The sequence below is a fragment of the Lucilia sericata genome, unplaced genomic scaffold (assembly GCF_015586225.1).
Source record: "Lucilia sericata isolate MDLA Ls3-8-SP2 unplaced genomic scaffold, ASM1558622v1 Contig000285F_arrow, whole genome shotgun sequence".
Classification (NCBI taxonomy): Eukaryota; Metazoa; Arthropoda; class Insecta; order Diptera; family Calliphoridae; genus Lucilia; species Lucilia sericata.
The window spans coordinates 201409-456177 of record NW_023994310.1 but is presented as its reverse complement, the minus strand read 5'-3'; the positions used below and the strand labels follow the sequence as shown (position 1 = coordinate 456177).

Here is a 254769-nt window from a genome sequence, read left to right as displayed (position 1 = left end):
TTTAGATAGCAACATGTTGCCAGCAATAATTAAAATTGAAATCTCAAAGGTATATTTATAAGCAACATCTTGCTGTGGCTAAAATCAATTCCATTTTAGTTCTAGTCCAGTTCCCAGTTCAGTTCTAGTTCAGTTTTAGTTCAGTTCTAGTTCTAGTTCAGTTCTAGTTCAGTTCTAGTTCAGTTCCAGTTCAGTTCTAGTTCAGTTCTAGTTCAGTTCTAGTTCAGTTCTAGTCAGTTCTAGTTCAGTTCTAGTTCAGTTCTAGTTCAGTTCTAGTTCAGTTCAAAGTTCAGTTCAAGTTTAGTTCTAGTTCAGATCTAGTTTAGTTCTAGTTCAGTTCTTGTTCAGTTCTAGTTCAGTTCTAGTTCAGTTCTTGTTCAGTTCTAGTTCAGTTCTAGTTCAGTTCTAGTTCAGTTCTAGTTCAGTTCTAGTTCATGTTGCTAAGCCAAAATCGAATTACCATAATTATACAATAAATATTAATAAATAAATGCATTAAACAATTCTAGTTCAGTTCTGAGTTATCAGTTCTAGTTCAGTTCTAGTTCAGTTCTAGTTCAGTTCTAGTTTCAGTTCTAGTCAGTTTAGTTCAGTTCTAGTCAGTTCTAGTCAGTTTCCTTCTAGTTCAGTTTCTTAGTTCAGTTCTAGTTCAGTTCTAGTTCAGTTCTAGTTCAGTTCTAGTTCAGTTCTTAGTTCAGTTCTAGTTCAGTTCTAGTTCATTTCTAGTTCAGTTCTAGTTCAGTTCTAGTCAGTTCTAAGTTCAGTTCTAGTTCAGTTCTAGTTCAGTTCTAGTTCAGTTCTAGTTCAGTCAGTTCATTCTAGTTCAGTTCTAGTTCAGTTCTAGTTCAGTTCTAGTTTCAGTTTCTAGTTCAGTTCTAGTTCAGTTCTAGTTTCAGTTCTAGTTCAGTTCTAGTTCAGTTCTAAGTTCCGTTCTAAGTTCAGTTCTAGTTCAGTTTCTAGTTACAGTTCTAGATTCAGTTCTAGTTCAGTTCTAGTTCAGTTCTTGTATCAGTCTAGTTCAGTTCTAAGTTCAGTTCTAGTTCAGTTCTAGTTCAGTTCTAGTTCAGTTCTAGTTCAGTTCTAGTTCAGTTCTAGTTTCAGTTGCAGTTAGTTCAGTTCTAGTTTCAGTTCTAATTCAGTTCTAGTTCAGTTCTAGTTCAGTTCTAGTTCAGTTCTAGTTCAGTTCTAGTTCAGTTCTAGTTCAGTTCTAGTTCAGTTCTAGTTCAGTTCTAGTTCAGTTCTAGTTCAGTTCTAGTTCAGTTCTAGTTCAGTTCTAGTTCAGTTCTAGTTCATTTCTAGTTCAGTTCTAGTTTCAGTTCTAGTTCAGTCTAGCTTCAGTTCTAGTTCAGTTCTAGTTCAGTTCTAGTTCAGTTCTAGTTTCAGTTCTAGTTCAGTTCTAGTTCAGTTCTAGTTCAGTTCTAGTTCAGTTCTAGTTCAGTTCTAGTTCAGTTCTAGTTCAGTTCTAGTTCAGTTCTAGTTCAGTTCTAGTTCAGTTCTAGTTCAGTTCTAGTTCAGTTCTAGTTCAGTTCTAGTTCAGTTCTAGTTCAGTTCTAGTTCAGTTCTAGTTCAGTTCTAGTTCAGTTCTAGTTCAGTTCTAGTTCAGTTCTAGTTCAGTTCTAGTTCAGTTCTAGTTCAGTTCTAGTTCAGTTCTAGTTCAGTTCTAGTTCAGTTCTAGTTCAGTTCTAGTTCAGTTCTAGTTCAGTTCTAGTTCAGTTCTAGTTCAGTTTCTAGTTCAGTTCTAGTTCAGTTCTAGTTCAGTTCTAGTTCAGTTCTAGTTCAGTTCTAGTTCAGTTCTAGTTCTTTCTAGTTCATTCTAGTTCAGTTCTAGTTCAGTTCTAGTTCAGAGTTCAGTTCTAGTTCAGTTCTAGTTCAGTTCTAGTTCAGTTCTGTTCAGTTCTAGTTCAGTTCTAGTTCAGTTCTAGTTCAGTTCTAGTTCAGTTCTAGTTCAGTTCTAGTTCAGTTCTAGTTCAGTTTCTATTTCAGTTCTAGTTCAGTTCTGGTTCAGTTCTAGTTCAGTTCTAGTTCAGTTCTAGTTCAGTTCTAGTTCAGTTCTAGTTCAGTTCTAGTTCAGTTCTAGTTCAGTTCTAGTTCAGTTCTAGTTCAGTTCTAGTTCAGTTCTAGTTCAGTTCTAGTTCAGTTCTAGTTCAGTTCTAGTTCTAGTTCTAGTTCAGTTCTAGTTTCGTTCTAGTTCAGTTCTAGTTTAGTTTACATAATGAAACCATATTTCAGGCCGTTGCTCCCTATCGAAAGCAATTTACATTTTTTTGAAAAGAATGCAAAGACTCATTAAATGTAATGTTGTAAGCTAGCAACATGTTGCCAATGAGCCAATTTGTATTTAATTAGAATATGCTGGCTGCAACAATGTTATAATGCTTCATTAACGTTAAAAAAAGGTTAACATAATATTCTTTGAGAACCAGAGCTCATATTGCTGGCAACATGTTGCATTTGCAGTTAATTAAAGTTTCTGAAGAAATTAAATGTTTTTCTTTATTAAAATCGGAATTAAAATAAAAATTACCATGGTCTCTGAATATAATTACTAACTAAGTAATTAAACAATTTGTTCATATTGTTACCCAACCATATTGCTTAAATCTAATGCTAAAGACTTGGCCTCACCCTGCCAAATTGGTTGTAATTATAGTTTAAATTTCTAACAAATAAGGAAGTTTGAAACCATAAATTGCCTCATGGACAAATTAATTGTTATTTGTTAATAAAATTAATATCAAACACATAAATATATATCTTTTGTTTTTAAACTATTTTAAAACAATTATTCATAATTGTTTTTTGCATTTAATAATAACAATTCAATAAATCACAAATTAAATCCCACAAAAACAAATAGACCAAATAAAATGTCAGCAAAATGTTGTTAGCAGAAATGGCTTAATGTTAATAAAAATTATTTATTTTATTTAAAATATTATTTTGATTGTTATTGTTGCTCAAAAAAAAATAATATGATTAAAAGCAAAAGTATGCGTCATTTACTACATTATGGTTGGTTGGTTGGTTAAATAAATTTTTTCCATTTTTGCGCTTTTTTTGTTTTTACTCTTTAGTTTGAATTACGGTTTTCGAACAATTTCTTAACATGTTTTCTTCATTATGTTTTAATTTGTTAACGATCAATATTTGTGTTTTTTTTTTCTTTATTATTTTATATTATTACATTTTTTATTTCGTATTTTATTTTGCTACCAATGGTATTGAACTAAATTAATGTATGGGGATATCAGGCTAGTTAGTCGTCCGACCGTCCGTCACTCACAAAGTTAGTGTGTTGGGCATAAAAAAAAAACAAAACAAAAATAATTATGTTATGTTACCAAAGTCCAAAAGTGCTGTTCAAAAAAATACATACATATGTACGACAAAAACTAAATAGTATTTAATGTATTGATCGAGTCATGTAACTATGAGTGACTGACGATTTATGGATTTTTATTATTATTTTTTTTGGTTTTTTGCATTTGTCGTCATTGAACATTTTGAATCATACAGCAAAATTTAACAAAATGTATATGTATAAACAACAATATGTTTATAACTATGCACAGTTGTAACCAAGTTAAAATTCACATTGTAGATACATAAATACATAAAACTATGTGATTTATACATAAAAATAAACTTGTAGATATTTTTCAATACATACATATTTATTTAGCAGAGCTTTGAATTAGAGTTACTATTGATTTTATTTCTTTCTTACAATCCATTCCTGCATTCCATTCAGATTAGATCAGCTGACACTTAGCACTGTGATGTGATTTGAATCTTTTGGGCATATCATTGGTTCCTTATAACATGTTGAGTTCCCGATTTAAACTCGCATACATATTCGTAGATGATTTATAAATTTCACTATAGAATCCTCAAGAACTGTAGAATCCTAGAACTGAAATAGAACTGAACTAGAAATGAACTAGAATTGAACTAGAACTGAACTAGAACTGAACTAGAACTGAACTAGAATTGAACTAGAACTGAACTAGAACTGAACTAGAACTGAACTAGAACTGAACTAGAACTGAACTAGAACTGAACTAGAACTAAACTAGAACTGAACTAGAACTGAACTAGAACTGAACTAGAACTAAACTAGAACTGAACTAGAACTGAACTAGAACTGAACTAGAACTGAACTAGAACTGAACTAGAACTGAACTAGAACTGAACTAGAACTGAACTAGAACTGAACTAGAACTGAACTAGAACTGACTAGAACTGAACTAGAACTGAACTAGAACTGAACTAGAAACTGAACTAGAACTGAACTAGAACTGAACTAGAACTGAACTAGAACTGAACTAGAACTGAACTAGAACTGAACAGACTGAACTAGAACTAGAACTAGAACTGAACTAGAACTGAACTAGAAACTGAACTAGAACTGAACTAGAACTGAACTAGAACTGAACTAGAACTGAACTAGAACTGAACTAGAACTGAACTAGAACTATAACTAAACTAGAACTGAACTAGAACTGAACTAAACTGAACTAGAACTGAACTAGAACTGAACTAGAACTGACTAGAACTGAACTAGAACTGAACTAGAACTGAACTAGAACTGAACTAGAACTGAACTAGAACTGAACTAGAACTGAACTAGAACTGAACTAGAACGTGAACTAGAACTGAACTAGAACGGAACTAGAACTGAACTAGAACTGAACTAGAACTGAACTAGAACTGAACTAGAACTGAACTAGAACTGAACTAGAACTGAACTAGAACTAGAACTAGAACTGAACTAGAACTATAACTGAACTAGAACTGAACTAGAACTGAACTAGAACTGAACTAGAACTGAACTAGAACTGAACTAGAACTGAACTAGAACTGAACTAGAACTGAACTAGAACTGAACTAGAACTGAACTAGAACTGAACTAGAACTGAACTAGAACTGAACTAGAACTGAACTAGAACTGAACTAGAACTGAACTAGAACTGAACTAGAACTGAACTAGAACTGAACTAAGAACTGAACTAGAACTGAACTAGAACTGAACTAGAACTGAACTAGAACTGAACTAGAACTGAACTAGAACTAGAACTGAACTAGAACTGAACTAGAACTGAACTAGAACTGAACTAGAACTGAACTAGAACTGAACTAGAACTGAACTAGAACTGAACTAGAACTGAACTAGAACTGAACTAGAACTGAACTAGAACTGAACTAGAACTGAACTAGAACTGAACTAGAACTGAACTAGAACTGAACTAGAACTGAACTAGAACTGAACTAGAACTGAACTAGAACTGAACTAGAACTGAACTAGAACTGAACTAGAACTGAACTAGAACTGAACTAGAACTGAACTAGAACTGAACTAGAACTGAACTAGAACTGAACTAGAACTGAACTAGAACTGAACTAGAACTGAACTAGAACTGAACTAGAACTGAACTAGAACTGAACTAGAACTGAACTAGAACTGAACTAGAACTGAACTAGAACTGAACTAGAACTGAACTAGAACTGAACTAGAACTGAACTAGAACTGACTAGAACTGAACTAGAAAGAAGAGAAATATAGAACTAGAATAAACTAGAAGAACAGAACTGAACTAGAACTGAACTAGAACTGAACTAGAACTGAACTAGAACTGAACTAGAACTGAATGGAACTGGTACTGAAATTTGACGTAGGCCTATTAGTGCGTTGGTTAGTTAGTATTGTCTAGTCTATAGGCTAATCTTTGGAGTAGTATATTGACTGATCTTAAAACTAGTCTATGAACAATTCTATTAGATAATAGACTAGTTTATAGGTCAATCTATTGACTAACCCAAAGATTTTCTTACAAACGTTTATTTTTCAATGTCAAAAACGATTTAAACGACATAATGTTTTCACTCTTAGTAGTTATAATGATCTCATTCTTTTAATCTCTGTCTCTGAGATATTGGTTGTTTGGTTTGGTTTGTCGGTCCGTCCGTTTGTTTTCCATATTAATGTGGGCATATTGGGCGTGCTTTTTGATTACTTGGCTGTTGTATAGTTGTGGTTTGTTTGTTTGTTTTTGTTGCTGTTGTATGTTATATTATCACTTTTTTAAATCTATGGAATGCAGAAAGGTGGTAATTAATGCAGAGTTGTTTGCAGTTCCAGCCAAGTTACAAAAACATATAACAAAACTATATTGTGGTTTAATTTTTTCAATTTTGTTGATTTGTGGTATTTTGATTTTTATTTTCACTGTTGTTGTTGTTTGTGTTCCATACAAAGTCTGGTTTTTATTAAATATTTTACAACAACACATTTTCAAATCAATTTATTAGAGTGCGTAATGTTAACAAACTGTCAAGAGTTGTGGATATTTTATTTTATATTTATTTATTTATATTTTATTCACTTTGAAAATTATTTCATGCACATTCTTCAACACCTTGTTGTAATGGCAACAGTCCGTCGTTTGGGGCCAACTGGCAACAACTGGGTACTTGGGCAAGTGTGCGTAGTACCAGTATTTTGAGTTGGTTGTTGTTTTTTTATTATTTAGCCAGTTATTTTATTTACTTTTTGTTGTTGTTGTTCATTTTGCTTAATGAAATAAATTACGTTATTTACATAACATTGACCCTTTACAGTGAACGCACATATGGAAGTAATTAATGTTGATAAAAAATATTTTATGTTAAAAGAAAAAAAAAACAACTAAGATCACGACTACTCAACTTAAAACAAGAAAATGTAACAGGTTTTATTTGGAAAATGAATTATTTATTTATGAACACAATTTCAATTTAGAGAGAAAAAAATGTTAGCAACAACTAAGTAATGTGTTTTTAGTTTTAACAACCAACTTACGAAAAGTATAAAGTTTTATTCTTTTCTGGTTTTTAAGTTTTAGTTATAAAAATTCTAATTTACACAGACAACTCACAATACAGATCACATTTCCCCAACGACGACTAATAACTCATTTGCTGTGAGCATTTTGCGTTGTTGGCGAAAGAATAAATATGTTTCTGTGAATCATTTAAACTAATTTAAATAGATACTAGTATTTGTATGTATGTACACACACAACTACATACATATGTATGTATGCACTTCTAAGTTGCCTAATTGAATTTAAAGTTAAATTATTTTGCATTTCAAATGCATCGGGATGAGTAAACCAGCAGGTTAATAAAAAAAACAAATAATGGAAATTTAATGTTTTTTTTATAGAAGAAATGTTAAAGTTAATTAAAATTTCATAAAAAAAATTAGCAAAAATAGTAAAATATTGTAGTTTATTGTTAACAGAAACGATCGTACCTTGAAAAAAATCGGGATCTTGCTCGAAATATCGATCACTCAAATCGATCTTTAAACCCAAAATGGATCTTTTAAGTTAAAAACTGATCTTGAAATAAAATAACAATCTTTAAGTTCAAAATAGTTAAAAGAGTTTTAGTAAAAAATCTATCTTTTTGCTCAAAAACGATCATTCAAATCTATCATTAACCCAAATCGATCTTTTTACATTTTTCTACAATATCACGATCTTTTAGTTAAAAACCGATCTTTCAACAAAATAAAGATCTTACAACAAAATTCAATTAAAAAAACGATCATGCAGCAAAAAATTAATTTTTCTGCAAAAATAGTTAAAAGAATTTTAATCAAAAATCGATCTTTTTGCTCAAAATCGTTCATTCAAATCGATCTTCCTACAACATCACGATCTTTTAGTTAAAAAATGATCGTTTTACAACATCACGATCTTTCAGTTAAAAACCGATCTTTCAACAAAATTCAATTTAAAAAAAAGATCCTCCAGTAAAAAATAGTTAAAAGAATTTTAGTCAAAAATCGATCTTTTTACTCTAAATCCATCATACAAATCTATCAATAACCCAAAAATCGATTCTTCTACCACATCACGATCTTTTAGTTAAAAACTGATCATTCTACAACATTGCGATCTTTTAGTTAAAAATCGATCTTCCTAAAAAATTCAATTAAAAACAAAACGATCATGCAGCAAAAAATACATTTTTCTGCAAAAATAGTTAAAATAACTTTAATCAAAAATCGATCTTTTTACTCAAAATCGTTCATTCAAATCGATCTTTAAACAAAAAAAATCGATCTTTCCACAACATCGCGATCTTTTAGTTAAAAAACGATCTTTCTACAACATCACGATCTTTTAGTTCAAAATAGTTAAAAGAATTTTAGTCAAAAATCGATCTTTTTGCTCTAAAGCGATCATTCAAATCAAAAATCATTCAAATAGATCTTTAACCCAAAAATAGAACTTTGTATAACATCGCGATCTCTTGGTTAAAAACCGATCTTTCTACAACATCACGATCTTTTTGTTAAAAATCAATCTTCCAGCAAAAATAAATTTTTCTGCAAAATAGTTAAAAGAATTTAAAATCGATCAATAACCCAAAAAACGAACTTTCTATAACATCATGATCTTTTAGTTAAAAAGCGAAATCAATACAAATTAAACCGAAATTTTGTTAAAAATATTTAAGTAAAAAATCGATCATCAACCAAACGAACTAAGAAGAAAAAAAACATGTTTTAATTAACAATTGATCTTCTACCAAAAAATCGATCTTTTAACTAAATCGTTAAAAACGTTTTTCCGCCAAAAATCGATCTTTCAACAAAATAAGGGTCTTTCAGTTAAAAATCGATCTACAACCAAAGAATCCATCTTAGAACAGAATAACGATCTTTCAGTTATAAAACGATCTTCCACCAAAAAATCGATCTTTAAACAAAATAACGATCTTTTAGTCAAAAATCGATCTTCTTTCAAAGAATCAATTTTTCACGATCTTTCAGTTATAAAATGAAGCGTGATCGTTTAGCAACTCAATCTGCTAAAAATCCATCTTTCTCCAAATTAATTAATCTTTTGAAAGATCGATAACATATATCATTTTAATCAAATAAATTTATCTATCCTGAAATCGGCATAAAAATTATCGATAAGCTAAAAAACAACACGATCGTTTAACAACATCAAGTTAAAATCCGATGTTTCATCTAAATGAAGATCTTTTACGAAATAAATTGATCTTTTAAAAGATCTTTAACAAATTTTATAAACAATCAAATAAATTGATCTCTTGGAAGATCTTTCGTCCAAAATCGATCTTAGATTTTTTTAAAATTTCCATTACATTTAATAAATCCTTATCGTTGTATAATTAATGTTAAACTTGTGTAATAAATATGTATATAAATAAGCTACACCTACTACCATCAATAACTTAACATAAATATGTCTCATAAATATTGTCATAATGACATGATATGACAGACAATAAAATAAATTCTAAACATAAAATTGCATTTTAAATCATGGTCATAGAAAAAATAAAATAATAATAGACCAAATTTTTTACAAATTATATGAAAAAAAAAAAAATTGGGAACCACTGGCTAACTTTTCTACTTTAATACATATTTATTTTCAAACTAATGTGCCATTAATTTTTTATATTTTATTTAATTTTTTTTTGTTTTAAACGACGACGACCTTGTCATTTTATTATTTAAACAGTTGTTGTGATATTTTGTATTTTGCTTTAATTTTTTTTTCTAACTTGTATCTAGTATCTTTTATTTTTCTACGTGTAGTGTTTCATCTTAAATAAATTGTTAGAAAAATTCCTTAATAAAGTTTTGAAAAGCAAAAAAAAAAAAAACAATAAATACTCTTACATACATATTAAACCTGAACAAAAATAATCTTTTCTTTTTTTTAATACTAGTAGTAAAAATTTTGTTGTATTCGTATCTTATCAAAACTCCCTGATTTTGTTTTTTATACTCTAAAACAAATATATTTATCGTTTTAGCAAAATAACAACAATATTAAGCATTTTTACAGAGATATATATTTTAAATACGTTTCATTTCTTTCATAAGCCTACAAAATATACAAAAGATCGTGTGTACTTGACAGTTTGTCTTTTATGACAAATAACATTTAAAGAATTTTTCAGAAATTTTAAATTAACATTTTTAAAATATCTGTTTTAAAATAACTTTTTAAAAAATGGAATTTAAACAATAAAAGAAAAGTTATTAAAAAAAAATTTTCATTAAACATCGAAAAATCGATCTTTGTCTTAAACTCGATTAAAATCGATCTTCCCAAATAATTCATTGATCTTGAATCATTGTTCGAACAAAAATTAAATTAAAAGTTCAGTTCTAGTTCAGTTCTAGTTCTGTTCTAGTTCTGTTCTAGTTCTGTTCTAGTTCTGTTCTAGTTCTGTTCTAGTTCTGTTCTAGTTCTGTTCTAGTTCTGTTCTAGTTCTGTTCTAGTTCTGTTCTAGTTCTGTTCTAGTTCTGTTCTAGTTCTGTTCTAGTTCAATTCTAGTTCAGTTCTAGTTCTATTCTAGTTCTGTTCTAGTTCTGTTCTAGTTCTGTTCTAGTTCTGTTCTAGTTCTGTTCTAGTTCTGTTCTAGTTCTGTTGTAGTTCTGTTGTAGTTCTGTTGTAGTTCTGTTGTAGTTCTGTTGTAGTTCTGTTGTAGTTCTGTTGTAGTTCTGTTCTAGTTCTGTTCTAGTTCTGTTCTAGTTCTGTTCTAGTTCTGTTCTAGTTCTGTTCTAGTTCTGTTCAAGTTCTGTTCTAGTTCTGTTCTAGTTCTGTTCTAGTTCTGTTCAAGTTCTGTTCTAGTTCTGTTCTAGTTCTGTTCTAGTTCTGTTCTAGTTCTGTTCTAGTTCTGTTCTGTTCTAGTCTGTTCTAGTTCTGTTGTAGTTCTGTTGTAGTTCTGTTGTAGTTCTGTTGTAGTTCTGTTGTAGTTCTGTTGTAGTTCTGTTCTAGTTCTGTTCTAGTTCTGTTCTAGTTCTGTTCTAGTTCTGTTCTAGTTCTGTTCTAGTTCTGTTCAAGTTCTGTTCTAGTTCTGTTCTAGTTCTGTTCTAGTTCTGTTCTAGTTCTGTTCTAGTTCTGTTCTAGTTCTGTTCTAGTTCTGTTCTAGTTCTGTTCTAGTTCTGTTCTAGTTCTGTTCTAGTTCTGTAATAGTTCTGTTCTAGTTCTGTTCTAGTTCTGTTCTAGTTCTGTTCTAGTTCTGTTCTAGTTCTGTTCTAGTTCTGTTCTAGTTCTGTTCTAGTTCTGTTCTAGTTCTGTTCTAGTTCTGTTCTAGTTCTGTTCTAGTCTGTTCTAGTTCTGTTCTAGTTCTGTTCTAGTTCTGTTCTAGTTCTGTTCTAGTTCTGTTCTAGTTCTGTCTAGTTCTGTTCTAGTTCTGTTCTAGTTATGTTCTAGTTATGTTCTAGTTCTTGTTCTAGTTCTGTTCTAGTTCAGTTCTAGTTAGTTCTAGTTAAGTTCTAGTTCAGTTCTCGTTCAGTTTTCTAGTTCAGTTCTAGTTCAGTTCTAGTTCAGGTTCTAGTTCAGTTCTAGTTCAGTTCTAGTTCAGTTCTAGTTCAAGTTCTAGTTTCAAGTTCTAGTTCAGTTCTAGTTCAGTTCTAGTTCAGTTCTAGTTCAGTTCTAGTTCAGTTCTAGTTCAGTTCCTTAGTTACAGTTCTAGTCAGTTCTAGTTCAGTTCTAGTTCAGTTTTAGTTCAGTTTCTAGTTCAGTTCTAGTTCAGTTTCTAGGTCAGTTCTAGTTTCAGTTCTTGTTCAGTTCTAGTTCAGTTCTAGTTCAGTTCTAGTTCAGTTCTAGTTCAGTTCTAATTTCAGTTCTAGTTCAGTTAGTCTAGTTCAGTTCTAGTTCAGTTCTAGTTCAGTTCTAGTTCAGTTCTAGTTCAGTTCTAGTTCAGTTCTAGTTCAGTTCTAGTTCAGTTCTAGTTCAGTTCTAGTTCAGTTCTAGTTCAGTTCTAGTTCAGTTCTAGTTCAGTTCTAGTTCAGTTCTAGTTCAGTTCTAGTTCAGTTCTAGTTCAGTTCTAGTTCAGTTCTAGTTCAGTTCTAGTTCAGTTCTAGTTCAGTTCTAGTTCAGTTCTAGTTCAGTTCTAGTTCAGTTCTAGTTCAGTTCTAGTTCAGTTCTAGTTCAGTTCTAGTTCAGTTCTAGTTCAGTTCTAGTTCAGTTCTAGTTCAGTTCTAGTTCAGTTCTAGTTCAGTTCTAGTTCAGTTCTAGTTCAGTTCTAGTTCAGTTCTAGTTCAGTTCTAGTTCAGTTCTAGTTCAGTTCTAGTTCAGTTCTAGTTCAGTTCTAGTTCAGTTTCTAGTTCAGTTCTGTAGTAGTTCAGTTCAGTTCAGTTCTAGTTCAGTTCTAGTTCAGTTCTAGTTCAGTTCTAGTTCAGTTCTAGTTCAGTTCTAGTTCAGTTCTAGTCAGTTAGTTAGTTCTAGTTCAGTTCTAGTTCAGTTCTAGTTCAGTTCTAGTTCAGTTCTAGTTCAGTTCGTAGTTCAATTCTAGTTCAGTTCTAGTTCAGTTCTAGTTCAGTTCTAGTTCAGTTCTAGTTCAGTTCTAGTTTAGTTCAGTTCTAGTTCAGTTCTAGTTCAGTTCTAGTTCTGTTCTAGTTCAGTTCTAGTTCAGTTCTAGTTCAGTTCTAGTTCAGTTCTAGTTCAGTTCTAGTTCAGTTCTAGTTCAGTTCTAGTTCAGTTCTAGTTCAGTTCTAGTTCAGTTCTAGTTCAGTTCTAGTTCAGTTCTAGTTCAGTTCTAGTTCAGTTCTAGTTCAGTTCTAGTTCAGTTCTAGTTCAGTTCTAGTTCAGTTTCTAGTTCAGTTCTAGTTCAGTTCTAGTTCAGTTCTAGTTCAGTTCTAGTTCAGTTCTAGTTCGTTCAGTTCAGTTCAGTTCTAGTTCAGTTCTAGTTCAGTTCTAGTTCAGTTCTAGTTCAGTTCTAGTTCTGTTCTAGTTCAGTTCTAGTTCAGTTTCTGTTCAGTTCTAGTTCAGTTCTAGTTCAGTTCTACTTCAGTTCTACTTCAGTTCTAGTTCAGTTCTAGTTTCAGTTTAGTTCAGTTCTAGTTCAGTTCTAGTTCAGTTCTAGTTCAGTTCTAGTTCAGTTCTAGTGCAGTTCTAGTTCAGTTCTAGTTCAGTTTGAAGTTCAGTTCTAGTTCAGTTTTAGTTCAGGTTCTAGTTCAGTTCTAGTTCAGTTCTAGTTCAGTTCTAGTTCAGTTCTAGGTTCAGTTCTAGTTCAGTTCTATTCTGTTCTAGTTCAGTTCTAGTTCAGTTCTAGTTCAGTTCTAGTTCAGTTCTAGTTCAGTTCTAGTTCAGTTCTACTTCAGTTCTACTCTCAGTTCTAGTTCAGTTCTAGTTCAGTTCTAGTTCAGTTCTAGTTCAGTTCTAGTTCAGTTCTAGTTCAGTTCTAGTTCAGTTCTAGTGCAGTTTTAGTTCAGTTCTAGTTCAGTTGAAGTTCAGTTCTAGTTCAGTTTTAGTTCAGTTCTAGTTCAGTTATAGTTCAGTTCTAGTTCGGTTGTAGTTCAATTCTATTTCGTTGCTAATTCAGTTCTAGAATTGATCTTCAATTAAATAGGTGCATAGACTAATGTTTTTGACTCAAGTTGTATCAAAAACTAGATCATTCATGTTCGAAAGATCTTTTGGAAGATCGATCTGTTAGCATAAATCGATCATTCAATGAAAATTCAAACTTCTAACAAAAAATCCGTTTATCACAAATCTTTAAGCAAAACGTTGTTTTATAACAGATTGATTTTAGTTTAAGTTCGATCTTCTAGACAAAAATTTCAAATTTTTTAGCTAAAACTTGATCTTTCAACAATTAAAACAATCGATCTTTAAGAATAATTCGAACTTTAACTTGTTTTTCTTTCTACTTTATCATTGTAATTGATTCGCATAATTTTAAACTTTAGATTTTATAAAAACCTGTTAATTATTTGCTGTTTTAAATTTTATTACAACATTTTTTAAAATTGACACTTTTTTACTTAATTAAATAACAAACCTTAATAATTTTTTAATTATTTCTAGAAAACAAATAATAAACATGGTTTATGGCTTAAAAGAATTTTTGAAATAAAAGTAAAAATAATAAGAACTAAAAACCAAGACAGGTAGTCAAGACTGGGAGACAAGTGTAGGGTCTTTAAAATGTAATGGAAAATTTGGCTTTTGTTACAAAATAAAAAAAAAACAAAACCTAAACACTCAATGACAGATTTATAAGACACTTAATAATTTTTAAAAAAGAAAAACAATGACCACAAATTTTAACATTGAAACGGAAAAAGAAGAACAAACTTAAAAAGAGAGAGAAGACAAACGGAAATTTAGTTGATATTTTAAACGTTTCATTACTCTGGAGGTTTAAAAAACCCAAGCAAGTTCAAGTACGTTACTTTTGGTTAAATAATAATAATAAATGTTTGTTTGTTAAAACATTAGCTATTGTTAGAAATTCATAATAAATTGTAAGCAAAGCGAGGAAATAATGAAAAAAAAATGATAACATTTCCTTAGAACTAATTGTTTATAACGATTTTAACAAAATAATGAAGAAAAAGATATAACTTTTTCTAGCAAATGCGGATACAAACAAGTGTTTTTTAAACCATTTTTTTTGTTGAAATTTTCATAGTTTATTGTCAAATGATTTCGCATAATTCTCACGTGACAGACGAGTGAAGCACAAACAAAAAAAACTAAAAAATAATGAATCTTCTTATATTCATACTTTACACTTATAAGCTCGTAACTCTTTTTTTTACAATGTGGGCTGCGGAAATTTGAAAAAATAATGTTACAAAAAATCAAAAAAAAAAACATAGTTAAATTAAATATCAAATAACAACAATGTTGTTGAGTTTTACAACGACCTACCTACCTAACAACAACAAAGTCTATGAAATGATCAACATGGTAACATGTTGCTTATATAGCGCAACATGTTGATAAATGTGTGCATATTCACACCAAAAACAAATCACATCAAAATGAGTTGTATCTACAACTAAACAACAAAAAAATTAAATTATGTACTTGTTACTGCAAAATGACAAAAACAATAATTCATTTAGTTGTATGAACAAAAAAATTGTAACAGACGAGAAAAAAAACTGGCCAATTAATTTATTTACTTAGTTTAAAGTAATTTAGTTTTAATAATGAGAAAAACCTGTACTTGAGTTGTATTTACATATCCTACACTTTAACGGTGTAAACAAGTTCTTTGAGAACCTTATTATCCATCGTTAAGAACCGATTATGTGATCATTGAAATTTTGTGGAATAATTTGTTCTAATCATCTTTCTCAAAACTCAAACTAAAGTTTAAACTTATTATTTGTATACAGTTCTAGTTAGTTCAAGTTCAGTTTCAGTTCAGTTCTAGTTCAGTTCTAGTTCAGTTCTAGTTCAGTTCTAGTTCAGTTCTAGTTCAGTTCTAGTTCAGTTCTAGTTCAGTTCTAGTTCAGTTCTAGTTCAGTTCTACTTCAGTTCTAGTTCAGTACTAGTTCAGTTCTAGTTCAGTTCTAGTTCAGTTCTAGTTCAGTTCTAGTTCAGTTCTAGTTCAGTTCTAGTTCAGTTCTAGTTCAGTTCTAGTTCAGTTCTAGTTCAGTTCTAGTTCAGTTCTAGTTCAGTTCTAGTTCAGTTCTAGTTCAGTTCTAGTTCAGTTCTAGTTCAGTTCTAGTTCAGTTCTAGTTCAGTTCTAGTTCAGTTCTAGTTCAGTTCTAGTTCAGTTCTAGTTCAGTTCTAGTTCAGTTCTAGTTCAGTTCTAGTTCAGTTCTAGTTCAGTTCTAGTTCAGTTCTAGTTCAGTTCTAGTTAGTTCAGTTCTAGTTCAGTTCTAGTTCAGTTCTAGTTCAGTTCTAGTTCAGTTCTAGTTCAGTTCTAGTTCAGTTCAGTTTCTAGTTCCGTTCTAGTTCAGCCGTTCTACGTTCAGTTTAGCTCAGTTCTAGTTCTAGTTCAGTTCTAGTTTCAAGTTTCTAGTTCAGTTCTAGTTCCGTTCTAGTTCAGTTCTAGTTCAGTTCTAGTTCAGTTCATAGTTCAGTTCTAGTTCTAGTTCAGTTCTAGTTCAGTTCAGTTCGTTCTAGTTCAGTTCTAGTTCAGTTCAGTTCTAGGTTCAGTTCTAGTTCAGTTCTAGTTCAGTTCTAGTTCAGTTCTAGTTCAGTTCTAGTTCAGTTCGTAGTTCAGTTCTAGTTCAGTTCTAGTTCAGTTCTAGTTCAGTTCTAGTTCAGTTCTAGTTCAGTTCTAGTTCAGTTCTAGTTCAGTTCTAGTTCAGTTCTAGTTCAGTTCTAGTTCAGTTCTAGTTCAGTTCTAGTTCAGTTCTAGTCAGTTCTAGTTTAGTTCTAGTTCAGTTCTAGTTCAGTTCTAGTTCAGTTCTAGTTTCAGTTCTAGTCAGTTCAGTTAGTTCTAGTTCAGTTCTAGTTCAAGTTCAGTTTTCAGTTCAGTAGTTCAGTTCTAGTTCAGTTCTAGTCAGTTCTAGTTCAGTTCTAGTTCAGTCTAGTTCATTCTAGTTCAGTTCTAGTTAAGTTCTAGTCAGTTCTAGTTCAGTTCAGTTCAGTTCTAGTTCAGTTCTAGTTCAGTTCTAGTTCAGTTCTAGTTCAGTTCTAGTTCAGTTCTAGTTCAGTTCTAGTTCAGTTCTAGTTCAGTTAGTTCAGTTCTAGTTCAGTTCTAGTTCAGTTCTAGTTCAGTTCTAGTTCAGTTCTAGTTCAGTTCTAGTTCAGTCTCTAGTTTTCAGTTCTAGTTCAGTTCTACTTCAGTTCTAGTTCAGTTCTAGCTTCAGTTCTAGTTCAGTTCTAGTTCAGTTTAGTTCTAGTTCTAGTTTCAGTTCTAGTTCAGTTCTAGTTCAGTTTCTAGTTTCTAGTTCAGTCTATTCAGTTCTAGTTCAGTTCTAGTTCAGTTCTAGTTCAGTTCTAGTTCAGTTCTAGTTCAGTTCTAGTTCAGTTCTAGTTCAGTTCTAGTTCAGTTCTAGTTCAGTTCTAGTTCAGTTCTAGTTCAGTTCTAGTTCAGTTCTAGTCAGTTCTAGTTTCAGTTCTAGTTCAGTTCTAGTTCAGTTCAGTTCAGTTCTAGTTCAGTTCTAGTTCAGTTCTAGTCAGTTCTAGTTCAGTTCTAGTTCAGTTCTAGTTCAGTTCTAGTTCAGTTCTAGTTCAGTTCTAGTTCAGTTCTAGTTCAGTTCGAGTTCAGTTCTAGTTCAGTTCTAGTTCAGTTCTAGTTCAGTTCTAGTTCAGTTCTAGTTCAGTTCTAGTTCAGTTCTAGTTCAGTTCTAGTTCAGTTCTAGTCAGTAGTTCTAGTCAGTTCTAGTTCAGTTCTAGTTCAGTTCTAGTTCAGTTCTAGTTCAGTTCTAGTTCAGTTCTAGTTCAGTTCTAGTTCAGTTCTAGTTCATTAGTTCAGTTCTAGTTCAGTTCTAGTTCAGTTCTAGTTTCAGTTCTAGTTCAGTTCTAGTTCAGTTCTAGTTCAGTTCTAGTTCAGTTCTAGTCAGTCTAGTTCAGTTCTAGTTCAGTTCTAGTTCAGTTCTAGTTCAGTTCTAGTTCAGTTCTAGTTCAGTTTCTAGTTCAGTTCTAGTTCAGTTCGAGTTCAAGTTCTAGTTCAGTTCTAGTTCAGTTCTAGTTCAGTTCTAGTTCAGTTCTAGTTCAGTTTTAGTTCAGTTTTAGTTCAGTTCTAGTTCAGTTCTAGTTCAGTTCTAGTTCAGTTCTAGTTCAGTTCTAGTTCAGTTCTAGTTCAGTTCTAGTTCAGTTCTAGTTCAGTTCTAGTTCAGTTCTAGTTCAGTTCTAGTTCAGTTCTAGTTCAGTTCTAGTTCAGTTCTAGTTCAGTTCTAGTTCAGTTCTAGTTCAGTTCTAGTTCAGTTCTAGTTCAGTTCTAGTTCAGTTCTAGTTCTAGTTCAGTTCTAGTTCAGTTCTAGTTCTAGTTCAGTTCAGTTCTAGTTCAGTTCAGTTCTAGTTCAGTTCTAGTTCAGTTCTAGTTCAGTTCTAGTTCAGTTCAGTTCAGTTCCAGTACAGTTCTAGTTCAGTTCTAGTTCAGTTCTAGTTCAGTTCTAGTTCAGTTCTAGTTCAGTTCTAGTTCAGTTCTAGTTCAGTTCTAGTTCAGTTCAGTTCTAGTTCAGTTCTAGTTCAGATCTAGTTCAGTTCTAGTTCAGTTCTAGTTCAGTTCTAGTTCAGTTCTAGTTCAGTTCTAGTTCAGTTCTAGTTCAGTTCTAGTTCAGTTCTAGTTCAGTTCTAGTTCAGTTCTAGTTCAGTTCTAGTTCAGTTCTAGTTCAGTTCTAGTTCAGTTCTAGTTCAGTTCTACTTCAGTTCTAGTTCAGTTCTAGTTCAGTTCTAGTTCAGTTCTAGTTCAGTTCTAGTTCAGTTCTAGTTCAGTTCTAGTTCAGTTTTAGTTCAGTTCTAATTTAGTTCTAGTTCAGTTCTAGTTCAGTTCTAGTTCAGTTCTAGTTCAGTTCTAGTTCAGTTCTTGTTCAGTTCTAGTTCAGTTCTAGTTCAGTTCTAGTTCAGTTCTAGTTCAGTTCTAGTTCAGTTCTAGTTCAGTTCTAGTTCAGTTCTAGTTAAGTTCTAATTCAGTTCTAAAAGATGAGCAGTTCTATTGGCGCGGAATCCATATGTTGCCAGAATGCTAATAACGCCTTAATTGTAGTTTAAAACATCAGGGCCACCCTAATGTTCACATTTTCTATATCTAAAATATGTATTTGTAGGCGTTTTTAGACAAAGAAGGTGTAAGTACGACTAAAAACAATAGAAAAAAATTTATGTTTCTTTTTGTTTCAAGTTTTTATTATTTTTCCTTATTTTTATAAAACATTTCTTTTGTTTACTTTAGATATATTTTTAACAAAAAAAAATATTGTACTTTTTTTTTGTTCTTAAGATAATGAGTAAATATTTTGTTGTGAAATATTACGAAAAAAGAACAGAACTGAAATTAAATAATTCATACAAGTGACAAGTACTCGTGGACGTTAAGTTATGTGGTTATGATTGTGTTTCTGTTTAGACAGCAAATAAAAACTCAAGCAGAGGTTCTTAAATATGAATTTTTAAAGATTTTTATGAATATATTAAAAATGTATGGAAAGTTTTCATTAATATATATTCCAGGTATTCTAAGAAACATGTTTTTGACAAAAATTTATTATGTCATTTATATAAACCATAGGTCAGGTTACAGGCCTAAAAGTATACAATTACAGCCAGAATGTAAAAGTAGTTTCAATTAAGTATGAATACCTTTAAACTTGCATACATTTCCTCTTCCACCTTAAGTTTTCTTCAGTTTGTTCTGACACACTATTCCCAATTCCCAGCCAATTCAAATTTCGTTATTCATGAAAAAAAAAAATTAACAGCCATTAAGTACAGGAAATAGCCTCCAAAAACTCTAAGAAACCTGTCACAATTTTTGTTTAATAATTTCATGTGTGAGTGCAGCCTAACAAGCAACAAGTTGTTGCAACAAGTTCCACATAATTTTCATTTTGCTGTTTGTAACCAAAATTAACTATGAGGGTTTTTCAACGACTTCTGTTTAATGAAAAAAGTACTTGATTTTTTTTTTGGAATACGCCTAAATACTGTTTTTGTGCTCAATATGAAGTCTTAATTTTTTTTTACCTTCTATAGTTTTATTCAACTCTCAAGAAGACGAATTGCCAATGAAATGCATGTCAGACAGACCGAAAATAAAAAAAATATATAAATTAAAACTAAATTGTATTCGTACACACCTTTTGGGAACCAACAAAAAAATATCGCATAAATTTGCTAATAAATCGTTATGAGAAAAAAAAATAAGAAGTAAACTTGCATGTGAATTTAATAAAGTATTAAAATAATAACAGATTTAAATTAAAAGCCATGCGAATAATTGTTAATATATTCGGCTGAAAAAATTCGGTTTTTAAAAACCCCTTCGAATTCATGTAAAATGTTAATATTTCATTATGAAAATATACATTTTTATTTCCTTTTATTAGAGGAAACATTTTTAAAATAATATAAAAGAAAATTGTGGAAATGGTACCAAAAGATCAAAAAATGTGCTCTACTCCAGTCTAAAGACTAGTCTATAGTCTAGTCTGTAGTCTAGTCTATAGTATAGTCTATAGTCTAGTCTATAGTCTAGTCTATAGTCTAGTTTATAATCTAGTCTACAGACTAGTCTGTAATCTATTCTATAGTCTACAGTTTATAGTTTAGTCTATAGTCTAGACTTTAATCTAGTTTACAGTCTAGTCTATAAACTAGTGTATAGTCTAGTCTGTAGTCTATTCTATGGTCTAGTTTTGCTTATATAATAGACTTTAGTCTAGACGTTAATCTAGTCCATAGACTAATCTATCGACTAGACTATACACCAGACTATAGATTAGACTATAGACTAAACTATAAACTATAGACTAAACTATAAACTATAGACTAGACTATTACTAGACTATAGACTAGACTATAGACTATTGACTAGACTATAGACTAGACTATAGACTAGACTATAGACTAGACTAGACTAGACTAGACTAGACTAGACCTAGACTATAGACTAGACTATAGACTAGACTATAGACTAGACTATAGACTAGACTATAGACTAGACTATAGACTAGACTATAGACTAGACTATAGACTAGACTATAGACTAGACTATAGACTAGACTATAGACTAGACTATAGACTAGACTATAGACTAGACTATAGACTAGACAAGAGACTAGACTATAGACTAGACTATAGACTAGACTATAGACTAGACTATAGACTAGACTATAGACTAGACTATAGACTAGACTATAGACTAGACTATAGACTAGACTATAGACTAGACTATAGACTAGACTATAGACTAGACTATAGACTAGACTATAGACTAGACTATAGACTAGACTATAGACTAGACTATAGACTAGACTATAGACTAGACTATAGACTAGACTATAGACTAGACTATAGACTAGACTATAGACTAGACTATAGACTAGACTATAGACTAGACTATAGACTAGACTATAGACTAGACTATAGACTAGACTATAGACTAGACTATAGACTAGACTATAGACTAGACTATAGACTAGACTATAGACTAGACTATAGACTAGACTATAGACTAGACTATAGACTAGACTATAGACTAGACTATAGACTAGACTATAGACTAGACTATAGCTAGACTATAGACTAGACTATAGACTAGACTATAGACTAGACTATAGACTCGACTATAGACTAGACTATAGACTATAGACTATAGACTAGACTATGACTAGACTATAGACTAGACTATAGACTAGACTATAGACTAGACTATAGACTAGACTATAGACTAGACTATAGACTAGACTATAGACTAGACTATAGACGAGACTATAGACTAGACTATAGACTAGACTATAGACTAGACTATAGACTAGACTATAGTCTATAGACTAGACTATAGACTAGACTATAGACTAGACTATAGACTAGACTAGACTATAGACTAGACTATAGACTAGACTATAGACTAGACTATAGACTAGACTATAGACTAGACTATAGACTAGACTATAGACTAGACTATAGACTAGACTATAGACTAGACTATAGACTAGACTATAGACTAGACTATAGACTAGACTATAGACTAGACTGTAGACTAGACTATTGACTAGACTATAGACTAGACTATAGACTAGACTATAGACTAGACTATAGACTAGACTATAGACTAGACTATAGACTAGACTATAGACTAGACTATAGACTAGACTATAGACTAGACTATAGACTAGACTATAGACTAGACCATAGACTAGACTATAGACTAGACTATAGACTAGACTATAGACTAGACTATAGACTAGACCATAGACTAGACTATAGACTAGACTATAGACTAGACTATAGACTAGACTATAGACAAGACTATAGACTAGACTATAGACTAGATTATAGACTAGACTATAGACTAGACTATAGACTAGACTATAGACTAGACTATAGACTAGACTATAGACTAGACTATAGACTAGACTATAGACTAGACTATAGACTAGACTATAGACTAGACTATAGACTGGACTATAGACTAGACTATAGACTAGACTATAGACTAGACTATAGACTAGACTATAGACTAGACTATAGACTAGACTACAGACTAGGACTATAGACTAGGACTATAGACTAGACTATAGACTAGACTATAGGACTAGACTATAGACTAGACTAATAGACTAGACTAGACTATAGACTAGGACTAGTAGACTAGACTATAGGACTAGACTATAGACTAGACTATAGACTAGACTATAGACTAGACTATAGACTAGACTATAGACTAGACTATAGACTAGACTATAGACTAGACTATAGACTAGACTATAGACTAGACTATAGACTAGACTATAGACTAGACTATAGACTAGACTATAGACTAGGACTATAGACTAGACTATAGATAGACTAGGACTAGACACTATACCTATCCTTTTTACAGATTAAAAAAACAGTTATTATTTAAAAATAAAAGTAAATCACAATACTAGGTCATGTTGCCATAATCTTCTTTGAAAATACTTCTTTACTTATAACCAAACTCTAGCCCCAGTTTGAATGATCTTTTGTAAATTTAAATAAAATATTCTTCATTCATTCATTATTTATCAAATGAATTAATTGTTATTTAGCACAAAACTGCTGAGAATTTAAACGTGTTTTTTTTCGCCATTAAACTAAAAAAAACAAATCAACTAAATAACAACAATTTGTTTACGCAATTAACCATCACATTTGATTAATTAACTCGGTTAACCTTAACGTTTTGCAAAAAAAAAAGCAAAATAATAAAATAAAACTAAAATTCTTGTAAACATTATTAATTCATTCATAAATTGAACTAATTTTCAAAATTCATGTTCTTTTATTGCAGATTTATAACTTCAACACAATTAATCATAAATCAGATGGCAAAAAATTATGTAGATCACGTACAAGTACTGGATAAAACGTAAAAGAAAAAACAGTTTAAATTGAATTAAAATAAAAATTTGCTAAAGTGAAAAAAATAAAAGAAATTTTTGAAAAATTCTACACGTTTCATGAAAGAAATTAAGAAGAAACCCACAGTGTTTAAACGAAACAAGGTAAATTTTCAAAATAAGATAAAAAAAACTTTTAAAATGTCACTTTATTTTATTAAACGAAGCATAAAAAAGTTTTTAACATAAAATTAACAAAATAAAATTTTCGAAAAAAACGTGAAAATTTTAAATAAACAACTTTTAAATGTTAAGGCAAATGGGGAAGAAAATAAATAAAATTATATAAAAAAAAATAAAACAACAAACATGCGAAATCATCATCAGCATAAAGAAACTAATATTAACAACAACAACAATAATAATAACAACACCAACAATAACTCCAACTCTACTAATCGTTATCAATTTTGCCTACATCCGGTCATGTCAACCACTGTCACAGGCCAACACAGTGGTACAACGCCAACAATTATGAACAATCATACCTCTACAACTGCTGCCAACAACAATAACAACAACAACACTGTCACAACAAATACTGTCTCTACCACAAATAGTGGCAATAACAACAACAACAATAACTCTACATTGTCGCCAACTCTTAACAGCAACATAAATGACACTTTAAATTCCCCACAAAAACAAATAACAACAACAAAAATATCCACAACTTTATTTAACGCCACAAAAACAGCAAATTTGTTGACTTCAACAGCAGCTGCAGTAGCATCATCGTCGTTGTCAGCAGCCACGACCACAACAATAGCAACATCATCATTGTCATCTTTGGCAACAACTAGTGCAACATCATCCTCCTTATCATCGGTTTCAGTATCATTGTCGCCAATATCACCATCATCAACATCCACAACCACCACATCGGTAGCCATGTCTCAAACTGTTGCACAACAATTAACAAAACTTAATAATAACAATGATGATCATGTTCATCAACATCATCATGATCAAATAATTAATAATAATAATAATAGCAGTAGTAATAGTTGTTTAACTGATTCTAGAAAATCTTTAAATTCTACAACAAAATCATTTAAGGAAATTCATCATCATCATAACAGCAACAACAACAACAATAACATTATTAATAATAACACCAGCAGCAATAGCAACAACAACAACAACAATTGTAACAATAATCATTTTACAGAATTAATGCAACGCAACAATAATAAACGTTTATCACCAACTCAAGAATCCAGCAACATGAGTTTTTCCTCTGCCTCGGTGGCAGGTTCAATACAGGTAAGTTTCAACAAGTTGAAGTTGTTGTAGTTAAATGTTTTTAGGAAACATGATATACATCCTTTATTGACTTTTATCCTACTAAAATCGAAAGATCAAAGTTATTATTAAAGTTAAAAATTGTCCATAGACTAGTCAATAGACTACTTCAAAAGGTAGACAATCAGCTAGTACATAGGTTAGTCCATAGACTAGTTTGCAGTCTATACTAATGGAAAGGCTAGTCTATAGACTAGTAAATGGACTAATATATGCACTAGTCTATAGACTAGTAAATATACTAATCGAAAGACTCCATAGTCCATAGACTAGTCCATAGACTAGTCCATAGAGTAGTCTATAGACTAGTCCATAGACTAGTCCATAGACTAGTCAACAGACTAGTCAATAGACTAGTACATAGACTAGTCAGTAGACTAGTCAATAGACTAGTCCACAGACTAGTCAATAGACTAGTCAATCGACTAGTCAATAGACTAGTTCAAAAGATAGACAATCAGCTAGTACAATCAATAGACTAGTCCATAGTCCGTAGATTAGTCCATAGTTTAGTCCATAGTCCGTAGACTTGTCAATAGACTAGTCAATAGACTAGTCAATATACTAATCGAAAGACTCCATAGTCCATAGACTAGTCAGAAGTCAATAGACTAGTCAGTAGACTAGTCAATAGACTAGTCAGTAGACTAGTCAATAGACTAGTCAATAGACTAGTCCATAGACTAGTCCATAGACTAGTCCATAGACTAGTCCATAGACTAGTCCATAGACTAGTCCATAGACTAGTCAATAGACTAGTCCATAGACTAGTCCATAGACTAGTTCAAAAGGTAGACAATCAGCTAGTACATAGGCTAGTCCATAGACTAGTTTGTAGTCTATACTAATGGAAAGGCTAGTCGACAGACTACTAAATGGACTAGTCTATAGACTAGTCAATAGACTAGTTTATAGTCTAGTAAATATACTAATCGAAAGGCTAGTCGATAGAATAGTCTATGGACTAGTCCATAGTACATAGACTAGTACATAAACTAGTCAATAGGCTAGTCCATAGACTAGTCAATAGACTAGTCAATAGATTAGTCAATAGACAAGTTTATAAGGTAGACAATAGCTAGCAAGTATACTAATAGACTGATCAATAGACTAGTTTATAGTCTAGTAAATAGTCGATTGAATAGTCAATTGACTAGTTCATAGTCCATAGACTAGTCAAGAGAGTAGTCAATAGACTGGTCAATACACTAGTTTATAGTTTAGTAAATATACTAATCGAAATAGACAATAGAATAGTCAATGGACTAGTCCATAGTCCATAGACTAGTCAACAGACTAGTCCATAGACTAGTTCAAAAGCTAGGCAATAAGCTAGTAAATAGACTAGTCCATAGTCTAGTTTATAGTCTAGTAAATATGCTAATTGAAAGACTAGTCTATAGACTAGTCAACAGACTAATCAAGAGAATAGTCCATAGGATTGTCCATATACTATTCAATAGACTAGTCAATAGAGTAGTCAATAAACTAGTCAAAAGACTAACAAATAGACTATTAAATAGACTTGTCCATAGGCTAATCCATTAACTACGCACTACACTAGCCTATATACTAGACTATAGGCTTGTTAATAGACTATGTCATAGACTAGTCTTATCAGGCTTATTAGTATATTTTAAACCATGATTTTACTTTAAACTATAATATGATTACTTTAGTAGAAGAATATCTGATCATACTACGATTACACTGAATCATAGTATGATTACTAAGAATCCTAATATGATTATTTTTAACTATATTATGGCGGCTTTAAACTATAATATGATTACTTTGAAACATAATTTGATTACTTCAGATATTCGATATTTAGAACAAGTGAATCTGGTTGTAGCTTCGATCTAGACTTCCCTCTCAAAAGCTAGAGAATATATACAATCAATCATTTCGTCCTATATCAGCCTAAAGGTCGATATTGATCAAAATTTTCGAAATTTCGAATTAAGTTGATTTCATCGATGTCATATCTTTAAATCTAGAAGGCATAGACTTACCCCAACTAGACAGAAATAACCACATTTATGTTGGCTGCAAGCATTTGAAGAAATTGCCATATGTTGAGATAAGTGGTTTTGTCAAACGCCCACAGCAATACTTATGAATAACTTCGATTTAAAACAGATTAGAAGAAGGTTCCATTGTTATGAAAACGTTGAGTGTTTCCGGTAGGTTAGTATGTGGTTAGTTTTCTAACCTGACAGATCGGAGATAGTGGAACTGATAACCACCAGAGGCGCTAGTAAAGGTCACAAAACTGGCGCGATAGGGGACTAGTATTTTTTCGGACCTTCTTTCAAACCAACTAACAATGGTTACCTTTCAGTATTTATTTACTCTTCCAAATTTGTTGCTCTTTAAATCTCTATAAGACTGCTCTGTGTCCCCATTTTCCCCCCGATCATTTCTTTATTTCTACATTTCCATACATGTTTGAATATGTTTTCGTTATTTTTTTTACCATAAATGAATGAATTTCTTCTTGCATTCTTAAAAACAACAACAGCAACAACAAAAGCATTAAGACCAAATACTTAATACAGGTTTTTAAAAACAACAAAAAAATCTTTAGTTTAAGTTTCATATGGCCTTTACCCTTTTTAACCAAAAAACAGAAATCAAAAGGAAATTAAAGATAAAGATTTAAAATTAAGAAAAATTGCTTATTAAAAAAAAACAATACTTTTGTCTCTTTTAATTCTTATAAACATAAGCTTTGAAGGGCAGTTACACTTTTACTTTTGTTTTCTTCACTTTTTTTCTTAAAAAAAAAATCAACCAAATGAAACTTTTCTTTATTTTTTAAATTTCTTTATGAGTTCTTTTTTTTTCTTAACAAAGAGAGAATTATGTTTGTCTTAACTTTTTGAGGTTTACGGTTCGTTAAAATAATTTTACTACTTCGTTTTTTTTTTCTTCTTGGTTAAAAAACCAATAGTTAAATTTCTTTATATTTTCATGCTTATTTTCTTTTTTTCTCTTGTCTTACTTTTGAGGTTAAATACAATTATAATGATTGTTAATGAATTTAACCAAAAATATCATTTGCCAAAATATTTTGAAATTTTTGGTAAAATTTTTTCAAGTGTAAAATATTTTTACTTCTTATAATTTCTCAAACATTTTTAATTTAAGATAGTATCAATAGACAAGTCAGTAGACGAGTAAATAAACTTGTTTATATACTAGCCAATACACTATTCCATAGACTAGTCTAGTCTTTTGACTAGTCTACATAGGCTAGTCCAAAGACTAGTACATAGGCCAGTCAATAAACTTGTCTATAGACTCGTCAATATATTAGTCCATTTCTAGTTCTAGTTCAGTTCTAGTTCAGTTCTAGTTCAGTTCTAGTTCAGTTCTAGTTCAGTTCTAGTTCAGTTCTAGTTCAGTTCTAGTTCAGTTCTAGTTCAGTTCTAGTTCAGTTCTAGTTCCGTTCTAGTTCAGTTCTAGTTCAGTTCTAGTTCAGTTCTAGTTCAGTTCTAGTTCAGTTCTAGTTCAGTTCTAGTTCAGTTCTAGTTCAGTTCTAGTTCAGTTTTAGTTCAGTTCTAGTTCAGTTCTAGTTCAGTTCTAGTTCAGTTCTAGTTCAGTTCTAGTTCAGTTCTAGTTCAGTTCTAGTTCAGTTCTAGTTCAGTACTAGTTCAGTTCTAGTTCAGTTCTAGTTCAGTTCTAGTTCTAGTTCAGTTCTAGTTCAGTTCTAGTTCAGTTCTAGTTCAGTTCTAGTTCTAGTTCAGTTCTAGTTCAGTTCTAGTTCAGTTCTAGTTCTGTTCTAGTTCAGTTCTAGTTCAGATCTAGTTCAGTTCTATTTCACTTCTAGTTCAGTTCTAGTTCAGTTCTAGTTCAGTTCTAGTTCAGTTCTAGTTCAGTACTAGTTCAGTTCTAGTTCAGTTCTATTTCAGTTCTAGTTCAGTTCTAGTTCAGTTCTAGTTCAGTTCTAGTTCAGTTCAGTTCTAGTTCTGTTCTAGTTCAGTTCTAGTTCAGTTCTAGTTCAGTTCTAGTTCAGTTCTAGTTCAGTTCTAGTTCAGTTCTAGTTCAGTTCTAGTTCAGTTCTAGTTCAGTTCTAGTTCACTTCTAGTTCACTTCTAGTTCAGTTCTAGTTCAGTTCTAGTTCAGTTCTAGTTCAGTTCTAGTTCAGTTCTAGTTCAGTTCTAGTTCAGTTCTAGTTCAGTTCTAGTTCAGTTCTAGTTCAGTTCTAGTTCAGTTCTAGTTCAGTTCCAGTTCAGTTCTAGTTCAGTTCTAGTTCAGTTCTAGTTCAGTTCTAGTTCAGTTCTAGTTCAGTTCTAGTTCAGTTCTAGTTCAGTTCTAGTTCAGTTCTAGTTCAGTTCTAGTTCAGTTCTAGTTCAGTTCTAGTTCAGTTCTAGTTCAGTTCTAGTTCAGTTCTAGTTCAGTTCTAGTTCAGTTCTAGTTCAGTTCTAGTTCAGTTCTAGACCAGTCGATAGACTAGTCTATAGGCTTATCAGTATACCAATAAATAGATCAATCAAAGCTAATACTTTTAAATTAAATACGCTTCCTATGCTTTGAGAGCTATTATTGACAGCTGAAAATAATACAAAATGTATTCAAAATTTTCCTAAAACTCTTCTATTTTTAATCTATGGTATCATTTTAATAGTTTGCCATAACAATTCATTTTGATAGCCTAAACATTATTACCATTATAAAGAACTTTTGTAAATCTATTTTAAATTCAACTTTCAAAAAATATATAAAAATAATTTATTTCTTTAAACTGTAACTGAATTAAAAATACAAATTTTATGTTGCGTGTTCAGTGACCATCATTGTAGTGTTTTTTTATTTAAGTCTTTTATGCAAAATATGTTTTATTTTTCATACAAAAGTATTATTATTATTGATCTCTTGCTGAGTTTAATTTTGGAAGTTCTTTTTGTGCAAATGTTTCGTTTTATTTCAAATTCATGTCAATTAACGGTATTTATTTTGGGACAATTTTTTTGTTTGCTTCCAAAAAACGGCTACAGACACAATGACACAGTCACCAAAATATTTATGTTTTCGTGATTTTTTTTCAAAAGATTTTTTCTTTTGGGATTTTTAAACTTTAAGGAATCCTATAGATTCACATTGTGATGAGCATAGGATGCTTACTCTTCGATGACTAATGTTTAATGTATCTGCTGAAATTATTTGAAGTTTTGTCTTTGGTTTTTATTTTTCTGCCAAAAAGTAAAAATCTTTACAAAATCATGACTAATATAATATGAAACTCTCAGGCAGTAGCAGTTTAAATATGCAGTTTAAAGGGCTTAATGCCTAAATGGGATATAGCATAATATCATATAAAAACAAATAATTTATATATACAATGTCTAGCAAAATTTTATAAATATATTTTTTATATTTATTCAGAATATTCGCATTTGATCATGAAACTGACAATCAAATTCATTGCGAACTATTCCCGAGGGAAACATGGCTGAGTTTAAATTGTTTGTTTTTAAAAAAATTCCAGTCTTACAACATTTATTTTAAAATTTGTTCACGAATTTTTTTTAGATTTCTTTTAATTTATCGTAAATTATTCGCGAATAATTCAAGGAAAAAATCTCTTCCAAAGATTCACTAATACTCGTTTTTATATTGACAATTTCTCACCTTTTTTTTCTCTAATTTATAAAAAAGATTTTTTTTATTAAATTATTTAAAATATTCGCGAATATTCTTAAATTTAAAAAAATTATAAATTTTATAACATAAATGCATATTTTTAAAATTTTTCTAAATTTTTTTTAAGTTTCTGGAATTTATTGCAAAAAAATTCGCGAACGTTTCTAGAAACAAATATCTATTAATTTTCCTTTGAGAATTTTTCTCTTTAACTTTTCGATGTCGGACAATAAGAAAAATAAATCAAAATTCGTTCACGATTCGTAAAAAAAAATTTTAAGATTCGTTATGATGAAAAGAAAACATGTGAACATTTAAAAAAATTTTGATAATTTGTTTTTCTTGAAATATTTGAGAATTTTTCGCGAGCATTATATATTTTGTAAAAGTTTTTTTATATAATTTTCTACCGTTTATGGTATATTTTAAAAATCATTTAAAATTCTTAATGTCGCGAGAGTTTTTAACAATTTTTTGAAAAAAAAAAACCTTAGAAAAACAATATTCGCGAGACGATCACTATTCTTAAAAATATTATTTCAGTTGTTATTTTAAAAACTTAATTTTTAAGACTCGTTATGTTGAAAAGTAAACATGTGTATATTTAAAATATCTTGATCTTTTTTTCTTCAAATATTCAAGAATTATTCGCGAGCAATATATATTTTATAAAAGTTTTTTTATATAATTTTCTACCGTTGATTGTATATTTTAAAAATCATTTAAAATTCTTAATGTCGCGAGAGTTTTTAAAAAATTTTTTTGAATAAAAACCCTAGAAAAATAATATTCGCGAGACAATCGCGAGTTATTTTCAAATCATATTTTGGCAAATTATTATTACTTTAAAGTTTTTGTATCTTTAATATCTGTGCTTGTGATTAATTTATTTTAAACCCATTTTCCTTTTAGAATTTTTCTCTTTAAATTTTCAATGTCGGACAATAAGAAAAACAACTCAAAATTCGATCACGATTCGTACAAAGATTATTTCTGTTGGTATTTTAAGAACCAAATTTTTAAGATTCATTATGATGAAAAGTAAACATGTGAGGATTTTAAAAATCTTGATTATTTTTTTTTTCTTAAAATATACGAGAATTATTCGCGAGCAATATATTATTTAAAAGTTTTCTATTGTTGATTGTATGATTTAAAATTCTGCAAATAACAAATGTCGCGAGAACATTTAAGTATGTTTCGAACAATTACCTTCAAAAAACAAAATTCGCGAGTTTTTTTGGAATCATATTTTGGGTAGTTGTTATTTTTTTAAGTATTTGTATAATTATTACCACAATTTTCCTGATTAGTTTTTCCTCCCTAGAACTGAACTAGAACCTTAAAAAACTATATTCGCGAGACGATCACGAGTTTTTTTTCGAATCATGTTTTGGGTAGTTGTTATTTCTTTAAAGTTTTTGTATCATAAAATTATTAACACAATATTCGTGATTAGTTTTTGCTCCCAGAAAATCCTTTGAGATTTATACTCGTATATAAACACATTTACTACAAACTAGCCCACTGTTATCACTTTACTCATTTAATATATTTTAGCACAAATATATTTCATTAATTTATCTGCATTTTCGTTTCAAAAAACAAAGATAAAGCGTTCAAGTTTCATGCTGCCATAACGCTAAATACGATTACGTCATTTTTGTATAAAAGATTTACAAAATGACTGTTTAATTTGAATTTGATGTTTTAGTTTTAGGCTAATTTATCAAATGAAACTTGTACAATTTTATAATAATTCATTTACAGATTTTGAAGGTTTTTTTTAACGTTCTAACTCCTTATAAAACTAAAAATTTTTTTGTAAATCGATCTTTAATATTTGGCTACAATCATTAATTGTAAATCATGAAAATGGTAGAAGATAAAAAAATATCTTTTGAAAAAAACGTGCTCGGTTGTTTCTTTTTTTAAAAGCCTTAAAGCTAAAAATAAAAAAAAAACTAAAATATATTGGTATCATTTTGAATATTAATACACTATTTTTTGTTCAAAATAAATTTTGCTTTTACGCTTTTTTTTTTGTTATTTACTTTGGGTTAATGAACTAAAGCAAACTGTTATCGACATCTGCTTTGTTTTCTTAAAAATTCGTGTGTTTTATTATTTAAAAAAATTAGTTTTTGATGTTTTTATTTTCAAAAGATTTTCTATACAAATATTATATGAATAATTTATTAGCAATATTTGTTAATGTGAGTAGCAGAAGTTTTGCAAATAAAATTATTTATGATTTATTTTAAACCTTTCTTTGGTTCATCAACAAAACTGGTAATTCTTTTCAAAATATTTCAAGTTCTATTTCAAAAGTTTCTCATTTAAAAATTTATATTCAAACAACGGTTATTCAAGATGCAAAAAAAAAAAAAAAAAAAAACTTTAAGAATTCTATGGCAAATTATATTTCGCCAAAAAATTTCTACTAAAATAAGTGTTAAATTTACACAAAATGTAGTCTGAAGTTAACAAATACTTTTAATGTTTTTTTTTTTTCGTTTGTTTTTAATTATTATATTTTATGAGGGTTAAGTTTTTTTTTCTTGAGTGTGAAAAACAAAATGAGAAAAAATAAATTAAAATTCTTTTTAAAACCTAGAATTAAGTGTGAAATAAGAATTAATGGGAGCAAAATAATATACTAAAAGACAACAAAAATATAAAATTTAAATAATTAAAATAATATGTTGGGGAAGTTAGTTAAAATTATATATAGATCAGGTGTTGAAAATAAATAGTTTGTATTTGATAAATATGAATGATGAATCTTAAAAATACGACTACAAAGCCCACTAAAAGCCCCAAACGATTACACTCTTTGACCTGAAGTAGAACTGAACTCGAACTGAACTATAAATAAACTAGAACTGTAGTAGAACTGAACTAAAACTGTACTAAAACTTAACTAGAACTGAACTAGAACTGAACAAGAACTGAACTAGAACTGAACAAGAACTGAACTAGAACTGAACTAGAACTGAACTAGAACTGAACTAGAACAGAACTAGAACTGAAATAGAACTGAACTAGAACTGAACTAGAACTGAACTAGAACTGAACTAGAACTGAACTAGAACTGAACTAGAACTGAACTAGAACTGAACTAGAACTGAACTAGAACTGAACTAGAACTGAACTAGAACTGAACTAGAACTGAACTAGAACTGAACTAGAACTGAACTAGAACTGAACTAGAACTGAACTAGAACTGAACTAGAACTGAACTAGAACTGAACTAGAACTGAACTAGAACTGAAGAACTGAACTAGAACTGAACTAGAACTGACCTTGAACTGACCTTGAACTGAACTAGAACTGAACTTGAACTTGAACTAGAACTGAACTAGAACTGAACTACACAGAGGGAAAAAGAAATATACACGCTTGGTACCAAATTGGCACCAAAGAGTTTGTAATTTTTCAATAACAACCGTTGTCAAAGTATATACATACGTACGACAACACTATGTCGCAACGTTGTCAACATTGCAACAATTCGTTGTCGAAATCTAAATTTTTTACACATACGTTGTCTAAATGTTAACAAACGTGGTAAGTTCACTATTGCAAACAATCCGTTGCCAATAGTGAGCTTACCACGTTTGTTAACATTTAGACAACGTATGTGTAAAAAATTTAGATTTCGACAACGAATTGTTGCAATGTTGACAACGTTGCGACATAGTGTTGTCGTACGTATGTATATACTTTGACAACGGTTGTTATTGAAAAATTACAAACTCTTTGGTGCCAATTTGGTACCAAGCGTGTATATTTCTTTTTCCCTCTGTGTAGAACTGAACTAGTACTGAACTAGAACTGAACTAGAACTGAACTAGAACTGAACTAGAACAGAACTAGAACAGAACTAGAACTGTAGTAGAACAGCACAAAAACTGTACTAAAACTGAACTAGAACTAAACTAAAATTGAACTAGAACTGAAATGAAATGGCTCTTTTAACTTCAAGCAAATTTCAATTAATTTTATGCCAAAAAATTCTTCTGCTCTTTTTGTTTCTCCATATTTATCACCACAAGTTGTCATTATTAATTACAATTGGCGTTAATATACACTGTTTAATTCGTCGTTAAAGAAATTGTTTATCAAATAATTCGACTTTTTTAATTATTTCCTGCTTTGTATAGATTTTTGTTAAACAAAATTGCATTTAACTAATTAGCGAAAATTACCTCCAGTATTTAAACGTATCATCAACGTATTTTAGTAAAACTGTGGTTTTTGTTAATTTGCTGTAAAATTTAAGACCAGTTTTTTTTTCTGAACTCAAAGAAATTTAAGCGTCATTAGAACTTTAATCAAAGAAAGAGAGAGAGAGATGCCACCTTGTTATGTTTGTCAGCAAAAGAAAAAAAAAAACACAAAATTTTATGTTTACTTTAGCTTTAAAGCTAAAGCGGCATTTAAAACTTTGATCGAAAGAAAAAGGCGCAGAAAAGAAAATGTTATTCTGATAAAAAAAACAAAGTTGAAAGAAAAAATGTTGAAAAGAATTCCCATTTAAAAATAAAATATTTGCCAGAGAATTTTCTGTGAGTTATTTTTTTTTTCTGTAATCATTCTGAAATTTTTTTTTTGTTTGTTCAGAAACGGATATAGAAATTCTAGTTACTGCAAGTATTGAGAAAGATTTAGTGTGATCTTTTGGCGAAGAAGAACAAACAAAAACATCATTATGAAATTAAATTATGTGAAATAGAAACTAGATTGCATTTAAAGCCGCTGCACTTTGGGCAGAGTAGTCTCAAATATTTGCTCATATCTTTGTTATTTATAGACCGATTTTGTTGATTTTAAATAGGTGGCTTCTCGAAAGCATATTTGATAGAATTTTTAAAGATATAGATCCCGAAGATATTACGGTCTTCAGAAAACTGATTTCAACAAACAAACAGACAGACAGAAAGAAAGACGGACAGACAGAAAGACAGACAGACAGACAGACAGACAGACAGACAGACGGACGGACGGACGGACAGTAAAGCAGACATTATAGGGTCGGATTGAAAAATTATAACTTTTTGAGAAAATCTTTAGTTTTTCAAATCAAAACAGTTTGCCATCAAAAATTTTTAAAAATTTTTTAAACCATTTTAACCACTGTGCGTGTGAGTATTTGTGGCGGCATGAGGTATGTTGTAGTTGTAGCTTTAAATTGTTGTAAAAGAAAAGTTCAAAGGAAATTTTTTTATTACAACTTGAAAAAGTCAGTAAGTTGCAAGATGAGAACATTCCCGCCATTTAGATAAAGTTTTTAACGCAAGAATTTCTCAATTGTCAGTCTATCTGTCCGTCCTTCCGTCCGTCCGTCCTTCCATTCATGCATTCGTCTGTCTGTCTGGAATACATGCCGAGAGTTATTTGAAAACTACATAGAGGTGCTGATAATAGTTGTTTGAGGTTAGTTTATGCCTCTTTATGTTTTCTTTCTTGTTTGGGATTCTTTAACAATTTCTTTGCAGAGTTTTCACGCTTTAATGTTTTACCAAGCGTAACGCTAACAGTTTTTAATTAATTACCAAGAATGAGTACGCAAGCGGCTTTACACAACTTACAATTCACTAGAGAAGAAGTCGGTGGTACTGCAGCAGGCTTATGAATGCAGTTTTGGTATGTCAAGTCAAGTTTAGAGTGACCACTATTACTTTGTAACTTCGACAATTACTCTTGATGTGCTAATAGTTGTTGGTGGAACAATTAACCCTTATTAACGGAGGAAAAAATACACATGTTCTGTCGTTCCTCTTGGTTGTGAGTTTAGTTTGTTTCCTAGTATTAATTATTATCTTTGCTAGAGTTTTTCTTTGTGTTACCATCTTTAGTCGTAGTCTATAATTATAATTTGAATAGTATTTTAATAAATTTAGCATATTAAGTCAGTTTTTTAAAGTCTTAACATGCCATTCTGTTTAGAAATGAAGACAGAAATGTTTTTCCCAGCAAACACTTGAATTTGAAGTATTTAAAACTAAATTCATTCTTAAATCATCAACTACGAAGAAATATACAAAGATCCCTATCGGCCTTAATGAAGGAATTATAATCCGATGTTCAGAAACTCAGTTTCCCAGACTTAGTTTCTTAAAATTTTACATTCAGTGTACGAAGTAGATCTACTTGATCATGGGAAAACACCTTCGATACCGATATAAAAAGGTCCTTCAGACTCCCAGATGAATGTAAGGTCATTTAAGCAGAGGTCCTAGCGATTTGGAAAGCGGTTAGTTAGTTAGTTTGAAAGGAGGATGTATGTTACATCAAATCCGAAGAAATGCGCCTGCTTACCAGTTCCTCAAGTGGTAATCGAATCCACGACCTCTGGTCTAACATACTAGACACTAACCTACCGGAATCCACATCTCATTATAGATCGTAGAAGTGTCCTTATTATGAGACTGTTTACCATTAGACTGTGCTGGGTGCCAGATGACTAAAATGTGCATGGTAATAAGGATGCGAACGAACTAGCATGATTAGGTTCGAACCTTGATATAGATGACAGGTAAAGGATGGTGAAACCCCATCCATTTGTCACTAATATATGTTTATATTTGAGAGAATCGGTGACATATTTAGGTTTTTCAGACTCCCTGACGATTGTAATGTCTTCCAAGCAGAGATTCTCTCACATTTCTTTCTTTAGGGAAAGGTTCCATAACGAACTGGGGGAAAATTGCGGGTCTCAACTCTCACAGTCTACTAGGTTTTATCAGGGGAATTAGCCATTTCTTCAACTGGGTTGTATAGACAGACTCAGATTCTCTCACATTTCTTTTTTTTAGGAAAGGTTCCATGACTAACTGGGGGAAAATTGCCAGACTTAACCTTCGCAATATACTAGGTTTTATCAGGGGATTTAGTCATTTCTTCGACTGAGGTTTACAGAGAAACTCAAATTCTTTCACATTTCTTTCTTCAGGACTCATATTCTCTCACATATCGATGTTTAGGGAAAGTTTTCATGACGAACTAGGGGGAAATTCCTGGACTTAACCTTCTCAATCTACTAGGTTTTATCAGGGGATTTAGCCATTTCTTCGACTGGGGTTTACAGAGAAACTCAGATTTTCTCACATTCCTTTCTTTAGGGAAAGGTACCATGACGAACTAGGGGAAATTGCGGGAGTTAAACTTCGGAATCTACTATGTTTTATCATGTTTCATCGACTGGATTCTCTCATATTTCTTTCTTTAGGAAAATGTTCCACGACAAAGTGAGGAGGAAATTGTGGGGTCTCAACTCTCGCAATCTACTAGATTTTATCAGGGGAATTAGTCATTTCTTCGACTGGGTTTCATACAAAGACCCAGATTCTTTCTCATATCTTTCTTTATGGAATCGATTTAGTAAACATTCTGTATTAACTCCTCGGAAATAGACCTGTTCCCTTCACCTCTCCTCTTTAATTCAGTTCTATCTTGTTTTCCTAGTGTTTTGTTTATCTATCTTTGGATCTAGAAGGGAATCACAATAGACCTTTGTGGTCTCCGAGAGGAGTTGCATTTTTTATGGTGCATATCCCTTCCTAACCTAAAGCAAAAAGTAAAGATGATGCTTATCTCAGACTTGTAAGATGATGCTTATCTCAGACTTGTTCATTCTGAGGAGTTTGCCTTATTGGGGTCACTCTGGAGGACTATAGTGGTCCAAAGCACCGTTTCATTCATCCAAGAGACCGTATGAGATGCACTCGCCCATGTTTTTAATTTTCTCTAGTTCCCTTGCCTTCAAAGCAGGAACTTTCGCTATTTCGTTACCGCTAACTCCCGAGTGTCCTGGTAGCAATATGATGCAGAGCTTATCACTGGAAATTTTTTTCGGTTAGGGCTCTCTTGTAGTCCAATATGAACTTATCACTTCATATCGCCCTAATTTCCTTTTGGCTGTCGGTAAATATGTATGTTTAACTCTATTGCATGGACTTCTAGCTGGAAGCTAATGTTTTGATTAGGTAGACGGTAGTGTACTTCTGTTCCTGGAACCCTAGGTCCGTTCTGCTTCAATTAAGAGCCATCCGTGCAGTAACGGATTCTTAATGTCTTCATTTCGCTAAGCCGATGTTCGAAATACGCCAAAGCTTAAGACCCTAGTATCGGATCCAAACCAAAGTTAAGAGAAATTTATCCTTAGCTCTTTCTGTAATCCTTATCAAACATTCAAATACATTTCTGTATTAGTCCCTCCCTAATTTACATTTTATATATCTGAACACAACTTTAACTGCGTGTCTTCATTTAAGCACATGGTTTCCCTGACATATGCATATTAGTTTTAACTTCTTTTAAATTCTCTCGTTTTATTTTATTCCAGCTAAAAATAGTTTAATAACTTTTGCGTGTTATGCCTTAGTTTTAATTTAATAGCCAACTTTGTTTAAGAATTCTTTTCATAAAAATTCCTGTATAACGTATAAAAAATTAAACTTTTATGTATTCAATTAAATGCAGTTTAAAACTACTTAAAGTCATGATAATTTATGCGCTAAAATAGAAGAAAAAAAAAGAATAAAATAATACATAAAACAGAAAATAGTTAAAAGTAATAGCAACAATTAAGCCTGAAAAGAAAAAAACTAAAGACACCTTTTGCAGTCTTATAAATAGTTAAAAGACAAGAAAATATACCCAGCTACTTACAGGTAATGTTAGGGTATAGCCTGAAAAGTATGTTATTAAATAATGAATGATTTGTATTTGTACTTGTGACATTTAGCCAGACAATGCGAACATGTGGGTGCAAATCGCTTGATAAACAATTCTTATTTTCAAATTCAATTAGACCAAAAAGAAAACACAATCAACCATAACAAGTCTTCTAAGAAAGAACCAAAATTGTAAAAAGAAATCAAAAACAAAATAGTTTTTAGCTAGATAATAATTTTGTCAAAATATTTGTGCAAAAACAGGAACTTTGAAACAATGACCCACTAATACTATTTAATTTTCCAAACAATTAGTATTTAGAAAACCGTGACCTCCTCCCTGAGATTAAGAAACTTCACTTTCTTTAACTGTCAGTACTTTAGACGGAAGTTTTTGTTTTTTAGTTTTTCCCAAAACAATATCATTTTTAATTATATTCATTAAATTTTTCTTAATTTGTTCTTTATTATTTCAAATGTTAATTTTATGGTCAACTAGAAGTAACATACAAAACAAACCTTTTAAAACTGGGTCAAATTTTTCCAAGTGCCGGTTTGAAAAAAAAAATTGGAAAAAATGTTTATATATTGTTAAAAGCGCTTACTTGTCTTCATACTTGTGTATGTGTGTGTGTTTTTGTTTAAAAAGTATTTAAACATTTTTTTTCAAAATGCATAAAGCATTTTAAATGCATTCATGTTTACAGCTTTACGTAGCGTACTGTGCTTCATCGATTAAATGTTTCAGGCAAATGAAACATACTTGACAGTTGCGTTTAGAAAAGTAGCACCATTTTTAGTGTAAATCGATTTTGAATGTTTCGCAAAAACAGTTAGTGGATTCGCTATGCTATGAATTAGCCGATTGATCATTCTATTGACTAGTTGATTGTCTTCTCTCTGGACTAATCGATTCAGTATTCTATGGACTAGTCCATTGACGACTCTATAATCTAGTCCATTAACTATTCTTTAGACTAGTTCATTGACTATTCAATGGACTAGTGTATTAACTTTTCTATGAACTAGTCGATTGACTATTCTATGGACTAGTCAATTGTCTGTTCTATGGACTAGTCAATTGACTATTCTATATACTAGGCTATTGCCTATTCTATATACTAGGCTATTGACTATTCTATGGATTAGTCGATTGACTATTCTATAGACTAGTCGATTGATTATTCTGCAGACTAGTCTCTTGACTATTCTATAGACTAGTTGATTGTCTATTCTATAGACTAGTCGATTCTATGTACTAGTCGATTGACTATTCAATATACTATTCCATTGACTATTCTATGGACTTGTCGATTATCTATTCTATAGACTAGTCGATTGTCTATTCTATAGACTAGTCGATTGACTATTCAATGGACTAGTCGATTGTCTATTCTATAAACTAGTCGATTGACTATTCTATGGACCAGGCGATTGACTATTTAATTGAATAGTCCATTGACTATTCTAAGACTAGACGATTGACTATTCTATGGACTAGTCGATTGTCTATTCTATAAACTAGTCGATCGACTATTCTATGGACTAGTCGATTGCCTATTTCATAGACTAGTCCATTGACTATTTTATAGACTAGTCGATTGTCTATTCTATAGACTAGTTGATTGACTATTCTATGGACTAGTCCATTGACTATTGGACTAGTCCATTGACTATTCTGTGGACTAGTCGATTGTCTATTCTACAGACTAGTCGATGGACTATTCTATAGACTAGTCGATTGCCTATTCTATAAACTTGTCGCTTGGCTATTCTATAGATTCTATGGATTAGACGATTGACTATTGTATAGACTAGTCCATTGGCTATTATATAGACTAATCGATTGTCTATTCTATAGACTAGTCGATTGTCTATTCTATAGACTAGTCGATTGTCTATTCTATAGACTAGTCGATTGTCTATTCTATAGACTAGTCAATTGACTATTCTATGGACTAGTCGATTGACTATTCTGTATACTAGTCTCTTCTACAGACTATAGACCAGACAAGTCGCTTGGCTAGTTTATGGACTAATCGATTGACTATTCTATGGATTAGACGGTTGACTATTGTATAGACTAGTCCATTGGCTATTATATAGACTAATCGATTGTCTATTCTATAGACTAGTCGATTGTCTATTCTATAGACTAGTCGATTGTCTATTCTATAGACTAGTCGATTGTCTATTCTATAGACTAGTCAATTGACTATTCTATGGACTAGTCGATTGACTATTCTGTATACTAGTCTCTTCTACAGACTATAGACTAGTTGATTGACTATTCTATGGACTAGTCGATTGACTATTTAATAGACTAGTCTATTGGCTATTCTATGGACTAGTCTATTGACTATTATATGGACTAGTTGATTGTCTATTCTATAAACTAGTCGATTGCCTAGTCGATTGTCTATTCTATAAACTAGTCGATTGCCTAGTCGATTGTCTATTCCATAGACAAGTCAATTGACTATTCTATAGACTAATCGATTGTCTATTCCATAGACAAGTCAATTGACTATTCAATGGACTAGTCGATTGACTATTCTGTAGACTAGTCTCTTCTATAGACTAGTTGATTGACTATTCTATGGACATGTCGATAGACTATTTTATAGACTAGTCTGCTTACTGTTCCCTAGACTAAGTCTTTGGACTAGTAGACTGACTATCAACTGCTATTTCTTTAAACCAGACTGCACTACTTCAATCATTACCATGTTTACCAAAGTGTAGGTATGTTACACCACAATAACAATAATAATAATGATCATTATTATCATGATGTTATAACTCTATTTGTAAGTCTGTCCATTCTTCCGTCCGTCCGTCCGTCCGTCTACCTCTCTGCCATTACACATATGAATTTTCTTTTAAAACTTCAAACTTCGAATTGATTGCAACGATTACGTTGTTTGAATCTTAAAATTAAACTTGCTGAGACTTCAAAAATTTAAATTTGAAATTTGTAGGGTTATTAACAAATGACAGATATAATCAAAATGATAACGGTTACAAGACACACAAAACTTATTAAAATACAAAGTGTATTTCGAAAAAAAACAATAATGTTTAACCTAAATTCTTTTTAATTACAAGAACAATAGTAGAAGTACTTTAAGAAAAAAAGTTCTTAACTGTGGAGAGTTTAATTATGGAACTGTGTTTGGAACGAAAAAATATAATTGATTTTCAATATGACATGATTTGGAAAAATATATGTAAAAAGCTGTGAATGTGTTGAAAAGGTGATACAAAAGCTGCTTCGTACAAGTTTAAGAAACCTTTGAGATTTACACACTTTTGAAATCAATTGAAAATTAAAATTATATTTTTTAGGTCTACGATAATAGTCTTTGTAAAACTCCACATTCATTTGACCCTGATTACTGATATTATTCTTTTATTTTAACTCAATTCTTTATTGTTTGATTCTTATATTAAAAAAAAAACATCATTAAGTTGCATGATTTTCAAAGATTGCATCACACTTCAGCTAAAATTTATAACAAAAGAAATATATAATATTTTTTTGTTTATTTACTTAAAAGGCAAAAAATCCCTCTATAATTTTGAAGTCTGCACCAAACTTTTAAGACCTTGATTGCAGTTTCAAAAAAAAGAAGGGTTTCTTCCATTAAAGCTTCTTAATGAAGTGTTGGATTTTTCCAAAATTTGGTGTTTCTGTTTTTTTTTTTGTAATGAAAGTGAAAAATATTTATTAATGTTTAATTTGGCATTCATTAACCATAAAATATCAATATTTATGGTTGGTTTTTTTGAAGTAAAAAATCTATAGAAGGTTGTAAACATTATGATTTTATGGTTACGCCATTATTTATTATAAGATTTAGTAGGAAATGTGTTAAAATGTTTTATAAGCTTAACATAATTGGTTTAAAAGTTACTAAATTAAATTATGTAAATGTCAGAAAAGGGAAGTTTTAATAAATCATTTTATCTTTTAAATTAAAGACTTGAGGTCTTTGCAACACAATATACAAAGTGAGGTAGCTTATGATTTGTACGATTTTTTGTTCAGTTCAGTTCTAGTTCAGTTGTAGTTCAGTTCTAGTTCAGTTCAGTTCTAGTTCTAGTTCAGTTCTAGTTCAGTTCTAGTTCAGTTCTAGTTCAGTTCTAGTTCAGTTCTAGTTCAGTTCTAGTTCAGTTCTAGTTCAGTTCTAGTTCAGTTCTAGTTCAGTTCTAGTTCAGTTCTAGTTCAGTTCTAGTCAGTTCTAGTTCAGTTCTAGTTCAGTTCTAGTTCAGTTCTAGTTCAGTTCTAGTTCAGTTCTAGTTCAGTTCTAGTTCAGTTCTACTTCAGTTCTAGTTCAGTTCTAGTTCAGTTCTAGTTCAGTTCTAGTTCAGTTCTAGTTCATTTCTAGTTCAGTTCTAGTTCAGTTCTAGTTCTAGTTCAGTTCTAGTTCAGTTCTAGTTCAGTTCTAGTTCAGTTCTAGTTCAGTTCTAGTTCAGTTCTAGTTCAGTTCTAGTTCAGTTCTAGTTCATTTCCAGTTCAGTTCTAGTTCAGTCTAGTTCGGTTCTAGTTCAGTTCTAGTTCGGTTCTAGTTCAGTTCTAGTTCAGTTCTAGTTCAGTTCTAGTTCAGTTCTAGTTCAGTTCTAGTTCAGTTCTAGTTCAGTTCTAGTTCAGTTCTAGTTCAGTTCTAGTTCAGTTCTAGTTCAGTTCTAGTTCAGTTCTAGTTCAGTTCTAGTTCAGTTCTAGTTCAGTTCTAGTTCAGTTCTAGTTCAGTTCTAGTTCAGTTCTAGTCAGTTCTAGTTCAGTTCTAGTTCAGTTCTAGTTCAGTTCTAGTTCAGTTCTAGTTCAGTTCTAGTTCAGTTCTAGTTCAGTTCTAGTTCAGTTCTAGTTCAGTTCTAGTTCAGTTCTAGTTCAGTTCTAGTTCAGTTCTAGTTCAGTTCTAGTTCAGTTCTAGTTCAGTTCTAGTTCAGTTCTAGTTCAGTTCTAGTTCAGTTCTAGTTCAGTTCTAGTTCAGTTCTAGTTCAGTTCTAGTTCAGTTCTAGTTCAGTTCTAGTTCAGTTCTAGTTCAGTTCTAGTTCAGTTCTAGTTCAGTTCTAGTTCAGTTCTAGTTCAGTTCTAGTTCAGTTCTAGTTCAGTTCTAGTTCAGTTCTAGTTCAGTTCTAGTTCAGTTCTAGTTCAGTTCTAGTTCAGTTCTAGTTCAGTTCTAGTTCAGTTCTAGTTCAGTTCTAGTTCAGTTCTAGTTCAGTTCTAGTTCAGTTCTAGTTCAGTTCTAGTTCAGTTTAGTTCAGTTTAGTTCAGTTCTAGTTCAGTTCTAGTTCAGTTCTAGTTCAGTTCTAGTTCAGTTCTAGTTCAGTTCTAGTTCAGTTCTAGTTCAGTTCTAGTTCAGTTCTAGTTCAGTTCTAGTTCAGTTCTAGTTCAGTTCTAGTTCAGTTCTAGTTCAGTTCTAGTTCAGTTCTAGTTCAGTTCAAGTTCAGTTCTAGTTCAGTTCTAGTTCAGTTCTAGTTCAGTTCTAGTTCAGTTCTAGTTCAGTTCTAGTTCAGTTCTAGTTTAGTTCTAGTTTAGTTCTAGTTCAGTTCTAGTTCAGTTCTAGTTCAGTTCTAGTTCAGTTCTAGTTCAGTTCTAGTTCAGTTCTAGTTCAGTTCTAGTTCAGTTCTAGTTCAGTTCTAGTTCAGTTTTGTTCAGTTCTAGTTCAGTTCTAGTTCAGTTCTAGTTCAGTTCTAGTCAGTTCTAGTTCAGTTCTAGTTCAGTTCTAGTTCAGTTCTAGTTCAGTTCTAGTTCAGTTCTAGTTCAGTTCTAGTTCTTCTAGTTCAGTTCTAGTTCAGTTCTAGTTCAGTTCTAGTTCAGTTCTAGTTCAGTCTAGTTCAGTTCTAGTTCAGTTCTAGTTCAGTTCTAGTTCAGTTCTAGTTCAGTTCTAGTTCAGTTCTAGTTCAGTTCTAGTTAGTTCTAGTTCAGTTCTAGTTCAGTTCTAGTTCAGTTCTAGTTCAGTTCTACTTCAGTTCTAGTTCAGTTTTGTTCAGTTCTAGTTCAGTTCTAGTTCAGTTCTAGTTCAGTTCTAGTCCAGTTCTAGTTCAGTTCTAGTTCAGTTCTAGTTCAGTTCTAGTTCAGTTCTAGTTCTTCTAGTTCAGTTCTAGTTCAGTTCTACTTCAGTTCTAGTTCAGTTCTAGTTCAGTTCTAGTTCAGTTCTAGTTCAGTTCTAGTTCAGTTCTAGTTCAGTTCTAGTTCAGTTCTAGTTCAGTTCTAGTTCAGTTCTAGTTCAGTTCTAGTTCAGTTCTAGTTCAGTTCTAGTTCAGTTCTAGTTCAGTTCTAGTTCAGTTCTAGTTCAGTTCTAGTTCAGTTCTAGTTCAGTTCTAGTTAAGTTCTAGTTAAGTTCTAGTTCAGTTCTAGTTCAGTTCTAGTTCAGTTCTAGTTCAGTTCTAGTTCAGTTCTAGTTCAGTGCTAGTTCAGTTCTAGTTCAGTTCTAGTTCAGTGCTAGTTCAGTTCTGGTTCAGTTCTAGTTCAGTTCTAGTTCAGTTCTAGTTCAGTTCTAGTTCAGTTCTAGTTCAGTTCTAGTTCAGTTCTAGTTCAGTTCTAGTTCAGTTCTAGTTCAGTTCTAGTTCAGTTCTAGTTCTAGTTCAGATCTAGTTTTTTGTTTTAGTTATTTTTGCAAAAATCAATCACAATTTTTCTTTCAACAAAAATTCTTACTCAAAAAAGCCAAAAATAAAAATGAAATAAGTGAATGGTCTCTGACAACTTAAAAACATAAAAAAGTAAAACAATTTAACAGCCGACCCGCAGCGATAATTGCCAAGACATAAATTTGTTTAAAAAGTCATGCCAGCGAACAAACCGATACGGGTTCTCCACAAGATACAAAAAAATTGAACCAAAATAGATGGAAACCAATCTAATATAACAAAACAAAATGTCAATTGGCAAAGTTAAAATAAAACTAATCATGATAATTATTTTGTTTAACCCTTTTTAAAAATAAGTTAATAATCCAAAAGCAAAGATTAAATGGAAAAAATATACTAAAGTTAGATGGATCTAGTTCGTTTATTAAAAAAAAATCTACAATGATTATCTCTGTAAATCAAACTGTGCTTTAAAATTAGAACAATTTCCACAACAAAAAGTAGAGGAAAAAAACTTAAAATAATTTATTGTTAAATTACTTAGTTGAGCTTTTGCCTTAAGATTTATTTAATTTTTTTTTTTTTTGGTTTTTTATATATTTTTCTTATTATAAACAATTTTTTGGCCAGAGACTGGGTCAATTGCTTGATAATGTTTGTTAGCCAGTCAATAGTTGGAAGGTGGTTGATTTGTGGTTGTTATTGTTGGCTTATTTGTCTGTTAACTTGGCTTAACGTAATTCGGTCATCAAAACAAAAAGAGCTGGAAAAAAATATTCTGATCGTGCTAAATTATCATTATTTATCGTTGCCTTAGGGATTCATCTTGAATGAAAAAAACACAAAAATAAAATAAATAAAAATCTCCAAAACTTCAACAATTTTTTGTTAAAGTTTTATTGTTTATGGGTTACATACTTTCAAACTTAAAGAAGTGTTTACACGATGTTATTTGGTTTTAAATTGGTGAGAGGGTTCAATATACTTGAACTGATTACTAACCCCAAAGAACCAGTCCAGGGACTATAGTTATGTGTTAGATCACTTGCCTCTCAAAATATATTATCTTTCGTGCACTATCTTTACTTTGTTAAATATTCATCAAGTTCCTATATGTTCAGTTAGTTGCCCAGACCACAATCTATGTATATGTGGCAATTATTGGTAGTTTAGATTCTATTTTAAATGACCATGTTTTAAATGTCAGTTCAACACAATTTTTTCCATGCAAGTACGAGTAAACTATTTCAAACTGTTACCAACTCTACATGTCCACCATTAGAAAAAATATTTTCAAATTTAAATATAAAATATCCTAAAGCTTTTAAATTTTATTTTTTTTTTAATATTTTTTCTACTTTAAATACAAGTTAAAAACCAGGTGATTTATGATCGTTAGAAAATACATCTAAAGTGAGGGTGTTAAAGTCATATTTTTTATTTATTTCCTGAAGCCATAACCAGACGAAATATTTAAATCTAAACCTTTCACTTGTAGCTGGTTATTTGTTTTTAAATCTTTATTTTCTCTTAATCAAAAACATATTTATCATTGCTCAATTGCAATTATTATTTGTTATTTGTCTTGGATTTTTTCTTTAAATAAATGACGACAATTATAGAGAAACAAATCAAGAAAATGTTACTTATTGCAAAGAAAACTCACAGATTAGTCCATAGTCTCTACAGACAGAACTAGAACTGAACTAGAACTGAACTAGAACTGAACTAGAACTGAACTAGACATGAACTAGAACTGAACTAGAACTGAACAAGAACTGAACTAGAACTGAACTAGAACTGAACTAGAACTGAACTAGAACTGAACTAGAACTGAACTAGAACTGAACTAGAACTGAACTAGAACTGAACTAGAACTGAACTAGAACTGAACTAGAACTGAACTAGAACTGAACTAGAACTGAACTAGAACTGAACTAGAACTGAACTAGAACTGAACTAGAACTGAACTAGAACTGAACTAGAACTGAACTAGAACTGAACTAAAACTGAACTAGAACTGAACTCGAACTGAACTAGAACTGAACTAGAACTGAACTAGAACTGAACTAGAACTGAACTAGAACTGAACTAGAACTGAACTTGAACTAAACTAGAACTGAACTAGAACTGAACTAGAACTGAACTAGAACTGAACTAGAACTGAACTAGAACTGAACTAGAACTGAACTAGAACTGAACTAGAACTGAACTAGAACTGAACCAGAACTGAACCAGAACTGAACTAGAACTGAACTAGAACTGAACTAGAACTGAACTAGAACTGAACTAGAACTGAACTAGAACTGAACTAGAACTGAACTAGAACTGAACTGGAACTGAACTGGAACTGGAACTGAACAACTGAACTAGAACTGAACTAGAACTGAACTAGAACTGAACTAGAACTGAACTAGAACTGACTGACTGAACTAGAACTGAACTAGAACTGAACTAGAACTGAACTAGAACTGAACTAGAACTGAACTAGAACTGAACTAGAACTGAACTAGAACTGAACTAGAACTGAACTAGAACTGAACTAGAACTGAACTAGAACTGAACTAGAACTGAACTAGAACTGAACTAGAACTGAACTAGAACTGAACTAGAACTGAACTAGAACTGAACTAGAACTGAAACTAGAAACTGAACTAGAACTGAACTAGAACTGAACTAGAACTGAACTAGAACTGAACTAGAACTGACTAGAACTGAACTAGAACTGAACTAGAACTGAACTAGAACTGATACTAGAACTGAACTAGAACTGAACTAGAACTGAACTAGAACTGAACTGAACTAGAACTGAACTGAACTAGAACTGAACTAGAACTGAACTAGAACTGAACTAGAACTGAACTAGAACTGAACTAGAACTGAACTAGAACTGAACTAGAACTGAACTAGAACTGAACTAGAACTGAACTAGAACTGAACTAGAACTAGAACTAGAACTGAACTAGAACTGAACTAGAACTGAACTAGAACTGAACTAGAACTGAACTAGAACTGAACTAGAACTAGAACTAGAACTGAAGTGAACTAGAACTGAACTGGAACTGAACTAGAACTGAACTAGAACTGAACTAGAACTGAACTAGAACTGAACTAGAACTGACTAGAACTGAACTAGAACTGAACTAGAACTGAACTAGAACTGAACTAAAGAACTGAACTAGAACTGAACTATAACTGACTAGAACTGAACTAGAACTGAACAAAAAAAATAACTGAACTAGAACTAGAACTAGAACTGAACTAGACTAAACTGAACTGAACTAGAACTAGAACTGAACTAGAACTGAACTAGAACTGAACTAGACTGAACTAGAACTGAACTAGAACTGAACTAGAACTGAACTAGACACTGAACTAGAACTGACTAGAACTGAACTAGAACTGAACTAGAACTGAACTAGAACTGAACTAGAACTGAACTAGAACTGAACTAGAACTGAACTAGAACTGAACTAGAACTGAACTAGAACTGACTAGAACTGAACTAGAACTGAACTAGAATCTGAACTAGAAACTGAAACTAGAATGAACTAGAACTGAACTAGAACTGAACTAGAACTGAACTAGAACTGAACTAGAACTGAACATAGAACTTGACTAGAACAGAACTAGAACAAAACCAGAACAGAACTAGAATGACTTATAGCCTTGAAAAAAATCAATTAATTTTAAAAGTCATTGAAAAATTAACGCTTTTTTTAAAGCCAATTTTAATTCTTTAAAATAATTTTTTCTTACACATATTTCAGTTTTAGAACTGAACTAGAACTGAACTAGAACTGAACTAGAAACTGACTAGAACTGAACTAGAACTGAACTAGAACTGAACTAGAACTGAACTAGAACTGAACTAGAACTGAACTAGAACTGAACTAGAACTGAACTAGAACTGAACTAGAACTGAACTAGATCTGAACTAGAACTGAACTAGAACTGAACTAGAACTGAACTAGAACTGAACTAGAACTAAACTAGAACTGAACTAGAACTGAACTAGAACTGAACTAGAACAGAACTAGAACAAAACCAGAACAGAACTAGAATGACTTATAGCCTTGAAAAAAATCAAATTAATTTTAAAAGTCATTGAAAAATTAACGCTTTTTTAAAGCCAATTTTAATTCTTTTAAAATAATTTTTTCTTACACATATTTCGAAGTTTTCGCTAAGCTTGTCAAAAAATTAAAGGATGTTTAGTAGAGTGACACTTTAGAAAAAAATCTAAACTTAACAAAGAAACCTTATATGCTCCTTAACAAACAAAAATGCATTCCTTTAAAAGCTTCTTAAGCTTTATGCCAGTATATATAACTTTTTTTCTTAATTCTTAAGAATCGATTTAGTTTGATTGAAGCATTACAAGCAACACACTATATCAATTTCATGCTAATTTAAAGTTACACGAAAACTATAAGAGAAATATGCTGGCTGTTTGGTTGGTTGGTTGGCATCTTTCAGAATAGTTGACATTCATATGTTTCTTCTACAATAAATAAATAAATAAAACAGAAACAGAAAAGCGAAAAAGTAAATATAATTCCTTGAAATACTATCATGTAATCTGTCACTTGTATTTCAATGAAAAACAAAAACAAATAAACTACACGTACATACTAGGGTGGTCGATTATTCGACATTTTCCAAAAACCGGTTTTCGAATAGTTCGAATAGTTGACATTTAAAAAAAACCGGTTGATATTTTTCAAATTCAGAAAAAACCGGTTAACCGGTTTTTCATTATAAATAAAAAAATATATTTTAATTTGAAAAAATTAATGTTTATGTTTAAATTTGATTAATAAAACATGGCCTGAAATGATTTTAACAGTTTAAAAGATTATAACTTTAGATCTAGTCGTCTGATTTATATTATTTCTTTAATATAAAAAAATTAGGAAAAAAGTCCTAGCTTATTATAAAAGCCCAGTTTAGAAAATTTGCATAGGCATTCCAACACTTCCATAAAATTTCAGCCGTAAATGAATTATTGTAATTGGAATATAATCTTAAAATTGATAAAATTTTATAAAACAGTTATCAATTTTACAAATAATTTTTTTTAATTAATTAGGAAAATCAAAAAAGTTTAACCAAAGGAGCTTAGAAAAATATACGATAGTTCCTCAACTCGAATATTTTAAAATTTAGACGGGCTCTATTATGATTTACTTAAAAATTTCATTTAAATAATCTTTGAATACAAAGCAAATAAAAGTATTCGAAACCGGTTTTTAAAAAGTGAAAAAACCGGGTTATTCGATATTCGAAAAATCAGCATTAAGAAAAAACCGACACTGGTAAAGCAGAAAAAACCGGTTTTAACACCGGTTGAAAAATCGAGTCGATCACCCTAGTACATACATACGTTTGCAATTCTATAGATTTGAACAATAACCTTAAACTCGACTTATAAAATTGGAAAAAATATATATATTTTTATGTACTTGCCACATACCTTTTAGTTGCAGGCTTAAGATAGATGATGTTGCATTTAAATCACCTTGACTAGTTATCAGCAAATAAAGTAAAGAACAAAAAAAATATTAAGAAAAACAAAAACAACAACTCTAGTAGGTAGTAAAGGTAAAATAAGTTACAGAACAGATCAAGTACGAATGTGACCATGCACATTATCCTTGACCTCGTAATAACGCACGTTGAGGCAAAATGCAAATAATGTGTAAAATAAAATTTTACTTCTTCATCATGTTCTTCTAGATTCTTTTTTCCACTTACAATTTAAACATAAAAGTAATTTGCGTAAACAAAGTGATTTGTCTCCTTTTTAACCACAACAAGGGTCCACGAAGTAAACGCAATTGCAAAGGGACCCTTCAGAAATGTTCCCCTAAAATTTAAAACACAAGCCACTTAATTAATACGAAATCTTTGGCGGGTATTAAAATAACAGCAAAACTACCCACAGCTTATGCCAAATGAGCAAAATGAGGGCCATATACGCAAAGGCGATAAAGTCCAAAAAAAAAAAAACAACGAACGTGATTTTAAATTCAGCTTTAAAATAAAAAAGCGAACTTTAAGATTAAATGTCAAAGATAGTGCAAATAGTATGAGCTTAACTAGAATAAAAAACTAAATAAAAAATTTACTAAAAACAATAAAGGAATGCAAAGACGTAAGTTCTAGTTCAGTTCTAGTTTAGTTCAGTTCTAGTTTAGTTCAGTTCTAGTTCAGTTCTAGTTCAGTTCTAGTTCAGTTCTAGTTCTTTCTAGTTCAGTTTCTAGTTCAGTTCTAGTTCAGTTCTAGTTCAGTTCTAGTTCATTTTGCTAGTTCGTTCTATTTCATTCTAGTTCAGTTCTAGTTCAGTTTCTAGTTCATTCTAGTTCAGTTCTACTTCAGTTCTAGTTCATTCTAGTTCATTCTAGTTCAGTCTGTTCGTTCTGTTCCGTTCTAGTTCAGATTCTAGTTCAGTTCTAGTTTCAGTTCTAGCTGCGTTCTAGTTCAGTTCTAGTTCAGGGTGGTGGTGGGTGGGGTTCTATTTCCTTTGGGGCTGTGTTGCGTCGTTTCTATTTCATTTCTAGTTCTAGTTCAGTTCTAGTTCAGTTCTAGTTCAGTTCTAGTTCAGTTCTAGTTCAGTTCTAGTTCAGTTCTAGTTCAGTTCTAGTTCAGTTCTAGTTCAGTTCTAGTTCAGTTCTAGTTCAGTTCTAGTTCAGTTCTAGTTCAGTTCTAGTTCAGTTCTAGTACAGTTCTAGTTCAGTTCTAGTTCAGTTCTAGTTCAGTTCTAGTTCAGTTCTAGTTCAGTTCTAGTTCAGTTCTAGTTCAGTTCTAGTTCTAGTTCAGTTCTAGTTCAGTTCTAGTTCAGTTCTAGTTCAGTTCTAGTTCAGTTCTAGTTCAGTTCTAGTTCAGTTCTAGTTCAGTTCTAGTTCAGTTCTAGTTCAGTTCTAGTTCAGTTCTAGTTCAGTTCTAGTTCAGTTCTAGTTCAGTTCTAGTTCAGTTCTAGTTTAGTTTTAGTTCAGTTCTAGTTCAGTTCTAGTTCAGTTCGAGTTCAGTTCTAGTTCAGTTCTAGTTCAGTTCTAGTTCAGTTCAGTTCTAGTTTCAGGTTCTAGTTCAGTTTTTCTAGTTCAGTTCTAGTTCAGTTCTAAGTTCAGTTCTAGTTCAGTTCTAGTTCAGTTCTAGTTCAAGTTCTAGTTCAGTTTCTAGTTCAGTTCTAGTTCAGTTCTAGTTCAGTTCGAGTTCAGTGTCTAGTTCAGAGTTCTAGTTCAGTTTCTAGTTCAGTTCTTAGTTCAGGTTTTAGTTCAGTTCTAGTTCAGTTCTAGTTCAGTTCTAGTTCAGTTTCTAGTTCAGATCTACTTCAGTTCTACTTCAGTTGTGGTATATTGTCAGTTTCTACATCAGTGTTAATTAATTTCTGGTTCAATTCCATTCATTCCTATTTCTTTTCTACTTCAAAAACTTTACTTAATCTTAAGTTTAGTTAAACTTAAAACGACATAAAATACATAATTAAACTAAACTAAAGACATACAACATGATGGATATATTGTTTAAAAGTCAACAACAAAAAGAAAATTTCAAAAAGTTACCAGCAACAGGCAGGCATGCAGCAGTAACCGCCACTATAATCTAAATGCCAATATAAACTGTAAAATACTTAAGAACCACATTGAAACCGCAACAAATGTTTTAGTTGGGGTTTCAATCTAAAGCTCTTTTTCATTCAATGGCGATAAACTCTATTAAAGGCCGGTATATGTGTACTACATAGTAGACAATAATAAACCACAAAATGCTGGTAACAGGCAGCTGAAACGAAAGAAAACCGACTGAAAAGAAGAATAATAACTAAAGCTAAAATTAAGAGAGAAAAAATATTTAAAAATAAAAGTATTTCAAGAATCACTAGAGGAATTGAAACAAAACAAAATTTGAAAATAAATATGATAAAAAAAAAAGGCAGATGATGATGCTATATACAAAAGATCGGAACAAAAGAGAAAGAAAATAAACATGAACGGCAAATAAAAGTAATAATATGAAGAAAAATATTTAAGCTTTAGAGAAAATATTTACTTTATCTTTTGTATGACCGGTCGGTTGTTTAGTCAGTTATTGTAGTCTGTCTCTCTGACTGTCGTTTCGTTCAATTATTTGTCTGATTTTACGTCAGTTTAGGTTTTTTTTGTGCGAGAGTGCAACCCCTTGGTGATTCTTTCTGTATGCTGCAACTAGTTTGTAATGTTTCTTTTGACCGCAAACTCTCGCACATTTTTATTGATATTTACGACAAGGACCCAGTAGTTTATAAGAAGCCAGCGTACATTTTAAGTAATTTTAGAGAAAAGTCGTATCAAATGTTTATATATTTCTAATTTATTGAAATGTAAATCTTTTGTTGGGTTTTTTTGGACTTCCTTCTAGTCCCAATTTTTAGAAAAATCAATAGTTCTTTATTGCAATTCCGAGTTACCGGGTATTTTAAATGGTATATTTTAAACTTTCCAAGGAAAATGAACGATGTAATATGTGCTACGTTTTTAGGCGATTGCTGTTCAGTTCATCTTAGTTAAGTTCTAGTTCAGTTATATTTGAAGTTCAGTTTCTAGTTAAGTTCTAGTTCAGTTCTAGTTCAGTTAGTTCAGTAGTTCAGTTCTAGTTCAGTTCTAGTTCAGTTCTAGTTCAGTTCTAGTTAAGTTCTAGTTCAGTTCTAGTTCAGTTCTAGTTCAGTTCTAGTTCAGTTCTGGTTCAGTTCTGTTTCTAGTTCTGTTCTAGTTCTGTCTAGTTCTGTTCTAGTTCTGTTCTAGTTCTGTTCTAGTTCTGTTTCTGTTCTAGTTCTGTTCTAGTTCTGTTCTAGTTCTGTTCTAGTTCTGTTCTACTTCTGTTCTAGTTCTGTTCTAGTTGTCTAGTTGTCTAGTTCTGTTCTAGTTCTGTTCTAGTTCTGTTCTAGTTCTGTTCTAGTTCTGTTCTAGTTCTGTTCTAGTTCTGTTCTAGTTCTGTTCTAGTTCTGTTCTAGTTCTGTCTAGTTCTGTTCTAGTTCTGTTCTAGTTCTGTTCTAGTTCTGTTCTAGTTCTGTTCTAGTTCTGTTCTAGTTCTGTTCTAGTTCTGTTCTAGTTCTAGTTCTAGTTCTGTTCTAGTTCTGTTCTGTTCTAGTTCTGTTCTGTTCTAGTTTCTGTTCTAGTTCTGTCGTTCTAGTTCTGTTCTAGTTCTGTTCTAGTTCTGTTCTAGTTCTGTTCTAGTTCTGTTCTAGTTCTGTTCTAGTTCTGTTCTAGTTCTGTTCTAGTTCTGTTCTAGTTCTGTCTAGTTTCTGTTCTAGTTCTGTTCTAGTTCTGTTCTAGTTCTGTTCTGTTCTAGTTCTGTTCTAGTTTCTGTTCTAGTTCTGTTCTAGTTCTGTTCTAGTTCTGTTCTAGTTCTGTTCTAGTTCTGTTCTAGTTCTGTTCTAGTTCTGTTCTAGTTCTGTTCTAGTTCTGTTCTAGTTCTGTTCTAGTTCTGTTCTAGTTCTGTTCTAGTTCTGTTCTAGTTCTAGTTCTGTTCTAGTTCTGTTCTAGTTCTGTTCTAGTTCTGTTCTAGTTCTGTTCTAGTTCTGTTCTAGTTCTGTTCTAGTTCTGTTCTAGTTCTGTTCTAGTTCTGTTCTAGTTCTGTTCTAGTTCTGTTCTAGTTCTGTTCTAGTTCTGTTCTAGTTCTGTTCTAGTTCTGTTCTAGTTCTGTTCTAGTTCTGTTCTAGTTCTGTTCTAGTTCTGTTCTAGTTCTGTTCTAGTTCTGTTCTAGTTCTGTTCTAGTTCTGTTCTAGTTCTGTTCTAGTTCTGTTCTAGTTCTGTTCTAGTTGTTCTGTTCTGTTCTAGTTCTGTTCTGTTCTAGTTCTGTTCTAGTTCTGTTCTAGTTCTGTTCTAGTTCTGTTCTAGTTCAGTTCTAGTTCTGTTCTAGTTCTGTTCTAGTTCTGTTCTGTTCTAGTTCTGTTCTGTTCTAGTTCTGTTCTAGTTCTAGTTCTGTTCTAGTTCTGTTCTAGTTCTGTTCTAGTTCTGTTCTAGTTCTGTTCTAGTTCTGTTCTAGTTCTGTTCTAGTTCTGTTCTAGTTCTGTTCTAGTTCTGTTCTAGTTCTGTTCTAGTTCTGTTCTAGTTCTGTTCTAGTTCTGTTCTAGTTCTGTTCTAGTTCTGTTCTAGTTCTGTTCTAGTTCTGTTCTAGTTCTGTTCTAGTTCTGTTCTAGTTCTGTTCTGTTCTGTTCTGTTCTGTTCTAGTTCTGTTCTAGTTCTGTTCTAGTTCTGTTCTAGTTCTGTTCTAGTTCTGTTCTAGTTCTGTTCTAGTTCTGTTCTAGTTCTGTTCTAGTTCTGTTCTAGTTCTGTTCTAGTTCTGTTCTGTTCTAGTTCTGTTCTAGTTCTGTTCTAGTTCTGTTCTAGTTCTGTTCTAGTTCTGTTCTAGTTCTGTTCTAGTTCTGTTCTAGTTCTGTTCTAGTTCTGTTCTAGTTCTGTTCTAGTTCTGTTCTAGTTCTGTTCTAGTTCTGTTCTAGTTCTGTTCTGTTCTAGTTCTGTTCTAGTTCTGTTCTAGTTCTGTTCTAGTTCTGTTCTAGTTCTGTTCTAGTTCTATTCCAGTTCTGTTCTAGTTCTGTTCCAGTTCTGTTCTAGTTCTATTCTAGTTCTGTTCCAGTTCTATTCTGGTTCTGTTCTAGTTCTGTTCCAGTTCTGTTCTAGTTCTATTCTAGTTCTGTTCCAGTTCTATTCTAGTTCTATTGTATTTCGATTTAGCACCGCTTAAGAATCACTGCACTGTAACGCATTAAATGCCAAACAGGTCCATTAAATACACATTTTCTGCAGCCGTTCATGGAACACTACAATATCCATTGAAACCACTTCTTTTGTATGTTGTAGGCTGCAACAAAAAAACTTTTATTGTTTCAGTTTCTTCTTAACAACAACAACAAGATTTTGTTTTGGTTCTGTTTCTGCTTATTTGCTGTGTTTCCAGATTAAACTCCTCTAATCAAGTTGGCTTTTTTGTGAAGGTCATTGCGAAGAAAATAACAGCAACAACAACAACAACGAAAAGAGACCATAAAATATCAACTACAATTATTGGAATTCTTGTGCAACATTGTTATTGTTTTTAAAGTTTTTTTTTATTAATTTTTTTCTTGATCTTCTTAGTATCTTCGTTTTAAAGACCAGGCTCCAAATGACTCAACTTTAAAACGGACTGTATGCTTTGCTATGTACCTACGTGTTGCTTGATAAAAATCTTGTTTGTTTTGGTTAGAATTCCTGTATATTTTGTTGCAAACGTTTTAAGAAAAAAGTCTTGTTTTATGATTGCATTTTTTTTTTAAATGAAATATTTGCAGAGAAATCACGAGGGTTTTTGGTTTGTTGATGTTTTCTAAATTTCAAACTTAAACAATTAACTAGAGTTTTTGAAGAGTGTTATTTCCGGTAGATCGGCTGTTCTTTACCAAGTTTTTTTTGGGTGGTTTTAATAACGGAAGAGATGTTTTTAAATTATCTTAAAACTCCATTTCTTTATTACAATTTTTACATACAACAATTTTTAATTTACAATAAACATGAACATGAACCAACAACAAAAGTAACAAACAACATGAAATTTATTGTAACATTATGATCGTGACATTCATTTGGCAACTCAGTTTTCCTATAAGTAACGGTCAAATACAGTTCAAAAAAAAATAGTAACAAGAAACGAACAAATAAACTCCATAAAATGGCATAAAGAAATTCATGATAATATTTGCAATTCACTGAAAATTTTTGCAATAAGAAAGAAAGAAAAAAATTTAATTCAAATGAAAACTCGAGCAAACGTGTCAGACAAAATTTAAAAAAATAAAATGAAACCATAACAAACATTTCAATGCCATTAGTTGCAACCGATTTTTTTATATACATATTTTTAAATTTAATGTTTTCCATTATTAAATGGTGGAGTCGTTTGCCAACAGTTGAAATGCAAAATCAAAAGCCAAACAGACCTGATGATCCTTTCATAGAAACCAAGAAAAATTACCACAAAAAAAAATGCATGACTCACGCCACATTTTGTTATGGGGAAATTTCAAATCAAATCAAACTGTATGTCAACATGTTTTTTAGCCAAAATCAAAAAATATCCAAACGTCATGGCAAATAGAAGCGATGCAATAGTCAACATTTGCGTGCCACATTATACATTTATTGTCAAATTAAGTCGTGTAAATGGAAATTTAAATTGACTTAAATCACACTCTAGTCAACATCTTTAAGTGAATAATTTTAAAAGCCGGCTTGATTTGGTCCGTTCGGTATACATTTAAGGTTGCATTAAGGAAGGAGCAATATTTTTGACTGCGCTTTAGTTTTTCAAGTGAAATTTCATCACAAAAAGTTTTTAAAAAACTAAAGTTAAAAAAACATGTCAGGTTTTTTGTTGGGCTTCTGACTGGCTGCTAAATCAAATTTGGTTGCATGAATATATTTCTTTAACATTTGTAAGGCCCTTTACAACTGGCATTAAAGTTCGTTACAAAATAATACTTGAAAAAAATACATACATTTTTACATCTCAGTTCTGCTTAGTTCAGTTCTAGTTGAGTTCTAGTTAAGTTTTAGTTCAATTCTAGTTCAGTTTTAGTTCAGTTCTAGTTTAGTTCTAGTTCAGTTCTAGTTCTGTACTAGTTCTAGTTCAGTTCTAGTTCAGTTCTAGTTCAGTTCTAGTTCTAGTTCAGTTCTAGTTCAGTTCTAGTTCAGTTCTAGTTCAGTTCTAGTTCTAGTTCAGTTCTAGTTCAGTTCTAGTTCAGTTCTAGTTCAGTTCTAGTTCAGTTCTAGTTCCGTTCTAGTTCAGTTCTAGTTCAGTTCTATTTCAGTTCTAGTTAAGTTCTGTTCAGTTCTAGTTCAGTTCTAGTTCAGTTCTAGTTCAGTTCTTGTTCAGTTCTAGTTCAGTTCTAGTTCAGTTCAGTTCTAGTTCAGTTCTAGTTCAGTTCTAGTTCAGTTCTAGTTCAGTTCTAGTTCAGTTCTAGTTCGTTAGTTCAGTTCTAGTTCAGTTCTAGTTCAGTTCTAGTTCAGTTCTAGTTCAGTTCTAGTTCAGTTCTAGTTCAGTTCTAGTTCAGTTTCAGTTCAGTTCAGTTCTAGTTCTAGTTCGTTCTAGTTCAGTTCTAGTTCAGTTCTAGTTCAGTTCTAGTTCAGTTCTAGTTCAGTTCTAGTTTCAGTTCTAGTTCAGTTCTAGTTCAGTTCTAGTTCAGTTCTAGTTCAGTTCTAGTTCAGTTCTAGTTCAGTTCTAGTTCAGTTCTAGTTCAGTTCTAGTTCATTTCTAGTTTCAGTTCTAGTTTCAGTTCTAGTTCAGTTCTAGTTCAGTTCTAGTTCAGTTCTAGTTCAGTTCTAGTTCAGTTCTAGTTCAGTTCTAGTTCAGTTCTAGTTCAGTTCTAGTTTAGTTCTAGTTCAGTTCTAGTTCAGTTCTAGTTCAGTTCTAGTTCAGTTCTAGTTCAGTTCTAGTTCAGTTCTAGTTCAGTTCTAGTTCAGTTCTAGTTCAGTTCTAGTTCAGTTCTAGTTCAGTTCTAGTTCAGTTCTAGTTCAGTTCTAGTTCAGTTCTAGTTCAGTTCTAGTTTAGTTCTAGTTCAGTTCTAGTTCTGTACTAGTTCTAGTTCAGTTCTTGTTCAGTTCTAGTTCAGTTCTAGTTCAGTTCTAGTTCAGTTCTAGTTCAGTTCTAGTTCAGTTCTAGTTCAGTTCTAGTTCAGTTCTAGTTCAGTTCTAGTTCAGTTCTAGTTCAGTTCTAGTTCAGTTCTAGTTCAGTTCTAGTTCAGTTCTAGTTCAGTTCTAGTTCAGTTCTAGTTCAGTTCTAGTTCAGTTCTAGTTCAGTTCTAGTTCAGTTCTAGTTCAGTTCTAGTTCAGTTCTAGTTCAGTTCTAGTTCAGTTCTAGTTCAGTTCTAGTTCAGTTCTAGTTCAGTTCTAGTTCAGTTCTAGTTCAGTTCTAGTTCAGTTCTAGTTCAGTTCTAGTTCAGTTCTAGTTCAGTTCTAGTTCAGTTCTAGTTCAGTTCTAGTTCAGTTCTAGTTCAGTTCTAGTTCAGTTCTAGTTCAGTTCTAGTTCAGTTCTAGTTCAGTTCTAGTTCAGTTCTAGTTCAGTGCTAGTTCAGTTCTAGTTCAGTTCTAGTTCAGTTCTAGTTCAGTTCTAGTCAGTTCTAGTTCAGTTCTAGTTCAGTTCTAGTTTCAGTTCTAGTTCAGTTCTAGTTCAGTTCTAGTTCAGTTCTAGTTCAGTTCTAGTTCAGTTCTAGTTCAGTCTAGTTCAGTTCTAGTTCAGTTCTAGTTCAGTTCTAGTTCAGTTCTAGTTCAGTTCTAGTTCAGTTCTAGTTCAGTTAGTCTAGTTCAGTTCTAGTTCAGTTCTAGTTCAGTTCTAGTTCAGTTCTAGTTCAGTTCTAGTTCAGTTCTAGTTCAGTTCTAGTTCTATTCTAGTTCTAGTTCTAGTTCTGTTCTAGTTCTGTTCTAGTTCTAGTTCTAGTTCTAGTTCTAGTTCTAGTTCTAGTTCTAGTTCTGTTCTAGTTCTGTTCTAGTCTGTTCTAGTTCTGTTCTAGTTCTGTTCTAGTTCTGTTCTGTTCTAGTTCTGTTCTAGTTCTGTTCTAGTTCTGTTCTAGTTCTGTTCTAGTTCTGTTCTAGTTCTGTTCTAGTTCTGTTCTAGTTCTGTTCTAGTTCTGTTCTAGTTCTGTTATAGTTCTGTTCTAGTTCTGTTCTAGTTCTGTTCTAGTTCTGTTCTAGTTCTGTTCTAGTTCTGTTCTAGTTCTGTTCTAGTTCTGTTCTAGTTCTGTTCTAGTTCTGTTCTAGTTCTGTTCTAGTTCTGTTCTAGTTCTGTTCTAGTTCTGTTCTAGAACTGTTCTAGTTCTGTTCTAGTTCTGTTCTAGTTCTGTTCTAGTTCTGTTCTAGTTCTGTTCTAGTTCTGTTCTAGAACTGTTCTAGTTCTGTTCTAGTTCTGTTCTAGTTCTGTTCTAGTTCTGTTCTAGTTCTGTTCTAGTTCTGTTCTAGTTCTGTTCTAGTTCTGTTTTAGTTCTGTTCTAGTTCTGTTTTAGTTCTGTTCTAATAAATGTACCATGTTTAGCATTCATCTGTCATCCAACATAAGTATGTAGCAGCACTCGTATTTCTTTTCATTTAAAGTAGAGTTTAAATTTGAGCTTTTGCCTGATGAAAATTGTCAGAGAACAATCATCGTCATCGGTACTTGGAACTAAACGTAAGCATTTCACAACAATATGCCATCATGTTTCGGGTTGCAAAACCACATCACGGCCGCCTGCAGCAGCAGATGTTGCAAACACTACATACTACTGGCTATTGTACGTATTTTTTAATTTTTTTTTTTCTTTGCTTCAACTTTAAATTTAGAACAATAACAAAGAAAATAAAAATAAGAAAAACTTTCTCCACTATTGAACTGTTTTGTTTGGCTCAAGATCGACATCTCTTAGAGACATGTCAGATGAATCCATCCAGCCGGAGTCAGTGAAAACTCTGTCAGTGGAGAAGAAGAAATAAAAACAACAAAAAAATACACTAAAGAGGACTTAAGAAATCTACCAACAACTGAAAATATCAACTTTTATTCTGGTCATGTATAGAGTTTGTTTGGCCAATGTTTTTCTTCTTCTTCTTTGTTCCTCTTATGTTTTGAGATATTTTTGCTGTTTGCCAAATTAAAATTTCTTTCTTTATTAAATGTTACAATTTGAAACAGTTCTGTAGTTTCCAGAGACAAAATAAAATTAACAATTTTAATATGTGCCTCAAAACCAGCTGATTAAATTTTAATTATGACCTGTTGGGCCTTTGGTTTAAAAAAAGAAAGCACCTGTTGCCTTTTTGAAATTAATAAAGGGAAACGATGACAGAAAGTTGTGAAATATTAATTAGTTGAGGAGTAAATTATATAGAAGACAACAATATATCCTTAAATCAAATAAGTAAAGTAAAAGTTACAAGTTTTTCTAGTTCGGTACAAGTTCTGTTCTAGTTCAGTTCCTGTTCATATCTAGTTCAGTTCTAGTTCAGTTCTAGTTCAGTTCTAGTTCAGTTCAGTTCTAGTTCAGTTCTAGTTCAGTTCTAGTTCAGTTCTAGTTCAGTTCTAGTTCAGTTCTAGTTCAGTTCTAGTTCAGTTCTAGTTCAGTTCTAGTTCAGTTCTAGTTCAGTTCTAGTTCAGTTCTAGTTCAGTTCTAGTTCAGTTCTAGTTCAGTTCTAGTTCAGTTCTAGTTCAGTTCTAGTTCAGTTCTAGTTCAGTTCTAGTTCAGTTCTAGTTCAGTTCTAGTTCAGTTCTAGTTCAGTTCTAGTTCAGTTCTAGTTCAGTTCTAGTTCAGTTCTAGTTCAGTTCTAGTTCAGTTCTAGTTCAGTTCTAGTTCAGTTCTAGTTCAGTTCTAGTTCAGTTCTAGTTCAGTTCTAGTTCAGTTCTAGTTCAGTTCTAGTTCAGTTCTAGTTCAGTTCTAGTTCAGTTCTAGTTCAGTTCTAGTTCAGTTCTAGTTCAGTTCTAGTTCAGTTCTAGTTCAGTTCTAGTTCAGTTCTAGTTCAGTTCTAGTTCAGTTCTAGTTCAGTTCTAGTTCAGTTCTAGTTCAGTTCTAGTTCAGTTCTAGTTCAGTTCTAGTTCAGTTCGTTCAGTTCTAGTTCAGTTCTAGTTCAGTTCTAGTTCAGTTCTAGTTCAGTTCTAGTTCAGTTCTAGTTCAGTTCTAGTTCAGTTCTAGTTCAGTTCTAGTTCAGTTCTAGTTCAGTTCTAGTTCAGTTCTAGTTCAGTTCTAGTTCAGTTCTAGTTCAGTTCTAGTTCAGTTCTAGTTCAGTTCTAGTTCAGTTCTAGTTCAGTTCTAGTTCAGTTCTAGTTCAGTTCTAGTTCAGTTCTAGTTCAATTCTAGTTCAGTTCTAGTTCAGTTCTAGTTCTAGTTCAGTTCTAGTTCAGTTCTAGTTCAATTCTAGTTCAGGTCTAGTTCAGTTCTAGTTCAGTTCTGTTCTAGTTCTGTTCTAGTTCTGTTCTAGTTCTGTTCTAGTTCTGTTCTAGTTCTGTTCTAGTTCTGTTCTAGTTCTGTTCTAGTTCTGTTCTAGTTCTGTTCTAGTTCTGTTCTAGTTCTGTTCTAGTTCTGTTCTAGTTCTGTTCTAGTTCTGTTCTAGTTCTGTTCTAGTTCTGTTCTAGTTCTGTTCTAGTTCTGTTCTATTTCTGTTCTAGTTCTGTTCTAGTTCAGTTCTAGTTCTGTTCTTTTTTAATTTTTGTTTAATTCTACTTTATAATTTTAACTAAATCTAAATTATTATTACTTTTATGCAAAATTGTTATTTATTGTTCCAACGTCCGTCTCTTTATATTTGCAAATTTACTTAAAAAAATTTAACAATGCATTGTAAAGCTTTCAAAAAACAGATTTATTATTCAAAAAAAAAGCTTAATAAGTTATTCAGTTTTGAGTTTCTTATGCTTATTTTATGGTGCCATAATCAGATTAATAATTAAAATGAAAAGAAAAAAAACAATTATTAAACTTCTTAACTTGTACAAAACGACAAAACATGACATCAGTGAGTCAGTCATTTCAGCCAGTCAAGCATACTTCCCGAAAGTGTTTTGTGGCGCCAAGCTTTTTTTTTTCAATCAAAAGCGTCAAAGTTGTGACAACATGTTCCTAAGGCAGTAGTAGGAAATGTAGGAAAAGAGGTACTGGACTATAAGAAGTAAAAACAAATGAAATAAATTCCAAACAACCAACGCATCTGGTGAAGTTGGTATATTTTAAATAAAACATTGCAAAATTAATGTGTTTTTTTGCATACTGTGTCTAGTGGTTGCCCCCCTTCGAAATGGATTAGACTTTATTTAAATACCAAAAGAAGCAACTGTGTTAACAACAGTGTTGCATACATATTGAATTGTACAATATGTAAAATGTTGTTTGAATAATTTATATAAAACATTAGACAAGTTAAGCGGACATTTCTGCTAGTTACCTTACTAAGCCTTAGGAGTTACTAGTGGGGTGTTTATTATTAAGGGGGGGTTTTGAAAAATAGCCGCCAACTTGTTTTTAAATAAAAATATTTCTTTTTTCATTTATAATGTTATAATAATCATATAAACTAAACAACAGTAACATTAAATCAACTTAAAAGTTGCTTTGTGTTTTTTTGTTTTTCTGCTGGTATGCCCAAAGGGGGCTTGGTTTTTTTTTTTTCTTACACATAAATCGCTTCGCCGTCCATAACTATGGTTTGAAAAATAATTTAAAGAAAAAAAAAACTACTTAAGATTTAGATTTGAAATCGTATTACAAATATATGAGAAGAAAAAAAACAATAACAATAGTTGTGGCAAAAAAAAATCAGATATTAAAATTATTGGCATTCGGATTGTATGTAAAAAATATTAATACGTAAAATAAAAAATGAAATAATCATAATTTTTTTACAATGACTACAAATATTATACAATCAATACCAGGAAAGCAGTGTTAATATTGACTGTCCCAATTTTTTCTTTAAATTTTGATTCGAATTTTGAGTGAAAATATGAATTTTTGGGTAAATTTTAGTTTTTTAATGAATTTGGATATTTAAAGACAAATTGGGATTTTAGCAATATTATGGTTATAAGTAAAATTTCGAATTCTTAGTGAAAATTTGGATTTTTGGTGAAAATTTTCATTTTTAGTGAAAATTTGGATTTTTAGTGAAATTTTGAAATTTTAGTGAAATTTTGAATTTTTAGTGAAAAGTTTAATTTTTAGTGAAAATTTGGATTTTTAGTGAAATTTTAAATTTTTGGTGAAAATTTGGATTTTTAGTGAAAATTTTCATTTTTAGTGAAAAATAGGATTTTAAGTGAAATTAAAAATGTTTAGTGAAATTTTGAATTTTTTGTGAAATTTTTAATTTTTATTGAAATTTTGAATTTTTTGTGAAAATTTAGGATATTAATGAATATTTTAATATTTTTGCTAAAAATTACAATTTTATATATTTTTTTTAAATTTTATGTTTTATTAAAAAAAAAACTATATTTTTTACCGAAATTTTAGATTTTTAATAAAATTTAAACTTTTGCCAAGAAATATTTTTGGGTAAAAACTTTCCATTGAACATGACTGTGCTCATACCACAGCGGTGATCGAATTAAAGTTTACACAACCGCTTCCAGAGAGACCCTTTATCATTGAATAAATTTAATTTTTAAAAATTAATGTCTGTCTAAATAAAATAAAAACCCTCAAATATTTATAATAATTCAATTGAAATATTTGAAATAAAAAAAATACATGTTATTAGGCAAAACCTTTTGCTTAAGAGATTCACTAAGATGCTGCTGGTTTTCAGTCGTTAGTACTTTGAAATGTAATTTTCAAGAGGTTGTAGATACTTTTCAACTTCAATGTAAAAACACAACAGTATCTAAGTATTAGACGTTAACAACATTATTATTGGAAGCTACCCAAAAAAAAAATTAATTTGTAATTTATAGTAAATTTTTATACAAAGAGTTTGTAAGCAGTCTACTGATTGACTTTCGCTGACAATTCCTTTAAACAAGAGCTATTTTTATAAAAAATTTGTATAAGCTATACAAATTTGGTGGATTGTGGTGATTGATGATACAATTTGTAACTAAAAGTTAAATTCTAATTCAGTTCTAGACGAGTTCTAGTTCAGTTCTAGACGAGTTCTAGTTCAGTTCTAGTTCTGTTCTACTTCTAGTTCAGTTCTAGTTCAGTTCTAGTTCAGTTCTAGTTCAGTTCTAGTTCAGTTCTAGTTCAGTTCTAGTTCAGTTCTAGTTCAGTTCTAGTTCAGTTCTAGTTCAGTTCTAGTTCAGTTCTAGTTCAGTTCTAGTTCAGTTCTAGTTCAGTTCTAGTTCTAGTTCAGTTCTAGTTCAGTTCTAGTTCAGTTCTAGTTCAGTTCTAGTTCAGTTCTAGTTCAGTTCTAGTTCAGTTCTAATTCAGTTCTAGTTCAGTTCTAGTTCAGTTCTAGTTCAGTTCTAGTTCAGTTCTAGTTCAGTTCTAGTTCAGTTCTAGTTCAGTTCTAGTTCAGTTCTAGTTCAGTTCTAGTTCAGTTCTAGTTCAGTTCTAGTTCAGTTCTAGTTCAGTTCTAGTTCAGTTCTAGTTCTAGTTCTAGTTCTGTTCTAGTTCTGTTCTAGTTCAGTTCTAGTTCTGTTCTAGTTCTGTTCTAGTTCTGTTCTAGTTCTGTTCTAGTTCTGTTCTAGTTCTGTTCTAGTTCTGTTCTAGTTCTGTTCTAGTTCAGTTCTAGTTCTGTTCTAGTTCTGTTCTAGTTCTGTTCTAGTTCTGTTCTAGTACTGTTCTAGTTCTGTTCTAGTTCTGTTCTAGTTCTGTTCTAGTTCTGTTCTAGTTCTGTTCTAGTTCTGTTCTAGTTCTGTTCTAGTTCTGTTCTAGTTCTGTTCTAGTTCTGTTCTAGTTCTGTTCTAGTTCTGTTCTAGTTCTGTTCTAGTTCTGTTCTAGTTCTGTTCTAGTTCTGTTCTAGTTCAGTTCTAGTTCTGTTCTAGTTCTGTTCTAGTTCTGTTCTAATTCTGTTCTAGTTCTGTTCTAGTTCTGCTCTAGTTCTTTTCTAGTTCTGTTCTAGTTCTGCTCTAGTTCTTTTCTAGTTCTGTTCTAGTTCAGTTCTACTTCTGTTCTAGTTCTGTTCTAGTTCTGTTTTAGTTCTGGTCTAGTTCTGTTCTAGTTCTGTTCTAGTTCAGTTCTAGTTCAGTTCTAGTTCAGTTCTAGTTCAGTTCTAGTTCAGTTCTAGTTCAGTTCTAGTTCAGTTCTAGTTCTGTTCTAGTTCTGTTCTAGTTCTGTTCTAGTGCTGTTCTAGTTCTGTTCTAGTTCTGTTCTAGTTCTGTTCTAGTTCTGTTCTAGTTCTGTTCTAGTTCTGTTCTAGTTCTGTTCTAGTTCTGTTCTAGTTCTGTTCTAGTTCTGTTCTAGTTCTGTTCTAGTACTGTTCTAGTTCTGCTCTAGTTCTTTTCTAGTTCTGTTCTAGTTCAGTTCTACTTCTGTTCTAGTTCTGTTCTAGTTCTGTTTTAGTTCTGGTCTAGTTCTGTTCTAGTTCTGTTCTAGTTCAGTTCTAGTTCAGTTCTAGTTCAGTTCTAGTTCAGTTCTAGTTCAGTTCTAGTTCAGTTCTAGTTCTGTTCTAGTTCAGTTCTAGTTCTGTTCTAATTCTGTTCTAGTTCTGTTCTAGTTCTGCTCTAGTTCTTTTCTAGTTCTGTTCTAGTTTAGTAATAGTTTAGTTCTAGTTATTTCTAGTTTAGTTCTAGTTTAGTTCTAGTTTAGTTCTAGTTTAATTCTAGTTTAGTTCTTGTTTAGTTTTAATTTAGTTCTAGTTTAGTTCTAGTTCGGTTTTAGTTCTGTTCTAGTTCTGTTCTAGTTCTGTTCTAGTTCTGTTCTAGTCCTGTTCTAGTTCTGTTCTAGCTCTGTTCTAGTTCTGTTCTAGTTCTGTTCTAGTTCTGTTCTAGTTCTGTTCTAGTTCTAGTTCTGTTCTAGTCCTGTTCTAGTTCTGTTCTAGCTCTGTTCTAGTTCTGTTCTAGTTCTAGTTCTGTTCTAGTTCTGTTCTAGTTCTGTTCTAGTTCTGTTCTAGTTCTGTTCTAGTTCTGTTCTAGTTCTGTTCTAGTTCTGTTCTAGTTCTGTTCTAGTTCTGTTCTAGTTCTGTTCTAGTTCTGTTCTAGTTCTCTTCTAGTTCTGTTCTAGTTCTGTTCTAGTTCTGTTCTAGTTCTGTTCTAGTTCAGTTCTGTTCTAGTTCTGTTCTAGTTCTGTTCTAGTTCTGTTCTAGTTCTGTTCTAGTTCTGTTCTAGTTCTGTTCTAGTTCTGTCCTAGTTCTGTTCTAGTTCTGTTCTAGTTCGGATCTAGTTCTGTTCTAGTTCTGTTCTAGTTCTGTTCTAGTTCTGTTCTAGTTCTATTCTAGTTCTGTTCTGGTTCTGTTCTAGTTCTGTTCTAGCTATTGTCTGGTTCCGTTCTAGTTCTGGTTCTGTTCTAGCTATGTTCTAGATCACCTCAGTTCCAGGGCCAATTTAGTTATAGTTTTGAGTCAGTTCCTGCATATGACAGACTATAACTAAACTATGATTTCATAAAAATTGCTATAGCTCACTTTTACTTCGAATTGCCTCAGCAAGATCACTTTTGATTTTCAAACTACAAAGTCTATAATTTCTTTGTTATGATTATGGATAATGGCTCTATTGTTGTTTTTATTGTCTTTTCAAAAGTCGTACATTTTGATTTTATTATGTTAAAGCTTTCTTCGCTAATTTTAAAGTTAATGACCATTTGTAAGCTGCTCATCAAGTACTTAATTTTTTTTTCTTTGGTTACCGGGCCCCAATAAATATATTGTATATTTTTTACTGTAAACAGGCAAATCTAATTCCTATGAAAGAAAAAGGTTGAAATAAATTGAATTGATTACATATAAATAAAATATGACGGGGATTTTTTCTTTCTTTTGTTATAGTTTTCAAGATGCTCTTGAATTTGTTACAAGATAAAAGAAATGATATTGTAAAAACTGATTTCTTTTGTTTAATCGAAAACCTATAGTTTGTAAAGTGGGGGGTTTCTTGAAGTCAACTGGTAATTAAAAATTTATGTAAGAGAAAATAATAGTGTTTTAAAAAGAGGAAGTTGTAAAAAATATGCACAAAATATATTATTTATGAACGGATTTTAGGATTTTTAATAGGAAAGCATTTGGTTTGAAATGGCAGTAAATATGTTGCAAAATTATGACTATTTGTCTAACCTCTGAAGTAATAATACCTCATCTCTTTCTCTCTCTTGCACCCTATTTCTTTAACTATAACGAAACCATTTTGTTCCCAAATTCCCCAAAAGATCATTTATTTTAATGAGAATCTTCCGTTAAGATATGTAATTAATTTAGTTTTTAGTTAAGAATCTTTAAAAGCATATTCTAGAGCTTAGTGTTTCGTTTTACGAATTATTTTGTCTCATTTATCATTAGATCTTTAATATGTGGCAGGTATTCGATATACAACAACAACAAACAAGACTGCCACAAAATAAAACAATATTTCAACAATGATATCATTGTCTCTTAATCTAAACACAAAAATTTCTCTATATAATTTTTTCTAAAAAAGACAGACAGACAGACTTTCCCATTTTAATCTGTGACTGTAGACTATAAAATTTATAGAAGATACTAAATAAAAAAACACAACAAAAACAACAACATGACTCTATTTTATCAAATGTTATCGAAACAATGAGATCGTTAGAAAAAGAAAAATATTATAAAGAAAAACAAAATAAAATGGAGAAAAAAAAGAAAAATGAAAATTTACGCATTTTGTGGCAAAAGAATCTGCAATAATTTATTTTCTAACGGCAGCCTATAGCCCCAGCATTATTGCTATGTACATATTTATTTTTCGCTTTTTATTTAATGTTGCAACATACTCGTACAACAAACAGTTAATTGTTTTGCTGCATGTTGCTTGTATGCTGGAAAATGCCACAAAAATTAGAACACGCAGTTTTTTGTTCACGTATAATCTTGTAAAAACCAATTTACCACAACTTGCAACACTTTGCTGCCACAAGAAGAAAATAAATATAAAGATAGAGCAAAAGTGCAACCAGCTAGCCAGCAGAGTTGTGTTAGTTGCACCTCAAATTTCAGTTTAGTTTGTCTTCGTATGCGTAACATTTTTTTCATTTAAAACTAAAGCTTATCTCCCGTTAGTTCTGAGGACAATTATAGAAATATTTATAATTCTCTTCTAAAATTAAAAATAACTTATTGCAATAATTGTTAAATTTTAAATTTTACTTCTTTCGTTACAGGATGATATTGGCGATCAATGTGGTTTAACTAAGGCTGGTTTAGAGGAATACACCATGAGATCAAATTCATTTTATGATAATCCCGTCTTATATCATCATCAAAAGCAATCATCGTATGCTCAATCGGAAGGCTATCATAGCTATGTCTCCAGTTCGGATTCAACATCGGCCACACCAATGTTAGATCGGTATGTAACAAAATATTGGAATTATATTTTCCTATAAATAAGATTACGATCAGTTCTAGTTCAACTCTAGATCAGTTCCAGTTAAGTTCCAGTTCAGTTCTAGATCAGTTCTAGTTCAGTTCTAGTTCAGTTTTAGTTCAGTTTTAGTTCAGTTTTAGTTCAGTTCTAGTTCAGTTCTAGTTCAGTTCTAGTTCAGTTCTAGTTCAGTTCTAGTTCAGTTCTAGTTCAGTTCTAGTTCAGTTCTAGTTCAGTTCTAGTTCAGTTCTAGTTCAGTTCTAGTTCAGTTCTAGTTCAGTTCTAGTTCAGTTCTAGTTCAGTTCTAGTTCAGTTCTAGTTCAGTTCTAGTTCAGTTCTAGTTCAGTTCTAGCTCAGTTCTAGTTCAGTTCTAGTTCAGTTCTAGTTCAGTTCTAGTTCAGTTCTAGTTCAGTTCTAGTTCAGTTCTAGTTCAGTTCTATTTCAGTTCTAGTTCAGTTCCAGTTCAGTTCTAGTTCAGTTCTAGTTCAGTTCTAGTTCAGTTCTAGTAGTCAGTTCTAGTTCAGTTCTAGTTCAGTTCTAGTTCAGTTCTAGTTCAGTTCTAGTTCAGTTCTAGTTCAGTTCTAGTTCAGTTCTAGTTCAGTTCTAGTTCAGTTCTAGTTCAGTTCTAGTTCAGTTCTAGTTCAGTTCTAGTTCAGTTCTAGTTCAGTTCTAGTTCAGTTCTAGTTCAGTTCTAGTTCAGTTCTAGTTCAGTTCTAGTTCAGTTCTAGTTCAGTTCTAGTTCAGTTCTAGTTCAGTTCTAGTTCAGTTCTAGTTCAGTTCTAGTTCAGTTCTAGTTCAGTTCTAGTTCAGTTCTAGTTCAGTTCTAGTTCAGTTCTAGTTCAGTTCTAGTTCAGTTCTAGTTCAGTTCTAGTTCAGTTCTAGTTCAGTTCTAGTTCAGTTCTAGTTCAGTTCTAGTTCAGTTCTAGTTCAGTTCTAGTTCAGTTCTAGTTCAGTTCTAGTTCAGTTCTAGTTCAGTTCTAGTTCAGTTCTAGTTCAGTTCTAGTTCAGTTCTAGTTCAGTTCTAGTTCAGTTCTAGTTCAGTTCTAGTTCAGTTCTAGTTCAGTTCTAGTTCAGTTCTAGTTCAGTTCTAGTTCAGTTCTAGTTCAGTTCTAGTTCAGTTCTAGTTCAGTCTAGTTCAGTTCTAGTTCAGTTCTAGTTCAGTTCTAGTTTCATCTAGTTCAGTTCTAGTTCAGTTCTAGTTCAGTTCTAGTTCAGTTCTAGTTCAGTTCTAGTTCAGTTCTAGTTCAGTTCTAGTTCATTCTAGTTCAAGTTTAGTTCAGTTCTAGTTCAGTTTCTAGTTCGTTCTAGTTCAGTTCTAGGTTCAGTTCTAGTTCAGTTGCTAGTTCAGTTCTAGTTCAGTTCTAGTTCAGTTCTAGTTCAGTTCTAGTTCAGTTCTAGTTCAGTTCTAGTTCAGTTCTAGTTCAGTTCTAGTTCAGTTCTAGTTCAGTTCTAGTTAGTTCTAGTTCAGTTGGTAGTTCAGTTGTATTAGTTGTAGTTCTGTTGTAGTTCTGTTCTAGTTCTGTTCTAGTTCTGTTCTAGTTCTGTTCTAGTTCCGTCTAGTTCTGTTCAGTTCTGTTCTAGTTCTGTTCTAGTTCAAATTCAGTTCTTTAAGAAAATTTTCTATTAATAAAACCGTTATTAAATTTTTTATCTATGAATAAAATTAGTCGAATATGTGCTTTGCCAGCACCTACTAATCTGAACCAGTTTTCTGAAAGTTACCTTCCTGCAGCCATTTTTAAAGTGTTCATCTCAAACAACAAATATTTTATTAAGGAATTTGTTCCTTATCTGGTAATTAGTTATTTAAAATTTTGTTACACTTCAGTTCAATTCAGCTTAAAGATTTGTAACATGACAAGAAAAAGTACATAAATTCCTAATAACACCACATCTTCCTTTCAAGCTGCAGGCAGAGAAGCTAACATTTTATAAAATTTATTCAAACAATTCCAGTGTTGTCACTTTAAAGTTAAAAACTTGTATTACGATCTATTTTAAGTTTCATCTTGCAAAAACAAATCACAAGAACTAAACCAAAAAAAAAAAAAAAAAACGAAGAATACTCAATCATTTAAGATATTTGTTGTTGTAGTCTACTAGCAACAACATATAGTAAGTATTATAAATATAGAATAGACTATAAATATTAACACTAAAAATACCAAAGCATTTGAATTGTATCGGTATTTGTAACTAGTTAAAGTACTAGTGCAATAGATATAGTATTATTGTGGTGTTGTTGTTGTTGTTGTTGTATAGCTTAAATGGTATAAATTAAAATGTAAAACACATGCTATTTATGACATCAAAAAGAGTAGAGAAGAGAAGAGAAAAAAACAATAATAATAAAATAAAAACAAACTTAAATAAAATGGTAAAAATATGCAACCATCAAGTACCAGTTGCTATATCTAGTTAGCAATTGCAGTTGTTAGTAACTAGTAACATAATGTTGTTTGCAGTTGCTGCTACTGCTGCTGCTGCTGTGGTAAGTAGTAGCTGGTGGTGCTGTTCTGTGGCTGTGTGACATGGAATTGTACGAGTTCATATATTTATGGCAAAACATGAAATCAGTTATGAATGTCACCGACATTGCCACTTTATATTATTTTTATCATGTTTACAATACGACATACCTTCCATAATACTACTGTTGCTCGCCGTGCACTAACTAGTTAAATGTTGCTAAAGAATGCGCAAAACTAGTTTCATTTTTATGTTGTCTTTCTTTCTTTTTGTATTCACTTCTATTAATTCCTAATACAATTGCTGCAAGATTGACTACAAAATACTTAAATGGTGAAAAACCTTCCTACTAAACAAGTAGTTTAGCAGGATTGTAATACAAAGTCTAACAGCAAATAACAAGAAATGACTGGTATGTATTTGATAACATATGATTACATGTGAAAATATCGAAAAGGAAATATCTTAAAGAAAATTGACCGAAGAGATAAATTGGCCCTAAAGGAAAATGTTTGAAATCCTAACAAAAACTAAATACATTTTACTACTCTTGAACTTAGAAATCTTAAATTATAGTTTAAAAAGCTCTATGAAAGCTTTTGTAAGGTTTTTTTCAAAAACATGTTCATTCCAAAAAAGCTTTTTTTAAAAAAAATTTTATTTTTTTATAAAAAATGAAAAATATGCTCCCAAAATGTCTAAAATATTTTAAGAATTAAAGAATATTTCATTCCAACAAAACGTTTTTCATAGAAAGAAAGCTTTAAAAAAGCTTGCAATACAAAATTTTTCAAATTGTAGCTTTTGGTACAAAATGTTTAAAAACAGTTATGTTAGTGTAAATATAATTAAAGTTTCTACACAAAAAGCTTTAATAAGCTGACGAAAACTTTTCACTTTTGAACGATTTTAAGCTTTTTATGCAAAAAAAATACTAAAAAAGCTTTTGATACCAAAAGCTTTAAATAGTTTTTTACACTTAATGTTTTATATAGTTTTTTTTGTGCAAAAAGTTTCACTTTGAAAAGTTTTACAGAAACTTTTTTTACAAAAAAGCTTGAAAGCTAAAACAAAAAAGTTTGAAAGCTAAAGCAAAAAGACTTTAAAACAATATTTGAAATTGAAGTTTCTTACGCCAAAATCTATTTAAAACTTTTACGCAAAAATCTTTAAATTCTTGAAAAAGCTTAATTTTAAAAGTTTTTAAAAAGCTTTTTCCACAAAAAAGCTGAAAAAAGCATTAAATAGTTCTTTGCATTAAATTATTAAAATGGTGAGAAAGCTTCCCTTTCAAAATTTTTAAGAAACTTTTCGTACAAAAAAAGCTTGTAGAAGCTTATGAAAAAAAACTTAAAAAATCTTTAAAGAGTTATGAAATAGTGTTTTATTCTACAATGGGTATTGATTTCTATACAAAAAGCTTTAAATAAGAGAAATATTAAACGTAAAAGCTTTCGAAAGACTTTTTACATAAAAGCTTTAGAAAAGCTTTTTACATAAAAGTTTAAGAAAAGCTTTTAACATAAAAGCTTTAGAAACGCTTTTAGCATAAAAGCTTTAGAAACGCTTTTTACATAGAAGATTTAGAAAAGCTTTTGACATAAAAGCTTTAGAAAAGCTTTTAACCTAAAGCTTTTCTTAAATTTTTTTTAACACAAATTTAATTTAATTTTAATACAAAAAAGTTAGGAAAAGCTTTTTACAAAAAAAGAAGCTTTGGTCTGAAATAGTTTTTATACAAAAATCTTTAAATACTTGAAACAGCTTAAGAAGGTTATTCACTTTTAAAAGTTTTCAAATGCATACAAAAAAGTTTGCAAAAGTTTTTAACTTCCAGAAGCTTTTAACACAAAAGTCTTTAAAAGTATGAAATAGTGTTTTATTCAACATAATTAAAATCGTTTTTATAAAAAAAAAACTTTAAATAAGAAAAGCTTTAACTGTAAAAGCTTTCGAAAAACTTTTTACACAAAAGCTTTTGAATAGCATTTTACATAAAAGCTTGTAACACTAAGGCTTTAGCAACGTTTTTTGCAAAAGAGCTTTAGCAAAGCTCTTAACATAAAAGCTTTTAACATTAAAGCTTTAGCAAAGCTTTTAACACTAAGGCTTTAGCAACGTTTTTGCAAAAAAGCTTTAGAAAAGCTTTTTAGATAAAAGCTTTTAACATAAAAGCTTTTAACATAAAAGCTTTAGAAAATCTTTTTACACAAATGCTTAAAAAAGCTTGTTAAATAAAAGCCTAAAAAAAGCTTTTTAATTTTGGCCTTTTAGCAAGGCCATCCACCTAAAGTTTTAATATTGAAAATCTAAAATTACAAATTAACTCTAGTTCGCTCAACAATATTGCAAAAAAAACAATTGTCTTTGACCCCACCCCCACATTCACAACTAATCAATCTCACTCAACTTACACCGCCCAGTTATAAATTAAATTACAAGATCACTTCTAACAATCACTCAAGCACAACGTCAATTGTTTTAGCCAATTCCTTTTTTATGCAACATAATCAAACCCTTATTTACTAGCGATATTAATAAGCGTAATATCCAACAATAATAAAACAAATCTCATTAAAAATTCTTAATCGAATTCTATATACGACTAGCGAGAGCACCTATTTAATGATACAAAATGCCCTCAAACTCCATCAAAAACGTAAATACTTGAACGAGCAAACGAAAAGCAACCACATTTTGATAGAGTTGACCTTCAACGAAAAAGAAAAAGCACTTAAATTATTGTTCATATTCCAAGCCAGAAAAAAACAACACTTTGGCATGTTGGAGCAGTTAGAAGTAGAAGTAAGTGGTGTTGACGCCGCTGGCTAAAATAAAAATAAACAATAAACAAAAACAAAACTTTAATTCAATTTGAGTAACAACAACTGAAGCAAAAAGCTTAGGAAGTAGATGTGTGGAGTTAGCGTTTAAGTGCAGTTTAAACTTAGGACTCTTTAACAATGGTTGTGTGAGACAGAAAGACCGACCAACCGACCGACAGTCATAGTAATAATAATATTAGAAGAGTAAAATAATAAAATTAAGAGTTCCGCTTTCATTTTTCAAAACATGTCATGTTAATCTGTTTTCGTTTTCTTCCTCTTCACTTTCATAGATTACGTCAGGAAAGTGAATTGCTATCACGTCAGACATCATCATCATCGTCATCGCATCACTGGTCACAGAATGATTTGTCTTCGTTGGCTTCAACATCAGTGGCAGCATCGCCTACTTCATTGCTTTCCAGCGGTCGTGATTTAAGTGAGTTGGGCGGTTGCACGCAATTACAGCAGCAACAAAAGCAACAGCAAATACAGCAACAACAACATAATAATAGCTCTGAGAGTACCTCTTCAACGGAGACTCTTAAATGGTTGGGTTCTATGAGTGATGTTTCCGAAGTTAGTCATGCTACCGGGTTTTCAGCTATATCCGAATCAGGTGAGTTAGAGAGTTATACTCAAACAAAATTTGTTAGTTAATTTAATGCTTCCTTGTCTTCCTAGATTCCACGGCCCAATTAATTGTACACAGTTCGCGAGTTATGACACCCAAACGTCATCAAAGTGAGAGTGTTTTGTATGCAGCGGAAGATCAGGCCTCGCAACAGCAGCTTACACGTTTAACAACTTCGCAACACTCTCCTCAACACAGTCCGTCCAGTCTTCAAACACATACATCTCCTTCTAGCCTTAGTAATACTTTGCAACCCAGCCATAGGCATAGTCCTAGTTATCCGCCCATACATCAAACTTCTCATACATTATATCGTCATCATCACAACCATCACAACACTTCGCCCGAGTTGACAAAATCTATGACAGAAAAAACTTCTTCGCAGACTACACTCTCCAACTGTGATGTTTTAGCTCAAAAATCCAATATTTTGGTAACAATTTCCAATAGTGAGGCAGTGGTGACCATTTCGCCACATCCACCACCGGTGCCAGCACCGAAACCCAATACAAATCTAAATGGCTGTAAAGATAATATTAAGGGCCCCAACCACCTCGCTGAGTCACAATCACAAACCAACATTTCAAACCGTTCTCATGGTTTACCCCGTCAAAGCAGTTCCTTAGGCATGGTGGGTCATAAATCGGTGTCGGCTTCAATGGATTCTTTGTCTGATATCAAACATCCATATCGTAACAATCATCGCCTATTTCCGGTAAGCACCTACACCGAACCGTTGCAAAGCAATACCTCGCATTTTGTTCATCATCCTAAGCCTCAGTATAGTACTGGTGTAAAAAAGCCTCAGAAATCTCCTCAACAAACAACGACAACATCATCCACTTCCTCGTCTACTTCCTCCTCCTCGGCCTCCAGTCCTTCCATAGCCGGAAGTCATGGTAATTTACATCAACCTAAATTGGGTTCACCCAATTATCCTCAACCTAGTTGGCAATCGGTGGCGGCCTTAATAAATGATTTCGAAAGATCTAACAATGATCAGCAGCAACCTCAAAAATATACCTATTTGGATCCCAATAAAACACATCGTGTGCCAAATCCTGCTTTAAAAGCCTTCCAAAAGAATGCCGTGCAATCCTATTTTGAGAGACAGCAACAACAGCAGCAGCAGCAACAACAGCATCAACATCAAAATCATGCTCATTCTTTGGATAATCTTTCGCCCAAATCGTATCAACAAACTCCACAGAGACCCAGTTCCTTGCAAAATCCCAGCAATGAGGGAGTACAAACGGTTTTACTGCGAAACTCCCTGCCCAGCAATTATAATACCACCAGTGGTCAAAGACCTTTATCGGAAGATAAAAATACCTATAGTGCACGCAATTTGACTAATAAGCCTCCTTCTCCAGCGCCACCACCACCGCCACCCAGATCACGTTCTATGATGCCCAATATATTAAGAAGATCCTCTTCGGCTTCTGATTATGCGGAGTTGAGGGATCAGTTTATATCTGCTCCTCCACCTCCTCAAGAGAAATTGCAAACACAATCCATTAAAAATATTTCCAACTCAGAGAAATTCTCTTTTAATGACTGTGGCATGCCTCCACCACCACCACCACCAAGAGGAAGATCTTCCATGCCACCACGCAGAACATCTTCGGCTGCCGAATATGCTGCTATCAGAGATAAGGTGTTATTGCAACAGGCCGCAGCTTTAACACATCAACAATTGCATCCTCATCAGCATCAAAATGTGCCACCAGCACCACCACATCAACACTTGGGTTTAATGAGCAACAGCTACCATCATCATCATCATCATGGACAGCATTCGCCTTATCAACAACAATCTCCACAATCCTATCAAACTGGTTTGCCCTTAATGCCGCCACCACCACCATTACAAGATAACTGGGTACCGGAAAGACCTCCCAAAAATCCCAACTTAAGAGTACCCTCACCAGAATTGCCACCACCGCCGCCAGGCCTAGAATCGGAAACCAACATACCCGATGAACCTTTACCGCCACCACCGCCTGAAATCCTACAACGTCAACCTATTATGGATAACAGCCTGGATTTAGCTCCCAAACCTCCTTCACCCAATAGACGCAATAGCTTTGCCGGCGCTTCTCTAAGAAAAAGCAATTACTTTAATCGTTCACCCTCAAATGATAGTGTAAATGTTTCCCCTAAAGGGCCACCACCATTGATACCTCGAAAACCAGCCAGTATTGAATTATTACAAGTTTCTAGACCTTCGGCCGCTTCACTCAATCAACTGAGCAGCACTAAACTACAACCGGAATTAACCAGAGCCACCATAATATCATCCTCCACACGCAAAAGGCCTCATAATTTGGCTAGCACAGCTGGTTCTTCCATACCAGCCATACAGGAAAATGTCAGTCTGATTAGCAATCACTCTATTAGACATTCACCCAATGGCCTTAGCTCTCCTTTGCATTCGCAAAATTCTCAATCTTCAACACCACCACCACCACTAATGCCAAGAATGCCAAATGTGCCGCCAACAATAATGACGCAACAGCAAACCATTTGCAGCACCAGCAGCAACGTCAACTCCAATACAACTAATCAGAAATCAAGGTAGGTGCTTAATTAAATTTTACATTTAATTAATTGTTTGGTAATTTAATTTATATTGTCTATGAATATTTTATGTATTTTTTTTATTATGTTGGATATCTCTTATACTTCGTAAAGAATAATAGAGTCATTAGTTTTTTTTTTTTTTTGTGAAATTTTCTATTCTGTAATCTAATACTTTGCTATTTCATCAGAGGCAAAGAGTTAGAAAACTTGTGTAAAGTTTTTTTGGTTTAGCAGTTGTGGTTTTAAAAGCCTGCTTGCCAACCTGGTTTGACTTTAAAGGCTTGCTGTCGTTTTGTCATATTGTCATTTGCTGTCAATGTTGATGTATAGCCACTAGTCCACTCCCACTTAATTGATCTTATTTATTTATTTTTTACTTTTTTTATTCCAGTAGTTGTATTTTGTTCCAATTGAATTGGCAATTAAAAGTAATGTTTCGATATTATAATCTAATTAATTTTGACATGTGAGTTGCTATTGAGGAGAGAGAATTTGATTGAAATCTTTTAGGGTTTTACTTTCACTTTTGAGATAATTTGATTGGGACTACAACATCTATTTTGGGACTCCAACCACTTTGAAATTGAAACTTAAATATCATTTGAAAGCAAAAGTTCGAACCAACATTCAAATCCATTCTGCGATTAATTTTCGGATTCGAAAAGGGGGCAATTTGTCCGATTTGTGCCGATCTATAACTAAGAAAACTTTTCATCACCGATGCCAACACAAAATGAACGGTCAAAAGGCCTTCTTTAGCTACCCAATGTAGTACGATAGGAACCACAGGTATAACATCATATAAACCACCACAACTCTTCGTCCAAGTTGTCGAAATCTGCGATCTATGACAAATGTGATGTTTTAGGTCAAAAATCGAAAATTTTCGATTCTATTTGAAATAGTAAAGCAGTGGAGACCAGTTCAACCTACTCACCATCGATTCTAATCCCATTTGTGTAAACGATCCTTAAGGAGTGATGTAATAAAACCGCAAGCCTTCTTTAGCAGCTCGATATAGTCTTTATCGTACCACAATTTCCGAAATCTATAGCAGAGAAATCTTCTCCTCAGACTGTACCTTTCCAGCGAACTGAGCAAGCGATCCTTATCGAGTGAAGGTCATTGGTCCGCGAGCCTTCTTCAGTAAACCGATGCAGCATGACAACGACTGTTTAAACCGAAATCCGTGAAAAATTCCAAAAGTTTAGATTGCTTAAGAATTCTAGGAATATTCACTAGACTTTTAGTTCCACAATTTCCCACAAGAAGCGTCTTGGAGGGGCGCGTTCCTTAAGGAGTGATGTAATAAAACCGCAAGCCTTCTTTAGCAACCCAATTTCCGAAATCTATAGCAACCAATTTTCCCCAGCAAATACCAATGCCAACACTGTTTGAGTAAAATATCTTTTATTAGTGATGGAATAGATCCATATCCTTTACAATACTTCCCACGAGTTGGCGAAATCTATGACTGAGAAAACTTATTTTTCCCAATTGGGGAGCGAACGATTCTTATTGAGTCACCGTCATTGGTGGGACAGCATTCTTTAGCGACCTGAGCAAACGTTTCTTATCGAGTGAACGTCATAGGTCGGAGAGTCTTCTTTAGCGAACTGAGAAAACGATCCTTATCGAGACAATGTCATTGCTCTGAGTGTATTCTTTAGCAACCCGTTGTGGTATCGCAGCGACAGTATCTGGCCTTGGTTTAAATCGAAATCCGTGAAAAGTCCCAAAAGTTTAGATTGTTTAAGAATTCTTGGAATGTTTACTGGACTATTAGTTCCGCAATTTCCCAAGAGAAGTATCTTGGAGGGGCTCTGTGCCATCGTTGTAGGACATATTGACATTTTCCAAACAGAAGCGTTTTGGAGAGGCTCTGTGCCATTGTTGTAGGATATTGATAGCTCTCTCGAACGTTTATAGTTCGCGAAGTGATTTTTCCCACCACGAACGAAACTCAAATATATTAAATAAATGCTTTAAATAAGTTTGAAGCTTCTTTAGTCCTCATTCATGATCGCATATTGGTGCTAAGAATTGTGAGCTAAAACTTTTCACCTGAACTTTAAACTGCCAGTAAGTGTGAGTCATTAACTCAAATATTCAAATATTTAGGGAGGTTTGCGGAGTTCGGATGTGATAACTGCAATGTCTTTTGCGTTACGGAAGTTTCGCAAAAGTTCAGCGAACTTGATTGAAAGTCGTAAACAAAGAGTTTGAGATTCTCTAGCGAGTGCTGTAGGAATAATGATTAGAACTCAACTTACGGTTAGTTCTTTCATAAATTCCGATAAAGGAATAGGAAGTCCTAGCTTATAGCTTGAGATTCTCTAGCTAGTGGTGTAGGAATAACAATTCGATTAGAGCTAAACTTAGGGTTAGAGCATTCGGGAATTCAAATAATGTACTTTTTTTCAGGTTCTTTTGTGGTGCAAAAGAATTGGATGATATAGAATGAAAGTGATCGAGATAAATCAAAATCTAACTCAAGTAGATCTTATTCATTAACAATTTCTTGAAGATTTCTGGCATCCCTTAAAAATTTCGAATCGCTTTGAATAACATCGATTCTGATAATCCAGGGAACAAACGATTTCAATCGTGTGACAAACCAAGGAACGAGTTCAGTTCAAAGCCTTCTAATGATATTCGTTATTGTATTACGAACTAAGATCGTTACTGACGAATATCTATCTAATGGATACTAGTCAGGGTCACGCTTTTCAAACATACGCTTAACAAAAGTGCGGAATCAACTTGAAAATCTCGGACTCCCAATTGACTTCCAGCTGGTATCCAGATTACCGAACTAAAGCTGTTAGATATCAACAGATATTGTTCTTTAATAAGTATATTATGAAATAAATCTGAAAATTTCCTAGTGCGGAATCAACTCGCTTAAGCAAGGTGCGGAATCAACTCGCAAATTTTGGACTCCCAATTGACTTCCAGCTGGTTTTCAGATTACCGAACTAAAGCTGTCGGATATCAACAGATATTGTTCTTTAATAAGTATATAATGAAATAAATCTGAAAATTTCCTAGGATAGGATCATATAGTCTAAATATACCAACTTTAGGAAACCATTCCCCTTCATAACTCCTCAATAACCACACTCTATCCCTCAAAAACATTTGACCTCATTTTACAATCAAACTTAATGAAAGGAATTCATTTAATTCTGTCTTCAGCTTGAATTTATTTCATTTTAATTTTTGTCAAATGCATATTTTTTGGAAAACTTTCAAAATTAGTAATGGCCATAAACACTTAACAAGAAAACGAACACAAATCTTAAAAAAAAAAGTAAAACCAACAGCCACGTTTTTCTAAAACTTTTTATTGTCGTCGTATCACACAAAAGAGAAGTGACTGTTTTTCCAAAAGATGAAGAAAAAAAATTAACAAACATGATTTTTTTTTTTGTTGTACACTATTTCTATAACTTTTTGCATGTAATATAAGAAAATTGCAAAAGTGACACCCGCAAACGACCTTTGTGGCACGATTTATGATGCAACTTCTACACTTAAACTCACTCACTCATAGTACTCATATACACTTCCAGCTTAAGAAAACCCCGAAAAAAAAAAATCGCTTCTTAAATCAACACACAGCCAATAGCAGCGTCACCAACTCTATTTTGCAAACAACTGACAACAAACTATAATTTTGTTTTATGGTTTTCTTCCTCTTTTTCGCTATTTGGGGGCAAAAATAAAGGAAAAATTGTTAGAAAATTAAATTAAACACAAGACTTGTCGCATTAAAGACTCTACTCGATTAAATGAATTGTGCCACCAAATGGTAAATCTGCCTGACTAAACTGCCAATAGACGACAGTTTCAATACGTAGAAACTAAACAATAATGCTATGCCTGTTTCCTTGCCAAATTTCAATTTATTATATCAAATGGGTGAATTGGGTGAAATATTTAGAGCTGTTTGTATATAACAGACAAGATATATTGGCCAAGATAGTTTGTTGAGCGTGTTTAGGCAGGCCAAGTCAAAGCTAAATCGTATATAAGCTTAAGCAGCAGACATCAACAGACAGCAGGCAACAGGCAACAGGCTTTCAACAAACAGCAGTTACTTATTTGCAACACATCAGGCGTGTGCCGTTTAAGTCTATATATTTTTTTGTTTGTATCGGTATTTCATCGTTTCGTATTTGACGTTAAGTCCGTCTGTCTGTCTCTGTTAGTCTCCCTGTCGGCCTATCTATCTTGGGGTTGCTTCTACTAGAGTTTGTATGTGTTGAGCAACTTTTAACCATTTATACCTGATCGCTAAGCTCATGCACGTGGGTCAAAGTGTTGCCACTTCTAATTGTTTACACTCGAATGGGTTTTTTTTTTATATATATGTATGTATTTTGAATGATTGTTTGGTTTTTTGTTATCCTAAGAGGTTTCTATAACAAAGTCAAACTTAACAAAATCTTAAAGGCAGAAAAATAAATACACATTGCCTAACAAAATGGCTATAAATTTTCTGCAAACTTTTGAGAGAAGTGCAAAATTATAGCACTATTCTTATACTATGAACTAGTCTATTGACTAAGTAGTACATATGTATATAGACTAGTCTATTGAATAGTCTTTGAACTTTTCTATTGACTAGTATTTTGTCTAGACTGTTGTCTAGACTATTGGCTATACTATTGACTAGTTTATGGACTTGTCTATGTACTAGTCTATGGACTAGTTATTGGACTAGTCTATGTACTAGTCTATGGACCTTTCTATTGACTAGTATATGGCATAATAAATGGCTATACTATTGACTAGACTATTGCATAGACTATTGACTAGTCTATGGTCTATTCTATGGACTAGTCTATTGTCTAGTCTATGGACTAGTCCATATACTAGTCAATAGACTAGTTCATATACTAGTCAATAAACTAGTCTATGGACTAGTCTATGGGCTAGTCTATTGACTAGTCAGTTGTCTAGACTATGGACTAGTCTATAGATTAGTCTATGGATTGACTATTGACTAGACTATTGACTAGTCTATGGGCTAGTGTATGGACTAGTCTATTGACCAATCTATTGACTAGTCTACTGATTTGTATATTGATTAGTCTATGGACTAGTCAATTGACTAGTCTATAGACTAATCTATGGACTAGTCTATTGAATAGACTATTGACTAGTCTATGGACTAGTCTATTGTCTAGTCTATGGACTAGTCTATGGTGTAGTCTATGGACTAGTCTATGGAAAAGTCTATGGACTAATCTATTAGCTGTTCTATGTACTAGTCTACTGACTAGTCTATGGACTAGTTTATGGACTAGTCTATTGACTAGTCTATGGACCAGTCTATGGACTAGTCTATTGTCTAGTCTATGGACCTGTCTATGGACTAGTATATTGTCTAGTCTATGGACTAGTCTATGGTCTTGTCTATGGACTAGTCTATAGACTAGTCTATGGACTAGTCTATTGTCTAGTCTATGGACTCGTCTATGGACTAATCTATTAGCTATTCTATGTACTAATCTACTGACTAGTCTATGGACTAGTTTATGGACTAGTCTATGGACCAGTCTATGGGCTAGTCTATTGTCTAGTCTATGGACTAGTATATTGTTTAGTCTATGGACTAGTCTATAGACTTGTCTATGGACTAGTCTATGGACTAATCTATTAGCTATTCTATGTACTAGTCTACTGACTAGTCTATTGTCTAGTCTATGGACTCGTCTATTGTCTAGTCTATGGACTAGTCTATTGTCTAGTCTATGGACCTGTCTATGGACTAGTATATTGTCTAGTCTATGGACTAGTCTATGGACTAGTCTATGGACTAATCTATTAGCTATTATATGTACTAGTCTACTGACTAGTCTATTGACTAGTCTATGGACAAGTCTATTGTCTAGTCTATGGACCTGTCTATGGACTAGTATATTGTTTAGTCTATGGACTAGTCTATGATCTTGTCTATGGACTAGTCTATGGACTAGTCTATGGACTAGTCTATGGACTAGCCTATGGTCTAGTCTATGGACTAGTCTATGGACTAGTCTATGGACTAATCTATTAGCTATTCTGTGTACTAGTCTACTGACTAGTCTATGGACTAGTTTATGAACAAGTCTGTTGTCTAGTCTATTGTCTAGTCTATGGACCTGTCTATGGACTAGTATATTGTCTAGTTTATGGACTAGTCTATGGTCTTGTCTACGGACTAGTCTATGGACTAGTCTATAGACTAGTCTATGGATAGACTATTGACTAGACTATGGACTAGTCTATTGACCAATCTATTGACTAGTCCACTGACTTGTCTATTGATTAGTCTATGGACTAGTCAATTGACTAGTCTATTGACTGGTATGTGGACTAGTCTATTGACTAGTATGTGGACTAGTCTATTGACTAGTAAATGTACCAGTCTAGTGACTAGTCTATTGTCTAGTCTATAGACTAGTATATGGGCTAATCTATTGACTATTCTATGTACTGGTCTACTGACTACTCTATGTACTAGTCTACTGACTAGTCTGTGGACTACTCTACTGACTAGTCTGTGGACTAGTCTATTGACTAGACTATTGACTAGTCTATGACTAGTCTATATACTGGGCTATTGACCAATCTACCGTCTAGTCTATAAACTAGTCTACTAACTAATCTATGGACTAGTCTTTGGACTACTCTAAGGACTAGTCTATTGAGTAGCCTGTGTACTAGCCTATTGAATAGTCTATGGACTAGTCTATTCACTAGTCTATGGACTAGTCTATCAACTGGTCATTGGTCTTGTCTATGGACTAATCAAGTATTGTCTATGCACTAGGCTATTGTTTAGTGGAATAGTCAAGTCTATAGTTAATTACAACTATATTTTTTCGCTCATCTGTAACAATAACTTAAAATTAATATTTATGTTCACAACATAGATTTTTCAATTTGAAATCCAATGAAAATGAAAAATATAAATTTATCAACGACATTTTAATACCTAATTAGGTTAAGTGGAGATTTTTTTTCCACAATTTTAAACCAAAAACTAACAATTATTTTACTAAAGAAAAAAGAGTTAAGAAAATTTTGTAAAGAAAATCTTTTGAAAAATTAAAAAAAAAAACCAAGCCTAAAATGAAAATGGTCCTTTTTTAAGTTTTTCCAAATTGAAATGACAAAAACACACCCACAAATAGTGTTTAACCTCTTTTTGGCTGTTAAACGAATAAATCATTTTTTTTTTACAAAAAGCAACAAAGAAACATAAATGCACTAAAAACGAAACTCAATTGACCATTGTTGTGTTTTTTTTTTTTAACAAAACTATTGTTTTGTTAAATTTTATAAAATAAATTTCAAAGTATTTCATTACATTATTTTAAGCCTGCTGCTGTTGTTGAGGTAATTCATTCCTGCATTTGGCATGTCTCGTAAATTAGTTTTTGTTTTTGAAAAGATCAACAATTTAAACTCGATATTTTAACAAAAGAGGCCAAAACTACAAAAAAAAAAATTAAGCTCTAAAATAACTTGAAAATAATACAAACGTCAAAGTAATGTTTAAAACTGTCAGTTACACAAATTATACAAATTATATCGGCGGTAATATTATATGCATAAGGGTCTGTCTGGTCGGTCTGCACTTTATTATTAAGATATAAGTACAACTACAACAGTTATTTTTAAACACTTTATACAAAAAAAAAAGCTAAAAACTCAATGTCATTTGTATATTCATTTAAAACTTATAAATTTGTAATTTTTTTTTTTTTTTTTTTTTTTTTGGCAAATTTTTTGCAAAATTCTTAATTTACCAAAAAAAACAAAGTTTTTTTAAAACAAAATGTTTAAGCAACACTTTAAGTTTAAGTCAGAGGTCATACGTTTGGTATATTTATCACAATGTTAGAAATCTAACTAGTAGTTAGTAGTTGTTAATAAATAGTTATTTAGTTGTGGCTTCAATAAACTATTATTTAAGCTCAAATAAACCTTTAGAAACTTATTTTTTTCGTTTTCTACACAATAACACTTAACACCATGCGTTTCTATTGCATTTCAAACAAAAAAAAAAAATACAAGATAAATAAAACTTTGTTGCAAATGCTGGTCTTATTATCAACCATTTAGCACCAAAAAGAGTTTGTTATTGTTGTTGTTGTTGAAAAAAAAGAGGTGTGAAATTTTTCTTAATATAAGATTACAGTATTTAAATAAAATCCGTATATATCTTTAACTGTTTTAATGATCTCAAGAATTTTCTCAAATTTTGTTATTAAGTGCAACATATGACCCGCTGGGAAATTAGAAAAACAACAACTTAAATGGGTTTAACAAATTGTTACTAAATAGTTAGGCTGAAACCAACAACAGCTTAACATTTATTTTATGAAAAAAAATCTTAATTTCAAAACAAATTTCAAACATTTATAAAACAAATTTTGAAAAATAGTAGTAAAAATACTACTTTTTTCAAAAAAGTGACATAAACTTAATTTTTAACATTAAAATATTAGTTTACTACACAAATTTACTGGAAATTGTGCAAGTTAAAAATAGTAGTATTTCTACTACTTTTTTAAATTAAGCAAAAATTTATATTTTAAAAGTTAATTTATGTTAAATTAACTAAATTTTATAAAATTTAACCGAAATTTTAATATTTACAAATAGTAGTAGAAATACTACTATTTTTATTTCTTGTAAAATCCTTTATTTTAGGCAAATTTTGTTTATTCAAGCAAATTTTTGTTACTTTAATAGAAATTTGGCAATTTTGAGATATTTGAAAATAGTAGTAGAAATACTACTTTTTAAATAATGCAAAAATTGATATTTTAAGAGTAACTCTATGACATATAAACAATATTTTATAAAATTTAACCGAAATTTTAATATTTACAAATAGTAGTAGAAATAGTACTGTTTTATTTCACATAAAATGTTTATTCAAGCAAATTTTTGACACTCTAATAGAAATTTTGACAATTTTGATATATTTTAAAATAGTAGTAAAAATACTACTTCTTTAAATTAAGCAAAACATGATATTTTAATAGAAAATCTATGACATGCAAACTAAATTTTATAAAATTTACAAGAAATTTTAATATTTGCAAATAGTAGTAGAAATACTACACTTTTTATTTCATGTAAAGTCAATCAATTTATGCAAATCATGTTTATTCAAGCAACTTTTTATAATTTAATAGAAATTTTGGCCATTTTAAGTTACATATTTGAAAATAGTAGTAGAAATGATACTTTTTTAAATTAGGTAAAAATCGATATTTTAAGAGAAAATCGTTGACATATAAACAATATTTTAAAAAATTTTAATATTTACAAAAAGTAGTAGAAATACTGCTCTTTTTATTTCCTGTAAAAACTTATGTTTTATGCAAATTTTTTTTTATTCATGAAAATGTTTGTTACTTTATAGAAATTTTGGCAATTTAGAGATATTTGAAAATAGTAGTAGAAATACTACTATTTTTATTTTATGCATATCTAATGTATTTAAGCAAATTTTTGATATTTTAATAGAAATTTTGTTAAATTTTAGATATTTTAAAATAGTAGTAGATTTACTACTTTTTTAAATTATGCAGAACTTGATATTTTAGGAGAAAAACTATAAGTTGTGTCCCTAACTTTATAATTTTTTTTTTTTTTCAATTTATATATCTTTGAGATACATATTTCCAAATAGTAGTAGATCTTTTAAGTGAAAATCTTTAAAATATTTTTGACACTTCTATAAAAATTTTGCCAATTTTGAGATATTAAAAAATTGTAGTAAATCTACTAATTTTTTGAAAATTGCCCAAAAATTAAAATGTGAACAGAAAAACAATAAGATTTTATACATTTTTATTATATTTACCCATTTTTGTGATATTTGTAAATACTAGTAGATCTACTATTTTTTAAAAATTTGTCCAAAAATCATCTTTTAAGTGAAAATCTTTGAAATTAAGTATATTTTTAACACATTAATAGAAATTTACTTATTTTAGTGATATTTGCAATAAGTAGTAGATCTAGAACTTTTTAAAAACTTTGCAAAAAAATATCATTTAAGTGAAAATCTTTAAAATTAAGTTTATTTTTGACACTTTAATAAAAATTTTGCCAAATTTTGAGATATTTAAAAATAGTAGTAGTTCTACTACTTTTTGAAAATTGCCTAGAAATTTAAATTTTGACAGAAAAACAATAAGATGTGCTCAAAATTTCATACATTTTATCGAATTTAGCCATTTTTGTGATATTTAAAAATAGTAGTATTTCTACTACTTTTTACAAAGTATGCAAAAATTTATATTTTAAGAGAAAATCTTTAGGAGGAAGTATATTTTTAACACTTAAAATAGAAATTTACTTATTTTAGTGATATGTGCAAATAGTAGTAGATCTCTACTTTTTTTAAAATGTTTCAAAACTGCTTATTTTAGGAAAAAAACCATAAAACATGCACAAATATGTATAAATTAGTTAATTTTATAAATTTTTGTGATATTTAAAAATAGTAGTATTTCTACTACTTTTTACAAAGTGTGCAAAAATTTATATATTAAGAGAAAATCTTTAAGAGGAAGCTGTTTTTTACGCTCTAATAGAAATTTACTTATTTTAGTGTTATTTGCAAATAGTAGTAGATCTACTACTTTTGGAAAATTATTCAAAACAGCTTATTTTAGGAAGAAAAAACATAAGATGTGCCCAAAAATGTATAAATTAGTTAATTTTATTCATTTTTGTGATATTTAAAAATAGTAGTATTTCTACAACTTTTTACAAAATGTGCAAAAATTTATATTTTAAGAGAAAATCTTTAACAGGAAGTGAATTTTTGATGCTTTAATAGAAATTTACTTATTTTAGTGATATTTGCATATAGTAGTAGATCTACTACTTTTTGAAAATGGTTCAAAACTGCTTATTTTAGGGAAAAAACCATAAGTTGTGCCCAAAAATGTATAAATTTGTTCATTTTAACCATTTTTGTGATATCTTAAAATAGTAGTATTTCTACTACTTTTTACAAAGTATGCAAAAATTAATATTTTAAGAGAAAATCCTTAACAGGGAGCAAATTTTTGACACGTTAATAGAAATTTACTTATTTTAGGGTTATTTTTAAATAGTAGTAGATCTACTACTTTTTGAAAATTGTAAAAAAAAAACTTTACATTTTCCCAGAAGAGCTTTAACATGAATTAAATTTTCTTTAAAAATTAAAAATTTTAATTAAATTTTAAAGCTAAATTTGTTCGCCCGAAAAAACCTAAACAAAATTATAAAACACTGTTGCCTATCATTAGGCTTAAACAAAATTATCTTTTAAATAGCTAAAAGATAAAGTTTATCTTCATTAATAAAGCAATAATGTTATGTTTGGCTTTGCCAACCTTTTTAGTTAAGACAATAACCTTTTAAAAACGAACACTAGCTAAGACAATTACCCCAATAACTAATAATGTATACTAGATGGGATAACTAACGGATACATTTACACTTTTATTAAAACAATCTTTGAAGTTGAAACAAAGTATCTATGTTTAAAAATATAAGAGAAAAAAGAGAGTTTTTTTTTTGGATTAGAGCACTCTCTCTCTCAATTTGTGGCTGCTTTAGGTTTATATTTACTTAATGTAAACAATAAAAATGTTTATAATATTTTGAAAAACACAAAAACTACCACTGCTCTTACTATATAGCAGCAATAGCAACAACAACAACAACCATATGCTAAAGTCCCATAGCCAACAAACGGGGCATATGGATTTCTTTGACGAACAACTGGTTTTCATACGAGTAATAACTAACGAACGGTTAAGACGCTTGATGCAAATAGAAGCGCCGTGTTTACAATTTAAAAACAAACAAAGAAAACAACAAAAAATTTCATTATACTTTGGCTTTGTGGATTATAATAATTTTTAAATTAAATTTACTTTTAATAATAAAAAACAAAACAGAAAGTAAAAAAGTAGTTTTTGGTAAAAAAAAGAAAATAATTTCCAAAAAAACAAAAACAAAGAAAAGAAAAAATTTCCAAAGAAAAAACAAAAAAAAAGAAAATTTAAAAAAAAAAAATATTAAACTTTCTTTACAATTTAACCAAAAAAAAGTGTTAATTTTGCTTTTAAAACAATTGTGAAATTTGTGTTGTTGCAATTTTAAAAGAAACCTTAGCAACAATATAATAACAAAAACCAAATTTAAATAAAACCTTTTAAAGTGGATTAAACAATTTTGCGTGTTAAGTTGAAATTAAGCGACAAAAAAAACCCCAGAGTTGTCAATTAAACAAAAACAAAATCACGAAAACAAACAAAATAATCATTACTAATAAAAATTTTTTATTAGCCATAAAATGTCTTTAATTATTTTAACAATATTTAATAGTTTAAACCATAATTAGGTCAAACCCGGTTTGTTTTTAATATAAAACAACAACAACAACTGCAATGAAAAAATAAATTTTTAAACAAAGAGAAAAAAAAACGCGGAAATTTTTTTGTAAAGAAAAAGTTAAGAAAATCATCATAAATAACAATAACAGCAGAAAACTAAGTTGACAACTTAAATTGCATTTTAAAACAAGAAGCAGCAGCATCTTTATAACAATAACAACAAAACCTTAATACAATAGCAACAACAACAAAAAGAGCAATGTTCGTTATGTTTTCTTTAAGATTAAAGTGAAATTGTTGTTGATTTCTTTAAACGTTTACAAAACTAGTTTTTCTTAATGTTTGTTGTTAGCAGTTAACTACTTAAGCAAAAAAAACACAACAACAACAACAATTGTTGTTATTACTAAGTGAAAAATCAAACTAAAACAACAAAAACTACCAACCAAAAAAAAAACACTGAGAGCAAAAGTAGCTGCAGTGTGTATTTGTACGCGTTTTTTTTCTGTCAAGTTGGATTACTCTATTGTGGATACCGTACATCAATTAAAAATGGTGTTCGGTGGGAAATTTCGTATCAGAAGGTAAATAGAAAACTACAACAACAACCACCTGATTAATCTATAATTTTCACATGTTATCATTTAATGACAACAAACTAAACCGCTCAAGTTACTAATGATAGCAAATAAAATAGACTTTTCGTAATGAGAAAAAGTCCATTTAGCGTTTAAAAAGGTACAAAATTGATTCACTAGAATTTGTAGTGCCACCACCACCAAATAGGGCTGCAACAAAAAATTCTTGGGAATTATAGTGCAAAAAAAAACTATGTCAAATTAAATTAGTTTTATTTATTAGAAAAAGTTTTGCTTAATGGCAAATATTTTAGTTAATAGCCATAATAGAATAGATGAAAGTCAAGAAACTACAGGCCTCTATAGTTTCAGGACTATAGCAGAGTGTATGGTCAAAACTATGGAATAGTCTATAATCGAGGCTAAAGAATAGTCTATAGTCTCGACTATAGAATAGTCTATAGTCTCGACTATAGAATAGTCTATAGTCTCGACTATAGAATAGTCTATAGTCTCGACTATAGAATAGTCTATAGTCTCGACTATAGAATAGTCTATAGTCTCGACTATAGAATAGTCTATAGTCTCGACTATAGAATAGTCTATAGTCTCGACTATAGAATAGTCTATAGTGTCGACTATAGAATAGTCTATAGTGTCGACTATAGAATAGTCTATAGTGTCGACTATAGAATTGTCTATAGTGTCGACTATAGAATTGTCTATAGTCTTGACTATAGACTATTCTTTAGTCTTGACTATAGAATCGAATATTCTATAGACAAGACTATCAAATAGTCTGTAGACAAGACTATCGAATAGTCTGTAGTCAAGACTATAGAATAGTCTATAGTAAAGACTATAGAACGAACATTCTATAATCAAGTCTATAGACAAGACTATAGAATAATATATAGTCTCGACTATAGAACAGTCTATAGTCTCGACTATAGGGCAGTCTATAGTGTCGACTATATATAGTCGAGACTATACTTCTATAGAACAGGCTATAGTATCGACTATAGAACAGTCTATAGTCTCGACTATAGAACAGTCAAGACTATAGAATAGTCTACAATCAAGACTATAGAATAGTCTATAGTCTCGACTATAGAACAGTCTATAGTCTCGACTATAGAATAGTCTATAGTCTTGACTATAGAACAGTCTACAGTCTCGACTATAGAACAGTCTATAATCTCAACTATAGAACAGTCTATAATCTCGACTATAGAAAAGTCTACAATATCGACTATAGAACAGTCAATAGTCTCAACTATAGAACAGTCTATAATCTCGACTATAGAATAGACTATAGTCTCTGCCATAGAATAGTCCATAGTCTCGACTATAGAACAGTCTATAGTCTCAACTATAGAGAACAGTCTATAATATCGACTGTAGAGAAGGCTATAGTCTCTGCCATAGAATAGTCTATAGTCTAGACTATAGAACAGTCTATAGTCTCGACTATAGAACAGTCTATAGAATAGTCTATAGCCTCGACTATAGGATAGTCTATAGTCGCGACTATTGAACAGTCTATAGTCTCGACTATTGAACATTCTATAGTCTAGACTATTGAACAGTCTATAGTCTAGACTATAGAACAGTCTATAGTCTCGACTACTGAACAGTCTATAGTCCTGACTACTGAACAGTCTATAGTCTCGACTATAGAACAGTGTATAGTTTCGACTATAGAACAGTCTATAGTCTCTGCCATAGAATAGTCCATAGTCTCGACTATAGAACAGTCTATAGTCTCGAATATAGAACAATCTATAGAATAGTCTATAGCCTCGACTATAGAACAGTCTATAGTTTCGACTATAGAACAGTCTATAGTCTCGACTATAGAACGGCCTATAGTCTCGACTATAGAACAGTCTATAATATCGACTAAAGTCTATAGTCTCTGCCATAGAATAGTCTATAGTCTCGACTATAGAGAAGTCTATAATCTCTGCCATAGAATAGTCCATAGTCTCGACTATAGAACAGTCTATAGTCTCTAATATAGAACAATCTATAGAATAGTATATAGCCTCGACTATAGGACAGTCTATAGACTCGACTATAGAACAGTCTATATTCTTGACTATAGAACAGTCTATAGTATCGACTATAGAACAGTCTATAGTCTCGAATATAGAACAGTCTATAGTCTCGACTATAGAACAGCCTATAGTCTCGACCATAAAGCAGTCAATAGTCCCGACCATAGAACAGTCTATAGTCTCGACTATAGAACAGTCTATACGCTCGACTATAGAAAAGTCTATAGTTTCGACTATAGAAAAGTCTATAGTCTATCCATTAGACTATTCCGTAGCCAAGACTATAGAAAATCTATAGTCTCGGCTATGGAATAATCAAATGGATCAAAGGTTTAAATTTCGCATCGTTCTAAAAATTCAACTAATTTTATAAAACCAACGTCAAACTAGACCTAATCTTTCTTCGAAAAACATAAATCCTCTCTCTAACACTTTCTAATTAGTTAAACTCCACTATATAGCTTTAACTAAAAGGAAATTACAGAAAAATCAGGTACTAGTCTTAACACTCAAAAATGTTTACACTCTTTTAAATGACCTACACCTTAAAACAAGCGCGCTTAACTACAATATTTGCTGATCATCAAAAACAGGGATATATTAATGTGTCAAAATAACAACATTCAAAGATAAAATTTAACATTTAGTTTATAACACAGGATGTTTTTTTTAATAGGGGTGGTAATAAGTATGTTCATAAGGGTAAATTGTTGTAAAATTAAACAGACATTTAAATAAATAAAGGTGCACGTACTAATAACAACAACTCACCTTTTTGAAGAACGAATATGTAGTTGTAAGTAAAAGTAAGACATGCTGAGAGGGAATTTTTTTTACCTGAAAAGAAAGTAAAAAGAAGGTTTTGTTTTTAATTTGTTTAGAGTAAGGAATAGTACTTAAAAATGCTAAGACATCCTGCTGGGTGTTGACAATTTGCGAAAAGATATGGTGATATATGTAAATGCAAGCAAATAAGATTGTTGCAGTAATCTGGGGATATTTTTTATGACAAAGTATTTTCTTTTTGGTTTTATCATTAGTGGTAAAAACCAGGTGTTCTTCTCTTTCTAGTATATTATGACAGAAGTCAAGGAAGATTATCATAGACTGTTGAGATCACTGCAGTGTACTGCCTGAGAAATTTCTTGAAAGAGAACTAAAATAGAGACTTTTGATCAGGGTACAGTCAAGAGAATATAAGACTGTCTATGTCGAAGAGTCTAGAGGTCAATATAATGTCAAAAAAGCATGTTGTAGTCGGGAGAGCATTGATCAGTCTAAAAACGAGAGACGACATACTAATCAATAGTTGAGAGTGTACAGAAACGTCTATGTCCGTCTTTAGATCAGTATAATATGGGAGCTTATAGAGCAGTTAATAGTCGAGAGATTATAGACTGAGCGTCTATAGTTAAGTATCTTTAGATCTGTTTTTTGTCTAAAGATCTGTCTATAATGGAGATTCTATAGATCAGCCTACATATGCTCGAGAGTCTATAGATCACTCTATTGTCAAGAGTCTATAGATCAATCTATAGTCGAGAGTCTATAGATCAGTCTGTAGTTGAAAGTCGATCGACGAGAGATTATAGATCAGTTTACAGTTGAGAGACTATAGATCAGTTTATAGTAGAGAGATTATAGATTAGTTTACAGTTGAGAGACTATGGATCAATCGAGATTCTATAGATTAAGCTATGTCCTACTTTAGATCAGTATAATTGGGAGACTATAGATCAATTAATTGTCGAGAGACTCTAGACTGATCGTATGTAGTCAAGTTTCTTTAGATCAGTCTATAGTCTAAAGATCGGTCTATAGTGGAGATTCAATAGATCAGTCTATGGTCGAGTCTCTATAGATCAGTTTATACTTGTGGGATAATAGATCAGTTTATAGTTGAGAGACTAAAGATCAGTTTACAGTCTTGAGATTATAGATCAGTCTACAGTTGAGAGACTATAGATCAATCGAGATTCTGGAGATTAGTCTATAGTCGAGAGACTATTGATCAGTTTAAAGTTGAAAGACTATAGATCAATCTACTGATGAAAGATCAGTCTATAGACAGTTTATACTTAGTCTTCTATAGAAAATCTATAGAATAAAACCGTTTGAACAAAAAACTCTCCAGTCCCTTTTTTAGATCATAAATCTTATTAATCTGTTTATTTATTCTTTTAAAGAATCAGGGCTTTTTTATTGAAATATGACTATGATAGTACTCGCAACAACAATTAATTGATAATTGTTTATTTTTCTTTGGAAATGGCTTTGTTTTATTACATTTTCAGTTTTTCTTTTTTTTTCGTTTTTTGCAACATTAAGGAAGTTAATAATTAATTAAATTGTATAATTTATAACACAATACCCTCAATATATGATTAAGGCAAAAAAATAAATAAAAAAAATTATATGATTAAAATATAAAACAAAAAAAGAAAAAAAGCTTACATTGATAAAGACAGACTGAATACAAACAATATCATACAAAAAAAGTGCATTGTGAAGGAAATTTAATGATATTTTTTTCTATAATTTTTTTTTTCAATATTACAATATATTATATAAAATAATCTATTCTTTATACAAATATACTATATAAGGCATAGAGTCAAGTAGACTGCTTGGATTTTGAAATATAACCTAGTGTTTATATACATAGAACTAATTAAATTTAAATAATATTATGGTTTAGTTTTTTTTTTTTCATTTAGATAATTTAATTAACTACTAGTTTACATTTAAGGCTTACTTAAATACAAGTGCTTTGAAATAAAAAAAGATTTAAGCATAATTGACAAGATTACAGAAATGTGTTTTGAATGATGAAATATCCTTCAAAATAAATGACAGTTATCATTATGAAGTTTTTAGAAAATAAAATAATAAAGATTTGGTAGCGATTAAAGAGTTCAGTTTTGTTCTTGTTCAGTTCTAGTTCAGTTCTAGTTCAGTTCTAGTTCAGTTCCAGTTCAGTTCTAGTTCAGTTCTAGTTCAGTTCTAGTTCAGTTCTAGTTCAGTTCTAGTTCAGTTCTAGTTCAGTTCTAGTTCAGTTCTAGTTCAGTTCTAGTTCAGTTCTAGTTCAGTTCTAGTTCAGTTCTAGTTCAGTTCTAGTTCAGTTCTAGTTCAGTTCTAGTTCAGTTCTAGTTCAGTTCTAGTTCAGTTCTAGTTCAGTTCTAGTTCTAGTTCAGTTCTAGTTCAGTTCTAGTTCAGTTCTAGTTCAGTTCTAGTTCAGTTCTAGTTCAGTTCTAGTTCAGTTCTAGTTCAGTTCTAGTTCAGTTCTAGTTCAGTTCTAGTTCAGTTCTAGTTCAGTTCTAGTTCAGTTCTAGTTCAGTTCTAGTTCAGTTCTAGTTCAGTTCTAGTTCAGTTCTAGTTCAGTTCTAGTTCAGTTCTAGTTCAGTTCTAGTTCAGTTCTAGTTCAGTTCTAGTTCAGTTCTAGTTCAGTTCTAGTTCAGTTCTAGTTCAGTTCTAGTTCAGTTCAGTTCTAGTTCAGTTCTAGTTCAGTTCTAGTTCAGTTCTAGTTCAGTTCTAGTTCAGTTCTAGTTCAGTTCTAGTTCAGTTCTAGTTCAGTTCTAGTTCAGTTCTAGTTCAGTTCTAGTTCAGTTCTAGTTCAGTTCTAGTTCAGTTCTAGTTCAGTTCTAGTTCAGTTCTAGTTCAGTTCTAGTTCAGTTCTAGTTCAGTTCTAGTTCAGTTCTAGTTCAGTTCTAGTTCAGTTCTAGTTCAGTTCTAGTTCATTTCTAGTTCATTTCTAGTTCAGTTCTAGTTCAGTTCTAGTTCAGTTCTAGTTCAGTTCTAGTTCAGTTCTAGTTCAGTTTTAGTTCAGTTCTAGTTCAGTTCTACTTCAGTTCTAGTTCAGTTCTAGTTCAGTTCTAGTTCAGTTCCAGTTCAGTTCCAGTTCAGTTCTAGTTCAGTTCTAGTTCAGTTCTAGTTCAGTTCTAGTTCAGTTCTAGTTCAGTTCTAGTTCAGTTCTAGTTCAGTTCCAGTTCAGTTCTAGTTCAGTTCTAGTTCTAGTTCAGTTCTAGTTCAGATCTAGTTCAGATCTAGTTCAGTTCTAGTTCAGTTCTAGTTCAGTTCTAGTTCAGTTCTAGTTCAGTCTAGTTCAGATCTAGTTCAGTTCTAGTTCAGTTCTAGTTCAGTTCTAGTTCAGTTCTAGTTCAGTTCTAGTTCAGTTCTAGTTCAGTTCCAGTTCAGTTCCAGTTCAGTTCTAGTTCAGTTCTAGTTCAGTTCTAGTACAGTTCTAGTTCAGTTCTAGTTCAGATCTAGTTCAGATCTAGTTCAGTTCTAGTTCAGTTCTAGTTCAGTTCTAGTTCAGTTCTAGTTCGGTTCTAGTTCAGTTCTAGTTCAGTTCTAGTTCAGTTCTAGTTCAGTTCTAGTTCAGTTCTAGTTCAGTTCTAGTTCAGTTCTAGTTCAGTTCTAGTTCAGTTCTAGTTCAGTTCTAGTTCGGTTCTAGTTCGGTTCTAGTTCAGTTCTAGTTCAGTTCTAGTTCAGTTTTTTTTTAGTTCTAGTTCAGTTCTATTTCGGCTATAGCTCACTATTAGTTTAGTTCAGCTCTAGTACAATTCTATTTCATTATAAATTTTTAAATTATTCAAAATGTCTCCGAGAATTAAGAAAAAATTCTTCATTAACATCATAACAAAACTGAACTTGAACTTTGTCTAAAAGAGGGGTTATCAAGCTAAAACTTACAGTACCAGTTCCCACCAAGTTCCATTTGAAGTGATAATGTAATAATCATTTAATTTATATGTTTATTTAATAATTTTTATGACTAATAATTACATTTTGTAAAAAAAATCAATTAAGAAAAATTCCATAATTTTAGATACACATGTTCATAATTATTAACACAAAATTAATATTTATTTATAAATTTTTATTTAAACCTAAAACTTTCATTAGTTTAATTTTATAGTTATTATGTTATTCATTAAAATTTTAGTATTTTTTGGAGCTCAACTAGATGGATTATGTTCTTTAACCATTAAATTTAAATGACCCACTTAAACACCTATTCTATACGAAAAAAACTTTTTCTTTTATCTTAATCTTGACACAAACATTAACTACAAGTTAAAGAAGTTGCTGGTTACTGCTACATTATTAAAACTCTAAAAATATAATCAAATTTTAAGCCAAACAAAAACTCTAGAGAGTTTAATAACCCCCCTTCATTTGAAGAAAAAAATGTAAAGAATACAAAATCTCTAAAATAAATTACTGTAAGACATGAATTACCGTTTGTACTGAAAATTACAGACTGACTTTTCTCTTTAACCTGAGTAAAGAACAAAGTACTTAATTTAAACAGTAACAAATTTGATAAGACATTATTTGTAATTGTTTAAAACGTTGAAACAAAAACATTGTTTTCAAAAACACATATTATGCAGGTTACGTTTAAACGTGGTTTAGATATTTTTGTTTAACTTTTTAAAATAATTTCATTTAAATTATATAGATTTTTTTTAAACTTTTTTTTAAATTATAATGCTAAACACGTAAAAACCCTCATTTTTTTCTGTCTATTGTTTAAACATTAAATTGTTTATTTTAGATTAGAACTTGTAACACGAAAAAAAGGGATTTTGAAATTATTTCTCCTCGATACACATATTGCACATTCTTTCATGTTTGTAATAATAAAAATGTTTATAAATAAAGTTATAACAATAATAAAAACTGAAATTGAACAAAATGTTTATAATTTAATTAAAATCAAGGTTAATAATTTTCAACTACAAATACTTTCTATAAACAGGCTAAATAAATGTTGTAGGAAAAATAAAGTAAAATGTTGCTTTATAGAGTGTTTTATTTGTAATAAATTTTAATTTAATTACTTTATTTAGAGTTTACAATTTGTTGTGATAAAAAAAATTATATAAATTCAGTTATTTTATACACAGAGAGAAAAAAACTAAACGCTTTTCATAAAATTGTTAAATTAGAAGTTCAGTTCTAGTTCTGTTCTAGTTCAGTTCTAGTTCAGTTCTAGTTCAGTTCTAGTTCAGTTCTAGTTAAGTTCTAGTTCTGCTCTAGTTCTGTTCTAGTTCTGTTCTAGTTCTGTTCTAGTTCTGTTCTAGTTCTGTTCTAGTTCTGTTCTAGTTCTGTTCTAGCTCTGTTCTAGTTCTGTTTCTAGTTCTGTTCTAGTTCTGTTCTAGTTCTGTTCTAGTTCTGTTCTAGTTCTGTTCTAGTTCTGTTCTAGTTCTGTTCTAGTTCTGTTCTAGTTCTGTTCTAGTTCAGTTCTGTTCTAGTTCTGTTCTAGTTCTGTTCTATTCTGTTCTATTTCTGTTCTAGTTCTGTTCTAGTTCTGTTCTAGTTCTGTTCTAGTTCTGTTCTAGTTCTGTTCTAGTTCTGTTCTAGTTCTGTTCTAGTTCTGTTCTAGTTCTGTTCTAGTTCTGTTCTAGTTCTGTTCTAGTTCTGTTCTAGTTCTGTTCTAGTTCTGTTCTAGTTCTGTTCTAGTTCTGTTCTAGTTCTGTTCTAGTTCTGTTCTAGTTCTGTTCTAGTTCTGTTCTAGTTCTGTTCTAGTTCTGTTCTAGTTCTGTTCTAGTTCTGTTCTAGTTCTGTTTAGTTCTGTTTTAGTTCTGTTTTAGTTCTGTTCTAGTCTGTTCTAGTTCTGTTCTAGTTCTGTTCTAGTTCTGTTCTAGTTCTGTTCTAGTTCTTTTCTATTTCTGTTCTAGTTCTGTTCTAGTTCTGTTCTAGTTCTGTTCTTGTTCTGTTCTAGTTCTGTTCTAGTTCTGTTCTAGTTCTGTTCTAGTTCTGTTCTAGTTCTGTCTAGTTCTGTTCTAGTTCTGTTCTAGTTCTGTTCTAGTTCTGTTCTAGTTATGTTCTAGTTCTGTTCTAGTTCTGTTCTAGTTCTGTTCTAGTTCTGTTCTAGTTCTGTTCTAGTTCTGTTCTAGTTCTGTTCTAGTTCTGTTCTAGTTCTGTTCTAGTTCTGTTCTAGTTCTAGTTGTTCTATTTCTGTTCTAGTTCTGTTCTAGTTCTGTTCTAGTTCTGTTCTAGTTCTGTTTTAGTTCTGTTTAGTTCTGTTTTAGTTCTGTTTAGTTCTGTTTTAGTTCTGTTAGTTCTGTTCTAGTTCTGTTCTAGTTCTGTTCTAGTTCTGTTCTAGTTCTGTTCTAGTTCTGTTCTAGTTCTGTTCTAGTTCTGTTCTAGTTCTGTTCTAGTTCTGTTCTAGTTCTGTTCTAGTTCTGTTCTAGTTCTGTTCTAGTTCTGTTCTAGTTCTGTTCTAGTTCTGTTCTAGTTCTGTTGTAGTTCTGTTCTAGTTCTGTTCTAGTTCTGTTGTAGTTCTGTTCTAGTTCTGTTCTAGTTCTGTTCTAGTTCTGTTCTAATTCTGTTCTTGTTCTGTTCTAGTCTAGTTTTAGTACAAATCTTGTTTTAATATAAAAATGTTGATTCAATTTCTTCCAGTGCATATTTTCATATAACAGCAAAATTCTTTTAAAAAAGCAAAAGAAATCCACCGAACTCTGGTAATAAAATTGCTCTAGAAAACCACTTAAAAGTGTTAATTGAAAGCAATATCATAATTTTCAATCAATAAACGTGATTTATAATTTATTTTTATAACAACAAACATATAGAACCCGCAGTAAAGATACTATTTGTTTATAGAAATGTTTAGTCAAAACAAGGAAGGTCTTCGAATTTTCAAACAAAATTAAGAAATTTAACATTTCAATGTTATAATACAATTTGTTTACAAACAATCATTGGGGGATACAATTTTCAAAAGAAAATTTTATTGTAAAGGTCATTTAGATAAAAAAAAAATACCATTTTTTAGTGGCAATTATTTTTTTTTTTTTCTATATAATCGATTTCAAATTATTTTGATTTCTTATCTTTGCTGTTGCCAAACAATTAACTTCATTGTTATTTTTCTATTAAGCAAATGTCAATGATTTTAAAGTGACAATTATTTTTTTATGGTTTTATTAATGTTTCTTTAGTGTGGAATGTTTTTTTTAATTTTGATAAATATAAATTGTCAGTTTTTTGTTAGGTTCTTTCGTTTTTTTCTTGTGGCTTAAAGCAATTAAGCTTTAAGACATTAATAAAACTTTTTTTTGCATTTTTGTTTAGAGTGTTATTAATATGTTTTTATTTTTAACATGAGAGCTAAGAATTGATTAGGCGGTAAAATTTTAAAAACAATTAACAGTAATATGTATTAATTATAAATTTAATAAAAAAAAATTTTGCTTATATTTTTACAATGTAGTTAAGACTGTAGATCAGTCCGTATTCAAAACTATAGATCAATTTATAGTTAAGACTATAGATCAGTCTGTAGTCAAGAATATAGATCAGATATTTGTCAGGACTATAGAGCAATTAATAATCAAGGCTATAGATCAGTCCATAATCAAGGCTATAGATCAGTTTATTGTCAAGACTTTAGATCAGTCTATAGTTAATATATTGATTAGTTTATAGCCAAAACTATAGATCAGTTTATAGTCAACATTATAGATCATTATATTGTCAAGTCTGTAGTCAAGACTATAGATCAGTCTTTAGTCAAGACTATAGATCAGTCTTTAGTCAAGACTATAGATCAGTCTTTAGTCAAGACTATGGATCAGTCTTTAGTCAAGACTATAGATCAGTCTTTAGTCAAGACTACGGATCAGTCTTTAGTCAAGGCTATAGATAGCCTGTTATATAGTCTATAGTGAAGACTATATAACAGACTAAAGTCAAGACAATAGACTGATCTATAGTCAAGGCTACAGATCAGTCTATAATCAATGCTATAGATCAATCTGTAGTCAAGGCTATAGACCAGTCTATAGTCAAGACTATAGATCAGTCTATGGTCACGACTATAGATCAGTCTATAGTCAAGACTATAGATCAGTCTATAGTCAAGACTATAGATCAGTCTATAATCAAGACTATAGATCAGTCTATATTCAAGACTATAGTCTTGACTATATACTGATCTATAGATTATTCTATAGTCAAGGCTATAGACCAGTCTATAGACATGACTATAGATCAGTCTATAGTCAAGACTATAGATCAGTCTATAGGCATGACTATAGATCAGTCTATAGTTATGACTATAGATCAGTCTATAGTCATGACTACAGATAAGTTTATAGTCGAGACTATAGATCAGTCTACATATAAGATTATTGCTCACTCTATGGTCCAGACTATTGAACAGTCTACAGTCAAGATCAGTCTCTAATCGAGATTATTGATTAGTCTTTTTGACAGTAGATCACTCTACAGTCAAGGCTCTAGATGAATAAATGGATCAAGACTATACATCAAGATCATTTCATAGAAATTTTTAATAATTTTTTTTTTTTTTATAACAAGAAAAATTTTATAAAAAATTCTCTAACCATTGAAAGCAAGGTTTAAAATTGAAAGTTGTAAAACTTTAAAACATTCTATATATCTATTATATGTAATCATACGACTGCATACTAAACCGGGTGGCTATTTTTAGTTTACTTAATAAATTAAATAAATAAACAATAAAGAAAAAACAACAACAAAAAAGTATTAGCAAAAAAAGTAAAATTACTCATAAATGTGGTCAACATTAACAGCAGAAATTGTTTGTTTAATTGAAAATTTACAAAAACAAAAGTACTGAAGCACGTTTAAAAAAACCAACAATAATAAAAGTACTAATTAAATAGAAGTAAAGAAAAAAAACAAACTTAAAATGACGGCATATAGTCATTAAATAAATAAAGAATATAAATATTTAACGGAACTCGATTGAAATTAATATTAAAACATTTTTGTCATAAAAGATTGAAAAAATAAATAAAATTACAAAATAGCAATTAAACACTTCCAGCTCTGTTATCACTACTAATAACAAAATTCCTTTTTAAGGCTTCCTCTTACAAACAACTTACTCACATACACCTCTTGATCTTGTTTACAACACTCTCTTAGAAAGGTTGTTGTTTCTTTATATCAAAACTTTAGGTTCTTCTTATTAATTTCATTTGAAAAAGTGTGTCATTTTTGTAGCATTAACCGTTATATATGCCGCCATTTATCGATAAACTACATTCTCCTATGTACTTAAAAAATAAATGAGTATATTCCATACTCACTCACTAACTGATCGTCATATACAATATTTCAGAGAAAAGAAACAGAATTGATTGAAATTTATTTCAAGATCGTTGCAAGAATATCAATTTCTTTTTAAATTTTTCAAAAAAAAACAGAACATAAAGAACATTTCTCCAATAACACCCAAAAAAATGTGAACGAACAAGTTAAAAAGAGGCATGTTTTTAGATTTTAAAATGCAGATCACAAATTATATTTATGATATATTGGTATGTTTGGCCATTTCTCCTTAAACATATATAATTTTTTGCAATTAATTTCATGTTTTGTTCTACCTACCAAAATAAAGGGGTTTAAGTCCACCATATGATTATATAAGTAAAAAACATACCGTTACATTTTTCTTATTAAATTCTTCAATACTTTAGTTTTAAAATTACATTTATTATGTGAACTTTTTTTTAAAACGAAATTATTCAAATTGGTTTTCAACAAAAAGAGGTCTTACTTATGACTAACATCACGTCAATTGTTTTATGTGTTTCTTTATTTAAATTTGATAAATATTTTTTGGGGTTTTAGTACCTAGATAGACAGACATTTTAATCTAAAGTTTTATAATGAGAACTTTTTTTCTGACGCTTTTTATTTAAATATTAGTAAAGCGTGGGAATTTATACAAAAAAAATTTAATTAGCATAAATGCAAATTTTCCTAAAACACCAAAAGAATATGAATCAACAAAAAAAATGTCCCACACCATATGTGACACTGATATCGATCAATAAAGAAGAATAAAGAATAAATAAATTGTTGAATTTTATTAATTTTATAAAGAATTTTAAAGTTTGAAACAAAATTTGTTTATCTAAAGAAACGGTGAGAATGAAAATAATTCGATAAGATTCGAGTCAAGACAAGAGATCAGTATATGGTAAGGGCTATAGATCAGTCTATGATCAAGACTATAGATTAGTCTATAGTCAAGACTATAGATCAGTCCATAGTAAAGACTATAGATCTGTCTATATTTAAGACCATAGATCAGTCTATAGTCAAGACTATTGATCGGTCTATAATCAAGACTATAGATTAGTTGGTTAAGATATATAGATCAGTCTATATTTAAGACCATAGATCAGTCTATAGTCAAGACTATTGATCAGTCTATGGTCAAGACTATAGATCAGTCTATAGCCAAGACTATAGATCAGTCTATAGACAAGACTATAGATCAGCCTATGTCAAGGCCATAGATCAGCCTGTAGTCAAGATCAGCATATAGACAAGGATGTATTTCAGTCTATAGACAAGACTATAGATCAGTTTATAAACAAGACTGTAGATCAGTTAATAGACAAGATCAGTCTATAGTCAAGACTATAGATCAGTCTAAAGTCGAGACTATAGATCAGACTATAGTCAAGACTATATATAGATCAGTCTAAAGTCAAGACTATATATAGATCAGTCTAAAGTCAAGACTATAGAGACTATAAATCAGTTTATAGTCAAGACTATTATAGTCAGTCTATAGTCAAGACTATAGATCAGTTTATAGTCAAGACTATAGATCAGTTTTTAGCCAAGACTATAGATCAGACTATAGTCAAGACTATAGATCAGTCTATAGTCAAGACTATAGATCAGTTTATAGTCAAGACTATAGATGAGTTTATAGTCAAGACTATAGATCAGTCTATTGTCAAGACTATAGATCAGTTTATAGTCAATACCATAGATCAGTTTATATTCAAGGCTATAGATCGGTCTATAGTCGAGACTATAGATCAGTCTATTGTCAAGAGTACAGATCAGTCTATAGTCAAGATTATAGATCAGTCTATAGTTAAGACTATTGTCAAGAGTATAGATCAGTCTATAGTCAAGATTATAGATCAGTCTATAGTTAAGACTATAGATCAGTCTACAGTTAAGACTATAGATCAGTCTACAGTTAAGACTATAGATCAGACTATAGTCAAGACTATAGATCAGTCTAGTCAAGACTAGATCAGTCTATAGTCAAGACTATAGATCAGTCTATAGTCAAGACTATAGATCAGTCTATAGTCAAGACTATGGATCAGTCTATAGTCAAGACTAAAGATCAGTCTATAGTCAAGACTATAGATCAGTCCATAGTCAAGACTATAGATCAGTCCAAAGGCAAAACTATAGATCAGTCCATAGTCATGTTTATAGTCAAGACTATAGATCAGTCTATAGTCAACACTATAGATCAGTCTATAATCAAGACTATAGATCAGTCTATTGTCAAGACTGTAGATTAGTCTTTTGTCAAGATTGGAGATTAGTCTATAGTCAAGATCGGTCTATATACAAGACTATTGACTAGTCGGTAGCCAAGACTGTAGATTACTCTGTAGTCAAGTCTACAGATTAGTCTGAAATATAACACTATAGACCAATCTATAGTCTATACTATAGATCAGTCCATTTCTATTGCATTTTAAATTATAAAAAAGTGAAATTTATTTCATTTTTAAATAAACTTTTAGTTTCTTTTATTATAAAAACAAGTTCAAGAAAAACAGACACAATTTTCTTTGAAAATTTGAAATTATTAAATTTTCCCTATATTACTTGTTATTGTTATTATTATTTTTAACATAAATTAAAGTAAATTATTTTATTTAAACTTAAAAAATCATTAAAAATAATATTAAAACAAAAGCAAAACAGGTTGCTGAACGAAAAAAATAAACTACAAATTGTAATTTTGTTGTTATTAGATTCACATTTGAAGAAAAAAAAAAAAAAAGAAAACAAAAGTTTTTTTTTAATTTTAAAACAATTTTGTTTAAAAGGTTTTTTTTAACACAAAAACTGACTGATTTTCTGGGTCACACAAAAGTCATTCATACGAAATAATTTGATTTTAAACACAGAAAATAAAAGATAATGATCGCGTGAGCAAATAATACGCTGTTTTTTTGTATAAAACTAATCCAAAAAAAGAAGTTAAAATGTTTAGAAAATAAAATAAAATTAAATATATAGTGCGTTCGTAAGTTCGTTCCCAACATCGTAAAACTACATGCATAATAAATTATTTTTTAAGTCTTTACTAATTGTCTAGATTTTAAAGAATATTTATGTCTGTATTTTGAAACCTTAGGACGTTTCTTGTATAATAAACAGCAACAAAAAACAAAATTAGATCTAGTAATTTTAAGGTGTTAATATTTGATATTGGGGTTGGGAACTTCCGTAGTTATTATTAATAGATTAAAACTAAACAAAATAAATATTTGTTATATTTTCGATGATGAAAACCTTTAACAAATATATATATATATATATATAACACATCCGCATATAATTAGGAAAATAATAATATGTATTTAAATGAACAAAAACAAAAAACTTCAAAGACAATGATGGTGTTTAAATTTCGTTGTTTTCTTTAAGTTTCGTTTTTTTTTATAGAGTCACAAAATTAAGCAGTTTTAATTTGAAAAATGATGTAGTTAGGTAAGTTTAAGGTTATGAGCATATTTTTTGTGTTTTTTTTTCAAATTTCCTGTTTTGTAATTTTTCAACACCTTTTGAAAACTTCAATTAAGTTTTAATGATTTAAATGAATAAGACTAAAGATCAGTATATAGTCTAATAACACTTTAGATCAGTCTTTAGTCCAAACTAAAGATCATTCTATAGTCAGGACTATAGATCAGTCTATGGATAAGACTGTAGATCAGTCTATGGTCAAGACTACAGATCAGTCTATAGTCAAGACTATAGATCAGTCTATAGTCAAGACTATAGATCAGTCTATGGGTAAGACTGTAGATCAGTCTATAGTCAAGACTATAGATCAATCTATAGTCAAGACTATAGATCAGTCTGTAATCAAGACTATTGATCAGTCTATAGTCAATGCTATTGATCAGTCTATGGGTAAGACTGTAGATCAGTCTATGGTCAAGACTACAGATCAGTCTATAGTCAAGACTATAGATCAGTCTATAGTCAAGACTATAGATGGGTCTATAGTCAAGACTATAGATCAGTCTGTAATCAAGACTATAGATCAGTCTGTAGTCAAGACTTTAGATCAGTCTATAGACAATGCTATTGATCAGTCTATAGTCAAGACTATATATCAGTCTATAGTCAAGACTATAGATCAGTCTATAGTCAAGACTATAGATCAGTCTATAGTCAAGACTATAGATCAGTCTATAGTCAAGACTATAGATCAGTCTATAGTCAAGACTATAGATCAGTCTATAGTCAAGACTATAGATCAGTCTATAGTCAAGACTATAGATCAGTCTATAGTCAAGACTATAGATCAGTCTATAGTAATGACTATAGATCAGTCCATAGTAATGACTACAGATCAGTCTAAGTCAATACTATAGATCAGTCTAAGTCAATACTATAGATCAGTCTAAGTCAATACTATAGATCAGTCTAAGTCAATACTATAGATCAGTATATAATCAAGACTATAGATCAGTATATATTCAAGACTATAGACCATTCTATAGTCTAGTATATAGATCAGTTTGTAGTAAAGACTATAGATCAGTCTATAGTCAAGACTATAGATCAGTATATAGTCAATACTATAGATCGTCTATAGTCAAGACTATAGATCAGTCTATAGTCAAGACTATAGATTAGTCTATAGTCAAGACTATAGATCAGTCTATAGTCAAGACTATAGATCAGTCTATAGTCCAGACTATAGATCAGTCTATAGTCCAGACTATAGATCAGTCTATAGTCCAGAAGTCTATAGTCCAGAATATAGATAAATCTATAATCCAGACTATAGATCAATCTATAGTCCAGACTATAGATCAATCTATAGTCCAGACTATAGATCAATCTATAGTCCAGACTATAGATCAATCTATAGTCCAGACTATAGATCAATCTATAGTCCAGACTATAGATCAATCTATAGTCCAGACTATAGATCAATCTATAGTCCAGACTATAGATCAGTCTATAGTCCAGACTATAGATCAGTCTATAGTCCAGACTATATATCAGTCTATAGTCAAGACTATAGATCAGTATATAGTCAAGACTATAGATCAGTATATAGTCAAGACTATAGATCAGTCGATAGTCAAAACTATAGATCAGTCTATAGTCAAGACTATAGATCAGTCTATAGTCAAGACTATAGATCAGTCGATAGTCAAAACTATAGATCAGTCTATAGTCAAGACTATAGATCAGTCTATAGTCAAGACTATAGATCAGTCTATAGTCAAGACTATAGATCAGTCTATAGTCAAGACTATAGATCAGTCTATAGTCAAGACTATAGATCAGTCTATAGTCAAGACTATAGATCAGTCTATAGTCAAGACTATAGATCAGTCTATAGTCAAGACTATAGATCAGTCTATAGTCAAGACTATAGATCAGTCTATAGTCAAGACTATAGATCAGTCTATAGTCAAGACTATAGATCAGTCTATAGAAAAGACTTTAGATCAGTCTATAGAAAAGACTGTAGTCTTTAGATCTTTAGTCGCGTTTCTTTCCCTCCAACAACCTGCTACGGGAATAGTTTTATTATTTCTTTATTCACTTCTTACTAATACTAAACAACTTGGCAACTCTTTTATAAAAAGTTCAACAACCTTTCTACTAATATTTGCAAAAGGTGCAGAATTTAAAGAAAAGAAAATAAAGAATAATAAAAAGAGATTAGAATTTAATTTCTACAATCAATTTTCCAACACAATAATGGCTGCAACAAATTATAGATCTTAAGCTCCCCAAATAAAAAAAAAACAAAAACAAAAATTACATTTAAGGAAAACAACAAAACTATGGAAAAAACAATAGTATTTTTCAAACACACAAAAACTATTGTTCAAATCTGGAAACAAAGACTGAACATTTTAAACGATTCCCGTAGGAAATGACGCATAAGGCCGTTTGTATGGCTGGTTGGTATGGTTGGGTTTGGCAACCAAAGAAAAGTGTAAAAGGAAAACATTGTTGTATGCAAGCGTCAGGCAGGCAGGCATAAAATGATTTTTGTTTTTTATTTACAACTCTTCTTAGTGCAAGTAAAATGGAATTGGGTGTGCGTGCATGTGAGTCTTCACTTAAACCACTAATGATGACTTCCAAGTTTCAATCTGTCTGTCCAACCAAGCAAGCAAGCAAACAACCATCCATTTATTAGTCTGTCCCTCCATCTGTAATGTACACATTGTTGTTATTTACCTAGCTGGCTGAAACCCTCCAAAGATGGTAATGACACCACCATGCATTAAACATATTGTATTGAAAACGTGCAGGCAAATTGCAACCAAAGACAATACAACGCCACAATGCAATAAAATTGCAAAAAGAAAAAAAATAATAATAAACCTCAAAAGAAAACCCATGACGATCATCATCATTATTATGATCTTTTCTTTAATGATAGTTACACATGATCTTTGTTTAGTTATAGGTTTTCATCTTCATCATCAACACCATCTAAATAAAATCTATATAATGCAATGTATTGTAATAATAATGATGTTTTTGTAGTTTATTGGTTTGTAAAAAGCTGCCGCATTTTTTTTTTTTTTGCTTTAGTTTCTCAACTTCATTTTGCCTACGTAGTCTATTGCAATGTGTATTTCCATTACATTTGTGTTTTATTTGATTGTCTTACCTTGGCCAACAGTGGCTATAAATTGCAATAAATAAAATTTTACATTCACAACACATACATGCACACACACACACATACATACATACACTTAGCATATCCCCAATTGTGGAACGATATTAAAATGACCTTGAATATATTGAAGAATGATTGAAAGCCAAGATACTCACGCAGGCAGAACTAAAACTACTAGAAGTAGCTGCTGTTCACTAGATAGAATTGTAAAGAACAAAGGAGAAATAGATCAGGGAGATACTAAATTTTGCTATTTGGAAAAAAGTACTTTTTCTAAAGGAATAAAGCTTTTCCTGATCTATAATCATTAGTATGTACTGAACTTGACTACAGACTGATCTGTATTCTTGGCTGTAAACTGATCTAAAGTCCTGACTATAGACAGATCTATAGTCTTGACTATAGACTGATCTACAGTCTTGACTATAGACTGATCTATAGTCTTGACTATAGACTGATCTATAACCTTGACTATAAACTGATCTGTAGTACTGACTATAGAATGACCTATGGTCTTGACTATATAGATTGATCTATAGTCATGGCTTAAAACTCATCTACAGTCTTGACTATAGAATGATCTACAGTCTTGACTATAGACTGATCTATAGTCTTGACTATAGACTGATCTATAGTCTTGACTATAGACTGATCTATAGTCTTGACTATAGACTGATCTATAGTCTTGACTATAGACTGATCTATAGTCTTGACTATAAACTGATCTATAGTCTTGACTATAGACTGATCTATAGTCTACACTATAGACGATCTATAGTCTTGACTATAGACTGATCTATAGTCTTGACTATAGACTGATCTATAGTCTTGACTATAGACTGATCTATAGTCTTGACTATAGACTGATCTATAGTCTTGACTATAAACTGATCTATAGTCTTGACTATAGACTGATCTATAGTCTTGACTATAGACGATCTATAGTCTTGACAATAGACTTAACTATAGTCTTGATTATAGAATGATCTATAGTATAGACTACAGACTGATCAATAGTCTTGACTATAGACTGATCTATAGTCTTGACTATAGACTGATCTATAGTCTTGACTATAGACTGATCTATAGTCTTGACTATAGACTGATCTATAGTCTAGACTATAGACTGATCTATAGTCTTGACAATAGACTTAACTATAGTCTTGACAATAGACTTAACTATAGTCTTGACAATAGACTTAACTATAGTCTTGATTATAGAATGATCTATAGTATAGACTACAGACTGATCAATAGTCTTGACTATAGACTGATCTATAGTCTTGACTATAGTATGATCTATAGTCTTGACTATAGAATGATCTATAGTCTTGACTATGGACTGATCTAAAGTCTTGACTATAGACTGATCTATAGTCTTGACTATAGACTGATCTATAGTCTTGACTATAGACTGATCTATAGTCTTGACTATAGACTGATCTATAGTCTAGACTATAGACTGATCTATAGTCTTGACTCTAGACTGATCTATAGTCTTGACAATAGACTTAACTATACTCTTGATTATAGAATGATCTATAGTATAGACTACAGACTGATCAATAGTCTTGACTATAGACTGATCAATAGTCTTGACTATAGACTGATCTATAGTCTTGACTATAGACTGATCTATAGTCTTGACTATAGACTGATCTATAGTCTAGACTATAGACTGATCTATAGTCTAGACTATAGACTGATCTATAGTCTAGACTATAGACTGATCTATAGTCTTGACAATAGACTTAACTATAGTCTTGATTATAGAATGATCTATAGTATAGACTACAGACTGATCAATAGTCTTGACTATAGACTGATCTATAGTCTTGACTATAGACTGATCTATAGTCTAGACTATAGACTGATCTATAGTCTTGACAATAGACTCAACTATAGTCTTGACTATAGATTAATCTATAGTCTTGACTATAGACTGATCTATAGTCTTGACTATAGACTGATCTATAGTCTTGACTATAGACTGATCTATAGTCTTGACTATAGACTGATCTATAGTCTTGACTATAGACTGATCTATAGTCTTTACTATAGACTGATCTATAGTCTTGATGATCTTTAACCTTGACTATAGACTGATCTATAGTCTTGACTATAGACTGATCTATAGTCTTGACTATAGACTGATCTATAGTCTTGACTATAGACTGATCTATAGTCTTGACTATAGACTGATCTATTGTCTTGACTATAGACTGATCTATAGTCTTCACTATAGACTGATCTGTAGTCATCACTATAGACTGATCTATAGTCTTGACTATAGACTGATCTATAGTCTTGACTAAAGACTGATCTATACTCTTAACTATAGACTGATCTATAGTCTTTACTGGTCTATAGTTTTGGCTATAGACTGATTTATAGTCTTTTTTATAGACTGATCTTTAGTCTTGACTATAGAATGATCTATGGGTTTAAATTTAATCTGATCTATCTGGTTACTATCTGATTTTTTTGAAAAAAAGTACTAAACTGTAAAAAAGTACTTTTTTAAATTGCAGCATTTAAAACATCACACTTCATATTTTTCCCCTTACAATAGAATCACGTTTCCTTTTATAAAGCAAAATACATATAAAATTTTCAAAATTCTACGTTTACATTAACAATACCTATTGTTGTTGCTAGCTAGTGCTGTTGGTATTGTTGCTGTCAGTTTGTCTGTTGTTGCAGCACTTTTTGCGTTGTAGTTTTTTTTTTACAAAAAAAAAAGTTCTTTCTTATTTAAGTTTTTTTTTTTTTTGTTATTTAATAAATTTGCATTTTATACGCTTTTGCATTAAATATTGCAAACAATTGTTTTTGTTTTATTATATATATAGATTTTTTGTTCATATTGCTGTGTAAGAATACATATTGATTGATGACCACAGAAAGACGACGAGTGCTGATTTGATAAACATAAAACTGACTGTGACTGTCACTGATCTCTCTCGGTCTCTAGTAACGCCTATTGAGTAATGGCAAATTTGAAAACTTTTGGTTTTGAAAATAAATTTATTTTGGTGTTAACCTTAGTTTGTCTAGACTATAAATAAAGCTGAAATTGTTGTTTTTTAACAAATTTGAAAAATGATTTCCTTCAAGATTTAATTTTTTTGTTATGAAAGTATAAATAGTATACTCCACCCAATATGATAATTTATTTTGAAAATATTTTTCAACAGCTATTTTGAACGTTCATTGACTTGTTTAAGAAGTTATTATAACATATAAAAAGGTGAAATTAAAGTCAAGGTACTTTTATTGTACAAAAAAGTACCAAGTCTAGTTGAAAAATTGTTAATATTTTTGTAAAGCTTTTTATGGTGTTATACGATTTTTTTTTCGTTAACATAAACAAGTATTTTAAGTAGAGCATAAATCAAAATGATCTTGATGATATTTGTCTAACTGAGACTAGGGGCCAATAACATGCTGTTGCCATGTGGCACAAGTGAGCGAGCGACGAGCAAGTGAAGTGTATTGACATTAAGAAAAATGATCTCTATTGCCTCAAAGTATGTAAGAGGCACATTCCATAGTGTTACGAAAAAAATCTAACAATATATGTTTGTGTAATAATATGAGCTGTTGTTAAAAGATATTTAATATTTGTTTAAAATAAAAAAAGTAGTTCGCCCAACGTGGGGCTCGAACCCACGACCCTGAGATTAAGAGTCTCATGCTCTACCGACTGAGCTAGCCGGGCACATGTTGATTTTTAATTTAAAAATAAATAATATTTATTTTACTAGAGAATTTAAAAAAATATTTTGAAAATATTTTATAAAAATAGTTTAAAAAAAACTTAGGATCAGAAATATTTTTGAGAATATCGAATGGTACCGCAAAACTTCCCATTTTAAAGTTAAATATAATAGAAAATGTTAAAAATTTTGATAAATATTTTAACAAGTTTTGTAAATTTTAAAATTTTGATTAAAATACAATTTAAATTATATTATCAAATACATATATAGCTACTGCTTCCCCTTTACTATCAATTACCAATTCAATTTTTGCTTTTCTTAAGCTGTCAACTCAATTATTAACTATTTTATTTATCAAAATAAATATAAAACAATTAAGATTGATGGGGTGTCATGTACTTAAAAAGAATATTTTGATAGCAACAAAATAGCTGAAACCAAAATGTTTTAAATTAAAAATTTTATAAATTTGTTAAGTTATTTTTTGAGAAAGTTTTTGGCGCCTTTTATTATGTATTTAATTTTTTTTTCCAGAATTTAAAAGTTTTAACATTTTCTTTAATTAAAATGTTTATTTTATGTGTCTTTTCAATGATTTTTTTTTTTTTTGTTCAAAAAGTGTAGTCATTCAAACAAAAAATTTTGCGTGTTTAAGTTGTATTATTTGGAATTTGTTGTTGCCAAAACAAAATATATATAAATTATTAATATTTTAATGGCTTTAAAGTGTTATAAATTATAAAAAAAAAGAAATTTAATAAAATAAATTAAAGAAATTTATTAAAAAGTTTATTAACTTTTGTGGGGATTTTGAAAAACAAAACACTTTAGTAAAGTTCAAATATAGTCAAGATCTGACTATATTTGAGACTGTAGATCAGTCTATAATTGAGGATATTGTTTGAACTATAGTTGAGTATGAAGTTTAAACTAAAGACTATATTATCAAATAGATATAAATCAGTCTATAGTCGAGACTTAAGAGCAAAGTATAGATCAGACAATAGTCGAGACTATAGATAAGATCAAAGACTGCAGATTAAACTATAGACGAGAATGATCAAGCTGTAGATCAGACTTTAGTGAAGACTATGGACTAAACTATAGTGGAGACTAATGGTCAAAGTGGTGACTGCAGATCATACTATAATTTAGTATGAAGATCAAACTGCAGATCAGACTATAGTGGAGACTGCAGATCATACTATAGTTGAGTATGAAGATCAGACTATAGTAGAGATCAAACTAATTATAGTCGACACTATAAATGAGGCTATAATGGAGACTATAGATCAAATTATAATCGAGACTAATGCTCAGAGTATAGTCGAGCTATAAATCTATCTATAGTCAAGACTTAAGATCAAACCATAGTCGAGACATACATCAAATAGGCGAGAATAATCAAACTGTAGGTCAGACTATAGAAAAAGCTTTAGACTAAACTATAGTTTAGACTAATGATCAAACTATAGTCAAGGCTATAGATCATACTATAGTTAAGTATGAAGATCAAACTAGACTAGATCAGACTATAGTAGCGATTAAACTACATATAGTCGACACTATATATAATCGAGACTAATGATCAGACTATAGTCGAGCTATAAATCTGTCTATAGTCAAGACTAAAGATCAAACCATAATCGAGACTATACATCAAATAGACGAGAATGATCAATATTTAGATCAGACTATAGTGAAGACTATTAACCAAACTATAATTGAGACTATAATCGCGCTATAAATCTGTCTATAGCCGAGACTAAAGATGAAACCTTAGTGGAGAATAGTCAAGTCAAGACTGTAGATCAAACTATAGACAATAATGATCAAACTGTAGATAAGACAAAAGTGAAGGCTAAAAACCAAACTATAGTCGAGACTAATGATTAAACTACAGTCCATGCTATTGATTAGACTATAGTGGAAACTATAGATCAAACTGAAGATCAAACTACATATAATCGACAATACAAATAAAACTACAACGGATACCGTAGATTAAGCTATACTAGAGACTACAGATCATACTGTGGTCGAGACTATAGATCATGGAGACTCTAGATCAAGAAACAGACGAGATTCAGTATGAAACTTTAGTCGAAAATATAGATCAGACTATAGTAGAGACTAAAGAGTCTTAAGCAAACCCAAACTATAGATCAGACAATAATCGCGGCTATAGATCAGACTATATTCGAAACTTTACATCATACGAAAATGATCCAAGTGTAGATCAGACTATTGTCGAGACTCTAGATTAAACTATAGTCGAGACTAAAGTTCAATCTATAGTCGAGGCTATAGATCGGACTATAGATTAATCTATAGTCGAGACTTTAGAACAGAAGGATTGTAGAACAATCTACATGCGAGACTTTGGTGAAGATTGTAGATCAATCTACAGTCGGGGCTATATATCTGAGTATCGATCAATCTATAGCGAGAATTTAGTGAATAATTGTAGATCAATCTATAGTCCAGGCTATAGATCAATATTCATATAGACAACACTATGATGGGTATTATAGATCAAACTTCATTTAAGAGAACATGGTTAAAAAAAGACTAAAGTCTAGAAAACAGATTAAACTATGCAAGATTAAAGATCAGACTGTAATCAAGATTATACATTAATCTAGTATCGAGAATTCTTAGAATGTTAACTGTAACCATATTTTTTCTCCGTGTGTACATTTTTTTATAATAATTCTTTAGAAAAACTTTAATATATCAAAAGGCGCCTTTATGTTTTGTTAAATATATTTTCAAAACAACAAAAATATTTCTTCAAAATTGTTATTTTCTTAGTATAGAATTTCAAACCAATATGCAAAATTAAAAAAAAAAGAGAAGAAAACATGTCTGCTTTTAACTAATAAATCTTTAAAAAAAAAAATAAAAATTGTCATAAATAAATGGCCCATTAAAATTAAAAGCAAAAGTATTCAATCTCTTTATTTTTCATTAAATAATACATAAAACTAAAATTTGTTTGCAAAAACAAAACACAACAAATATTAACATTGACCGAACGACCACCAACCAAAAAACAGCATCCAGAGAGACGTAAAAAAATGCCCCACGACCAAAACATATTCAATTTTCACGCAAATTATTTTAGTGTTTTTTTATTTAGATTTTTTTTTTTTCAAATTTATAATTTCAACAGTTGTTTTCAATTTCGTGTATTGGCGATGATGATGGGTTGGTGGCGGCGACGGCGTTGATCGCGTGCAAATTATCAAAATTCGTTGATCAGTTCAAGCGGTATTCGCCTTAATAATAAACAACTTTTGTTGTGTGTTAAAAAAAATATATTGAGAAAATTTGTATAGTAAACTTAAACACAACAATCATAATAATTGTTAATTGATAATAATTATAATAACAAAAAAATAGCAAAAAAATAAATAAATGAAAAAACACCAAATGGCTTAGAAATTTATCTAAGGAAAAATCTAAAGAAAAGCAATAAAATTATAACAATTAAAATTGTTTTGTTATAAAAATAATTTTGAAGTGTAATGTTTTGTGTCTAATGATCTAAAAATTAAGACACGCTAAAATTAAAAACCAGCTGTTTTGAAAAGAAATAATAAAAATATAAGCGAATTTTCTACGCAAAAATATACAAGAAACACATGTTAAAAAACGCGAAAGTTATAAGAATTGTTTGTTATAACTAGCAACATGCCTAAACTATTTGATTGTTTCAATCAATTAAGGTAATTTTCTTTGGTATTTAATAAAAATTTGAAATATATAAAAATTACAAGGGGCAGAACAAAATAAACGGCATTAGAAACTTAAGAAATGCGGTAATGTTTATTTAAAATTTATATTTTGTTTCAAATTATGAACAATTTTTAACAAAATTGCCCAAATCTGTTAAAATTCTTCTGAAGCGCATTCTTAATTTTTCATTAAAGACAAAAACCGTCTAAATTGTTTAAGTTTTAAACTCTTAAACAAAAAATTAGAAAAGTGAACTTTTAGAAAAGTACCAGCAACAAAGTACCATTTCCCTAAACTTTCATACAAATATTTCAATATTTCTCTATATTTTAATTAATTAGTTTAATTTTTAATTAAATTTTTGAATAAAAATATCCAAAAATTTGACCTTTGACCTCGTTAGTAAAAGAATTTACATTTTTTGCAAATTTATTTTAAAAATTTGTTTAAAAATCTAAATTTTTAAAAACCCTTTCGGGTTGAAAAAAAATAACAAATTTGTCTTGTAAGTTACCTAACTAAACCTTAAGTGCTGCTTTTTTTGCTATAGGGTACACACATTAACAAAAATAAATGCCATCATTTTTATAAATAGTCTGTATAGATTTTCCTCATTAGAATTTAAAATACTACAGGCAAAGACAAAAACAAAAAAATAAAAATATTATTTATTTGTGAAAAAACGTCATATGTGTATAAATTTTCATGAAATTGAAACAAAAAAACAATCTTTAAGATGTTTTGCGAAATATTTTTGTTAATGATATTATTTTATACAAAATTTTTTTTTTATCTGGCTTTTTGCTCAAGAGTTATTTTTTATTATTTGTTTTCATTTTTATTTCTTTATTTATTTAAATATAAATAAACAATTTCTTATGCTTAACAGGTGTTAAGTTCCCCCTCTGCTTTAGTGGCAGGTTTCAATTTCAGAGTATACAATTTCCTTTGTTTCCCTTTCAAAATTATGAAGTCTTTCTTGCTCTTACGTTTTTTTTATAATGCAATTTTGCATTCCAAAGTGTAAGTTGTTGTTATTATTGCTTTTGTTCCCGGTATACAAATATTTTGCACACATAAAACCCCAAAGCCACTAAGTTCAAGTTTACGTAAAAATTCCAAAATGTTACAGCTCAGTGCTTTATTCATGGACCGCAACGCCTGTTTTGTTGTTTGCTTTTGCTCTCTCTTCTTTCTAAATTTTATATATAATATTATTTTTGCATTATTTGCAGAACACAAACAACATTTGACAATTTGTAAAGTCATTGTTCTAGAATATATGGGGTTTAAGAAATTTCAATCAATATATTCATATGTATATCTCCCATATACATCTCTATTTATCTTGGCTTCTAAGACAATTCAGGTCATTTGTGTTGTGTTTCTTTCAGTTTTGTTTATTTTATGTCCCCATTTTTGTATTGTTTTCAAAATGACATCATTGCTATTGGCTTATAAACAACCCCTCTGGGTTTAGAACAGGACCAGGCGATACATTAATATATACAATTGTAACCTCATTTTAGTTTTAGCTAATTGAGTTTTCCATTTAATTTTATTAAATATATTACCACATGTTTCCTGCTACTTGTTTCTTTTTTTAGCACGAAATGTTTAAATATTCATAAGAATATATAATATAATTTGTATAATTTTTTTCTTTTTATTTAATTTTACCCGCACCATTCATGTTATTAGATTTATAACTTTAACAGTGCTATATTTTTAAATTAGTTGGGTTAGGTTGGAATAAGGTGACACTTACAAAATTGAGACAAATTATTTAATGTTATCCAATTCCTCGACAGCTCTGAAATGAGAAATATCATTAGTAATTTTATAAAAACACAATTTTATAGAAATCAATACCTGTTATATAAAATTTTCAAATTTCAATATTTTTCAAATTTTGTTAAACAAATTGTAAGAAATTTAATAATTTTCTCCAAAATTTTGTTAATTATATATAACAGTTTAAAACCCAAAAAGATTTAAGTTGACAACTCTAATAGTTTGAGAGTTAACGACGACTTGAAGTTGCCTCTTTTAAAAATCTTTTGATGTAATAGTTTAGTTAATATTTTTTAAAATTTTGTTAAACAAATTTCAAAAATTTTGTTAAATTTCTTTAGAATTTTGTTAAGTGTACATAAGAGCATAACACACAAATAATTTAATCAATAACTCTTATAGGTCACCTCCCTTGAAGTCAGAAAAGCTAAAACTCATTTTATAACGTTTTAAAAACTTGAATAATAGTATTTCTGAAATATTGTTCAACGATTTCTAAAAATTTTGAAATTTTTATCCAAAATTTTACTATGAATATACAAGAGCAGAAAATCCAGAAATAATTAAGTCAATAACTCGAATAATTTGACCTCAACAACGATTTGAATTGAAATATTTTAGTAAACTTTTTAAAGTAACAGTTTAATGAATATTTTTAAAATTTTATTAAACATATTGCAAAACTTTCAATTATTTTTTATAGAATTATGTTTATAATATAAATAAATAAAATGGGAAAAAATAAAGGTCAAAGGTCAAACTTTTTAATATTTTTTAATAAAATATTTCACATATTTTAAAAATTTATTAATAGATTTCAAATAAATCATGTTTGAAGGAGGTTTTTCTATGATTCTTAAATGATTTTACAGAAATTGGCCAGCTTTAACTCTTATGTTACTTAGGGGGGTCAAAAGGTCAAACTTATGGAATGTTAGTGAAAAAAGAAAATAAACTTTAACAATTAGGAAAACTTTTTGAAATTTTAAAAATTAAAAAAAAAAACTCTAAACATGATAATTTTATTATTAAATTAGTGTTTAAGTTAATTTTTAAACTCAATGATCTCTCCAGTGACATTTCTGTCAGTGACATCTATAAAGGGTGTAAGGTTTTTTTGACATTTAACAGTTTTGTTAATATTTGAAACCATAATTTTATTTTACTATTAAATATGATGATTTGAAAGAAAGTTTTAAGTAAAAAAAAAAAACTAAAAACACATAAAACACAATTGTTTTACATTACAAATTTTGAAAGTACATTTAAACATACATTTTTAATACAAAAAAAAAAAAAAAAAGAGACAAAATATTTACACACAGGAATCTGATATGAAAACATCAAATGATTTTTAAATGTTTTGATCGTGCTTTGGCTTTAAGTGATTTTGATTTTAAATGAAAGTCTCTGCAATGTTTTATAAATGAAGAAAATATATTAAAAAAAAACATTTAAAAATTGTTTAGAGAAATTCAAGTGTTAGTATGCATTCTGTTAAACAGTTTTTAAACATATTTTTAAACAATATTAAATAAGGCCTTTAAGGCATTTTTTTAAACAAAATTTGCATTTAATTGCTAGTGCTGGTCAAAGTTGTTTTAGTTACAGTTTACTGCCAACTAGTGCTAGTTGCTGTAATTTTTCTGTTATCAATTTTTAAAAATCATTTTCTTGTAAAACATAATAACGTTAACAAGTTGAAGTTTTTGAAATATTAAAATTTCGTCATATGGTTTTCATTATAATATGATTAACAAGAACATGTTAAAAAAGAGAAAAAATTAAATGTTTTTAGACAAAAATAACATAAAATTTCTTGTAAAATTATTAAAGCATAACATTTTGATGATGAGGGCTTTGTTAGGGTTTTGAAAATATGATTTTGTTTAAATACCAAATCCTTTTAAAAAACATTAATTGCAATTTCTGGTTTCGTTATAATTAATATTAAAGTGAAATGAGTCTTAATGGTAAAAATAATAAAGATTACTTTTTTGTTTCATTATAACCCATGTGTTTTTTCTTCATTAAATTCCAGAAATCTTTTCTATTCAATTTTTAATTTTTTTTTCTAAGCACTACAACACTTCCCGTTTTTTTTTTTTTAAAGATCTTTAGAAAGTGAATTAAATAGATCAATTGTTGTTTTTATGTATGTGTATGACCCACATACAATTAATTACTTTAAAACGATCGGTAGTTGTTGTTATTTTGATTGAATACTTAAATAAATTCCAATTTATTTCTTTAAGTAAAATTCTCTACATTAAAGCACGTATCAAAAATTACAACACAAAAACAGACATAAAAAAGGAAAATCTATATTCTTAAAGTAAGACCAAAAACAGAACATCTGTCTGTATTTCTTATACCATAAGACTGGTTGATGTTGGTTGATGTCTAAACGATAATTCTGTTTAAGTAGCAGATGTTAATTCTAATATTATATTCTTAGCAGAGAGTGAGTGCATTTGTTTTTTTTAAAGACCTGCTGCACATGCCATTTTTTCTATTTGATTCTTTTTTATTGTCAATTTAAAACAACAAACAAAGTTATAAAAAAAAAACTGTACAAATATATGTTTTATCACTTAGGAGACGAGCCCCTGCTGTTTTTCTGTACCCTCCATTATATTATTCAAAATGTTTTAAACCCCTTTCACAGTTAAATTTATAAGAAAAAAACGAGAGTGCTACAAGGTACAGTTGTACATCATTTTTCTACTGCAAAAGTGACCCCTATATGTCAGTTAATTTCGTAATAAGTCATCTATCTAGCTTAACGAAGTTTCCAGAAAGTTGGTATTAAATATAAAGCATTTTCAAAACTTAAATTTCAATATTTTAAAAATTTTGTTAAAAAAATTTCAAGATTTTTAAAAATTTACTTTAAGAATTGTTTAAGAATATATCGTAAAATAAAATCCAAAAAGAATTAGTTCTATAACTCTAACAGTTTTTTAACAGCGATTTGAACTGAAATATTTTAAAATAATTTTTAAAGTAAATAAATAGTTTAGTGAAAAATGTTTAAATTTCATTAAACAAATTCCAAAAATTTTAATAATTTTCTTAAGGATTTTATAAAGAATATATAAAAGAATAAAATCCAAAAAGAATTAAAGCTTTAACTCACATAGGTCAACTCCCTTAAGGCCCAAGAAGCTAAACAAATTTTCGAATATTTTTACTATATTATTAAACGATTACCAAAAATATCGAAATTTATCATCAGGATTTGGTTAAAAATATATAAAAGAATTGAATCCAAAAATAATTAGTTCAATAACTCCAATAGTTTGGTCCTAACAACGATTTGAACTAAAATATTTGAAAAACACTTTTAAAATAATAGTTTAGTCAATATTTTTAAAATTTTATTAAAAAAAATTTTTAAAATTTTGATAATTTTTACTAAAATTTTGTTAAGAATATATAAGAAAACAAAATCTGAAAATAATAAACATATTAGCTCCCATAGGTCACCCCCCGTAAGGCCACATAAGCTATAACTTTTTTAATAACGTTTTCAAAATTTAAATTTCAATATTTTTAAAACTTTGTTAAACAAATTCTAAAAACTTAAACAATTTTCTTTACAAATTTGTTAAGAATGTATTAGAGAATAGAATTTCATAAAAATTAGTTCTATAACTCTTATAGTTTGGTCCTAACAATGATTTGAACTGAAATATTAAAAAAAAATCTTTCAAAGTAATAGTTTAGTCAATATTTTTTAAAATTTCGTTAAACAAATTTTTAAAATTTCGATAATTTTCTTTCGAATTTTATTAAAAATATATAAGAGAACAAAATCTGAAAATAATAAAAGTTTAACTCCCATAGGTCACCTTCCATAAGGCCACATAAGCTATAACTTTTTTATAATGTTTTCAGAATTCGAATTTCAATATTTTTCAAATATTGTTAAACTATTATTACGAATATATTAAAGAATAGAATCCACAAAGAATTAGTTTAATAACACTAATAGGTTTGGTTTAACAGCGATTTGAATTGAAATATTTTGAAAAAATCTTTTTTAGGGCCATATTATGATCAAAATGACATAATTTTAATATCAGACTCACCTAACAAAGTATAACTATTAATATTTCAACCTTAGAAGATCCGGGGATTTAATAAGAAATATTTTATTCAAAATATATCATTTTAAATCTGTAGATCTCAGTTGAACAAGGGTTAAAGCTTTTTGATTTCAGCATATATCTTCTAGAAATTAAATAGTAGTATTCCTAGAAGCTATAAATGCTAAAGTTTATACTGAAATCGAAAAGCTTTAACCCTTGTCCAACTAAGTTCTTGGGATTTAAACTGATATATTTTGAATAAAATACTTTTTTATTAAAAATTGAATTACTTTGTCGGATAAAACAGCTAAAATATTAAAACTAATTCCGTGTGAAATATACAAAGAAGTTTGTACTATAAACGGGAAACTTTAAGCCTTATATAGCTAAGGTCAAAGGTAAAACATTAGAATAGTTATTATATAGATATGTATTTAGTCTTGAATTATTATAAAATTAGTTTTGAGTAGTAGTCAAACTAGTAGAGTCTTAACCACCCACCAAGAACCAATTACCGCACTAGTGCTTTACTAGTTCTCTGCCTACTTGTTAAACTAGATTTATTTAAATTTTTTTATAAAAAAATTTATTATTTTTATATTTTGTTTAGTTTGGCTAATATTTCGAAATAATGATTTAAATACTTTTATTAACATTTTGATGGTATTATTTTATTATTGTTGTTGTTGTTGTCGCATCTGTTATGCATTCGAGCGTTACAAAAAAAAAACTGAATATAATAAAACACAAAAGCCGCATAATGTTTAACACAAAAAACAGGCCTATGAAACGAAATTTTATAAAAAAAATATATAAAAATTTTAACAAACGCTGAAATCATCATCAACATCATCATCATGATGTGTAAAGAATGCAAGTGATTAGCTAGCTTGCAGTCAGCAAACAACGAGAGCCAGTTGAACAGCATGCCATTTGCTAGCTAGCAAGCTAAAGCTGGTCAAACTGCTACTGTATAAACTAATATTTTGTATAAATTATTTTACAAATTTATAAAATGTTGTTAGTTTTTTTTTCTTTTTGAGTTTAGTCTGTGTGTGTATTTTGGCGTCTTAATGGCGTTAGCGATTTGTTTGTAATTGAACATACTAACCATGCCAATGGCAAATTTTTTTTTATTACATTTTTTTTTTTTGTTGTTAAATTTTGCAATAATACTTGTCTAAACCAGCACTAAGTTATACACACTCACACACTTTGTTTAAAAAAGTATATGTAACATGCAAATTCCATAATGGAAAAATTGCAGGTAAAATAGGGGATAAAATAGAAAAAAACGTTGGCGTTTTTATAAAAAATATATATTACGCACTATTGCAACACTGTTGGCATATTAAATCATATGATTAATAACAGTATTCACAGCTGATTAAACAAATATGCTTTAAAAATGGTTATTAGATTAGTTTAAAAGAAATCGCTTAAAGTAATTAACGCTACATTTGCCACATTGAAAAATATAGCTTCGGTTACCATCCCTTTAAGCAACTACATGAATACCCTTAATCCATTAAATACAAAATTCTTCTATTCAAAAGCTTTTACAAATTTCATTCTTAAAATAGAAATTGCACAACAATTTTCTTTCAGTGTAATTAATTTTAACAACGGAAGTCACTATATATGAGAATACCAAACACATTTGTAAACAAATATATAAAAAATTTACAATTTACAAATTGTAAATAATGTAAAAGAAAGAAATAAATTTTTATACGTACTTTTGTTTAAATCTACCGGCTTAAAAAGCAGCTGGTTTCGGAAAACATAAATTAACTTCATTATCCCCCCTCCCCCCCTTCCTACACTACTCCTCCATGACCCCTTACACTAGTAAGCTCCCTTCGACCATCACTACCGTACGCAAATCATTATCATCCATCCAACATAATGATCATTTATTTAACACATTTTTTTGTCTATATGATGTAATAATTATAATAGAGCATTTTTGAACTGAAATATGTTAAATTGATTTTATGCAAATTATTTATCTTATTTTTGGTGTTTTTGTTTTGAATCTATTGTTTATACAAAGAAAGAAAAAAAAGTCATGATTATGTATTAATGATTTTGTTGAAATAATAATACCGTTATTGTCTTCTCTTATTTATTCATATACAGACCTATATTTTTTGTTTATAGCTATAGCTATTTTGTTTGATGTTTTTCGTCATTTTTAAATCAAGTTCAGTTTTTGAAATTGGTCACATTTTGTCATTTGATTTGTTATTGTTTGTAGTTGTAATGATCGGTCTTTAGCTGCACAGTAGTATTGTTAGATAACTGTAGACGTTGTAATCTCAAGACTATAGTTCACATAGTTTCAAGAGTAGGGGACGATATAGTCATTATAGTTTAAAAACTATAAAAGGTCAAGTCTAAACACTATACTCGCTACAGTCTAACGACTCAGTTCTTGTTCAGTTCTAGTTCAGTTCTAGTTCAGTTCTAGTTCTAACACTATACTCCCTACAGTCTAATGCAGCGGTTCCCACCGTTTTTTACTTCGCGGACCCCTTGAGGAATTTATTTAATTTCACGGACCCCCATACATATTTTGATATCTTATTGTTATAAATAACACTGTGATACAAAAGTGAAGAAAAATAAAATGCAGGCGTTCTCATATACCAATTCTATTTCGTTATAGTCCATAGAGTACGAATATATTTTTAGTTTTCCCCTATCACTTCGTTAACTTACTTTTTAAGAGCAAAAGATGCGAAAAAGAGCCATTTTTGAAGTTTTAAATTTGAAAAATCATAAGTTTAGTAGTAGTTTTCATCCGATTTTCAAATCCGATATTTTTTTTAATGATACAAGTGTTGCCGTTTAAGTAAAGAAACTCACACTTTTTTAAAAAAATTTCATTTTCATCATGCTCTACTTTGACCTTGAGGCAGTGAGTTCATCTTTTATTACTTTCCTGAAGAATCACATAAAGGAAGGTTTCTAAAACTTGTTATTTCATAAAAATCTATGAAAAACTGGATGATTTATGCCAATTTTTCTAATAGCATGTTCCTCGAATTTTTGGTTTTCTCCATACAAATTAATTTTTGTATAAAAATGTTTATAAACATTTTTTAAACTTGTTACAAAGAAAACCAGAAACATGAACGTTTTTGTATGGAAGAAATATGCTATATTTTTATAAAACTTAGCACAACTCATAACCTTTTTCATCGATTATCATAAATTGACCATCATTGGAAACCCAACTTAATGTGCCTTTTTTCAAATGTAATAAAAGCTAAAGTTACTGCTTCATGGCCAACGTAGAGCAGTATAAAAATTAAAAATTGTGAAAAAAATGTGAGTTTTTTTACTTAAAAGGCCGTAACCAAGACATTAATCATAAATTTTGGATTTATTTTTTTGGGTTGAAAGACAACACTTGTATCTTTAAAACAAAATATCCAATTTGAAAATCGGTTGCAAACTACCATAAATATATTTTTTTAAAGTTAAAACTTCAAAAATAGCTCTTTTTCACATCTTTTGCTCTTAAAAAGGAACTAAACGAAGTGATCGGGAAAAATTAAAAATATATTCCTACTCTATGGACTATAACGAAATGGAATTGGTATATGAGAACCCCTGCATTTTTTTGCTGTATCACTGTGTAATTGTTCGTCCGAAAATTGTCTTAGTCCTGGTCCATAAACCCTATAAAATATTCCCGTACATTGAGATCGGAGATGTTTTCAATTGCATGGTTTTAAATATAGAATGACTTCTAACATGATGTTTAATTTTATGATCGTGAGAGCTTTCATGTTCATTTCTCGTCAAGGTATAGAAAAGGTTTCTTTATCAAGTATTGTCGACATGTGCTTAAAGAGTCATGTTTCTAAATTTTTTTGCGATTGCATAGGAGTGAGCTGAGTATGTAAGCTAAGTTTTCGAGAAAATATGTGAAAGTTAGACTTCTTCGATGTTGTTGCGGAATGCGTTACCCACATAAAATATGACCTGAACTCTTTGCGAATGTACTGTGAATTTGGATCTTAATTTTGAATTTTAAAATACCTACGAATTATTTTACTGGGTGGTTTTGACTATTTACGCAAAACGCTATGAATTTTCTGATGTTGATTTAATAATATTGGACAACAAAATGAAGTTAAAATCTGTGTATCACGTCGGAATGGAATATTTATATTTAAAATTAACTAGATTAACACTTTTGCTTACAATTTAAAAAAATATTATGAAATGTGACCTAACCTGGGATACCAGTATCAGTATTTAATTCTAAGGCAAATCATTATCCGTCTGCTATAAAAACATTTATTTCGATACATATACATTTATAAAAATTACAAATCACGTAATACTTTACTTTATAAAAGTGAAACAATAAATTTGTAAGGCCTAGCTTCATCCTGATAAACGACCGAAACAATAAAATTCAAAGAGTCACCAACAAATCTGGGATTATTGAATAAAAATTGTGTATTTTAGTATTTATGACAAATTTGGAGATATTTTTAATATTTTCTAACATATAGATAATATTTTTTATTCATGATTTTTTTCGTTCGTCTTCGCGGACCCCCTAGGATTTTGCTACGGACCACTAGGGGTCCGCGGACCCCCTTTTGGGAACCGTTGGTCTAATGACTATACTCTATATAGACCAATTGCTATAACAGAGATAGTTTCAAGACTATAGTCTATATAACATAATGACTATAAACGTTATAGACCAATTGCTATAAAAGAGATAGTTTCAAGACTATAGTCGATATAACCTAATGACTATAGACGTTATAGTCAATATAGTTCCAATTCTAGTTCAGTTCTAGTCCTAGCACTATACTCCCTACAGTCTAATGACTATACTCTATATAGACCAATTGCTATAACAGAGATAGTTTCAAGACTATAGTCTATATAACATAATGACTATAAACGTTATAGACCAATTGCTATAAAAGAGATAGTTTCAAGACTATAGTCGATATAACCTAATGACTATAGACGTTATAGTCAATATAGTTCCAATTCTAGTTCAGTTCTAGTCCTAGCACTATACTCCCTACAGTCTAATGACTATACTCTATGTAGATCAATTGCTATAACAGAGATAGTTTCAAGACTATAGTCGATATAACATAATGACTATAAACGTTATAGTCAATATAGTTCCAGTTCTAGTTCAGATCTAGTTCAGTTCTAGTTCTAACACTATACTCCCTACAGTCTAACGATTATACTCTATATAGACCAATTGCTATAAAAGAGATAGTTTCAAGACATTAGGTTATATCGACTATAACCTAATGACTATAGACATTATAGTCAATATAGTTCCAGTTCTAGTTCAGGTCTAGTTCAGTTCTAGTTCAGTTCTAGTTCAGTTCTAGTTCAGTTCTAGTTCAGTTCTAGTTCAGTTCTAGTTCAGTTCTAGTTCAGTTCTAGTTCAGTTCTAGTTCAGATCTAGTTCAGTTCTAGTTCAGTTCTAGTTCAGTTTTAGTTCAGTTCTGTTCTAGTTCAGTTCTAGTTCTGTTCTAGTTCTATTCTAGTTCTATTCTAGTTCTGTTCTAGTTCTGTTCTAGTTCTGTTCTAGTTCTGTTTTAGTTCTGTTCTAGTTCTGTTCTAGTTCTGTTCTAGTTCTGTTCTAGTTCTGTTCTAGTTCTGTTCTCGTTCTGTTCTAGTTCTGTTCTAGTTCTGTTCTAGTTCTGTTCTAGTTCTGTTCTAGTTCTGTTCTAGTTCTGTTCTAGTTCTGTTCTAGTTCTATTCTAATTCTGTTCTAGTTCCGTTCTAGTTCTGTTCTAGTTTTGTTCTAGTTCTGTTCTAGTTCTGTTCTAGTTCTGTTCTAGTTCTGTTCTAGTTCTGTTCTAGTTCTGTTCTAGTTCTGTTCTAGTTCTATTCTAATTCTGTTCTAGTTCCGTTCTAGTTCTGTTCTAGTTCTGTTCTAGTTCTGTTCTAGTTCTGTTCTAGTTCTGTTCTAGTTCTGTTCTAGTTCTGTTCTAGTTCGGTTCTAGTTCTGTTCTAGTTCTGTTCTAGTTCTGTTCTAGTTCTATTCTAATTCTGTTCTAGTTCCGTTCTAGTTCTGTTCTAGTTCTGTTCTAGTTCTGTTCTAGTTTTGTTCTAGTTCTGTTCCAGTTCTGTTCTAGTTCTGTTCTAGTTCTGTTCTTGTTCTAGTTTTGTTCCAATTCAGTTCTAGTTCAGTTTCAATTCAGTTCTAGTTTATTTCTACCCCAGTTCTAGTTCTACAATCCATAGAGTCTACAGACAAAATGGTCTAAAGACGATCGATATTATTTAAAGACTAAATACTTCATTTTGCATACTATAGCCTTTAAAACCCTTAAACCTGTAATATCTCTTTTTATTTTCTTGATAAATTTTAATATTATTTACACATTTTGATATTTAAGCCATGTTATTATTGTTAATATGTTCGATCACACCTTAAACATGACTACCTCCAAAAAAAGTAGTTTTTTGCAATATCTTTTTTTAAATTTAGCATTTCAAAAAAGGCTTTTGTAAAGATTTGCTTATAGAGGGTTTTGTTGTTGGGTAAAAGTTTTTTTTATTACATTAATATTATTTTGTTATTATTAAGTATGGTATTTATTATTTATAGTATTATTTAATATGTATTACGTTAAATATTTAACAACCACAACATAATAAAATTGAAAAAAAAAAACAACAATGATTAATTGTAACATAATAATAAACAATATTTGAGAGCATAACAAAAGAGTTATAACTATGACGAACGTGAAATTTACAACTGAAAAATAAAGTTAACAAAAAACTTAAAAAAAATATAAATAAAAACCGAAAAAAACATGTGTCTAGTATACTTAGCTTATGTATATATTTTGTTGTGCTAAGTGAATATTAACTACGCTTTAAGGTTTTAAATAAAATTATGCATGCATAATGCAAAATATATTTTAATTTTTTTTTAGGGGGAGTTATGTTATGAATAGGGGAACAAAATGAAAGATAAATAAATATTGTTGTTTGGAATTTTGAAATGAAAATTGTGCATAAAAAAAGAAATTGAAATATGTATGAGTGGTGGAATACATAAATATTTGAATTTTAATGTAATATTTAAAATTTCTTTAAATAGTATTTAGTTTAAAAACATTTAACGTTTTATTAAATTAAAAAAAAATAATTGTTAAAACTATTAATATTTTTTTTTAATATTTTTATTTAGTATGAATTTAATTTTTTTTTTATTTTCTGAAATTTTTACCAAAGATTTTTAATAAATTATTAAGATTTTGAAAGCTCCTTTTAGCATACATTCCCTTTTTTAAATATTTTTTTTTAGCAAAATAGCCTAAATATTTCATTAGATTTTAGTTCAAATATGCCACCCAAATATGTCATGCCACAATATTTACTTCTCTAGCCGCTTTATAGAAAAATTACATGAGCAATATAAAACACGCATTTACCTAATTCCTTAAAATAGATGTAGCAAATGAAGATGCCACAGGGTGTATCAAATAAAATGTTAGAACTAGAAACAATCCAACATATATTTTAGAACTGAATTAGTTCTAGTTCAGTTCTAGTTCAGTACAAGTTCAGTTCAGTTCTAGTTCAGTACAAGTTCAGTTCATGTTCACTTCTACTTCAGTTCCAGTTCACTTCTAGTTCACTTCTACTTCAGTTCCAGTTCACTTCTAGTTATGTTCTAGTTCTGTGCTACTTTTGTTCTAGTTCTGTTCTAGTTCTGTTATAGTTCTGTTCTAGTTCTGTTCTAGTTCTGTTCTAGTTCTGTTCTAGTTCTGTTCTAGTTCTGTTCTAGTTCTGTTCTAGTTCTGTTCTAGTTCTGTTCTAGTTCTAGTTCTGTTCTAGTTCTAGTTCTGTTCTAGTTCTGTTCTAGTTCTGTTCTAGTTCTGTTCTAGTTCTGTTCTAGTTCTGTTCTAGTTCTGTTCTAGTTCTGTTCTAGTTCTGTTCTAGTTCTGTTCTAGTTCTGTTCTATTCTGCTCTAGTTCTGTTCCGTTCTAGTTCTGCTCTAGTTCTGTTCCAGTTCTGTTCTAGTTCTGTTCTAGTTCTGTTTTAGTTCTGTTCTAGTTCTGGTTCTAGTTCTGTTCTAGTTCTGTTCTAGTTCTGTTTCTACGTTCTGTTCTAGTTCTGTGCTACTAGTTCTGTTCTAGGTTTCGTTCTACTAGTTCTGTTCTAGTTCTGTTCTAGTGTCTTGTTATTCTAGTTCTAGTTCTGTTCTAGTTCTGTTCTAGTTCTGTTCTTAGTTCTGTTCTAGTTCTGGTTCTAGTTCTGTTCTAGTTCTGTTCTAGTTCGGTTCTAGTTCTGTTCTAGTTCCTGTTCTAGTTCTGTATCAGTTCTGTTTAGTTCTGTTCTAGTGCTGTTGCTACTTCCTGTTCTAGTTCTGTTCTAGTTCTGTGTTCGTTCTGTTCTAGTTTCTGTTCTAGTTCTGTTCTAGTTCGGTTCTACTTCTGTTCTGTTCTAATTCTGTTCTGTTCTAAATTCGTGTTCTGTTCTAGTTCTGTTCTAGTGTATGTTTTAGTTCTGTTCATAGTTCTTGTTCTGTTCTAGTTCCTTGCTATTCTCGTTTATTCGTTCTGTTCTAGTTCTGTTCTAGTTCTGTTCTAGTTCTGTTCTAGTTCTGTTCTAGTTCTGTTCTAGTTCTGTTCTAGTTCTGTTCTAGTTCTGTTCTAGTTCTGTTCTAGTTCTGTTCTAGTTCTGTTCTAGTTCAGTTCTAGTTCTGTTCTAGTTCTGTTCTAGTTCTGTTCTAGTTCTGTTCTAGTTCAGTTCTAGTTCTAGTTCTAGTTCAGTTCTAGTTATGTTCTGTTCTAGTTCTGTTCTGTTCTGTTCTGTTCTAGTTCTGTTCTAGTTCTGTTCTGTTCTGTTCTGTTCTGTTCTGTTCTGTTCTAGTTCTGTTCTGTTCTAGTTCTGTTCTAGTTCTGTTCTAGTTTGTTCTAGTTCTGTTCTAGTTCTAGTTCTAGTTCTGTTCTAGTTCTGTTCTAGTTCTGTTCTAGTTCTGTTCTAGTTCTGTTCTAGTTCTGTTCTAGTTCTGTTCTAGTTCTGTTCTAGTTCTGTTCTAGTTCTGTTCTAGTTCTGTTCTAGTTCTGTTCTAGTTCTGTTCTAGTTCTGTTCTAGTTCTGTTCTAGTTCTGTTCTAGTTCTGTTCTAGTTCTGTTCTAGTTCTGTTCTAGTTCTGTTCTAGTTCTGTTCTAGTTCTGTTCTCGTTCTCTTCTAGTTCTGTTCTAGTTCTGTTCTAGTTCTGTTGTAGTTCTGTTCTAGTTCGGTTCTAGTTCTGTTGTGTTCTAGTTCTAAAATTACTAGTTACGGAACTAGTTATGTAGTGTTTTTTTTGTTTTTTTTTTTTTTTTGTAATAGTTTGTAACTTCCCGTTTATATGCAATTCGCCGAGTTTACAATCTTAAGTCAGGTATAACTCGGGTCATTCCAAAGTATTGATCCAATTTGCAGGCAAGTCATGTCAAATTATTCTCAACTTGAATTCAATATGAACAATTGCTTTGAAATTTATTTGAAAAAATAAGGTTTGTCTAAAGTTGAGAATAAATATTACCGAAAATGTTCGATTTTCTCCTCATTAAACAGCCGCACCCTGTATAAAGTACTACACAACAAAGCATCATCACGTTTATGCTATAATATTCATTATTTTATGCATAAAAACAAAAACTGTCATATGAATGGATTCCCAGAGTGTGTAGTACACAGAAACTACTTTAAAAACCATAGACAAGACAAGTGTTTCACTTAGTAATCAACATAAATTCAACAGTTTCACTTTCGTTTTTGTCATTTATTTTTTAAAAAAAAAAATTTGCTTTACAAAATTAAAAAAATAAATAAATAAAATTTAATTTAATTCGCATAAAGTTTAAAAAAAAATAAAACAGATTGTGTAGAGAATATAAACGAAATTGTATGTTAGTAGAGCAGCCAAAATAGTATGACTGATGGAGGCATGGACAGACAGACAGACAGACAGAAAGATGTGACAGTCACTGTAATTAGTTACAAAGTAAAATAAAACAATAAAACAATTTAAATGCATTCGAAATACATTATTGTTATTATTATTGTTATTTTTATAACGGCTAAAATTTAAATAATTTTAAACATGTTGGCTTGTTTTTACGGTTTTTGTATGCAAAGAAAGAGAGAAAAACATGAACAGACAATCGATCAAACTATTTGATAATACTTGTATGTACGATCATATATGTTGCTGATAATATTACAAAACTAGTGAAACTAGTTGAGAAAAAAAATTTACAAAAAAAAAATAACAAATAATTTACAGCAGACAGACAGACGGACAGTAGTAGCAGTAGTAGCGATAGTAGACTTGGTTTCTATAAACAGTTCAAGTAGAGAAGTGAAGTGTATTTTTTAAGTTTTTTTTTTTTTTTTTTGTCGTTGATAGTTGTTCGCGTCAATTGAACTTTACTTTCGTTTTCAATATTTGAAAACAAAAAACTGCATTAAAAGAAAATAAAAACAAAATTTTTGCTGAAAGTTAGATCGGTTAGTGTAGTTGCAGGCAGGTGCGTGATAAAAGTGTGGCCTTTGATAATGAAGATGGTGATGGAAAAAGTTCAAACACCATGATAAATGCCGTAAGCTTTAAACAGCAATAGCAGTAGCAGTTTTGAACCAAGCAACCAGCAGCTAGCTGCCATCAGCCACAGTTAATAATAGTTGCTGTAACAATGATGTCTACTACTACTACCACAGCAACTAATACAAATTTGTATGTAATCCGTAAATTAATTTCAATTATTCATTGAAGACCTCGACGAAGACGACGAAAGAAAGTTTCTGGGTTTTTGCTCAAATTTCTTTAAAATTTTGAAATTTATTTTTTTAAATTTTGCCATTTAGTTATTATTAGTTAGATACGTGAGCTTATTTAAAACATTAAGTCTTTTTTTTCACTCCCCTTATTTTACAACTTTGACATATTAAATTTATAAAACAAAAAATTACTGCAAAAGAGGAGTGCCTTGGCAAAAAATTTCAAAAAAAAAAAAACTCTTGCCTAAGTTTAGTAATACAAACATTTTTTGTCAATCATTTGCTACAACTATTCAACATTGTCGCTTAGTTGTCGTTTCAAACTAAAAAAATAAATGTAGCAAATAAAACCAAAACTATGTAATGTAATCATAATAACTGTGTTTAAGTTTTTTTTTTTTTTTGCTGTCTGACATTGTTAACCTCACGTTGCACAAAAACATCCCAGATACATCGAAACTGTAACAGGCACACATCCACCATTCATTATTATTTGTTGTAGTTTTAGTTATTATGTACGTTTATTCCAAATATTTTCGCAATCCTCATATATTCACGTCAAAAGTTGAGCTAATGACCATTAACCTCTCGCAAACTCTCAAAAGAAACAATAACGCTATTTATCACTCTGTATTCTGACAGTCTGGCAATATTTAGTAGAGTGTGTCGGACTGTCAGAATAGGAAATTCTTCGAAATCTTTATAGATCGAAAAGGACTTAGAAAACTTCAAATGATTTTACAAATTCTTTAAAGGAAAGGGAGGGCACTCTGGTAGGTCCAGTGGGTTTGATTCCTAACTGATACCCTGACAAAGTTGTATTGATGTAATATACATCCTCCTTTCAAACTTACTAACTAAAATGGATGAAAGTATTCAAGCACTAGTTCCGCAATTGGTTCTTTGGGGATAGGAAGGTGGTGTCTTTTTATTCAATAAGGCGATGACTATATAATGTATTACTTGAATAGTTATATGTCTTTTCCTCTCCCTTTTTAGGCGAGTTATATACTACGAACATTAGTGATCTACAGTTCAGCTACAAACAGTAGAAATAGTCGAAACTATAGTCTAGACTACAACTAAAACTGAAATAGAACAGAGCTAGAACTGAACTAGAACTGAACTAAAACTGAACTAGAACTGAACTAGAACTGAACTAGAACTGAACTAGAACTGAACTAGAACTGAACTAGAACTGAACTAGAACTGAACTAGAACTGAACTAGAACTGAACTAGAACTGAACTAGAACTGAACTAGAACTGAACTATAACTGAACTGAACTAGAAGTAAACTAGAACTGAACTAGAACTGAACTAGAACTGAACTAGAACTGAACTAGAACTAGAACTGAACTAGAACTGAACTAGAACTGAACTAGAACTGAACTAGAACTGAACTAGAACTAAACTAGAACTGAACTAGAACTGAACTAGAACTGAACTAGAACTGAACTAGAACTGAACTAGAACTGAACTAGAACTAGAACTGAACTAGAACTGAACTAGAACTGAACTAGAACTGAACAAGAACTGAACTAGAACTGAACTAGAACTGAACTAGAACTGAACTAGAACTGAACTAGAACTGAACTAGAACTGAACTAGAACTGAACTAGAACTGAACTAGAACTGAACTAGAACTGAACTAGAACTGAACTAGAACTGAACTAGAACTGAACTAGAACTGAACTAGAACTGAACTAGAACTGAACTAGAACTGAACTAGAACTGAACTAGAACTGAACTAGAACTGAACTAGAAGTGAACTAGAACTGAACTAGAACTGAACTAGAACTGAACCAGAACTGAACTAGAACTGAACTAGAACTGAACTAGAACTGAACTAGAACTGAACTAGAACTGAACTAGAACTGAACTAGAACAGAACTAGAACTGAACTAGAACTGAACTAGAACTGAACTGGAACTGAACTAGAACTGAACTAGAACTGAACTAGAACTGAACTAGAACTGAACTAGAACTGAACTAGAACTGAACTAGAACTGAATTAGAACTGAACTTTAGTCTAGACTATAGACTGCTCTATATTCTAGAGCAAAGACTATGGACTGATCTATATTCTAGCCGAAAGTTCGTTTCTTCGGTTGATATATTTGTCGTTGGGTTGACATCCTTAGATCAAATACACATCTGGTCTTTCTGCTACACAACTGGTTTTGGTCCCCCTAGAGGAAGTATTTTAAAATTTCTCAAATTCTTTAAAGGAAAGGGAACTGTGCTCGTACTAGTTTCACAACTGATTCTTAGTAACCAATAGGGTGGTGCCTGTAAGTTCCATAAACAGCTAATATCGAAAAGGATTTTCAATATCTCTCTAGATGTATCACCAGACCTAAATTCTTCCCTCAACTTAAGTTGAAATCAAAAGATTTGAAAAACTTAAAGATAAAGAAGGAAGGGGAACTGAGGAAGCAATACAACATTGACTTGTTCTTTTAGGACAATTCTAGTTCTAAAACGTGTAAATATTTCGTATTAGACACCATTAGGTTTAAGTTCGTCAGTGTTAAAATTTAGATTTGACTAGAAGATCGGTTTTATGTTTCTTGAAATTATGAAATTTTTTTATACCATCTTAATACTAATCCGTTTTCTTCTCCCCTTTTCATGTCTCTTTTTAGATGTAATTCCAAAGCATCATATTTACCACGACAGAGTCTGGAGAAACAGAGCAATTCCGATCCCGATCATGGCAGCTATAAAATGACACTACATTCAAATGAAGACTTAGTAACAACCACTAAGTCCTCAACATATGATATTTTGGCACAAACACCCAAATTACCCAATAATTTGCCAGATGTTTTACCATTGGGAGCAAAATTACAGCCCAACTCTAATACCAGCCTAAACTCAACACCCTCGCTACGTTATGGCTCTAATAATAATATCTCAACGAATTCACCCACATCACAGCAAGCATACACACCCTATGGCCAGCAATCCCAGCAACAGCAGCAGCAGCAACGTTATTCAACACCGGTACTTAACACTTTCAATTTGTCCACAAATTTTACACGATCTCAATCATTTGATACCAATGTTCACAATACTATGACTCAAAGTCCCAACAAATATATGACCCAGTCTTCTTTAGATCTTAAGAAACCAGTAAATAATTTGGAAACAACCCTAGAGGAACCACTAAATTTAATTGAATCCTCTACATTAATAAAGGATAACAATTCATCAGTTTCATCGTTAAGTTCATTATCGGAAAGTTGTAATAGTCATGAGGAAAGACTTAATACGAGTAGTATGAGTTGTGCCAATACTGGGGAAACCACAAATAGCAATTCTATATTTAGAGCGGAATTAGTGAATACTACATTTGCCAATAATAATAATAGTAATAATGCTAAGAAATCGGTTACCAGACAAGAATCTTTAAGAGAAAATATTGAAAAGATAACACAGTTGCAATCTCAGTTAATGTCGGCCCATATAACAGATAATAATAATGCCTTTATGGGTAGTTATGCCTCACAAATGTCACCCCAAAGTAACGCCAATAAGAGCTCACAGGCCAATGTGATTGATATACCAAAAAGTCTGGAAACAGAGAAAATCGATGAAGAAAAACCTTGTTCAGACAATGAGATAGAAAGTGTACCTCAAGCACCCCTAACACCACCCCCAGTAGAGGAAGAATTAATTATAAAATCCAACAGCAGCAGCAGTAATACAAATACCTGCAATTTAAAATCACCAAAGATTTTAGAAGAAGAACAAACTACTGAAAGTAATAGTATAATCTCACAACTAGACACAAGTACCGATAGTTTGAAACTGGTACAACGTAGTGAAATCATTTTAAGGGTTAATGCCAGTACCGTAGAAACTGCCTCACAAACCGATGACATAACAGACTGTGAATTGAAGAGTTTAGCAGAGATCAATAGCAACACCACCAAGGAAATGGATACACCAACACGCACAACTTTACAACCTCGCCAAAGGCTGGCCATAGAAGATGATTGTGAAAAAATGTCCAAGGAATTGGCCCAGTTGTTGCCGGCCAATGATGCCCTTATAAATATATTATGTCCGCCCGGTTCTAAAACCGTTGCCGATTATGTTACAAATCTCTATAATCCCAATGTACCTTTAAGACCCAGCAAACGTGATGTGGGCACTTCTACACTAACCAGAAATAGTAGTAGTAGTAATAAAAATAAGGAGGAACCGGAATCGTGTGAAAAGATAACAGTGGAATTGAAACTAAGTGAAGTAGAACAAACGCCAGATAATTGTGATATTTTAAAGAATAAAGTGGTAAGTTAGAATCGATCTTTATTATTTTAAAAAGATAATTTAATTTTTTACAAAATTTACTTTTAGGATGACTTAATTAAACATTTAAATAATAAAGTACGCATCTTAACTAAGGAACAAACGTGCATAGATGAAGAATCTGCCATCAATGATGAGCTGGGTAATTGTTTATTGAATAAACTAAGCGATAAGGTTAGACCGATAGAGGCCTCTAAATGTCGCACCTATATTTCGGACATTGGCCATATCACCGGTTTGCTATTATCGCTGTCAGAACGTCTTGCCAGAGCAGAGAATAATTTAACAACAATCGATGAAAATAACTCAGAAAAGGTAAGTTGGTTATTGGATTGAAGGTGGGGTTTCGAAAAGCTGGAATTGAAAGCATTCCGGTGCCTTCTTTAGGTTAGTTGGAAGTGTTCTAGTCTGTTAGTTGGGAGGCCATGGCTTCGATTCCCACCAGAGACTTGGGTAAATGTGTTTTTCCTTCGGATCTGATGCAACATACATTCTCCTTTCAAACTTACTAACTCACTGGTCTCGTTCGATCATTTTCAAGATCTAATGTTCGATCAAATTAAACAATTTTGTTCGATAGCGGTCTCCTGTGATCTGTCTTTCTCGATTTCAACAGTTCTTTATAGATGAGAAGCTTCTGGTTCCACTAAATACAGAGCGTTTCCTAAGTATTATAGATATTCCACTTTGACGTACATGTGTCTGGTTTTCGGGCTTCACATACGATTTCTTGTTATCGTAATGGTTTTAGCGCCATTTTTACACCCACTAGACCTTGTTAAAGATAATAATAAGCGTCCAAATTCTTCGTACAAATGAATCAATTATGTTCGACACAGGTTTCTTGTGATCGTAGTTCTCAATTTTACTAAATCTTAACAGATGAGGAACTTCTAGTGACACAAAATACAGAATGTTTCCTTAGTTTCAAGGACAAACGGCTTTAGTATTCATTTGTCTAGTTTCTTCACGTACAAGTTTTTGTTCTTCGGATTGTTGTATTAGATCCATTTCATATCCAGTTATAACCCAAAACCCAAGACAAAGCAAACGACTTAATTGAGTCAATTACGTTCGATGCTGGTTTCCTGTAATCGTCTTGGATTTCGATTTGTCCTGACGAAAAATCCTCAATATTTGCCTGAGCAGGTAATGATCATACTGATTGAGAAGATGTTTTAAAGCAATCAGGTCTAAAAGTTTTGAACGCCATTCATTCTGCTGGTCTTTATGACTCCACAAAAGATTCGTATGATCGTGATAACTCATCTCTTTCAATCGTTTTATTACTTATAAACAAGTGATCTTAACTACGTCTGAAAACAGGAGGTCAAGACATCAGTTGATAGCTGTTGGTTGGATCTGGATTATGTACTCCCATAAGAATCGGCTAATATTTCTACTCAATCTTTAAATCATTTTCAGTATGAAAAGTATGAAATTGAATTGACAGCAAGACATGATCCATCATTTCGGTCGTTCAGTCCCGAACTACCTATTTAACTTACCACTTAGGGTTACCCCTAGCCACTGATTGCCCAGGTGCTTGTGATACGAGGAAGTCAATCGTCATCCTGTAGATTACGAAGAGGCTGAGAAAAAGCTTAAGTTTGTTTTTCAAGTGTCCACTTTCCCGCTTATAAAGGGGACACTAAAGTAAGGATTATCTTCACCCTAGTTTACAAAGAGTACATCCATGACGAAAGACGAATTAGAGACAACCAGGTGGTTAGATGTCAGTGGAAACCACGGTCTTTTTCGGAGGCATTAACTTTTTGTCGAACTGTTGTCAACTCTTACTTCCCGACTCTTGTTCTCTCTTAAGAATCGTGTAATATTTCTACTAAATCTTTGAATCATTTCAAATTCTAAATGTAAAATGGAGCAGATTCGACAGTTAAACCTTCTCTTTCCCGAAACTTATCATTAGAACTACTCTCTCTTAAACATTCTACAAAACAAACATTAATTCCTTTTTTTTTTATTCTCTTTTACAGAAATCTCTTGAAAATAAACGTGATCGTTTAGTGGAACAATTAACTGAAGCGAAACGCTTAAAGGAAGATATCGATCGTCGTGGCATTAGTGTGGTCAGTTTACTGGAAAAGAATCTAAATTCAGATGAATTTGCTGATTTTGAATATTTCATCAATATGAAAGCTAAACTAATAACCGATGCACGTGATATTGCCGATAAAATCAAAATGGGAGAAGAAATCATAAGTGCTCTCAGTGATACCTTAATACAAAGTGATTGTTAATTTTGCTGCTCTTAAGCGAGAGCGAAAATGAAATAGAGATAAATAAAGTTGTAAACAAAAGTAAGAAGAAGAAAATTAAAGATAAACAAGTGTGATACAACATACGAAAATAATTAAGTTTAATATAAATATAAAGAGTTAGTTTTTGACCTTTTTAACAAAATATCTCTAAAATAATTTCCTTACTTTCATGTTAAAAATTGAGAGTATCAAGAGAGATTTATATAGAGAGAAGAGGCAGGTTAATAAACTTAGAGAAAAAAAAACGCACAGATTTTTTTTTTGTTAATTTTTTCACTTACTTATTAATTCTACTTTGTAAAATATTGGTGCTTTTTCTTTAGTTTATATTCCTAAAAAAAAAGAACTAAACCAAGCACTTGTGTCTTAAAAACAAAATTTCCTATTTAGAGTCCTATTTGAAAACCAAACTAAGTTTTCTTTTTTTCTTAAAACTTAATTTAAAGAAACAAATTACTTAAGTGTGCTTTCTATTTCTAACTTTTGCAATGCTTTGTGATTTAAAATATGATTTTATTTCATACATTCTTTCGTTTTATTTAAAATTTATTTAAAATTTTTCCTTAATTATTTTTTTATTAAATTGAGTCTAACTTTTCCTGCTGTTTCTCTGTACTATTGTTTTTTCTATTTTGATTTTAAATTTAATTTTAAGTATTTTTTTTAAGAAATATTTATTGAAATATTTCTTTGCATGTGTTATATAGTACGAGTATGTTATAATTTAAACAAAAAAAAAAAAAAAAAACAATTTTATTAATAAGTCAGTTAATTTTCGTTTTTTTAGGTTATGTTCTTTATAATTTACTGTTTTATTATAAAATAGTTATTAGTATTTTTATTTGTATGTGTATTTAATTGTAGTTTTATGCAAAATTTCTTTTTCATAACAAACTTCAATGTTTGTGCATATATTAATTTAATCAATATAATTACAAGAAAAATAAAAATTCAAAATATATATAATATGTATTTACTTATTAAATTAGATTTTATAAAAATAAAATAAAAAAGTTAACAAATTAATATGGAGATGTGTTTTTTATTTTTTTAAGTTGAAGCAAGTTGCAAAATGTTAAGAGACTAGACAATAAACTAGTCCATAGACTTGACAAAAGAACAGTCAATAGACTAGCAAATATAATAGTCCATAGACTAGGCAATATACTTATCTATAGACTAACCAATCGTCTAGTTCATAAACTAGTCAATAGAGTAATTCACAAACTAGTAAATATTCTAGTCCAAGACTAGTCATAAGACTAGAGAATCGACTAGTCAATAGACTAGACAATACACCAGACAATAGACTAGTCCATAGAGTAGTCCATATACTAGACTATAGTCTATTTCATTGATTAGTCAATAAACTAGTCCATAGACTACACTATAGACTAGTCTATAGTCTAGTCTTTAGTATAGTCTAGTCTATAGTCTGGTCTATAGTCTGGTCTATAGTCTAGTCTATAGTCTAGTCTATAGTCTGGTCTATAGTCTAGTCTATAGTCTGGTCTATTAGTCTAGTCTATAGTCTAGTCTATAGTCTAGTCTATAGTCTAGTCTATATTCTAGTCTATAGTCTAGTCTTTAGTCTAGTCATAATATATTCTATAGTAGTCTAGTTCTATAGTATATAGTCTAGTCTATAGTCTAGTCTATAGTCTAGTCTATAGTCTAGTCTATAGTCTAGTCTATAGTCTAGTCTATAGTCTAGTCTATAGTCTAGTCTATAGTCTAGTCTATAGTCTAGTCTATAGTCTAGTCTACAGTCTAGTCTATAGTCTAGTCTATAGTCTAGTCTATAGTCTAGTCTATAGTCTAGTCTATAGTCTAGTCTATAGTCTAGTCTATAGTCTAGTCTATAGTCTAGTCCATAGTCTAGTCTATAGTCTAGTCTATAGTCTAGTCTATAGTCTAGTCTATAATCTAGTCTATAGTCTAGTCTATAGTCTAGTCTATAGTCTAGTCTATAGTCTAGTCTATAGTCTAGTCTATAGTCTAGTCTATAGTCTAGTCTATAGTCTATAGTCTATTATATAGTCTAGTCTATAGTCTAGTCTATAGTCTATAGTCTATTCTATAGTCTAGTCTATAGTCTAGTCTATAGTCTAGTCTATAGTAGTCTATAGTCTAGTCTATAGTCTAGTCTATAGTCTAGTCTATAGTCTAGTCTATAGTCTAGTCTATAGTCTAGTCTATAGTCTAGTCTATAGTCTAGTCTATAGTCTAGTCTATAGTCTAGTCTATAGTCTAGTCTATAGTCTAGTCTATAGTCTAGTCTATAGTCTAGTCTAGTCTATAGTCTAGTCTATAGTCTAGTCTATAGTCTAGTCTATAGTCTAGTCTATAGTCTAGTCTATAGTCTAGTCTATAGTCTAGTCTATAGTCTAGTCTATAGTCTAGTCTATAGTCTAGTCTATAGTCTAGTCTATAGTCTAGTCTATAGTCTAGTCTAGTCTAGTCTATAGTCTAGTCTAGTCTATAGTCTAGTCTATAGTCTAGTCTAGTCTATAGTCTAGTCTATAGTCTAGTCTAGTCTATAGTCGTCTATAGTCTAGTCTATAGTCTAGTCTATAGTCTAGTCTATAGTCTAGTCTATAGTCTAGTCTATAGTCTAGTCTATAGTCTAGTCTATAGTCTAGTCTATAGTCTAGTCTATAGTCTAGTCTATAGTCTAGTCTATAGTCTAGTCTATAGTCTAGTCTATAGTCTAGTCTATAGTCTAGTCTATAGTCTAGTCTATAGTCTAGTCTATAGTCTAGTCTATAGTCTAGTCTATAGTCTAGTCTATAGTCTAGTCTATAGTCTAGTCTATAGTCTAGTCTATAGTCTAGTCTATAGTCTAGTCTATAGTCTAGTCTATAGTCTAGTCTATAGTCTAGTCTATAGTCTAGTCTATAGTCTAGTCTATAGTCTAGTCTATAGTCTAGTCTATAGTCTAGTCTATAGTCTAGTCTATAGTCTAGTCTATAGTCTAGTCTATAGTCTAGTCTATAGTCTAGTCTATAGTCTAGTCTATAGTCTAGTCTATAGTCTAGTCTATAGTCTAGTCTATAGTCTAGTCTATAGTCTAGTCTATAGTCTAGTCTATAGTCTAGTCTATAGTCTAGTCTATAGTCTAGTCTATAGTCTAGTCTATAGTCTAGTCTAGTCTATAGTCTAGTCTATAGTCTAGTCATAGTCTAGTCTATAGTCTAGTCTATAGTCTAGTCTATAGTCTAGTCTATAGTCTAGTCTATAGTCTAGTCTATAGTCGTCTATAGTCTAGTCTATAGTCTAGTCTATAGTCTAGTCTATAGTCTGTCTATAGTCTAGTCTATAGTCTAGTCTATAGTCTAGTCTATAGTCTAGTCTATAGTCTAGTCTATCGTCTAGTCTATAGTCTAGTCTATAGTCTAGTCTATAGTCTAGTCTATAGTCTAGTCTATAGTCTATAGTCTATCTTAGTCTAGTCTATAGTCTAGTCTATAGTCTAGTCTATAGTCTAGTCTATAGTCTAGTCTATAGTCAGTCTATAGTCTAGTCTATAGTCTAGTCTATAGTCTAGTCTATAGTCCTAGTCTATGTCTATAGTCTAGTCTATAGTCTAGTCTATAGTCTAGTCTATAGTCTAGTCTATAGTCTAGTCTATAGTCTAGTCTATAGTCTAGTCTATAGTCTAGTCTATAGTCTAGTCTATAGTCTAGTCTATAGTCTAGTAGTCTATAGTCTAGTCATAGTCTAGTCTATAGTCTAGTATATAGTCTAGTCTATAGTCTAGTCTATAGTCTAGTCTATAGTCTAGTCTATAGTCTAGTCTATAGTCTAGTCTATAGTTTGTCTATAGTCTAGTCTATATGTCTAGTCTATAGTCTAGTCTATAGTCTAGTCTATAGTCTAGTCTATAGTCTAGTCTATAGTCTAGTCTACTAGTCTAGTCTAGTCTATAGTCTAGTCTATAGTCTAGTCTATAGTCTAGTCTATAGTCTAGTCTATAGTCTAGTCTATAGTCTAGTCTATAGTCTAGTCTATAGTCTAGTCTATAGTCTAGTCTATAGTCTAGTCTATAGTCTAGTCTATAGTCTAGTCTATAGTCTAGTCTATAGTCTAGTATATAGTCTAGTCTATAGTCTAGTCTATAGTCTAGTCTATAGTCTAGTCTATAGTCTAGTCTATAGTATATAGTCTAGTCTAGAGTCTAGTCTATAGTCTAGTCTATAGTCTAGTATATAGTCTAGTCTATCGTCTATATATATTAGACAGTATAGTCTATAGATAAGTCCATTGTCTATATTCTTATTAACAGATATTAATATAGTCTTATTAACAGACTTGACTATGGACTACACAATATACTAGTCAATAGACTAGATAATAGACTAGGCAATAGATTAGTCCATATACTAATCAATAAACTTGTCCATAATCTAGTCAAAAGACTAGTAAATACACTAGTCAACAGACTAGTCCAATGTATAGTTTAAATTAATTAACAAACTTTAATTAAAATCATGCAATCCTATATTCAAACTTACCTTATCTAAACTGCATTCATAATTACATTCAAAAATAACGGCCTTTACCTATAAATCACCTTAATCAAATAACAACTTTATTAAAAGCTTTTTTATCTCCATACAAAACTAAAGTTTACTTGCAATTCATTTAAGTTCCTAATTTTCATCGCTACTTCTTATCAAATACATTTCGCCACTAAACAATACCGTTATTAAGAATTTAACCACAAAGAAAACAAACGAAAAAGTCATTACAACAACAACGGCTTCATATTGCAGCACTAATGGCGTTCATTGACAACAAATGCAACAGTTTGCCAAAAAAAAAAATTGCAAAACACTTTTCACTCGATTTTCCCGAATAAATTCATAAGGAAATGTAAAAAACTTGTTAAGAACACTTTTAGATTTAATAATTTATTAATTTTACGATGAATTTACACGTATTAAACACTTTTTAATTAATTTTCACAACGAGCGAATCTAACCGCAACCGCACTGAAAGAAATTTTTAAAGAAACTATAGTAAAGGAAGAAAAAAGCTTAATTGCAGGGTTGTATACTTAGGCACAGTTGTATTTTGTGGCAGTGACAAAAAGGTATGACTAAGGCAGTTGTATTTAAATATGATTTTAAATTAGTGATTATATATAAATATATATACATATATACAAACAGATACTATTAATTAGCAAATTAACGAAATATTTATATAAAAAGAAATTTAACTAAAATTAAAAAAAAAAAAAATTTCTTTAGAAAGTGAATGTCTAAAATTTTTTAATGAAAATTTTCTCTTAACGAAGAAAATTTAACCAAAAAAAATTACGAAAGTTTTTATTACAGAATGAAATTTAACAAAATTTTTTTTTAAATAAAACTTCATTAAAAATGCTTTATAAATTTTTTTTAAAAATTTTCCACAAACACAAAATTTTATCGATAATTTTCTATAAAATAGGAAATTTTATCGAAAATTTTCTATAAAATTCGAAAATTTGTCAAAAAATGTTCTATAAAATTTAACAATTTATCGAAAATTTTCTATAAATTAGGAAATTTATCAAAAAAATTGGAAATATATCGAATATTTTCTATAAAATTGGAATTTTTATCAAAAATATTCTGTAAAAAGAAAACTTTATCGAAAATTTTCTATAAAATAGGAAATTTTATCGAAAATTTTTTGTAAATTAGGAAATTTTATCGAAAATTTTCTTTAAAATAGGGAATTTATCGAAGATTTTCTATAAAATGGGAAATTTTATAAAAAGTTTTCTATCAAATTGGAAATTTTATCAAAAATATTCTATAAAGAGAAAACTTTATCGGAAATTTTCTATAAAATAGGAATTTTTTCTATAAAATTGAACAATTTATCGAAAATTTTCTATAAAATAGGAAATTTATCAAAAAAATAGGAAATATATCGAATATTTTCTATAAAATGGGAAATTTTATCAAAAATATTCTGTAAAAAGAAAACTTTATCGAAAATTTTCTATAAAATAGGAAATTTTATCGAAAATTTTTGTAAATTAGCAAATTTTCTATAAAATAGGAAATTTATCGAAGATTTTCTATAAAATGGGAAATTTTATAAAAAGCTTTCCATAAAATTGGAAATTTTATCGAACATTTTTTGCATATTAGGAAATTTTATCAAAAAAACAAAATTTATCGAACATTTTCTGTAATAATGAAAATTTATCAATTATTTTATACCAAAAAGGAAAATTTATCGAAAAATTTCAATAAAAAAGACAATTTGTCGATAACTTAAAATAAACTAATGAAAACTTTACCGGCTTACTAATAATGATTACAAATTACCGCTTTAGTTTTTAGTATATGGCGACGACGTCGATTATTTTGGTCGGCACTGATCTCTCTGTCACGAACAAAATATTAAAAGAAAAATCAGAAAAATAAAAAAGGCCAGCGAGAAATAAACAGCAATAACATTTTTATTGTCAATGAGTGTGGTATTTGAACGAGAAAGAAATAAAAATAAAGTAAAAGAAACACACAAATTACTAGTGTTATCGAATAAATCGTGTAATTAAAAAAAAATGAAAAAATAATAAGCAAAAAAACAAAATTAATTTGCTAGCTATTGCTATAAAAAATTGCCAAGTAATTGAAGAACAAATTTCTCAATAAGATAAAAACAAAAAAAAAAAAAAAAATCAAATTGGATTCTAGTTAACGAAAGAATAAAAAAGAAAAAAAAAATAACAAGACAATTGAAAAAAATAGTGTGCGTGATTATATGTTGATGTAATAGAAAAGCAAACAAGAATAGCAAAAACAACAAGTAAACCACAACAAAAATAATAATAAATATTACAAGAACAACAAACCTTAGACAATATTTGTGTAATTAACTAAGGGTAGTGGACATACAACATACATGTACATACAGGTGGTAGGGTACACTCGCTGCTGCAGGGAATAAATGGCTGAAATTAAAACGTAATAAACGTTTGTTCCATTAAAGCTTTTATTACCCCAAACTTGGTGGTGTTGTCCCCCCTTCCCAGAAACAAGTGAGAGAAAAACCCGAGTGCTCTTCTCCCAAAGAGGTCTCCCCCCATAAGCTTTGATATGTTTAAAAATATTTGTCGATCTACTAATCTAGTACGTCAAACTACACAGAATACGGCCACTAAGGGAGTCAATACAACTAGTGCTCAGAACTTAAACAGCAACAGTAATAGTAATCTTTTATTAATAACCGCTCAACAACAAGGTACAACGAGCTCAACAGCACGTTGTCTTCTTAGTACATCAGCTAGTGTTTCTACAAAAAAAACTTCACCATCAGCGGCGGCAGCTGCTATCGCATCAAACGTTGTAACGCTAAGACGCAGCAAGTCACAAACCCAATTTACGTAAGTACCAATAACTACAACAACTAACTAACTAAAACTAAAATGAACATCTGCATCTTGTTTTTGTATACCCTACACTACTAAAGTGGTAATAGTATTGCTTTTGTAATAGACAATATTAATAGTTCGAAATTTTCATTAAAGTAGATAAATCTTTTCAGTATCGATTTCTAAGTAGCACGAACGATGTCCGTTCATACCTAGTTCTGTGCAAGTAATGTCAAAACTACTTTACAAAAAATACTATAGACTAATCTATAGTCAAGACTGTAGACGAATCTAAAATCTAATATGTGTAAACTATAGTCAAAAAAATAGACCCATCTATAGCAAGAACAAAGATGTGTAGTAAAGACTATAAAATGATCTATAGTCAAGGTTATAAATTGATCTATAGTCAAGACTATAGACTGATCTATAGTCAATACTATAGACTGATCTATAGTCAAGCCTATAGACTGATCTATAGTCAAGCCTATAGACTGATCTATAGTCAAGCCTATAGACTGATCTATAGTCAAGCCTATAGACTGATCTATAGTCAAGCCTATAGACTGATCTATAGTCAAGCCTATAGACTGATCTATAGTCAAGACCACAGACTGATCTATAGTCAAGAAAATGCACTGATCTATAGTTGAATTATATAATAATCTATAGTGAAAACTTATATAACCTAGTCTATAGACTGGTGAGTAGCCTTAACTATAGACTGATATATAGCCTAGTCTATAGACTGATGAATAGCCTAGACTATAGACTATAAACATGTACAACATGTCAAGATTATAAACTGATCTTGAATGTATCAGTCTGTAGTCTTTAGTCGAAAGTATAAATTCATTCATTTTTGGATTAGGGTATCATAAGGTCGTGTATGCCTAACTCTTTTAATAGTTATATTTATCTTAATTTAAACAAATTTATGCATATTACTAAAATCTTTTATTCTCTTTTTCAACAAAAGTCACATTGTTTTGCTAGCTGGTCTTTTAAACACTTTCTTTTCGTTTTATTTTTCTTTACTGGTTTTTCAATAGGTTACTACCACGTCTTTCACGTTTTCGTACCATGTCTACGGGCAGCGCTGCAGGTGCTACCGGTAGTGGTAGTTCTCAAGTGGATAAACCTAAATTTACCAATCGTTTGGCTCAGGAAAGATCACCTTATTTGCTACAACATGCTCACAATCCGGTCGATTGGTATCCCTGGGGAGATGAGGCCATTGAAAAGGCTAGAAATGAAAATAAATTGATTTTCCTATCGGTGGGCTATTCCACATGTCATTGGTGTCATGTCATGGAACATGAATCGTTTGAGAATGAAGAGGTGGCTGCTTTAATGAATAAACATTTCGTGAACATTAAGGTAGATCGTGAAGAAAGGCCCGATATAGATCGCATCTATATGCAGTTTGTATTAATGATGAATGGCAGTGGTGGTTGGCCCATGAGTGTATGGTTGACTCCAGATTTGGCGCCCATAACGGCGGGTACATATTTTCCACCACATGATCGGTGAGTTTTAAACAAACATTTCTTTAAAAGAATTTAATCTTATTTATGTTATTTTAGCTGGGGCATGCCCTCCTTTAAAACCGTTCTAAGGGCCATAGCCTCTAAATGGATAGCCAATGAAGAGCAATTGAAATCCACCGGTCTAGAGGTTATTAGCGCCATACAAAAATCTCTTAGTGAAAAATCTACTGAAACAGTATTTGAACCGGGCAGTGCTGATGCCAAATTACAGGAAGCTTTGAAAATATTTTCCCAACGTTTTGATGTTGAGTTTGGCGGCTTTGGCAATCATCCCAAATTCCCCGAAGTAGCTAGACTTAACTTTCTCTTCCATGCTTATATTGTTACTAAAAAAGTGGATATTTTAAATATGGCCGTGGAGACTTTACATCACATTGGCCGTGGTGGCATACATGATCATGTATTTGGTGGTTTTGCCCGCTATTCGGTGGATCGCAAATGGCATGTTCCTCACTTTGAGAAAATGCTATATGATCAGGGTCAATTGCTGGCTGCTTATGCTAATGCCTATAAATTAACCAGAGATGAAACTTTCCGAGAATATGCTGATGGTATTTATCGTTATATAACCACTGATCTACAACATCCTGCTGGTGGTTTTTATGCTGGAGAAGATGCCGATTCTTTGCCCAAGGCTGAGGATTCCAAGAAAGTTGAAGGCGCCTTTTATGCCTGGACTTATAAGGAAATACAAAAAGCTATAGAAGATAATAAGGACAAATATAGCAAAGTTAATATGTCCACTGAAAAAATTTTCGAAATATATAGTCATCATTATGATGTTAAGCCTTTGGGTAATGTTGATCCATCAAGTGATCCTCATGGTCATTTGAATGCCAAGAATATTTTAATTGTTAGAGGATCGATTGAAGAAACATGCAAGGAATTCTCTTTGGAAGAACAACAACTAAAGGAAATTTTACAACTAACTAATGATATATTAAATGATATTAGGAAACAGCGCCCCAGACCTCATTTGGATACTAAAATCATTTGCTCTTGGAATGGTTTAGTTTTAACAGGGCTCTGCAAGTTGGCCAACTGTGGTGGTGCAAAACGTCCAGAATATATGGCAACCTCTGCTAAATTGGTTAAATTTATGCATGAAAATTTGTATGATAAAGAAAAGAAACTATTGAAAAGATCTTGCTATGGAGTGGCCACAAATGATACCACTTTACAGGAAAACTTAGAGTGAGTTGAATGTTTATTTGCTTTTAGTTTTTGATTTGAAGAGAAATAACATGTTTCTGGTTTTATTTAGGGCCGAGCAAATTGATGGTTTTCTGGATGATTATGCCTTTTTGATTAAAGGTTTGTTGGATTATTATAAGGCCTCTTTGGATCCTTTTGCTTTGCAATGGGCCAAGGAATTGCAAGAAGTTCAGGATAACTTATTCTGGGATTCCGAACATGGTGCTTATTTCTATTCAAAGGCTAATTCGCCAAATGTGGTGGTGCGTTTAAAGGATGGTAAGTTGTAAAATCTTACTTCAGTTCCTGTTCAGTTCTAGTTCAGTTCTAGTTCAGTTCTAGTTCAGTTCTAGTTTAGTTCTAGTTCAGTTCTAGTTCAGTTCTAGTTCAGTTCTAGTTCTGTTCTAGTTCTGTTCTAGTTCAGTTCTAGTTCAGTTCTAGTTCAGTTCTAGTTCAGTTCTAGTTCAGTTCTAGTTCAGTTCTAGTTCAGTTCTAGTTCAGTTCTAGTTCAGTTCAGTTCTAGTTCAGTTCTAGTTAAGTTCTAGTTCAGTTCTAGTTCAGCTCTAGTTCAGTTCTAGTTCAGTTCTAGTTCAGTTCTAGTTCAGTTCTAGTTCAGTTCTAGTTCAGTTCTATTTCAGTTCTAGTTCAGTTCTAGTTCAGTTCTAGTTCAGTTCTAGTTCAGTTCTAGTTCAGTTCTAGTTCAGTTCTAGTTCAGTTCTAGTTCAGTTCTAGTTCAGTTCTAGTTCAGTTCTAGTTCAGTTCTAGTTCAGTTCTAGTTCAGTTCTAGTTCAGTTCTAGTTCAGTTGTAGTTCAGTTCTAGTTCACTTTTAGTTCATTTCCAGTTTATTTCTAGTTCAGTTCTAGTTTAGTTCTAGTTCAGTTCTAGTTCAGTTCTAGTTCAGTTCTAGTTCAGTTCTAGTTCAGTTCTAGTTCAGTTCTAGTTCAGTTCTAGTTCAGTTCTAGTTCAGTTCTAGTTCAGTTCTAGTTCAGTTCTAGTTCAGTACTAGTTAAGTTCTAGTTCAGTTCTAGTTCAGTTCTAGTTCAGTTCTAGTTCAGTTCAAGTTCAGTTCTAGTTCAGTTCTAGTTCTAGTTCAGTTCTAGTTCAGTTCTAGTTCAGTTCTAGTTCAGTTCTAGTTTAGTTCTAGTTTAGTTCTAGTTCAGTTCTAGTTCAGTTCAAGTTCAATTCTAGTTCAGTTCTAGTTCAGTTCTAGTTCAGGTTTAGCTCAGTTCTAGTTCAGTTTTAGATCAGTTGTAGTCCAGTTCTAGTTCAGTTTTAGATCAGTTGTAGTCCAGTTCTAGTTTATTTCTAATTCAGTTCTAGTTCTAATTGAGTTTTCTATATTTTTCCAGATCACGATGGCGCTGAACCTTGTGGCAACAGTGTGGCAGCACGTAATCTCATTTTACTTTCACACTATTTCGATGATGATAGTTATGCTCAACGTGCTTCCAAACTATTTGAATTCTTTTCGGATCAACAGCCTTTCGGTTATGCTCTACCCGAAATGTTGTCGGCTTTAATGCTGCATGAAAATGGTCTAGATTTGGTGGCTGTTGTAGGACCAGATTCTGAAACTACTAAAAAATTTGTAGAGATATGTCGTAAATACTACATACCTGGCATGATTATTGTTCATGTTAATCCTCAAGATCCCGAACATGCCTACAATCAACGTGTACAACAGAAATTTAAAATGATTAATGGTCAAACTACCGTCTATATATGTCATGATAAAGTCTGTCGTATGCCCGTCACCGATCCCGTTAAATTGGAGGAAAATTTAACTGAAAATTTCTTTAAAGGCAGAGTTTAAATAAGCTTTAAGAAAAGAATAATGAGATTAATAACTACATTATAAGCTTGTAGATTATTATTATTATTGTGTACTGTTGTATGTTTTTGTGCCTTTTCTTTGGAAAAAGTAATGCTTAGTTTTTAGCTAGTCTCGAAATAGTTTTGGTTATAGTGCTAGTTCTCTATATACATATATATTTTTTATGGTGTAATTAACGTTAACAGAAATTGTATTATTAATAATTTGACCTTAAAGTTGTTTGTTACCATTTTGTTAATTGAAATGATTGAAAAAAATATACTATAAAAAGTTTTTTATGAAAAAACTTTTTCTTCTAGATATTTTATCTAAAATTGTGTTATTATATCTATAAAAAACTTGTAGAAATTGTAAAAAAAATATTATATATAAATATTACATTAAATAAAACCAATAAATAAACAAATCGATGAGTGTTATAATTTTTTAAGGTGTTTTATGGGACCAACAATAAAATCAATTGTTAATTACTTGCGATAACAGTTTATCATAATAATCTATTTTAAAACAATTTTGATGAAAAATTTAACATTGAGTTTTTGTTTTTTTTTCGTTAAAAATCTTTTTTTGGTACAAAATAAATTTTAAAATCAAAATTAAAAATATACAAATTTTCAATAAATTTTCTTTTGTATATAAAGTTTTCGATAATATTTAGTTTTTATAAAATGTTAATTTTAATGGTATTTAAAAAGAGAGATTTTAGCAGAGCTGTAAATGAATCAATCCTTTTTGAGTTAATTCGCGAATTATTCATGCACTGAATTAAGATATTTAGATAGATAGATAGATAGATAGATAGATAGATAGATAGATAGATAGATAGATAGATAGATAGATAGATAGATAGATATAGATAGATAGATAGATAGATAGATAGATAGATAGATAGATAGATATTCGTTCGTTAGTTAGCTAGTTCGTTAGTTGTTAGTTATTAGTTAGTTAGTTAGTTCGTTAGTTCGTTATTCGTTCGTTAGTTAGTTAGTTAGTTCGTTAGTTCGTTTCGTTCGTTAGTTAGTTCGTTCGTTCGTTTCGTTGTTTTCGTTCGTTAGTTCGTTCGTTCGTTCTTGTTCGTTCGTTTCGTTCGTTAGTTCTTAGTTCGTTCTTTAGTTAGTTAGTTCGTTCGTTCTTAGTTCGTTAGTTCTTAGTTCGTTAGTCGTTCGTTCGTTCGTTCGTTCGTTCGTTCGTTCGTTCGTTCGTTCGTTTTTCGTTCGTTCGTTCGTTCGTTCGTTCGTTCGTTCGTTCGTTCGTTCGTTCGTTCGTTCGTTCGTTCGTTCGTTCGTTCGTTCGTTGTTCGTTCGTTGTTCGTTCGTTCGTTCGTTTCGTTCGTTCTTCGTTCGTCGTTCGTTCGTTCGTTCGTTCGTTCGTTCGTTCGTTCGTTCGTTCGTTTCGTTCGTTTTCGTTCGTTCGTTCGTTCGTTCGTTCGTTCGTTCGTTCGTTCGTTCGTTCGTTCTTCGTTCGTTCGTTTCGTTCTTTTCGTTTCGTTCGTTCGTTCGTTTTCGTTCGTTCGTTCGTTTTCGTTCGTTCGTTCGTTCGTTCGTTCGTTCGTTCGTTCGTTCGTTCGTTTCGTTCGTTGTTCGTTCGTTAGTTCGTTTCGTTCGTTTCGTTCGTTCGTTCGTTTCGTTTCGTTCGTTCGTTCGTTCTTTCGTTCGTTCGTTCGTTCGTTCGTTCGTTCGTTCGTTCGTTCGTTCGTTCGTTCGTTCGTTCGTTCGTTCGTTCGTTCGTTCGTTCGTTCGTTCGTTCGTTCGTTCGTTCGTTCGTTCGTTCGTTCGTTCGTTCGTTCGTTTCGTTCGTTCGTTCGTTCGTTCGTTCGTTTCGTTCGTTCGTTCGTTCGTTCGTTCGTTCTTCGTTCGTTCGTTCTTCGTTCGTTCGTTCGTTCGTTCGTTCGTTCGTTCGTTCGTTCGTTTCGTTCGTTCGTTGTCGTTCGTTCGTTCGTTCGTTCGTTCGTTCTTTCGTTCGTTCGTTCGTTTCGTCGTTCGTTCGTTCGTTCGTTCGTTCGTTCGTGTTCGTTCGTTTTCGTGTTCGTTCGTTTTTCGTTCGTTTCGTTCGTTCGTTCGTTCGTTCGTTCGTTCGTTTTTCGTTCGTTCGTTCGTTCGTTCGTTCGTTCGTTCGTTCGTTTCGTTCGTTCGTTCGTTAGTTCGTTCGTTCGTTCGTTCGTTCGTTCGTTCGTTCGTTTTCGTTCGTTCGTTCTTCGTTCGTTCGTTCGTTTTTTTTTTCGTTCGTTCTTCGTTCGTTCGTTCGTTCGTTCGTTCGTTCGTTCGTTCTTCGTTCGTTCGTTCGTTCGTTCGTTCGTTCGTTCGTTCGTTCGTTCGTTCGTTCGTTCGTTCGTTCGTTCGTTTTCGTTCGTTCGTTCGTTCGTTCTTCGTTCGTTCGTTCGTTCGTTCGTTCGTTCGTTCGTTCGTTCGTTCGTTCGTTCGTTCGTTCGTTCGTTCGTTCGTTCGTTCGTTCGTTCGTTCGTTCGTTCGTTCGTTCGTTCGTTCGTTCGTTCGTTCGTTGTTCGTTCGTTCGTTTCGTTCGTTCGTTCGTTCGTTCGTTCGTTCGTTCGTTCGTTCGTTCGTTTCGTTCGTTCGTTCGTTCGTTCGTTCGTTCGTTCGTTCGTTCGTTCGTCTCGTTCGTTCGTTCGTTCGTTCGTTCGTTCGTTCGTTCGTTCGTTCGTTCGTTCGTTCGTTCGTTCGTTCGTTCGTTCGTTCGTTTTGTTCGTTCGTTCGTTCGTTCGTTCGTTCGTTCGTTTCGTTCGTTCGTTCGTTCGTTCTTCGTTCTTCGTTTCGTTCGTTCGTTCGTTCGTTCGTTCGTTCTTTCGTTCGTTCGTTCGTTCGTTCGTTCGTTCGTTCGTTCGTTCGTTCGTTAGTTAGTTAGTTAGTTAGTTAGTTAGTTAGTTAGTTAGTTAGTTGTAGTTAGTTAGTAGTTAGTTAGTTAGTTAGTTAGTAGTTAGTTAGTTAGTTAGTTAGTTAGTTAGTTAGTTAGTTAGTAGTTAGTTAGTTACACATAAACATTCCTCCCAAGATATTCGGATTTCATCTCGGCCAAAGCTCTTTTATAAAGTTTTTAAAAAAGAATATATAGATTCAAGATATATCCCAAAAATATTGTCAGATGTCCTCCCCTCCCTACAAACTTTGTCATTAGTTAATAAAAACAAAAAAGTTTATTATTTTTTTGAGATAATGATTTTTTTTTTTTATTTTTTTAATATTTTTATTTAATTTTTTATTACATTATACAATACATTCAAAGAGTTGGAACTTTTTTTTAAAAAAGAATTTTTTTCTGAACGTACGACGTTCTTTCAATTTGTTTATAAACTAAAAAAAAATGAACATAATATCGTTAATATAATGGAATACTATATAAGAGTTTTTTTTATTTTTAAGATATTTTGTGTGTTTTATTAAATTCATAAGAAAACGTTTTCGAAACTTCGAAAAAAAAACACAAATAAAACCAATAAACAAAGAAAAAAATTTAGAGTAATAAGAGAACAACTTAAGTAAAACAAGTACTAAGATGCAACAACTCTTAAAAAAAAACATAAAGAAAATTAAGGTGTTTTCAGTGTAAGGTTAAGCAGGAAGATAAAGGAATTTATAATAGGAGGCATCCATGGTAAAAAGGTACTTTTTCACATTAAATTATTTATTTACTGATGTTTTAAGTAAAATAATTTATTTAGGTTTAGTTTAAGGATTTTCTTTTCATAAACAATTTTCTTCTTTCTTTTTTTTTTTGTTGGCTGGTGAATGTTTAGTAGTTTTTTCTTTTTAATACACATTTGTAATAGAAAATTATAAAAAAAGGAAAATAAAACTTAATTCATTATGAAATTACTAAATATTATAATAATAATAAACTGAAATAAAAAAAATTATAATTTAAAATTACACAGAAATTCATTCTTCATCACATTGAGACCCATTTTTTTAAAAAAGTTTAACGCTTAGGGCATTATTTTTTTATGCTTTTAATAGTTTTATATTTTAATAATATAATTATTAAAATCTTACAAAATTTTCTTTAAGGTTAAAGAGAGTTTTTCGCGAGGGGTGTATTTAAAAGGTTTTTTTCTATAAAAATTGTGTTACTAAAAGGCTTAAAGCGTTTGATAAGTAAACTTCTAAGTTTTCGAAATTTTCAATTTTGAGTAAATTGTGAGATCTTTATAGATTCTTTATTTTTAAAAGTTTTTAAATTCAATCTTTAGAATTTTAAACAAATTTTGTTAAAGATTTCAATTTGATGCACAGTTCTAAACAGAAATCTTTAGTTTAAAGCAGAAAAACACAGAAAGTTTTAATATTTTGGAAACAAGAACGATTTACTGTAATTCTAAACACAACTGGAACCAAGATATTTTAGAAATTCTTCAATATTTTCTATAAATTTCAAATTTTCAATTTATGCTTTTAAACCTACAAAAAAAATTAATAAACTCTACTCTTTTACTTTCTTAACAAAGTAAAATTCTCTAAAATTTACCTTTAAACAGCCCACGCTACACTCCCTCCATGACCTCAAGACCACAAGCAATAGAAAATATTGCAAGATATTAATATGAATGTAAGATAAAACCTTTTAGGTTTCATTAAAACTCATGGCTTCATCGAATATATCAACCATGGCCTCCATACGTTCAGCATGTTCAAAGCGGGCAAAACGTCGTTCCCGTTTGGTTAGCGACAACCGTTGAGAGGGCTTTATGCGGCCCAAACGATGAAAGCGGGTATCTTCCTCTTCGGTATCGTATTCGGGTGCCGAGACAGAATCCTCTTCATCACGTTCCCGAAATGTTTTATTCAGATTGCGATGAACCTTAACGATTTTCATTAATTTCACATCGTGTTTGCGTATAGAACGTGAGGTGGAGGAGACACCACGCTCTGGCTGGAATTTAGTTTTTGAAGAGGACGACGACGACGATGATGATGTACCGTTTGAGGCGGTTATGGAGACAACATTAAAAAGTTCTGCTAATTCAGCATCAGTACGTTGCTGTTCCTTCAATTTCTTTTGTACTTGGGTGCATAATCGAGAATGTAGAGTAGACTGTCGAGCCGCTGTTGTTCCTCTTCGGTAACGAGGCCTTCAATGCCGGAATTCGGTAGAGATGAGGACAACAGGCTTGTATTAGTGGGGGTTAGAGAAGTGGGCGTGGAAGGTGGTGCCGGTGGTAGTCCACTGTTAAGGCCTCCTCCTCCACCTCCAAGTGGACACACGTTGGCATTATGACCATTTAAACCCACAACGCCGCTACTACCGCCTCCACCACCACCATGTGACACCGTGTAACGGCGACGGGGTCGTCTGCGTTTGACTAATTTCCACGAGTATATGGACTCCAAATCATTATTGTCCATTAAGGCCAATTCTAATTCTGTGTGCGTTGGTGGCGTTGGACACAATTCCACATTAAATTCTTCATCTGATTTGGCCATTTCGATTGTCTTTTTTTGTTTTTTATTTATTTATTTATTTATTTTTTATTTTTATTATTTACATCGTAAGTATTTTTGTTGTGTTTTGTTGTTTTTTTCCCAATTCCACATTAAAGTAAACACACAATACACACACATACAATAGCATAGGAAACACAAAAGAGAAAGAAGAATTAAAAAAAAGAGAATGAATAAAAAGTTATACACAAATTTTTAGCTAATTTTGCCAACTAAAAGTAAAATTTATTAAATTTTATTTGCAACAATGCACACACTCACCTGGAAGAGATATTCAGCTTCCGAATATTTTTGATCCGTCAAACGGTGATATTCAGACATTTTTATAACATGGGCCAAAAAATGAAACACACACTCTGACTTGCCCTCACTAGTTCAAGAAACAGTCCAGAAAAACTATTACTACAACACGGCTTTGACTGTCCGACTGACTGGCTGGCTGGCCGATGATGATGATGTTGTTGAGATAGTGTTGTTTTTCGTGTTGGTCTCTCTGCTGGTGTTTTTTTCTTATTATTATTTTATAGAATAGAAAAATAATAAACAAACACACACTATTATTTTGACTCGTATTTCTTTTTATTATTTTTGCTACTGCTGCTGCTGGTGTTGTTTTTATTGCCTTGTTTTTCAGCTGGCTAGTGAAAAATGCCGTACGGAAATCTGTGTAGGAAAATTATTCTTCTCAATACACCACGAACAAAATATGAAAGAAAAATCGTAGAAAAAACATATAGAAGAAAAATATATATGGACTTACATATATATATTTTTACAATTCCTCTTTGCTTAAGTACATTATTATTGTGAAGTGTTTTTTATAGTGTTTTTGTTTTTGTTTTTGCCAAGTGTCAAAGACCTGCGTCAAAGAAAATTAATAACGGCGTTGGCTTTAAGCCGACGTAGTTTTCAACAGTTTGTTTTACAACGGTATTTTCCTTGAAGTGTTTCTCAGAAAATATCTGCTGTAGGAGGTAAAACTGCATCTTATTATTTTGCAATATTGTCAAGAGAAATAATAATAAAGCAACTTGTATAAATAAATTTAAATATCATGGTAAAATAACATATATTTTCATTTTATTCTTTTGGCATTGTCAATATTGCCATTCATTTTTTTAAACTAAACATTTGCAAATTTCATAGAGTTGCCATACCTTTTCGTTTAACAAAATGTTCTAGAATAAACAAAATTAAATGAATCACCACTTTTCTATGAACAAATAAATTAAAAATGGCAAATTTAATAACAAAAACCAGATTTATAATTGTGAAATTTTTATTACAAATATTTTCAATAAAATTAATTGTCAAGGAAATGTAATGACACATTTCTTGGGTTTAGTGTATAACATAAATATTTTAATGTTCAAATTTGAAAAAAACAAATCGTTACAACACAATGTACGTAAAAAAATTAAAAAAGGGATGTTTGTCGTCAGCAGAATACGATATCGAAGAAGAAGACACCTGCTTTTAAAGTTTAGGTCACAAAAGCCCTCTTAACGTTTGTTCCTAACAAACTACGTTTTGCCCGTTTTAGAGATGTTAAATGTACAACGTAAATACGTTCGAAGATTTTAATAAAATTTCTTTTTTATAGAAAACTATAAACAATTTTGGATAAATTTTCATTCTTTATAGTAAATTTTCGAATAATTTTCTTTATTTTTGAACATTTTCGATACATTTTATTTTTGATAAATTTTGTTTTTTATAGACATTTTTTGGAATGATTTTCATCCTTTATAGACAATTTTCGATAAATTTCCTTTATTATAAAACATTTTCGAAACATTTTTGTAGAAAATTTTAGAAACTTTATTGAATTTTCATTACAAATTTTTTTCATACATTTTCTTTTCTATCGAAAATTTTTGATAAATTAGTTTTTCCTACAAAAAAATTTCGATAAATTTCCATTTTTATGGAAAATTTTCTTGTTTTATAAAAAATTTTGTTTTATTCGATAAATTTCTTTTTTATATGAAATTTTCGATAACTTTTCAATTTTTTAAAAAATTGCTGATGTATATTATTTAAAAAAATCTATTAATTTAAATTTTTTATTAAAAAATTTTCTATAATTTTTTTTATAGAAAAATTTCAACAAATTTTTGATAAAAATTTCTCTTCTTTTTTTAATAAAAATTTTATAAATTTACTTTCTTATGTTCAAAGTTTTCGATATTTTTTTCACAAAACAATTTCAATAAATTTAAAATAGAAAATTTTCTATGAGTTTTCGATAAATTTTCTTTTTATAAAAAAATTTCGATTAGTTTTCCTTTTTATAGAAAATTTTTGAATAATTTTTATTTTTTTGAGAAAATTGTTGATCAGATTTGTTTCCATATAGAAAATTTAAGATAACTTTTATTTTCTTTTTCCTTTTTTGGTGAAAATTTTCGATAAGTTTTATTTTTTTATAGTAAATTTTAGATAAATTTTCTTTTTTATAGAAAATTTTAAATAAATTTTCTTTTTTATAGAAAATTTTCGAGAAATTTTAATATAAATTTTCGACAATTATTTTTTAAATAAAAAATTTTCCATAAATTTTCCTTCTTTAATAGAAAATATTTTATAAATTTAAATTTTTATATAAAATGTCATTTATAAAATAATTTTTATTAATTTTATTTTTTATAGAAAATGTTCAATAAATGTTTACAGAAATTTTTGAGAAATTTTCTTGTTTTATAAAAATAATTTTTAGAAAAATCTCTATAAATTTTCAACACATTTTCAAAAATATTTTTTGATCATTATTTGTTTGTAGATAATAATATACAAAATTTCCAAAGAAAAATTTCGTTAAAATTTCTTTTAATTAAAAATTTCGATACGATATCTTTTATAATAATTTCAATACATTTTTATAGAAATTCTATATATTTTTCTATTTACAAAAAAATTCAGTCAAATTTTATAATTATAGAAAAATTTACGTCAATTTTCTCGTGGTGGAGAATATCTAACGGTTTTCAATGTTGCCATATGTTTGAAATTTGTTTTACAGCCTTGCCATTACGAAAACATATGTTTTCACTCTCTTTTTTATTTTCGCATGTCACGAGAATTCTTTTTCTTTCTAGCTGTCATATTATTGTTGTTTCCTCTTTGCTTTGGCTTTTGACAATTCATCGGCCGGGTGTTTTCGTTAAATCTCTTTTACATAGATTTTCGTACGGTCTGCAAATAGTAGCAAGAAAATTTGTTTTCCAGATTTGTAGATTGATTAAATAAATCCGAAGGAATCCGTGTGTGTTAAAGAAATAATTAAATAAAAAATTATGAGCGGTTTTCCGGGAACCTTTGCCTTTGATGAATATGGCAGACCTTTCATCATTTTACGGGATCAAGATCAACAAAAACGTATCACAGGCACAGATGCCATAAAGGTACAAAAGAATTTGCAAGAAAGCTAAAAAAATAAATTAAAAATTTCAATTAATATAAATAATTGAGAAAAAAGTGAAGTTTTAATATGGACTTGTAAAAATTGGTGGTAATTTTTATAAAATGTTAAAAAGCCGGTGTTAGATTTATAAAGGAAAATTCCAGATGTTCTAATGTAAAGACCGGGTGTTAAAGAAATGTGAATTATTGGTGTTAAAATTGTGTTAAATATATTATTTATTATTAAAATGATGTATTTGTTGCAAAAAATGTATGAAAAATATCCTTATGGTTTGGACTAATTAAGTTTTGTTACCATGACGTCACGGTGGAAGACCAAATTCTGTTTTTTTCTTATTTGCTCTTTAAACAAAAGCGAAAAAATAATTTGAGGTTAAAGACGCTTTTTGTATGAGTCAGTCCCAAATTGTGCGAGTATGTGTTCATGCATTTCTTATTACAAATCATATGAGAAAGAAACATGCCGTAAAGACAAACAGACGAACAGATGGTGTTTTAAATGCGATTTAAGGGAGTGGGCAGTACTAAAGTTTTACAAAGCAATATATGTTAAGTTTTTGTTGTTGTAATAACAATTCCACTGTTGTCTGGAGTACTGTGTTGGAACAAAAACTTATTGGCTTAAATAGCTGTCATTCAGTAGCCAATAATTGGCAGCAGGAATTGCAAATGAAGTTATAAAATTGTTCAAAATCGGCTTCATTAGTTAGTAAATCAGGTAACAGATTAATCAATCGACTGGTCAATAGATTAGTTTATCAGCTAGTCAAAAGACTAGTCCATAGGATAGTCAAAATATTGGTCTATTTGACTGGCCAGTCAATAGATTGTAGTATAGTCTAGTCAATAGACTGATCAATAGGTTAATAGGCTAGTCAATAGTCTGGTCTATAGGCTAGTCCATAGACTCGTATATAGGCTAGTTAATAGGCTGCTCATTAGGCTAGTCCATAGACTGGTCTATAGGCTAGTCCATAGACTAATCAATAGGCTAGTCCATAGACTAATCAATAGGTTTTAGAATGTGATACATAAACGACCAAGAAACCGTTATGTTTTGAGTAGCTTCGGAACCGAATGTTTCTAAAAAAAAAAATAAGTTTAGATTGAAACGTTTTGAAATAGCTTCTAGCTTAACATAACCCGCATTAGTTCAACTTCTAATTGGAATTTTTTAATTAATTATTTAACAACTTTTCAAATTTATTTTCTCTTTCTTTTCTCAGAGTCACATTTTGGCTGCTCGCCAAATTGCCTCCACCATTAAGACCTCTTTGGGTCCCAAGGGTTTGGATAAGATTATGGTTAGTCCTGATGGTGATGTTACCGTTACCAATGATGGTGCTACTATTATGAAACTCATGGATGTTGATCATGAAATTGGCAAATTAATGGTCCAGCTGTCACAATCACAAGATGATGAAATTGGTGATGGTACCACTGGTGTTGTAGTCTTGGCTGGAGCCTTGCTCGAACAAGCCGAGGGTCTCATCGATCGTGGCATCCATCCCATACGTATTGCTGATGGTTTTGAATTGGCTGCTCAGTGTGCCGTTAAGCAATTGGAAGCTATTGCTGAACCCTTCCCAATTGATCCTAACAATAAGGAACCTTTGATTCAAATTGCTATGACCACTTTGGGTTCAAAGATTGTCAATAAGTGTCATCGTCAAATGGCCGAGATGGCTGTAGATGCTGTCTTAAATGTAGCCGATATCGAAAAGAAAGATGTCAATTTTGAATTGATCAAGATCGAAACCAAAGTAGGCGGTCGTATGGAAGATTCTATGTTGGTTAAGGGTGTTGTTGTCGACAAGACCATGAGTCATGCTCAAATGCCCAAGACATTGCGTGATGTCAAATTGGCTATACTCACCTGTCCTTTTGAACCACCAAAGCCTAAGACCAAGCATAAGTTGGATGTTACCTCCGCTGAGGATTACAAGGCATTGCGTGAATATGAACAAGAGAAATTCATTGATATGGTCAAGAAGGTTAAAGATGCTGGTGCTACTTTAGCCATCTGCCAGTGGGGCTTTGATGATGAAGCCAATCACTTGTTGTTGCAACACGAATTGCCTGCTGTCCGTTGGGTAGGTGGTCCTGAAATTGAATTGATTGCCATTGCTACCGGTGGCAGAATTGTACCACGTTTCGAAGAATTGACTCCTGAGAAATTGGGTACTGCTGGTCTGGTTAGAGAAGTTTGTAAGTTGAGATTTTGTTGTTTTAAAAGAAAATTCTTATTTTAATTGATTTTTTGTTTGCTTTTCTAGCCTTTGGCACCTCTAAGGACAAGATGCTGGTCATCGAGGAATGCAAAAACTCTAAGGCTGTTACCATTTTCTTGCGCGGTGGCAATCAAATGATTGCTGCTGAGGCTAAACGTTCCATTCATGATGCTTTGTGTGTTGTTCGTTCTTTGGTTAAGGTAAGAAGTTAAAAATTAAAAAAAATAATTTAAGGAAAATTTCACTATTTTTATGTGAAACATTTTAGTTTTTTTGCGAAAATTTTAGTGAAAAGTTCTAGTGGAACTTTTTTGGTGAAAATTTTTTGTGAAATTTTTGGTGAAAAATTTTTGTGAAATTTTTTGGTGAAAAATTTTTGTGAAATTTTTTGGTGAAAAATTTTGGTGAAAATTTCAGTGATTTTTTTGTGAAACATTTTCACCATATTTTTTCACTAAAAAATTTCACCATATATTTTCACTAAAAAATTCACCAAATTTTTTCACAAAACAATTTAACAAATAAAAATAATTCACTAAATTTTTTCACTGAAATTCACCAATTTTTTTCACTAAAAATATTTCACCAAAAAAATCAAGAAAATTTCATTAAATATTTTTACTAACAAAATTTCACTTCAAATTTTCACAAAAAAATTTTACCAAAAAATTTTAAAATTTTTTTCACTAAAATATTCAATATTTTTTCTTTTTTTTCCTTTTAGGATTCCCGCATCGTTTATGGTGGTGGTGCTGCTGAAATCAGCTGCTCTTTGGCCGTTGCCAAGGAAGCCGATCAACTCTCCACTTTGGAACAATATGCCTTCCGTTCCTTCTCCGTTGCCTTGGAAAACATCCCCTTGGCTTTGGCCGAAAACAGTGGTTTACATCCCATTGAAACTTTGTCTGAATTGAAGGCTCGTCAAGTAGCTGAAAACTGTCCCAGCCTAGGTGTTGACTGTATGTTGACCGGAGATTCTAACATGAAGAACCACAATGTTGTTGAATCTCTCAATTCCAAGAAACAACAGATCTTGTTGGCCACTCAATTGGTTAAGATGATTTTGAAAATTGATGATGTACGTTCCAAGAATCAAGGTGGTGATTATTAAGGATTTCCACCGTTTTGTTTGAAGTACATTACAACTTTTATTAATTTTAATTTCATCTATACAAAAAAAAAAAAAATACATTAACCAGCTTTAGGTTGCACTAATTTGTTCAAGTTTCCTCCTTTCATTCATACTTTACTTTCTACTTATTTTTTTCCTCTTTTTTTTGTTTATTACACCATCATTTAACAATATTAAAAGAAAAACTGTATTATTTGTTTGTTCTCTCGAGGGTTGGTTTTTCGCAAGAGAACCCGTCCTTAGAGTTTAAAATAAAAAATTGAAAAACAACATCAAATAAAATTTGTTTTAAAAACATGATTTCGTATATTTATACATTAAAAATTAATTAAAATGCTTAATTCATAAAAATAATAATAAAAAAAACTATCAAAACAATTTATAACTTTTGTTGTTTATTTAAAAAAATTTTACTAGATTGCACTTTAGAGGTTAGAAATAAAATAAATTTTAAAAATTAAAACAAATTGTTGTTGCCGTTATTCTTTGCAACAGGAGAGGTATTAGGAACTTTTAGAAAACTTAAACCTTTTTGCCATTAATCTTGGTCAATTGTTTCTTATTGATTTTATCGAAAAACAGTAAGCCGGCTGCTCGTTCAATCGATTCTGGTGGCACTTGGAATACTTGCAAGGGGGTTTCATCACTTATAACCTGATTGGGCATAACATAAGCCTCCATTTCTAAACGATTATCCGCAGTCTCACCCACTATCACCTTATAGAAGTGGGTAGGCACAGCTACATTGTTATTGCCTATGACCTGATATTTAACATACTTTTTGCCATCATCTTCTTGTTTGGGCAAATACAAGGGACCGGTACAGACATAAACATTGCTATAGGTTTGTGTCAATTTACGCACATAACTTTCCAAACGTTCCCAAGAGTCACGATTGAAACCTTGACCCACCTGAGGAGCCATATTGGTCAAATAGAAAGTGTCATCACAATGTTTTTGATGTCTTTTATGATTGCCGGCCGCCGCCATATGGCCACGATCAAAACCAGAGCGACGATAATCGGAATTTTGTGACTGGAAGTAGGGATGTATACTTTCGTCTGGTTTAAAGTCACATTTGGCTCTGTCAACAGCCTCATTTTTGGCTATAGACTCGGCGGTGAGATGTTCAAATACCCAGGAGGGCACACGATTACGGCGATCATAACTTAACACATAATCCGAATAAGAACGCACTGAATCCAAACTAGGGAAACCATATTTCATGATTTGTGAAACACGCGAGGGAGTAGCAGTTAAATTGACGTCCTCAGCTGGAGCTGGTACCGCAGCTGAAACACTGGCAAATAAGGGAAAGCCGGGTTTTTGGGCATGCTGTAAAATATATTAATTCTTAATAATACAATTCACCAAATTCCTTTAAAATCTCTAATTAACCTTATGCAAGAGTTCCATTTGTTGCTGTTCATAGAGTGGAAGTTTTTGTAAGATTTTCTGTCTTTCCGTATAGCCACCATAGTAATAGGAACCTAAACCAGCAGCGCTGACTGTTAAAGCTGTGGTTATAAACTTTCTATACATTTTAATTGACAATTTAACTTAACAAATTCAAAAAAGAAACAAAATGAAATTCCCCCAAAAAATTACTTAGGCTGTTTACTTTTTTTTATAATCAATGTGAATGAATTTCTAGAAAATCATTCACAATAGACTTATTAAACAGCTGTTATGAGTTTGTCAAAAATGCAACTCCGAAATTTCAGCAAATTTTTCCGAGTCTGAGCAAAAATCCGTTTTTTTTATATGAACTAAGCTTCGAACTTAAGGGTGGGGTATCACAGCAAAATTTACCAGGTGAGGAGTATACTTGTTTGTGTGTCGAACTCAGCAATATTTTCCGGACTCAGCAAAAATTCACAATTTTTGAAGTCCTTGTGATTGATTAAAAATTACTAATTTCAAAATTAAAAAGGAAATAAAAAGTCAATGCTGTTAAATAGCAGGAAATGAAAACTCAAAATGGAACAATTTGAAATTGATCGATTTGACTACGATCGAACAATGTTTTATTATTGATTTTAAACAAGAGCTCACATTCTAATTCTAGTTCAGTTCTAGTTCAGTTTTAGTTCAGTTCTAGTTCTAGTTCAGTTCAGTTCTAGTTCAGTTCTAGTTCAGTTCTAGTTCAGTTCTAGTTCAGTTCTAGTTCAGTTCTAGTTCAGTTCTAGTTCAGTTCTAGTTCAGTTCTAGTGCAGTTCTAGTTCAGTTCTAGTTCAGTTCTAGTTCAGTTCTAGTTCAGTTCTAGTTCAGTTCTAGTTCAGTTCTAGTTCAGTTCTAGTTCAGTTCTAGTTCAGTTCTAGTTCAGTTCTAGTTCAGTTCTAGTTCAGTTCTAGTTCAGTTCTAGTTCAGTTCTAGTTCAGTTCTAGTTCAGTTCTAGTTCAGTTCTAGTTCAGTTCTAGTTCAGTTCTAGTTAAGTTCTAGTTCAGTTCTAGTTAAGTTCTAGTTCAGTTCTAGTTCAGTTCTAGTTCAGTTCTAGTTCAGTTCTAGTTCAGTTCTAGTGCAGTTCTAGTTCAGTTCTAGTTCAGTTCTAGTTCAGTTCTAGTTAGTTCTAGTTCAGTTCTAGTTCAGTTCTAGTTCAGTTCTAGTTCAGTTCTAGTTCAGTTCTAGTTCAGTTCTAGTTCAGTTCTAGTTCAGTTCTAGTTCAGTTCTAGTTCAGTTCTAGTTCAGTTCTAGTTCAGTTCTAGTTCAGTTCTAGTTCAGTTCTAGTTCAGTTCTAGTTCAGTTCTAGTTCAGTTCTAGTTCAGTTCTAGTTCAGTTCTAGTTCAGTTCTAGTTCAGTTCTAGTTCAGTTCTAGTTCAGTTAGTTCTAGTTCAGTTCTAGTTCAGTTCTAGTTCAGTTCTAGTTCAGTTCTAGTTCAGTTCTAGTTCAGTTCTAGTTCAGTTCTAGTTCAGTTCTAGTTCAGTTCTAGTTCAGTTCTAGTTCAGTTCTAGTTCAGTTCTAGTTCAGTTCTAGTTCAGTTTAGTTCAGTTCTAGTTCAGTTCTAGTTCAGTTCTAGTTCAGTTCTAGTTCAGTTCTAGTTCGTTCAGTTCTAGTTCAGTTCTAGTTCAGTTCTAGTTCAGTTCTAGTTCAGTTCTAGTTCAGTTCTAGTTCAGTTCTAGTTCAGTTCTAGTTCAGTTCTAGTTCAGTTCTAGTTCAGTTCTAGTTCAGTTCTAGTTCAGTTCTAGTTCAGTTCTTTAGTTCAGTTCTAGTTCAGTTCTAGTTCAGTTCTAGTTCAGTTCTAGTTCAGTTCTAGTTCAGTTCTAGTTCTAGTTCAGTTCTAGTTCAGTTCTAGTTCAGTTCTAGTTCAGTTCTAGTTAGTTCTAGTTCAGTTCTAGTTCAGTTCTAGTTCAATTCTTGTTCTTTTCTTTCTTAAAATTCTATAGCATAAAATCATTAAATTTTAACTAGTTTTTTTTTATTTTATATTTAAATAATTTTGTTCATAAACCCACTTATTTTTGCATATTTAATATTTTAGTTTTATTGTTACTTAAAAAACCACTCCTTTATTCAAATTACATTGATATTTGCAATTAAATATATAAATATAAGTACTTGTATTTAATTTGCAAAATAAAGTGTCTTTAAACAAAAAAAAAAAAAAAATAGGAAAAAAAAACTCACACAGGTATTAAGTAAAAATAAAATATTACATCATAATGTAACATCATATCCTTTAACATTTTAACCTTTTTACTAACACATAGATATTAAGAACAAATTAAGTTAATACTTATATTTATAACTTGTATATAGAATATTAAAAAGGCTTGGTAACAAAGCAGTTAAACAAATACAAAAAGGAATAATTTAAATTATCTACAACAGTTTAAAACTCACCTGTCTTTTTCATTTAATTCACATTTATTGCCCAATAACATTTTTCAACATCGGCCGATGCATTCTCCTCTATGTTACGTATCCAATTTTTAATATTCTCGAATGATTTCTCTTGAGTTATATCATAGACTAACATAATACCCATGGCGCCTCTATAATATGCGGTGGTAATAGTTCTAAAACGCTCCTGGCCAGCAGTATCCCTATTTTTAAGAAGAAAAATTTTTTTGTACAATTTATGGTTTAGTTGAGTTTTTTTTTGTATTTTCTTTGAAGAACTCACCAAATTTGTAATTTAATTTTTTTGCCATCTAATTCGATTGTTCTAATTTTAAAGTCTATGCCTGTAATGAGGTAAATTGGATAAAATAAATTAGTAATTTTAAGGGAAAATTGGGAAATCTAGTTCAGTTCTAGTTCAGTTCTAGTTCAGTTCTAGTTCAGTTCTAGTTCAGTTCTAGTTCAGTTCTAGTTCAGTTCTAGTTCAGTTCTAGTTCAGTTCTAGTTCAGTTCTAGTTAGTTCTAGTTCAGTTCTAGTTAAGTTCTAGTTCAGTTCTAGTTCAGTTCTAGTTCAGTTCTAGTTCAGTTCTAGTTCAGTTCTAGTTCAGTTCTAGTTCATTCTAGTTCAGTTCTAGTTCAGTTCTAGTTCAGTTCTAGTTCAGTTCTAGTTCAGTTCTAGTTCAGTTCTAGTTCAGTTCTAGTTCAGTTCTAGTTCAGTTCTAGTTCAGTTCTAGTTCAGTTCTAGTTCAGTTCTAGTTCAGTTCTAGTTCAGTTCTAGTTCAGTTCTAGTTCAGTTCTAGTTCAGTTCTAGTTCAGTTCTAGTTCAGTTCTAGTTCAGTTCTATTCAGTTCTAGTTCAGTTCTAGTTCAGTTCTAGTTCAGTTCTAGTTCAGTTATAGTTCAGTTCTAGTTCAGTTCTAGTTCAGTTCTAGTTCAGTTCTAGTTCAGTTCTAGTTCAGTTCTAGTTCAGTTCTAGTTCAGTTCTAGTTCAGTTCTAGTTCAGTTCTAGTTCAGTTCTAGTTCAGTTCTAGTTCAGTTCTAGTTCAGTTCTAGTTCAGTTCTAGTTCAGTTCTAGTTCAGTTCTAGTTCTGTTCTAGTTTAGTTCTAGTTCAGTCTAGTTCAGTTCTAGTTCAGTTCTAGTTCAGTCTAGTTCAGTTCTAGTTCAGTTCTTGTTCAGTTCTAGTTCAGTTCTAGTTCAGTTCTAGTTCAGTTCTAGTTGTTCTAGTTCAGTTCTAGTTCAGTTCTAGTTCAGTTTAGTTCAGTTCTAGTTCAGTTCTAGTTCAGTTCTAGTTCAGTTCTAGTTCAGTTCTAGTTCAGTTCTAGTTCAGTTCTAGTTCAGTTCTAGTTCAGTTCTAGTTCAGTTCTAGTTCAGTTCTAGTTCAGTTCTAGTTCAGTTCTAGTTCTGTTCAAGTTCAGTTCTAGTTCAGTTCTAGTTCAGTTTTCTAGTTCAGTTTCTAGTTCAGTTCTAGTTCTAGTTTTCAGTTCTAGTTCAGTTCTAGTTCAGTTCTAGTTCAGTTAGTTCAGTTCTAGTTCAGTTCTATTTCAGTTCTAGTTCAGTTCTAGTTCAGTTCTAGTTCAGTTCTAGTTCAGTTCTAGTTCAGTTCTAGTTCAGTTCAGTTCTAGTTCAGTTCTAGTGAGTTCTAGTTCAGTTCTAGTTCAGTTCTAGTTCAGTTCTAGTTCAGTTCTAGTTCAGTTCTAGTTCAGTTCTAGTTCAGTTCTAGTTCAGTTCTAGTTCAGTTCTAGTTCAGTTCTAGTTCAGTTCTAGTTCAGTTCTAGTTCAGTTCTAGTTCAGTTCTAGTTCAGTTCTAGTTCAGTTCTAGTTCAGTTCTAGTTCAGTTCTAGTTCAGTTCTAGTTCAGTTCTAGTTCAGTTTCTAGTTCAGTTCTAGTTCAGTTCTAGTTCAGTTCTAGGTTCAGTTCTAGTTCAGTTCTAGTTCAGTTCTAGTTCTGTTCTAGTTTAGTTCTAGTTCAGTTCTAGTTCAGTTCTAGTTCAGTTCTAGTTCATCAGTTCTAGTTCAGTTCTAGTTCAGTTCTTGTTCATTCTAGTTCAGTTCTAGTTTCTAGTTCAGTTTCTAGTTCAGTTCTAGTTCAGTTCTAGTTCAGTTTAGTTCTGTTCTAGTTCAGTTCTAGTTCAGTTCTAGTTCAGTTCTAGTTCAGTTTCTAGTTCAGTTCTAGTTCAGTTCTAGTTCAGTTCTAGTTCAGTTCTAGTTCAGTTCTAGTTCAGTTCTAGTTTCAGTTCTAGTTCAGTTCTAGTTTCATTCTAGTTCAGTTCTAGTTCATTCTAGTTCAGTTCTAGTTCAGTTCTGGTTCAGTTCTAGTTCAGTTCTAGTTCAGTTCTAGTTCTGTTCTAGTTTAGTTCTAGTTCAGTGCTAGTTCAGTTCTAGTTCAGTTCTAGTTCAGTTCTAGTTCAGTTCTAGTTCAGTTCTAGTTCAGTTCTAGTTCAGTTCTTGTTCAGTTCTAGTTCAGTTCTAGTTTCTAGTTCAGTTCTAGTTCAGTTCTAGTTCAGTTCTAGTTCAGTTCTAGTTCAGTTCTAGTTCAGTTCTAGTTCAGTTCTAGTTCAGTTCTAGTTCTGTTCTAGTTCAGTTCTAGTTCAGTTCTAGTTCAGTTCTAGTTCAGTTCTAGTTCAGTTCTAGTTCAGTTCTTAGTTCAGTTCTAGTTCAGTTCTAGTTCAGTTCTAGTTCAGTTCTAGTTCAGTTCTAGTTCAGTTCTAGTTCAGTTCTAGTTCAGTTCTAGTTCAGTTCTAGTTCAGTTCTAGTTCAGTTCTAGTTCAGTTCTAGTTCAGTCTAGTTCAGTTCTAGTTCGTTCGATTCAGTTCTAGTTCAGTTCTAGTTTCAGTTCTAGTTCAGTTCTAGTTCGTTCTAGTTCAGTTCTTGTTCAGCTTCTAGTCCAGTTCATGGTCTGTGTTATGGGCCTAGTATGGTCCACAGTCTGGACATTAGACTAGTCTGTTGTCTATAATCTGAACTATAATCTATATTATAATCTAAACTATAATCTACATTATAATCAGAACTATTGTTTAGTCAATTATTTTTCTCTGCCTAATCTGTAGTCTGAACTATAGTATATATTATAGTCTGTAGTAGGCGGGTGCCACATCCTCAAACAAATAAGTATTACAAGTCGCATATCTCAGAAACTGCAACAGCTAGAGCACTTAAATTTCGAGAAATGCGAGCCCATCCGTATGAACACTTGCGGACAAAATATGGTTATTCCTCCTCTTCCATATAATGAAAATCTGGACCACAGTATATCGATAGTTTGTTCCCAGGTTTTTGTTTATCATATACATATTTTGCTTAAAAATCACGCTATCGTCAGCATTTTTCTTACATACTAGAAATATTTGTTACAAATTCACGAGATCTATTAATTCCTTTAAAATTCCTCTAAGTAAAATGAAAAGCTGCCAAAAAGAAACAAAAACATACATCATTTTTTGTACAGTGTATGGATCCCTTCAAAGAAAACGTCACAGAAAAAAAAACGAAGAAAAAGATAAAAACAAATTAAACAACAATAAAGAAAAATGCATCAATCTTTATACACACACACAAACACTTGCATTCATAAAACAAACAACAACTTTTTGATCAATTAAAAAAAGCAACAAAAAAAGGAAAATAAGAGAAAAACAATAAAAATATGAGACAATGATGGTCTTTTATGCAAACTTATAAAGAAAATAAAAAAACACAAAACAAATTAATAAAAACTAATAAAAAAAAAGCGCGCAGTTTTCTTTAGAATTTTTTGACTATTACATTTAAATAAAGGAATTTCTATTAGTTTTTTTTTTCAAAAACATTTCGAACAATTTAATTGTAACTATTTGAGGGATAGAAGGGGAAATAAAAAGAGAAGATGGTTTGAGGTTGTGGAGATGAAAAAAAATGTGAGTCATTTGCAATGTGTTCAAATTTATTTTAGAAGAGAGTTATAAACAGAGGGAGCGAGAGAGTAAATAAAGAGGAAATTATAAATAAAGAAAATATGAACAAAAAATTTATAAGAATTACTTTTCTTTTATTAATTTTAATTTTATAATATAATAAAAAAGGGGGATTAATATTAAAGTTAAACAAACAACAAAATCTAAGACTCAAAAGGAAAGAAAAAAATGATGATGATGACTGTTAGCAGCAGTTGTGTAGTGATTAAAATTATCAAGACAACGTCAACAAAAAACTATATGCATGAACATACCAACACCCCAAAACCTTTAATGCCTTCAGCAGCTCTAAATCACAACTAAAAATACCTTCTGTTTGGAACTAAAATGAAACAAGGGAAATATTAACCCAAATAAAACGAAGATGTTTTCCTAAACGCAAGGTGTCTGCAAACTAAACAAAAAAAAATGTGTATTTTTAGCCTTAACACAATGAGGACAGGCAATAAAAAATTTGTTAAAATTTATTCCTACAAAGAGGTTTTTATCTTCAAACTATAATTTTTTATTATTAAATAGACTTTGACTTTGGGTTCCCTAACTTTGACACAGCCACCAACCAACCACATAATAATAGCAAAATCAAACGAAAACGACTACCGACCAACCAACCAAATGACCCCTCCTTTCTCCTCTCTTTTTACAACAACAACAAAGTAATACTTTTATCAATATCATATTTTCTTTAAATAATTGTAGACGTTTTTCCGACTAATTTTTTCCTCCTTCCACACCAGCCAACTTACCTATTGTCGAAATAAATGTTGTATTGAAGGCATCCTCCGAAAAACGAAATAATATACAAGTTTTTCCTACGCCAGAATCACCAATTAGCAATAATTTAAATAAATAATCGTACGTCTTGGCCATTGTTGTTTCTTTTTTCTTTAACGCGTCGTTTATTACTGTTTTATTTTTTTTTCCAAATTTCTTAATATATAGAAATTTCTTTAGTTATATTCTTTTTAATTTTTCTGTATCAAAATTTTGTATTTTATACTTCTTTTGTAGCTAAAAAATCAAATTTTATTTAAAGTTTTTTTCTTCCTTCTTTCTTCTCTCTACTTTTGCTACGATTGTCGTATAAAATAAAATACTTAAAATCGTTGATGACAAAATCTACTCTATAAAAAAATGTCTACAAAACAAAGCTGCCACATGGCAGACATATTTAAAATTGCCAAATAATAGCAGAAAAATTACCAATCATATGGTTAACATGGTTAAATCGTGAAATTTGTGAAACAATTATAAAAAAAAACAAATTTGTTTTTAAAATTTTTAATACAACTCTTAATAATAAGCATTTTTAAAAGAAATAAAAGCATATGAAACTAAAAATCACCCTAAATAATAAAAGTTATAAAACTGTTTTACCATAAATTTTATTTAATTTCTTTGCTAAATTAAATAAACCTATAGAAAAATCATTAATGTAACTAAATAACCTTAAAACGCCTTTAATATTTAGTACAAATCTGCAAGAAATATTTTAAGCTTTTCTTTACTTCAGATAAGTTTAAGAAACAGCAAAATTTGTCTTATTAAAACTTTCCAAATTATTTTAAATTATTTTAAATCATTGAATTAAATTTTAATAATAATTATAAATTTCCCCACACCGGGGATACAATGTGTAAAAGTCTGGTAACACGTCCCTTGAACAGATTATCGATAAATTAGTGCTGTTCCTTCAACGATTGCATTTTTCTATAGGGAGTTGCCATACCTTGAACAAAATAGCCACGTTCTACGTTTTTTTCTGACATTTTATAAATGAAATATAAAGGAACGAAGAGACAATTGAAACGTAATAATATTTATTAAAATTTTCTCAAAATAGAACTGATAATTATATAATTATTTTTATATAATTAGATATTTTATACAGATAAATGTTAAGTATAACAGTTCTTTTAACAAAAACGTTCAAAATAACAAATTTTTATATCAAAATCTTTCAGTATAACAGTTTATTATATAACAGATTGTTTGAATAACAGTATAGAATATTTTTATTAAACTGTGTTCATAGAAAACATTATGTATAATAGGTTTTTATTTGAAAAAAAAAAAAATATATAATTAATATATTTTTAGATAAAACTTAAGTACTTATGTATAACAGTTCTTCTAAAAACATATTTTAGAATAACAAAATTTTTGTAACAAAAACTTTCAGTATAACGTTTATTATATAACATATATTTTGAATAGTATAAAAGATTTTTTTTAAACAGGTTTTTATCTAAATATGTTAAGTATAAGAGTTTTTTGCACTATATAATATGTATATGATTTTTTTTTACTGTAGAACTATTCAGTAATTTTAATAGATCAGTTTTTTAATAGATCAGTTTTTTCTTTAGAAGTATTTTTTATAACAGTTATAAACTATTTTTAATACATTATTATTATTATTATTATTATTATTATTATTATTATTATTATTATTATTATTATTATTATTATTATTATTATTATTATTATTATTATTATTATTTCTATAGAAAATTTTCAGTATAACAGTTTATTATATAAAAGATTTGTTATATAAGAGTTTTGCTATAGAAGATGTTTATTAAACAGTTTTGTAAGAATTGTTTTTATGGAAAACATTAGTTTTTTACTGTTAGTTTTTTATTTTATTATGTATAGTATATGAGATTTTTTACTGTAATAAAATTCTGCTATAGAAGATGTTTATTAAACATTTTCAGGAAAAACATTTAGCATAACAGTTTTTTATTTTAATATATTAATTTATTTTACTATATAACGGTTTTTCTAGTATTTAATTTATATATAATATTGCACTTTTCCACCCCTGTTTTGCTTGCAATCGCTAGTTCATTATTTTAAAACAAAACATTTCTTTCTGTGTATGTTTATCGATTTTAACTTAATGTTCGATAATTTCTTAATATCTCTATTAGAATTGTTATTACTATACATATTAACATTTTATATAACAACAAAACTTAAGATAACGAATTAGATAAGATTTAAACAATGCCAAAAAATATTATCTTTTCCATCAAAAGAAATCATTCCACTTTTCACACAAAAAAATCTTCATCTGGCAGCACTAAAGGTTGTAAATCAATTATCACATTACACTGGCATCATTGTTCCCATCATTGTCATTGTTATTCTATTTCTTTTTGTGCAGTTGGAAAAAAGTCATAAGATTTTACAAAAGAATTTTCAGAATTTTCCTTAAATTTAACACAAATAAAATACCGTGAATTGAAGAAAATAATGTGAGATAAATTTAAAGAAGTAACTAAAAGAATATAAGATAATAAAAAGTGTTGAAAATGTTTATGAAAACGTTAAAAAACCCACAAAATTAATTAAGAAGAGGCAACTTGGTTGGGTTGAGAAAAGAAAATATTAAAAAAAAATTAAAACAGAAACAGACGTCGTAGTATTGTAACACCTTTTTTGTAAACTGCTAATAAAGCAGTTTTATTAATTATTTTTCAAACTGTTTATAAAAGTGTGAGTGCCTATAAGTGAATATAGTGTAGACAAGTAGAGAGTGTGGTGGTGTCGTCGCTTTTGGAATTCCATTGCAGTTTGCTAAGAGTGCAGGCCAGCAGGCAGGCAGGCAGACACCCCACTTTGAAACATCCATTAACATTTGGTTTTATAAACAACTTCGTACATTATGGGTGCCAAAGAATCCAAACAGTCCTGCATTAATTATGAGGATGCAGTCAAACGTGGTAAGTGGAAATTTCCTTCTATTACATCTTTATGTAAATATAATAATTGTAATAAATTTTCTTTATTTTTTGCTTAACATTGGGTGGGAGTTTTTTTTCGCTTTTTTTATAGACAAAAGAGAGGGGAAAGAGTAAGAGGAGGGGTCATTGAAATAGGTTATTTTGCCTTAAAAAGAGTTCTTTTCTTTTTATCGATTGTTGTTTTCTTTTTTGTGCTTTTTCGTATTTTCTAAAAGTGTGTTTTTTTTTGGTATTGTTTTTGTTTTCTATTTTTTATTTAATCATTTTATAGATTACCTTATAAAAAGTTATTAAAAATAAAGTTTTTTTACTTGTAAATTATTGTGAAATGTTTGTTTTTGTTGTTGTTATATTTTAGGGTTTTTTTTTTATTTTTTGCCTTTTTGTTATTGTTTTTTTTTGTTCTCATTTGTAGAAAATTCTCTTGTATTTTCAGTTAATCCTTCAATTGTGTGTTTTGTTGCCATTTCTTTTTTGTGACGTCACAAAAGAAATTGCTTTATTTTCTTTTTCAAGATGTGAGAACTTTTCAGACATTTATTTGTTTTGTTAGAAAACTTGTAATAATGAAAAAAAAAAAACATGAAAGAAACACAATTTAGCAAAGACACAAACCAGTTTATTTTTTAAGGCAGAGAGTTAAAAGTGTCAATTCATGTACGAATGACAAAGGCACAAAATACAAACTATAGTTTATTTTTACTTACATTTCGAGTTCAGTTCTATTTAAGTTCTAGTTCAGTTCTAGTTCAGTTCTAGTTCAGTTCAGTTCAGTTCTAGTTCAGTTCTAGTTCAGTTCTAGTTCAGTCTAGTTCAGTTCTAGTTCAGTTCTAGTTCAGTTCTAGTTCAGTTCTAGTTCAGTTCTAGTTCAGTTCTAGTTCAGTTCTAGTTCAGTTCTAGTTCAGTTCTAGTTCAGTTCTAGTTCAGTTCTAGTTCAGTTCTAGTTCAGTTCTAGTTCAGTTCTAGTTCAGTTCTAGTTCTTCTAGTTCAGTTCTAGTTCAGTTCTAGTTCAGTTCTAGTTCAGTTCTAGTTCAGTTCTAGTTCAGTTCTAGTTCAGTTCTAGTTCAGTTCTAGTTCAGTTCTAGTTCAGTTTTAGTTCAGTTCTAGTTCTATCACTCTTCTAGTTCAGTTCTAGTTCAGTTCTAGTTCAGTTTAGTTCAATTCTAGTTCAGTTCTAGTTCAGTTCCAGATCAGTTTTAGTTCAGTTCTAGTTCAATTCTAGTTCAGTTCTAGTTCAGTTCTAGTTCAGTTCTAGTTCAGTTCTAGTACAGTTCTAGTTCACTTCTAGTTCGGTTCTAGTTCTAGTTCAGTTCTAGTTCAGTTCTAGTTCAGTTCTAGTTCAGTTCTAGTTCAGTTCTAGTTCAGTTCTAGTTCAGTTCTAGTTCAGTTCTAGTTCAGTTCTAGTTCAGTTCTAGTTCAGTTCTAGTTCAGTTCTAGTTCAGTTCTAGTTCAGTTCTAGTTCAGTTCTAGTTCAGTTCTAGTTCAGTTCTAGTTTAGTTCTAGTTTAGTTCTAGTTCAGTTCTAGTTCAGTTCTTTCAGTTCTAGTTCAGTTCTAGTTCAGTTCTAGTTCAGTTCTAGTTCAGTTCTAGTTCAGTTCTAGTTCAGTTCTAGTTCAGTTCTAGTTCAGTTCTAGTTCAGTTCTAGTTCAGTTCTAGTTCAGTTCTAGTTCAGTTTAGTTCAGTTCTAGTTCAGTTCTAGTTCAGTTCTAGTTCAGTTCTAGTCAGTTCTAGTTCAGTTCTAGTTCAGTTCTAGTTCAGTTCTAGTTCAGTTCTAGTTCAGTTCTAGTTCAGTTCTAGTTCAGTTCTAGTTCAGTTCTAGTTCAGTTCTAGTTCAGTTCTAGTTCAGTTCTAGTTCAGTTCTAGTTCAGTTCTAGTTCAGTTCTAGTTCAGTTCTAGTTCAGTTCTAGTTCAGTTCTAGTTCAGTTCTAGTTCAGTTCTAGTTCAGTTCTAGTTCAGTTCTAGTTCAGTTCTAGCTCAGTTCTAGTTCAGTTCTAGTTCAGTTCTCGTTCAGTTCTAGTTCAGTTCTAGTTCAGTTCTAGTTCAGTTCTAGTTCAGTTCTAGTTCAGTTCTAGTTCAGTTCTAGTTCAGTTCTAGTTCAGTTCTAGTTCAGTTCTAGTTCAGTTCTAGTTCAGTTCTAGTTCAGTTCTAGTTCAGTTCTAGTTCAGTTCTAGTTCAGTTCTAGTTCAGTTCTAGTTCAGTTCTAGTTCAGTTCTAGTTCAGTTCTAGTTCAGTTCTAGTTCAGTTCTAGTTCGTTCAGTTCTAGTTCAGTTCTAGTTCAGTTCTAGTTCAGTTCTAGTTCAGTTCTAGTTCAGTTCTAGTTCAGTTCTAGTTCAGTTCTAGTTCAGTTCTAGTTCAGTTCTAGTTCAGTTCTAGTTCAGTTCTAGTTCAGTTCTAGTTCAGTTCTAGTTCAGTTCTAGTTCAGTTCTAGTTCAGTTCTGTTCAGTTCTAGTTCAGTTCTAGTTCAGTTCTAGTTCAGTTCTAGTTCAGTTCTAGTTCAGTTCTAGTTCAGTTCTAGTTCAGTTCTAGTTCAGTTCTAGTTCAGTTCTAGTTCAGTTCTAGTTCAGTTCTAGTTCAGTTCTAGTTCAGTTCTAGTTCAGTTCTAGTTCAGTTCTAGTTCAGTTCTAGTTCATAGTTCAAGTTCTAGTTCAGTTCTAGTTCAGTTCTAGTTCAGCTCTAGTTCAGTTCTAGTTCAGTTCAGTTCTAACATTGCAAAAATTAAAATTTAATTAAACATTTAATAATGCAGTAAGTGTCATCGACTTTAGCAAATAAAACACGTTTTTACAATAATTTCTTAGAATTTTTATGTTTCTCATAATTTATCTTTTTTAGAATATTTTTCGTCATCGATACGTTTTGCTCTAATAAACTATAGATGTAAATTTAATAAATTTTCTATATCTCTAGTCTGCGTCGGTGATACTTTACTAATACAACAATAATAACAACTGCAAACCACTTGAAATGTTTAAGCAAATAAATGAAAAATGAAATAACATTTGTAAAAAAATAAAGGCAACAGATTTAGAAATAAAACAATAAATAAATTACACTTTTTTAAAAAAAAAAAGTACAAATAATTTATAGATAAGATTTTGTGCAAGTGAATCATAAATTTATATTTTATTAAAAGGATTAATTGATGATTTTTGCCCTTAGTTTCCGAATCCGAATTAAGACGTTTGAAAGAGGCTTTTAAGAAATCAGCAGGTGTGGGACGTTTCTATTTAAGTCGTAATGCATTCCAACAAGATGTCTTGTGTGAAGGTGTACCACCAAATGTAACAGATTTACTTTATACCGCTTGTGGTGGTACCACAAAAGGTATATCATTTAAAGATCTTTTATGTGGTTTAGTTTTAATAACACGCGGTACTGAAGAAGAGAAAACCAAGTGAGTTTTGTTGTTTTATGTTTAATAGAAAATTTTTTTTGATTTTTTTAACTCTTTCTATAGGTTTCTTTGGAATCTATATTGCAATGATAATGGCACTTATATTTTAAAAGCCGATTTTACCAAGGCTATTAGTTTACATCCCTACGAAAGTGTTTCTTTGTTTTCCCAAACAGATCGCATCAATTTTGAACAATTTCAGGCCTGGATTTTAAAAAATCGTTCTTCTACCGTTTTATCGAAATGGTTATTATCTGATAATTGTATAAGCTTGACTTCAGAGCTAGAAACACCCACATTTTATCAAAGTTTAGCGGGTGTAACACATTTGGAAGAAAAGGTTTGTGACTAGAGTAATCTAATAGAGAATGAATTGAAAATTTTATAAAATTGTATCCTAAATAGGATATAGGCGATTTGGAGAAAGAGTTTTGGCGTTTAAAGAACTCCTCACCCAATGGTCAATTGGATCTGCAGTTACTGGGGCCCTTATTAAGTCCTCCCATACCAAAAAATGCTTTACAAGGTCTCTTTAATGCTTTTGATGAAAATCGTGATGGTCATATTGATTTTAAGGAACTGTGTTGTGGTGTCAGTGCTGCTTGTCGTGGACCGGGAGTAGAACGCACCAGATGTAAGTGTTTTTTATTTTAAAACTAATTTATATTAAATTTTATTTCCTATTACTCACAGTTTGTTTCAAAATCTTTGATGTGGATCGTGATGGTATTCTTAACCATTTTGAAACTTTACAAATGATAAATGTTCTATTATTTGTGGCCAAAGAAAATCGTAATGCTAACATGTACAAAGATATAACTAAACAAGAAGCTTTAAAAGATATTGTTAATTTTACCACTTTAAAAAGTGTGGATAACCAAAATATGGTAAGTACTTTCTTTAAAATTATTTTTTTAATCTTTGATTTAAATCATTTCCTTTCCAGGACTCTTTGACATTAGAAAATTTAAATGTCAATTTGAGAGCTGAAGATTTTATGATGTGGAATGTTAAGAGCAGTTTGAAATTATTACAACCATTTCTAGATTGATATTTGAAGTTTGTCATATAGTATTTGGTTTATGGCCTCAATGTCGTCATATGGAATATGATATTGGTAAGTTGAATTTATAGATAAAAGATCGATTCAGTTCAAGTTGAGTTCTAGTTCAGTTCAGTTCCATGTCAGTTCTAGTTCAGTTCAGTATGTCAGTTCTAGTTCAGTTCTAGTTCAGTTCTAGTTCAGTTCAGTTCTAGTTCAGTTCTAGTTCTAGTTCAGTTGTTCTAGTTCAGTTCTAGTTCAGTTCTAGTTCAGTTCTAGTTCAGTTCTAGTTCAGTTCTAGTTCAGTTCTAGTTCAGTTCTAGTTCAGTTCTAGTTCAGTTCTAGTTCAGTTCTAGTTCAGTTCTAGTTCAGTTCTAGTTCAGTTTAGTTCAGTTCTAGTTCAGTTCTAGTTCAGTTCTAGTTCAGTTCTAGTTCTAGTTCAGTTCTAGTTCAGTTCTAGTTCAGTTCTAGTTCAGTTCTAGTTCAGTTCTAGTTCAGTTGTAGTTCAGTTGTAGTTCAGTTCTAGTTCAGTTCTAGTTCAGTTCTAGTTCAGTTCTAGTTCAGTTCTAGTTCAGTTCTAGTTCAGTTCTAGTTCAGTTCTAGTTCAGTTCTAGTTCAGTTTTAGTTCAGTTCTAGTTCAGTTCTAGTTCAGTTCTAGTTCAGTTCTAGTTCAGTTCTAGTTCAGTTCTAGTTCAGTTCTAGTTCAGTTCTAGTTCGTTCAGTTCAGTTCTAGTTCAGTTCTAGTTCAGTTCTAGTTCAGTTCTAGTTCAGTTCTAGTTCGTTCTAGTTCAGTTCTAGTTCAGTTCTAGTTCAGTTCTAGTTCAGTTCTAGTTCAGTTCTAGTTCAGTTCTAGTTCAGTTTCTAGTTCAGTTCTAGTAGCTAGTTTCGTTCTAGTTCAGTTCTAGTTCAGTTCTAGTTCAGTTCTAGTTCAGTTTCCCTAGTTCAGTTAGTTCAGTTCTGGTTCAGTTCTAGTTCAGTTCTAGTTCAGTTCTAGTTCAGTTCTAGTTCAGTTCTAGTTCAGTTCTAGTTCAGTTCTAGTTCAGTTTCTAGTTCAGGTTCTAGTTAGTTCTAGTTCAGTTCTAGTTCAGTTCTAGTTCAGTCTAGTTCAGTTCTTAGTTCAGTTTCTAGTTCAGTTCTAGTTCAGTTCTAGTTCAGTTCTAGTTCAGTTCTAGTTCAGTTCTAGTTCAGTTCTAGTTCAGTTCTTTCAGTTCTAGTTCAGTTCTAGTTCAGTTCTAGTTCAGTTCTAGTTCAGTTCTAGTTCAGTTCTAGTTCAGTTCTAGTTCAGTTCTAGTTCAGTTCTAGTTCAGTTCTAGTTCAGTTCTAGTTCAGTTCTAGTTCAGTTCTAGTTCAGTTCTAGTTCAGTTCTAGTTCAGTTCTAGTTCAGTTCTTTCAGTTCTAGTTCAGTTCTAGTTCAGTTCTAGTTCAGTTCTAGTTCAGTTCTAGTTCAGTTCTAGTTCAGTTCTAGTTCAGTTCTAGTTCAGTTCTAGTTCAGTTCTATTTCTGGTCCTGTTCTAGATTAGTTTTATCTTTTAAAAATCTTTCCTTCATTTTACAGTAAGAGGCTGGTTAGACCGTGAGGAAAAACGCAAATATCGTGTAGGACAATTTTGGTATTTAATTTCTCGAGATTGGTGGATAACCTGGCTGCAATATGTCAACAATATCTCAACGACCTGTGAATACTGTAGACATACAGGGGCACAACAACGACAATCCAACTACAATTGTGGCATAGACGAGGCTTTGGTATGTGATGAATCGTTTAATACCAACTCCTTGGATTCCGTGGGTGTTGAAGTCTGTATAACCAGCGATAACTGTAGTATGGGTAAATATTTCCTTACTTTTCATAATAATATCTCTATTAATTGAATAAAATTTATTTTTAAGGTTCCGCAAGTAGTGGTATTTCCACGGGACGTAATCTAGGTTGTCGTCCCGGTGCCATAGATAATACTAATCTAGTAACACCAAATCCTTTTAAGAATATACGCACTTTAACCGGTGAGGGTGGTCATTTGAAACGTGATACTCCTTTAGTACAAAATCATGATTTTGAATTGGTTCCCAAGTCTTTGTGGAAAGCTTTAAATCGTTGGTATGGTGATAATTTACCTTTGCCACGACAGGTTATACAACCGCCTAATACCTCGGAAGTTGAGCTAGAATTGTATCCTTTAAATGTGCGTATTTTATTGCATCAAAGTGTGCCACAAAATCAAACAGCTAATAGTTGGGGTGCAGTACCGGGTAAGTGAAAAATTTTAACTAAATATTTAATAGTAAATGATTTTCTAAAATTATACATGTGAACGCACAATTACACAGTTTTTCTCTTAAATTGTGTATGTGTGAACGTAGCAAAAGAATTTATAGAGAAAACTGCTTAGCAAGCTAATTCTATTGAAAATTATGGCCTTGTAAACACGACCAACATAGTTTCAGATAAAATTAAGTATGAACACAGACAACAATTTTGTATGAAAACTGTGCTTGAATGAACGTAGCAAACAATTTCTTTATAGAAAACTGGGTTGGTGTGAACACAACATTTTTTAGAGAAAATTTTATATGTATGAACGCAGCATACATTTTTCTATAAAAAAAAACTGTCCGTATGTGTGTAAACACATTTATTCTATCATGCGTGTGAACACATTAAAAAATTTAAGAGAAAATCATTTCTTTATGAACTCAGCAGATATTTTTTGGGAAAATTGTTTATAAAACTGTAAATATATAGAGAATTCTGTTTGTTTGAACGCTACATACAATTTTCTACAGAAAATTCTGTTTTTGTAAACATATTAAGAAATTTTCGATAAAAACTAAGTGAGTGTGAATACAGCAAACATTTTTTTCATATAATACTATGAGACTGTGTGGAAACAGACAACATTTTCAAAGAAAACTGTTTATGTGTGAACACAACAAACTATTTTCTGTACGAAACTTTGTCTGTGTGAACACATTAATAAATTTTGTTATGAAAATATATCTATGTTAACGCGTAGCAAACAATTTTATTATATAAAACTATGTCTGTGTAAACACAGCAAACTATTGAAAATATTGTCCGTGTAAACGGAGCAATTAACTTTTTTATAGAAAATTGCATATGGTTGAATGCAGCAACCTATTTTTTTTAGAGAAACTATTGTGTGAACCAGCAAATTTCTATAGAAAATTTGTGTGTATTATAAAATATAATTACTGATTTTTTGTTGCGTAGGTGGCTATTTGATTTTTGTGGCTATGGCTATTTTATTAGTGCGAAAAAAAAATTTCATATAATACTATGAGACTGTGTGAAACAGTCCAACATTTTCAAAAAGGAAAACTGTTTAAGTGTGAACACAGCAAACTATTTGCTGTAGGAAACTGTGTTGTCTGTGTGAACACAATAATAAATTTGTTATTAAAATTATAACTGTGTTAAGCGTAGCAAACAATTTTATTATATAAAACTATGTCTGTGTAAACACAGCAACTATTGAATATATTGTCCGTGTAAACGAGAGCAAATAAACTTTTTATAGAAAATTGCATATGTTTGACATGCAGCAACCCTATTTTTTTAGAGAAAACTATATGTGGGAACGCAGCCTACAAAGTTCTATAGAAAACTGTTACCGTGTGAACGCAGCAAACAATTTTCTAATAGAAAATAATTGCCAATTAATGATTTTTTTGATTGGTTTTTAGGTGGCTATGGTGTTTTAGCTTCTGGTGGAGGTTTTGCGGCCATTTCCGCTTCCAGTGTTTTGCAGCCACCTAAACGTTATCTGGCCTATACCGCAGCCTTTAGTCGTTTAGCTACTGTACAGCAAATAGGCAATTTTCTTTGTGAACAATTACGTCTACGTTCCGAAGACATACGTTTGTGGCATATACCAGCTGGTCCTTTAGATAATACGGCCATTTTATTGGAAGAAGATAATGTCACACTAAAAGAATTAATGATCAAGGATAATGATCAAATTTTGTTGGAAATACGTAATAAAGATCAAACTTGGCCGGAGGAATTGAGTTCTTTGTCTTTAACACAAACGGGAGTAACGGCATTAAACGATCGACGTTTAACAAGATCCTCTATAATGTCTGTACAGGCCCCCGGAGCTACAGGTTTACATAATTTGGGAAATACTTGTTTTATGAATGCTGCTCTACAGGTTTTATTTAATACACAACCATTAGCTCAGTATTTTCGTCATAATATGCATATGTTTGAGCTAAATACCACCAATAAGTTGGGCACTAGAGGTTATTTAGCCACTAGATATGGAGAGTTATTAAAAGAAGTCTGGAGTGCTACCACTAGATCGGTGGCTCCTATAAAATTACGGTTGTGTGTTACAAGGTATGCTCCCCAGTTTGCGGGAGGCGGACAGCATGATTCTCAAGAATTATTAGAGTGGCTGTTAGATGCTTTACATGAAGATCTTAATCGGGTAATGGAGAAACCCTATAGTGAATTAAAGGACTCTAATGGAAGGCCAGATAAAATTGTGGCGGCCTGAGGCTTGGCAGCAGCATCATGCACGCAATCAATCTATTATCATAGATCTATTCTATGGCCAATTGAAATCTAAAGTGAGTTGTATGTGCTGTGGCCGGGAATCGGTGCGTTTTGATCCCTTCAGTTTATTAAGTTTACCTTTGCCGGTAGAGAATTATATATACTTTGAGGTTTTGGGTAAGTTTGAGGGAGATTTTACCAGACTTTTTTTATTTACATCTAATCAAACTTGTTTTACTCTTACAGTCATATTATTAGATGGTTCGGTGCCTATCAAATATGGTTTACGTTTAAATTCAGAATCCAAGTATTACGATTTAAAACGTAAACTAGCCTCTTTGTGTTATTTAAATCCTAATTTTATGTTAATCTGTGAAGTTTGGAATTCCCAAATTCGACACTCATTTCCCGACGAAGAGAAAATTAAACCTTCTTCAGCCAAAGAACTATATGTCTATCAATTACCCGAAGAATGTGCCGATCGTTCGAGATCAAGTTCTACTTTGGGTATTAACATAGAAAAAGGTTTAAAAGATATACAAAGAAGTTCAGGTATATACGAAAAACTCTCACAAAACTAAAATACATATCATTCCTAAAATAATGTTTAAAATTTCAGCCATGTTAACAGCTTATGATTCATATTCTTCCTTGACTTTATTAAATACTACTAACGCTACAAATACAACTAATAGTTCATCTAATAATCAAATAAATTCCATAAATAATCTTAATACAGAAGGCATTGAACATCATCAATTACATCACACACAACAGCAGCAGCAGCAACATTCTTTTGATGATACAACACTGCCAACACAGCAACAACAAACCTCGTTTACAAATTCTCTAGCAACAACAACAACTAATATACCGGCTGCAACTTCCACACGATCGCAGCAACAACATCATAATAATTTCGAGAATATACGTTGTAATATGTCACTGGCCGATGACGATGATGATGAAACTGAAGACGATGATGTACATGTCGCAACGAAGGTAAGGCGGTGCTTTGGAAACACTATGTGCATGCCCCAGAATTTATTATGCTTCAAGGTATGGCTACTATTTTAAGGCAAAATAACACATTTATGTATTTAATATTGTCTCTTTTAAGAATATTGACATTTACTTCTCTTTACTCTTGTTTTTTTTTCAATACTCTCTCAAACATTTGTAAATGTAAGAAAGTAGAGAATTTGACAATTCTCTTTATTTTAAATGTTAATGATGCGATTAGAATTAAAAGGAGTTTTAGTGAAAATTCGCAAACTTCAATTTTAGTTCAGTTCTAGTTCAGTTCTAGTTCTAGTTTAGTTCTAGTTCAGTTCTAGTTCAGTTCTAGTTCAGTTCTAGTTCTAGTTCAGTTCTAGTTCAGTTCTAGTTCAGTTCTAGTTCAGTTCTAGTTCAGTTCTAGTTCAGTTCTAGTTCAGTTCTAGTTCAGTTCTAGTTCAGTTCTAGTTCAGTTCTAGTTCAGTTCAGTTCTAGTTCAGTTCTAGTTCAGTTCTAGTTCAGTTCTAGTTCAGTTCAGTTCTAGTTCAGTTCTAGTTCAGTTCTAGGTCATTTCTAGTTCAATTCTAGTTCAGTTCTAGTTCAGTTCTAGTTCAGTTCTAGTTCAGTTCTAGTTCAGTTCTAGTTCAGTTCTAGTTCAGTTCTAGTTCAATTCTAGTTCAGTTCTAGTTCAGTTCTAGTTCAGTTCTAGTTCAGTTCTAGTTCAGTTCTAGTTCAGTTCTAGTTCAGTTCTAGTTCAGTTCTAGTTCAGTTCTAGTTCAGTTCTAGTTCAGTTCTAGTTCAGTTCTATTTCAGTTCTAGTTCAGTTCTAGTTCAGTTCTAGTTCAGTTCTAGTTCAGTTCTAGTTCAGTTCTAGTTCAGTTCTAGTTCAGTTCTAGTTCAGTTCTAGTTCAGTTCTAGTTCAGTTCTAGTTCAGTTCTAGTTCAGTTCTAGTTCAGTTCTAGTTCAGTTCTAGTTCAGTTCTAGTTCAGTTCTAGTTCAGTTCTAGTTCAGTTCTAGTTCAGTTCTAGTTCAGTTCTAGTTCAGTTCTAGTTCAGTTCTAGTTCAGTTCTAGTTCAGTTCTACTTCAGTTCTAGTTCAGTTCTAGTTCATTTCTATTTCAATTCTAGTTCAGTTCTAGTACAGTTCTAGTTCAGTTCTAGTTCAGTTCTAGTTCAGTTCTACTTCAGTTCTAGTTCAGTTCTAGTTCAGTTCTAGTTCAGTTCTACTTCAGTTCTAGTTCAGTTCTAGTTCAGTTCTATTTCAATTCTAGTTCAGTTCTAGTACAGTTCTAGTTCAGTTCTAGTCCAGTTCTAGTTCTCTTCTAGATTTTCAGTTTTTACTATTTCTTCTTTGTTGCATCATTAATATTTAATTACTTTCTTTACCGACATTTACATATTGTTGTTGTTTTATTTGAAAACGCAATATTGTATAGGCTTTGCTGTCTGTCATTGTGTGCCAAAAGAAAAAAACCTTAAAAAAAATAACGCAAAATACGCAATTCTGTTAATATTAGCCAATATATTTGTTAAATAAGCTAAAGACAAACCAAGTGCCTTTTACAAAATATCTGGAAGTTTAACTACATTTTTCCAAAAAAAAACACAAATTTTTGGCAAAAGAATGTTTTTCATTTCTTTCCTTTAACCGACGTAAATATTAAATACAAAATCTGTTTTAAAAAAAGCAATACCTTCTTTAAAAAAACTTATTTAATTTGTAGTGGTTTTGGTTGTAAAAATTGTATAGAATTTTGTTAAATTAGTTTTGAGTTTTTTCTTATATTTTTTCTTTAATTTGAAACAATAATGAGCGATTAAGAATAAAGAAGTGATGTACAACATGTCATGAAAATTTCATCATTTTGTGAACAACTTTTCTATAGAAAAGTTCATCATTTTGTGAACAACTTTTCTATAGATAAGTTCCTTATAATATGAACAACTTTTCTTTAGAAAAGCTCTTTATAATGTGAACAACTTTTCTTTAGAAAATTTCTTTATAATGTGAACCACTTTTCTATAGAAAAGTTCCTTATAAAGTGAACAACTTTTCTATAGAAAAGTTCATCATTTTGTGAACAACTTTTCTAGAGAAAAGTTCATCATTTTGTGAACAACTTTTCTAGAGAAAAGTTCATCATTTTGTGAACAACTTTTCTAGAGAAAAGTTCATCATTTTGTGAACAACTTTTCTAGAGAAAAGTTCGTCATTTTGTGAACAACTTTTCTATAGAAAAGTTCATCATAATATGAACAACTTTTCTATAGAAAAGTTCATCATAATATTAACAACTTTTCTATAGAAAAGTTCATCATAATATGAACAACTTTTCTATAGAAAAGTTCATCATAATATGAACAATTTTTCTATAGAAAAGTTCATCATAATATGAACAACTTTTCTATAGAAAAGTTCATCATAATATGAACAACTTTTCTATAGAAAAGTTCATCATAATATGAACAACTTTTCTATAGAAAAGTTCATCATAATATGAACAACTTTTCTATAGAAAAGTTCATCATAATATGAACAACTTTTCTATAGAAAAGTTCATCATAATATGAACAACTTTTCTATAGAAAAGTTCATCATAATATGAACAACTTTTCTATAGAAAAGTTCATCATAATATGAACAACTTTTCTATAGAAAAGTTCATCATAATATGAACAACTTTTCTATAGAAAAGTTCATCATAATATGAACAACTTTTCTATAGAAAAGTTCATCATAATATGAACAACTTTTCTATAGAAAAGTTCATCATAATATGAACAACTTTTCTATAGAAAAGTTCATCATAATGTGAACCACTTTTCTATAGAAAAGTTCCTTATAAAGTGAACAACTTTTCTATAGAAAAGTTCCATATAATGTGAACAACTTTTCTATAGAATAGTTCCTTATAATATAAACAACTTTTCTTTAGAAAAGCTCTTTATAATGGGAACAACTTTTCTATAGAAAAGTTCCTTATAATGCGAACAACTTTCCAACACTTTGTAGGCAACTTTTCTATGGAGTAGTTCATTACTTTGTGAACAACTTTCTATGAAAATGTTCTTTCTTTGTTCATCACTGTTTTCTTTTTAAATTAAAACTTGTACATTTGTTAGTTTTTATTTGATTTCTTAATTAAAATTTCTTTTTTAAACTTATAATTATATAGAATCCTTTGTTGTAGCAATAATTGTTTAATAGTTTTAATCCAGCACCTTTCTAATTGTTTAAATATTTTGTTTTTAGCATTACCCTTAACGATTATTTTGTAGTAAAAGTATATTTTTGTTTTTTTGGACCTTTTAGTTTATTCTCTATCCTTCTTCTTCTTTGGTTTTTATATCCTGCGCCTTTTAATTATAATTTAGGTTGTGGTTCTAGCAAATGTGCTTGTGGTGTGTTGCCTACTTTTTTTTTTGTAACTCTCACTTTTAATCTGCTTAAAGCACCTTACTTGGCTTAAAATTTCGAATTATTAATTAATCAATTAAATGCTGCCTTTATAATTATAATCCAAAGCACACTTGCTAACTAAATAACATTATTATTATCTATCCATTATATGCCAGTATAACTATAATGAAATCTTCCTTTATATATATGTATATGCTATTTAGCAAACACCCCATATAAGTCGTAGTCCAGAGAATACTTTTGTCAATGGTGGCACTTTACAAAAACATATATCCACCTCTAAGCTTTTACATGCCACTGAGGTCAATACTTGTTCCTCTTCTTCGGTTACTGCTACACATTCCGGTGAAAATTCCATGGAAAGTTCTACTTGTGATCCATTAACAAATCTTAACACCACCAATTCCTCAGAGCCAGACGCTTCCATGTGTGAAGGTTTGCGACGCATGAGCGATTGCCCTTGTCGTTTGAATGCCTCGGCTGATGAAAATAATGCTCAACGTTTAATGGAAGCGGAAATTAATCGTCAAAATTTCTTGCAACAAGAATTAAATGATTCATTACCTTCCGCCGCAGTTGGTTCGAATACTGCTGATACACAAACATTGGGCAATGGTATTTTTTCAAGAGTTCCTTCTCAACACTATAAAGTTGGTAAATATTTAATGGCCGTACATCGTAAGATAACACGTCAGGATAGTTATTTCTTATCACATCATAAAACTCGCCCCAGCATTTTCGGTGTGCCTTTGATTATACCCAATTTGGAGGGTGGCACTAACAAGGACTTATACTGTGCGGTTTGGCTACAGGTTAGTCGTCTGTTAAGTCCATTGCCAGCATCAACGGATCAAGCAAATCATGCGGCTGATTGGTAAGTTCAAAAAGAGAGCAACTTCTCTAAAGGAAAATTGAAATAACAGCAATTTTTCTATAGAAAAGTTCATCTTAAAAATATAAATTTTTCTAAAGAAAAGTTCTTCCTAATAAGAACAACTTTTCTGCAGAAAAGTTCTTCATGATAAGAACAACTTTACTATAGAAAATTTCTTCCTAATAAGAACAACTTTTCTACAGAAAATTTCTTCCTAATAAGAACAACTTTTCTAAAGAAAAGTTTTTCAAAATAAAAACAACTTTTCTATAGAAAAGTTCTTCCTAATAAGAACAACTTTTCTATAGAAAAGTTCTTTATAATAAGAACAACTTTTCTATAGAAAAGTTTTTCAAAATAAAAACAACTTTTCTATAGAAAAGTTCTTCCTAATAAGAACAACTTTTCTATACAAAGGTTCATCTTAATAAGAACAACTTTTCTATAGAAAAGTTCATCTTAATAAGAACAACTTTTCTATAGAAAAGTTCATCTTAATAAGAACAACTTTTCTATAAAAAAGTTCTTCATTATAAGAAACACTTTCTATAGTAAAGTTCTTCATAATAAGAACAACTTTTCTATAGTAAAGTTCTTCATAATAAGAACAACTTTTCTATAGAAAAGTTCTACATAATAAGAACAACTTTTCTATACAAAAGTTCATCATAATAAGAACAACTTTATGATTAACTTTTCTTTAGAAAAGTTGTTCTTTTAAAGATAAACTTTTCTATGAAAAGTTGTTCTTATTAACATGAACTTTTCTATGAAAAGTTGTTCTTATTAACATGAACTTTTCTATAGAAAAGTTGTTCTTATCAAGATGAACTTTTCTATAGAAAAGTTGTACTTATTAAGATGAACTTTTCTATAGAAAAGTTGTTCTTATCAAGATGAACTTTTCTATAGAAAAGTTGTTCTTATCAAGATGAACTTTTCTATCGAAAAGTTGTTCTTATTAAGATGAACCTTTGTATAGAAAAGTTGTTTTTATTTTGAAAAACTTTTCTATAGAAAAGTTGTTCTTATTAGGAAGAAATTTTCTATAGAAAAGTTGTTCTAATTAGGAAGAAATTTTCTATTGAAAAGTTGTTCTTATCATGAAGAACTGTTCTGTAGAAAAGTTGTTTTTATTAGCAAGATGAACTTTTCTATAGAAAAGCTGCTCTTATTAAGATGAACTTTTCTATAGAAAAGTTATTCATATTATGATAAACTTTTCCATAGAAAAGTTATTCATATTATGATAAACTTTTCCATAGAAAAGTTGTTCTTATTATGATGAACTTTTCTATAGAAAAGTTGTTCTTATTAAGATAAAATTTTCTTTAAAAAAGTTGCTCATATTGTGATGAACTTTTCTACAGAAAACTTTCTCACATTCTGATGAACTTTGGTTTCATCAAGAGCAACTTTTCGGTGAAAGGGTTGATCAGTACGAGAGCAATCTTTTCATACAAACTAGAGCGGATCAAGATCAACTTTTTGTTTTCTTTTTTCCAGTGACGATAGTTTGGGTTATGATTTTCCCTTTTCCTTGCGTGCCGTTAAAAATGATGGTCTAACATGTGCTTTATGTCCCTGGTCTAACTTTTGTCGTGGCTGTGAAATACCCTGCAATAATGATTATGTTTTACAAGGAAATTTATTTAGCAGCAGCTTAAATACAAGTAAGTGTTCTTTAAAATCCTAGAAGAAATAGGAAATTAATAATAAAATCCTTTTAAAGGTAATGCCTCTACACCCAAAATGATGCCAAAATATACAACAGGTTCTTTGCCTAATTTAGAAAATAAAAAATCCCTCGCAAATACCACAAACGACAGAGATTCTTTGCCATTGCAACACTCTACAACACAACAACCGCTGGCTACTAGAAATACATCAGAACATTTTACCATAGCCATAGATTGGGATCCTACAGCATTGCATTTGCGTTATCAAAGTACTTTGGAAAGGGTGGGTTTTGTTTTGAATTGTTTATGAGATCGTTTGTAAAGTAAAGTTTATTTTTAGCTTTGGGTGGATCATGATACGGTGAGCATATGTCGTAAAGAACAAATAGAACCGGTAGACTTAAATCATTGTTTGAAAGCATTTACCTCGGAAGAGAAATTGGAACAATGGTATCATTGCAGTCATTGTAAGGGTAAAAAACCAGCCACTAAAAAATTACAAATTTGGAAATTACCACCCATATTGGTAAGTTGAACTTAAGGCGATTGAAGTAATGATAAGAATGAAATGTTTTTTCTTTTAGATTGTGCATTTGAAACGTTTCAATTGTGTCAACAATAAATGGGTTAAATCCCAAAAAGTGGTGCACTTTCCTTTTGATAATTTCGATCCAACTCCCTATTTGGCCGCTGTGCCTCAGGAAACTATATTACGACACAAAGAACTACTCGAAATGAATGATATTTCTAAAACATTAAGCGACATTAGTGAAAAAGATGATACTACTACCAACACATTAAATGATAAAGCCTTAGAAACTCCAACTACTGCTACACACTCTCCAAACAATGGCAATAGTAACAACTCCACCGCCCTAAAACCTAACAACACAAACGCTAATCTTAAACCTCTTAATGGTCTAACCAAAGAGGCTCAATTATCTTTAAATGATCAAGTTAATAATTTGCTGAATTTACACTCAAATCATACTCAAATTTTAGACGACTGTAGTAATATTGTTGAGGACAACACCGCCAACAGTGCAACAAAAACTACAACAACTATACCTACTCAAAATCCTAGCAATACCCATAATGATAATTTACCCCTCAACACCTCAGATGATTTAGATGATGAAGAAAGTTCAGATAAAATGTTAGATAATGCCTCAATAATGGGTAATACTTTGCGTAAGAATGAGGGTGATCGTACAATGACTAGACGGAAACGTCTAATATCGACCAGTTTAACTAAGACCCCAATAATTGATGGTGAATTTGAAGATTTTCATCAGCATAAACTGAAAAGTGGTGAAGATAAATTTGATCCGAAATATAAATTATATGCTGTTGTGGTAAGTAGGAGAATAAGTTAAGATAGATGATTAATGTTTTAGGGAATGTTGTCCTATAGGAAAGTTGTTCATATTATGAAGAACTCTTCCATAGCAAAGATGTCCAATTTGTAAAGAACTTTTCCATAGAAAAGTTTTTCATATTATGATGAAATTTTCTATAGAAAGGTTGCTCATTTTATGAAGAACTTTTTTCTAAAAAAGTTGTTGATATTAAGAAGTACTTTTCTATAGAAAAGTTGTTGCTATTAAGAAGAACTTTTTTATAGAAAAGTTTTTCATATTGTGAAGAACTTTTCCATAGAAAAGCTGTTCATATTGTAAAAAACTTTTCTATAGAAAAGCTGTTCATATTGTAAAAAACTTTTCTCTAGAAAAGTTGTTCATATTGTGGAGAACTTTTCTATAGAAAAGTGGTTCATATTGTGAAGAACTTTTCCATCGAAAAGTTGTTCATATTGTGAAGAACTTTTCCATCGAAAAGTTGTTCATTTTATGAGGAACTTTTCCTTAAAAAAGTTGTTCATATTATGATGAACTTTCCAAGAGAAAAGTTATACATATTATGTTGAACTTTTCTATAGAAAAGTTGTTCATATTGCAAAGAACTTTTCTATAGAAAAGTTGTTAATATTGCAAAGAAATTTTCTATAGAAAAGTTGTTCATATTGCAAAGAACTTTTCTATAGAAAAGTTGTTCATATTATGATGAACTTTTCTATAGAAAAGTTGTTCATATTATGATGAACTTTTCTATAGAAATGTTGTTCATATTATGATGAACTTTTCTATAGAAAAGTTGTTCATATTATGATGAACTTTTCTATAGAAAAGTTGTTCATATTATAATGAACTTTTCTATAGAAAAGTTGTTCATATTATAATGAACTTTTCTATAGAAAAGGAGTTCATATTATAATGAACTTTTCTATCGAAAAATTGTTCATATTATAATGAACTTTTCTATAGAAAAGTTGTTCATATTATAATGAACTTTTCTATAGAAAAGTTGTTCATATTATGATGAACTTTTCTATAGAAAAGTTGTTCATATTATGATGAACTTTTCTATAGAAAAACTTTTCTTTAGGAAAAGTTAATTAGATTGAAATAAACTTTTATAAGGAAATCTTAGAAAAGTTGTTCATATTGTGAAGAACTTTTCTATAGAAAAGTTGTTCATATTATGATGAACTTTTCTATAGAAAAGTTGTTCATATTATGATGAACTTTTCTATAGAAAAGTTGTTCATATTATGATGAACTTTTCTATAGAAAAGTTGTTCATATTATGATGAACTTTTCTATAGAAAAGTTGTTCATATTATGATGAACTTTTCTATAGAAAAGTTGTTCATATTATGATGAACTTTTCTATAGAAAAGTTGTTCATATTATGATGAACTTTTCTATAGAAAAGTTGTTCATATTATGATGAACTTTTCTATAGAAAAGTTGTTCATATTATGATGAACTTTTCTATAGAAAAGTTGTTCATATTATGATGAACTTTTCTATAGAAAAGTTGTTCATATTATGATGAACTTTTCTATAGAAAAGTTGTTCATATTATGATGAACTTTTCTATAGAAAAGTTGTTCATATTATGATGAACTTTTCTATAGAAAAGTTGTTCATATTATGATGAACTTTTCTATAGAAAAGTTGTTCATATTATGATGAACTTTTCTATAGAAAAGTTGTTCATATTATGATGAAATTTTCTATAGAAAAGTTGTTCATATTATGATAAAATTTCTATAGAAAAGTTGTTCATATTATGATGAACTTTTCTGCAGAAAAGTTGTTCATATTATGATGAACTTTTCTATAGAAAAGTTGTTCACATTATGATGAAATTTTCTATAGAAAAGTTGTTCATAATATGATGAACTTTTCTATAGAAAAGTTTTTCATATTATGATGAACTTTTCTATAGAAAAGTTGTTCATATTATGATGAACTTTTCTATAGAAAAGTTGTTCATATTATGATGAACTTTTCTATAGAAAAATTGTTCATATTATGATGAACTTTTCTATAGAAAAGTTGTTCATATTATGATGAACTTTTCTATAGAAAAGTTGTTCATATTATGATGAAAAGTTGTTCATATTATGATGAACTTTTCTATAGAAAAGTTGTTCATATTATGATGAACTTTTCTATAGAAATGTTGTTCATATTATGATGAACTTTTCTATAGAAAAGTTGTTCATATTATGATGAACTTTTCTATAGAAAAGTTGTTCATATTATGATGAAATTTTCTATAGAAAAGTTGTTCATATTATGATGAAATTTTCTATATAAAAGTTGTTCATATTATGATGAAATTTCTATAGAAAAGTTGTTCATATTATGATGAACTTTTCTATATAAAAGTTGTTCATATTATGATGAACTTTTCTATAGAAAACTTGTTCATATTATGATGAACTTTTCTATAGAAAAGTTGTTCATATTATGATGAAATTTTCTATATAAAGGTTGTTCATTTTATCATGAACTTTTCTATAGAAAAGTTGTTCATTTTATGATGAACTTTTCTATAGAAAAATTGTTCATTTTATCATGAACTTTTATATAGAATAGTTGTTCATATTATGATGAACTTTTCTTTAGGAAAAATTCATTAGATTGTATTAAACTTTTATAAGGAAATCTTATCTAATATCATTTTTATTTCTGTTTTCAGTCACATTCTGGCATGTTAAATGGTGGTCATTATGTTTCTTATGCCGCCAACCCCAACGGTTCATGGTATTGTTATAATGACAGTTCATGTCGTGAAATATCCAGTCAACCCAACATTGATCCCAGCTCTGCATATTTACTTTTCTACGAACGCAAGGGATTAGACTATGAACCCTACTTGCCAAATATTGAAGGAAAGACAATACCAAATGGTGGTTTGGGTATAATAGAAAATGATGAAACGGATAATGACCTGAAGAAAATGTGCACAATAACATAAAATTGAAGTTTAAGGTAAGAAATTGGTTAAAAGAAAACAAACATGAAATTTAAAACAACTAAACACACGCTGAGCGTATAATTAAAAATTGTGATTATTATATAATTTATAGGTATGTTAATTTTTTTTTATATATATTTAAACATAATTCTACTTTAATTTGTAAAATTTATGAAGAAGAAAAACCAGTAAAGAAAATTAAGTGTGAAGTTAAAAATTAACGAAATTTTTGGCAAATTTAAGCAAAAATATTGTCATTAAAGTGTGGAAGCAGGGAGGGAAGTAATGGTTTTTGTTTTATATAATTATGTGTAATTTATTATGTTTATTATATAATTTTATTTATGTTTTGTTAATTATACATTATTATCATTATAATATGTTATAAATAAATTATATTAGTCGAATTTAGGTTTTTTTCTTTGTTTATTTTTATTATTTTTTTTTTTTCTTCTTATTTTAGTTTAGGTGTTATTTCGTTGTATAATTAAACAAAAAACTAATATTATTCTATATTTATGTCTGCTTAAGTGCAATATACATATTTTTTAACAAATGCATACATATTTTTTTTTTGTTGTATAATATACAAATATTTACTAATTTTCTTTAATTTATCAAAACGTAATAGAAAACTTATAAAAAGGTTTTAAAACAAAATCTGATACTAAAGATATTTATAAATTATTTAATATTATTATAAACAATGATATAATTTTATATTTGAAAACTAATTAATCCATTTTTTTTTTCAAATCTGTTATGGTTTATAAATTAGTTGGTAAAATTTTGAAAAATTGTTTCAAGAATTTGTGTTAAAATATCGGAATAATGTACACAACAATTCAATAGAAAACATCGTCACTATGTGAAGAACTTCTCTATAGAAATGTTCATCAAAATGTGAATAAATTGTCAATAGAAAACTTCATCATAATATGAACAACTTTTCTATAGAACAATTCATCATAATATGAACAACTTTTCTATAGAACAATTCATCATAATATGAACAACTTTTCTATAGAAAAGTTCATCATAATATCCACAACTTTTCTACAGAAATGTTCAGCATAATACGAACTTTTCTATAGAAAAGTAATTTACAATGTGAACATTTTAATATAACGATCATCACAATGTAAACAACTTTTCTATAGAATTGGTCCTGATAGCATGAACATCTTTTCTATAGAAAACTGCATCACAATATAAACAACTTTTCTATAGAAATCATCGTCAAAATGCAAACAAGTTTTTTATAGAAAAGTTCATCACAATGTTGCTGTTACTTCAAGAAAAATTACCAACAAATATCCACTAATCAAAAGCATAATAATAAACAACAACAAAACAATGTCTGCTTCAACAGCCAATCAAAATGTGTTTCATAAGTAAAGCAAGAAAAACAAAACAAAGAAAATCACACAAACGCACATATACTAGCATACATTACTGACAGCCAATGAAAACAACGCGTGTTTTAAAAGTGATAATAGAGCTGCCAGATCAGATTATTTTAAAGTAAATAAGCAGGAAAATAAAACTAAATGGTGGGATATTGAGGAATAAATGTGAAAATGAAATTAACATTGGAATTTGTATGAAATCTCGCAAAAATAACAGATTTTAATTTAAAATAATGTTAGTTTTTAATTGAACTGTTACTTCTGCTTGGTTTTCTCCGAATTTGTGAATATATTTCTTTAAATGTTACCAACTAAAAAGTGAAAACACTTTTCTCACACAGATTTGCAAAAGTAAAAAGATTAATTAATATATTTTTTTTTAATAATGATATTTTAATTAATAAGAAACAAAATATGGCTGCTTTAAAAAATCGTAATTAGAAAAAAATTTAAAAATAAATTTTGTAAAACAATTAAAAGAAAACTTCAAATAATAGCTAAAACAACACTAGGAAAACAGTTAAAGTTTTGAATTATAACTCAAAACTTTGAAAAATGCAAAATTTAATTATATAAAACAAGTTTTATAAGTTTGCAATCTTAAGGCTTTAATATTCTTATTATTATTTTGCTTCTTTAGCTATTAACCACAATTAGTCATTGGTATATATAATATTTTTCATAAACAACGCCATTTTTTTCTAACAAATTAAAAAAACCTATGTCATTTTTTGTGTATGTGTGTAATAAATAATATTTTAAATATTTTTTTATAATAAAATCTACAACTAATTTTACTTTATTTTTATTTTATTATTAAATATTAAGAAAAAATGTCTATAAATAGCATAAAGGGAAAATATTAAAAAAAAAAATAATTAATTTAAGGCAAATTCCTTAAAAGAAATTAACAAGAAACATACATAATAAATTATTCATATTATTGCTGTTTATTAATGAAAAGTATCAAAGTGAAGACGATGAAAATTTATTAATATATTATTAAAAAAAAAAACGCTTTACAGTATTTAAAAGATAAATTCTAACCCGAAAAAATAATGTTTTATTTAATTAAAAAACAAAATTGTAGTCAAATTAGTAGCAATGTGAGTATGAATATCATTATTTTATTAAAGTTATCTAAAATCCTTAAAATCTAGTCTATAGTCTAGTCTGTAGTCTAGTCTGTAGCCTAGTCTGTAGTCTAGTATGTAGTCTAGTCTGTAGTCTAGTCTATAGTCCGGTCTATAGCCTAGTCTAGTCTATAGTCTGGTCTATAGCCTAGTCTGTAGTGTAGTCTATATCCTAGTATATAGGCTAATCTGTAGTCTACTATATTCTATTCTATAGCCTAGTCTATAGACTAGTCTAGTCTATAATCTTGTCCATAATCTAGTCTATAATCTACTATATAGTCTAGTCTGAAAGCCTATTCTATAGTGTAGTCTATAGTCTAGTCTGCAGTCTAGTCTATAGTTTAGTTTATAGTCTAGTCTATAGTCTAGTCAATAGTCTAATCTATAGTCTAGTCTATAGTCTAGTCTATAGTCTAGTCTATAGTCTAGTCTATAGTATAGTCTATAGTCTAATCTATAGTCTAGTCTATAGCCTATTATACACTCTAGTCTATAGACTATCCTATAGTTTAGTCTACAGCCTAGTCTATAGTTTAGACTACAGTCTATAGCCTACTCTATAGTCTAGTCTATAGCCTATTCTATAGTCTAGTCTATAGTCTAGTCTATAGCTAGTCTATAGTCTAGTCTATAGTCTATCCTATAGTCTAGTCTATAGTCTAGCCTATAGTCTAATCTATAGCCTAGTCTATAGTCTAGTCTATAGTCTAGTCTATAGTCTAGTCTACAGCCTAGTCTAGTCTAGTCTGTAGCCTATTCTATAGTTTAGTCTAGTCTATAGCCTAGCCTATAGCCTAATCTATAGCCTAGTCTATAGTCTAGTCTAGCCTACAGCCTAGTCTATAGCCTAGTCTATACCCTAGTCTATAGTCTAGTCTATAGCCTAGTCTATAGTCTAATCTATAGCCTAGTCTATAGTCTAATCTATAGCCTAGTCTATAGCCTAGTCTATAGTCTAGTCTATAGTCTAGTCTAGACTACAGCTTAGTCTATAGCCTAGTCTATAGTCTAGTCTATACCCTAGTCTATAGTATAGTCTATAGCCTAGTCTATAGTCTAGTCTATAGTCTAGTCTATAGCCTAGTCTATAGTCTAGTCTATAGCCTAGTCTGTAGTCTAGTCTATAGCCTAGTCTATAGTTTAGTCTATAGCCTAGTCTACAGCCTAGTCTATAGTCTAGTCTATAGTCCAGTCTATAGTCTAGTCTATAGTCTAGTCTACAGTCTAGTCTATAGTCTAGTCTATAGTCTAATCTATTGTCTAGTCTATAGTCTAGTCTATAGCCTAGTCTAGAGCCTAGTCTATAGTATATAGCCAAGTCTACAGCCTAGTCTATAGTCTAGTCTATAGTCTAGTCTATAGTCTAGTCTATAGTCTAGTCTATAGTCTAGTCTATAGTCTAGTCTATAGCCTAGTCTAGAGCCTAGTCTACAGTATATAGCCAAGTCTATAGTCTAGTCTATAGTCTAATATATAGCCTATTCTTATTCTATCTTATAGTATAGTCTATAATCTAGTATATAGTCTAGTCTGTAATCTAGTCTATAGCCTATTCTATAGTGTAGTCTATAGCCTATTCTATAGTATAGTCTGCAGTCTAGTCTATAGTCTGGTCTATAGTCTAATATATAGCCTAGTCTATAGTCTAATCTGTTGTCTAGTCTAGAGCCTAGTCTATAGTATATAGCCTAGTCTATAGCCTATAGTCCAGTTTATAGTCTAGTCTATAGTCTAATATATAGCCTATTCTATACCCTATCTTATAGTCTAGTCTATAATCTGGGCTATAGTCTAGCCTATAGTCAAATCTATTATTATTTCAAAGTTCCTTTTTATATAAACTAAAAGTTTTTTTTTTATTCTTAATCATTTTAATTATTTATCTTTATTATTATTTGTTAAAAATTACATTTAAAATATATAAATATTTTACTTGTTTTATATTATATTTCCCAAAAGACGTAAGTACTTTATTTTAACCAAACAGCCTTAAATAAATATTGCTCCATAGCTCATATAATGGAAGGTGTTGCACACACATTTAATGTCTTGATACGAAAGTAAACTAATTTAGAACACATTACGGCAAATAGGGCAAGTAGATTTGGAACTGGTGGTAAACCATTTATACTAAAAAATAAATTAAATATAAATGTTTAAAACTTAAAAAATCTCAAATTTTATAATACTTACCAAACAGGGACCATGGAATTTCTTTTTACACGTTTTACAGGTTAATTTCGGTAATTGGCAGGTGTCTTGATGTATAACCGTATAACAAACGTAACATTCCTCCACGCCCTCGAATTTCTTATCCAGATTATTTTTCCACAAAGCCAAACCATCAAATATGGTGCCGTTCTAGGGTGCAGAGGAAACATTAATTTTAATTCTAATCTTTTCTGGTTTTTATTTTCTGAGGGGATTAATATTTACCTGATGTGTTAGAAATATGGTCAATTGCATGGCTACATTACGTGATGTTAAACGTCCGCCAATTTGTTTATTACAATCTACCTTTACGGAGCCCAAAGGATAATTAGACGCTAACGTTATGACCAATTCCATGCGTGCTTCATCTATGGAATATACGGCTAAAACTTCGCGAGTTGATATGTGTACTGTGACCTAATAACATAATGAAATGGAAAGATTTTAAGAACTGTGGATATAGCAGTGTTTTTATGCTTTTCATTCTAATTTTGTTCTTCTTCTACTTCTAGTTCAGTTCTAGTCTAGTTCAGTTCTAGTTCAGTTCTAGTTCAGTTCTAGTTCAGTTCTAGTTCAGTTCTAGTTCTAGTTCAGTTCTAGTTCAGTTCTAGTTCAGTTCTAGTTCAGTTCTAGTTCAGTTCTAGTTCAGTTCTAGTTCAGTTCTAGTTCAGTTCTAGTTCAGTTCTAGTTCAGTTCTAGTTCAGTTCTAGTTCAGTTCTAGTTCAGTTCTAGTTCAGTTCCAGTTCAGTTTCAGTTCAGTACCAGCTCAGTTCCAGTTTAGTTCCAGTTCTAGTTCAGCTCTAGTTCAGTTCCAGTTCAGTTCCAGTTTAGTTCCAGTTCAGTTCTAGTTCAGTACCAGCTCAGTTCCAGTTTAGTTTCCAGTTCAGTTCTAGTTCAGCTCTAGTTCAGTTCCAGTTCAGTTCCAGTTTAGTTCCAGTTCAGTTCTAGTTCAGTTCCAGTTCCAATACAGTTCCAGTTCTGTTCTAGTTCAGTTCTAGTTTAGTTCTAGTTCAGTTCTAGTTCAGTTCCAGTTCAGTTCCAGTTTAGTTCCAGTTCAGCTCTAGTTCAGTACCAGCTCAGTTCCAGTTTAGTTCCAGTTCAGTTCTAGTTTAGCTCTAGTTCAGTTCAGTTCCAGTTTAGTTCCAGTTCAGTTCTAGTTCAGTACCAGCTCAGTTCCAGTTTAGTTCCAGTTCAGTTCTAGTTCAGCTCTAGTTCAGTTCCAGTTCAGATCCAGTTCAGTTCCAGTTCAGTTCTAGTTCAGCTCTAGTTCAGTTCCAGTTCAGTTCCAGTTCAGTTCCAGTTCAGTTCCAGTTCAGTTCCAGTTCCGTACAGAACCAGAACAGAACTGAACTGGAACGGAACTGAACTAGAAATGAACTAGAACTGAACTGGAACTGAAGTAGAACTAAACTAGAAATGAACTAGAACTGAACTGGAACTGAACTGGAACTGAACTGGAATTGAACTGGAACTGAACTAGAGCTGAACTAGAACTGAACTAGGACTGAACTAGAACTGAATTAGAAGTGAACTAGAAGTGAACTAGAACTGAACTAGTACTGAACTAGGACTGAACTAGGACTGAACTATAACTGAACTAGAGCTGAACTAGAGCTGGAACTAGAACTGAACTAGAACTGAACTACTGAACTGAACTAGAACTGAACTAGAACTGAACTAGAACTGAACTAGAACTGAACTAGAACTGAACTAGAACTGAACTAGAACTGAACTAGAACTGAACTAGAACTGAACTAGAACTGAACTAGAACTGAACTAGAACTGAACTAGAACTGAACTAGAACTGAACTAGAACTGAACTAGAACTGAACTAGAACTGAACTAGAACTGAACTAGAAATGAACTAGAACTGAACTGGAACTGAACCGGAACTGAACTGGAACTGAACTGGAACTGAACTAGAGCTGAACTAGAACTGATCTAGAACTGAACTAGAACTGAACAAGAACTGAACTAGAACTGAACTAGAACTGAACTAGAACTGAACTAGAAGTGAACTAGAACTGAACTAGAACTGAACTAGAACTGAACTAGAACTGAACTAGAACTGAATTAGAAGTGAACTTAAACTGAACTAGAACTGAACTAGAACCGAACTAGAACTGAACTAGAACTGAACTAGAACTGAACTAGAACTGAACTAGAACTGAACTAGAACTGAACTAGAACTGAACTAGAGCTGAACTAGAGCTGAACTAGAGCTGAACTAGAACTGAACTAGAACAGAACTAGAACAGAACTAGAACTGAACTAGAACTGAACGAGAAATTAGAACTGAATTAGAACTGAATTAGAACTGAACTAGAACTGAACTAGAACTGAACTAGAACTGAACTAGAACTGAACTAGAACTGAACTAGAACTGAACTAGAACTGAACTAGAACTGAACTAGAACTGAACTAGAACTGAAGTAGAACTGAACTAGAACTGAACTAGAACTGAACTAGAATTGAACTAGAATTGAACTAGAACTGAACTAGAACTGAACTAGAACTGAACTGGAAATGAACTAGAACTGAACTAGAACTGAACTAGAACTGAACTAGAACTGAACTAGAACTGAACTAGAACTGAACTAGAACTGAACTAGAACTGAACTAGAACTGAACTAGAACTGAACTAGAACTGAACTAGAACTGAACTAGAACTGAACTAGAAGTAAACCGAGCTAGAACTTATTTCTCACCTGCATATTTTCATGTTTATCCTTTTTACTAGCAATCGCCATCAATTCCTCTTGACATATAATGGGCGAAACGAAATTAGTGGTTAAAGTATCGACAAAGGTCTTTTGTCTGGAGGGACTAGTGTTCCACCATTTGCGTACAACAGCGGGTAGTTTACTCAAAACATCGGTGTACAAATGACAGACATACTTTTCCAAAGATAAATTAGGATCTAAAAAAACAAGTAGAAAAGAAAAAAAGAAAATAAATAATTTCTAAAATCAACGACATTTCATAAATTAAAATTATTTGTAAGAAAAATTTTGTGTGTTTTTGAAAATGGCCATTAATTTTGAAGAAATTCCCAGTGAAATTGAAATTCCCCTAAAACCTGCCCAAAAAACCAAAACCGTCCAGGAAGAACTTAATGAGCGACAATCTTTGCTAAATGAACGTGCTATAAAATGTAAGGATATAAGACCATTTTTTGAAAAACTGCATAAACCGGCCCCACGCTATTTGTATCGCTATTTATGTGTTTGTCCTCGTTATAATCCTCAATATGTTTGCAAACATTCGGGCAATATCATAATCGATCGCGATGTTTTAACACCTGAAGAGCATATTGTCTATTTGGCCACACCCAAGGCCAATTTCGCAGCACCTCGTCAAATGCCACGATATTTTCTTCGTAAATCTATTATAGCCAATTGTACAGCTCGTATAAATCGTTTGGCTAAACCTGATTTGAAACAAGTAACGGATACCTTAAACAATTTCAATCATGTTATATCGAGACGTCATAGAAGATCGTTGAGAAAACGTTTGGAAAAATCTGTAAATGTGGAATATACTACAATACAAAAGGCTTTAGATTGGTTGGGTGAAGAGAAAAGATTGCGTAAGATGGCTAAGAGGATGGAGAGACTACGTTGCAAAAAATTATCACGGAAAATTGTTGCCAAACAGAGACAGCAAATTAAAAAGATTGTTTGTATTCTATTTGAAGAAATGAAAGATTTCCTTTTAAATGATCAATTCATAATGGATGAAAGTTCGACTTTGGTGATGGTGATATTGGAGACATTGAGAGATTTTACAGACAAAGAATTCTATATAACCAGTAATTTGCGAGAATATCAAAAAATACTAGCATTCAATTTGGCTGTTTGGATTAATAAATTCATATCAAATTTGAATATACATGTTGCAGAACCGCCCAAACCTAACGACGAAATGGCTGCACAACCACCAACTGAAAGACAAACCCAAGAGTTGTCATCATTTATTCCTGTAGGTGATTACATATCACCAATTGTCTCGGAGGAAGAACTGTATGAAGATGAAGATGATGAAGATTATTATTCTTACCCGCAAACTACCAGTGATAGGGGACAATATACTAACGATACGACTGATATCAAAGAAGAATTAAAATGAATTTAACAATTACCTTTGATTTGTGTCCAAGTGAGACCTTTAAAAATGTCGTTGTTTAGTTGTTTGGTACTATGATTTCTCAAAATTTCAGCCGGCATGGCACGGAATAAAAATTGTAGTAAATTCTGGAAAGAAATGGAAATATTGGAATTAATTGTAGTTTAGTTTTAGATCAGTTCTAATATAGTGCTAGTTCAGTTCTTGTTTAGTTCTAGTTCAGTTCTAGTCCAGTTCTAGTTATTTCTAGTTTAGTTTTAGTTTAGTTCTAGTTCTAGTTCAGTTCTAGTTTAGTTCTAGTTTAGTTCTTATTCAGATCTAGTTCAGTTCTAGTTCAGTTATAGTTTAGTTCTAGTTCAGTTCTAGTTCAGTTCTAGTTCAGTTCTAGTTCAGTTCTAGTTCAGTTCAAGTTCAGTTCAAGTTCAGTTCTAGTTCAGTTCTAGTTCAGTTCTAGTTTAGTTCTAGTTCAGTTCTTATTCAGTTCTACTTCAGTTCTAGTTCAGTTCTAGTTCAGTTCTAGTTCAGTTCTAGTTCAGTTCTAGTTCAGTTCTAGTTCCGTTCTAGTTCAGTTCTAGTTCAGTTCTAGTTCAGTTCTAGTTCAGTTCTAGTTCTGTTCTAGTTCTGCTCTAGTTCTGTTCTAGTTCTGTTCTAGTTCTATTCTACTCTGTTCAGTTCTAGTTCAGTTCTAGTTCAGTTCTAGTTCAGTTCTAGTTCAGTTCTAGTTCAGTTCTAGTTCAGTTCTAGTTCAGTTCTAGTTCAGTTCTAGTTCAGTTCTAGTTCAGTTCTAGTTCAGTTCAGTTCTAGTTCAGTTCTTATTCAGTTCTAGTTCAGTTCTAGTTCAGTTCTAGTTCAGTTCTAGTTCAGTTCTAGTTCAGTTCTAGTTCAGTTCTAGTTCAGTTCTAGTTCAGTTCTAGTTCAGTTCTAGTTCAGTTCTAGTTCAGTTCTAGTTCAGTTCTAGTTCAGTTCTAGTTCAGTTCTAGTTCAGTTCTAGTTCAGTTCTAGTTCAGTTCTAGTTCAGTTCTAGTTCAGTTCTAGTTTAGTTCTAGTTCAGTTCTAGTTCTGCCATAGTTCTGCTCTAGTTCTGTTCTAGGTCTGTTCTAGTTCTGTTCTAGTTCTGTTTAGATCTACTTCTGTTCTGTTCTAGCTCTGTTCTAGTTCTATTCTGTTCTAGTTCTGTTCTAGCTCTGTTCTAGTTCTGTTCTAGTTCTGTTCTAGTTCTGTTCTAGTTCTGTTCTAGTTCTGTTCTAGTTCTGTTCTAGTTCTGTTCTAGTTCTGTTCTAGTTCTGTTCTAGTTCTGTTCTAGTTCTGCTCTAGTTCTGTTCTAGTTCTGTTCTAGTTCAGTTCTAGTTCAGTTCTAGTTCAGTTCTAGTTCAGTTCTAGTTCAGTTCTGTTCTAGTTCTGCTCTAGTTCTGTTCTAGTTCTATTCTACTCTGTTCTGTTCTAGTTCTGTTCTAGTTCTGTTCTAGTTCAGTTCTAGTTCAGTTCTAGTTCAGTTCTAGTTCAGTTCTAGTTCAGTTCTAGTTCAGTTCTAGTTCAGTTCAGTTCTAGTTCAGTTCTAGTTCAGTTCTAGTTCAGTTCTAGTTCAGTTCTAGTTCAGTTCTAGTTCAGTTCTAGTTCAGTTCTAGTTCAGTTCTAGTTCAGTTCTAGTTCAGTTCTAGTTCAGTTCTAGTTCAGTTCTAGTTCAGTTCTAGTTCAGTTCTAGTTCAGTTCTAGTTAAGTTCTAGTTCAGTTCTAGTTCGGTTCTAGTTCAGTTCTAGTTCAGTTCTAGTTCAGTTCTAGTTCAGTTCTAGTTCAGTTCTAGTTCAGTTCTAGTTTAGTTCTAGTTCAGTTCTAGTTCTGCCATAGTTCTGCTCTAGTTCTGTTCTAGTTCTGTTCTAGTTCTGTTCTAGTTCTGTTCTAGTTCTGTTCTAGTTCTGTTCTAGTTCTGTTCTAGTTCTGTTCTAGTTCTGTTCTAGTTCTGTTCTAGTTCTGTTCTAGTTCTGTTCTAGTTCTGTTCTAGTTCTGTTCTAGTTCTAGTTCTGTTCTAGTTCTGTTCTAGTTCTGTTCTAGTTCTGTTCTAGTTCTGTTCTAGTTCTGTTCTAGTTCTGTTCTAGTTCTGTTCTAGTTTTGTTCTAGTTCTGTTCTAGTTCTGTTCTATTTCTGTTCTATTTCTGTTCTAGTTCTGTTCTGTTCTGTTCTAGTTCTGTTCTAGTTCCGTTGTAGTTCTGTTTTAGTTCTATTCTAGTTCTGTTCTAGTTCGGTTCTGTTTCTGTTTTAGTTCTCTTCTAGTTCTGTTCTAATTCTGTTCTAGTTCAGTTATATTTGAGATCTAGTTTAGATCGGTCTCAGATCCGTTCTAGTTCCATTCTGTTCATTCTCAATTTTAGTTGAGTTCTGCTAGGTTCTAGTTCTTTTCCAATTGAGTACTAGTTCTGCTTTATATTCAGTCGTAAACTAATGTCTTGCTTAAATTGTACTCACCTCTTCATATTTATTTTCATGTAACCAGGAGGTATAAACTGAACGTAGAGCAACTGGTGATTTGGCACAAGCATATATAATACAATCCCATAACATTAAATAGCTTAATGCTTCATGTCTGTCAATAGCGGCCGTTTTACCTATTTCCGTCAATTTGAAGCTAAATATAAAGAAATCCAAACAATTAATAACAAATCTCCAAAAACCCTTGTTAGTTACAAAACTTACCTGAATTCCTTAATATATTTCTGTATTGGCATTTCATAACGTCCGATATAGTCTTCGAAACGATTCAAAAAATGCCATTTAACAATTTTGTGTTCATCTTTATCAATTTGCTCCGATTTCTTGTCATACACTTCAATATCATCGGCCACAAAGTGTGGTGTTAATTGACGCATCATATAAATACTTAAAGTACGCAGTGAATGAACAGGACTGGATAGGTTTTTCAATAGGAAATTGCAAACATGATCCAAAGTAATTTGGTTGGAATTTTTACAGAACTATGTAAGTAAATCAACAGTTATTTTATTGAAAACTAAAAACTTTTATTTACAATCTTACCGCATAAACAATACCATAATCCATATGATCCAGGGTAGTGGTGAGTTCATTTAAAAATATTTCCCAGCAATCGGAAAAGTTGGACGTAATATCTTAACAGATGTTAAGAGGAAACAAATCATACTCCTTTCCTTATGTATAATGAATATTTATTATTACTTACCTTGATGTTGACAAATACGATAAAAGGATTTAAACAATGTTAAATAGACATCACGGGAAAACACTTGTATCCATTCATCATATACATTTTTAATAAGTTCTGTTGAACTCTTCTGTTTTTCTTCGGCAAAGAATGAGGTTAAAGCGGCAAATAGTTTAAAGACATGAAGGGTAAAGTACAAAGTCTAGAGGGGAAAAATCAAGACAACATTTTTTAAACTGCGAAAGCTGTTCTGGATCAGTTCTAGTTCATTTCTCTTTCAGTTCTAGTTCAGTTCTGGATCAGTTCTAGTTTAGTTCTAGTTCAGTTCTAATTCAGTTCTAGTTCAGTTCTAGTTCAGTTCTAGTTCAGTTCTAGTTCAGTTCTAGTTCAGTTCTAGTTCAGTTCTAGTTCAGTTCTAGTTCAGTTCTAGTTTAGTTCTAGTTCAGTTCTAGTTCAGTTCTAGTTCAGTTCTAGTTCAGTTCTAGTTCAGTTCTAGTTCAGTTCTAGTTCAGTTCTAGTTCAGTTCTAGTTCAGTTCTAGTTCAGTTCTAGTTCAGTTCTAGTTCAGTTCTAGTTCAGTTCTAGTTCAGTTCTAGTTCAGTTCTAGTTCAGTTCTAGTTCAGTTCTAGTTCAGTTCTAGTTCAGTTCTAGTTCAGTTCTAGTTCAGTTCTAGTTCATTAGTTCTAGTTCAGTTCTAGTTCAGTTCTAGTTCAGTTCTAGTTCAGTTCTAGTTCAGTTCTAGTTCAGTTCTAGTTCAGTTCTAGTTCAGTTCTAGTTCAGTTCTAGTTCAGTTCTAGTTCAGTTCTAGTTCAGTTCTAGTTCAGTTCTAGTTCAGTCAGTTCTAGTTCAGTTCTAGTTCAGTTCTAGTCAGTTCTAGTTCAGTTCTAGTTCAGTTCTAGTTCAGTTCTAGTTCAGTTCTAGTTCAGTTCTAGTTCAGTTCTAGTTCAGTTCTAGTTCAGTTCTAGTTCAGTTCTAGTTCAGTTCTAGTTCAGTTCTAGTTCAGTTCTAGTTCAGTTCTAGTTCAGTTCTAGTTCAGTTCTAGTTCAGTTCTAGTTCAGTTCTAGTTCAGTTCTAGTTCAGTTCAGTTCTAGTTCGGTTCAGTTCGAGTTCAGTTCTAGTTCAGTTCTAGTTCAGTTCTAGTTCAGTTCTAGTTCAGTTCTAGTTCAGTTCTAGTTCAGTTCTAGTTCAGTTCTAGTTCAGTTCTAGTTCAGTTCTAGTTCAGTTCTAGTTCAGTTCTAGTTCAGTTCTAGTTCAGTTCTAGTTCAGTTCTAGTTCAGTTCTAGTTCAGTTCTAGTTCAGTTCTAGTTCAGTTCTAGTTCACTTCTAGTTCAGTTCTAGTTCAGTTCTAGTTCACTTCTAGTTCAGTTCTAGTTCAGTTCTAGTTCAGTTCTAGTTCAGTTCTAGTTCAGTTCTAGTTCAGTTCTAGTTCAGTTCTAGTTCAGTTCTAGTTCAGTTCTAGTTCAGTTCTAGTTCAGTTCTAGTTCAGTTCTAGTTCAGTTCTAGTTCAGTTCTAGTTCAGTTCTAGTTCAGTTCTAGTTCAGTTCTAGTTCAGTTCTAGTTCAGTTCTAGTTCAGTTCGAGTTCAGTTCTAGTTCAGTTCTAGTTCAGTTCTAGTTCAGTTCTAGTTCAGTTCTAGTTCAGTTCTAGTTCAGTTCTAGTTCAGTTCTAGTTCAGTTCTAGTTTTGTTCTAGTTCAGTTCTAGTTCAGTTCTAGTTAAGTTCTAGTTCAGTTCTATTTCAGTTCAGTTCTAGGTCAGTTCTAGTTCAGTTCTAGTTCAGTTCTAGTTCAGTTCTAGTTCAGTTCTAGTTCAGTTCTAGTTCAGTTCTAGTTCTTTTCACTTACCTTTTGATCTTGATTTTCTAAAGCGTAATCCAGAGACTTAGTCAAACTTAAAATCCAATGACCCAAACCGATGCGTATAACATCCCAGTTTTTAATAGATAACTGATGGGGAACTTTGCGCAAAACTTCAGTCAATAAATTCATATATTCCACAGCATTTAAAACATTTAACATGTCTTGCTTGGGAATTTCCCTAAAAAAATTAAGAATTTTCTTTAATTCTTCCGAAATTCTTCAATAATTAAATTACTTACGTTTGATATAACAGCAAATCCTTTTGTGTATGCAATTTATCGGCATGTTGTGTTATAAACTGCACGGCAGAGGTAACAATATTATGATCCGATTTCTCATTGTATGATGAAGAAAAGTTATTCTCTATTAAACAACGAAAAACTGCGGCTTTAATCCACATATCAGAGGGTTCACAACGCATAATGGGACATTGACTGCTAATGGTTTTGGCTTCTAGTTTAGGTAGTAAATACTGCACAGTATTTATATAGGCTTTGAACGAGTTTTGTGCCACAAAATATTCTTGTAAATCTTCGGCCAATAGTAAAGTAGCACTTTCTTCAAATTGAGCATATTGTTCTATATTCACTAAATAGGGTAATGAACGGCAATAGATAATATTTTCCTCTTTGACAGCTTCCTCTAGTAGTCTTTCTTTTAAGGTAACACTTAATTCTCCTGATTGACGCAAAAGTAATTGCACCTTTACGGAGAGCTCCAAGCATAAAGCTTCCAATTGCTTGTTAAGACTATCAGAATAGGAAACCAAACTATCAGCACAGGCTGCGATGTTAATATATTGCAATAGTTGTGTTTGCAAGTAGTCAGACCAAATTTTCAATAAATTTTCATTAGGATCACAGTAATCATCGGTGATTTCATCTTCATTGTTTTCCGTGTTCTCTAGTAAATTAGGAGTTTTACTCGTTTTACACACTAGTTTACAGAGAGTTGTTAGATTAAGTAAGGATTTTTGTAATACCAGTTTCAAATCAATGAAATTTTTTACTTGTTGAGTAAAATCACTTGAAGGAGTTGTTGCTCCTTTTAAGGATTCTATTAATAAACAAACATTAAAGAGTGTTTCTATATCATTTAAATTATTTTGCAGTAGAGTCTGTAAAACTTCATCGATTTTAACAGAACGTTGGGATTCGTCTTCAATATTTTCGGTAGAACAAGTAGCAAATTTGGCCATGGCTTCTGCCATAGATTCAAGAGCTGTAAGAGTTAAATCTTCCTTTTCCGCTTGTTGTTGAACAATTTCCGTGCATTTCTTTAATAATTCCTCATCTATAATAATATCTTCACTTGATAAAGCATCCTGCCAGCAGGTGGTTATTTCCCATAACGTATCCTCTGATATATAATCATTGACCGACTTTTCTATACTAAATTTAAACAACCTTAAGAATACTTTATGTTGTACGTCTCTAGATGAATTTTCATTCGAACAGACCACAGGCATTATTTGTGCTATAAAACTACCACAGGCATCTACATCGGTGTTGGAGTTTTCATTATGTTGCTGCTCTTCCAAAGGTTCAGAAAGTATATTGAGTATTGTGTCTACGGATCGGGAGGTAATTAATATATCTCCAGTATCAGTTTGAAAGAAACACTTGTGCAGGAGATTAAATAAATCCTTGGAATTGTTGTTAACCACCTCGTGTGCAATTTTGCTGATAATTTCGGTGGTTTCATTTTGTGACAACATACAGCGTACTTCCGGTTCTATGCACAAGGGATGGGAGAGTAAACGTTGCAATACTAAGGTTTGGGTTAAATGATGGGGAATCTGGTGGGTGGGGAAAAAAGAAGAAAATAATGACAATTTTTTCCAATTTTAGTTCTAGATCAGTTCTAGTTCAGTTCTAGTTCAGTTCTAGTTCAGTTCTAGTTCAGTTCTAGTTCAGTTCTAGTTCAGTTCTAGTTCAGTTCTAGTTCAGTTCTAGTTCAGTTCTAGTTCAGTTCTAGTTCAGTTCTAGTTCAGTTCTAGTTCAGTTCTAGTTCAGTTCTAGTTCAGTTCTAGTTCAGTTCTAGTTCAGTTCTAGTTCAGTTCTAGTTCAGTTCTAGTTCAGTTCTAGTTCAGTTCTAGTTCAGTCCTAGTTCAGTTCTATTTCAGTTCTAGTTCAGTTCTAGTTCATTTCTAGTTCTGTTCTAGTTCAGTTCTAGTTCAATTCTAGTTCAGTTCTAGTTCAGTTCTAGTTCAGTTCTATTTCAGTTCTAGTTCAGTTCTACTTCAGTTCTAGTTCATTTCTAGTTCTGTTCTAGTTCTAGTTCAGTTCTAGTTCAGTTCTAGTTCAGTTCTAGTTCAGTTCTAGTTCAGTTCTAGTTCAGTTCTAGTTCAGTTCTAGTTCAGTTCTAGTTCAGTTCTAGTTCAGTTCTAGTTCAGTTCTAGTTCAGTCCTAGTTCAGTTCCAGTTCAGTTCTATTTCAGTTCTATTTCAGTTCTAGTTCAGTTCTAGTTCAGTTCTAGTTCAGTTCTATTTCTGTTCTAGTTCAGTTCTAGATCAGTTGTAGTTCAGTTCTAGTTCAGTTCTAGCTCAGTTCTAGTTCAGTTCTAGTTCAGTTCTAGTTCAGTTCTAGTTCTGTTCTAGTTCAGTTCTAGTTCAGTTCTAGTTCAGTTCTAGTTCAGTTCTAGTTCAGTTCTAGTTCAGTTCTAGTTCAGTTCTAGTTCAGTTCTAGTTCAGTTCTAGTTCAGTTCTAGTTCAGTTCTAGTTCAGTTCTAGTTCAGTTCTAGTTCAGTTCTAGTTCAGTTCTAGTTCAGTTCTAGTTCAGTTCTAGTTCATTCTAGTTCAGTTCTAGTTCAGTTCTAGTTCAGTTCTAGTTCAGTCCTAGTTCAGTTCTAGTTCAGTTCTATTTCAGTTCTATTTCAGTTCTAGTTCAGTTCTAGTTTCAGTTCTAGTTCAGTTCTAGTTCAGTTCAGTTCTAGTTCAGTTCTAGTTCAGTTCAGTTCTAGTTCAGTTCTAGTTCAGTTCTAGTTCAGTTCTAGTTCAGTTCTAGTTCAGTTCTAGTTCAGTTCTAGTTCAGTTGTAGTTCAGTTCTAGTTCAGTTCTAGTTCAGTTCTAGTTCAGTTCTAGTTCAGTTCTAGTTCAGTTCTAGTTTCAGTTCTAGTTCAGTTCTAGTTCAGTTCTAGTTCAGATCTAGTTCAGTTCTAGTTCAGTTCTAGTTCAGTTCTAGTTCAGTTCTAGTTCAGTTCTAGTTCAGTTCTAGTTCAGTTCTAGTTCAGTTCTAGTTCAGTTCTAGTTCAGTTCTAGTTCAGTTCTAGTTCAGTCCTAGTTCAGTTCTAGTTCAGTTTTATTTTAGTTCTAGTTCAGTTCTAGATCAGTTGTAGTTCAGTTCTAGTTCAGTTCTAGTTCAGTTTTAGTTCAGTTCTAGTTAAGTTTTAATTCAGTTCTAGTTCAATTCTAGTTCTGTTTTAGTTCAGTTTTATTTCGTTTCCACTTACCTTTATCAACTCCCTTTCGATGAATTCAAATCGTTGTTGTTTTTCTAAATTCTGTAAAATTTCAAACACTACATCCACCACTATCGCACACGCCTCATTATCCAAAAATGATGACTTTAACAAATTCACCAAAGTCCTTAGTGTGGTATCCAATTTACCATCATCACTTATTTTAGCAAAGAATTCCTTATCGTTAAACATATTACAGAATAAACGTACATGTTTAATATATTTGGAAGTTTTTAAGGAGTCGGTTTTATTAAAACAAATACGCAATAATTTTAAAACCAATTGTCTAAGTTCTTTTTGTATAAAAGCTGCTGTGGTTTGATTATGATCTTTAACTGGTTTTTCAGTATTTTCACCTTCCTCTTCGCCATTAACTTCAACAAATTTAACTTTGTGTTCTTCTAAATTAGGCTTTGCCACATACATATCATTGATAAGTTCTATGACATGTTCCAAATATATTTCACTAACATCTGGTTTATTAAGTTCTTCGGGTATGAGGGTGAATAATAAACACCAAAATTTCTCCAATAATTGTTGATATAAAGAGCAATTAGCCGACTGTTTGTCAAAGAAAGCTACCAATGTAGAGGTTTGTTGGAAGAAGTATTTGGTTATTAAACTATCATCTCCGGTTAAGAACCATTTAATAGGTTTTACTATATTCTCTTCCAGTAATTGTAGTACCAAAGTTTTCTCTTCCTCTACAGTGTTATCCTTTTTATTATAGATTTTTTGTATTATATAACGCAGACATTCAAAATAGGTCTTTATAATCATTTATTGTCCTGCATTGAGGTATTATTGGTATGGATTTCCATTGTAATAACATCTCTAATATTGTCGAAAAATTGCTTTATTAAATTATGATATTCCTGCATATCGGAGGTGACATGTATTAATTGTGAGAAGAATGGTAATATATTGGGACATATAGCATGAGCATTACGATTAAAGGCATTACGCAGTAGATGAGTAAGTTTAGGCCAAACATTTTTATGAAAATCTATTGTTTGATGCCTGTAAATGGGTTTAAAGGTTTAATGGAAATATATTAAATATTTAAGAGATTTAAGAGAGAAACTTACCAATCCTTGTAATTTGTTTGTATTAGCAAAATGCAACCCCAAACATGAGGAGCTACTAGAGGATCGGATTCATCAATATTTTGAAAAGCTATTGTTGTCATTTGTGTTTTTTGTGTGGCAAAAATTTCCTGTTGTTTGGGACTTTGTAGTAAGTGATACATTAATTCAAACCAAGCAGCTCTGGAAGTAAAGAAAAAATTTGTTAAATTTTAAACCATCATACTACAGTCGAGTCCATATTGTAGACCATAGTCTAGTCCGTAGTGTAGATTAAAGTTTGATCTATAGTCTGGTCTATAGTCTGGACAATAGCATAGACTACAGACCAGACTCGTTTCTAATTGAATCTCATACATACTTGATAGCATTCAGCTTATTCTTGGCAAAACTCCAAAACTTTTGATGATTCAACAACTTCTTCAAACCTTCGAGTATTTGTGTTTGATCCTCTGCCTCCATAGTGTGTTCCACAAAAAAGGAAAGCTCCTTTAAACTGCACATAACAACACGTTGATACTTCTGCTCCGCTTCTTCGGGTGTAAGACTTTTGCCGGTTGACAAAGTAGAAGCCGTATGAAATGTTAAATTACGCAAAACATATTCCAAAATCTCACTTTGACAATGCAGACAAACTTCACGCGTACGATTGGCATTGTTGGCAAAGGTATCACTAAACGAAATACTGGCTATAGAAGCGGCGGGAGCATAATTATCAAATTGACTGGATAACCACACAGGTACCAATTGCTTTAGATAGGGAGCTACCGCCTTTTTACACTTAGACACCAGCAGCTGCAGAACAGTCTGTGTTAGTTCACGTACATTGTGTTCGGGATCAACAGCCAGATTGTGATAGAATTTTGGCCATAAAGGCAAAATCATTTTCAGTTCTTCCATTTCGGATGCATTAATTAAATCAATAAATTCCTGTAAAGCTTTTTTCTTAGTCATGGGATCTTTCTTTGACAGCTTCTTCATGGTCAACTGATATTGAGGACTTATGCTGGCATCAAATGTTTCGGGCATCTGTTCGGCTGTGGTAAAACCCGGTGCAAAGGGTATTATACCAAAATCGGAGTGTGCCGAAAAACCTACAAATGTAGGAGCTGAACCCAGTAATTCCGCACTGCGGGCACTGCTTGAAGGCTGGTTTAAAATGGAAATTTTTAATGAATTTAGAAAGTTTTTTGTAATGTTATGGACTTACCTTGGCATTATTTTTAGTACGTTGCGTCTGTTTTGTTTTGCCACCCATTTTTTTGGCCAAAATTTGTGAAATTTTCTTGTGGTTTTCTCAAGGAATATGACGACCAAAATATAAAGAACGAAAACAATTGCAATAATAAACGTCAGCTAATGTTAGTGTTGCAAATGTGTTAATTTTTTTAATATATATAAGCGTTTTTAAGTAACAAGTTAGCGTTTTTTTAGTAAAGCACTTTAATTAGTGGGGATATTAAAAAATTATGCCTTATTTGGCTAATTATTAAGAAAATTAGAAAATATTTGGATATCTTAATCAAAATTGCTTTCTTTTTTTAGATTTTGTTTTTATTGTTTAAAAACCTTTAGTTTTATATTACTGTTTTTTTGCTGTGTATTTTGCTTTGTCGTGTAAAAACGCACTATTTTCAAAACATATGTTTACAAAAGTGCAACTCTGTTAGAAGAAAAAAAATTGTAAACAAACTACAAACACGTGCGGCTGGTTTCTTTGCTTTAATTCATAAATAATTTTTAAAGAAAATATTAATTTACAAATTTCTAACTAGAAAAAAATGACAAAATTTATAACATATTATAATTTATGTCCCATACCAGAACCCAAAGACTTTCTGGGCATATCACCGGACAAAGAAGAAGGCAATAGTATAACAACATTGGGCAAAAACATTATCATAATATTCAAGGTATTTCTGGGGACATGTGTAAATTTGTGATTAAAAATAAATTTATTTGTTTTACATTTAAAGATTTCCACCCAAAAACAACTAAAAAGCTGGTCTGTATTGGAAAAGCTATCCTCCAAAGTGGTGTATGATAGGAAAACTGAAAAATATGTGGGTGTATTTGCCAACAAGTTTCTTAGATTATGGGATGATACCACCAAAGATGTTAATAAGTGCAAAAAGTTAAAGGTAACTAAAAAAAGTTTATTATTTTATATTAAATATTAATAATTTCTATGATTTTTTTTAGTTCCAAAAAAGTATAGCCGATTTGGTGGCAGATGATTGTGATACTTATGTTTTGTATTCAGATGGCTCTTGTGAATCTTTACAATCGGCCATTGAATCGCGTAAAGCTGATATTGGGGCTCCTCAACCAACCGAATTGTTTTCTAGTTTGATATTCTCCGATCTTAATATACAAAAATTATCGAATGGTCAACGTATTTTAACTTATTTTGAACGTAATACTAAAACTGGTGATTATCACTTGGTGCGTGTACCTTTGGATCAGGGAGAAGGTGTAGAGATTCAGACGAAACGTTTCAATTTGAAAAGAGGTGTTTTAGATGTTCATGTAGCTGGTGCGGCGGTTATAGAGGGTGATGGTACACCGGTTTTGTTAACAATATGTAAGTGATTAATTTATCATAACATCTCCTTTTTGCATTGTTTTTAAATCTCTATTTATTGATTTTCAATCTTTATCTCCTCCTTCTAGGGTCTGACAAACGTATATTCCTTCTCAGTCTTGCCGATGACATAGAACCTAGTCGTTCTCCTGGTAATTTTGTATCAATGCTGACACAACTTAAAGTTGATACTCCACTCTCCGTATTGGGTATATCCAAACATTTTGTAGCCATTTATGGAGCCAATCATGGCCAAGAGGGAGCCTCTCTTTTACTCTACAATACCCAATACAAAGTTATCAAAACTAAACAATTTTTTAAAGTCTACTTCAACTTTTCACAACTTTGGTCTATCGATGAACATATACTCTTGGCTATGGGACAAAATCTTTCGGTGGTTAAATATCGAGTACTAAAAGAAGTTTTATCTGAATTGGTGGGCACACAAGTGGGACACGATTATCAGCCAGCTTTGGAAGATATACACATCAATGAAGAAGCCTTTTTAGAAGATTGCCTACAGTACAGTAATGATTATGAGCCATTTAATGTAAAGAACAGCAAAACAAATGATAAAGATATAAAGGAAGCTGATGGTAAATTTGTGGCTTTTCTAAACAGCAAGGAATTCGATAAGGATCTAAATTCCTTAAAACAATTAAATTTACATGTTGAAGTAAATCAGGTGGAACAGCCTTTAGATGATGTACAAATTTCCCTAATGGCTAACTACAATGATAATGGTTTTATTAGTCCAGAAATACAACTTATTGCCAAACAACTGGAAAAGGCAGGAGCCAGTGAACATGAAATAACAGAAAAACTATTGACCGTGTTAATAAAAGCCAATTTATTGCAAGATATAGGAGTATGTCTGAAACGTTATCAAAATATATCGGAGAAAATACTTTCGAAAACTTTAAATTACTTATTAACAAATATAACAACAATTGCAGCACTAAATCACGAAGACGAACCCACTAAAAACCTAACGAATGGTAAAACAAATAAACACATGGAAGTTGATTTTCAAATAGAATCAGATGCCACAGCAAAACCCTATCCCAATTTAGATTTATTAGCGGAAAAACCCACCACCCATAACTCCCCCACAGAAGCTTTAGACATCTTAAATATACTCTTGCAATGTTCCTTTGATGCTGAAGCCATTGCGGTACACATTAGAAATGATATAGAATATAATAAAATCCTATTGATATTACAACATTTATATAATATGCTAATAACACCCCAACTATCACTGATCGAAGAACGTCCCTCTCTCTATAACTGCAGCAGTGATTATGAATTGCAATTAATGCGTTGGTTTGGTGTTTTTCTTAATTCACATTTTCAAAAATTAGCCTTATCCAAAGATATTGAATTAATGGAAATTCTATACAAATGGCATGAATTGATTCAGAGTTATAAACGTGAAATTGTCGAATTGGAAACAGTGGCCGCCTTATTGTATAATATTGTTGAGCGTAGAAAAACATTTAAGGAGAAAAATTCTTCGAAATGGTATTCTATTGAAGAGGTTCAATTATTTTAATTGTATATTTTCGCTGTAATTATTCTTTTTTTTTCTGATTTAGTACATAAATTGATAAAAATATATATATATTTTTTTAATAAAGATAAATTTACTCTTTGGGGAAATAATTTTAGTTGTAATTGTAGGTCTTTAGGATACAAATATTAGTTCTAATCGAAGATCTATTGCTGCTCGACTGTTTTCTCTAATTGCAGGTCTTTTTATAGTAAAATTTCTGTTGAACTCAATATTCTATTTAAGTTTTATAATTTCAGCTTTAATCTGGTCGAATTCAAGTGCAATTATTGTTATTTTTGTGGAAGTAGACCTATTTTAGCTTTAAACATAGGTCTCTTTATAGTCCAATTTAAAGTCTCTTTATAATCTATTTTTAACTGTAATCATAGATCACTTTATAGACCAATCTTAGCAGTAATCGTAGACCACTTTATATTTCAACTTTAGCCATAATTATTGCAGTTCTTGTGGACCAAGTAATCATTCTTCTTTTAGACCTATTTTAGCTTTAAACATAGGTCTCTTTATAGTCCAATTTAAAGTCTCTTTATAATCTATTTTTAACTGTAATCATAGATCACTTTATAGACCAATCTTAGCAGTAATCGTAGACCACTTTATATTTCAACTTTAGCTATAATTATTGTTGTTCTTTTGGACCAATTTTAGCTCTAAACGTAGGTCTATTTATAGACCAATTTTGACTTCAATCATTGCTATTTTTTTAGGTTTCTTTATAATCTGTTTTTAACTGTAATCATAGATCTTTTTGTAGGTTCGACTGTAGCTAAGATTGCTGAAATCGTAGATCTCTTAATATTCCAACTTATGCTGTAATCGTCCAACTTCTTGTAGACCAATTTTAGCTCAAAGCGTAGGTCTATTTATAGATCAATTTTGACTCAAATCATTGCAATTTTTATAGATCTATTTTAGCTATCTTTATAATCTAATTTTAGTTGAAATCATAGATCTTTTTGTAGATCAATTTTAGCTCCAAACGTAGACCTCTTTATAGTCCAAATTTGCCTTCAATCAGTGCACTTTTTGTAGATCAATTTGGTCTGTTTATAATCTAATAATAGATCCTTTTTGTAGATCAATCTTACCTCTAATCGTAAGCCTCTTTATAGATCAATTTGAGCTGTAATCATTCTTATTCATACAGACCAACTGCAGCTCAAATCGAAGGCCATTTTATAATAAAATTTTTGGACAAAATCTTCGTCTTAAATCTTATCCATAGAAAGCCTCTTTATAGGCCAATTATAACTGCAATCATCGTTCTTTCTCTAGACAAATTTTAGCTCTAATCGTATGCCTCTTTATAGAATAATTCGAACCATCCAATTACAGTTTTAATCGTAGGTCCTTTTCAAGTTTAATTTTAGCTCAAATATAGTCTCAGTTTAGCTTCAAACTTTGCTTAAAATATAGTCTCAGTTTAGCGCTAAGTTTCGCTTCAATCGTTGATCTTAATATAGTCTCAGTTTAGCTTCAAACGCAGCTCTAAATGAAGTCTCAGTTTAGCTTCAAAAGTAGGTCATTAGCTCTAAATATATTCTCAGTTTAGCTTCAATCCTTGATCAGTTTAGTTTCAATCTTAGCTCCAAATATAGTCTCTGATCAGCTTTAAAATAATCTTGGTTTAGCTTCAATCCTAGTATTCGTTTAGCTTTAATCGTAGCTTTAAATATGATGTGAGTTTAGCTCTAATTATAGTCTCAGTTTATCTTTAATCGTAGATCTTAATATATATTCAGTTTAGCTCTAAATATAGTCAGTCTTAAGCTTCAATTATATCTCTAAAAAAGCCTCAGTTAAGCTTCAATAGTGGTTCTAATCATAGTCTTAAATAATAGCTGTAAATGGTCTACGTCTAGTTTGAATCGTGGCTCCAATACAATCTCGGTTTAGCTTCAATCGTAGCTTTTTATTTAGTTCCTTTATAAATCTTAATTAGTCCCCGTTTAGCTTCAATCGTAACTCTTTATATAGTCTCTGTTTAACTCCTAATTAGTCACCGTTTACCTTCAATCGTAGTTCTTAGTCTCAGTTTAGTTTCAATCATAGCTCTAATGTAGTCTCAATTTAGTTTGAATATAGTCACAGTTTAGCTGTAATCGGAGCTCTAAATATGGCCTCAGTTTAGCTTCAATCCTAGCTGAAGATATTGCTTTAGTCATAGATCTTATTATAGTTTCAGTTTAGCTTTTATATAGTCTCATTTTAGCCTCAAATATAGCTCCAAGTATGATCTGAATTAAGCTTCTGTCGTATCTCTAGTTGATGCTCCAATTTAGCTCCAATTGTGGTTCTTATTATCTTCTTTAGTAGTAGTTGTAAATAGTATACGTTTAGCTTGAATCGTAGTCCCAATACAATCTAAGCTTAACGTCAATCGTAATTCTGAATATAATCTCTGTTTAACTCTCAATTAGTCTTACTTTAGCTTCAAACATAGCTCGTAACTACAATCTTTGTTTACTTTCAATCATAGGTCAAAATATGGTCTGAGTTTAGCTTCAATCGATGCTCTATATATATAGCGTTAGTAACTCTAAATATAGTATGAATTTTGCTCAATTGTTGCTCAAATTGTGGACTCAGTTTAGCTTCAATCCTATCTCTAATGATAATCTTATTTTAGTTCCATACTTAGCTTTAAACATGATCTAAGTTTAGCTTATATCTTAGCTCTAAACATAACCTGAGTTAAGCCTTAATTCTAGCTCTAAATATAGCCCCAGCTTAACTTAAATCTTGGCTTTAAATAAGGTCTAAGTTTAGCTTAAAACTCAGCTCTAAGTAAATCCTAAGTTAAGCTTTAATCGAAGCTTGAAATATAGTCTTAGTTTAACTTTAAACGTAGGTCTCTTTTCCTTACTAAAAGTATAGTTCCTTTTTATTTTTTTAATTTTTAAATTATAACCGATTTTTGCCTATTTATTCCCATCACTTAAACCTATTTAAACTATAAAAGTAATTGATTTTAAAACTATGATATTTGTTGTTGTAAAAACAACTATTCTTTTAACTTTTATCTCATATTTCCCTTTAAAATTTATTAAGAGTCAAGAAAGCAACAACTGCAACAACAACAAAAAACAATCACCCCCTTGTATAAAGAATCAGACATAACATGCCATTAAAAAAGATTCTGGTTGTTAATTCAACATTTTTTTTAAACAATCTTTAAACTGCATGCGGCTGCTGCTGCTGTGTCTTGTATAGCCGGTTGCACCAATGTTAAATTGCTTAAAAAACATACATAAGACGGCCAACAGCAACAATAACAACATTAAGAAAAGGTAGAAGAACAAAAACTAAAGAAAAAGTAACGATTCTTTATATTTAAACATGTTAACATTTGGTGGTGATCTTAAGTTACCTGTTGCCTTTTACTAAAAAAAAAGAATCACCATCATCCTCATCATGATTGTCTTCTTATATAGCAGGCACCTTAAATACTTTAGTATAAAACAGACAGACACACACAAATCACTGGTGTTGTTAAAGGTACAGGTAGGCGTCTTGGCCACATGCCTTTTCCTGAAATATGCTCTTAAGGCATTTTTTTTCGTTTGCTTTGCTTCTACGTTTTCTTGATTGTATTGTATGTCCTTTTATATGTAAGTATGTTGTTTTTTTTTGTGTTAAGCCAAGGGTCATTGGAAACGATTAACGACTATTGCCAGTAAAAGGCAACAATATGTATACATACACTTGGACTGGCTACAACAACTGACTAGCAAACATGGTTGCAAACCAACAGCATCATTAAAACATCAGCTAGTATGTGAAGTTATATAGAGAGTAGAGGGTTCATACTTTTCTATATAAAACAACAACAATGAAGCAAGTTGTGTTGTATAGAGATATTTAAAAGATTTAAATCTTTATAGATGTAGATTTTGAGATTTGTATTTAAGCAGTAGATTAAAGGTAAACTAAGGTTATATTAAGAACTAAGATTGATAGCAAACTAGAACTATATTTAGCGCTATGAATAAAGCCAAATCTAGGCCATAATTAAAACTACGACTAAGGTAAATGTAGACTATATTTAGAGCTAGGTTTAAAGCCGCACTTAGACTATGTTTAGAGAAACGATTTAAACGAAAATTAAACTATCGTTAGGGCAACAATTAAATCCAAACATAGACTTTAGTTTTAGCTACAATTAAATCCAAACTAAGATTGTATTTAGAGCTACGAAGAAAGTCTAACATAGACTGTATTTAGAACCAAACTTATACTATATTAATAGCGAGGTTTAAAGCCGAACTTAGACTATATATAATTCTACTTACATCTAAGATTACAACCAAACTAAGGCAATATTGAGCGCTAAGTTTAAAGCCATACTTATACTATATTGAGAACTAAGGTTAAAGCCCAATTTGAACCAGACTTAGAGCTGCGATTGAAGCCAAACTAAGACTATATTTAGAGCTAAGGTTAAAGTCAAACTTAGTTTAAACTTAGGCCAACAATTAAAGCTAAACTTGGACTTTATTAAGAGCTAAGATTAAAGCCAAACTTAGACTACATTAAGAACTAAGGTTAAAGCCCAATTTAGACCATACTTATAGCTGCAGTACCATAACTGTAATTAGAACCAAACTTAGACTATATTAAGAGCGAGATATAAAGCCGAACACAGACTATATATGAAGCTACGATTAAAGCCAAACTTATAGCAAAGATAACAACCAAACTAAGGCTTTATTAAGAGCTAAGTTTAAAGCCATACTTAGACTATATTGAGAACTAAGGTTAAAGCCCAATTTAAACCGGACTTAGAGCTGCGATTGAAGCCAAACTAAGACTATATTCAGTGCTAAGGTTAAAGTCAAACTTAGTTTAAACTTAGGCCTACAATTAAAGCTAAACTTAGACTTTATTAAGAGCTAAGTTTAAAGCCAAACTTAGACTATATTGAGAACTAAGGTTAAAGCCTAATTTAGACCATACTTATAGCTGCGATTGAAGCCATACTAAGGCTATATTTAGAACTAAGGTTAAAGTCAAACTTAGTTTAAACTTAGGCCTACAATTGAAGCTAATCTTAGACTTTATTAAGAGCTAAGTTTAGAGCCAAACTTAGACTATATTGAGAACTAAAATTACAGCACAATTTTGACTATATTTAGGCTGCCATTGAAGCCAAACTAAGACTATATTTAGAGCTAAGGTTAGAGTCAAACTTAGTTTAAACTTATAACTACAATTAAAGCTATACTTAGATGCTATTTAGAGCTACAATTAAAGTCAAACATAGACTATATTAAGAACTAAGACTAAAGTCAAATTAAGACTATATTTAGAGCTGCGATTGAAGCTAAACTTATATTCAGAGCTAAGATTAGAATCAAATTTAGTTTAAGCTTAGACCTACAATTAAGGCTAATCTTAGACTTTGTTAAGAGCTAAGTTTAAAGCCAAACATAGATTATATTGAGAATTAAGGTTAATGCCCAATTTTGACTACATTTAGAGCTGCAATTGAAGCCAAACTAAGACTATATTCAGAGCTAAGATTAGAGTCAAACTTAGTTTAAGCTTAGACTTACAATTAAAGCTAAATTTAGAGGATATTTAAAGCTACGATTAAAGCGAAAATTCGTATATATTGTTATAGTCAAACTTAGACTATATTTGATTTATGATTAAAGCCTTACAAACTATAATGAGAGCTTAGGTCAAACTTAGATTGTATTTTTAAAGCTAAGATTGAAGCTAAACTTAAAATATATTTTGAGCTAAGCTTAGATTATATTTAGAAATACGATTAACTTCAAACTAAGACTACATTGAGAGCTGTGATTGAAGCCAAGCTTAGACTGTTTTTAGATCTTCCATTAAAGCCAAACTTCGACTATATTTAGAACTATGATTAAAGCCTAACTTAGTCTGTATATGAGCTATGATTAAAGATAAGCTTAGACTGTATTTCGATTTTCTATCAAAGCCAAACTGCGACTATATTTAGAACTATGATTAAATCCTAACTTAGACTGTATATGAGCTACAATTAAAACCTATTAAGGGGTACGATTAAAGCTAAGATTAGACTGTATTTAGATCTTGTATTAAAGTCAAACTTCGACTATATCTAAAACTATGATTAAAGCCTAACTTAGACTGTATATGAGCTACGATTAAAGCTAAGAATTGACTGTATTTAGATCTTGCATTAAAGATTATGATTAAAGCCTAGCTTAGACTATATGAGCTACGATTAAAGCTAAGATTAGACTGTATTTTCTATTAAAGCCAAACTGCGACTATATTTAGAACTATGAGTGAAGCCTAACTTAGACTGTATATGAGCTAAAATTCAAACCTATCTTAAACTATATTCATTATATTCACAACTTTAACTAGAAGTTAAAATGACACTACATTCAGCTATGATTATGGAAAAACTAACGACTATTTTAAGAGCTACGTTTCTAAAACTAAAGAATACATTCCTTTAATTGCATTTTACTGAATCTTAAGTATAATGTATCTCTTTTTTTTTGTATGTAGTTCTTTGGCTTGTTTATGATGCTACAAAGAAAAATACCTTTTTGTTTCATAAAATAACAATTTTCTTAAATCTCCAACAACCAGTAAAGGTTTCATATACAAGGCACTCAAATCATATAAGTTCAAAATAAATATATACACAACTATATAACTCTATAGTAAATACTTGCTTTATATACCTAAAAACACTGTACAAATATATGTTATTTACTTAAGCCTACAACACGGGTTATACACTTTTTACATACAAAAACAACTACTACCTTTAGACAAACATTTATGTATGTATACATACACACATATTTACATCTCTACAGCATCTCTTGGTCAATAATGTAATTAAACAAAAATCTTTTATTTTTTTTTTTTTGCCTTTTACTCTTTGTGTTGTTTTTGTTTAAAATTTCATTTAAATGAATAACATTTTCTTGTAATTTATTACAAAACATTTGAGTTTAATGAAAGAAATCAAGGGTTTTTTTTCGAAATTTTGTTTTAATCAATTTTTTTATATATTGTTTTCTTTTTGTTTAACAATTTATAATGGTTACGGTTGAAAGTCATGTATGATGTGTGTAGAAAGATGGAGAAAAAAAAGAGGTTTGTTACTTAAATAATGTTGTTTTAGGTTATACAAATAATCATTTAATAGATTATATTTTTGAGGTTTAAAGAGATTAATTTAAAGAAATTTTGGAAATTTTGAAAGAATTAAATAATCGAAATTTCCGGTGCGAAATAAAAGACAAACTTCTATTATATTTAGATAGATGATTAAAGCTAAACTTAGACTCTCATTGAAGCTAAACATAAAATATATTTAGAGCTAGGTTTAAATATAAACTAGGACCATATTTAAAGCTATGAAGGTAAACAAATTTTGACTATATTTGGAGATGGAATTAAAACTGAACTGAACTAAACGAACTAGAAACTGAACTAGAACTGAACTAGACTGAACTAGAACTGAACTAGAACTGAACTAGAACTGAACTAGAACTGAACTAGAACTGAACTAGAACTGAACTAGAACTGAACTAGAACTGAACTAGAACTGGAACTAGAACTGAACTAGAACTAACTAGAACTGAACTAGAACTGAACTAGAACTGAACTAGAATGAACTAGAACTGACACTAGAACTGAACTAGAACTGAACTAGAACTTGAACTAGAACTGAACTAGAACTAGAACTAAAACTAGAACTGAACTAGAACTGAACTAGAACTGAACTAGAATGAACTAGAACTGAAACTAGAACTGAACTAGAACTGAACTAGAACTGAACTAGAACTGGAACTAGAACTAGAACTGAAACTAGAACTGAAAACTAGAACTGAACTAAGAACTGAACTAGAACTGAACTAGAACTGAAACTAGAACTAACTAGAACTGAACTAGAACTGAACTAGAACTGACTAGAACTGAACTAGAACTGAACTAAAACTGAACTAGAACTGACTAGAACTGAACTAGAACTGAAACAGAACTGAACTAGACTGAACTAGAACTGAACTGAACTGAACTAGAACTGAACTAGAACTGAAACTAGAACTGGAACTAGAACTGAACTAGAACTGAACTAGAACTGAACTAGAACTGAACTAGAACTGAACTAGAACTGAACTAGAACTGAACTAGAACTGAACTAGAACTGAACTAGAACTGAACTAGAACTGAACTAGAACTGAACTAGAACTGAACTAGAACTGAACTAGAACTGAACTAGAACTGAACTAGAACTGAACTAGAACTGAACTAGAACTGAAGAACTAGAACTGAACTAGAACTGAACTAGAACTGAACTAGAACTGAACTAGAACTGAACTAGAACTGAACTAGAACTGAACTAGAACTGAACTAGAACTGAACTAGAACTGAACTAGAACTGAACTAGAACTGAACTAGAACTGAACTAGAACTGAACTAAACTAGAACTGAACTAGAACTGAACTAGAACTGAACTAGAACTGAACTAGAACTGAACTAGAACTGAACTAGAACTGAACTGAACTGAACTAGAACTGAACTAGAACTGAACTAGAACTGACTAGAACTGAACTAGAACTGAACTAGAACTGAACTAGAACTGAACTAGAACTGAACTAGAACTGAACTAGAAACTGAACTAGACTGAACTAGAACTGAACTAGAACTGAACTAGAACTGAACTAGAACTGAACTAGAACTGAACTAGAACTGAACTAGAACTGAACTAGAACTGAACTAGAACTGAACTAGAACTGAACTAGAACTGAACTAGAACTGAACTAGAACTGAACTAGAACTGAACTAGAACTGAACTAGAACTGAACTAGAACTGAACTAGAACTGAAACTAGAACTGAACTAGAACTGAACTAGAACTGAACTAGAACTGAACTAGAACTGAACTAGAACTGAACTAGAAAGAACTGAACTAGAACTGAACTAGAACTGAACTAGAACTGAACTAGAACTGAACTAGAACTGAACTAGAACTGAACTAGAACTGAACTAGAACTGAAACTAAACTAGAACTAACTAGAACTGAACTAGAACTGAACTAGAACTGAACTAGAACTGAACTAGAACTGAACTAGAACTGAACTAGAACTGAACTAGAACTGAACTAGAACTGAACTAGAACTGAACTAGAACTGAACTAGAACTGAACTAGAACTGAACTAGGAACTGAACTAGAACTGAACTAGAACTGAACTAGAAACTGGAACTAGAACTGAACTAGAACTGAACTAGAACTGAAAACTGAACTAGAACTGGAACTAGAACTGAACTAGAACTGAACTAGAAACTAACTAGAACTGAACTAGAACTGAAACTAGACTGAACTAGAACTGAACTAGAACTGAACTAGAACTGAACTAGAACGAACTGAACTGAACTAGAACTGAACTAGAACTAACTAGACTGAACTAGAACTGAACTAGAACTGAACTAGAACTTGACTAGAACTGAACTAGAACTGAACTAGAACTGAACTAGAACTGAACTAGAACTGAACTAGAACTGACTAGAACTGAACTAGAACTGAACTAGAACTGAACTAGAACTGAAACTAGAAACTGAACTAGAACTGAACTAGAACTGAACTAGAACTGAACTAGAACTGAACTAGAACTGAACTAGAACTGAACTAGAACTGAACTAGAACTGAACTAGAACTGAACTAGAACTGACCTAGAACTGAACTAGAACGAACTAGAACTGAACTAGAACTGAACTAGAACTGAACTAGAACTGAACTAGAACTGAACTAGAACTTGAACTAGAACTGAACTAGAACTGAACTAGAACTGAAACTAGAACTGAACTAGAACTGAACTAGAACTGAACTAGAACTGAACTAGAAACTGAACTAGAACTGAACTAGAACTGAACTAGAACTGAACTAGAACTGAACTAGAAACTGAACTCGACTGAACTAGAACTGAACTAGAACTGAACTAGAACTGAACTAGAACTGAACTAGAACTGAACTAGAACTGAACTAGAACTGAACTAGAACTGAACTAGAACTGAACTAGAACTGAACTAGAACTGAACTAGAACTGAACTAGACTGAACTAGAACTGAACTAGAACTGAACTAGAACTGTACAACTACGATTGAAGCCAAATTTTGACTATATGTATATATTAGATTAAAGCCAAGTTTAGACCATAAGACCCTAAGATTGAAACCAACTTAGAGTTTCGATTGAAGCCAAACTTAGACTTTATTTAGATCTAGAATTGAAGCCAAACTTACGATGTTATGAGAGTTATAAATGGAGCCAAACATAGACTTTATTTAGATCTAGGATTAAAGCCAAACTTAGACGTTATTGAGAGTTATGAATGAGGTCAAACTTAGACTATATTTGAAGAGATGATTAAAGCAAACTTAGACTAGATTTTCGTCTGAGATTGAAGCTAAACTTAGATTATATATAAAGCTATGAATGAAGTCAGATATAGACTTTGTTTAAAACTAGTTTTGAAGCCAATATAAGTCTATATTTAAAGATTTAAACCATACTTAGACTTTATTGAAAACTAAGATTGAAACCAAACTTAGATTGAAGCCAAACTTAGATGTTATGGAGAGCTACGATTAAGGCCAAACTTTGACTGTATTTAGATCTTAAATTAAAACCAAACTTATACTATATTTTCAACTAAGATTGAAGGCAAACTTAGAGCTTAGATTAAAGCCAAACTTAGACTTTATTTAGATTAAAGGATTTAATTCATACTTATACGTTATTGAGAGGTATGAACGAAGCCAAACTTAGATTTTATTTAGATCTAAGATTGAAGACAAACTTAAACGTTATTGACAGCTATGAATGAGTCCAAACTTAGACTATATTGAGAGTTATGATTAACGCCAAACTAAGACTATATTTTCGGCTAAGATTGAAGCCAAACATAGACTTTATTTAGAACTAGATTTGAAGCCAAACTTAGACTACATTAAAAGCTTAGATTGAAGGCAAACTTAGCTTATATGTTAAGAACTATAAATGAAGACAAACTTAGACTATATTGAGAGCTATAAATGAACCCAAACTTAGACTATATTGAGAGTTTTAAGTAAAGTCAAACTTACACTATATTTAGAGCTTAGATTAAAGCCAAACTTATTCCATATATTGGGCTAAGACTGAAGCCAAACTTAGACTGTACTGGGAGATATGATTGACGACAATCTTTAAGTTTATTTAGATTAAAGCCAAACTTAGACTATATTTAGAGCTATGATTCAAAACAAACTTAGACTATATTTAGCACTATGTTTGAAGCCACGAATGAAGCCATTTTTAAACTGAGTTTAGAGCTAGGATTGAAGCCAAATTTGAACTATATTACAAGCTATTAATAAAGACATACTTAGACTATATACGGAGTTAGTTTTAGACTCTAACTTAGACTAAGTTATAATTATTATAATTATTTCATTAACTTTTTATTGTTAACGGATCTTTTTTTTTTTTGTTGTTTTGTGCTAATGCAGCTTTCAATGTCTTAAACAAATCTAAATTTTTTTAAACTATAATATCCGGCATTTGAAAAAATCAATGTACAATTAAGATTTTATTAAGAAATCTGAATTTGTTTTTTGAAATTTTCAAAAGAAGGAAACTTGACTCATAGAAAATAATAATAATGTAATTGTTATGTATGTATAAACATACATACATATGTAAATATGTATAAGTTTATTAATTTATTAGACATTTTATTTAAAAGGCAAGTTAATGATTCATAGGTTGAAAAGAGAGAAAAGTAACGGGTATTGAAATGAAATAATTTAAATGCAAACTTGTGTTTAAATTAGATGATTTGTTACGAATTTTTTGGAATTCATTAAAAATATATAGTAAATATGTAAATTTTTTTTATTAAGTTTTTTTTGCCAAGTTCTTGTTGAAACAGCAAAAAAAAAAAACGTTTTAAACTGGTTTGAAACAAAATTTATGGTGAAATTGACAGCAAACAATTAATAGAAATTTAAAAGATTTAAATGAAATTATGTAAAATATAAAACTATAATAGATTTAAAAAGAATTAGTGGTCGAAACCACACGCTTTTGCGAAACTTAAAAAAAAAATTTCTTTAAAAATCTTTTAACACCTCACTTTTGTTCAAAAAACTAAACTTTAAAAGAAAGTGAGAACTAAATATAATTTTCAACAAAATTCCAAACTAAATTAACAGCATTGTAGGTATATTTTTAGCAAAAATAATAATAACAAAAATATAGGACAAGGTCTTAACATTTAAAGTACAAATTAACACTTGCTTTAAAATTAAATCTAAAGCAACTAAAACCAACAAAAAAAATATATACATTTTCTAAACATAAACTCTTAATGTTAAGGTCAAAATGTAAAACAAAACATTAAGAACACAAAAGTACTAACACGTTTAAACAATAAAATTTTCATTTAACTTAAAAATAAGAACAATCAAATCTTTTCCCCCTTAAAAAAAAAGTCAGTATTTTTAAACTTTTTCAGTTACAACGAAACTGTACCCCTTGAGTTTTCATTTTATGAAATTTTTACGCAAAAGAGATGCTGGGCCAAGTCACAAAACGTACAAAAATCGAAACACAAGAGTTTATATACAAAAAAAAAAAAAAAAACAATACGAAAAGAAAAGAAAGAAGGAAAGAAAGACAAAAAAAAAATTCAACGTCTAAATGAACAAACTCACAAATTGAGCTCAGTTTTTAAATGGGTTGTTTTGTTGCTGGCTGGATTGTGCTGTTGCTGCTGCTGCCAGTCAGGGAAGATGAAGACAGTGTCTTAAATAGACTTCTTTGAAAAGTTTTCTAAGCAGTGATTAAAGTTCAACTCAAACTTTATTTAGGGCTAGAACTTATACAAGCCTAAACTATATTTTGAGCCTAGATTGAAGCCAAAATTACACTATATTTGAACTACGATTGCAACCAAAACTTTAACATATTCAAGTCTCGATTGAAGAACATAATTTGTTTCTATTTAGAGTTCAGATTAGAGCCAAACTTAGACTATAATTAGAGTCACAATTCAAGATAGTCTTAGACTTTATCTACATAGATCCATGTTATATGTATTTGAGCCAGATTGAAGCCAAACTTAGACTATTTGGAACTTGGATTGAAGCTCTTCTAGTGTAGTTCTAGTTCAGTTCTAGTTCAGTTCTAGTTCAGTTCTAGTTCAGTTCTAGTTTAGTTCTAGTTCAGTTCTAGTTCAGTTCTAGTTCAGTTCTAGTTCAGTTCAGTTCTAGTTCAGTTCAGTTCTAGTTCTAGTTCAGTTCTAGTTCTAGTTCAGTTCTAGTTCAGTTCTAGTTCAGTTATAGTTCAGTTCTAGTTCAGTTCTAGTTCAGTTCTAGTTCAGTTCTAGTTCAGTTCTAGTTCAGTTCTAGTTCAGTTCCAGTTCAGTTCTAGTTGAGTTCTAGTTCAGTTCTAGTTCAGTTCTAGTTCAGTTCTAGTTCAGTTCTAGTTCAGTTCTAGTTCAGTTCTAGTTCAGTTCTAGTTCAGTTCTAGTTCAGTTCTAGTTTAGTTCTAGTTCTAGTTCAGTTCTAGTTCAGTTCTAGTTCAGTTCTAGTTCAGTTCTAGTTCAGTTCTAGTTCAGTTCTAGTTCAGTTCTAGTTCAGTTCTAGTTCAGTTCTAGTTCAGTTCTAGTTCAGTTCTAGTTCAGTTCTAGTTTAGTTCTAGTTCAGTTCTAGTTCAGTTCTAGTTCAGTTCTAGTTCAGTTCTAGTTCAGTTCTAGTTCAGTTCTAGTTCAGTTCTAGTTTAGTTCTAGTTCTAGTTCAGTTCTAGTTTAGTTCTAGTTCAGTTCTAGTTCAGTTCTAGTTCAGTTCTAGTTCAGTTCTAGTTCAGTTCTAGTTCAGTTCTAGTTCAGTTCTAATTCAGTTCTAGTTCAGTTCTAGTTCAGTTCTAGTTCAGTTCTAGTTCAGTTCTAGTTCAGTTCTAGTTCAGTTCTAGTTCAGTTCTAGTTCAGTTCTAGTTCAGTTCTAGTTCAGTTCTAGTTCAGTTCTAGTTCAGTTCTAGTTCAGTTCTAGTTCAGTTCTAGTTCAGTTCTAGTTCAGTTCTAGTTCAGTTCTAGTTCAGTTCTAGTTCAGTTCTAGTTCTAGTTCAGTTCTAGTTCAGTTCTAGTTTAGTTCTAGTTCTAGTTCAGTTCTAGTTCAGTTCTAGTTCAGTTCTAGTTCAGTTCTAGTTCAGTTCTAGTTCAGTTCTAGTTCAGTTCTAGTTCAGTTCTAGTTCAGTTCTAGTTCAGTTCTAGTTCAGTTCTAGTTCAGTTCTAGTTCAGTTCTAGTTCAGTTCTAGTTCAGTTCTAGTTCAGTTCTAGTTCAGTTCTAGTTCATAGGTTCAGTTCTAGTTCAGTTCGTAGTTCAGTTCTAGTGCAGCTGTAGATCAGATCTAGTTCAGTAGTAGATAATTTCTTGTTCAGTTATAGTTTCAGTTTGTATTCAGTGCTAGTTCAGTTCTACTTTAGTTCTAGCCCAGTTATAGTTGTTGCGATTAAATCTTTCTAAAGTATTGTTTTTTAAATAATTTCCTTAGCAAACCACTGTGCACCATGGGTTTGATGATGTTGCCTGCTGTTCTTTACCATGGCCTGGCACGTCTGAAGTTTGTCTTAAGATCGTTATTTCGTTTGGTATGTGTGTAGCTTTTTTTTGTTTCTTCTCCAATTTTTGTTAAGTAAAAGCCATATAGAGGGGGAACAAAAAGAACAACAACTTTAAGAACAACAGCGGCAGCAGTCAAGAAAAGACAAACAGCTTCACCTTTTGCCAATAGCAATAGCAAAAACAACAACATTACTAACAAACAATAAAAAAACAAAACACACCAAAAAAGTTTATCTTATAACTGACGTGGTTGTGTACATATATAAAATCGAAAAAGAAAAGAAATTATTGCATTCAATAAAAAAAAGCCAGCCAGTCACTTTCGGCCTAGCAACGAGTTTTATTTAAACATTTACTAATGCTCCAGCAGTGTGGTTGGTAGTCTTTATGCTATTCTAAAAATAAGACCGGCCGGTTTTTATTTTTAGGGAGCTACAAAACATGTTTAAAATATCAACCGAAAAAAAAGCACAGCAATATACACAATATGCCCAAGAAATAAATAAATTGAAACAATTTTTAAACTTGCCTTTGTACACTCTTAACTCAACTCAAAAGCGACGGGCGACTACTACTGCAAATTATAAAAAAAATTAAACTAAAAAAATTGGTAGATGCTGCTAAGTTGTTGTACCACAACTGATGCTGTATATACATACTTACATCTTTGTGTATATATTTACCTATACTTCTATAGACTTTTTTAGGCAAAATACTTTTTGCAGTTTCGAAATATAAATTTATAACGACTTTTTGGTCAATTGAGTTTTTTTGCCTTTATAGCCAAAAAAACTAAAACAAACATCAGGATAAAAAAGTATTTGCTTCAACAGCTTTTATGTTCAAAACGAGTTATTTGCTGGAAATTTCTTTTTTGTCTACAGTTTGCAACATTTTTAAAAAGGGTTTTTTGAGCAGATATGGCGAAAAATGATATCGTATAATGTTGGCTTGAATTGTAGTTCAAAACATATAATCTTAATTTGATTTCAATCTAACCTAAAATGTAGCCTAAGTTTGGCTTTAATCGTAGTTTAAAATATAGACCAAGTTTGGCTTACATCACTGATCATAATTAAAACAGTTTGGCTAGAATGAACTAGAACTGAACTAGAACTGAACTAGAACTGAACTAGAACTGAACTAGAACTAGACTAGAACTGAACTAGAACTGAACTAGAACTGAACTAGAACTGAACTAGAACTGAACTAGAACTGAACTAGAACTGAACTAGAACTGAACTAGAACTGAACTAGAACTGAACTAGAACTGAACTAGAACTGAACTAGAACTGAACTAGAACTGAACTAGAACTGAAACTAGAACTGAACTAGAACTGAACTAGAACTGAACTAGAACTGAACTAGAACTGAACTAGAACTGAACTAGAACTGAACTAGAACTGAACTAGAACTGAACTAGAACTAGAACAGAACTAGAACTGAACTAGAACTGAACTAGAACTGAACTAGAACTGAGCTAGAACTGAACTAGAACTGAACTAGAACTGAACTAGAACTGAACTAGAACTGAACTAGAACTGAACTAGAACTGAACTAGAACTAGAACTGAACTGAACAACTGAACTAGAACTGAACTAGAACTGAACTAGAACTGAACTAGAACTAGAACTGAACTAGAACTGAACTAGAACTGAACTAGAACTGAACTAGAACTGAACTAGAACTGAACTAGAACTGAACTAGAACTGAACTAGAACTGAACTAGAACTGAACTAGAACTGAACTAGAACTGAACTAGAACTGAACTAGAACTGAACTAGAACTGAACTAGAACTGAACTAGAACTGAACTAGAACTGAACTAGAACTGAACTAGAACTGAACTAGAACTGAACTAGAACTGAACTAGAACTGAACTAGAACTGAACTAGAACTGAACTAGAACTGAACTAGAACTGAACTAGAACTGAACTAGAACTGAACTAGAACTGAACTAGAACTGAACTAGAACTGAACTAGAACTGAACTAGAACAGAACTAGAACTGAACTAGTATCGAACTAGAACTAGAAGGTAACTAAAACTGAATCTTCAAACTTAGCCCTCGTTATTACCTTTTAAAATTTTTTAATATAAATAAATTTTTCTCTTAAATTTTGAAAGTATTTTATTGGCTACGAATAACATTTATTTTTAAACTGAAAAAAAAATAATTTTATCAATAAAACAAAGTTGATCTATATACTCAAACCAAACAATATCACAAAGAAAAAACATTCACTTCACATAATATACAACTTTCTTAAGTTGGCACTTAAAGCCATGTAAATTTTTTTTCGCAACGTTATCAAGTTTTTTTCAAAGGAACCATTAAGCTACATAAAATACATTTAAATTTTATATAGAAAAGCAGTTTTTGGCAAAAATAAAAGCCAAAAAAGAGGTTAAACAAAATAAACCATAAATATTCAATTTATATAAATTTTTTAAAAAAAGAATATGGACAAGAATAACAAAATTGTTAAGTAAAAATCTTGAGAAAAAAAAGCTTTAGAAAAAACAATATTGCATACGCGTCATTTTTATCGGCAACAGGGGAAAAATATTAAGAAAGAAAGAACCGCCTGCGCATATTTTTACTTATTAACGGGCATAAATTTTGTATTCTAGATATTTTTACAAACATGTTTTACTTAAAGCTTTTTATGGTAAGAAACACAACGCAATATTAACGCAAATCAACAATATTTGTACATAACAACGTAAAATAAGTGAGAAAAAACCTAAAAGAAAAAAACATTTTAACAAGACAGACCCATGGTTAGACAAACAGAAGGACGGACGAACGGATGGACAGACGGTAAACAGTGTAACTGACAAGTATGGAATTAAACAAAAAGCAATTGTGTCACATACAAATAATTCACATTCAAATAATACATTCTCTCTGCTTAAACACAGTGAAAGATGTTTAACTGTGAGCATTGAGAAAATATTGTATTGTATTTGTGTAAAAAATAATAACAACAAGAACAACAAAAACTATATTGTTTTGTATAAATAAATATTTATAATCAAATAGAGAGAGGGTGAATCATCTACAGAGAAAACAAGCAAAAACAAAAAAATAAAACATCATACAAAAATAGCAAATAAAACGTTCCAAGAAATTTAGATATAATCATATTTTGTTTACCCTACAGCATTTTAAAAGGGATTTACTTAGTTGCTGTTAATAGAGGGGAATAACAGAAAATGACATCATAGAAAACAAATGACATCCTTTTGAATGATTGCAATTTGAAACCAAACTTAGTTTCTCAAGACCTTTAACCTTCAATTGCCATAAAGAATGTGCATTTCTTAATTCTTTTTAAAGATGAGTTCTTATAAAGTTCGTTTCTTAAATCCTAGTTCCGGATCAAAATCGTTAATTAGGTTTGTTTCTGAAGTCTTTTACTTTAAGTATTTCTATTATTGAAGTTTGTCTCTTAAGTCTTTTAAATAATAAATTTTAATAACTAAAGTTCTTTTCTTAAGTCTTTTAAACGAATTGTACTTTACCACAAAGTTCGTTTCTTAAGTCTTTTTTTTCCTACTTAAAACCTTGGAACGGATAGTCGATAGCATGGTTAAAAGCAGCATACAATACAATGACCTTAAATATAAGCAGCATGCTTATGTAAAGGGACGATCGGTGGAAACCGCTTTAAATGAAGTTGTCCACTACATAGGTGAATCTTTCGATAGCAAACTGTATACACTGGCAGTATGCATTGACATCGAAGGCGCTTTCAATAACGTGCACACTGATACCCTTATCCAATCCCTAGACCAGTTTTATGTTGACCGGGTGCTCCGTAACTGGATCAACTACATGCTAAGGAACAGATGGATAAGCTGCGAGATGTACGATATAACTATCAGGAAAAAGGTATTTCGCGGTATACCACAGGGTGGCATTTTGTCACCTTTACTCTGGGTCACCACGATTAATAGCCTCCTAAGGACCCTAACCGAGAAAGGACTTAGACCTGTCTGCTATGCAGACGATGTCGTAATACTTTTAAAGGGAAAGGATCCAAATTACTTGTGTAGAAGAGCTGAGGAGGCTCTGAATACGGCCTTGAGCTGGGCTCAACCGAGAGGCCTCAATGTTAACCCGGCGAAGACGGAAATCTGTCTTTTCACAAGAAAGACAAAAATTTCTACATATACTGAACCTTGCTTCTTGGGCAAGAAGATACCGGTGACAGACAAAGTTAAGTATTTAGGTGTAATACTTGACCGGAAATTAAAATGGAGACACCACATAGAGGATAGGATCAACAAGGCACATCGGTGCTGGGCGATATGTAGGAGAACCATAGGCATGAAATGGGGTCTTAGTCCTACTATGACAAATTGGCTTTATAAAAGTGTAATTAGACCAATTCTAGCTTATGCTTCAATAATCTGGTGGACTGCTTTGGACAAAAAGTGTAATATCAAACTACTACAGGGAGTTCAGCGTACATGCTGCTTGGGTATAAGTGGTGCCATGTGTACTACTTCAACCAAGGCTCTGGAAACGTTGCTAGATATTCCACCCATTGAAACATATATAAGATATGAGGCGGCGCTTACAGCCGAACGGCTCTTTACTTTAGGCGAACTGGCCAAAAACGGTTATAGGACACGTCATCAATGTATACTGGACACATTGGAAGGTTATACACATTCATCGGACGTGCCTGATCGCATACCAGACACTGAATATGTCGGAAACTTTGAAACGCTAATCCCAGATAGAATGTCTTGGTCAAGCGGAACATTAGAGCAAATACCAGTAGGAATCCGTTGCTACACGGATGGCTCTAAATTAGGGGACAAAGTGGGTCTGGGGTTCTATATTGAAGACCCAGAAACAGAAATATACCACCGTTTACCTAATCATAACACAAGCTTCCAGGCAGAAGTACGAGCAATAACGGAATGTGTAAATTGGATTAGAATAAATATGGCGCCCACAGGGCTTAATATATTTACCGACAGCCAGAAGGCAATTTGTGCGATATCAGGTGATAGAATTAAATCTAAGACCGTATTGGATTGTAAGAAAGCTTTAACTGAATACTCTCCCAGAGGTAAGGTTCACATCATATGGGTACCAGGCCACTCGGGAGTAATCGGCAACGAAAGGGCGAATGTAATAGCTTTAAAGGGAAGGGAGCTCGATGTAGTTAACCTGACAAACGCAAAACCATTCGACGCAACAAAAGCTGAATTAAAAATATGGATGAGAGAATCCCATAAGGCCTCTTGGAATAATGAAACGGTGGGTAGAACCACAAAGATTCTATGGGGTGACCCTGATGAGAGCAAGACGAGAAATCTTCTCAAAATGAGCAAGTCTGAGGTTAGTATGATGGTACGTATTCTCAGTGGACACACAGGATTACGAGCACATCTATACAAAATTGGACGTGCGAATTCAGACGAATGTAGAGCATGTGGAGAGGACAGTGAAACTCTGGAGCACTTTCTTTGCCATTGTCAGGCATTCGTCGAAGTTAGATCCAAGTATCTTGGAAGTGATGTTATTCCGGAAATAACATTCTTAACCAACACCGATTGGAAGATTCTTAGGAATTACGTCCAGGAAACTGAGTTTCTGAACATTCAGTAAACAATTTTTTTTTTTTTTTTTTTTTTTTTTTTTTTTTTTTTTTTTTTTTTCTTGAATTGGAGCGCACAACAGGCCCGATAGTGGCCTAGGTGTATTTCTTCGGATTTGATGTAGTATACATCCTCCTATCAACCTAACCTAACCTAACCTAACCTAAGTCTTTTTATCCATATTCGTTTAAGTAAAGTTTGTTTCCTAAGTCTTTCAATCGCCAATTTCTGTCAACCAAGTTTGTTTCGTAAGTCTTTTAACCATACATTTTCACAAATAAAGTTCGTTTCTTAAGTCCTTTAGCCGAACCATACTTGTAAACAATGTTTGTTTCTTAAGTCTTTTGATCAATGTTTGCTTTAATAAGTTCGTTTCTTAAGTCTATTAATCAACAACTCCTGTAAAGAAGTTCGTTTCCTAAGTCTCTCTCAAGTCTTTTAATCAAAACTAGACCATAGACTAGACTGTAGTTCAGACTATAGACTATAGACTAGACTATAGACTAGACTATAGACTAGACTATAGACTAGACTATAGACTAGACTATAGACTAGACTATAGACTAGACTATAGACTAGACTATAGACTAGACTATAGACTAGACTATAGACTAGACTATAGACTAGACTAAAGACTAGACTATAGACTAGACTATAGACTAGACTATAGACTAGACTATAGACTAGACTATAGACTAGACTATAGACTAGACTATAGACTAGACTATAGACTAGACTATAGACTAGACTATAGACTAGACTATAGACTAGACTATAGACTAGACTATAGACTAGACTATAGACTAGACTATAGACTAGATTATAGACTAGACTATAGACTAGACTATAGACTAGACTATAGACTAGACTATAGACTAGACTATAGACTAGACTATAGACTAGACTATAGACTAGACTATAGACTAGACTATAGACTAGACTATAGACTAGACTATAGACTAGACTAGACTAGAATAGACTAGACTATAGACTAGACTATAGACTAGACTATAGACTAGACTATAGACTAGAATATAGACTAGAATATAGACTAGAATATAGACTAGACTATAGACTAGACTATAGACTAGACTATAGACTAGACTATAGACTAGACTAATAGACTAGACTATAGACTAGACTATAGACTAGACTATAGACGAGACTATAGACTAGACTATAGACTAGACTATAGCTAGACTATAGACTAGACTATAGACTAGACTATAGACTAGACTATAGACTAGACTATAGACTAACTATAGACTAGACTATAGACTAGACTATAGACTAGACTATAGACTAGACTATAGACTAGACTATAGACTAGACTATAGACTAGACTATAGACTAGACTATAGACTAGACTATAGACTAGACTATAGACTAGACTATAGACTAGACTATAGACTAGACTATAGACTAGACTATAGACTAGACTATAGACTAGTAGACTATCGATCTAGACTATAGACTAGACTATAGACTAGACTATAGACTAGACTATAGACTAGACATAGACTAGACTATAGACTAGACTATAGACTAGACTATAGACTAGACTATAGACTAGACTATAGACTAGACTATAGACTAGACTATAGACTAGACTATAGACTAGACTATAGACTAGACTATAGACTAGACTATAGACTAGAATATAGACTAGACTATAGACAGACTATAGACTAGACTATAGACTAGACTGATAGACTAGACTATAGACTAGAACTATAGACTAGACTATAGACTAGACTATAGACTAGACTAGAGTACTAGACTATGACTAGACTATAGACTATACTATAGACTAGACTATAGACTAGACTATACTAAGACTATAGTACTAGACTATAGACTAGACTAGAGACTAGACTATAGACTATGACTATAGACTAGACTATAGACTAGACTATAGACCTAGACTATAGACTAGACTATAGACTAGACTATAAGACGAGACATAGACTAGACTATAAGACTAGACCTATAGACTAGACTATAGACGAGACTATAGACTAGACTATAGACTAGACTATAGACTAGACTATAGACTAGACTATAGACTAGACTATAGACTAGACTATAGACTATAGACTAGACTATAGACTAGACTATAGACTAGATTATAGACTAGACTATAGACTAGACTATAGACTAGACTATAGACTAGACTATAGACTAGACTATAGACTAGACTATAGACTAGACTATAGACTAGACTATAGACTAGACTATAGACTAGACTATAGACTAGACTATAGACTAGACTATAGACTAGACTATAGACTAGACTATAGACTAGACTATAGACTAGACTATAGACTAGACTATAGACTAGACTATAGACTAGACTATAGACTAGACTATAGACTAGACTATAGACTAGACTATAGACTAGACTATAGACTAGACTATAGACTAGACTATAGACTAGACTATAGACTAGACTATAGACTAGAATATAGACTAGAATATAGACTAGAATATAGACTAGACTATAGACTATAGACTAGACTATAGACTAGACTATAGACTAGACTATAGACTAGACTATAGACTAGACTATAGACTAGACTATGACTAAAATAGACTAGACTATAGACTAGACTATAGACTAGACTATAGACTAGACTATAGACTAGACTATAGACTAGACTATAGACTAGACTATAGACTAGACTATAGACTAGACTATAGACTAGACTATAGACTAGACTATAGACTAGACTATAGACTAGACTATAGACTAGACTATAGACTAGACTATAGACTAGACTATAGACTAGACTATAGACTAGACTATAGACTAGACTATAGACTAGACTATAGACAGACTAACTAGACTATAGACTAGACTATAGACTAGACTATAGTCCTAGACTATAGACTAGACTATAGACTAGACTATAGACTAGACTATAGACTAGACTATAGACTAGACTATAGACTAGAACTATAGACTAGACTATAGACTAGACTATAGACTAGACTATAGACTAGACTATAGACTAGACTATAGACTAGACTATAGACAAGACTATAGACTAGACTAAAGACTAGACAATAGACTAGACTATAGACTAGACTATAGACTAGACTATAGACTAGACTATAGACTAGACTATAGACTACACTATAAACTAGACTATAGACTACATAAACTATAGAATAGTCAGACTGTAGAATAGACTATAGATTGGACTAGAGAATAGACTATAGACTAGACCCTAGACTAGGCTATAGACTAGACTATAGACTAAACTATAGACTAGATTATAGACTCGATTATAGACTCGACCATAAACTCGACTATATACTCGACTATAGATCGACTATAGAATAGATTATAAAACAGATTATAGAGTAGACTATAGACTAGACATTATACTAGACTATGGACTAGATTATAGGCGAGACTATAGACTAGATTAAAGACTAGACTATAGACTGGACTACAGACAAGACTATAGACTATACTATAGACTAGATTATAGAGTAGATTATAGAATAGACTAGAGTAAATAGAATAGAGTAAACTATAGACTAGACTAGACTATGGACTATACTGTGGACTAGACTATAGAGTAGACTATGGACTAGACTATAAACTAGACTATAAACTAGACTATGGACTAGACTACAAACTAATCTGTAGCCTAGACTATAAGCTAGACTTTAAATTAAACTATAGACTTACTACTAGAATAACGACTAGTCTGTGGACTAGACTATAGACTATAAACTAGCCTGTAGATTATACTATAAATTAGACTACACATATGTAGAAAAGTATAGAATTTTACTAATTGTTATTTAACAATTCAAAAGTGATAATATCAATTCTTCTTTCAAAATTGATTAAAATCATTCTGAAGATTTAATTATTTTCTGATTTATTTTATTTTTAAACAAAATATTTAAATACTTCTAACTGTTTTTAAATTTATTGATTTTTTTAATTGCTTTTATTTTATAGCTCCTTTTTAAACATAAAAAAGTTACTACTAAGTTCATTACCCCATAATAAAATACTCAATAGCCCATTAAAAATAGTTCAGGTAGGGTATTCTCACATGAAACTATTATTATTATTGAAAAGTCGTTTATTTTATTATATTTAACTTTTTTGTTTAATTTAAAAAAGCTTTACCTTATACCCGGTAAAGTGGTGCTGGTACTGTTACTATAGTATTTAGTTGATGACGGTTGTATATGAATTTAAAATAATGAGAAATTCCAATATTACGTGTGATTTTGTAGTTTTATGTAAATACCAAATACACATATAAAACTACACTGATTGATTTAAAACTAATAGTAAAAACATAAGAAAAGTAGAAAACTAAAAACAAAAAAAAAAAATACTTTCTAAGATTCTTGAATTTTTAGGTGGGGGTCAGTTCATTAAGTTAAAAAAAAACACACACACACACTCAACTTATGTTTAATATTATTATTTTAATTATTTTTCTTTTAACTCCTCATCAGCATCAGTATATGAACAATATTTATGAGATTTCATAATAATCATGACTTTTAAAAAAATCTTATAAAAAAAAAAATTTAAGTTTAAATCCCCCTCAGAGCATTAATTGTTTGATGTACGAGAGCATGTGCATAACCTGGTTTGATCAGTGGTATAAAAAAGACGTTACTATAATTTTATATAATATATATATTTTTTTAAATTATGTTTCTACATTAATTTACTAGTTTGTACATATAAATAATAATAAAAAAGAGTAAAATCAATTGACTTCATTTAACCGACCAGCCACAAGCAATGGCTTGGTACAGTGACTCTTAAAGAGTTTATTTTTGGGTAAAAATGCATACATATCTATCTACTCTATAGTCTAGTTCATAGTCTAGTCTATAGTTTAGTCTATAGTCTAGTCTATAGTCTAGTCTATAGTCTAGTCTACAGTCTAGTCTATGTCTAGTCTATAGTCTAGTCTATAGTCTAGTCTATAGTCTAGTCTATAGTCTAGTCTATAGTCTAGTCTATAGTCTAGTATATAGTCTAGTCTATAGTCTAGTATTATAGTCTAGTCTATAGTCTATCTTAGTCTAGTCTATAGTCTAGTCTATAGTCTGTCTATATCTAGTCTATAGTCTAGTCTATAGTCTAGTTTATAGTCTAGTCTATAGTCTAGTCTATAGTCTAGCCTATAGTCTAGTCCTATAGTCTTGGTCTATAGTCTAGTCCGATAGTCTAGTCTATAGTCTAGTCTGTTCTATAGTCTAGTCTGGTCTATAGTCCTAGTCTGGTCTATAGTCTAGTCTATAGTCTAGTCTATAGTCTAGTCTATAGTCCTAGTCTATAGTCTAGTCTATAGTCTAGTCTATAGTCTAGTCTATAGTCTAGTCTATAGTCTAGTCTATAGTCTAGTCTATAGTCTAGTCTATAGTCTAGTCTATAGTCTAGTCTATAGTCTAGTCCTATAGTCTAGTCTATAGTCTAGTCTATAGTCTAGTCTATAGTCTAGTCTATAGTCTAGTCTATAGTCTAGTCTATAGTATAGTCTATAGTCATAGTCTATAGTCTAGTCTATAGTCTAGTCTATAGTCTAGTCTATAGTAGTCTATAGTCTAGTCTATAGTCTAGTCTATAGTCTAGTCTATAGTCTAGTCTATAGTCTAGTCTATAGTCTAGTCTATAGTCTAGTCTATAGTCTAGTCTATAGTCTAGTCTATAGTCTAGTCTATAGTCTAGTCTATAGTCTAGTCTATAGTCTAGTCTATAGTCTAGTCTATAGTCTAGTCTATAGTCTAGTCTATAGTCTAGTCTATAGTCTAGTCTATAGTCTAGTCATAGTCTAGTCTATAGTCTAGTCTATAGTCTAGTCTATAGTCTAGTCTATAGTCTAGTCTATAGTCTAGTCTATAGTCTAGTCTATAGTCTAGTCTATAGTCTAGTCTATAGTCTAGTCTATAGTCTAGTCTATAGTCTAGTCTATAGTCTAGTCTATAGTCTAGTCTATAGTCTAGTCTATAGTCTAGTCTATAGTCTAGTCTATAGTCTAGTCTATAGTCTAGTCTATAGTCTAGTCTATAGTCTAGTCTATAGTCTAGTCTATAGTCTAGTCTATAGTCTAGTCTATAGTCTAGTCTATAGTCTAGTCTATAGTCTAGTCTATAGTCTAGTCTATAGTCTAGTCTATAGTCTAGTCATAGTCTAGTCTATAGTCTAGTCTATAGTCTAGTCTATAGTCTAGTCTATAGTCTAGTCTATAGTCTAGTCTATAGTCTAGTCTATAGTCTAGTCTATAGTCTAGTCTATAGTCTAGTCTATAGTCTAGTCTATAGTCTAGTCTATAGTCTAGTCTATAGTCTAGTCTATAGTCTAGTCTATAGTCTAGTCTATAGTCACTCTATAGTATAGTCTATAGTCTAGTCTATAGTCTAGTCTATAGTCTAGTCTATAGTCTAGTCTATAGTCTAGTCTATAGTCTAGTCTATAGTCTAGTCTATAGTCTAGTCATATCTAGTCTATAGTCTAGTCTATAGTCTAGTCTATAGTCTAGTCTATAGTCTAGTCTATAGTCTAGTCTATAGTCTAGTCTATAGTCTAGTCTATAGTCTAGTCTATAGTCTAGTCTATAGTCTAGTCTATAGTCTAGTCTATAGTCTAGTCTATAGTCTAGTCTATAGTCTAGTCTATAGTCTAGTCTATAGTCTAGTCTATAGTCTAGTCTATAGTCTAGTCTATAGTCTAGTCTATAGTCTAGTCTATAGTCTAGTCTATAGTCTAGTCTATAGTCTAATCTATAATCTTGTCTATAGTTTGGTTTATAGTCTAGTCTATAGTCTAGTTTATAGTCTAGTCTATTCTTTGTGAAATTAAAATCAAACAATTCTGGTTCCAGTCTCATCCACTGTTTAGTAAAAAAAGTTCAAGTGTTAAAACAAACCATATCTTGGCGGTTTATAATGTTTGCTTTACGTTTTTGTTGTTTTTTGATTTTGCTTATTTAATTTTCTTAGCATCTTTTGTTAAACAACTTATGGCATCATCAACTTCATCCCCTTTAAATAATAAATGTTGGCAAGAGGAAAAAAAAGGCAACAGAAAAAAACTGACAACTCTAAATGACAGACAGACTTACAGACGATCAAATAGTTTAACTGTCTAACCATCATATAGTCAAGACTTTGATTATTTGTATATGCATGTAAAAAAACGTCTGTCTATTTAACTGATTTTATTTGTTTTTTTATTCATACTGGTCTCGTACATAACGCAGTATTTGAACCACATTGTCATTTTGTTAAGTTTCAGTTCAATTGCTTTGAAAAGCAGAATAAACTAAAGAACAAAAACTAAATACTAAAAAAAGAAAAGAAAAGAATCAGATATAAAAGCAAAAATATCACTCACTTGTATTGTAACCTCACTCACTAACACGCACACACTCCCGCCTACCCTTTCAATTTAATTCAAGAAGTTTTACCTGTTGTTTTTGCTAAGAGTAATACCAATGTTGTTGCTGGTGCTGCTGCTGGTGTTGCGCTGTTGTATGTACGCAACCCCAGGCCTTTAAAGAACAGACAAAAATGTACTATACACATACATTCATACACTTAAGAGTACACATTCTGTTTAACAAGTCAACCTAAACTCTATCTCCTTTACTTTTATACAAACAACAAGTCATCAGCCTACCTTGGCTCTGAGATTTTTTGTTTTTATTAGTCTTTGTCTTCTTTTTTTTAACAGACTTAAGTTTTTGTTGTTGTAGTTGTTGTCTCAGATTCTCAGATACTTGTTGTTCTTACAAATATTATTGTTGTTGCTGTCATTGTACAGACTTTTACTTTAGTTTATGTATGTACAACAGACAAATTCATAACATATGTATAGTTCTATATGTATGTATGTGTAATAATCACACATTTACTTACTAATATTTAAAGTGTTACCATATATTATTAAAAAAAGGTCCTACTTGTTCTAGGCAAGTTGGTATTTAATGTTTGAAACGTTCCTTCTGTTTTACATCACCTCAAATCCTGAACCTAACCTTCATTAAAATGATGATGCTTTTTAAATGTTTCCTCTTGTTCCACAAGGCCTCTCCCAACGCTACCAATTTCCATCTAAGTCAACCAATTGACTATACCGCATAACTAAACTAGAACTGAACTAGTAATAGAACTGAACTAGTAATAGAACTGAACTAGTAATAGAACTGAACTATAACTGAACTAGAACTGAACTAGAACTGAACTAGAACTGAACTAGAACTGAACTAGAACTGAACTAGAACTGAACTAGAACTGAACTAGAACTGAACTAGAACTGAACTAGAACTGAACTAGAACTGAACTAGAACTGAACTAGAACTGAACTAGAACTGAACTAGAACTGAACTAGAACTGAACTAGAACTGAACTAGAACTGAACTAGAACTGAACTAGAACTGAACTAGAACTGAACTAGAACTGAACTAGAACTGAACTAGAACTGAACTAGAACTGAACTAGAACTGAACTAGAACTGAACTAGAACTGAACCAGAACTGAACTAGAACTGAACTAGAACTGAACTAGAACTGAACTAGAACTGAACTAGAACTGAACTAGAACTGAAACTGAACTAGAACTGAACTAGAACTGAACTAGAACTGAACTAGAACTAGAACTGAACTAGAACTGAACTAGAACTGAACTAGAACTGAACTAGAACTGAACTAGAACTGAACTAGAACTGAACTAGAACTGAACTAGAACTGAACTAAAACTGAACTAGAACTGAACTAGAACTGAACTAGAACTGAACTAGAACTGAACTAGAACTGAACTAGAACTGAACTAGAACTGAACTAGAACTGAACTAGAACTGAAATAGAACTGAACTAGAACTGAACTAGAACTGAACTAGAACTGAACTAGAACTGAACTAGAACTGAACTAGAACTGAACTAGAACTGAACTAGAACTGAACTAGAACTGAACTAAAACTGAAATAGAACTGAACTAGAACTGAACTAGAACTGAACTAGAGCTGAACTAGAACTGAACTAGAACTGAACTAGAACTGAACTAGAACTGAACTAGAACTGAACTAGAACTGAACTAGAACTGAACTAGAACTGAACTAGAGCTGAACTAGAACTGAACTAGAGCTGAACTAGAACTGAACTAGAACTGAACTAGAACTGAACTAGAACTGAACTAGAACTGAACTGAACTAGAACTGAACTAGAACTGAACTGGAACTGAACTAGAACTGAACTAGAACTGAACTAGAACTGAACTAGAACTGAACTGGAACTGAACTAGAACTGAACTAGAACTGAACTAGAACTGAACTAGAACTGAACTAAACTAGACTGAACTAGAACTGAACTAGAACTGAACTAGAACTGAACTAGAACTAGAACTGGACGAACTGAACTAGAACTGAACTAGAACTGAACTAGAACTGAACTAGAACTGAACTAGAACTGAACTAGAACTGAACTAGAACTGAACTAGAACTGAACTAGAACTGAACTAGAACTGAACTAGAACTGAACTAGAACTGAACTAGAACTGAACTAGAACTGAACTAGAACTGAACTAGAACTGAACTAGAACTGAACTAGAACTGAACTAGAACTGAACTAGAACTGAACTAGAACTAGAACTGAACTAGAACTGAACTAGAACTGAACTAGAACTGAACTAGAACTGAACTAGAACTGAATTAGAACTGAACTAGAACTGAACTAGAACTGAACTAGAACTGAACTAGAACTGAACTAGAACTGAACTAGAACTGAACTAGAACTGAACTAGAACTGAACTAGAACTGAACTAGAACTGAACTAGAACTGAACTAGAACTGAACTAGACTGAACTAGAACTGAACTAGAACTGAACTAGAACTGAACTAGAACTGAAATAGAACTGAACTAGAACTGAACTAGAACTGAACTAGAACTGAACTAGAACTGAACTAGAACTGAACTAGAACTGAACTAGAACTGAACTAGAACTGAACTAGAACTGAACTAGAACTGAACTAGAACGAACTAGAACTGAACTAGAACTGAACTAGAACTGAACTAGAACTGAACTAGAACTGAACTAGAACTGAACTAGAACTGAACTAGAACTGAACTAGAACTGAACTAGAACTGAACTAGAACTGAACTAGAACTGAACTAGAACTGAACTAGAACTGAACTAGAACTGAACTAGAACTGAACTGGAACTGAACTAGAACTGAACTAGAACTGAACTAGAACTGAACTAGAACTGAACTAGAACTGAACTAGAACTGAACTAGAACTAGAACTGGACTAGAACTGAACTAGAACTGAACTAGAAGAACTGAACTAGAACTGAACTAGAACTGAACTAGAACTGAACTAGAACTGAACTAGAACTGAACTAGAACTGAACTAGAACTGAACTAGAACTGAACTAGAACTGAACTAGAACTGAACTAGAACTGAACTAGAACTGAACTAGAACTGAACTAGAACTGAACTAGAACTGAACTAGAACTGAACTAGAACTGAACTAGAACTGAACTAGAACTGAACTAGAACTGAACTAGAACTGAACTAGAACTGAACTAGAACTGAACTAGAACTGAACTAGAACTGAACTAGAACTGAACTAGAACTGAACTAGAACTGAACTAGAACTGAACTAGAACTGAACTAGAACTGAACTAGAACTGAACTAGAACTGAACTAGAACTGAACTAGAACTGAACTAGAACTGAACTAGAACTGAACTAGAACTGAACTAGAACTGAACTAGAACTGAACTAGAACTGAACTAGAACTGAACTAGAACTGAACTAGAACTGAACTAGAACTGAACTAGAACTGAACTAGAACTGAAATAGAACTGAACTGAACTAGAACTGAACTAGAACTGAACTAGAACTGAACTAGAACTGAACTAGAACTGAACTAGAACTGAACTAGAACTGAACTAGAACTGAACTAGACTGAACTAGAACTGAACTAGAACTGAACTAGAACTGAACTAGAACTGAACTAGAACTGAACTACTGAACTAGAACTGAACTAGAACTGAACTAGAACTGAACTAGAACTGAACTAGAACTGAACTAGAACTGAACTAGAACTGAACTAGAACTGAACTAGAACTGAACTAGAACTGAACTAGAACTGAACTAGAACTGAACTAGAACTGAACTAGAACTGAACTAGAACTGAACTAGAACTGAACTAGAACTAGAACTGAACTAGAACTAGAACTGAACTAGAACTGAACTAGAACTGAAAAACTGAACTAGAACTAGAACTAACTAGAACTAGAACTGAACTAGAACTGAACTAGAACTGAACTAGAACTGAACTAGAACTGAACTAGAACTGAACTAGAACTGAACTAGAACTGAACTAGAACTGAACTAGAACTGAACTAGAACTGAACTAGAACTGAACTAGAACTGAACTAGAACTGAACTAGAACTGAACTAGAACTGAACTAGAACTGAACTAGAACTGAACTAGAACTGAACTAGAACTGAACTAGACTGAACTAGAACTGAACTAGAACTGAACTAGAACTGAACTAACAGAACTGAACTAGAACTGAACTAGAACTGAACTAGAACTGAACTAGAACTGAACTAGAACTGAACTAGAACTGAACTAGAACTGAACTAGAACTGAACTAGAACTGAACTAGAACTGAACTAGAACTGAACTAGAACTGAACTAGAACTGAACTAGAACTGAACTAGAACTGAACTAGAACTGAACTAGAACTGAACTAGAAACTGAACTAGAACTGAACTAGAACTGAACTGAACTAGAACTGAACTAGAACTGAACTAGAACTGAACTAGAACTGAACTAGAACTGAACTAGAACTGAAACTAGAACTGAACTAGAACTGAACTAGAACTGAACTAGAACTGAACTAGAACTGAACTAGAACTGAACTAGAACTGAACTAGAACTGAACTAGAACTGAACTAGAACTGAACTAGAACTGAACTAGAACTGAACTAGAACTGAACTAGAACTGAACTAGAACTGAACTAGAACTGAACTAGAACTGAACTAGAACTGAACTAGAACTGAACTAGAACTGAACTAGAACTGAACTAGAACTGAACTAGAACTGAACTAGAACTGAACTAGAACTGAACTAGAACTGAACTAGAACTGAACTAGAACTGAACTAGAACTGAACTAGAACTGAACTAGAACTGAACTAGAACTGAACTAAAACTGAACTAGAACTGAACTAGAACTGAACTAGAACTGAACTAGAACTGAACTAGAACTGAACTAGAACTGAACTAGAACTGAACCAGAACTGAACTAGAACTGAACTAGAACTGAACTAAAACTGAACTGAACTGAACTAGAACTGAACTAGAACTGAACTAGAACTGAACTAGAACTGAACTAGAACTGAACTAGAACTGAACTAGAACTGAACTAGAACTGAACTAGAACTGAACTAGAACTGAACTAGAACTGAACTAGAACTGAACTAGAACTAGAACTGAACTAGAACTGAACTAGAACTGAACTAGAACTGAACTAGAACTGAACTAGAACTGAACTAGAACTGAACTAGAACTGAACTAGAACTGAACTAGAACTGAACTAGAACTGAACTAGAACTGAACTAGAACTGAACTAGAACTGAACTAGAACTGAACTAGAACTGAACTAGAACTGAACTAGAACTGAACTAGAACTGAACTAGAACTGAACTAGAACTGAACTAGAACTGAACTAGAACTGAACTAGAACTGAACTAGAACTGAACTAGAACTGAACTAGAACTGAACTAGAACTGAACTAGAACTGACCTACAACTGAACTAGAACTGAACTAGAACTGAACTAGAACTGAACTAGAACTGAATTAGAACTGAACTAGAACTGAACTAGAACTGAACTAGAATTGAACTAGAACTGAACTAAAATTGAACTAGAACTGAACTAGAATTGAACTAGAACTTATCTAAAACTAGACATTTTCTAAAAATCACAAATAAATCTCTACATATGGCAACATTTCTTAATATTATACAAAAAAATCTTTCGAAAAAAAAACGTACATCAAATTCATTTTTATTTTACGTATGACGACGATGGTATTTTTAAAACATGTACATATTTAATTGTATACTATAAATATCTGTATGTATGTACGTGTTTGAATGTGTTTTTTCAGTATATTTGTAAGTAATGAAATATCACTCATTCACTCATCACCACTGTCTGTATAGAATACGAATCAAGAAATCTGTGTTTTAAAACATTTCGACAAAAAATATAACGCACAATATAGACTTTTATGGTAATATTGGTTTTTTTCTGATTCCTTCATGTTTTATATTAATTTAATTTTTTATTTATTAAATTTTATTATAATTTAATTATTTTGTTAAAAAACATCAAAAGTATAACCGTGCTTTAAAGTCGTTTTTAAACGTCATTCGTTTGCCGATTTTATAGGTTTTTTTTTTTGTATTTGAGCTTGAGTATAGCTTTGGCAAAAAAATAAGTTGCCATCATTGTTATGGAAACACGTTTTATTGTACGTTTTAAAAAGTGAACTGGTTTAAAGATTTCTAAATTATACAGGGTACTGCAAAGATTTAAAAGTTTTATTGATTGTCAAATAGAATAAGAATCCTAATTGTACGTTGTCGCTAGTCGAGTCTGAATTAAAATGAGTTCATTTACGATTTATGGACTCGGCCTTAGCTTCAGATTCAGATATCATAAAGAACTCATACCAGAACTAAAAACAGGACTAAAACAAAACTACAACAGAACCAGAACAGAACTAAACAGAACTAGAACAGAACTAGAACAGAAGCTAGAACAGAACTAGAACAGAACTAGAACAGCACTAGAACAGAACTAGAACAGATCTAGAACAGAACTAGAACAGAACTAGAACAGAACTAGAACAGAACTAGAACAACTAGAACAGAACTAGAACAGAACTAGAGAACAAGAACTAGAACAGAAATAGAACAGAAACTAGAGAACAGAACTAGAACAGAACTAGAACAGAACTAGAACAGAACTAAACAGAACTAGAACAGAACTAGAACAGACTAGAACAGAACTAGAACAGAACTAGAACAGAACTAGAACAGAACTAGAACAGAACTAGAACAGAACTAGAACAGAACTAGAACAGACTAGAACAGACAGAACTAGAACAACTAGAACAGAACTAGAACAGAACTAGAACAGAACTAGAACAGAACTAGAACAGCACAGAACTAGAACAGAACTAGAACAGACAGAACTAGAACAGAACTAGAACAGAACTAGAACAGAACTAGAACAGAACTAGAACAGAACTAGAACAGAACTAGAACAGATCTAGAACAGATCTAGAACAGATCTAGAACAGAACTAGAACAGAACTAGAACAGAACTAGAACAGAACTAGAACAGAACTAGAACAGAACTAGAACAGAACTAGAACAAACTAGAACAGAACTAGAACAGAACTAGAACAGAACTAGAACAGAAGAGAACTAGAACAAAACTAGAACAGAACTAGAACAGAACTAGAACAGAACTAGAACAGAACTAGAACAGAACTAGAACAGAACTAGAACAGAACTAGAACAGAACTAGAACAGAACTGAACAGAACTAGAACAGACAGAACTAGAACGACTAGAACAGAACTAGAACAGAACTAGAACAGAACTAGAACAGAACTAGAACAGAACTAGAATAGAACTAGAACAGAACTAGAACAGAACTAGAACAGAACTGAGAACAGAACTAGAACAGAACTAGAACAGAACTAGAACAGAACTAGAACAGAACTAGAGAAACAGAACTAGAACAGAACTAAACAGAACTAGAACAGAACTAGAACAGAACTAGAACAGAACTAGAACAGAACTAGAACAGAACTAGAACAGAACTAGAACAGAACCCTAGAACAGAACTAGAACAGAACTAGAACAGAACTAGAACAGAACTAGAACAGAACTAGAACAGAACTAGAACAGAACTAGTAACAGAACTACGAACAGAACTAGAACAGAACTAGAACGAAACTAGAACAGAACTAGAACTAGAACAGAACTAGAACAGAACTAGAACAGAACTAGAACAGAACTAGAACAGAACTAGAACAGAACTAGAACAGAAACTAGAACAGAACTAGAACAGAACTAGAACAGAACTAGAACAGAACTAGAACAGAACTAGAACAGAACTAGAACAGAACTAGAACAGAACTAGAACAGAACTAGAACAGAACTAGAAAGAACTAGAACTAGAACAGAACTAGAACTAGAACAGAACTAGAACTAGAACAGAACTAGAACAGAACTAGAACAGAACTAGAAGAGGAACTAGAACAGAACTAGAACAGAACAGAACTGAAACTGTCAAACATTTGTAAGAATCAATTCATAACTAATCACAATCTAGAAAGACCCACTAAAACTATTTCTAAATTTCAGTCTTAAATTTCTAGATCTTTATACTATAACACATTTCTAAACCTAATCACCCTGTAAAAACCCAGCTATTGTACATTTGATGTTGCAAATACAGATAGTACACTACATACACTTTAAATTTAAATACCTTCAACTCAAAACTCCCCCATTGTGGTGAAATATACCAAAAACGGGGAGAGTACATAATATTTTGGGAAAGATTTAACAAAAATTTGTCGAATTCAAAGAAATCAGTAACAACCATAAGGAAACAAAAGTACAAGAAAAAGAACCAGTAGTAGACATACAGACCGATTTTTTTTTCATCGTTCATTCTTTCATTTACTATATATTTCAGTTAAAGGTATAAAGCTGTGATATATAGTATATAGTTTTTTATATATGTATGTATATGAAGTATTGATCATTAAATA

At 31.2% G+C, this 254769-nt stretch overlaps 10 protein-coding genes, 1 long non-coding RNA gene and 1 other non-coding gene across 17 annotated transcripts; 6 read left to right on the top strand and 6 right to left on the bottom strand.

The window, feature by feature from the left end:
* The first annotated feature begins 22707 nt into the window (after positions 1-22707).
* LOC119603259 (protein Shroom) lies at positions 22708-140809 on the top strand. Of its 6 annotated transcripts, none has more exons than XM_037955239.1 (8): positions 22708-22930; positions 23997-24091; positions 68810-68997; positions 74600-74925; positions 74991-77517; positions 136106-137759; positions 137826-138092; positions 139775-140808. In XM_037955239.1, exons 2-8 carry the CDS (start codon positions 24002-24004, stop codon positions 140036-140038), a joined length of 5316 nt encoding a protein of 1771 aa, XP_037811167.1. In that variant the 5' UTR covers positions 22708-22930; positions 23997-24001; the 3' UTR covers positions 140039-140808. The 6 variants fall into 6 exon arrangements, with proteins under 6 accessions (XP_037811167.1, XP_037811166.1, XP_037811165.1 ...); XM_037955238.1 differs by having other exon boundaries at positions 23885-24091; XM_037955237.1 differs by having other exon boundaries at positions 22708-24091; positions 139775-140809.
* Positions 92873-145093, bottom strand: LOC119603260. The gene is made up of 3 exons (XR_005231401.1): positions 144574-145093; positions 118541-118585; positions 92873-93411 (listed from the first exon to the last, which is right to left on the bottom strand). It is a non-coding gene; the product is annotated as an uncharacterized LOC119603260 (long non-coding RNA).
* Positions 112958-113030, bottom strand: Trnak-cuu. Its single transcript has one exon. It is a non-coding gene; the product is annotated as a tRNA-Lys (tRNA).
* Positions 145094-146406: 1313 nt separating the features above from the next.
* LOC119603250 (spermatogenesis-associated protein 20) lies at positions 146407-152415 on the top strand. The gene is made up of 5 exons (XM_037955229.1): positions 146407-147449; positions 148490-148966; positions 149024-150181; positions 150252-150460; positions 151532-152415. The coding sequence occupies exons 1-5, from the start codon at positions 147163-147165 to the stop codon at positions 151993-151995; spliced, it is 2595 nt and encodes an 864-aa protein (XP_037811157.1). The 5' UTR covers positions 146407-147162; the 3' UTR covers positions 151996-152415.
* Positions 152416-155177: 2762 nt separating this feature from the next.
* Positions 155178-158181, bottom strand: LOC119603256. The gene is given in 3 exon segments (XM_037955235.1): positions 155178-157028; positions 157031-157457; positions 157728-158181. Coding segments are annotated over 3 exon segments (927 nt in total). The 5' UTR covers positions 157788-158181; the 3' UTR covers positions 155178-156588.
* Positions 158182-160567: 2386 nt separating this feature from the next.
* LOC119603248 (T-complex protein 1 subunit epsilon-like) lies at positions 160568-164552 on the top strand. The gene is made up of 4 exons (XM_037955226.1): positions 160568-160870; positions 162116-163097; positions 163166-163320; positions 163845-164552. Exons 1-4 carry the CDS (start codon positions 160763-160765, stop codon positions 164229-164231), a joined length of 1632 nt encoding a protein of 543 aa, XP_037811154.1. The 5' UTR covers positions 160568-160762; the 3' UTR covers positions 164232-164552.
* LOC119603249 (endonuclease G, mitochondrial-like) lies at positions 164543-165907 on the bottom strand. Its single transcript, XM_037955227.1, has 2 exons — positions 165651-165907; positions 164543-165587 (listed from the first exon to the last, which is right to left on the bottom strand). Exons 1-2 carry the CDS (start codon positions 165792-165794, stop codon positions 164775-164777), a joined length of 957 nt encoding a protein of 318 aa, XP_037811155.1. The 5' UTR covers positions 165795-165907; the 3' UTR covers positions 164543-164774.
* Positions 165908-168088: 2181 nt separating this feature from the next.
* Positions 168089-173161, bottom strand: LOC119603252 (ras-related protein Rab-8B). The gene is given in 4 exon segments (XM_037955231.1): positions 168089-168135; positions 168138-168295; positions 168376-168436; positions 172791-173161. Coding segments are annotated over 4 exon segments (390 nt in total). The 5' UTR covers positions 172915-173161.
* Positions 173162-175186: 2025 nt separating this feature from the next.
* On the top strand, positions 175187-196464 carry LOC119603245 (ubiquitin carboxyl-terminal hydrolase 32). Its single transcript, XM_037955224.1, is given in 19 exon segments — positions 175187-175775; positions 178955-179189; positions 179253-179529; positions 179595-179823; positions 179883-180076; positions 180136-180235; positions 180238-180306; positions 181787-182059; positions 182122-182481; positions 183937-184748; positions 184750-184927; positions 184997-185302; positions 185370-185752; positions 189370-190040; positions 191547-191713; positions 191773-192002; positions 192060-192245; positions 192304-193074; positions 195773-196464. Coding segments are annotated over 19 exon segments (5778 nt in total). The 5' UTR covers positions 175187-175717; the 3' UTR covers positions 196052-196464.
* Positions 196465-200457: 3993 nt separating this feature from the next.
* On the bottom strand, positions 200458-215964 carry LOC119603235 (E3 ubiquitin-protein ligase listerin). The gene is given in 16 exon segments (XM_037955211.1): positions 200458-200726; positions 200790-200957; positions 201033-201224; positions 203516-203727; positions 204949-205060; positions 207393-207552; positions 207621-207898; positions 207960-208051; positions 208123-208306; positions 209945-210137; positions 210199-211757; positions 213410-214200; positions 214203-214438; positions 214507-214686; positions 214865-215652; positions 215714-215964. Coding segments are annotated over 16 exon segments (5253 nt in total). The 5' UTR covers positions 215762-215964; the 3' UTR covers positions 200458-200666.
* Positions 203799-204950, top strand: LOC119603238. Its single transcript, XM_037955213.1, has one exon. The coding sequence runs from the start codon at positions 203835-203837 to the stop codon at positions 204933-204935; it is 1101 nt and encodes a 366-aa protein (XP_037811141.1). The 5' UTR covers positions 203799-203834; the 3' UTR covers positions 204936-204950.
* A 193-nt stretch (positions 215965-216157) lies between the features above and the next one.
* LOC119603236 (nucleolar protein 11-like) lies at positions 216158-218745 on the top strand. The gene is made up of 4 exons (XM_037955212.1): positions 216158-216416; positions 216480-216644; positions 216706-217087; positions 217177-218745. The coding sequence occupies exons 1-4, from the start codon at positions 216285-216287 to the stop codon at positions 218640-218642; spliced, it is 2145 nt and encodes a 714-aa protein (XP_037811140.1). The 5' UTR covers positions 216158-216284; the 3' UTR covers positions 218643-218745.
* The last annotated feature ends 36024 nt before the right edge of the window (positions 218746-254769 follow it).

Coding starts and splice junctions, on each gene's coding strand:
- LOC119603248 (XM_037955226.1), top strand. CDS start 160,763: ATGAGCGGTTTTCCGGGAACCTTTGCCTTTGATGAATATGGCAGACCT. Junction 163,098..163,165: donor TGGTCTGGTTAGAGAAGTTT/GTAAGTTGAGAT, acceptor TTGCTTTTCTAG/CCTTTGGCACCTCTAAGGAC. Junction 163,321..163,844: donor TTGTTCGTTCTTTGGTTAAG/GTAAGAAGTTAA, acceptor TTTTCCTTTTAG/GATTCCCGCATCGTTTATGG.
- LOC119603250 (XM_037955229.1), top strand. CDS start 147,163: ATGTTTAAAAATATTTGTCGATCTACTAATCTAGTACGTCAAACTACA. Junction 148,967..149,023: donor TATTTTCCACCACATGATCG/GTGAGTTTTAAA, acceptor ATGTTATTTTAG/CTGGGGCATGCCCTCCTTTA. Junction 150,461..151,531: donor GGTGGTGCGTTTAAAGGATG/GTAAGTTGTAAA, acceptor ATATTTTTCCAG/ATCACGATGGCGCTGAACCT.
- LOC119603249 (XM_037955227.1), bottom strand. CDS start 165,794: ATGTATAGAAAGTTTATAACCACAGCTTTAACAGTCAGCGCTGCTGGT. Junction 165,588..165,650: donor AAATGGAACTCTTGCATAAG/GTTAATTAGAGA, acceptor TATATTTTACAG/CATGCCCAAAAACCCGGCTT.
- LOC119603259 (XM_037955237.1), top strand. CDS start 23,135: ATGCGAAATCATCATCAGCATAAAGAAACTAATATTAACAACAACAAC. Junction 68,998..74,599: donor GCCACACCAATGTTAGATCG/GTATGTAACAAA, acceptor TCACTTTCATAG/ATTACGTCAGGAAAGTGAAT. Junction 137,760..137,825: donor ATATTTTAAAGAATAAAGTG/GTAAGTTAGAAT, acceptor ATTTACTTTTAG/GATGACTTAATTAAACATTT.
- LOC119603236 (XM_037955212.1), top strand. CDS start 216,285: ATGACAAAATTTATAACATATTATAATTTATGTCCCATACCAGAACCC. Junction 216,417..216,479: donor ACATTATCATAATATTCAAG/GTATTTCTGGGG, acceptor TTACATTTAAAG/ATTTCCACCCAAAAACAACT. Junction 217,088..217,176: donor ACCGGTTTTGTTAACAATAT/GTAAGTGATTAA, acceptor TCCTCCTTCTAG/GGTCTGACAAACGTATATTC.
- LOC119603238 (XM_037955213.1), top strand. CDS start 203,835: ATGGCCATTAATTTTGAAGAAATTCCCAGTGAAATTGAAATTCCCCTA.